Here is a 288,358-nt window from a genome sequence, read left to right as displayed (position 1 = left end):
TCCACCATACTCCTCCCCCATGACATCCAGCCTCACCTCAAGACCTGAGGAATGGACCTCAGTTTTTGGACTGAGACCTCTAAAACAGTGAGCCCCCAAATAAACTGTTCTCCCTTTAAATTGTTCTTGTCACACCTTTTGGTCACAGTAGAAAAAAGGCTGACTAAAACAGCCCCACAATTATGTAGCCAGCTCTGGTCCTCGACCACATGTGCTCTGGTGACTCCTTCCTTTCTGTCTAAGCAAGTCTTGAATAGTTGTCCTAAGTGAAGCAAATGAGAGCCAACCCTGGTTTCCTCTCTATTCTATTTTGTTCTAAATCATATTCTGTCCCTTGGAACCCATTTCAACCATAACAATACCCAGATCGATTCTGAACTGAGTATCAAGAAGTCACCTCACTAAATACATTTGAGATAATCATGATATTTAGAATTTATCTGTAGCGAATATGTCCCACACCCAAGCTCTTAACATGGGGCTGCTTATTAAGCATGCAGACATAATATCAACATAGTATAAAATTTACATCACAAGGGTGCCTTATGGGACATTTTCTTAGAGCAACTGGATTGATTGAGGCTTTGTTCTCTAAACTCAGGCAGCCATTTTAGGTGGTAAAAAGGGTCATTTTATTGATAATTTCCTTTCAACACTCTTACAGCTTTGGAAAGGAAGAGTTACAAATAACAAGGCATGAGATTTCCCTAAAACTATGTTTTTAACAATTCAATACCTTGTAAATTTCCCTTTCCTTTTGGTCAGCCATTAGGAGTTTGGTTCAAGCTAATACACAGCCATTGGGCATCTGCCATGATATGAGCCAACTCTGAGCCCCAGGCAGTATGTAAAATATAGAGAGAAATTAAACAGTTTCCTGCCTTTAAGATGCATATGAAACCCTAAGCTGGGCAGGAGATATAAATCTATGGCTGCTGAAGGAGAAGGTCAAGAGCTTATGGGTGGCTGGCGGGCCTTGCTCAGTGACTTACTTCCCCTGAGTACCATTCTGTCAGCAGAAGTCTGCTCGGCCCCGGCTGACTGTGCACAGGGCTTGATTACTTGTAGTCCATTGGGAGTTGCTGTCCACAGCCTGACACATACAGAGGCTTGCTTTTCATTTGTACTTGCTTTTGGAAAAGCGGCATTTTTTGTATGAACATGAAGATTACCCCTGTGGTAGACCTTGGAAATATTATTGACAGATATTGAGCACTAGCATGAGAGGCACCATACTAGATTTCAGGCACAGAGTCCCTATTCTCAAGGCATCACAGTAAATTAGAAAAGACTGATATGGAAACACATGACTAAAATAAAGTGTGTACAGAAATTGGGCCTGGGGAAGGAACAGTCAAAAGTTGTTTCAAGCTCATCTCTGACTCTGGAAGTGACTTTCATCAAACCCCACATCTTCTTTAGGCTTTGCTTTCTTTAATTTTAAAATGGATTTATGACTGGAGGAAGGGAAGTTGGCTACCATGTCTCCAAATTGCCTGTTTTGAAATTCCCTAACTCTTTGAACCTCTTACAAAGAAACTTCACTTCATAGGCAAGATTTTCTTTGACATATTATTAGTTTTCTAGAGATGCTATAACAAAATGCCACAAACTGAGTGATCTGAACAGCAGAAATCTACTGACTCACAGTTCTTGAGGATAGGAAACCAGACATCAAAATGTCAGTAGGTTTTTTTTTTTTTTATAAATATCTACTTTTTGTTGTTGATGGACATTTAGTTTATTTATTTACTTATATGAGGTACTGAAAATTGAACCCAGTGCCTCACGCATGCTAGGCAAGCACTCCCCCACTGAACCACAACCCCAGCCCCCAGGTTGGTTCCTTCTGAGCACTTAAGGAAGCACCTGGTCCTTGCTTCTCCCTCAGCTACTGGTTTGCTGACCATCTGACATGGCTTGCCCTCATGTTCCATGGTGTTCTTTCTCAGGAGAACTCTGTGTATCCATATCACCAATCTATTGGATTAGGGGTCTATACTGCCACTGTATAACTTCTTCCTAACTATATAACCTCGTTTTAATTAATTATGTTTGCAAAAAAAAAAAAAAAAAAAACCTCTATTTCCAAATAAGGTCTTATTCTAAGGTATTTTGGGTAGGACTTCAAACTATGGATTTGGGAGGAACACAATTCAACCTATAACAATCTGGTTTATTTGCTCCTTGGTCCACTCTGATCCCAATTGGTTAATAATTTTCATTTCATTTGCCAGTTCTGATCAATCAGAGTGATTGGCTGGAGTGTTGTGTACAGAAGGGTTATGATCTAATATCCAAGAATAGTAGGAAAGGTGGCTGGAATTGGTTTGGAATTTTTGTTTGTTTTGTCTTGGATAGAGGACAGAAGAAATAGGGGTTTGTCATGTGTCAGCCCACCCAAGGAACAAGAGACTTAAACATTCTGCTGCTCATCCTTGATTCCACCAAAAAGTGAAAAACTTCCAAAATAACTTTTTCCAGATCTCTCCAACTGAGGTGATCCCCCAAAAGGTGATCATCAATTTGCAATCTTGAACAGACAATAATCCTTGAGGGAACATGAATCCAAACCCAGAGAAGGATCCAGTCTCCAGTAGGACTCTGCTATTCCAGATGGGAATTTTATTCCAAGGAAACTTAACATTTAGGAAGACAGAATCATCTGGGTTTCTGAATGTTTTTTTTCTGTTGAGGTGGAGGCCTTGAACTCTCTTTGGCTAAAGGATTTGGAGTTGGAACCAGATAGGAAGTGAGCTTCTGGAAGCACCCAAAATAAATTCCCACTCCCAGTGTTGACACTTCCACCATCAAAACCACCAGATGATGACAGCTGCTGTGGGAATCTAAGCAAGTGGGGGCATGTCCAGCTTGACTCACCAAGTTTGGTCTCGGCACTAAGAGATCGGGAACAGTGGGAAGCCAGCTGTCTGTGTCACTGTGGATACAAAGGAAATAGTTTCAAGCCCCAAACGGGGGAAGTAGCTGGGAACCTTAGAGGCACCTTGGACTATTCAGAGAAGTTTGTAATGGTTAATTTGAATCGTCAACTTGACTGGATTAAGAGATGCCGATGATTAAGAGGCTTCCGGGTGTGTCAATGAGGGCGTGTCCAGGAATGATTGGGATGTGGGACAGTGAACTGAAGTGGAGACCCTTCCTAAGTGTGGGCAGCACTGCCCAGTAGGATGGTGGCTTGGATGGAATAAAGTTGGAAGAAGAAGGAAGCAGACGCAGATGCAAGCTCGACTCTTCTTGAAAGGGTTCTTGATTGCTGCGTTGATCATCTGAGGATATCAGACTCTCGCTTCTTCACCTTTCCAAAGCAGACTCTGCCATGATTCTCCAGGTAGTTTCCAGAAGCCTTGGTCTGGGACTAAGGTAGCACTGTTGATCCTTCTTGTTCTGGGGCTTCTGTGTCTTGGACTGCACAGCTGCTGGTTCTTCCAACTCTCTAGCCTGCAGATGGTCAATGTGGACTATCCAGCTTCTGGTCATTAAGCCAATCTAATAAATTCCCTTTTCAAAATCATACTTCCTGTTGATTCTGTTCCTCTAGACAACCCTGCCTGATACAAAGTTCTTCATTCTTATTTCATCTACAGGGTCTCTTGAGGGAAACCTGGTAGACTGACCAAAACCAACCCTACCTACGACCAGAGGAGATCCAAATGAGGACTTGGATCTTCAGACATTTATCTGAAACTTTCCCTATCATAAGAGGGGGACTGGGTCAGACCCAGGCTCTATTTCCCACTGGTGAAGCTACAATCTCTTCCATAGGTGGTAGGCCGATTGTAATAGTGATCCCAGGTTTCGTTCTCCCTTAAAAATCTATCCCTTTGGTAGCGCTGTTCCACATGGCTTTTTTCTTTAGTCACGTAACTCGATTTGACTCCAGCTACAGCTTCAAAAGCACTTGCCCTCCTTGACCCCGGCCAGCACTGTGAGACCATGCAGAGGCTGGTCTACTAGAGATAAGTCAGAGGCACATAGAAGATAGCCATGTCACCCAACCAAGGACATCCTTGACTAGTCATCCCCAGTCACCTAGCAAACTGACCACAAGCACATGAATCAGTCCAGCTGACATTAGCCAAGCCCAACCCAGATTAGAAGAACCACCAGCTGACCAGTAGAATTTACGAGGAATAATTATGAGGAACAAGGAATGGTGGTGGTTTGTCACTAAATTTTGGGGTGGTTTTTTTTTTATATATCATTAACTATCTAGTGCAAAAATCCCACTGCAGGAGTCTCCCTCATGCAGGGGTAGACGTAGGGTCATAGACTGATCTTGGTTGTGTCCACTGTTGGAATTCAGTTAGGACTTGGAAACTCTGAGAAGCAGAGAGGTAAGGTCTGTTAGAAAGCTGTTTGCATATGGTGCTTCCAGGGAGAGAACTCATCCCAAGTCAAGCAGAGGTTGGCCTAGGAACAAAGACTTAGTCATCAGAGGCCAAGAGAATCCAGTGTAAGTCATTCTAATGGGTCTCCTGGCTTAGGTTCAATGGATTCGTGTGAAGGTACAAGAAAGATGGAGATAGAAAGGACTATTTCACTAACAGCTATGTAGGACATTGTGGCACAAGTATCCTGACTTTAAGATCAATGTAAAGGACTATAAAACTAACAAAGCATGAGAGGATCTCACTGAACAAAACACATTTGGCACCCAGAAGATACAGCACCTTAGTCAAAGCCAGCTGTCAGCAGGAAGAAAGTGGTGCCCAAAGAAGACAACTCAGTCACATCTGTCTAAATACCTAAATTCATCAAATTCTCAAAAAACTTTATGGGCTATTCTGATTACATGGTGTCATGTTAACGCTGAGGGGAAGCAAACGCATTCATAAGGTAGGGCTCATGCCCACAAGGAGCTCAGAGACTGGTTCACTTTAAAAATAGGACTAGCTTGTGTACTCTGACCAATTGGTAGTGGTTGCCTAGAACACTAGAGGAACTTAGGAGAGGCCATATCCTGGTCCACATGAATGCTGGGATTGATTAGCAGTGATGGCTTTTGCAACATATTGTTATCCTGGTGTTCTAGGTTTATGTCCTGAATCCATACAAAGTGTTCAGCCATAGATTAATGAACTAGATTACTTACATGTATTTTATGGAAAATCCTCTCCAGTTTCCTCTTTTGAGGCTCAGGGATAAATGAATGAACTGATCCTGTGGTGCTGACTTGACATTCTTCTTTTCCAACAAAGGAGCGTGATATTTTCTCCATATCCATTTCTGCTCCTCCTCTATAAGATAGAAAGATGCTCCTCAGAATGGGGAAACTCCTCAGAGTGGGGAAACTCACCCAGAGCAGGGTGATAAAGGGTTTGGAAGTGTGGGAGACCACCACCCAACCTCAAATAAGCACTGACAGGTGCCAGCCCATACTGACATGGCACCTTGTGGGTAACAAAATGAAGAACATCCAAGCAGTCAGGTCTCTTGTATTTATCAAGTCTGAGAGTGTTTATCTGTTGACAGGGTTTGGAGCCAAAGGACCTGGAAAGTGATAGGCAGAGAGCTCTCCATGACATTTCATTAACATTGTACGTGACTCTCAGTAGCCTCACTGATACACAATCCTCATTCGACTGTGGGAATGTGAGCTCATCCAGGATGAGTGGATAAAGAAAATGTGGTGCATGCATACAATGAAATATTATTCAGCCACTAAAGAAGAATGAAATCCAGTCCTTTGTCACAAAACAGAAAGAACTGGAGATCTTAATGTTAAATGAAAGAGGCCAAACCCAGAAAGATAAATACCACATGTTCTATTTCTTATGTAGGTGCTAAAAGAAAAAAGTTGACCCACGGGTGGAATAGTGATTACTAGAGATTGGAAGGGGGAAGGAGGAGGATGGATAAAGGGATATTGGACAATGGGGACCAAAACACAGCTAGGTAGAGGAATATGTTCTGGCGTCCCCCAGCACAGGGAGATGACTATAGTTCATAATAACCTATTACATTTTTATGAAAATCTGAAAGAGAAGAGCTTAAAGGCTTCAAACATGAAGAATTGATAAGGGAAAGAAAATGCTAATTACCCTGATTGTATCAATGCACACTCTATGCATGTGTTGAAATATTACTCTGCATTGCATTGATGTGTGCAATTAATACATGCCAATAAAAGAAGGAGAAGATTTAACACTTATTATAGGACCTTGTTCTGAAAGGTCTGTTTGTTTTATGAGCCAACTAGAATTCAAAATGCTGAACATGGATGAATCAAGTCACTGAACATCTCTTCTGTCATCTGCAAGGCCTATTCTCAAAGTTCTGTTCTGGTCAGTTTTACTTACGTGACTTTTGGGCAAATATCTGAAGCCCAGGATCTTCGTCTGAAAAATGGAGATAATGGCACCTGTCTCAGGGTTTTCGTGAAGACTTAACAAGTATGTGAAGTGTTCAGAGCAAGTCTGGGCCACAGTAAGTACGCAATCAATGATGGGCATCATTATCAGCAATAGCAGCTTTCAGAACTCTTGGGTCAGCAACTATACCCCATCACTGTCCAGCTTTTCCACTCACAAGCAGCAGTGATGCTATTGTCTGAATGTTTATGTCCCCCCACATCTGTAGGTTGAGATGCTCACCTCCAAGGTGACAGGGCCTTTTAGATGTCAGGAGGGTAGAGTCCTCATGAATGAGATTAGTGTTCTTAAAAAAAAAGAGAGAGAGATACAAGAGAGACCCTGGTCCCTTCAGTCATGTGAGGACAAGAAATAAGATGACTGTCCATGAGCCAGGAAGCAGGCCCTCATGAGGCCAAAACTACTGCACCTTGGTCTCAGATTTCTCAAGCTCTAGAACTGAGAGGAATACATTTCTATTGTTGATAGAAATCAACAATAGAAAGCCACCCAGGTAATGTTAGAGCAGCCTGAACAGACCAAGACAGCTGAACTCTAACTCCCCTTGGCCGGAAGCTGTGGGCATGGGCCCTGACCAGGCCAGAGTCTTCTCCTTACCCCAGCTCTGCCTCAGCAGGCCCGTAACCACAGGCCATGTGGTGGTGCACATGTTCCAAGAGGAGATGCTGTTTTCTCAGCAACCCAGCTCCCGTTTTCAGGTTTCACTTGACATGTGTCACTCCAGACAAAACCCAGCATGTGTGTGAAACCCAGGTCATTGTGCCACTGCATAATGAGAGGGATGGGCAGGGGAAAGCAGAGATACTCCAGCCAAAGCCAACAGCACCCTAAATGCTTCTGGCCAAGGGCTATTTATGCTGCCAATACAGCCAGTGTCTGCTGCTGACCAGACTGGAAGCCACAAGGCACAAGTGGAGTCACATTGGTCAGCCTGCTTGGGACAGGGTGGTAGGAGTAAGTCTTTTTATATTGGTGCATATTAATTATACAGAATGATGGGTTTCATTCTGGTGAACTGGTACCTGCATATAACATGATTTGATTCCTTTGACCCCTTAGTAACTCTGGTGGGAGTAAGTCTTAAAGAGAATACACTGGATAGGGAGGCAGATAAGAGGAGCTCTGGTTCTTGTTCTCTAGGCTTCCTTTTCTCTTTAGAAAAACAAAACCGGAAAACAGATCTCCTGCCCTGTTGCATGACAAGATGGGAAAAGCATAGGATTTGACAGACATGGCTCAGTTTCAACTCCTGTCTCTGCAGCCTTCTGCCTATGTGTTCTTAGGAAAGTCTCCTGGTCTCTCCTGCAGCCTCAAATCCCATACCTGAAAAATGGACACAGTCACAAAGAATCACGTGGAATAACACATGTCTTGACTTTTCAAAGGTAGGCAGTTACGTGAACAAATATTTCATTTGCTTATCTGTATTTCTCTCTGGGTGTTCTTCTTTTTCCATTGAAAACTTCCTGTTTTTCTCTTGTTGCCTTTTTTCCATGCCTAAACCTTATGCCAGGAATTTCACATTTTCACCAAAATGCCTCTGACAACTTAAAAAGCATAAAAAAGCTTTCTCCTCAACTGCCCAATGGAGTATGAAATTTCACTGACATCTAATTTCCAAAAGTTACATGGATCTTGGATGAGATTCTGTCACATATCTATGAATGTCAGTTACAGTTTCTGGTTGACAACGAGAGTCCATTCTAGCTAGCTCAGGCAGGAGAATTTAAGGGAAAACTGAATTTTCTAGGAGATCCAGAGTGTTGAGCTCTCCACATACTGGAGATGTGCAAAATCACTCCTCAGGGACACGCCGGAGATTGTCCAATAGGGTTGACCTCAGACACAAACATCCCAGCCTACCCCAGACACAGCTGCTTACTCTGACCCTCCTGGGGACTGGATGGAGAGGATCTGCCACTGCTCCATGCTGAATGTGCCACAATGCTGCCCTAACTGGGATTCCTCAAGTCCCCTGCCCCGTATGGCTTTCAACCAGACTGAAAGAGATGGTTGTGTGGTTGTGTCGGTGTGGAACAACCTACCACTCAACCTGCCGTCCAGCTGTAAGGGGAGGTGGAGGTGAGTTTGTGGAACTCAAAAGGTAAGACATTTTCCCAGCAAAGAAAAAAGACTTTCAAAGCATCCAGGTGGTCATGAATGAGCCTCACCCATCCTTTATACGCATTAATGTTATATTTGAAGCCATCAATCTGAAAGAAAAATGACTGTTTCAGAAAATAAACATCCTGTTTTCCCAAGCTCTGTCTCCTTCTCATAGTCTATGTCATACCAAGGGGACATGTCCTCTGGCTTGAAAGCCAGGCCATAGACCCTCCAGACATTGCTCATCTTCATGGAGTACACCTGGGGGTAAAGAGACGAGTCATCCCCACAAGAAGAGTGGAGTTTCCCATCTAGAAATGGAAGGACATTCAAACACTGGAATAGGGCCAGGCACAAAACTGTCACATTAGGCCAATGGAAGTAATGCCCTTTAACTGCTTTAGAGTCTCCAGTCCTGGTGTGAAGACCATGTCCTAAAGTCTGATGGTGGTTTACATGTCTTTCTTCCACCCTTCCCCTGTGTAGGCTTAGATCTTATGAAGTGGAAGTAATTCTGTCCCTCTCAGCACACCTCAAGTCCAGTTTTGTTCATTGTAAAGCACTAAGTCCCTCTTCTATCAGTAATTGCTATTGGTAATGGGACTCACTGGGAGACAGTCATGAAGGGCCAACATTCTTTTCTTGGAACTTTGACTTTCCTTATTTATATGGCCTGAAGTTTCATACTCTCCATTAGCAGAAAACCCCAAGGCTATAATTGAAACTCCGAGAAAAACAACACATGATTCAAATTTCCCTGTGGCTAAAGGTGATAGGATTGGCACACGGAGGTTAACATCCTTTCTGCAAAGTACAGGATGACATTCTCCTAAAAGCACAGCCCGTCATTGTTTGGAACTGATTCTTTCTTGCTAACCCTCTTCTGGGGAGTGGACTCAAAAACCACTGGCCAGATTTCAAGTGTGTACATGAAGAATGAGAGATCTTTTTCCAATTGGTTACTAAAAATGGAGCCCAATCAGGAAAGATCCCTAAAATTGGAAAGTACAATCCACAGCAGTTTTTTTCTTCTAAAAATAAAATGGTAGCTTTGTTGTGCAAGAGGTAGCATTTTGGGGTCCTGGTTCAGGTATGAGAAGATGGTTAGCCTGGCTAGTGCAGCAGTACTAAGTGTTCCTTCTCTGCTTGGAAAGGAACCTCTTCTCTTGATATCTGACTACAAGACTCTTGAGCAAGGCTTTTCTGCTGCCCAGCCCAGTTGTATTTCACATGAAAAGCATGATCCTTCTGTCTCTCACCCTCCTGCCTAGACCAGTGTGCTAGGTGGTCCAAGCTTGCTTTTGTGCAAGGTGAGAGAGAGAGGTTTAATTTCATTCTATTACATATGGATTTCCAGTTCTCCCAGCACCATTTGTTGAAGAGGCTGTCTTTTCTCCAATGTATGTTTTTGGCACCTTTGTCTAGTATGAGATAACTATGTTTATGTGGGTTTGACTCTGTGTCTTCTAATCTGTTCCACTGGTCTTCTTGTCTGTATTTGTGCCAATACCTTGACATTTTTGTTACTATAGCTCTGTAATATAATTTAAGGTCAATATTGTGATGCCTCCTTTGTCACTTTTTCTCACTGAGGATTGCTTTGGCTACTCTGGGCCTCCTATGTTTCCAAATGAATTTCATGACTGCCTTTTCTGTTTCCATGAAAAACATCATTGGTATTTTAATAGGAATTGCACTAACCCAAAACAAGGGAGGGGAAGATGAGAAATTCATTGAACTAGACAAAGGGGAATGATGGGAAGGGAGGGGAGATGGCAATAGGAAAGACAGTAGGATGAATAAGACATATCTTTCCTGTCCTTATGTATAAACACACCAATTTAACTCCACATCGTGTACAACCACAATAATGGGATCCTAATTAGAACAAGTTATACTTATTCTATGTATGTATATATTTCAAAATATACTCTACTGCCATGTAAAAATAATTTTAAAATGGTAAAAAAATTAAAAAGCTTTTTGCTTTTGGTATAGTCCCAGAGTCATCAAAACAGTTTTACTGGTGCCAAGAATTACCAGTGTTTTGGAAGAAGCAATAGATACTCAACATGGTATAGGATGTATTGCTGAATGGACAGGGATATGGGTCATAGATTCTGACATGAATTTAAAATTTGAAATATAACTTCACTTTCTGAGAACATTCCAGGCAGAATGGCAGAGATGGAGTTATGTGGAGAGCAGTGAATCCCTGGTCCCAGCTGCTGTCAGAATCTTGAGCTCTTCTCAAAGTGTCACTCAAGGATTTCTGAGCACTCGTAGAAATGTGTCAAATGTGCTCATAAAAAAGACCTTGTCATTTTCATTTTGTGCCTGCCATTTTCTTCTCATCCACCTTGGGGGCCCCTTTGAGGGAGTCTTAACATGGTTCTTCAACCAGCAAACAGTGCAAGAATATTCACACCCAGATTCCCCCTGTATACTTTAGATCACTGCTCACTTCCATGGAGCCTGGATGTTTTTTCTACTCAGCTTAATCTCACAGCTCGTCTCCCTCTTAAGCTCTTACATTGAGTCCATAAGGGGCTGGACTCAATATTGATGGACCTGTGACATCACTAAACTGGATCCAGAATCATCCTGTCCTTCGCACAACAAATGCTTTGTTACGAGGTCAAGTTCCTTTGCTGAGATTGTCTTTCCAAAGATTTCAGTCCTAGTTCTGCTGCCAACTTGCTCAGTGATCTTGGAGAAAGTATACTAATGCCTCTGGGTTTTGATTTACTTATTTGTAAAATGTGCTAGATGGTTCCCATAGTTCCTTCTATTCCAGGACCCAGGACCCTTTGGAAACAGTGCTTTATCAGGTAGTTAGCTACCACTGTGTCAAGCACTGGCTAAGTGTTCTGTAAATAAGGGATCGTCATTTTCTTTCCTCTTTCTGACAAAAAAACAGGCCTCTATGATCATCACTCTACTTAAAAACCTCCAATGACTTCCCATCACACTTTGGGAAGAAAATCCAGACTTGGTGGCACATCCTACCCTGCTGACATCATCTTGTGCTTCTTTTGCACTTGGTTGGTACACTCCAGATGCACTGGTCTTCAATCTGTGGCCGGATGGTGCTGAGCACCTTTCCTCCGGGGTTTTTGCAAGTGTTTATTGTCCCACCAGGAATGCCCTTTCCCCAGGTAGCTGTTGATCAGACGCTTCACATCATTCAGGTCCCGTGGGCGCCTTCCTCCGTATCCTCCCTCCAGCTTGTTCTGTTCTAGGAGATGGAAAATTATGGCCCATGAGTCAAACCTATTATCTATGGATACTTTTATGCTACACCAGCAGTATGAGTAGTAGCAGCAGAAACTGTACAGCCCACAAAGCTGAAAACTTTTACCGTCTGGCCTCTGCAGAAAAGGCTCACCAACCTTTGTGTCATAGCATCATTTATTCACACCACATGTCCATATCCATATCTGCTGCCTCATTTTTGACTTTTCTCCCCTGACTAGAATGTTTAAATGCCTATAAGTTGAGGAATCCATCTATTTTTTTAAAATGTTTTTATTCCTGCATTATAGTGATACACATTGGGGGTTCATTTTGACATAATCATACATGCATGGAATATAATTTGCTCCATTTCAATCTCCAGTGCTTTCTCTTTCCCACCCTTCCTCCCTCCCCTCGTTCCCTTTTCCCTACCCAACTGGTCTTCCTTCTATTTATTTACTTTTTAATCAATGCTTTATAGATATACATACTGGTGGAACTCACTGTGGTATATTCATATGTGCACATAGCATAATTCGGTCAATTTCATTCCGCATTTCTTCCCTTTCCCCATCCCTCCCTCTTCCCCCTCAATCCCCTTCCTCTACTTCACTGGCCTTCCTTCTATGTTCGTGGTGTCCATCCCCTTTCCCTCCTTACTTTACTTTGACTTCTGCATATGAGAGAAAACATTCGATCCTTGAGTTTCTGAGTCTGACTTATTTCATTAGCATGATGTTCTCCAGTTCCATCCATTTACCAGCAAATGCCATAATTTTATTCTTCTTTATGGCCAAGTAAAACTCTGTTGTGTATATATGTTACATTTTCTTTATCCATTCATCTGTTGATGGGCACCTGGGTTGATTTCATAACTTGACTACTGTCGATTGTGCTGTTATAAACATTGAAGTAGCTGTGTTCCTATAAGGTGCTGATCTTAGTTCTTTTGAATAAATACCAAGGAGTGGGATTGCTGGTTCCATTCCTGTATGATGGTTTCCTTCCTAGTCTTTTGAGGGCTCTCCATACTGCCTTTCACAATAGGAACCCACCTATCTAGATCGGAGTTATTTTGTTAGCCTGCCACAAAGTCATTAAATGGTAGACCAGATGGATTTAGGTCTATTTCCTTTTGTCTCATGGAAGTAACAATAAAGTTTGATATGCATCCTTGACTTCCACCGTTCTTACATATTCCTATGACCAAATGCCAAGATCTTCTCCGTGCCCATCCCTTCCCCTTGCTTTATTCCTTTCTGGCTTTGCTCTGTCACTCACAGCTGCCTGTCTTCTTGTCTTTCACTCTGCCTACTCTCCCTCTCAGCTCTGTTGTCTGTGAAGCCAGCAGTCCTCTGAGGAGCAGCTCATTCCAGAAAGCCAACCAAGGCAATGTTGCATTCCTCTCGGGCTTTTATGGGTGGGGCTGGAGGGTGTGATGGACTCACAAACTCAGACACATGTTTGAGGGAGCCTTGTACTTTCCCAAGTTGTACTTTTTGATTTAGGGCTATTTGAAAAATGAGTCTCAGGGAATGCAACTCAGGGTCCAGGAAAAGTATGAATATAAGAAGCTCTGAATGACAGTTATAGAGGAGCTTTTAGGAATCAAAATGGAAATCAAAATGCTTCTCAAACTAAACTTCTCTGTCGTAGTCCACCTAATGTCAGGTGAGAGTGACACATTTCTTTAAGTGGAAATGGAGTCAAAAGCTGCACATCTCTAGTTCCTTCTTCTTTCAATAATTCATTATAATATTATATATAAATAATAAATCAAAAATTTTATTTATAATTATATATTATGTATAATAGTTACAATTTTATATATAATTATATATTCTTTCAATAATTCATTATAACATTCTATATAATATATGAAAATTATACATTATTATTATGTATAAATCAAAATTTTAATTAATTTTATTTTATTATATATATATATATATTATATACAAATAAATACTGGGGATTGAACCCAGGGGTGCTTTCCCACTGAGCCTTATCTCCAGCCTATTTTATTTTTTATTTTGAGACAGGGTCTCACTGAGTTGCTTTGGGCCTTGCTAAGTTGCTAAGGTTGGTCCCGAACTTATGATCCTCCTGCCTCAGCCTCCCACAGGGATTGCAGGCATGTGTCACCATATCAGTTTAACATATATTTTACTTCATAATGTATTTTTTAAAAAATAATTATTTTTCAAAGTAAAAGTTTTCAAGCAAAAATCATGGTCCATATCCATTGTTTGCACACTCCTGCCTATGTCCAAGCTCCCAGTGATACTAAAATAGCTCAGAAAGCATGGAGTCAAATCTAGTCTTCCCTTAATAGATGTGGAAACTGAGGCCGCCAATAGAAATGCAGTCTCCTGCCCTTTAGACCAGCTCCATTCCTACCTATTTGGAAGGACAAGCTGCCCTCAGGGGTATTAGGAATGTGCTGTGTGGTCTCTTTCTGCCCCTCCAGCTCCACCCGCCGCCCTTCTCCACATGCTCTACATCCTTACAGGCTAACATCTGTTACTGCGTCACCTGTTTTCCTTGCCCTCTGGCTTCTGGTTGGGTTTAGCCAATGGAAGACAAAGGTGGCGACTAGAGGAAGGGGTGTGAGGTCAGGGTGTTCATTTCCTCGACTTCCTCCCTGCCAGGCCACAGGTGGGCGGTGGCTATCCTCCTCTACCCAAGCAGCCCGTCCTCTCCAGCTGGGGGCCCATTGGGTTCCGGGAAACCTCCATTCTCTTACCCCTTAGACTTGGGCGCCTTCCTCGCTTACCAGCCCAGAGTGCTTCGCTGCACCAATCATACTTTGTAAATAATGCCCTCCTTAGACTCTCTTCATCCTCTTTATCAAAATATTATGTATTTCCCACCAGGACACTAAAAACAAACAACACCAGAAGCAGTCCAAGGAAACAGCCCTCAAAAATGGGATTTCTGGGCTTGGTATGCTCACACATTCAGTAAGCACATGTGTCACTGCCTTGTGACACAGGGAGTGGCCCTGGTTCCTGTGGTTTGCAGCAACATCACAATCATGTAAATCATCACATGGAGAGTGTTATGTTTTGTGTTAAGAGGCCACTGGTCTTGAGTCACTCTAGTGACAATCATGATGTCAAAGACTGTGGTGTGATCTGGCTACTTCTGAAGACCCTAGAATATTCACAGAGAAAAGAACTTGTTAAAAACTTTGAATATCATACTGAGAACACAGAGAGAAGATCAGAGACAGACGTTTGAAAGGCACAAGTAACCTGGGTGAGCAAGCAGCTCAGACCCTCGGGGCATTTATTCCTTGTCCTTGAGAACATGCCTGTGGCTTCCTGGGGGATTTCTGATGTCTTAAAAAAGAAAAGACAATGACAGACCAGTTGACAGATGGGTCTACCTAGATATCCTAGAGCCAAACAGGAATGCTGGACACACTTACAGACCTGCCCAGGGGTGACCCTGAAGGGTAGCACTGATGCTAATTCCTCTGAGGTTAGAAGTTTGGAAACTCAGCACTTGGAAAGAGCAGAACTGGAAGATTGGTGACAAAGAGATCTGGAATTCTCTACTGTGACAGTGCTTCAGTCAGCACTGTCTTTAGGGGCTGTATGGAGACCTTTAACTATTGCCACCATGGCACACAACAGTGGCTTGTAGTTGTCATAACAACTACAAAAGCATATCCTGGGTTTGAGGACTACAGGATCCCCTGGTGTTTCTATATATCTCCTCATCCAGAGGAGCTGGATGGATGTTTTGGTTTTCGATTTCAAATACCCTCAGTGGGCATGATTTTAGCTAGGTGCCTCTAACTTAGGGTCTCCCACAAGGCCTTGGGCAAAACATTGGCAAGAACCACAGGCATCTCAAGATTTGACTTAGGGGAGAAATTATTCCCATTTACATGACTGTTGGCAGGCCTCAGTTCTCTGCTGGCTATTGGCTAGAGATGTCAGTTTCTTGTCACGTGGACCTCCCCAGAGAACAACTCACAATAGAGCAGCTGGATTCCATCAAACAGTGAGAGCGCAAACAAGATAGAAGTTAGAGACCTTTCGTAATCTAAAGTGACATCCCATCGTTTGGCTCTATTTTCTTCATTATAAGCAAGTCACATGGTTCAGCTCATATTAAGAAGAAACGAATACGTATGACCAAGAATATCCAGAAGCAGGGATCACTGGGAGTCATTCTAAAGGCTGTCGGGCATCCTGGAAATAACATGAGAAAGCCTACTGAAGCCTGTTATGCCTCTACTTGGCAGGCCGTGCCCCGTGAGGTTGGCATGCTGTGCTATAGTTCACAGTATATGATTAATAGCCAAAGAATGGTACCATCTCCACCATCTGGAGAATGCACAGACCTGAAAAACAGATGGTAATGGAAATGTTCTCTCTCAACTATTGCAAGAAATAACCTGCTTTGAAAATTGTCACCTCTCTTCCTTGTATCTTTGAACTCAATGGCTTTGGAGCTCCAGGTGCCTGATAGAATGCTTCGCCTAGGGACCACAGCAATGGTCCTAATAAACTATAAGATGACCCTGTTGCTGGCCATTATACACACCTCATATCCCCGGAATTAAGAAATTACATTACTAAAGGAGAATGGGATTGTTGTCATTCAAGGGCAGCAAGAAATGCTATGCTTGAAACTCAGAGAATTTCAGACATGGAAGGCCAAGCACATCTCCCAGTACTCTTTGCCCTGTAGTGCTGATCACTGGAAAATCATGGCATCCAAACAAAGAGGACCCAGATGCCATTGCTCTGAAGATTTGTGCCCAAGAGGAAAAGAACCTCATCCAACCGTGTGCTGGCAGAGGGTACAGGAAGCATGGAATTGGGTGCTCGAAGAAGGAAAGTGTAGCTATCTCCTTCAGACTAATGATTAGGAAGACAAGTGGGGTCTGTCCAAGCTATAATTTATGGGAATTGTTTCTTTGTCTCTGTTGTCTCCCACCTTCTAAGAAGAGTACAGGTGGTGGCTGAATTTTTATTTCAAGTGGCAATATAACTGAATTTATCATCCTGACATGACACAGTAGCTGAGGGACTTTACAGAGGCTGAGAGATGAAGCGGGTGGCTAGAATAAGTAGTTGCCATTTGCTTCTCTCCATCTACTCTCTGCTCTTCTGCATCTTCATGCACTGGGAGACGGATCTTTCCAGGAGGAAGGGGCAGGTCATCAAATGGGGAAGGAGATAAAAAGGGTTACTTATTCTTCCCGATCCTTCCAGATCTAGCTGCAGATGGGCAGCAAATGTTTCTCTGCTAAAGTTTGGCTTTCTGTGATTAAGCTTTGCTTCCCTTGAAAGAAGAGGTATCTTAAAAAAGTACTTGAGTCTTGGTGGATGACTTGGGAATTGACTCCAAGAATCAGAAGGAGGGGAGGAAAATCAATAGAGATTATGAATGATCTGGCCATTGTCATGGGCAATGAGAGTGTAATCACTTTGGGGACCCTCTGAGTAACTGTTAGTGTGTGCTCAGAATAATTTCCCTGTAGGCTGAGGAGTCTGGGGCATCTGTCCATTAAACACTGAGGTTGCCCCTGCAGACACCAATTCAATTAATTTCTCCATTTTACCTGTTCTGGCTAAGTGGTCTTTTTCCCCTTTGGAGAAAACCCAAGCAGAAAAGATGAGAAATGCCTCAAGTAGCCTCTCTGTGCTTGATGTGGCAGCAGAAACAGCTTCATCTAATTCCTCAAAGCAGCCATCGGGGTAGAAGCCATGCAATTGCTCAGAGCAGCAGTGGAGGGCTGTGGTCAGGACCAGTCTGGGCATGATTTTGGAAGTCATCATTGGCTGTGTGGATTCTAATCCTGGTTCATCAGCCTTCGCAGAGTTTCATAAGCTAATCAATCAATATCTTTTAACAAATCTCCCTTTCTCACCTTTTCTACTATCATTGCCAGAATCAGTATCTGTATTATATAAATTAATAGTATCTACTAAGCAGGGTATTTTCATTGAGAGTGCTTTGCAGTTATATGGGATTTTATAAAAATACTTAGTGGAATTAGAAGTATAATTAATAAGAGTAACAATAAAGTAACAGTATCAATGCTAAGTACAAAGTGGTCAGTTCTATTAAATTTTAAAGACCTTACTGCCAAGTCATTTATATTATATGTTTGTATGCATATATGTGTGTATGCATGTGGGGGTTCATTTATCATAAATGTAAAATTATGGGCTACCAAGACTTGTGTGAAGAATGATTATAGGCTAAGAGTGTTTCATTTAGAGCTCTGATTGGGGCTACTATGAGTGATTAGAGTCAAAGGTGATGACGGTCAGATCGCTAGATTTTCTTACATCCATACACATGACGGTGCGCCTCTTTGAGATCCCAAATGCAACTCTACTGTTTCTGTAAATCGTGTGTGTGTGTGTGTTTAGGCCATTTCTCCTGCTATGTTCCTACCTCCATTTCATTGAGTTGTGCTGTTCACAGTCATGGGTATATGGAATTCTCACCCTCTTCTGGAAATCTCCCTTAATTAAAGGTAAAAATAGGGAATGATCACATGGTGCTATGTCCACACATGGTGCTCAACAAATATTTACTTCCATTTGCCAGCTCAGACCCAAGTGTTAAATTCATCCCTGCCCATTGTGCCCTCTTCCTGTTTTCTCTAGAGTTTCTTAGCTAGATTGCACAACTAAGTAAACTTGACTGGAATCTATTGACAAACAAAGGCGGGGGGAAGGATAAAGGAGGGTTAAGTATAAAGGCCTGTATGTTTTTATTTTTAATTTAACTATATACTCAATTATTGAGTGACTAGTGGTTTTTTTTTTTTTTTTTTTAAAGGTATGACACCAGCTACTGTTGTTATTGAGAGAAATTTGAAAATTTGAACCCCTGGTAGTTAAATTATAGTTCCTGAACCAACAACATAAGCCTCATCTGGAAACTTATTAGAAATGAAAATTATCAAGCTGCACTCAAGGTAGAATCAGGCACTCTAGAGATGAAGTCCAAAAATCTGTGATTTGACAAGCCCTATAAGTATTCTGATACATACTCAAGTTTGAGAATCCTTGCTCTGAAACAGTGGTTTTTAACTCTGCCATTAAAACTCAACTGGAAGATTAAAAAAAAATAACAAAGATTAGGTTCCACCAATAATCAATTGAATCTCTGGGGGTGAGGCCCAAGCACTGGGAGATTTTTAAACCTCCTCAGTTTCTATTGTACAGCCAAGGTTGATAACTAACAGTCTAAACTCTCAAATTCAATACAGTCATGAAAATAAGTAGCCCTAATATATGTAGCAAGCGGTGACAACATTTTAAAGCCTACACACTAAACCCGTGCTACGGGTCAGTAATAAGTAATTGTTAATAATTCTAATTTCTATAATAAGTTTCCAAAACATTGAAAAATCAAAACTATAAAATTAACTCTTGCTCCTATAATAACTCCGTGCAGTCCACAGATCTCTATTTCCTGCAGTCACTCAAGAGACCCCAAATCCTTCCATGTTGTAGCTCCATCCTCCTCTATAATCTTGATATTTGCCTTATTCAGCTGCTAGATGAGAGGAGAGTAAGGATCTCACCTAACATCAGAAGAGGGTAAGAGTGTAGTCTTCACGAGAACCCTCAAAGAAGAAACTGAGGGGCCTTCAGCGGGCAGCTCTCCTGTATCATCTGTGATTTTCTCCAAATGAGAGTCAACAAACATCTTAAATAAAGGAACTCCAAGTTCATTGGAAATATATGGCCTTTGCATTCTCATTGATAACATATGACTCTCCTGTGTTTTTCAAAAGGAACAAAAACAAAGAAGTTACATCCAAGTTGGATGCATAAAAAGTGTGAATGACTTGGGGACATATTAAAAACAGCAATTTTTGAGAAGGTCTCTAGAAGGAACGGGGAATTGTTAGACTCTTTCGGAAGTCATGGAGGAGCTAATATTCTAAGTCTTCAAATCACTGAGATGTTTAGGATGGGAAAGTGACCTGACAAATATGTCCATGAATGTTTCCACTGACACATTTACACATGTGTGGGGTGCGCTGTTTCTCAGCACACTTGGCACCAGATTCTGCCAGGGTTTTACGTGCATTTCCCTCCAGGTCATGTAGTGGCAAGTTCATGGCCTCCATCATGGGCTGTGGGAGGTTCTGTGAGAGCCTGGGAGAATTACTTACAAAGTTCATGTACCATGGCTTTGGGGGTTTTAGGTGAGTCTTTTTGAAATTTGCCTTTTTAAAATTGACCAGGTGATGGTTCTTAGATCTAAGTGCATTAACGACATCTCCTAAAATCAGAACTCAAAGTCTTTCACTCACTGGTTCAAGAAAAGCACATGGAACAGTTAATATTTGCCAGAGACTACAGTGCTCAACACCATAGCTGCAACAGTGATCAACACAGAATGTACAGCCCATGGTTTTCACTTGCAATCTGGGGGAGAGGACATGCAAGTGACTGTCCTTTACAATGTAGAATGACAATTCCTTTGATAAGGTCATAGAGGGTGCTAAGGTGGAACTGACCTAGCCTTTGGAGGAAAGAGTATATTATTTATAATTGTGCTTGTCTACAAGCAACAGATTCCATCACCCATCTTAACCCACCCCCCAATATAAAACAATGATTTTACAACTAGGAATTCTGTATTTCAGGAAGTAGGCAGCTTCAATAGGCTATCAGAGCCTGGTCTCATTCATAGCACACTGCTCCTGTCCTAATAGTTACAAAAGGGTTCCCAAAGTTCCAGGACCTGGATTCTACACTATAGGCAGGAACAAGATGAAGAACTAAAGGAAAAACACTAGACAAACCTGCCAGAGGTTTTCCAGACTCTCAACCCAAAGTGTTATTACCTGTTTGGGCCACAACTGTGTCCCATGGCTATTTTGGATGTAAGGGTAGTGAGAACTATAGCTTTGGTCTCTAAACTTTGCCAAATAGACTGAACCAGTTTTCTATTAATCAGGAAGAAGAAAAATGGATCCCGGGGAGACAATTATAACTGTCCCCAGAAGTCAGAATAGGACAGAGGAAGTGAGCACCAGATTCCTCAGTACTCTTCTGTTGCCCAGTTGTTCCTTGCCCAGAGCTCTGGACTGAGTCTCCCTCTGGCATTGCAGGTGATCAAGAGGCTGGAGTAGGAAGAGGGACACGCTGAAGACTGCAAATCATGTCCCTCTACTCCCACGATTGCAGGCAGAACTACCTCCAAACATGCTGGAGGTGTGTGCTGGATGTCGACATGGAACAACCAACCAGAACCAAGAGCCGCACCCCCAGAGAATTCACTCTTAGTGAGGAAGTCAGAGGACACCACCGTTCCCAGCTGGACCATCTCAGTGTTGTTTGCGTTAGATTTGTTCCTCCAAAGCAACTGTTGGAGAAAGCAAGTGTGTGTGCAGAAAAGGAAGCCAGAGGGAGCTCGATCTTGTGAAATTCACACAATTCAAAGAAAAAGACTGGAGTAGGACCCAGGGCTTTTGCTTCTAAATCTAGTGCTTTCTCCTCTTCAGAGCCACATCCTACCCGGTGGATGTGCAGACTTGCTAATGGAGCCTGCCTCGGTGAGAGGGAGCACTCGAGAGAGAGGAAGAGCTTTGGTCTCAGGCATTTTAACGGCTGTGGTCCCAGCCCGGAGGTCTGATTGGATCACTGCTCTGCTCTTGTCCATTTCTTGCAGGAAGAAATGGTGGTGGCTTTCTCCACAGTCAGGGGCTTGAAGAAAGAGTTCCATCCTTGGCCTGCTGGGACAGTGCCTCTGGAATCGTTCTCTTTTTTCCTCCCGGTCAGTCTTGGCTTGTTCCCTTCCCTCCAGGTGAGGCCTGGGAAGGAAGGTGGCTTAATTCCCTCTGACTTTCATGGTTGCCAGGGGCACTCTGGCTTGGTTCAGCCTGGAGTCTTCACACGTCTCTGAACCCTTTGGTGGAAGATGAGGCCCTGGCCTTACCCTCCAGCACTTTGGCTTTTCCTTCCCAGCTGTGACCTCAACAGGGTTTCCTTCCTCCTGCCCAGTCCTGGGCAGTCACAGCCTTAACATTACAGGCTAAAAGAAACTTCTACGCTTCCCACATAGTGCTGCAGAGTGTCTCTCCACCACTGTGCTGCTGCCAGGGATGATGTCCCTGCTCTGGCCTGCCTGAGAGGCTGTGGACGACTCTGGACTCACCGCAAGGTTATCTCCATTGCCAGGTCTTCCTGCCCCCTGGCCCCTCTGCCACAGCCTCTCAGAGCTGGAGGATCCCTCCCAGGTCCACAGATCTCAGGTACCAGTTCCTGGCTCCGTTTTAGGTATCTGTTGACATGCCTTTCACCTCCCTCCCCTTCACTGTGAGACCTTGCTTGGCACTTAGTAGGCCTTCAGTAGCTATTGGGCAAATCAAGGACACATTCTGATATAGAACTTGATAGAAACATGTGGGAAAGCTTAGTTCACATTCTTGAGGTGACTTAAGCTGAGAGGCCTGTTGAAAGGGAGAGAAATAATGGCATGTTGTGAACAATTAATTTATGCATGTATTGTCTCCTTGAATCCTCACAATAACTCATGAGGTAGATGCTGTCTCCATTTTGCTCCTGAGAAAACAGAGGTACAGAAAGGTCAACTAGCTTGCTCCAGGCCCCACAGCTAGGACATAAACAGAGGAATTTCACACTCGAAGTTCAAGCTATTCATCAAATGTCATGCCTGGTGTGCTTTACTGCCATCTCCCCACCCTCCCAGCCACACAGGAGCCTGTAGCATGGGCAAGACATCCTCCTGTGGATCAATTAGACAAAAAGGCAAGACAGAGCCTGCCCAACCCTCAACACTCAATTATTGTCTAAATGTGAACGTAGGTGTGAGAGGCAGGGAAGAAGCGAGGAGGATTGAAGTGGAGTGTGGTTTAGGAAAGACTTCCATAGAAAAGGTGTCTCTACCCCAGCCTGAGAGGAAATAGGAGCAGCACCCTCAGATGACAGAGAGTGGGAACAGAGTGGAGGAGTTATAATTTGGATCTGGAATGTTACCCCAAAAGTTTGTGTATTGAAGGATTCGTGGTTGGAAACTTTAGGAGGTAGGGCCTTGTTGGAGGTGTCCCTTGAAGGCTATATGTTTCCCTAGACCCCTATCTACTTTCTGGCTGCCATGAAGTAAGCAGCTTTACCTCGCTGTGCCCTTCTGCCATGATATTCTGCCTCATCAGAAGCAATGGAACCCAGTGAACATGAACTGAAACCTCTAAAACCATTAGCCAAAATAAATCATTTCTCCTTATGTTGATTTGTTCAGGTATTTTGTCACAGTAGCAGAAAACTGACTAACACAGAAGGGGAGAAATAGTGTGGGCAATCCATTTCAGGTTTCTTCTAAGATGTTTGAAGAAAACTAGCTGGACTTAGCCATCATTTCAGGTCCGCTCAGAAATGAAGCCACCAGAAGCTCTTGGTTCCAATTAAACATGGAAGTCATATGAGCTCATGGCTGAAGAACATGGCTGTTCATCAGACAGCTTGTCAAGATGGGGCAGGGTTCAGTGACTGGGAGGAGGTCAGAAGCCAAGATGGGAAGGTTGCCCCTGGCTTCCTGACCACATGGGAGAAAGGAGACTTCTGTTCATCAGTGAAGGGTTGACTGAGAATAGAACTTAAGGAGATGCTATTTTGGAAAGAGAATAGGCTGTTTCTCTTACCCTATGAGAACAAGGAAGTAGAAACTATCTAAGAAGGATATGCTGTCACTTCACAAATGTCTCCTCTCCATTCAGGTGTTGCTACACTGAAGTGCTGTCATTAGCAAGAGATTTGAAAACTGTATCCCTTCCCTTTCTTTCAACTTGAGTTTGCGCAGCTATACAATTTGACAGGTCAGTAGTAAGTCTTCATGTTTCTGGAAAACAGCATAGAAGTTCCCCCCCAAATTAAAAATGAACTACCAGGATCCAACAATCCTACAACTGAGTATATATCCAAGGGATAAGAAGTTGGTATGTTGAAGACACATCTTCACTTCCATGTCACTGAAGCAATATTCACAACAGCCAAGGTATGGATTCAAGTTAAGTGTCCGTCAATGGATGAGTGAATCAAGAAAATGCCATGCACACACACAGTGGAATATTGCCCTTGAAAAAAGGGAAGTTTTGTCATTTGCAACAACGTGGATAAATCTAAAGGCCGTTATAGTCATTGAAATAAACCAATAAACTAGGCACAGAAAGAGAAATACCCTACAATCTCACTTACAAGTGGAATTTAAAAAAAAATTGATCTCACCAAATGGAGAGAAGAAGGCGTTATGTTGTGCTCTTCCACAAGTTCGATTCTCTTTATTAAAACTTTTAAGGCCTTGTTCATTACCAAGGGCTCAGGGGATTTGCCTCTGTCCCTGGGCTGCCCTCTTTTCCCACTAACTGACTTCGCGTGGGAGCGTCCTGAGGCACCGTCTCTGAGCAAAGACCCCAGAGTCCAGAATTCCCCTTGGTCAGGAGAATGTTGCTTCTGCTTTGCGACATTGCTGGGTGTCCATTGCCCACTTCTTCCCCTGGTTTTGCTTTAGGTGCCCTAAGGACTCTTCTGCACGTGGTCAGAGGTTTTGATCTTTCAGCTGTTTGCTTCAGGACTCCAAATGAGGGAGACGAGAAACCTGCATCTAGGGGCTAAGTCAGGGAAAAGAGAATGTGCTTGAAATCTGGAAGGCAGAACCAGATTCCCCAGCCTCACACAGTGGAGGAGGAAGTGAGGGAGAAAAGCTTGGCAATCCCCACGAGGAACCAGCAAGAGAAAGGAGCAACCACACATTCAGACTTCGGTGTCTGAGGTTCAGAAAGGCGGGCATGCAGCCTAGACTGGAGAGTGAGCAGAGTTACTCGAGGTGCCAAGAGATGTGCAGAAACCTGAAGAAGGATAAGGACACAGTATGCACCACGAAAATAAGAAGCAGAAGTCATCAGGACAGTGAGGATATCTAGCAAAGAAACTTAAAGGGAAAAATATCATAAAATTAGTGATAAATTTTTAGAATAATTTTTGATACCAGTATAAAAGTGAATTCTGTAAATAATGATATGGGTGTGATTTGGGGAAGAAAATTCAGAATTTTCGGGCTCTGGTTTGTCTTCAGAACCCTGCATGGTGTACACAAGGGACATTGCTGGCCCGTACCTGAGTCATAACAATCTATGTCTAGAGCAGGTGGGCAAAGCACGCCTAAAGCAGAATAAAGCCCTGCTTCCTGATGTCAAAAAAGAAAAAGGAAAAAGGAAAAAAAAAAAAGAGAGAGAGAGAAGAAGAAGAAGGCAAAGAAGGCATTATGTTCAGATGACTCCTGATCATGATGCTTTGATTGCCAACAAAACTGGGATCATCTAAACTGAGTCCAGCTAGTTAATTTCAAGAATACATTTTTTCCCCATGATAACAGCAAAAAACTTGAACTCATGGAAACAGAAAGTAAAATGTTGGTTACCAAAGAGAAGATTGGAAAAATGTTGGTCAAAGGACAAAAATCTCAAGTTAGGAGGAATAAGTTCAAAAGAGATCTATTTTGAAATATGGTTACTAGAGTTAATAACAATATACTTTGTACTTGAATATTGCGAAGAGAGTAGATTTGAAGTGTTCTCACCAAGAAAAGTATTGGAGACAATGCATATATTTAATAGCTTAATTTAACCATTCTAAATATACACATGTATCAAAATATCACGTTGCACACCATACATGTACCTTATTTTTACTTGTTAATTAAAAAATGAAGTATTCAGAATCCCTACCTGAATCTCCCAGGTCTGTGAAGTATGCAGGGCACTGCATGTATAACACAGTTGTTTAAATATCCAAGTGATAGAATCAGCCTGGGTTTGACTAGTCACCTCTGACTAGTTATGAAACTGGGCAACCCACTCTCCTGTGTTTCAGCTTTCTCTGCCTATCCACAGATGTCAAAGGTACTTAAAGAAGTGCTATGATTAAATAAGTTATTGATGTAAGTAGCAAATGTCCAACACAAAACAAGGAGGACACAAATGTCAGCTACTATCATGATCCTCTTTTATAGGTGAGGGAAACTGAGACTTAGAAAGGTAAAGTGATTTTCCCTGGTCACACAACCAGTTGGTGGCAGAATGAAAATCTAATTTTTGTACCTAAACCCTCCAACTTCCTGTCCAATGATCATAGTGAGGAGGAACTACCTTCTCCAGTTTCCCAAACAGTAGACACTCTGTCAAGACCTTTTGTTTTAGACAAGACCAAAAGGTACCTAGTGACGAGGACCCAGGAGAAAGGAAAGCAATGTTTGCTAACATCCTACCATGTACCGGTCCATTCAGAATATGGGTTTGCAAGTCTTTTCTGTAAAAGGCCAGGACAGTGATTATCTTAGCCTTTGTGGACTATCTGGTCTCCATGGCAACCACTCTACTCTGCTGTTCTAGCACTGAAACAGCCATAGATGATGTGTAAACAAACAAGCAGGGTTGTATTCCCATGAAACTTGACTGTGGAAGCCAAAATTCAAATCAGGTGAAATTGTATTACATTTGTGAACTGTGAAATATTCCTCTTTTCCTGATTTTTTACCAAACTTTTAAAAATATAAAAACCTTTTTATCACTGTGGCTCAGTGATAAAGTACTTTCCCAGCATGCACAGGTCCCTGGGTTCAATTCCCAGCAACACACACACACACACACACACACACACACACACACACACAAAAGGCATAAAAATTCCAGACACTTGAGGGTCACAATGTGCCAATTCCTGATGTACAGGTTTAAATTCATTTAATCCTGCCAGCCCTGCGAGACTCATTTTACACAGGAGGAAACTGAGTCTCAGGGGTTTCCTCGTTGGCCCAAGAGCTCAGTGCAGTGAGGAGCACAGGTGGGATTCGGTTCCTCTGTCAGTCTGCTCTGATGCCCTTGGATCTGGTTGCTTGCGCTCTACCTCATTTCTTGTCACTATGTAAGACCCACCCTTATGAGAAGCTGCCCCTCAGATGTGTGATGACAGTATTTCCTACAAGCAGGCCTTTGGGGAAGTGGCATTAATTGGCCAATATTTAGGATACATTGCTCCAGGAAACAAGAGTTCTCATCCGGGGTACCAGAGTCCTGGCTTGCTATGTGGGACAGGGAAATGACTCTGTATAAACAAACTTTCCCTGAGCTCTGTGGCAATGGTGACAAGACCCATCATCCCTCATTAAGTTAGTTAACCTTTCGTGACTGTATCAAATACTTGAATAATCAATTTAGGAGAAAAGATTTATTTTTGCTCAGAGTTTTGGAGCTTTCGGAACATGATCAGGTGGGCCCATGGGGTGTAGGGTGTGTAGCACAGTGTGGTGGGATAGTGTGGTGGAGCAAACCCTTCACACCAGGGCTTGGACACAAATGAGAGGAGGAAGAAGAAGGGGTTTCTCAGCCCACTATCCCCTTCAAGGGCACCCCCAAAGAACCCAAAGACCTCCCAGGAGCGCCCACCTCTTAAAGTTTCTACTTCCTCACCCACATGGCAGGTAGTCCTCTTGAGATAACCCAGAGTGGTGGGCTGGTCTTGAGGATATTGGCATCATATTGGGCAAGTGGCAGCAAAAGGTGGGTGAGATGTGCATGTCTGAAAGAGCAAACCGGGCTCTGAGTTTTCCTGGAGGGCGTGGCCTGGGGCTGCAAGAGTTCTCAGAAGGGATTTCTGGGCTTCTTCTCCTCCTTCCTCCCCACATCCCACATCTCAGAAATCAGGCTTGGCTTCTGCCTCCAACTGCCAGGCACACTCTCAGCTGAGTGAGGGGTGAGGCTGGGGTCTGGCCTCCAGCCCTTCCCCCGGAGACCCAGGAGGGCCCTGAGCTGGAGCAGCTGCTTCCAGACAGCAGCCAGACTGCTGTTGTAGCGCCTGCCCGCAGGTCTGAGCTTGTCTAGCTCCACAGGAAGGGAAAACGCCCCCGCCCCGTGCAGTGGGTGCAGTCTACCCAGGAGCTATAGCAAGCCAAACCTGCCTGAGCAAGGGTGAGCGCAGACCCTGGCACTTACCTATTTATTTTGTATTCTTTTAAAATCATTGTTTCAGAATTCAACAGTCTCCAGATAAAGAGTTTAGAAAATCTGGAGAAGGCAAAAGAAGAAGAAAATGAACACCCTCCATAGTCCTGCCTGGAAGTACCTACTTTTCTTTTCTTCTCTGTCTTTTATCTAGGCACATGTGAGCTTCTTATCCAAATGGGGTCACAGGATAAATTCTGCTTGGGAAATCTGTTTCCCTTTCATTGAGCACTGCAGAGCAAACAGCTTTCCATGTGAAAGTTCTGATAGGTCCTCCCTCAGAGGTGTGAAGGACTGGCTGTGTATTGGAGCCACAGATCCCAAATGGATTATAGGGTCCAGCTTTTTTTTAGTAAGAGTTCTGGGGCAGGCTCTGCAGTTCAGCGCAATGGAAAAGCCCCAGGCTCACTGTTTGCAGCCAGGTGTTCCTGCCCCAGCCCTACCTGACTCACGGTGCCATCTTAGACTAGTCACTTCTTCCCTCTGGGCCTCAGTTTCTTTACCTATAAAACGGGATGCTGGGGAGGGTTTTGCCAGCTCTAATGTTCCATGACTAAGCACTTGTAAGCTCACAGGAAGACTCCAGAAGACTCTGGCAGCATTAGCTACCCAGGGGAAGTTGCTTCTCCCCAACTTCTTGTCCCATTGGGCAAGCTGGCTTCCAGCTCAATGTAGGCAGAAGGGGTTGGGGGTCTTGAAGGGGAAACTGAAAGCCCTCTGGAGTCATCAGTGACCTCTGCTAGCAAGGGCCCCAGGGCTCTGCAGGTTGCTGACTGTCTCCAGCTTCCGGTTCCCCACCCCGTGAACGGGGAAGTTGCAGCCTCAGTGCCAGACTGAGCTCACCACTCCTCCGCATCTGGGTCATGGTTTAGTAGCCAGAGTCAGTGGCCAACAGCTGCTGGTTACAATCTAAATGCAAACCACGTGACTGGGCAGTCTCAGGCAGCGCCAGGGCCAAGGCCTGGGGATCTTGGGGGCTGAGGGGCCTGGGGAACTGAGAAGGACCTGGGGCTGGCTTGCTTGGGTGGGCAGACCTTCTTCAATCACCTTCCTTGTTCAGTTCCTCTTGCTTCAGAAGCAGCAGCTGGCTTTTCTCCTCCATGTAGTTTGAAGAGTCCTGCCATGAACCTTGGAGGCCCAGGCAGCTGCTTGTGGAGGCTTCAGGGGCAGGACTGTCACGAAAGATGAGCAGCAAGATCCCTTTCCTAGAGCTTGGGCAGCTTACCCTCCATATTCTCTAATAGAAACAATAGGAATAATAACAAAACAGCCTCCACACTACAGCCACTTGGCACATGCTGGGGAATGAGCTGGATGTTTACTAGCTTCCTCGTATTCATTAGACAGCTATGTCTTATTCACTAGGCATAGTGAGGTCCACTAGCATTAGCCCCATTTCACAGATGAGGACATTAATGCTCTCCAGAATTCCCAGCTAATGGGTGCTAACCTAGACTCAGGACTCTGCCCCTGAGCTTGGTCTCTTAAGGACACTACCATTCTACCTCCTTGAAGCTTCATGATGGGATTGGGAATCTCCCACTGTGGCTTCAGCTTTTCCTTATATGCAGAAACTCCTTGAGGCTTCAAAATTTCATCTTTTCCAAGCATCTACATGCTGGGTCCCATACTCTCCAACAGTGTAGGCAAAAATGTGTAATTCTTGGTCCTCAAACACTAGGAGTTTAATATTTCATTAATGAGACAAAGGACACAGATTCCAGGCTTCTAGTATGCATTTATAGTTTCATGGCATCCTGGAAATAAGAAGTTTTTAAATGTTTTCATTGGTGCATTATACTTCTACATAACAGTGGGGTGCTTTTTGACATGTTCATAAATGTATATAACATAATTTGCTCCATTTCAATCCCCAGTTCCTCCCTTTTCCCTTCCCTCCCTGCCCCAAGCTCCTTCCTCTACACTACTGACTTTCTTTCTATTATTTTTTAAAAATTGAAACATCGAAGCTAGGCATAAAAGTGGAATGAAATAGATCAGATAATGCTGTGTGCATGTATGGATATATCACAGTGAATTCCACTTTTAAGCCTGAGTTTTTTGGGGTCAGCCTTTCTGCCACTTGCCAGTTGTGTGACACTGGATTAAGCATCTTATCCTCTCTGTTTCTCAGAGAATCCTATCCATTTTACAGAGTTGATTCTGAAAGATTAAAGAAGAGGTATAAAAAGTACCATCACATAGTAAGTACTTAATAAATGTTAGCTATTATTTTAAAGTCTAAAACAACAGGGCCCTAAGCTTGGGTTTTATTCCACTTATCGGCTTAAGCAGTTGTATGACTTTGATTGCTTACTCTGTGCTCCAGTTAAGAACAGGATTGTTGAAAAAGTAAACGAATACACATGTATATATGCACTTACGCATACATGGATACCTCTGTATTACATATGTGTGTCTAGCACAGTAATATGTGTGTATTTACTATATACCTGACACATATTCACATAGGAACTGTCTAATGTATGCTAATGGGTGTGAAGCTGTATCTTACTGTGGTCTTGGTGATTTTCATTTCCTTAATGATTACTATGTAAAGCATCTTTTCGTAAGTCTGTTGGCCCGATGTGCTTCAGTTTTTCTTAGCCATTTTCCATTATATCTAGAGGCAAAGAGGAGCTCTGATCCCAGTGAGAGGTGCTTCCAGGTCCCAGTGATACAAGGATGACTTTAACTTTGCAAACAACTGCTTGGGTCTGGAACAAGCTACCCCATGGTAGGGTAGGGAGGGCTCACGGGCAGGCAGAGTGTTCATCAGATGCCAGATTTACACAGCAGTTTGTAGTTTATAGATACTATCTCACTTGATCATCAGAGCAGCCTTGCAAAGTGCAGAAGGCAGATGAGGAAATTGCGTTTCAGAGATGAGAAGACAGAGATGGAAGGAGACTGGCCCTTGAAAATCACAAGCACTGAAACAAGTGACAAGCAATGCATGGCAGACAGGGCTGCCTCCCACCCCACATCCGTTCTCCCTTCGCCTCTTATCAGAGCCCTGGTTTTGTTCTTTACCCTACCTGTTCATAACTCCATGTTTTAGTCAGCTTTGTCACTGCTGTGACTAAATGATCTGACCAGCACAATTATAGAGGAGGAAAGGTTTATCTGAGGGCTCAGGGTTTCAGAGGTCTTAGTCCATAGAAGGCTGGCTCCATTCCTCAGGGCTCAAGGTGAGGCAGAACATCATGGTGGAAGAGTGTGGCGAAGGGAAGCAGCTCACATCATCAGGAGTAGAGGGAAAGACTCCACTCTCCAGATACACAATATATACCCCATAACCATGCCCCAATTCCCACCTCCCCCAGCCATACCCTACCACTTCAATCAATCCCATGGGGGATTAATTCATTGATTGGGTTAAGACTCTTAGAACCCAATCATTTCTCCTCGGAACCTTCCTGCATTGTCTCACATGTGAGCTTTTGGAGGACACCTCACATCCAAACCATAGCACTCCATGAATATGCCTAAGACAACGATGGCAGTTGCACTGTTTGCCTGGAGATTGGTGGTGTAGTGGCTCTTATAATGCAGTTCCTCGGTGGGACGCCGAGAGTTGCAGCCTCTATTTTAGGGGGATCCAGACTACGGATGAAGCCCAGGAGCAGAAAGATAGAAAGAACCTGGTTCCAATACCATATATTCTCTATAATGGCACCCTGGATTTTTCCTTACTTCTTGTGGTATAAACTAATAAATTCCCTGCTTGTTGAGCTCAAATTGGATTGTGATTATTTTAGAGATTATTATTAATTATTTGTAATAGAATCGATCCCTTCAAATGGTGGGTGAACTCATAAATTGATGGAAAAGCAGTGTGAAAACTTGATTCAAAAACACAAATGTCACACTTTTGCTTCCCCATCTTGGAGTTGCTGGCTACTAGGTCAACCTGAAGCCAGCTCAGGGACTGGACAGGGCAAAGGCAAGAAGAGAAGAAAGGACAGAGTGGGTTTGAACATGGCTGTGAGAAAGCACCAAAGGTCCAAATAGAATTGAACCTGTTGTCACATGTCCAATGTATTAAAAGAGTTTTAACTGAAGTCTCCAACCTATGGTGGATGAGAGAGGTGAGCAGGAGGAAGAGGCTCTGAAATAAACCAGTCTGCATGGTGCTGGGTCAGCCTCCTCTAAAGGAAAGCAAATCACCATCAGAGGAATCATAGCAGCAGCCGTGTCAGTATTAACTAAAATTCAATGAATATACATTATTTTATTCAGTCTCACTACAACCCTGTTTATATAGCCTTATTTGACATTTAAAGCAATAGAGGTTGAGAGAGAGTATGAGATTTGTTCAAGAAGGACCAGTGTGGTGACCCATGTCTATGATCCCAGTTATTTGGGAGGCTGAGGCAGAAGGATTACAAGTTCAAGGCGAGTCTGGGCAACTTAGCAAGAATCTCTCTCAAAATAAATAAATAAATAAATAAATAAATAAATAAATAAATAAATAAAATAAAATAAAATAAAAAGAAAGGTCTGGGGGTGTAGCTCGGTGTGGAAGAGCACCTCTGGGTTCAATCTCCAGTAACACACACACACACGCACACACACACACACACACACACACTGTTCAAGGTACAAGCTAGAAAGTGCCAAAATTTGGAGTTTTAAACAAGTTATTGGAATTCCACTCAATACTAACTTCTTATTGCAGTCAAACCATTCGTAACCATTTCTGTTCCTGATCAATTCTCTAAGAAAGTAACTCAGTGGGGCAAAGACTGAATTCATAAACATTTCCATTAGAGTGTTTTATATCAGCAAAGGAAGCAACTTAAATGTACATCCGGGAATTTTTTTAAAAAGTATGCCATATCCGATCAATGGAAAGGTAGATGAGGAACTGCAACTAAAACATGCCTGGCCACTCTGGCCATCCTCTGCCTCTTCTCACGAGAGGTGGAGAACGCTCTTTTCTGACAGTGAGTTTGGAGAACAGCTGCCATTATTCACTTCCAGTATGCTATTTGGAGTTAGGACCCACTCTGGGTTACAACCCACTTTCTGGCAAGTGGCGAAACCAGCAGTGGTTTGGCTGGGGTTAGGGGAAGGGAGCCAAACATAAATATTATTTTTAAAAATAATAACTCTGGAACTTACATTGGACAAAAAAAAAGAGAACAAAGTAGAAAATGGTGTGCACACTACGAAGGCAGAGTGTTAAAAAAAAAATCTGTGCACACATGATCATGATCGAACCCTGAAGTGGGATCGTAGGTGAACTCTGCGCATTCTCCCAAAGATGCTTTCGACATCGCAGAAGCATTAAATTGCGAAGGAGAGCAGAACAGATCTGCTAGGGGCAACAAGGTGTCAGAATCACACGTGTGTACCAGCTCGTTCACTGGTGGGAGAAAGGCCACTGGGTGCGTGTCTGGGAGCATGTCCTGGCTGAGACGTGGCTCAACCTCATCTGACCTGCAAATATCAGCCTGACCTTCCAGAAGGCTGAAGCCAGGTGGGATTCTCCTCTGCTGATCCCAGGTTTCCTTCAGTCTGAAGTAGAGAGTCCTGAGCACAGGTCCCTGCAAGCATCTACAGAGAAGGAAACTTCAGCTTTAACTCCAGACAGCTTGAGTCCCGAAGCTCCGTGGGGTGGTGAAGTTTTCTGGAGCTTGATCAAGATGCTGGTGACATCATCGAAGTGCCAGCAGAGAAGCAACGATGAACACACTCTAAAATTTTCTAGAGGAAGTGAGATGCAAATGAGCAAGGGGCAGGAAGAGAGAGACACATGCTAAGGTGTTGGATGGTAAGAGATTTTCTCAGCACAAAGAAGGGCTGTACAGCAGGCCGGTACTCTCTTCTCCTCCATTCACAGAGGCCTTTGTTACAGTGGAATGACAGGGTTGTGGCATGAGACCAATTGCCTTCACTGGTTCCTAGCTGTGTGTGTACAGACAAGCACTTACCCTCTCTGATCCTCAAGTTCTTTAAGTGACAGTAGCCATCCTCCAGCACAGAATTAGGTGAGATGTTCTGAGACAACCCTTCTCCCAGTGCCTGCCCACACTGTTCTTCCTACTGAAATGGGGATCTCTAAAAACATCCCGGGTGTAGACTTAGCTCCAGACTCCACCCCAGGCGGCAAAGCATTAACTGGCCCTCCAGACCCACTCCATGAGATGACTGCCAATCATTCTCCCTTCCTCTCCAGCAAGGGCCAGAGAAGCCAGCATGACTTTCCTTAAAGAGATGGGAAGGGGAGATGCCTTGAGGGCTGCACCCCAGATCCACTCTACTCTGTGGGCGTTTCCGGATGGCGTGTGATCGAAAGTGGACACCTAACCTGAAAGACCCGAAGGAGGCTACCAGGAGCCCGCATTCTGGGGGCGGGGGAGAGAAAGGGACAAACCCAGGCCGAGGAGGTGGCAGGCAGCAGGAAGACCCAAGGTGGGGAAAAGAGAGTGAATTTAAACAAGGCAAAGACACTTGCGTCTGTCCTAAGTATATCCGGTATGTGACCGTGGGAGGGGAAGCAGGTCTGGAGGTAGGAGTGCAGGGAAATGGAGGAAAAGGTTGAGAAATGGAGAAATGAGGAAGAAAGGGGAAACAAGAAGGGGAGGAAAGGCAGGAGGAAGACAGAAGTGTGAAAAAGGAATGAGGTGTGGGGAGATGGATGGAACCGCCTGCGAAGCCGGCCAGTGCTCGGCACCTGGGAGCCTAACCAATCAGCCCACCCTGCGTGCGCCCTGAACTCTGCTCGGTGGGGCGGCTCTACCTCCGTGGAGGCAGGACTGTTTGTCCATCAGGTGAGGCCATGGCAGTGCCATTGCTCCAGGATAAAGACAGTTCTCCATCCACGAAAAACAGCAAACAACCATGTGAACAATGCCAATTACCCTTGGCAGAGCCTCATCTGGCCTGGGAGAGGGGACAGTGATTTCTTCTGAGAAGGTCAGACTTGGTTACAGTTGGAACTAAAGCCAAATTTGTCTTTCTGAGTCTTCTCTCTAGGTTTTTTTGTTTGTTCCTTCGTTTGTTTGTTTTGAGTGCTCAGATTTCTCATGCCCTTGACCCTGGGCCAAACTTGGCTGATGAAGAACAATCTTCTAAACTCATTGACCCAAAGGCAAAGGAACATAAAAAGTTCAGATGGTAGACGTGGAGGCATCAGCCAGCAGAAGGGTCTTCTCTGAAGGATATCAGACGGTGGCCCCGCCTCCTGCTTCCTAGGCTGTCACCTCCCCAGCATGACTTTCTCCCAGGGGACTTGACTGGGCCCGTCACAATGATTGCAACGTGAGCTGGATAGAAATCTGGGCCAGATGCCCTGAGCCCCTGTTTCTCACAAGACCAAGGTGGGGATGGGCGGGGCTTCCTCTTCAGTTCTGCAGGCAGAACCAAGACAGGCGCAGCTGGCAAGGGTTCGAGGCTGCCCTGTGGACCGGGGTGTTTCCCCAGAGATGACGTCAGAGCCACTCAGTGTACGTACATGTGCGCATGCCCACACATGTGAACACGCCAATTATATTTACTGCATCTTAATGTGCTTTAAAAATAAGATTGTGAGATAAAGCCCTACGTATATTTTTATAATACATACACGAAACCTCAAATGGGAGAAACTTCTAATTACCAATGATGTTATAATAGTATTGTGGTTATGTTATCCTAAAGAGTCTTTATGTTTTAGAGATACATAATGAAATATTTACAGGTAAAAAGATATGATGGGATTTACTTCAAAATAACCCAGGAGTGGGGAAAGTAGTAGGAAGCAGAGATAGATAAAATGCGTCATGAGTTAGTAGATGGAGAAGCTGGGGGCTGGCCAGCTGGCAATTCATTATAATTTTCTTTCTACCTGTATATATAGGGGTGATCAACTTTTCAATAATCGAAGTGTTTTTAAAGAGACCTTTATCTTCCATTTGTGTCACATGGTTTCCTTCCCTTAACCTTTGACTTATTTGGGGGGAAAAAAATCACTAATTCCACCTCATCTTCTTTCAGTCCTTTTTCTGCCTATAGATACACATAGAGTGAAAGAAATTGTACTCTAATTGTTTTTTTAAAGCGTATTGAAAAGAAGACCTATTTCTTTGGTCAATATTAATGTGTCGTACATTTTATTTCAGGAATTTCAAATTCATGTCTTGTACTAAGTTCTTGAGATACTTCTCAATAAAGAGGGTGTCTGTGGTCAAATGGTCTTGGAAAAAGCTGCATACTGTGTATAGCACTCCAGTCCTGGTGAGCAGGGGCTGAGGGGCCTTGTTCCCCACTGATCTAGTGTCTAGCACAGGGCCTGGCAGCAGCCAGCATTCAAGGAGTGATTGATGGGTGAAGAAATCAGGACTAGCTCCACAGCAGAGAAACCCATCAGCCTGTTTATCTGGTATTTCCCCCAAACACACTCATCTATGCAAGCCTTTTAACAGTGAACATCCTTATACTAATATCCCTTGAAATGAGCATTTTGGGAAATGAGTTTTAAAGCATCTTACAAATAGGGTTAAAACTCATCTCACAAGGTCCCCAGTGAGTTGACAGAGAAAGACACAAGTTTACAGTCCAGGACGACATGGACTGTTTCGTCACCTGTAAACTGTGTCCAGCGTCCTAGATGGCTGAACTGGGAATCACACCCATGCTGGTACCCAACTCACCTTTTTTTTCCCCCAAATCCTCTCCCAGTGTCTTGGTTTGCACATACCTATTCTGGTGGGGGATGCAGGAGGAGAGTGAACAGGCAGTCTTGGAAGGTATAGTGAGTGAGGGTCAGCCAAGTGTTCTCTTTTCCACCATGAACTGTGGCGTAGTGGATGGAGTCAGTCTAGGGAATAAGTGAAGGACCAGAGTGTTGCCTTGACCAGCCCCACATGAAGAGAAGGAATGGGGGCAAGGGCCCAGAGGAGGAGCAGGGGTGGAGAGAGAGGTGTGGCAAAGACAGCAGTTTACTAAACTGTATCCTCCTCTGGACTCACAGGTGGACTACATTTCCCAGCCTTCCTTGCACATAGGGTTCCAGCCAGTAGTGTGGAAGTGGAAATGATGGTCCCCCAACCAGGCCTGGCCACAGCAACCTCCCAAAGAGTACTCTTCTATGCTCCTTTTCTTTCCACCAACTGAAAGGAAATGACCCCACAACATTTGGAAGTCACATGTTTAAAATTACAGAGTTTTCATCAGCTCAAATTCTCCACCTTTCCCCATTATCCCATCTATGCAGAAACCATGATGAGTGCTAGATGACCCCCCCCCATCATTGTCTACATGTTTAAGTCATTGCACATTATGAATCAATTTGTTTTTTATTATTTTTGGTAACTCCCGCCCCCTGGCAAGGCAGTGAGCTCCTGCATAGGAGAGAGTTGCCTTGCAGGGGTAGGGTGACCTGGACCCACAGCTGATTAACATAGCAAGAAATCATCTGAGTAGTTGTGCTAAACTATTGATGGTGTTATTGAAGCATAACCCAAACTATCCTGACTCATACAAATTAATCCCCCATTGTGATCAGAGATAGCAAATATTATTATTATTATCATTTTTTTTTTTGGTAGTGCCAGGAATCAAACTCAGGGCCTGATGTGTGCTAGGCAAGTGCTGTACCAGTGAGCTACATCCCTACCTCTTCTTGTCATTTCTTTTCTGAAAAGACTTTGTAGATTATTAATTCATCAAGGGTTTTTACTCACTGAACTGTAAATGTTGGAATCTTATCACAGGAACCTAAGTTTTCACTACTGACTTTTAGGGGAAACCCATGAAACTCATTCCATTGCATCAGCATAAAATTCAAACCTCTTACTATGGCCTACAAGACCGCACAAGAGCTGGTCTTACCTCCCTCTTCAATCTCATTTCCTGCCGTTTGCTTTCCTGTTCACTCTGCTTCAGGCACATTAACCTCTTCTATTCCTCAAAACCACCAAGAATTCTCGTCCCAAGTCTTTACATTTGCTGTGTCTTAAAAAAAAAAAAAAAAAAAAAAAAAAAAAAAAAAATCTCATATCTGTTCCAGTTTGGCTCAAGTACTTATCACCTCTTCTCTTCATACAGACCTTCCCTGGCCCCCTTGTGAAAGTTCCCCTGCACCCTGTACCCACTTCCTCGGTGTTGACAAACTACTAATCTGTCTTTCTGTGCTGTTGTATCCTTAGTATCCTGGGCAGTGCCTGGGACACAGAGGTGCTTCCTTAATCCTGTCCAGACTAATGGAGGCAATGGATCTGCCCACCAGGATCTAGACCATAATCTCTTTGAGGAGTGAAGGCAGGTCCTGTTCATTGTTGGCTTTTCCTTGTCCTAGTCCATGCAGTGTATACAAAAGGTATCTATTAAGTTCCCTGATGATTAGAACACTTTTATGTTCCTTCATATCATGGTGGAGTTAGCTGGGACTTTTGTTCTTTCACTTCCCTACACTCTATCAAGATGCTCTTTCTTCTCTCTCCTTTTCCCTCCCTCTCCATATCCTCCTCTAATTAGGTTCAGTTCAACAAGTCTCTCTCTCACCCACACAATGCTGTCTGGAGCAACACTCTTCTGTGGTTGGGGAACAGTATCCAGCAATAAATTTGATTTTGACCTGGCTTCACCTGGGTGTTTTATACCCAAGTCTTTTCTGCAACTGTTGATGCTGAGCCCAATCAGGACTTGGCTGGAGCCTTATGCCTGATCACTGGAGCCCAGAAGTTTTTACCCCATGGGTGTTTTGAATCTGTTGCCATCTAACTGAAAGGTTTTTCCTTTCAGGTAGACTGTGAGGCACGTTCAGGCAGAAAGGAGCTCTCTGCAATGGCCTGGGACTGCCCGACTCAGAAGATGTGCCACTGATTTGGATTTCTGTGCCATGATGGGCACATCATCTGGGAAGTCTGATTTACGGCACAGAAAAGGAGCGAGCATGGTATTCTTTGGGTAGAATGAGATGATGTTGGGGAGAGGTCATAAGTGAGGCCAAGTGGGAAAAAGAGCTTGGAATTTGGAAGAATTGAGATTTCATCAACTCCTGAACCCAAAACCCAATAGTAGATGTGTATATGGTTCACATGAGCCTCTGTTTACTGTCTGTAGCCAGAGGAATGAACTCCTGCATTCCCAAGAACTTTTGGTTGCAAGGAACAGAGACCAGCTTAGGCTAACTGAGAATGAAAGGGATTCATTATAAGGACACCAGGATGCCTCACAGCAACCAAAGAACCTACAAAGTGCCCAGACTTAAGAAATAGTTTATGCTTATGTTTTTCTCTGAGTGTAGGCCTTATTCTTATTTTTCTTACTTCTTAATTCTCTCATTTTTCCTACTTTCCTGTTTCACATGGAGGGAGGTTTATGGCTACCCCACAGCTTCTGAACTTGTGTCATCTATATTCAACTACATTCCAATCCCAAATTTCAAGAACAACTCTGATTGGCCAGGCTTGTGTCTGCCACTGGACCCAATCAGTCGTGGGATAGAGGTTGGGGTTACACAGAACTCATGGCTGCCAGGAACTACTTTTCAAGATCAGAGAAGGAACTTTAACTTGTGGGCTGCCCCCAAATCCCAGGGTCTCATGAGGAGGATAGTCACTGAATGAACTCTCAGGTTCTATAAACAGAATGGTGTTCATCTCTAACTCAGAACACACAGACATCTCATGATGATTCTATAGGGAATAAAGGCATAATGCTTTGCAAATCCCAGATTTTCCATGAGTTTTCAATGCCTCAGTCTATGCATTCAAAGTCGTTGTATTCTAGGATTCTAATTTTTTCAGGGAGCTGTGAGACTCTACATACTCCGCCCTCGACCTTAGCAACCCCATCCCACCTCCTCAACTCCAACAAAAGATTCCAAAGGTGTGTGTGTGTTGGTGGGGGGCTTTTTCTTTCTTAAAAGGAACTGACTAGAATAAAACTTGATGAAGTCTAACTTGAACTCCATTAATTAAGCAATTCTTTCCAGATCAAGAATCAGGAAGGATGGCTCACACCTATAATCCCAGCAGCTTGGGAGGCTGAGGCAGGAGGATCTCGAGTTCAAAGCCAACCTCAACAACTTAGTGAGGCCTTAAGCAACTCAGTGAGACTCTGTCTCTAAATAAAATACTAAAGAAAAAGGGCTGGGGGTGTTGCTCAGTGGTTAAGCACCCCTGGGTTCAATCCAAAAAAAGAAAAAACAAAACAAAACAAAAAAAAGAACCAGGAAGGAAGAGAACTTTTCCATCCTTATATGTCTAAATGACAGTAAAGACTTAATAAGTAAAAGGAAGATGTGGAATAGTCACCTAACTTTTCTCAATTTTTTTGATCTGTAGAGAAAGAATGACATTTCATAGAATTGTTGTGATAATTAAAAGACACCAGCATTGACATGCAGTAAATAAAGGCTGGCTGCTATTGTTGAAGATAATGGTCTCTGTGGTGATGGTAGTGATAACACTAGAGGTGAGAGTGGATGGTGCTGGTGGTGGTGTGGAAACGATCTGGTGATAATGGTGGTGAGGTCAGTGGTGGAGCTGTGATGATTAATTGTGAAAAGAAAACAAGGATGCATAAAGTTTGCCCAATATATAGGGTCACATAATGAATAAATGAAGGAGATAAATATCTCCAAGTACACCAGTCACCACCTACATATCAACCATAGATCTGACCAACATAAATCATGCCAGTAGATGTTTAACAAATGCTCTGCAGGAAATGAGAAAAGAGAAGTAAATGAGAATTTTAGTTACTATGTGCACTTAAAAGGAATAAAGATAATTTTATTTTAAATAATAATGCACAATTATCAAAGATACAAGCAACAATACATATTGGTAAGGATGTGGGGAAAAAGATACACTCATACGTTGCTGGTGGGACTACAAATTGATGCATCCACTATGGAAAGCAGCATGGAGATTCCTTAGAAAACTGTGAACAGAACCACCATTTGACATAGCTGTCCCCCTTCTCAGTTTACACCTAAAGGACTTAAAATCAGAATACCATTGACACAGTCACATCAATGTTTGTAGCAGCTAAATTCACAATAGCCAAACTATAGAAACAACCTAGATGTCCTTCAACAATGAATGGATAAAGAAAATGTGATATATATATGTATACACACACACACAGAGTGGAATATTACTCAGCCTTAAAGAATGAAATTATGGCATTTGCCAGTAAATGGATGGAGCTAGAGAATATCATGCAACGTGAAATAAGCCAATCCCCAAAAGCCAAAGGTTGAATGTTTCCTCTGATATGGGGGCGCTAATTACAACAGAGGTACTTTGGATTTGGCAGAAGGAAGGGAAGGAAGGGAGGGAGTATGGGGGTAAGAAGAATAGTAGAATGAATCAGACATTATTACCCTATGTGCATACATGACTGCATGACTGGTGTGATTCTATACCATGTACAACCAGAAGAATGAGAAGTTATACTCCATTTATGTGTGATGTGTCAAAATGCATTCTACTGTCATGGATAACTAATTAGAACCAAGGAAAATAAATAAAGAATAGTGCACAAAATACTTTTTTCATTGTCTTCCTTTCAGTGAGCTTGGTACATAAAGTCACACACTATTAATTCAAATTGTATCTTCAAATATGCACATTTCTCTCTCTCTCTTTTTTTTTTTTTTTTTTTTTTTTTTTTTTGCAGTGCTAGGGATTGAACCCAGGACCTTGTGCTTGCAAGGCAAACACTCTACCGACTGAGCTATCTCCCCAGCCCACAAATATGCACATTTCTAAATTTATTACCATCCTACTGTGGGATTCCATCTTATTCCTATGTGAGTTTGACCTCCGAGGTTCTGTGTAAATCCACTTTGTGACTGACATGAGCAGTTCTAGGACCTAGGGGCACCTGTTCCCTGGGTATTTCCAGCTGCCCCAGCTACTTTATTTGCCACAATTTGAAAGCCCTGCTAATCATAAAGGCTTAGCTCCATCATCACACTTGGTTAGCTAGTTATTCAAGGTCATTTATTTATCAGGAAGATTGCTGCCCAGTTACCTGTTTATCTAGACACTTCAGCCATATTTATTTTATGAGAGTTTTTTCTCACCAGTACTCAGTTGCCTGTGTACCATTCACCCTGTGAGTGTGAGCCAAGAATGGATTTCTTGAAGAGTTCAAGTTTAACTAGAATGGCACTCTTTCTTTACTCTGATGGATTGTTCCTTTTCTGGGAACCAGTTCTGTGAAAGAATTGAACATTGTCCCTTTAAAAGAGTCCATGACCTGTTGCATTTGCAGTCCTTGAATTCAGCCCCATATCCCCCAGTCTTGCTCTTCATACTCCTGTTCACATTTGGTTTAGATTTGACTTTGCTTAAGAAGAGCAAGATTTATTACTACAAGTCAGAAACCATTAGGTCCCAGTATTTTAGTAAAAACCCTAATCTGCCAGAGTGAGCAATGATGTGGCTGTACCGCAGTCTCACTACACCAGTGTCCCCAGATATGGAACTGCTGCTTGCGTATACTTAGAAGTTTTCAAGTTGACTAAAGTGCTCTCACCTCTTAGCCTGTATGATTCCTGAAACACCCCCATATGCTGTGATGGGAAGGAAAAGAATAACAGTAATTCATGCATTTTATAATGCTTATTTATGGAGCAAGATAGAGGCTGGGATGTGTCAGACACTGAGACTGAGTCTGTACTGGTGGCCAACACCAACACATCCCAGTTCACAGGTAGCTTAGGGGTGGCGGATCACTGATCCCTCCATAAGGCAGGAACCCCAGTAAAGAATCCTTACAGCTTATTTCACTGCTCATCAATGATGAGAAAAAGCTTCTCACTCTCATTTTGTACCTGAAACTCCCAAAGGTTAAGTCACTCAGCTGATAAGAGAAGAGACGATGCTCAGACTGTGGCTTTTGAATACCAAGACTGCAGATTGCATTATGGATTCTTTCCAAATAGTGTGATCTCATGTCAACCCAGATCAATTCAAGCTCTCCTTCCCAGTTTCCCACGTCCCCTGATTCAGCCTAGGAAGGTGGCTGGCTGGTGCACCACACAACAGATATTGAACATTTAAAATGAATTACTTTGAGGATTTCATCCTTTACAGAGGCTCAAAAGAGAGGCTAGGCTGGACTTTGTGTGGCCTGTGAGTTGTGGTCGAGTGGAAAGGATGGCAGGGTTGCTGGGAGAGGTGATCCAGGAATTCCCAAGGGCTGGCCCTGACTCAGTAAGTCACCAGGTCAGTTATTCGAAATGAGTCATTTGTGGCTTGGTGGCAAGCAGCCTCAGACCCTCGCTAAACTATCGGGAAGCCAGCAGGCGAAATACTCCCCTCTGAGAGCATGATCCTAATAATAATTGCTAGAATTTGCATGTCCCTCTACAGTTTGCAAAGCACTTTCGACCCAGTTTTTTCATGATCTGGTATTGTTTACTGGACTAGTTGCAACAGGGAACAAGGCTCACACCTAGTTTGGTGGGGGTTTTCTCTGTTCTTAAGAGTAAAATCCTTCATCAAAACGAAATCTCTCTCAGGACTTTATGGTTTAAGTCTTTATGATACAAATTAAGTCTTTATGATACAAATGGAATTTCTGTGGTGGGAAGGGAGAGGGAAGGGGCACAGCCCATGCTTAAACCTTTGCTCTGACCTCTGTTGTCTGTTTCTGAGGGGTCTCCAAGGAACCCCCAGGACGAACAAACCTGCACAAAACAAACGTTGTTCCTAGTGACTCCTCCCTCCACTTCCACTTCCAAGAAAGGATCGATGAGCGCCCTTGGAGGTAACCCGAGGTTTAAAGACCGTTCTTGTCTGCGAAGCCACCAGGACTGTTCTCTCACATGGTCACAGACAGCAGCAGGGACACTCTTCCTGCTAAGGCAGCCTTCTCAACGTGCCCACTCTTCAGGAGAGGACTCAGAGGTACGATCTTCGTTTCGGACATGCTTGCCCGCCACTGGGAGGTTAGGCAGTAGATCTAAACGGTGATTTTTCAACCCCAAAGGTTCTCTCTGAAAATGCAAGAAAATGTAAGGTTCTTCCCAACTGAAAAATGCAACTCAGGTTAGACTGGATAGTGGTGAGAGCTGGGAAATATGGCAAACGTACTAAATGCCACTGAATTGCACACTTCAAAATGGTAAGATGGCAAGCTTTATGTTGTGCACATTTTCACATAATAATAATTTTAAAAAACTTACACTGACTCTTTCTTTCCTACAGGATCAAGTTCGAACTCACCGGCCTAATTTAAAATCTGGACTCTGTCTACCTCGCTAGCCTCAGCTCTTGCTGTCCCCCATCCCACCTCTTCATTGATCTGATATTCAAGTTATTCCGCATGTATGATGTTTACTACACATACACATACATTGACCCAGTACTTGATATATGCAGGACTTTTGAATCAATTAATCCTCACCAATTCTATGAAGTAGATACGATTGTGAAGCTCATTTTATACTAGAAGAAACTGAGACACCTACAAGCTCATTGTCTTATTCAAGGTCAAGCAGCCCAGATGGGATTTGAACCTGGATGTTCTCTTCCTGAACCTTTCTTATTCCTCACTACCGACTACTGCCTGTGGATGACCTGTCCCTACACTTTTATCAGAAGACTTTCTCCTCCTCCTTCTAGACCTGGCTCAAATATCACCTCCCCTGGGGAGTTAGGAAAGCTTGTGACTCCTTTCTCTAGGACGGTGGGACTGATAGCACTCTGAACATACATACAGTCATCCCCCTTGGTATTCAGAGGGGATTAGCTCCAGGACACTCCCCTCCCACAGAGAGCAAAATCCTTAGAAGCTGAAGTTCCTCCTATAAAATGGTATCATATCTACATATGCTTGACAACTTTCCCATAGGCTGTAAATCATCTCTAGATATCTTACAAAACCCAACACAATGTAAATGCTATGTAAATGGTATGATGTTGTATTGTTGAAGAAATAATGAGAATATTTTCAGTCCACAGATACAGATGGTTGACTGTTTTTTGCAAAGTACTTCATATTGCGGGTGGCAGCCTACTGAGTCTGATTGCCTACCAGAGTGTGAGGCTTCAAAGACAAGACCAGGTCTTATTTATTGTGATGTCCTTGGGTGCTCACTATATGTATGATGAATGGGTAAATAGGTGGATGACTTGGTGTATCTCTCTCCATTTTTCATTTTCCTTTAATGAATTACAAAATCTTACCTTCCCTCAGAAGTTCTGGCATGCTTCCTTCAGGGTCTTACACAGCCACTGATAACCACTTTCATTTTTCTGTGTATCTCATCAGGCAAAAATTCCTACTTTAGCTTCCTCAATATTAATTCATAGCATGTTATAGGAAGGTATGGAATAATGATTAAAAATATGATTTTTCATGTTTTCCAACTTAGAATGCTTCCCTGGAAGAATATGAAAATCTCTGTCCCTCTGAGATTTATTGGCCAGGGAAAAGTGGATTCATATTTGCATAAAACAGTATAAATGGAGGCAAGAAAGAATGGATGAATGGGTGAATGGATGAGGGGATGGTTGCATGGATGGATGGATCTGTTGATGGATGGCTGATGAGTGGAGAGACAGATATATGGGTGGGTGGATGGAGAAGAGGATAGTGGAGGGATGCAGGTTTAAGAAGAAATGTGATGAATCTACATAGTGTACAACCAGAGAAACAAAATGATGTACACCATTTATGTACAGTGAATCAAAATGCAGTCTGTAAAAAATTAAAACATAAATAATTAAAAAACTTACAGAAGACAAATAGCAAAATGATGGAAATAAATCCTTCCTTTTCATACTTTAAATGTAAATGGAATAAATTCTCCAATAAAAAGAGGGAAGATAAAGGAAAAAACAAAAAAGAAGAAGAAATGTGAAAAAATGTATGGGATGATGCTAAGTTGTCTGGGTGGATGAGTGGAAGTACTGGTGGTTGGATGGATGGATGTGTGGTTGATCTAGTGGAAGAATGGATGAACATGGCTGGAGAATGGATGGACAGAAGGATGGATGGTTATGTGACCCGTGGAAGGATGTAAAGAAAGATGGGTAGATGGATGGATGGGTGGATGAAAGGCTACTTGGGAGGATGAATGAGTGTGTAGGTGATCGGAAAGATGGAGGTGTCATTTTGGGACCAGAGAGTGAACACTTGGATTCTTGGAGCCAAATACCATGGCTGGCCATCACTAGCTGCCCCTGAGCTGTCCTCATAAGAAGCAAAGATCTATCTGAGCAACGTGCACTTCACTCCTCTCTTGGGGGAAGAAGGATGAGCTCTCCCATCATGCTCTCCATTCATCACTCCCCCCGATGGCCAGGGAAGCACCACCATCCGGGCAGGATCTCACCACTGTCCCAGCTCCTCTCCCCGGATCTCCAGCCGCGGGGAAAACCAGAGAATCATTCCCAGCCTGATTCAGAAAATTTAGCGGGAAAGGAGAGGCCGGAGGCTGAACTCAACGGGGCGAGGTTTTAGGACTCAGTCGATCCTCAGGCGGGGCGAGCGGGTGGGAGAACCAAGAGGTGTGTCCAGGGGCGCACCGGCGGGTGGGCGCCCCAAGGCGCCGCCAAGGTCCTTCCCGGCAGTTCCGATTTCCAACTTCTCTTAAGAAGCGGGCGGGGGCGGAGGGACAGTGCGAAGGAGGCTGGTACGTCTTTAAACCGCTGCTGGCTGCTTAGTCACAGCCCCTCGCTTGGGTGTGTCCTTCGCTCGCTCCCTCCCTCTTAGGTCACTCTTTCAACCCTGGAATAAAAACTGCAGCCAACTTCCGAGGCGGCCTCATTGCCCAGCGGCCCCCAGCCTCTGACAGGTTCGGTCCGTCCTCGTCGCCGCTCCTCCGCCGGCACCCCGCCCCGCGCCCCGGGACCCCAGCTCCACTTGCTTGCTCTCGCGGTTTTCTCCCACACCATGGACAAGCTGTGGTGGCGCGCAGCCTGGGGACTCTGCCTCGTGCAACTGAGCCTGGCACAGATGCAGATCGGTGAGTGACCGCCGCCTTCGGGCCAGCGGAGTGGGAACCCAGGACTGCCCCGCCGGGGCTCCGCGGGCTGGGTGGCCCTGGGGGACTGTGGTCAAGAGGGAGGCGGGCGAACTGGATTGGGTTCAAGAAAGCAGGGCTGGGATTGGCGCTAAACGGTCGTAGATGTTGCTGGTGGGAAACGCCGTTTTGTTGAAAAGAACGGGAAAGAGAGAAGAAAGTTTGCTGGGCAGGCTGCCCGCGCAGTTTGGGTGAGGTCCTTAGGGCTGCAGCACATGGCAGAAAGTAACTACTCCTGGAGGCTCAGCTGGTGTCTGAGCTACAGGCTCCTCGCCAAGGGCTCTCGGAGCCCCACTGGCTGTGGTTGCAGAGGAGGGGCAGGGGCTGAGGCAGGTGCTGACACTGGGACAGACAGGGGTGGGTGCCGTGGGCAAGGTGGCCATGGACTTGGAAGCCTGAGAGCCCTTGGCAGTGAGCTTTCCAGAAAGACCCCTGGAAAGTGGAGGGGGTGGCTCCCCACCAAATCTGGTTTCCAAAGCCCTTATGGCCCCTCCAGTCGCCGACTGTGGAAACTTGAACCAGCTCTGAGATGGTCTGGATGTCCATGGGGTTCCAGCCCGGCAGCCGGGCAGGGGCAGAGAGGCTGCGTAGGAGAGACAACGGCTGGGCCAGCTTCGACCTCCAGGCTCTGCCAATCAGTCAGGGGAAATCCAAACACCCATATGGCTCATGTTCCCTGCCTGGCAGCCTCAGAGCCGGAGGGAACTTGGAAATCAGGGTAACAACAGGGACCCTGAAGCTAAGGTTCCAGGATCCCATCCAGAGGAGGTTGGTGGCTTGTGGTGGCTGTAGAGGGGAGGGGCCCGTGAGGTATTCCGCACGGCTCAACTCCAACCATTCCCTCTCTTTGTCTATATGTGAACAGATAATTACATGGCCGATTTGCTTATCACTAGCAAAATTAATTTTTCTTTTAAGTAGTGCCAGTTGGGTCATGAAGATAGCTCAGCCTACAGTGAATTCTACTCAGCAAGTATTTATTAAACCCAGTTCTTGAGGACACCAAGAAAGCAAAAGACACAGCCCATGCTGGACGTTTTAGACTCGAGGATAGGTGGGATCTAGACTTTTGATTCCTGGTGCAGAAGCAATACAAATAATGCTAACAACAACAACAGCGGCACTGTGGTAACAGTAGTCACCATTTATTGTACACTTAAACTGTGTTGAATCCTTTACATGTGTTATCTCATTTTACCCTTGCAATGGTCTGGTGAGAAGTATCCTGTTATTAGACCTGTTTTACAGGAAGAAAACAGAGGCTCAGAGAGGTTAAGTGACTTATTAAAGGTCACACAGCCAGGGGTGGTACTGAATATGAACTTAGGTTCATTGACTTCTGAAGCCTAGGCTTAGAACATGTTTGAGTGTACTACAGGATGCCCAAAGTTGGATAGGATTTAGGGGAGAAGTGGTTTCTGATAGACTAGAGGCCACAGGGAACTGGAGCTCCAATGGGACCCTGAAAGGCGGTGATGCTTAGTATGGGAGGGGAGAGGGAAAGGCGGGCAGGGAGCGCTCTGGGCCCAGCCTCAGAGAACAGAGGCCAGGGAGCTTCCCTGAGGCCTCCAGGGAAGCTTGTTGGTATGTTAACCGTTGGTGGCGTCTTCGACTTTGTCTCTGAGCATCTTGACTCTTCCCAACCTGTTCCTTCGAAAGGGCCCCACCCCTTGGGTTCTCCCAGAGACCAGCAGACCTGTTTCCCTGGTCCCTTTGGGTTCATCCCTCAGAGAAAGTGCGAGAAGCGGCAGTTGCAGTGGGCACCTGGGTCCTCGTACAGTTGTTTGAAAGGAACTGAGACTTGAAAAGGAGATGCGACTTAACGGCAGGCGGGGGCTGGGTAGGCAGAGGGGGAAGGAGAAGGACGGGAGAAGAATGGAAAGGCACCCCCGTGGCCCTGTTCTTGAGTGTGGAGGATACGAGGAAAATGCCAAGGGGCCAGTCTTTGAGCAGAGGAAAGACAAGTCCGGACTTTGGATCAGAAATCAAAAAGCATAGCAATGGTCGCAGCTCACTGAAGCACCGTGGAACCTAGGAACTCAGTTGGAGGCCAGCTACTTTGAATGAGGTATGGGGAGAAGAACCGGGCTCTGAGGGGGTGAGTCCTCTGTGGTGAAGCGTCAGTGCTGGGGAACTGCACCTCTGGTTTTGAGAAAGAGGGGCGCTTCCGAGGCCCCAGGTGCTGGGGATGGCAGGGACCCTTCTGCTCCCTCTGAGGCTTAGAGACACCTCCCCTGAGTTGGGCTGTTTTCCCATGTGAGGAAACCAGGAAGCAAAGCTGCATCCCCGCTGAGGTTAGCATCGATTAATTCAGTTATTCCCCTGGTACACCTTGCACATCTGCTTCCTGCACAGGCTTGGGGGTGAGTTCGTGTGCTGGAGGTTGGCAGCCGCAGAAGGTTCTATTTTCTTCCAAATTACCCGACGTGGGAGGGGATGCTGGACCACATGAAATTCCTACTATATGACATAGCCCCTTCCATTCATTCAAGAAATATTCCCTGATTCATTGTCATAGATGCCGAGAGGGGGACTCTAAGATCATTTAGGGAAATTTTTTTTTAAAAACTTCTTCTTCCCAAGGAGGAAGTAGATCCTGAAAGAGAGGGCCTAGAGACTTGCCCCCTGAGACTCATCAGGACAGGGTGCCTTTCACACATTTGGTCTCTAAAATGCCTCTGTCTTCGAGGACTGTAGGAGGCCACCCCACCCTGCTGTGGTGAGGAAGGTGTGCCCTGTGGGGGCCACAGCACTTGTTTGATACCTTAAAGACTGTCCGACCACTCATCACAACTCCGCAATGTGCCCCACAGTACGCTTCCTGTGAGCTTAACAAAAAAAAAATGATAATATGGAGGGAGGCTAGGGGTGGGAAACACTGGGGGAGAATAGTGACCGAATTATATTGCTGCATCATGTACCTGTACACATACGTGACAATGAGTTCATTATTATGTATAATTATAATGCACCAATAAAATATGAAAAAAAGGAATATACATGTTATATGTGTAAATACACACTCACACACACACACATGTACTACCTTAAAGCAAAGCTCATGCTCAAGAATGATTCCCTCTGCTCCTGGGGCTTCTGGTGCCTCCTGAGACATCTCGAGATGGTTTGGAGCCCCCCAATTTTCAAACCCGGCGCTCCGCTATTGCACAGGATGGTCGCATGCAAAGCAGAGCCTAAGTCTCTAGGAAATAGCACTTACTGAGCATCCATTCTCGCCAGACAGTAAGCCAGGGGTTTGACATGGGTCTCTTGTGTGAGCCTCCCAGCAGACCTATACATAAGTGTGTCCTTAACTCCATTTTCTTGATCTAGAATTTGAGGCTCAGGGAGAGACTGACTTGCCCAAGGATACAGGGTGGAGTCATGGTCTAAAATCCCCCCAGGCTGGACTCCAGTGCCACACTCTGTCCATTCATTTGCCTTTGGAGAACTTTGGAAACTGTGCCATCCTGCCACCCTCCTGGCTTCCGAGAGCAGCACAACCTGGCATGAATGGCTTCCCTCTCCACCTCTGGCTGGCTGCGGATTCTCCAGCGCCTTGCCCTGCCCTGCCCCATCCTGACTCGTCACTCCGCAGGCCTGGCCGCCGCTGTCAGACATGTCAGCCTCGTTAGCTGTTGCTAAAATAAGTTGGTTGATTCCCTTATCAGAGTCCAGCTGCCCTTCTAGACATGCTCTTATTTGCAGGCTTGGAAAAATGGAGAGGTTGCTCCCTAAGAGACAAGTCAGGGCAAAGCTCTCTCCTGAAAATTGAGAAAGAGGCCCTGCAGACGCTCTCACACTGACCCTGCAGGCGGTTCAGAGGCACATGCTCATTAGCAGGTTCTACCTGCCCCTGGCGAGGGGAAGTCTCGAGTCCCCCTTGGGCTGACATGGTTCTTTGCAAAAGTCAAGGATTTTTGAGCAGAAACCACTGTGTGGCTCTAGGTGACATGGGGCGACCCAAGAGAGATTGTGCATCAGCCTGGGGTGTCCGTGGCTTCAGCCTGGGGTCTGCTGATGGGGAGGAGGTGGCAGGAGGGGAGCCAGGCCTCCCCAGCAGCCCAGCCCGGGGCTGAGGAAGACATTAGCTGTGGTTGTTTCCCTAGCACCTCGGTTTTCGCCGACTCCACCCAGACCCTGAAAGGGAAGTGAGTCTTGTGAAAGAAGGAGCTGAAGCAGGTGGCGGATGCTGCCTCACACAGCCTCGTTTTCAAAGGGGATCTTTTCTACCCCAGAGAGAAACTCTAGGGGTTTGCACAGTGAGAGGCCAATGACTCAATTTCCGTTGTGTCTCTGCTCCAGTGAGGACCTGAGTGTTCTTTAGGGAGAACCGGTTCCTCCCATCTGAGGTTTAAACCCCACTCTCCACTCGCTGAGCAGAGGAAATTTTTCTTAAAATACTTACTCCCCCAAATGGGGTCTGAGAAGCCAGCCTCATTTGCCAGAGAGATGGAGAGGGTATTTCTCCAGCTCTGTGGGAGCCCCGGGATATCAGGGATCATATCTTCTTTTTTGTAGTTCCAGTTCCCAGAGCTGGTGCACATTTGTGACCAGACACTGTTTGTTGAACTGAATTGAAGTTCTAGAATCTAGACCTCACTGTCTCCACAGGATGCCAGCTTTGGCTGGTCTGCCAAGAGGCCAATGCGTTCACATGTATGTGCCATCAGAGGGGATGGCTGGACTGCTCTGGGCAGGGCTGAGGGGCAATTATCTGCCACAGGGCTCATGTTTGGTCTGCACAAGCAGAGAGCTCACTCATCTGCTTGTGGCTTTAGTGGCCACTTGCTATGGCTGAGGAGGACAGGGTTGTATAGATGGTTAGGCCAAGAAAGGAAAGGGAGCCAGGCGAGGTGACGACACTGACCCCAAATTGAAGCCTCAAAATAAAACTCCCTCAGCAGTGGTCAGCTTGGAGGTCGGGATTTGGCAGCCTCCCTGCTGAGGTTGGATTTCATAGGTGACAGGCCAATACCCCTCCCACGCCCACACCTGCCTCTGAAAGGTGAAGGAGGCTGGGGCAGAAGCATAGGGCTTCACAGAAGATTCTGGCTGTCTCCTGTGGGGCTCGCTGGGTAATTATCAAGCTGCCTTCCAACCTGCTGCTGCTGCAGGAAAGGGACCCCTGTACAGGGAAGACGGTCCTCTGGCAGGGAGCCACGCTGGCCTTCTCTTCACAGTGTGTCAAGTGGGAAGTTGCCCACAACTGGGCCAGGTCCTGCCTTCCCTTGGGTCACCTGCCCAGTGGGACTCAGACAGGGAGTCACACACAAAATGAGTGCATGGGTGCTGTGGGGGACAGAAACCCACGGAACCAGATCTCCCCCAGTTTGGGGCACACTGGCAGCCTGGGTGTGTCCTCCTGAGGCAAGTGTCCTTCCTAAGTGCAAGTGTGGGCAGCTGGGTCTCAGGTGGGTGTGGAGGGGCTGAGTCACCAAGCACTTTGCAAAACCTCAGGTCCCAAAAACCTTCCTTGGGTCTTTAACTTTTTCTTTTTCTGGTTTTTTTTTTGTTGTTGTTTGTTTGTTTGTTTTACTAAAAATATTTGTGTTGTTCTTTTTAGTTATACATGACAGTAGAATCCATTTTGACATAATTATACAAGCATGGAAACTGTCTTGTTCTAATTCAGACTCCAGGAAGAGCTTTACCTTTTGAGAGTAAAGGTCAAGTGCAAACCCCTGGTGGGGGTGGGGTGGGGGTGTGCTCATCACCAGTCATTTGGATCGTTGCCTATGGTGTCCTTGCAAGTCTCTTCTGATGGTGGCTGAAATTTCATGTGTGTTTTTTTTTTAAGAGTTCTTGTACCTTCTGCACTTGCTTTTTTGGGGTGAGTTCTCTGTTTCTGAGATACCGTTGACACTGTTAGTAATCACCGCAAACTCAGGGTGCTGACTACTGCCAGCTGCACCCCAGTCACTTCCTGTGGGTTAACTCACCACAGGACAACCTCATGATGTTGTTATCACTCCTCTGGTACCGATGAGTAAACTGAGGCACGGGGAATTTAAGTCACTGGGCCACACGTTTGGGATTTGATGGAGCTGGGATTCAAACCCAGGTGGTCTGGCCACAGAGCTCATGCGCTGAGTCATAAATTATGGTGCTGTTCTTGGTACACTGTGATTTCAGGGCATCCCCCAAACCTGCATGATTGACCTGGGAGTACTCTGGGGTTTTCAAAAACTATTTGGGATTCTGGTTGTGGGTAGGATCCTAACGCCCCCGGAGCTGATTTTCCTTTTCCTTTTCCAATACATAATACATGTCAGAGGAGAGGACTGGAATTGCAAAAACGAAGGAGAAGGAAGTCATGATGGAAACTTCTTCCCATTCATACTGAGTGGCTCATTTGTTCCAATCTCTGCTACTGATGGGAAGTCGGGAGGGTGCAGGACTGAAGGAGACGGTGAATTGAGTTCACTGTGGCTTCATTATTTCCCACCTGGATTAAAGGTGAAGGCTCTTGATTGGTATTTCTCCGTCATCTAGGACCATGACTGTGATCGGGTGAAGCTGGAAGTGAACCAACCGAATAGCAGCAAAATGCTGGCCTCTGTTTAAAGGTCCGAGGTTCGAGGGTCTTCTTTCTACTGGTTAGAACTGAGAAGGTAGGAAGGAGGCTGTCAGGAGTCAGGCTACCCACATCCAGGGCACAAAGAGCTCAGCTCAAGCCGAGTTTGGCCCAGTAGGTGAATATCACATCATGGAGCAAGTGAGTTTTCTCTGGATACCCCTGGATGAAAAACAAGTCACCTGGGAAGGCAGGAGGCAAAGCCCCTTGGGGACATCTGACTTGGTCTGCAAGATGGGTTCAGGTGTTTAGTCTGGGGACAGGGACACATCCAAGATTCAGTTTTGGTGCCTTTCTGGGCACTCGAGCAGGACTTTAGTGCCCATGCACCAGTCAGAGAACTAAGCAGCCTGTATTTCTCCCTCATTTCTTGAAGACATTACAGTGATGACAGTGATGCCTCTTTGCAGGTGTTCTCACTATGCAAATTAAGATGCCAGGGAGAAACAAACAGTTCCATGCAGCCTTTGACCTAGAAGGTCAATTTCACGCATAACTCTGGCCCCACTCTTTGTAAGCTAGAAAAGCATTTAAATGAGCATCTACTATATGTCAGTCACGAATATTGCCAATGCTGAATGTGCCCAGTTCAAAACGCAGAATCCAGCAGACCCGAGCACCATCTTGCAGCACACAGAGGACCTGTTGATGTCAGCCCTGTGGCCACCAATGAGCTACAGCCTCCATACCTTAGAGGGGAGAGGAGGGACTCTGGAAACCTACAGGAGTCCAGATCATAAAGTTGCAGACAAGAGAGTGAAAAAGAAAGCTCTTGCCCAGAAGTTTGTCTTTGCATTGGATGCTCTGTGCTGGGACTAGCTGTTTTATGATGTCAGCCTCAGAGGTCAGGTTCATCCCTTTAGGCACCTTAAGTAACTTTCACTTTCCTCTATGATCCTCAAGTTGCTCCCCCTGATAATTTAGAAAGACTCCACAGTATGACTCCAGTTAAAAGGAGGTTCGAGGGATGCCTCTTGGCTGTGTAATGGCCTTAAAGTCCCTTAGGGGGAAGCCCCTGCCTTGGATACATTTTTGTACAACTATAGCTCCCAGCTGTTGACATATTTCCCCAATTACAGTAAGTGCTAAATAAATACTTAGATGGTTGAATGAAAAAAATTCTAGACTTGACTAGCAAAGCAATCCTCATCATTTACCATTTGTGATTTTTATAGGTTCAGTCTAATTCCTTTTCAGTTTTACTCCCCTCTCTATTCTATAGGGGAAAAAATATTTTTTCTAGTGCCTCTTGTAAGCATCTCAAACCTTGGACCATCTTTTCTCAGCACTTCTTGAGGTTTGAATTATCAGGCAAGGTAGGGGAAGTTTAGAACTCATTAGATTGGGGCCAGTTGACCAGGGATCTTAGTTTCCTCTAAGTCTGGTTCCTTTCTATGCCTCAATTTTTACTTTCAAATCTGGTCTCATGTATAAGGAACTCCAACTCTCAAAAACATATTCTCAATATACTCTGAGAAAATACATTGACTTTTTGGTCACTATGTTAAAAGGAAAAAAAAAAAAAAAGTGTTGGTCCTTTCAATCAATGATTTAAAAATCTTCCAAACCAAGGATCACCTCCAAATAACCAGCAAAGCCTGAAGGAGGAGGCTGGGCTTTGGGGGAGGGTACATGGAGGTGTAAGGCTATGAAATGAGACAGACTTCGGTTTATTCCCCTCTCCTACCACTTAGCAGCAGCACACACTCAGGCAGTTGCCCTATCACACCTGGAGGATGATGTTTTGTATGGCATTTCTAAAGCTATGCGTGTAGCACATAGCATGTACCCCCGAGAATGGAAGTGAGTTTAACATTTTAGTTCCTGGTACTGATTCATTATGTGACGCTGAGAAAATCTTTTTACCCCTATTTACTTCCATTTTTCCATGTGTAAAATGAGAGGGCTGGATTCTAGTTGATCTCTCAAGTTCTTTCCAGGCCTTGTGTGCTATAAATTTGTCATTTTGTGGGCCCACTAATACCTAAGCTCCATAAAACTTAATGGAAAGAATAATACTATTATAAATGCAGTACCAAAAAATGTGACGTCTGGTTTGTATTAAGTGTCAGAAGTGATTTATTAATCCATGCCAGAAACGAGCATATGAACCCAGTTACCCTATAAATGCCAATAAGCCAAATGACTCCTAGGGAGAAGGAACATTGCCCAGAGCACTCCTCTGTCACTAGTGGACAGATGAAGAAACAGGTCAGAGAAGTTGACATGTCCCAGCCACACAGCCGACACTACAGGAATCCAGACCTGGAGTTACCTGCAGGATCTAAATACAAGATCCTTTAAACTGCTCTTCCAAAAACTTTGCTTCAAATCAGAACAATCATCTCCTAAAGGAAAGAAAAGATGGTGTCTTCTCTCTTAAAGCTTCAGGAGCTCCCTGGATTTCTCAGCTTCCTGAAAGGAGTCCTGCAACATGAACCACCACACTCAGCCAAAGCAGAACTGAGAGGATGAGCTTTAGTATCTTATGGAAAACAATATGAGAATCTTAGAGAAAAAGAGGGAAGAAAAACAAAAGAACAAATACATATACGCTCATGTATACTACATACGTAGAAAATTTAGTCACAGTTCTGAGCTAGGCAGGTCTGTGTGTTGGTCAGCTGCTGCTTCTACTGAGTCTCCCAGACTCCCTCTAAGTTTGTTTTCCCATAAAACCAGAGAAACTCTTACTCTAAGGGGGGATAAAAGGGAATCCAGAAACGGCCTTACTGAGGAGTTTGTCCAAGTGGGTCAGAGGCTAAATCCCCTGTCTGGTTCCAGTCTTCTATCAGTCAATGAAAATCCTGGTCAGATTTCAGTCTATTCTGATTGTTCCCCATTCACACCCATCATGAAGCCATTGACATGGGTTGAAATTAAATGCCAGATGGGTTCAGATCTCATGTCACATACAGTGCCCTCAATTATGGTTGAATGCGTTTGGCTCATCTGGATCTCCAACTAATCATTCAAATACAAGCATTATTTTGGGAGAAGTGAGAACCCACACATGACCAGCAACGGTTTAGCATTTCCCCCTTAGACACAGGATGACTATGGACAAGGTCCTTCCCTTATTGATTGTTAATGTATCCCCAGTTATAAAATAGTGACAAACTGACCATTTCAGTTTATTGAAGTGTATCGTGTGATTGGTACAGTGGAAAGGAGTGGGGGAGGTAGAAGAGTTAGTTTCCTCAATAGACTTACACTTTAGTGGAAGAAAAGTTTGATAGGTGAAAGAATTCTACCAAAGAGATAATAACCAAGTGTTGGTAGATCAGAAAAAAGATATCTCCCTGAGCTGGGATTATATGGGAAGACTCCAGGAATTTGAGGTTGACTTCAGTGTGGAAAAGAAGACGGATACAGAAGAGGAAAGAAGAGAAACCCCAGGACAGGATAAAGCATGAATCAAAAGTTTGAAGTCCCTGGATCAGGGACAGAAAAAGGGTCAACCCGCCTGGATGATAAAGTCCGTGTTCAAGAACCATGAGGGATAATTTTGGATCGATTCTAGGTGATCAATTAATAGTGGCACTGCCCTACTAGATCCAGTTCTTCTGTCCCTGATGCAGAAATCTCATTACTCACCTGTCAGTGCTAACAGAGTTTGGAAGCAAGCCAGCTCCAGTATCGGTAGAGATAGAAATTTGACAACTTTACCTGGGTTGGAAGGTGACAATTGAAGTGAATACCAAATAAGTCCCCAGCAACAATAGTAAGTAGATATCAGCTCATGTGACATTTCCCACTGACTACCAGAGGCTTTCTGAAATGCTATATTAAGTCAGACCTTGACTCAGCTATAGAGAGTTCTGTGATCTATTAGTGATATCTGCCATGGGCAAAAAAAATGGAAGGTTTGACCTCCCAGGGATCAGTTGGATATCATCACAGTAGAGCAGTAGCCTTCTCCAGCTTATGCTTCTGATAGTTATGTGTAGAATACTCTGGGGGTTTGGCCATTCTTGAATGTAGGCAACTAGCCTACAATGTAGGTCAGCTCCACCACCTTTCAGAGCAACCTAAAGCAGTCTCTGTTTTTTTATGATTCACCCCCATTCTCTTCTCCCATCACCCCAAGTGCAGTTAGTTGCTTAGAATCTCCTCTGAACAAGGGCCAGGCTTCCTGGCAAAGGGAACCTTCTCCACATCACCCTCTCCATCTGCAAACTGAGAAGACAAAAATGACGCCTCACCCATGGGGGTGATCGGAGGAATAACGAGCTAATGTGAAGGAAGCCTTTGAAGATGAAAGGGTTGTACGTGCACGTTAATTACAACTTTTATCAGCCCTGGAGCCTCTGCATTCTCAGCTGCCACTGGGAGCTCTGCTGTGCCTCCTAAGTGCAAAAATAGCAGCTTTCCATGGACTGGCCGCACTGGGTCCTCCTTGTAGCATCCAAGTCAAGAAATCTGGATTCCGAACTCAGGCTGGCCAGCCAACTTTGGGACACTCACGTTTCCTACTACTCATCCCCAAGGGGAAAAAAATAGTCTCACTACCTGGGCAGGTAAGATAAGATAGAACCAAGGTATAAACAAAGCCTCCATCTAGAGTCTACTAGAAATAGCCCCTGGGTAAGATTAGGACGCTCTGCTCTAATTCCCACCCTGTGAAAGCCTAATTGTGTGACCTTGGGCTATTGGCTCTGTCTAATGCTTCAATATACTGTGTGAACCACCTGGGGATTAAAATCCCTCTGCCTCCCCCAGACCTCTGCACCTTGGCCTCCTGGTGTGACAGTGTTTTGTGCTGGTAGGCAGGAGCACGTGATGTCAAACTACAAGGTGCTATTATTACCCGAGGTAAATTTTGCTTTTATCTGTGGCTCCTGTTGCTGGATGACCCCAGTCATTGAAATTGTATTCTTCGGAATGTTCACCAACCCTCTCCAAGCTCCCTGCCATCCCCTGCTTATCTAGGAGGGTCCGGTCCTGGCTCAGGCTTCTTGGTTGTGCCATTTTCGGAGGCATACAAATTCATTCGGGCTGGCAGGGGACCAGGTGCTGTGCCAAGATGGGTCTCAATGCCTTTGCTGGGGTAACTCAATAGAAGTGCTAGGTGCGACGGTTGTCAGATGCTTTGCTAGGGCTGGTGGGTCAGCTGGGAAGGCTCAGGCTGATTGGGACACCCAGAAGTAGAGAAAGAGAGGAAGGGCTCTCAGTAAGAAGTTAGCCTGGCCTTGTGACCCAAAGTCAAAGCTGATGGCAAGTCAGAATGGAAAGGGTGTTAGAAATTGTGTTTTATTGGACTAGATAAGGAAACAGAGCTTCAGGGACTTCAAGGGACTGCCTTGAGGTCACACAACTATTAAGTAGCAAAACTTGCTGACTCTCAGACCAGTGGCTTTTCGGTTTTGCCCTTTGAGATGATAGGAGAGAGGGGATTAAGCAAGAGGCCAATGGGCTGAACCCTTCCCAAGAAAACTTGAAGTGCACAAAGAGAGGAAGACAAAACGAACTGCGTTTTGGTGACATGGGGGAACCGGTGAGGTGATTCTCCTCCCCTGGGGCCCTGGCAGCACTGGATCTGGGTTCCTGTGCACGTGCTTGCCTCTCCTTATTTGGTATTTGTTTTGATTCCTTTTCCTTAATGAATCTTTGGAACCCAAAGGCCCAGAGCAACCTGGCCGGGGTTATGCTCAGCCTCTCTGGCAGCTCCAGGAGTTGAATCAACAACTAGTGGTTTTCAAATGTGTGTTGACTGAACACCAACATGTGTTCTGCTCTGCTAGGCACTAGGGTACAACTTTAAACCAGTCTCTTCTCTCTGAAACTTACAGTCCATCTTGGAGACAGACAGCTAATAAGCCCCTATTTAATTACACTGTGGTAAGTGTTATGAAGGAGAAGTACAAGATCTTGTGAAAGCATGTAACAGGGAGATCTCATCTGATCTAGGCCTTTTAGACCCTGGGGGTGAATAGCATCAACTGTGTTTGCAGGGTCCCCACCATTGCTGGAGGGCTGAACTTGCTGGATTTCTCAGAACCCTTCCAAGTCTCAGGTTGAGGACTATGTGGGTCAAAGTTTCCAACAGCAGAACTCTCCTGGCTGCCTCACACCTGGATCCTCTGAGTAAGAAAGCAAGAAAAACCAAGTTTCACTGCTCAAAGTTCAGGAAGTTACTGGGTTGCCATATCTGCTCTGCAATAGACAGATGGGAAAAGAATCTTGGGACCTTCCAAGCTGACTCGGGATTTTAGAAGCAGATGTTGGAGGAGCACAGAAACCCAAATCCTAGAGAAAGAGAGAGAAAATGCCATGTGGTGTGGAAGTTATTTGAGGCAGGGATTAGGGGCATCACAATTGACTTAGGATCTTGAGTGTTAAACTTTGGTTTAGGGTTAAATCTCATCCATTTGCTTGGCAGTTTCTCAGTCTTTTGACTGAAGCTTGGAACCAGGGTTTACTTAGCTTGTGTGTGCAGGGAAGGGTGTTGCAGAATGAATTCCGGTAGTGATATAGGTGCCTTTCATATGTCCAGGCAGGAGGAAAGGCAGGGTCTCTGGGGTATGGATGTCCAGCATCTGGCGAAAAGGGCCTCAGTGCTTTATCTCCTTTGCTGCTGGTGATGTCTTAGAGATGATAAGAGCAGATTCTTCCAAAACAGTGATACAGAGGTAGCGAGGAAATTTTTAAAAGAGCATTTTTGAAGATCCTTTCAAATGCAAGCACAGTTAATGATAAAAATATGTAACAATTGCTACAGTATAGGCAACGACTAGTCCAAATGATCAGTTGTCAACAACTGTGTCTGCTACATGAGAACAGATTCAAGGTTATCCCCCACCAATGACATGAACATCCATCTCACCACTTTGACTCAGATGTACTTTCTTGGGTAGGAGAGATAGAGTTATAGCTATCATGACTAAACAGAAGCTACAGTCCATCTAGGCATCACAGCATGAGATTTTTATCCGTCATGTCTTGATTTACAGCTATTAGTGCATACCAGTTGAATATCTCTGTAAGTAACAGAGCAATCAACTCTCCTAAAGTATTCTCTTCCACAACAAGAAGTCTGGATAGGACCATTCCAGGAGTTCAGCAGTATTGTCAAGACTCAGGGCATTTTCCCCCGACTTTTCACTCTGCCACTCCCACTTTCTTCCTGCCGTTAGCCTTCTTCACATTCCCAGACTGACTCCCACAGTTCCAGCATCCTATGGGAAAAAAAGAAAATCAATATCTAACAGCAAAAGGAATGGTTTGTCACAAGCATCCTTCTTAAAATGGAGGAATAGTTTTTCCAGAAGGACTTGATTGACTTCTTTTTACTTCTCATTGGACAAGGGGTATCGTATCCCTAACCAATCCCTGATAAGGAGAAACTGGATCACAGTGCTTGAGCAAGGTCAATCGCTATCCATCCACTGGAGCTGGAGTGTGGGCTTCCCCTTCCCTGAAGCCCAAGTTCAAGATTTCTAGACAAAATTTGGGTTAGTGAGAAGAACTGTGTTGCAACAGTAACAATGTCCATTATAGTCAGTAAGACCCAAAGGGCGTCCTTCCACCTGCTGGAGTTGTGGTTTGAAACTCTATCTGGGCCAAAGAAAAAAGGTAAAACTAAGTTCATGCTTTCCTGAGTCACATTCTGCATCTTTTTCTGAGAAGACACACTTAATGGGTAGAATCAACATGGAGACACACTTTAATTTGAGGTTCATAGGCTCTATGACTTATTCTCAGTCATAATAGCTTCAACTTTATCCTTTCTTTTCTCCCATAAAAGAAAATAACTTCAGGAAATAACCTTAAGTGTGCTATAATTTTAAAAAATAGTCCATCTTTTGCATACTTGGGCACTTTATTATTAGAAACTCAGTATTTAACAACCCATTTCAGTGCTGTTGGAATTGCACCACACCCCAGGACTACTACTCAGCAGTGATCCATTAACAACCAATCGCTATGGCCTTGGATGAGCATCTCATCCTGTAAATTATGAGATGACGACCCCCAGGAGAAATGCCTGGCTTCCCTTTTCTATTACGCTTTTCTACTAGAGTGTTTTAATGGGCGTGAAGTGTTTTATGCTCCATTATCTAATCTCGTCTTCACATTAACTTTGTGGTTGGCATTATCATCCTTTTGTATGGGAGGGAAACTTAATGACTTTCCCAAGGTCATTACAAGTCAAGGTCATAGCTAATTAGTGTAGATTGGAGAACTGAACCCTAGAGTTCCACCCCCAGAGCTAATGTTCATGTCACTACACAACACTGGTTCCCAGTGAATCTGATTAGGTTTTTAGAAGTCTGGGATTGGCTGTTGAATTTTAGATTAAGTGGTCTTTCAAAGGCAGAAGTTCTTCCTAATAGTTTCTTTGAGCTCAAAACTCAGGGGTACGTCATCTTGACCTTTTAACAAACCCAGACAGGAGGGTTTCTGGGCCAGCCCCCTGCCTCTGTGAAGTTAGCACATGAATGTAACATTCCGGGATTTTTTTGTGATTTTCCCTATCCTTTTTTTTTTTTTTTTTTTTTTAACCACTTAAACAAAGTTAAAGGATTTATGGTAACTCCATCCAGGAATGGTTAAAGATAGATCGCACAGATGTGATTGTTTTTTACACAGGAAGAAGGCCAGTTCTTCTCAGTATCTAACCATAAAAGAGCTAGAAGAAACAGATTCTAATTAAGCCAGAATGACTTGTGCTTTATTTTGAGGGCGAATTTCCTGACTGGGGGCCTTGTTGAGCATTAGCCTGGCCAGCTCGTTCCAAATCTATCCCCCAGTCCTAAGCTGCAGTGCCTTTCCTAAGGGAAGCTTCCCACAGGGACAGCAAAGGCCCTGGAGAGGAAAGGCTTCCGATTAGAAGCAGCTTTCTACTGCACCTGGCATTTCTGCTAGAAGACTTACGTGCTGTGTGGTTGACTTATTTAACATCTGTCTTCCCCCCTGGACTATCACTTTATTGTTACCTTGACCTTGTCTGCCTTATTCGAAGCCCTGGTCCCACTAGCACAGTGTCCAGCACATGGAAGCACCGGACAGAATCTTGCTAGGTGAACAAGGTTGGAATTTGGGTTCTCTTTTGGAAGGCCTGAATCCACTTGGGTGAGATTGTGTTTGATCATGACGGATTCAGGTTAGGAGTTCCAAATTCAGCTTTTTAAAAAAAAAAAAAAAAAAAAAAAAAAAAACTTTGTCTATCATCTATCAATCTCCATCATCCATTATCTATCTATGTCACCTCTATTACCCATTTCTCCATCATCTGTCTCCTATTTATTTCTGTTGCAATAAGAGACAAGAGTGTGAAGAGCGAGAGAGGGCCAGTCAGCAGGCCACCTCTCTCTCCTCCTTCTTCTTCTGGGCTGTGCACCTCCCCAGTTCCCTCGCCGGCTTTGTTAAATGGCATCTTCTAAGAATAGTGTCTCCCATGGCTTCCTGCAAGGGCACCACGACGGGAGCTGACACACAACATCTTATCACTGAGGATAGATGTGAAGGCCAGGGGGAACTCTCTTCAGAAAGGAGAAAGTTGGGACAAGGTTTAGGGAAGCAAACCAAGCTCCTTCCTCCTGGGGGCAGAGAGAGGAGCTCCCTGCAGCTCCCTTCTGGGACATGTGGCAGCTCTTTCTACTTTCCAACAAGCACCATCAGATAACCCAGAGGCTTCTCCATCCCTGGGCCTGTTTGAGCCTTCTGTTTTTATATCGTTTGGAGGGTTAAAGTCAACAGTCACTTTTGTATTCTGTGTTGTTTGCATTGTTGAAAACATTGCAAAACCCATCTAGTTTCTTCTCCAAAAGAGCTTCCCAGACTTCCTGGGGTGTATTCAAAAATGGGCCCCTCTTCAAACAGGCACAGGAAACAGTGTTTCAAAACCAGGACTTTATCTTCTTCTAAAGGCTAGAATTGAGTGTGGTTACTACCACCTCAGAGTTGAGTCTCTGGGCTGTCAGGGATCCTGTGATGTCCTGGGTGCTCAGAAAGCACTGTGGACCCTGGAGAAACAGTCACGTTCAGATCCTGCCACTCAGCAATTGTGTCTCTTTAAACAATTCATTTACCCGCTCTGCACCCTGGTTTTTCTCATCTTTAAAATAGAATTCTAGTACCTATGGCTTAAGGTTACGTTAGGACTGATGTGATTGGGTACATGAAGCCCTCGATAGAATTTCTGGCATGGAGTAAGCATTGGACGGTAATAATTATGATTGTTGTTATGATCATAACAATCATGGGCCTCTCCCTTCACTGTTCAGCCCTGACTCGGCTCCTACCACACTTGAGAAGGCCTCTAGCTGCCTTGGACAGATTTTCGTTCCATTTCTGGGCATAACATCAGCTAATAAAATCTCCTCTAATTTGGTGGGGAGGGTACCCCAGAGTGCTGACACCCGCATGTGCTTACTGGAACCACTGCTGCGGAGCAGATAAGGCAGCCTGGGATGTTCCGGGAACCTTTGCTGCAGCCAGTGAAGGCAGATGAAGGCGCACACGCCAGGTCCTGTCTTGACTTGCACAATTACAGTCAACTTCCCAGGCTGCTTGTCTCAGCAGGATCAAGCCTTTCCTGCCTTCTGTCTTGGCCGTTGGTGGTGGGGCTGGAGCAGGAGATAGCAGTTGCCTCCCTCTGGGGTGGAGGTGGTTCTTGACCGTGCTAACCTGGCCTGGGATTACAGCAGAGCCCTTACAGGCAGTTTAGCTTCCTTCTCATTCTGAGACTTCTGGACTTTTCCAGAACCTCCTTCCTCCCCTGAAACCCCAGCTTGCCATTTGTTGGTTGCCTGCTGGGAGGTGGGCAGCTTCTGAGTATGTAAAAGGCCTGTCAATGGTTAGGTGGTTCCGTTCTCTTATCTCTAAACACTCTTGATTTTTCTTTAACTGCTTAGTTCTGCTCTTCTCTAGAGGAAGGAAGGGCTGACCACTCCAGGCCACACCTCAGAAGTGAGTAAGACTCTTGCACCTTTTAATGGGAGTGTTCGCATTTGCAGCAGGTTCTCATCTTGCTTTTAATTTCACGAGTGTGGCTTTAGGCTGTTGCTTGGCACGAAACAGCGGATTATCAAAGTGTAAATGATTTTTGATGGTATAAGTACATTATAAATTTAGAACCTATGGGTCCTCTCAGTATCTGGGAGAGCTGAGGCTAGTGGCTTAAGGCTTTATCTTCCATTGGAGTACCTGTTAGAATCCCTACTGCACACTGGTCTTAACATATGTTATCTAATTCCCATTGACTTCTCTTTGAGCAAATAATATATATGGAATGAATGAGTGGCTGAATTTCACACAAGCCACTGTTACAGATTAAGAAACCTAGGCTCATAGAGAGGAAATACTTGCCAAAGATGGCTCAGATGTTACACACAGGACTGGAACTTAATTCAGAGTGACCTTCTCTCTGTTAACACCACATTACAAGTTCCTGTCCAGCTTTATGGGGTTAAAACTGTTTCATCCCCAGAACTTGGAGGCCTTGAAATTCAAGGAGCTCTTTTCCTAAGAATTTTGATTTTTTTTTTTTTTTTCCTGGCTTCTAGAGAATTAAGAGACTTGACATCATGTGAACTGGCCAGCATCTGCAGGATGGGAGGTGATGGGAACTTCCCTCTCCGGGCTCTTCCCAGGGCTGTAGGGCCTCCAAGACCACCAAAGATCAGGGAGCCATTGGAGGGGCTGTCTGCTCAGCAGAGCCTCAGGACTGTCTCAGGACTGAAGAATGCTTTGAATTGGCCCAAAATGCTGAAATTCACCACAAGGAGCACTAGGGTTGTTCTCAGTAATTGAGAAAGATCCTCTCTAAGGGAATCAGTCACTGTGTGCCCGCCTCTTAATAGAAACCATTCTTTCCCTCCAGCTTCCGTGAAGCCAGCCGTAGGCCTGTGCTCAAAGGCTTTATTTGGTGTCATCTGAGAGCAAGGTGCTCTCTTTCTTATTTGGTCTATTCTTTCTTTTTATTGGCCAGAGCACCCTGTCCGGTCATCCTCTGTGCCATAGCCACCTTGATAGCAGAGTGAAATGCCACTGCCCCACAGGGAAGAGGGAGCCATTTGAGTTCCTATAGTGTTTGGAGGGCAAGTTAGGAGGAAACAGGCTTAGAGGTTTGTTTCAGAGGCAGATGGCTAGGCTGGGACCCAGAGGTCATCAAATCCAACCGCTGGCTTGTCTGATGAAGAAATTGAGACCTAGGGAGGTGAAGTGACTTCTCCAAGTGCTTGCAGCTTCTCAGTAAGCAGTTGGCACCAAACTTCATGGCACTGGAATTTCAAATTAATGCTTTTCCCACAAAACAAAACAAACAACAACAACAAACATTTATTGGCGTCATACTGTGTGTGGGATAGTGAGATATGAAAGTGAATAAGTCTTGGTCCCCAGGAGACCTGCTTTAGTTCTGAGGGTTAGTACCATTTACAGCAGGCCCTTCCCAGTGATATTTTATAGGTAGACTATTTATGCATATCTCTCTAATCTATCATATCATCTCTCAATTGTTTCTATCAATCTGTCTATTACACATATTATATAGAATGCATATGAAAAATTAGACTCCTGAATCCTAATTAGCTGGAGTTCTGGAGTCTCCAGAGTCTGTGACTAAGGATACAGTGAGTAACTGATCCATTAACTGAGAATTAAGTTAGCCTGAAAGGTACTTCCCATACAGTCTGTCTTGAGTACACTTTAATCTTTGAGATGGTTGGCAAATAGCTATCAAGTACCAAGTGCTTTTCTAAGATTCAGGTACTTTGCCAAGGGCTTTAGGTGCATTTCTTCATTTAATCCTTAAAAGCACCTCATGAGAAAAGCATTACTTTCACTTTTCCTGATGAAGAAACTGAAACTTAAAGGCTAAAAAAATACAGCATGCCTAACATCCCATAGCTGAGACCAAGATCCAGCTTTCCGAAGATGATCACAGCTGTTATGATTTTACAGTTAAGTACCATGAAGGTAAAGTCACTGCAGTTGCCAGTTGTCATTAACTGTGACATAATGAATGGCATAGATGTCTGGGATCCGGGAAATCCCTGGAAGGTTTCAGAGAGCTTGGGAGTGACACATCACAGTTTCACCTTGCTGGGCTACTTGGGAACTGTCTGCCTGAACTGAATGGCCTTGAATTTCTGGCTAGGACCAGAAGGGGCAGACATAACCCTACTTTCACTAACTGTTCCCAGCATATGATTCATATGAAACTCTTGTCTCCAAAACCAGTCCATTCAGTTGTCATAGGCTTTTCTTTCCCATTCTTTCTTGTCTACCCTGTCGAGTTTGAATTCTAAGGACATCTCTTTATGTGCAAAAGCAAAGGTGAATTCAAGATCCCATTTAATCTGATACCACCCCAAACCCCATAATAAATCAATAAATAAAATATGCCCATAATTTCCCAGAAGAGTGAGCATCAGACCACGCTGACCACCTGTCCATGCAGTCCCTGTCATTCTCTGTCACATCGGTACCAGAAATGACCTCATCAAATATTGGTCACTTGCCTGTTTACTGTCTACGTCCTCACTGTCTGGAGACAGAGATGTTATCTGTTCCCATCACCTAGGGTTGTAGCTGTCACACATTTGGAAGATGCTGTGGCTTGACACCTCACACCATGCCCAGTGGGGCTCCTGGTGCTTCTGGAGGCATAAAGTCCACAAGAAGAGGCCCATTTGTCCTCACCCAGAGATTTCCAGAGCTCAGTTCCAGTGTGGTGAAAGAACAGGCCTTCACCAGGTGTGGTCCCTTGTCATGTTTAATGGCCTTATTTGAAGCAAATCAACACCTTCTTTTCTCAATAACTTCACAGAAGGGCCATTTGTATCCTTCTCTATTTCCAAGCCTTTGGGTCTTTGCACAAGTCATGTTCCTTAAAAGCAGGAAGTTATGTTTGGCCCCACTCCAGCCTGAGCAAGAAATACACGGTAAGGACTCTGGTCCAAAACACTGTAGCTAGAGTTGGATTTTAAAATTTGTCAGCAACAAGTTCTCTGAAGCTGGCATTGAGACTGGCATCTGCTGTTACGGATAGGATGTCACCCCTTGAAAGCTCAGGAAGAGGTATGAACTTACATGCTCTTAGTGTGCAGGGCAATTGAAACTGTACTAATCCTGGAAATCTTTTGGCCCAGATTTTTGAACTATCCCAGCAATCCAGCCTGTCCTGCTTTGAAATGTTTGTGGATGTCTTGAAAGCATCCGAAGAACCAGCAACAGTAGAGTCAGTGCGCTGGGAAGAACTCTTCTCATGCATGTGCACACATGTTACACAGGTTGCATGCATGCGTACACACACACACACCACACACACACACACACACCTGTGCGCTTGAGCACTTGATAGAAAAGAGAAAATGAGAAGTGAGAGATTGAGTTATTAAATATCACCTGGCAGTTTCTGAGCCTCCAAGTTCAGAATCAATGGAAATCTAGAACTCCGCTTAGCCACTTGCAATGCTTTGTTGTTGCAAATAAATATTTTTGTAGCCACATCACTTCCCCACTAACGTGTTCGAAGAGGAAAAGGGATAAACCTAAAGTCATGAGTCTTCTTCTGTCTTAATTCATCTGTAAGTCAGTATTGGTTGTAAATTAATATAGGTAAAGGGGTCCTGGCAACCCAGTGTCAAGGTTTACGAATGACTTAATATTCTTATAATCTGCAACAAAATCATGATTTTTTTCTAGAAAAGTGTATACACTCACTTTTGTTAGGATAAGCCTTTTTGAGTGACAGGCAAAGAGGTCACTGGGATGACAAGACACCCAGTACCCACTGGAGAATGACTGACATTGTCCACCTACAAGTCGAAGTGGTGGAAGTGGGGGGTGGGGCAGAGACTTTAAAAGCATCAATCTGAGGAGTATCTGATCTAGATTCTGTCTGTCATGAGAAGAGCAAAGACGTTCAGTGGTCTACTACCCCAGCCAGGCAGAAATCCAATTCATTCATCAAGCTTTTTCCTCTTATTGTAGGTCCCTAGAGGGTCAGCCCTGTTTGGGTACAGACCTCTTAAGTCCTGATGCAGTACTAATTTTTTTCTGGGAGAGTCGCCCTCTCTCTTTTGGTCCCTTAGCTAATAAGTTCTATCGCCTGGCATTAGAATATTAACACTGTTCAAACTGAAGTCCACATGCAGCAATTAACAGAGGTGCTGGCATGTGGTGACTGAAAAAGAAGGGAGGGGTCTGCCTGACCCCCAACAGTACAAATTTGGACAGTTTTCTTAGCCTCTTTCAGCCTCAGTTTTGTTACCTGTAGAAAGAGTTAGTAATAGAATAGTGTTTACTCATACAACTATTGTGGAGTTTAAATGAGATAATACGTGAAGACCCTTGCAGAGAGCCTGATGCGTAGTTGATGCTCCGTCAGTATTAATGTGACTGAGGAACCCAGCCAGGGGCTCATCTGAAAGAGATGTCAGGATCAGGTCCCACCACACCCTTAGCCCTGTAATTCTCTTGCATTTCAAGTCCCCAGTGTGAGCTTCTGTGTTTGCCAAGCAGACAGCTGTGGCTTTGGTAAACTGAGTCTTAGCTAATTTCCATCAGAGACCATGTGTCATTCTGGAGTCTGACTCCTGCCTTTTGACACTTTCCTAGTAGCCTCTTGGGCCAGTCATGCTGTGAACCTCACTTATTTCATCTGTGAAAGGGGAATGATCATTGGATCTCTCAAGGCTGCCAGCTCTGAGAATTATGTGGAATAACATCTGGTAAGACACCTGGACCACACTGCCACACAGAGGAGCAGCTCTGTACATGCTAGAATCTTTTCTTTCTCACTCAAAGATGCTAAAAGAGAGAGGCAAGAGCAAAGGAAATTGAGATTGGAGATGCCCTGGGCTGTGTGTTGGAACTGGGCTCTGTGGGAACTAGGGTGGCCTTTCACCCTCCATCAGCGTGGCTCTGTCCTAGAGGACAACACGGCTTGCTTCAGTTTTTAATTCTCTAAATCTTATCAAGCCCACCATTTACCCAGGTCCAGTCCCCATACAATAGATTGGAAATTCAGACTTTGCTGTCTCCTCTCTGCACAGTGAATTAGTGATAATCTTTATCTTTTTAACTTTAAGTTGCAAGGTATTTTTATGCTTGATATGATGAGGAAAAATATAAAAATATTAATGCTAAGCCTACATTCCCACTACAGCATTTTCGCAGGATGTATTTTCATGTGAGCTGTGACCTTTGAACTCTAGGACCCTGTGCAAATTGCTCAACCATCTCTTTTCATAGCCATGACATGGGGTGACTTACCCTCCTGGTACATTGTAAGACTTCTGATGATCATCATCATTGCAATGATTGGTCCCTATTGTACTCATTTCTAGACTAATCCATGGGGCATCTTAGGGATGGTGGGGATGACAGACCTTGGTGAGGAGGGCAGGTGCTGGGGGAGAATGAGCAGCTGGTGGATCAGGCTCTGGGGTCTGCTCCTGGATCCTTCTCCCAGTTCCCACTGGGGCAGCTCCACTTTTACCTTACACATCACAGTTCTGTGGGTACATCGTGGTGGGGAGTGGGGAAAAGTCTGAAAACCATCACGGTGCTCTCTGAGCACAGTTGCTGCTCCCCTTTGCCTGTTGACACCCCAAGGTAAAAGGGCAGCAGTATCCGGGGGTAATGGGGGAAGCCCAGTGGACCTGGGGAATCTGAGTTGACATCTGGGTTCATCAAACTTTGTGAGACGTTAAGTCTCCAGATCTCTTGCTCTATTGCTCCATTCGTGAAATGAGTCCATAGCTCCTCCCCTCTGAACTTCACAGGGCTTCTTTGGGGTATGAAAGTGCTTCATAATTGGTCAAGGAAACTCCTACATGGCATGATTACCAGGGTCTGCAGCGCTTGGATCCATTCCATTCTGCAGAGTGTTAGATCTAAATGTGTCTTAATTCATACGGGATTTCTGAGAAGCTTTCTGGGACTTTAATACTATCTGAGGTGTGCATAGCTACCCTCCCCATTTTATCCTACAAGAAGGATTTTCTAACTTCTTATTTCATCCCTGGGGACAGGAAGATTAGGTGTGCCCAGGGGAGCTACCATGAGTTATTCAAGGTCATATAGCTTATAATTAACAGGATTTAGGCTAGAATCAGTGCATCCTACTCCCAGATAGAGCCCTTAGCTCATCAGCATGTCAGTGACCCATTAATCACCCCCCGAAGTGCAGTTATTTCCTGTGAGTAATTGTTTCTCATTCTTCCTCAACTCTCACAAGGTACTTCCCTCCATCTAAAGTTAACTATTTCTTCAAAGTTCTGGCTGCAGACCTGAAAAGAAACTGGATACAAATTAGGTGATGTGGCAGTCATTGTAACTACCCAGAAAAAAATATAATTGTAGAACAAGGGGAACTATCCTTTTTCTATTTAGAACAGGAAAACCCCTATGTGGGCCCTGAGATGCCTTTTCAGATCATTGACCACATCCTGGGTTTGTGCTAGTCAATCTGCTAAATCAATAAGATCCAAAAAAGAAGAAAACAAAGGTTTTGAGGCCAGTGGATTTCCTGATTGCCATGGCAACACGCAGGGTACGCACTGTGGTTTCTTTCCGTCATCTGTCTTCCTGGAGGTTTGCTCTGCAAAGATCACTTGGCCTTACAGAATTCTTGTGCACACAGGCAGCCATTCAGGGCACATATTTCCTTGCCAGGAAGACTATGGACTAAGGTTCAGGAGTTGGGGCTTTAGCAGTTTTTCAGTACCCAAGTCCTATAATTTCACTCAAGGCCAGGAAAGCAACCCCAGATTTTTCTAGATCATGTTAGGTTGGTTATTGGAGGCCTTGGCTGAAGGGCTAGGGCAACACTAGGGTAACAGCTGAGAGAACCCCTGGAAAGTTCTCCAATAGGGTGATCCCTGTTGGTTCAGGTTTGGCTGCCATGACAAGTTCCATGCTCCTTAGACAAGAGGATAAGGGACCTGGAGTTCTAGCCAAGAAGTTGGGGCAACTTTCTTCTCTAAGTACCAGGAGATGAATAGCTCAGTTGAAAGCAACCCAGGACACATTCTGGAGGAAATTCCCCTGCTAGGATTGTGTATGACTGTTTTCTCTGCTCATTAAACTCTCACCCACCTCCGGGGCAATTCCGGGAAGACTGAGTCACTCAAGACTTATGGTCTGCACTGGACAGCCAAAGGCGACTCGGCCACCAAGTGTGATTTTGGCCTCATTTAGAAGCAGATGCTGAACAATCTGGTCTTTCACTAAGACCCATCACATGGGCGTCAGGAGTTGGAAGCAAGTGACATGGGGGCAGCAGAAAGGCTGCCAGCCTCCTAGACTGGCAGACCTGAGTGGCAGCAGGAGCTGTAATAGCTTGAAAGACTCAAAAGACTCCCAGAGGGAAACTTCTGGACTTTGAAGACATCAAACAGATGAAGAACAGAAAGACTTCCTCATGTCCTGTTAAGACAGTGGGGCTGTGGCTTCATCAGGATCAACTTGCTCAAACCTCTTATAACAGAGATTTTGGTGGCAAGAACACTGGACTAGGAGTCAGGAATCTGCAATTATGGTCCCCTGAGGTTCTGCCTTTCTCATAAATGTCTGGGAGACCATGCTCAGGCATTCTTGATTTTATTTTCTCTTATCTCTCTATTGTTCTTCCTGGCTTTACACATGGAAGAGCCAAGTATCAATAATGCTTTAAAAAATATTTGGCCCTTTCCCTCCCCATGTCTCATCAGAACCAGCTCAGTGAAGTTTATGAGTTGATCATCTTCTGTTTTGGACATGAGTTCAGCAAATCAGAAGACAGAAATAGAATCCTGACTGTTTAATGATAACTACTATAAAAGTGAAAAAGGTGGCCAGCTCACCAGTGCTTTGGGCTGCCACTGCCCAAGAGGTTGGTGTGGCTGATTCCCAGGAGTGCCATCAAATTGGATGTAGTCAGCCTAGAGTTGGATGCCAGGTTCCATCTAGATCAGCCGGGAACCTAAACTCGATCTGTCTAGACCTTTGGATTTGGCAGTAGACATCTCAAAATGTCACAAGGACAGTCTGTAATGTGGCAACCCAGCCCTGGGCTAATCCGGATCCCAGGGTCCACGCCCCATAGCGCTGCCTGACTGTGGCCAGGGCACTTAGACTGTAAAGGGCAAGAGACTTGAGGGCTGTAGCTGGGATTGAACTCTCAACTCCCAAAGACACCACGGGAAAGGCAACGGGCAGGAACAGAGCAAGGTGACTGGCTCACTGTTGGAAAGCCAGTGAACACTAGGACTGTAGAACCTCTCCCTTGGGAGAGGGTGGATGTTCCTTTAGTAAGGTTGTTTTCCACTGAAGCCTCACCAGGCCCTTGGTCAAAAGTTCTGCCCTGTAAGCCTTATGATCCAGAATCAAGGGAACTCTGTTCTTAAATGATATTCAATAAGCTCAAGTTGTTTTCTCTAGAGCTCTTTTAACGATCACCTCCCAACACTTTAAAAACCACACAGAGAATAGGTGGGGTTCCTCTCATCTTAGAATCTGTCCCATGCAAGAGCTGCCATTGAACACTGTGAAGTGACCAGCCAGACAGCCTGGTTCAAAACCTGGTCCTACCAGTTACCATACTTGTGAATTCTCCACGAGTAGATGAACTCATCAGAAACGTTGGGATCATAAAAGTCCTCATTGCATTGAATTTTCATGGGAATAAAATGAGTTATTAGGTGTAAAATGTTGAAAACTTTGAAACCAGAATAGATAATGTCTAATATCTAATGTCTAATAGATAATAACCTGCTGATGTTATCATGGTCTGCGATAAGTGAGCATGGGAATTAGACAAGTCACTGAGTAGCCAGAAGTAGTCTTACTCTCATCTTCAAGATAAAGCAACATCTCATCTCCACACACATAGCCTACTCTAAGACCAAAGCAGAAGAAAAATACCTAATTCTGCCTCATTCCTCCTGTGGAGATGACAGACAGGGACCAGACACATCTGGTTGGCTCATTAGAGAGAAAATGCCTTCATTTAAGGGCTATCTAGAGAAGTGAGGTTTGGAGAAGCAACCTCTCTTTGGGCACAGTATGGTGGCAGGTTTTCTTCTGGAGGTCTTGATAGGGCATGCACTGTTGACCTCCCCTCTTGGGACATCTGGCCTCAGAATGGCCCTGTGATGGCAATTGAGCCCTTTGTGGAGAGGACAGCTGAAAAGTTCAGACAGGTAAAGCCAGTTACAGAACTGAAAATAGGTCTTGGAAACATTTGCCGCCAAGGCAAAGAACAAATAGGCATGGAAGCAAAGCTTTAGCCTAAAGACATTTTTAGGGTCAATAGGCAATTCGAATAAAGCATCGCGGGTGCGACTAGATATACATGGGGAAGAGACCTGTTAGGGACCCTTCTTGTGCCTCGTGAGTCTGCTTGTCCTGTGGGCATTCATTCATTCACTCACTCATCTATTCATTCATTTTCTCTCATTTGGGGTACTGGGGATATAATGGTAGGAAGGGAGATACAGTTCAGCCGTCATGAATTCTGCAAGGATTTGCAAAATTCCAGAATTCCTGAATTTCTGATTAACAAAGAATCAAGACCGTGAAGATTATAGTTTCTTATACTCTTTACTTGGTTCTGTCACAGACTTCTTTGAGAAATTCCTGAGATCCAAGGGCACTACCCCGTCAAAGCACCTGTGCACGTGAATGTACACTCACCTATACACAGTCCTACACACAGTCCCACAGGTTCACAGAACCCTTGAAGACCAGCCTCTGGATTCCAGGTGGAAAGCTTCTTTTCACCCAGCTTTGTCACTATCCAGCGGGGTGGACACCTCCACTCACCTCTCAAGCAAGTTTGGGAATATGTAGATAATGGCAACCCGAGTGAAAATTACACAGTAATTTCCTCCAGAAGATGTTGCTTGTTATGTTCTACCACTTGGGAAATGACAGGATAGGACCAAGAAGCTATTTCTCATAGGCTCCATAATGTAGGCAAAGTTTGGAAATGTACAGGGGTGATTTTATTAGTGAGATCTATTTTTCTTGGTCTGAAGCTTAGGGAAGCTGTGGATAAGATTAGTGGTGTTATTCATCATCTCTGGCAGGTCATGTGCTGATAAATTTAAACAGGAGCCAGCACCCAGGATGGAGTTCCAACTTTCCCACTTGGATGACTTTGGGTGATTTCCTTTACCACTTAGGGCCTCGGTTTCCTCATCTCTAAAATGGGTTTGAGAGTAGTGCCTACCTCATAGAATTTTTATGGGATTTAAATTAGCTAAAGTACTTAAGGCAGCTAATACACATACAACATCCATTGGCTCTATTTATTAAGTGCCAAGCACCATATTAAGTTTTGACATGTCGTGTAATAGTCCCTCAAATGGTGGTATTGTCATTTCATCAAAGAGGAGGCTGAGCATCTGAGGGATTAAGTAACTGACTAGCTGCAGAAGAAGGGTCCGAGTCTGAAGCAGCTTTGGTCAGATCCCAGGTAGGTTGAAGTACCCACCTCCAGTGGGCTCAGTGCTGGGTCTGGCTCTATGGGCTATAGATTCTCTCTGGGAGCGCTCCTGCTCTCAGTCTACCTGGAAGGTCACTAGCCACCTGTGTAGACGAAGCTCCTGAGCATTCTACAGGCCAGGTGGTATTGTGCCCCTGGGAAGTCTTCTCCCTGAATCTGAAAGTGGCCTCAAAGAGTCAATGTTTCCATTGGGCCCATTCCATCTCTCAGAGTGTGCGTGTGTTGGGCAGGAAGGGGTTGGAACCGTTTATTCTTTACGTGATACAAGAAATTTATTGGAGACTAGAGGGTTCAATGGAAAACCTAACTTTATTTCCAACTGGAAAGTCTTGTTTGAGAGATGTAATTGGCCACTTGATATTCACTTCTTGAGTTCGAGTGGATTCTGAATCCCAGAGGTCTTTGTTTCTCAGAAGGCCACCTGAAAATGTCTCTGGAGTTCTTCCTCATGCAGTGTTGGCAGCATGGCCAGAACCATTATCATGGACACTGCCACCTTGTCCAGAGATGTTCTGTGGTCCATGAGGCTCACACTTCACACTTACTTTAATGCTACTTAAATCTTGGGACTATTGTCAGCTATGCATTGATGAGGTTAGAGGTTCAGAAAAAATGACCTAACTCGAGGTTAGGAGCAATAGGCAGTGGCCAAGCATTGTGGGCACTTGGAGCTCAGGCTGGTTAGGTTTGTTCTTGGCTCCACTGTTCTTACCTCTGTGCCTTAGTTTCTGTACCTGAAAAATGTTGATAAAAATATTAACCATCTCATAGGGTTGTTTAAGGATAAAATGAAGTAGCACTTGTAAAATGCTCACAAAGTACCTGGCATATACATAATAAGTGCATAAGAAGTATTAGCTATGAGTATTGCTGTTGGTATTATGAACATCCTCTAGGGTGATAATTTGGGTTTGCATAAGTGTTAAGGAAGCCTGTTGGAACATCTTTATAAATTGCCAGGGCTTGGGTGATACACAGTCTTGAAGCTTGGTCCCTTTTAAAGGCAAGAGGGACTTGGAGGAGAGGGACTGTGAATGTTCATGATAGTCAACATCATTTCTGCAATTCCTAAATGGCCGAATGCCATCAGAGTTAGGAGTTGAACCTTTTGGTGAGTTAACATAAATGCAAGCTGTGGAATTTTCAATTTGCCAAGAATTTCTTCCTTGATTCAGCAGCACTGTGTGGATACCTACAATGTATTGGGCCTTGTTTAAGCCTCAAAGTCTACCAAGACTGAAGGTTGAGGTTCTGTTTCATCCAGTCTCGGCTGACTGCAAGCAAAACACTCACTTAGCATCATGCTCGCCTAATGTGTGCATGTTCCGTCTATAAAGTTACATTGGGTGCTGCACATGGAACTCAAGGGATTTTACTCAAAAGTCTCAGCCTGAATGGTTTCTCTTACATTGGCATATTCTGTCTGCCAGGTGGCAAGCTAGAACTGAGTTTAGTAAGAAAGAAACTGCCATTCAGCTCCAAACCACTGTCCAGCCTCAGACTTTATTTTTAACTAGGAGAGAGAGCAGCCACCTGGGCCAGAAGCAGGTACTTTGTCTCTCCTGGCATCTGACTGAGGTCTCCCCTAGCACCCTCCCCTCCAAGAAGCTGATTGGGAAGTTTTGTTTTTCTTTTGCATGCTGGACAAGGAGAGGCCCTTGAAAGACTGTCAGTCAGAGTGACAGGTTCCCTTTGTAAGATTAGCCCACAGAGACCCAAGCCAAAAATGTCAGTAAAAACAAATAGTGTTTCCAAAGGGCCTGTGCATTTCCTTCCTCAAATTCTCATTGCTTCATGAGCCAAGTGTTGCAGGAGTGATTTGGGAGGACCCATCAGACCTGATAAGAAAAACTCTGCTCAAAAGCACATTTTCTGTTTCACTGATTCTGATTTTTTTTTTTCTTTAAGCACCCACTTTCTAGTGACAAAAACAAAAGAAAACACAGTTGACATTGACTTACATCTTTTCAAGTGCTACTTCTTATTTCTTCTTTTACTATTTTCAGAATAGGGGAAGATAATGTAGACTTTTGATAGTCTTCTTGTTTTGCTTTTGTCAACACTGATTTCTGGAGTTTGGAACCTCCTTCCTGCTCTAGAAGAGGAGAGTAGTTAGTTGTCACCTGTGCAACTTGGTAATAATGACCCTATCCTTGTCATCATGAAGCAACCATTCACGTGTTCCTCTCCCCTTCCTTCAGCCGCTCTGGTGATAGGAAATGATCCCAGAAAGCAGTTCAAAGCATGCATTTTAGTATGAAACATACCTGGGATCTATTTCTAGGTCTAACATTTAGTAGCTGGGTGACTTTGGGAAGCTGTTCAATTTTTCTGAGTTTTGGTTTCTTCACCTGTAAACAATACATAAACACATACCTAAAACTCACCTCTCAGAGGTTTGGCGAAGTAGATACAACACAGCCCCACAGGTGCTGGGTACCCAGGAACCCTGCTGTGAAAGATTTCTGCCACAACTGTCAGCTCAGAAAAGCAGGACGAAGCAACTGGGGTTCAGGAGAAGCCTGTGATTCTAGATGGAAATACTCATTTCCCTGGGCAACTCAATTTTCTGAACCTCAGTTTTCTTATTGATAAGTAAATAGAATTTTCCCAACTTCCTTCGGACTTGCCCAAGGGAAAATCCTGGAGTCTGCGTTAAAGCCAATCTTGTCATTTTATGCTTTACCTACCAGAATGGGCCTTGTCCATTTTCTCCTAGAGAAGGACTGGCTTTGAGTCCCGAGGAATCACTCAGAAGAAATAGAACTTCACCAGGCCAATTCCAATGCCTTCTATTTTCTGGGTGGGGAGTTTACTCACCAAACTGGGGATAATAAAGTTTCCAAAGAGTAATGAGTTTTCAATTAAGGTCTTTGAAGGCTTTTGAGATCGTTACACACAGAATCAAATAGAACAGGATGATTTCCAGCTCCTGACTGACATTTCAGATTAATGTCTATAAGACTCATAAAACTCTTCGTGTTAAGTAATCATTTACCCACCTGACAGCAGTTGAGCTTGATTTTCAATGCCATTAATTCTTGGGAACAAATAGCAGGCCCTGGATCTGTCGATATATTAAAAATGTGTTTCGAGGAAATTTCAAGGAGTCATTGATTCATCTGACAAATATTTGAGGAGCATCTGCTCTCTGTTGGGCACTGTTATAGGTGCTAGAGATACAGCTGCAACAAGTGAAAGGCCTTTGCCTTCTTGGAGCTATCACTCCAGGCAGGCAATGTCCAATTGTCCACGTGGATGAGCATGTTCTTACGCAGACACAAAAGCCAGGTGCAGGAGAGGGAGAAGCTGGTGGTTAGGTCAGAGTGTTCAGGGAAGGACTCCAAAGTAAGGGGTCGTGAAGTTGAACTTCTGAATGATAAACACGAACCACCCCTGTGAATCACTGAGGATGGAGCATTCCAGACAGAGGGGAAGGCAGGTGTGTGTTCTAAGATGGACAGGAGCCAGAGTACCTGAGGGAATTGATGGAAAACTTTTTTGCTTACAGCAGAGCAAGCCATGTGGAGGCTGGAGAAGGAGGCAGGAGCCAGAGTACCTTGGTCTTGACCATGGTGAAGACATTTGTTCTGGGTACAGCCAGAAGGCATTGGAGGTTCTTGGGTGAGGAAGCAATGCCATTTGAGGGTGGAATAATGCTCTAAAGGTTAGGTGGAATGAAGATTCCCAGATACAGGACTGTGCATCTAGTACAATTTCCACTATGCAGACATTTGAGTATACATATACCTACGCATATGTGTTACACGTGGCGGGGTGTGTTCAGTAAACAAACTGGAGGAACATGCAGCAAAATGCTGTAGCTTTCTCAGTGGTGGACTTGTTTTCCTTCATTACTTCCCTGATTTTTGTAAGGTTTCCATGAGTTCGTGTTACTTTAAATCAGATGCTTTTTAAAATAAACCTCTTTTGCATAGTAACCATGGATACCATAAGAGTGATGTGCTTGACCATGACTTATCTCAAATTTGAGCTTATGGAATGTTGTTTTGGTATGCCTGAGTGAACCTTGAAGGCTCTGGTCAGTAGAGACATTTATTTGACTCTTTCATGAGTCTTCCCTAAATTGAAGCTTCTTGCTGTTCATCTATTTTGATGCAAAGTATGCATGCAAAAGAATTAACATTTTTGTTTCCTTCTGCAGATCTGAATATAACCTGCCGCTACGCAGGTGTATTCCACGTGGAGAAAAATGGTCGCTACAGCATCTCTCCGACCGAGGCGGCTGACCTCTGCAAGGCTTTCAACAGCAGCCTGCCCACCATGGCTCAGATGGAACAGGCTCTAGCCAAGGGGTTTGAGACCTGCAGGTAAGCGACCAGCACCCACCCCTGGGAAAGCCAGTGGCCTGAGCCCAGGGGCGGAGCTTAGAACTGAAGGCGTCTTCCTGACAGCTGAATGGATTATTACCTAACGAGCTGGCCCCACCTATTAATTTGGCCAAGTCGATGTGGAACCAGCATGACAACTGGAATTTCAAGTCAGCCAAAGACACCTTTGTGAGTCATAGAGAGGGAGGCTGAGGAAGACGTTAAGGGTCATATCTGTTGGAATCCTCTTGTGTAATGTGCTTCCACAGCGCTCTCTGGGCTTTGAAGAAGCATGCAATATCATTGTCGGAACCACAAGAAAATGTAAACCAAATAACAGCATTTAAAATAAATATGTGCCTGGTTGAGTGTGGCCCTGCAGGCTTGGCTGAAAGCAGGTTTTGAAAACCATTTTGTGTGTGTGTGTGTGTGTGTGTGTGTGTGTGTGTGTGTGTGTGTGTTTCTGTTGCTTTGGTTTGAGAAAGTCAATAAAAAGGCATGAAATATTTTAGAATATGTTCCACTAAGATACATCATTATATGTCTCAGGTATCAGTGCTCCATAGAGCCTTCCTCAAACCATTTTGTTCCAAGATAATCACAACAGATGGGGGCCTTATTTTTTAAATTTTTGAGGCAAGGATTGCACACAAAGAGCCAGCCATGGTGACAGCCACAGCAGAGTGTTTGGGTCTGGTTTAATTTCACTACAAGAGGTCAGGGGAGTCTCAGTAAGTGCTCTGAAGTTTCCACCCCAACTTGCGGCCTAGGGAAAGTGGGCCTTCCTTCTCTTCAATGCACATACATATACACAGGCTGCTTTTGGAAAGTAAAGCTGCAGCATTCTTTATGAAAATGACTAAATGTCAGTTAAATGCAGCTCTTGCCTGTCCTTGGTTACAGTCATTCACTCACCTCAAGAGTGGTAGCTGAGACTCTTCCTCAAATGAAAGAGGAAAATCTGTCATCTACAGTGGTTCTAATATAGGAGGTTCTAATATAGCTACATGTGGTAATTTCTACTTATATTAAAACTAAACTTACTTTAATTAAAACTAAAGAATATGAAAACTTGAGTTCATCACTAGATTTCAAATGCTCAACTAGCCACAAATGGTCAGTGGCTGTTGTGCTGAATGACACAGATTCTATGCAGAGTATATGCATCATTGAAGAAAGTACTCTCAAGCAGTACCACTCCAAAACAAAGAGCAGATGTACTTGACATCTCTGTGTCTGTATAGAGCTGAGTCTGGGAGAATGTACAAAGAGCAGACAGAGGAAGATTGCTTCGGGACCTACTGAACCTGAGATGAAAGAAGGCCAATTAGCAAATCCATTTATTGGATTCCCAAGGCTAATTGTTTAAATTTGACCCTGACTAGGCCACTAGGCTGAGAAAGTGGATTTAGTAAGTTGTACTTTGATTGTGAAATACAGACAAGTCCTTTGAGAGACTTGAGAGAGGTGTTCTCATACGCCAAAACCAAGGAGAGCTCTTGTTCTTGGCAGGGCTGTCAGGGAGTGCCGAGGTGCCAGGAGCCCTACTGTCCCCTTGGCTGCATCTTCTACTTAGTTTTTAAATCATCCTCTGGGTTGATTTTACTACCCTGCTAAAGGAATAAAGAATTGAGGCTTAGATAAGTTCTGCAGTTTTTCCTGAATCACACAGCTTGCATAGGAGGGCAGGATTTGGTCCTACTTAGTCTGAACTGGGACAGGATTTTTAGTGATCAAGCCTTCCTGAGGGGAAGCAGGGAGTTAAGTATGCTGCACCAATTTGCTGAATATTTCTTTCCTCCCTGTGCATGCCACACACACACACACACACACACACACACACACACACACACACACACAATTTCTAATATCCCCAGCTCATATATAGTGCAACACATAAAAACCACAGACAGCCAGGCACAGGGGCCCATGCCTGTAATCCCAGCAGCTCCAGAGGCAGAGGCAGGAGGATCATGAGTTCAAAGCCAGTGTCGGCAACTTAGCAAGGCCCTAAGCAATTTAATGAGACCCTATCTCTAAATAAAATACAAAAAAGGGATGGGATGGGACTCAGTAGTTAAGCACCCCTAAGTTCAATTCCCGGAACCCATCCCCCCACCCCAAAAATCACAGACAACATGATGAGGTAAAATACCAGTAATAACTTATAAAGCGAGTGTGTATTTTGTACCTACTTGTCAATGTGATGTGATAGGGTGGGGTGGGGTGGGGTAGGGTAGGGAATAGGTTCACTGAGGAGTATTATTTAGCGAAAAGAAAAAAAAAAAAAAACAATGTAAAACCATGCCAAAGAAATAGATCATTTCAACCCTAACTGGTATTAAATGTTGCAAAACTCCTTTCCATAATTTCATTCAGATAGCTTTTAATCAAACACCTGCCACAGGACAGATAGCAGACAGTCTCACGGGCAAAAACCTCAGCAGCTACCCTTCTTTGCCTGCCCCACCCTGATCAGTAGCAACACTCAGATACATGAAAAATTATTAAAGTTTAATTGTGACGCTCCCCCTCCCCAGCTAAGGAGACTTTGGGAAAATCAGTCTGTTGGTTCAGAAGAGGAATTAGTCATGCAAGTGATCATTGCAACATAGACATAATGAGCTCTGTGTGCTTAGAAACTTCCAACTCACACACATTTCCATGAATCTTGCAGGGCCACGCACTCTGTGCTGTTGCCCCTGGCAGGAAAGATTAAAGGATCTGTGCAGTCCTTTTTAGCCAGCACTGCATTTTCAAAAACCTGCTGGATTTAGCTTCTCCCTCTTTGCCCTCGTGCTGCCCTTGTCTCCTCCCTTGCAAATGGGATATTCTCAGCAATTTTTGAGTCATTTTCTATTTAGAAAAAAAAAAATTGTGTCATGAGTATGTAGCCACTAAGATGCTGCTAGAAGAAGCTGGGCACTGTGTGCTATTCTGAAAGGGCCTCAGCCCTGCATAACATGCTTCCAGAAACACCTTGGTAGGGAGAGAAGAGCTAAACACCCCTCCCACCACCACCCATTTGCTGCACCTGGAATGTTCTTAAGCTATGTGAACCATTGCCACCTACTCACTTAATTGCTCTTTCTCTCATTTTAATGATGGTCAGTTTATTTCCGCTGGCAATGGAATTATGCATGGGATCCTCATGAGACAGAACATGCTGTGTGACTTGGCATAGGAACAAGTGTTCATGTTCAGAATAATGGAGTGTGGAGTGAGGGACTCTCAGGATAAGGTCAAACTAGGAAAGAGAAGCAGTGGATAGAAAATAAGGCAGGTATGAAATCTGCACTGAAATGAAGAACCAACCCTTCCTGTATCATAGGAGTGGGCTATAGGTCTTTCTGGAAAATATAAAGGTAATTGAATACCAGAGTGAATCCCACATCACAGCTTTTCTGTGACTCAGTTTCCTTCTGCTTGTTCCAACCAACTTGACACTGTTGATCACAAGTTTTGTTTGAAACTGCTGGTTTTTTTTTTTTTTCTTTTATGAATTTTCTTTATTTGAAAAGAAAAATAGCTGGGCATGGTGGTGCATGCCTGTAATCCCAGCGGCTTAGGAGGCTGAGGCAGGAGGATCACGAGTTCAGATTCAGCCTCAGCAAAAGCGAGGCCCTAAGCAATTTCGTGAGACCCTGTCTTCTAAATAAAGTATAAAAAGGGCTGGGGATTTGGCTCAGTGGTTAAGTACCCCTGGGTTTAATCCCCAGTACCAAAAAAGGAAAGAAAGAAAAAGTAAAGGCTGTTCATGGATCTGTAAATAAGATCACTTTGTCTCTGTTAGCCTTGTTGATCTCTTTTATTCTCCTGTGCTGTTATTATGGGATTTCACATAACTCAGTTGTTGAAATCTCTAACATCCCTAAGAGTGAATTGAATGAAGTCTTAAAATGCATTAAATATCATTTGATGGGATATTATGGAATTCCCATGGCAGCTGTGCAGGTCAGTAACCTCTTGCTTTTCCTTGGCAGGTACGGGTTCATAGAAGGGCACGTGGTGATTCCCCGGATCCACCCCAACCCCATCTGTGCAGCAAACAACACAGGAGTGTACATCCTCACCTCCAACACCTCCCACTACGACACGTTTTGCTTCAATGCTTCAGGTTGGTTCTAAGTGCACTGTGGCTGTCAGCAGCGTGGTTGGACGGCAGCAGTCCTGTGTCACCATACATGGGGATTTATGTCGCTTCCATTCATATAAGGGGTGCTCACTGCGTATCCCTATAGCAGCTGCAAATAATGAATGCATAAATATTAAACACTTAACATAAACTCAGAGAATGATATAAGTGCTAAAAAAGAAAGCAAAATAAAAGAAAATAAAAGGTTAAAAAGTACTAGGAACTGGGCAGGGGGCCCAGTGGCTCAGGAGGCTGAGGCAGGGGGAATTGCAAGTTCAAAGCCAGTCTCAGGAACTTAGCAAGGCACTAAGCAACTCAGGGAGACCCTGTCTCTAAATAAAATACAAAACAGAACTGGGGATGTGGCTCAGTGGTTGAGTGCCCCTGAGTTCAATTCCTAGTACCAGAAAAAAGAAAAAAAAGTGCTAGGAATGCTTTTCTTTTCTTTTCCTTTCTTTTTACTGAGGAGGTTCATTTAGGAGCCCTGATCAAAGTGTGAAACCATTGGCAGAAGGAGCAGCCAGTGCAAAGCCAGGAATGTAGGAGCATCCTGTCCTATTCCAAGGACATCAAGGAGGCCAAGGTGGCTAAAGTCCAGTGATCAGAAGGGTGACTGCCAGGAAATACAAAGGGGTCAACAGGGGCCAGGTCATGTGCAGTGATTCATTCAGTATATGGGAAGTCATTGCAGGTTTTGAATAGGGGAGAGATACATGAATCTAAGAATAGATTTGAGGAGCAAGCCAAATGGTTTAGCTGAGAATACTTATTATATGTGGAGCTGAAGAGGAAGCAAAGAGGGTGTGAGATAGACCCTCTACCTTCTTGAATGTTCCTTACCCAACAGTTGACACAACTATACAACCAGAGAATGAGAAAGCTAAATGAAGATGTAGATGCTGAACTGGGGGCCAGACTTCCTCCCCATCTGTGAAACTCTTCCAACCCCTAGCCTAGAGATTCATGCTTACAAGACTAATTCAAGTCCCAGCAAAATCAAACAATTCTAGGTACTATGAGTCTTTAGGGTCTTTTTGAGAAGGATCAAAACCATAAATGTCAAATATATCCATGCCAACAATCAAAGGTCTGGCTTCTCAAACTGAGCCATCTGTTCCCCCTGAAGGTTTGAAGCTGCATTAAAGGGCAAGGTGAAGCTTTGGGGTAAACATGGCACATCTTCCTGGAGTGTCCCTTTTCCTTAACGGTGGGAAGGGGATGCTAAATTAGCTGTAAAGTGACTTAAAACGTTAACTAGGTGAAAAAAATATAGATATCATCTACAGTAGTAGAATATAAAACCTGCATGGAATTTTAAGCTGAAGAAGGGACACTGCTGTCATTGTGGGGTGGCATCAGTGACTGGCTTCAGACTGTGCCTCCCAACCATTGTTGCATAAGCATTATCAGCATGGGAATTCAGAGAAAATCTAGAATTTAGGAGGAAAGAAAAATAAGGGACTGGATAGTTAAAACAGTGTATGTGAAGTCAGTGAATTCTGCCAAATGGATAAAGGTCACTCATCCTGTGGAGAAACACTCAAAGCAAGGAGGAGAAAGCAGTAGAACATTGACTCCTCCCTGTTATATGGGCAGAGGACCCAAATGGAGTTTGATCCAAAGGGGAACAGTCCAGCGGAGGCTAGACAGGACCTGGTCCACACCCAGATGTCCATTCTAATGATATTCTAATGAACGCAACCACGTGGGAATAAACAGGAACTACATGCCCAGCAATGTGGTGGCTGCTTGCTCCATCTTGGCATGAAAGGTGAGATAAGGGGACTGGTCCAGTGCTGGGGCTGGCTTGTTGCTTCTCCTGCTGCGTTGTGAGCAGGCAATGCATTCAGTAAAGGATGTAGTCATGTTCATTTTTTCTTGCCTGTTTTACAAGTTGGTGTCACTTTGGGTTAAGGTTTTGAGAACTTTCATTCAAAAAGGCAGAAGCTCATGCTGATTTATGGTCTGAAATCTAAGCCCTCCGGGTTAGATGAGGCTTTTTTTTTTTTTTTTCTTTGATTTTGCCCATGATGTTGGGTTCATTCCCAAAAGTAGGTTCAATAGCATTAACTTTTCCCTCCTTAGAGAGGGGGTGTTAATTTGAAAAACAATACTGGGGATGGATTTCATACCCAAATGGCTTTATTAAAGGAGCAAAGTTAGAATAATGGTTTTCCTTTTCTCTATTTTTCTAATGAAGTCAATGTGGCTTTGTTTTTTGCTGTACTGGGGATTGAACCTAGGGCTTGACTCATGCCAGACAACACTCAACCACTGAGCTACATCCCCAGCCCAACGGACTCACTGTTGATAAGCTTCTGAGTTTTAAGTTTAAAAAGAATATTGATTGATTGCCTGTGCTCAGTACGTACGGCTTGAGTGAGTGGGGGTCAGAAAGAACCAGAGGCTGTATTTCGCTCATGTTTCTCTTGGCCTTTTTCATGCAATGGAGCCCAAGTTTCCAAGAGTGCAGCCCACCAGGAAGCCCACCTTAGTGTCCAAAAAGTCTGTGGGCTCAGGGACACCTCAGCAACTAACTCTCTTAGCCAAGCAGAGCTCATTAAGCAGAATGAAAAGCTGTCTAATGAGGTCTCATGATCTGACATGGGAGCATGAATATGTTAATTTGGACATTTAGGTCAGCATCCATCCTAGTATACTTGCTAGAGTGATGTTCTTATGAAAGTTCGGTGAAATGGAGCGTGAAGGGGGTCCATGTGGGCATATGCTGTCATCATTCACAAAATGGTTAGTGTGTTTGACGGGCCCCATCCCATCTCAACGCATCTCCTGGAGATTCCCAGTGTGCTCCTCTTATCTGCCATTGTGTTTGAGTTGTGGGGAGGATGCTGCATCCCTGGCATACAAAAGCCATAATCCAAAACCCATTTCTGGGCATGTGCAGCATACAAATATCAAAAGCATCTCAAAGACTGGGCCAGTCTCTGACAACATCCTTGAGACAAATAGGCTGGATACCCCACAGATCTCCCGAGTTGGCTGTATATTTTTATTTTCAAATAAGATAATTTTGGAGAATTTTTTAATATTATAAAGAGCTAAAGAAATAGTTATTATCTTCCCCAAAACCTTGTGAATTGCTCAGGAAAGGGACAGCAATGTATTCATCTTTCTTCTCCATTGTTTTTCTGTGACTTGGCATAAAGTGTGTACTTACAAATTATCAGTGAACCCCCGAACCTATAATTTTCTTTAACCATTGCTCATGGCATACCATTCAGAGTTTATTTACATGCTTCTTGACCTGCTCATATTTGCAAACCATTTGGGGGACTTACAATCTTTGGTATGCTTCCTGGGAGTATGGACCTTTGGGAAATATATTGGGGATTTTTGCCGCCTTCGTTAATTGGACAAAAATTTATTAAGTGCCTTTCTGTTCCCATCATGCATAAATATTCTGGCCAAGACAGAAAAGATTACTCCTCAGGCTGGGAGTGTGGCTCAGTGGTAAAGTGTTTGCCTAGCATGTGTGAAGCCCTGGGTTCCATCCCTAGCAACCCCTCCCACATGCATACACACACATGCACACACACACACCACACACCACACACAACACAACACACAAAGTTACTAGTCATCGTGTGGAGCTTATAATTCCTATGGGCAGTAGTAGCAGAAGGTGGTAAGATCTACCAGGAACTGCCATCAGGTAAAATGAGCCAGATAATTTCAGATGGTGGTGAACAAGAAGAATAAATTAAAGCAAGATGACACATTGGGATATGTGGAAGTAACGAAGGGTTGGTTTAGATTAGTTGGTAAGGAATGACCCCTCTAAGGAGGTGACCTTTCCCTTTGAAGAGTCTGCCAGTTATTTCACTATGAGGCCAAAGATAGTGTCAGGAAAGATATGTCCTTTATTTGTGGGAAAAAGATGTCCGAGGTACTGGGAAGCAACCAACCCCTGTTTTGTCTAACTGTGTTTTTGTCTAAGAATGAGTATCCAACAACTTCTGGCAGGATATTTAGAATGCCTGTGAGAGCAGCTCTCCTGTGACAGGGCTCTGCCGGCCTCCATCCTTCCATGCTTGAATGCATGCATGCATCCATCCATCCCTTCTTCCTTCTTGTTTGCTAAGAAGCAACTCTAGAAGAAACGAACCTAACAAATATACTGCCATATTACATTTAAGCAAATGTACACGTACACACCAACACACACTAAAAAAGCACAAGCAGATCCAACCTTTCTTTAACAGCAAAACCAGTTTGAAGCTCTCTGAATTTTTAGGGCCCACTACAAGGTCTGGCATGCATGAATGGGATGGCAGCTTAGGCTGCTCTGCAGCCTGCTTTTAGGACTCCAGAGATGGCATGCAGGGTGGAACTTCAGTGCCTATTTTCCAAAGGTTTTAGACAGTGCTGTTCAGAGGGTTTCCCAGCAACATCTGTGGGTGATCAGACAGCCCAGAAATCTTGAAGAAGGGTTGGGAATAGAGAAGATAAATGGAGAACAAAAGAAAAAGAAGATATGCCAAGACAATATTCACAGGAGATATTCTGGGTGCCTCAAGGTGGCCAACCTCAGCTGAGGAGCAATCTATACCAAATAGGTACTTAGGAAGACCAAATAAATTAATGACATAATAAGGTGCTTAATTAATAAAGTGATTAGTAACATTAATAATAATTAATACAAAAAACTAGAGATTAATTGAGTTGTAAATATTCTGATCAGGCAATTCCTTATTGACTATTTTAATTTGCAGATTGTCACGCTGTTCATGCTAATCACTTGGGTTGAGTTCTAATAAAACCCCATCCTAACTAACTTATAAAAGTGGAGTAGATTTTGCTTGCAATTTTTTTTTTAAGGATTTTCATGCTTTTTTTTTTTTTTTCCTTCTTCCTAGCTCCACTTGATGAAGATTGTACGTCAGTCACAGACCTGCCCAATTCCTTTGATGGCATAGTTACCATAAGTAAGTCTCTCCTCTCATCTTGAGTTTTCTCCTTCTGGGGAAGGCATCCGGTGTGTTCTCTGGAGTTTACATTTGAGTAGAATATTAGTCATTTCCCCGGGGCTGGGGAGGGTGGCTCTGATTCAGTGTTTCCTTCCCCTTTTGGTTTATCTTGAAGCAGTCTTCCTCAATCTTCAGTTATTTGAAAAACCACTTTTCGCATTTTAGGTGGCCTATCTCTATGTACTGCACGGCACTCTCAGTTTTACACGACATTTTTTATTATTTGACCCATTCTCTTCTACTTAAAATACATTTGTATTTATTTATTCAAAGATAAATAAATATTTTAAATTCATTTGTACTTGTTTATTTAATTAAAAAGAAACTGCAAATGGGAAACCAACAACATCACTTGTCAGAAATAGAGGTAACCCTAAATGTAATTTTTTTTTGTAATGTACTCTTTTTTTTTCTTTTCTTTTTTTTTGTTACTCCTTTAATTTTTTACAGACTGCATTTTGATTCATTGTACACAAATGGGGTACATCATTTCGTTTCTATGGTTGTTCACGATGTAGATATAGAGCATTCGTGTAATCGTACATGTATATAGGGTAATGATTTCTGTCTCATTCCACCATTTTTCATACTCCACTCCCTCTCATTTCCTTCTACATAATCTAAAGCTCCCCCATTCTTCTCTCCCTTTCCACCCCTCCACCCCCATTATTTATCATTCTCCACTAAGTGAAATAAGCCAATCCCCAAAAACCAAAGGCCGAATGTTTTCCCTAAACATAAATTTTAAGGTAAGAAATGTCAACTAATAATTTTAAGATCCAGTGGCTGACAGCTGTGAGCCTGCGCCATGTTCTCTCTTATAAAGAAGCATTAAGAAGTGTCGGGGAGAGGGGCTTTCGGGCTCGAAGTGGAAATTTTATGTTTGATACAACTCAAGTATTGAAAGATAGCTATAAAGTGTAAAAACTTCCTGATACGTGTCTTGACATTATTGATATCATGCCCACTTCCAATCATCTTGATTATCTAAGTATGCCTATAGGACTTTAAAAAGCAAAGAATCTTAACCAGAACTTTTGAATAGCTCAGCCTATTAACCCTGATCACACTGCACCTGGGATTCATTTCTTTGGGCAGCAGCAGAGTGTCGAGGAGGTCTGTTCTCTACTTGCTCAGAGCCATGGTGCTTGGGCTTGGTGGGAGCAGTAGTGGGGGATGAGCCTCTTCCTGGACTACACACATTCAGCCTGCTCCTGTTACGCAGAGGATCATCCTTGGCCTGTGCCTTGCTGCAGGAAGGGCGGCCTCACACAGCAGTACTACAGTGTGAGATGTGCTAGATCGTCAGACCCATTTGACGTCTTTACTTCCCTACCGCCTGGCTGATGTTAGAGCAATGCCTCGCTTTTTCTCGGTTTTCTCTTTTGTATAATGCAAAACAAATAAGAACTGTCATAAAACTTAACAAATACAGTATCTTTATTGCATGCCTGGCCCATAGCAAATGCTCAATAAATGCCTAATTTCTTTGATTCCCACAGATCTCTCTCAAAGCCCAGATTTGTACAAGTTTGGTCAGTGGTATTCTTGAATATATCCCCTCGAAAGTTCCCATGTGGGAAACTGAACCCCACATATATTAATGGTATTTGGAAGTGGGGCCTTTGAGAGATAATTAGGATTAGATGGGAGTCAAGAGGGTAGGGTCCCCATGAAGGTTGGGTCTTAATAGTTTTATAAGAAGAGGAAGAGAAACCTGAGCTAGCACACTTTCTGACTCATTACCTGATACACTCTGCCATATTGGGATACAACAAGAAGCCCCTCACAAGATGCTGAGAACCACATATCATGTCCATGAACATGAACTTCCTAGCCTTTAGAACTGTGAGCCAAATAAGCTTCTGCTCTTTATAAATTAAACTGTTCCGAGTTATTTTGTTACAGCAACAGAAAATAGACTTAGATGGTCTTTGTTTTTCCTTATCAGATCATCTATAGAGATTATCAGGGAGACTGAGTTTTGGGAATTTTTTTCATAGTTCTACTTGAGCAAGCTAGATAGTAGACAAAAGGAAACTTTAGTCCCACTGATACAATTCAGCAGAAAATAATTTCTGCTAAATGCACATGTGTGTAATGAGTGGTCCAGACTTGAAGGCAGAAAATATTTTAAGCAGGAACAATGAATAAATTCATCTGAACTTTTCCCCCTCTAGTCCATTCTAGTCACTTGAGTGTCTAAACCAAAGATTTAGATCTTTATGTACATCCGTGTTTGTTAACATCAAGGTCGAATTTCACAGAGGATGACAGAGGCTCTGTCAATATTTAGACACACTGATTTCCTAGCTAAGAGTAGGGGTGTGCTTAAACTGGCAAAATTTGCCCCTTAGAAAGAAAATCTGTTCCTTCATGGGTTTGCAACCCTGCCTTCCTTGTGGAGGTTACTAGTGTGCTATTTCAAATCTTTTCTGGAAATGGATAGAGTTAATAGCAACACATTTTCCACATCCTTCAGAAGGCAGAGTCAGGAACCACGTGGAGAATTATCAAATATAGAGCATTCACTTATTTTGAATACTGTGCTGAACACTTTGCTCACAATATCATAAGGCTCATGATAATTCCATCCAGAAGGTGACATTGTATTTGTTTTACAAATGAGGACTCCGAAACTCACTGGGTTGCCTCATCCAGAGCTACATAAAGCTGGCATTCAAATATGGGGCCTCCCTGGAACTACTTCTTTCTCCTCCTCATTTCCAGGGTGTGCAGGATGGGGGTCAGGGGGAGCAGAGAAGAGTGGACTTTCTTGGTGCATTCCCCTCTGTATCTCACCACTAGATAAAAGGTGTCCTTCATACAAAAGAGATAGTTTCAAAACCACTATGGGTCTGACAATTCAGTCTTTCTCAAAAAATATCACCATGAAGTTCTCAAAGTGCCTTCTCTCTCCTAAGCTATGTCAACCGCGATGGCACCCGCTACAGCAAGAAAGGAGAATACAGGACGCACGAGGAAGACATCAACCCCAGGCAACCTATTGACGAAGATGTGAGCAGCGGATCCTCCAGTGAAAGGAGCACTTCGGGAGGTTATACCATCTTCCACACCCACCTTCCCACTACTCACCCGTCCCCAGACCAAGAGGACGCCTGGGCCTCCGAGAACACCCCCACCGCCAGTAAGGAGAAGGAGCCCCTGTGCTTTCCAGTAGCCATTCCTTGGCAACACATCTGGGATCTGCTGAGCAATATGCCCTTGAGTTCTGATTTTTATTTGTCCTAGACATGGAGACAGTGGTGACATCACCACTGTGGGGCGGTGGGCTGCTGTTCTGGTCCTGCTCTGTATGCCTCGACCACCATAACCTGCCCTGTCTGTCTCCAACTCTCTTTTCCTTACCTTGGAGTCAGAAGTGCCACAGGAAGTGTTTTAGAAGATCCCGCCCCCCATCCCTGATGCTCCTTTCCCTGGGGATATGGTTATGATTCAAACCTGTTACAGAAACAATTTTCATTTTTGCTCATTTCTTTCTTCTTATTCACAGTGGATGAGATTGTTTCCGTAAAATTGGAAAAGCTGAATACGAATACCATTCCATAGGTTCCTTTTACTACCTAAACTTATATTTTATTGCAGTCCAATTATTAATGGTGTAATATTCATTCATAAGCATCAATCATGATTTACTAAACAATTCCTTTGCTTTGGGTCCAAGGAGGAGTTTTATAATCAAATTATATCAGCTTCAGAGTTTATATGCCAGTTTGCTGGGGAAGGGCCTTAAGGCTTACCTGTTGTGTGTGTAGTTCATTACTTAAGACTGCAAGAGCAGACAGTGAGAATGCTGTATTTGGTGGCTCTGGGCTCATGCCACTGGCTGCAGTTCCACTGGAAAGTGCATGTACTTCCTTTAGTCTCCTTTGTCGCTTTCCTGATCAGCTGTGCTCCTTCTGTGGGGATCATTCAAACTTAAGTAGCAAAACTGGGTCTTGGGTGGATTTCCTAATATGATGCAGATTTCTCTTTTCCTGGCTTCAACTCCTGAGGGGTGAACTTCTGGCCTCCAGACAGTGTGGCAGAAATCTACTTGTTTGAAAATACTCAAGATGGGGTCCTGTCTGTCCTTTGTCACCCAGAAGCCAGGGAAGGCTCCACATTGCCCTGATTTAATTTAAGGCTATTTGCCTAGTGGCATTTTAAATGTCTGTTAGAAACTTGCTGAGAGATTGATGCAAATAGGCTTGGGGTTCTGGTTATTCCCAGCAGATTCTTTGAAGCATCTCAAAAAGTGCATCTATTGAGACTGCCCATGTTCTGCTGGGTCTGGGCTCTCTGGAGCTCACACCGCCATTTTGTTTGTAGTCCCAAGGTAGACATCTGGAAACCAAGCAGCTAGTGCCACAAGCTGCCTACTGCTTCTTGGGCTCCCTGCCTTTAAATTTTGAGCACTGGGGATTGAACCCTGGAACACTCTACCACTGAGTTACACCCCCAGCCCTTTTTAGTTTTTCTTTTGAGATAGGGTCTTGCTAAGTTGCTAAGGCTAGCCTTGAACTTTCGATCCTCCTGCTCCAGCCTCTGGAGTCGCTGGGATCACAAGCACACACCACCGCACCAGGCTGGCTGCCTACATGGTTAACACAACCATGTTGAAGGAGCTTATCATTAGGGGTCTTAGCGGGAAGTGGAACAGGTCTAAACTAAAGTCTTATTTCCCATCAAAGAAGAAAATCCTGACCAAATGCATCTTGTGGGCATGAGATGGAGTCCCCTGTGTGCTTTAGAAAAGGCGATTATCACACTTTATTAGCATCTTTCCTGCCTAAGTTAGTCAGTCAGCAAATATGTTTTGAGGACCTCTGTGCTGGGTCTATTCTAATGCTTGGGATCCAGTGGTAAAAACTTTTTGAAAGTAATATTGAAAAGAATAAGGTTGAGTGAGATTTTCATTCATTTAACCAGTATTTGGAGTTACTGGTGCTCAGTGTTAGACCTTCCTTGATGGATAAAACATGCTAGTTCAGAAATCAAGGAACAGAAAAACATAGTTAAGAATTTGGGTTGAGAAAATAATTATGTTTCCCTCGTTACAGAGCACTTAGCTGTTTCTTTTAATAGTTAAGGAAGAGAGAGACTAACTTGTCCACATGGGTAAGTCCAGAGCCAAGTGGAGAATTGTTGAAGTGCTCTGGAATCCACTAAGGCCAACGGCAGCTCCAAGAGATTAATTCATGCAAAGAAGGATATCAAACCAAAAACAAGAAAACAAAACAAACAAAACCCGGGTGGAAACTTGAATGTAGCATATGACATACTTGGAAAAGTTAACAATGCTGAGCTCCTAAGTAGAATCACATTTTTAAATCCAGGAAGGAGATTCCCTAGGCCTTATCACTGTTGGACAGAACTGGGATGTGTCAAGAGGGAGTGTCTGCGGACCCTCCCTAATGCATTCAGAGAAGCAGAGGTCAAGAGAGGAGGGCTGGCCGAGGACACGGAAGCAGCCTGTCTTTGGCTTGACTGCTTCATTCCTTCTTAAGGGTCCTTAGTGGGTGGCAAAGGGAAAGCTAGCAAGACCAACCGCCTGAGAAGGTCTGGACTTCCCGCAGGCTATTTATTATAATTGTTATTTTTGGAAGAGTCCTCCTGGAGGTGTGTCATCAGCCCTTCCTATTGGTGATCTGGAACTCTCTGGAATCAAGAAACCAAAACTAATTCAGGAAGCAGACTCCTGCCTTGGAAGGCTCAATTTCCTTGTCTTCTGGGTGTCAAACAAGTAATTTTTTTTTTTTTTTTTTTTTTTGTTTGGCATGACCTACTTGGGTGGGGCAGATAGGAAAGTGCTGGCTAGGCTGTGGCTTTTTTCATCTTTCCCTATCATATAACTCCTTTCAGGATGTGGAAATAATGCCTATTTCTATCTTGCTCTTGTATGTTCATTTCCTTTGTTGCTATTTTTTCCTAGTGTACCGTAGGGTGAAAGCTGCGGGAACTAAGCAGTTTTAATGAAGTTCCTGGGGTGAGAACAGGGTGTCTGTGGACTTTCTAAGGGATGCTTAGGTCTACTGGGGACATGATAAGCGAAACTGGCTCCTAGCTCTCTGCTTGTTCTTCTGAACTAATGTGTTCTTTATAGCACAACCATGGTGCCTATTGTAGACACTTGGTATGTATAATCCCAAAGTTTATAATGGGAGTTCATGGACTTTCAATAGGTTCTATAAGGTATTCAGGAACCACCTAAAATGCACAAAATGATGAGTGTTTAGTGTGGGGTCACTTTTTTGAAGCAAGAGGCCATAATTTGTATCACATTTTCACAGGAAGGGATGATTCAAAATGTGTCTTAAAAATCTCAGCTGGCTTATGTATTTGTCCTAATGATTTTTGCCTTCCTGTCTTTATAGGGAAACATTCTGGACTCAAGTCCAAGTTGAGAGTCAAAAGAGAAATTTTTAAGTTACTAAATGCTACTCTTATCCTTTTTAATTTGAGTAGAGTTCAAAATCTTAACTTTGACAGTTTTGCTACTTCTCTGGGAACACATACTGAATCGAATCCAAAATGACAGAAAGTGATTAGTGGACACTTGAGAAAGTTTTATCTGATTTCAACACTTTGAACACACGCCCTTTGTGAAGTTCTTGCTCAAGTACAGAGTTGGGTCTGAGTTGGAGGTGTATGGGTAGAGTTTTGAAATTCCCATTGTTGTCATAAGCTCTGTGCGATGCTAGTCAGACCCAAAAGATACAGGCAAGGGTCTCCAAAGATACTCCAAAGGTGAATGAATGAAAACAATTTTATGTCATGATGCATCAAAGACTTTCTGTGCATGGCCCAGTCAAGGAAAAAACAAATCTCTTGACATTGCAGTATTAAGCTGTGGCTTGATTTTTCTCTGATCATGGTTTTAGGGGGTTCACATTGGGAGATTGTGTAGCACTGAATTGATACCCATACAAATTTGCATTTCTGATGTTGTTCTAAGATTCTGGGAGATGTTAGAAAGAAGGCTGGAGAGATAAAACCAGACCTCAATCTCTCTTTTTCTAACCTTCATTCTGCAATAGATACAAATATTTTATATAGAATGAAGAGTAGATTTTGATAGAGAGAATCTCACTCAACGATGTTTTCATAATTGATCCAGTTACCTCAACTGTGCACTCAAACAGCCATGCACCAACTCAGGAGAGAAGTAATTGGATGTGGTCCTGGTTTGGTTACTCACAACCTAAGACTCAGGATCTCACAACATCAGCAGCCACAGGTAAACCGCTTTGTCTTATGCTCATCGGTAGACTTCAATGCCAGGTCTTTTGGTGATAAGAAAAAGAATATCCATTATCATGGATAATGATAACCACTGAGGTTCCCTCAGCATCACCAGTGAAAGCAGGGTCTCACTGACAGGATCCCCCAAATATCTAATTTGTTCTTTTTATGGCAACGCATATGTAGAATCAACATGATTTTTCTTTCAGAGGCTTTGACTATGCAATTCATTGAGAAAAATCTCTTCTAGAAAAAAAAAGTCTGTTGGAAGATGCACACCTCTATTTTCTGCTAACCCAATTATCACAGTCAGTAAAAGAGGGAAATGATGATTTACAGTTGGAAAGGGCAGGCCCTGAACACTTATTTAGATACTTAAAACCTTTCCTGTAAGGTAGAAAGTGATGTGGCTCTACATTAGAATCTAGGTTGCCTAGAGGTTCCTGGATGTTTGGCTATTATTTCTAAATTCCTGCAAAGTAATTTGATGTAAGAGCTTCAGAGGGAAAGATTCTATCACAATGGGGGAGTAGAAGCCTATCTCCATTTGTTAACTTTTGCTGATGGAGAATACGGTCATATTTTGAAGGAAGTAGGCATTCTTTGTGCCAAAGGGGAGAAATAAAAATGTCAAGATGATACTTCACATTTGCTTTTGAGACATTGAGTAAACTATATCCTTGACTTCTACAAATTATCATGTGTGACTACAGTGCTGAATGTCATGTTCTGGTTCCACATCACACTATGAGGACATGTTGGGGTCTGGTGGGGGAGAGAGGGAAGAACACCGAAAATGGTATTTTTGAATGTTTACAGTGTTCATCTTCACAGAAAAAATACTGTGAAGAAAAAGGTTTCCTTTGTGTTTCTTTTTGGATCATTTCGGGGCTTTCTTGATATCTGAAAAAAGAAATCTTACTTGCCTTTTGGGATTTTAATGATGGTGTCAGCCTCTCTGCTTGAACTTGTTCTCAACTTTTTGTTTCTTCTTAACCAATATTCTTCTGTTGTACATCATGGTAGCAGAAATGGCAATCTTCAGAAACTTTCAAGTCAAGACTTTTGCTTCTGGTCTTGTTAATGGGTCGCTCTGTCTCTTTCCTGGCTTATTATACTATTTTCAAAAATTGGGACTAAAATGGACTATTCTGCTTTGCAAAATAATAGTGTTGATATTAAAAAAAAAAAAAAAAGACTCTGGGCAAGGTTCCTAGGGGATTTGCAGTCTACAATAGAGAAAATGGAAAGATATCTTCTTCAATCTTCTACTTCCTATGTCATCTTTCCTTGTGTTTTGGATTCCTGGGGTTATATCTGGCAGAAATATCATGCCCTAAATTCTTGGAAAATGATATTGGTCAGCCAAGATACAGTGTATAGAGGATCAAGGGGCTAGGACTTTAAAAACCTGGGTTGTAGAATCATAAATGCTCAGATTTGGAGAGGATCTTAAACATACATCAGCATTTCTAATCATGTAATTACTTACACAACTTTCCTGACAAGTGATCTTCCTTATCGTGGGGAACATAACACTTCTGAAAGAAGTTCATTGTTGGATAGTTCAGATTATTGCTTTAAATCTAATATTTGGAAGAACATTCATCTCCCTGAAATTCTTACCACTTGTCCTAGCTTGGCATCGTGGGAGAGGAGACAAAACTTCCATCCCCATTTTACATTATAAACCTTCAGAATTCAAAGCACGCATGCTCTCTCTTTGAGATGATGTCGTCTCTGTTGCTAATTAGCCTTCTGACTTCACCCAAGTCAGCAAATCTGTCCAGCACTTTTTGTTTTTTCATCTTTAAGATGAAGAGCATGAGCCAGATGATATTTAACGTCCTCCCATCTCTGACATTCTATGAACTCTAGTTTGGGTCTCTGAAAGAAATGGAATTTCTTTCTCTTTTCCATTTCTTTCCACGTTTCATATTGAGTATAGATGAGTCTCTTGAGTAGGAAAAAAAAAAGTGAAAGCATACACAATGCTATTTCTTAGGAACTCACAATTAACTTTTCAACAATCCGTTCAATCGTGGTTACCACAGCTTTGATGAGCACTAGTGCCACTGTTCCTGACACAGCCACCAAGAAGCAAGAGGCCCAGGACTGGCTTTCATGGTTGTTTCAACCATCAGAGTCCAGGAGTCATCTTCATACGACAAAAATGGCTGGTAATGAGTTATGGTGATCTTATGTATTTTCTTGACAATCTTTAATGATTTTCATTAACCTATGGGATGATGTTAAAGTCTAAAGTCCATTCTGGATGCACAATGTGGTGATTTAGGAAGGACCATGAGTTTTAAGATCAGGATCTTTGATTACATAGCACTACTATGCAGTTTTCTTATTTCTATTCGGTGGGATTTCTACTCCTAGGAGGAGGCTAATATAGAAGCTGTGAAAAGGGACAGGTCTATCTTGAGACTCGAACAAAATTTTAGCTTTGAAAGAATGCTCTTGCATACTCCAAAATTATTGAAATCATAAAAAGTTTGCAAATTTTATGAGAAAATGAAATAACATAGCTGAGATAGGAAACTATAGAAAATCTCCATCAATTGACTTATTCTTGGGATGGACACTAATAGTATGCAAAGCAAATGGTCATTCCATAAGACAGCCTGAACCTCATTCAGAATGTAGAAAACCTCTTTTCAGTAAAAACATATCTTCTGAAGTAACCACTGAGAAGCTGAAAGTTTCAATCTCCTTTTCTAAGATTGATTCCAAAAGAAACGAAGGAAAAATTCTAAGAAACTAGACTGGAGTTCACTTTCATCATCTTTTCTGGTTGACTGATAAATGCCAGGGATTATTTCTCTGTTAATTGTCTTTTTACTCTCTCTCTGAAAAAAGTACTGTTGGGAATTACAGCATTACTTGCATTTGCATTTAGAGCTACAGTGATCTGATGCTGAAGATTTAAAAAAATAAATTAGAAAATAATGAATGCAGCTCTAACATTTTAGAAATGATTGACATGGGGCTAGATTTCAAGGTTTTCCTGAAGTTGTCTACATAAAGCAAATAGGCATATATGTGAAAACTTTTCACTCTTTTCTTGGAACTCTAGCTTTTAAAGAATGTGAATTATGAATTAATAAGAACTGCATCTGAAAGTACAGGGGAGTTTGGATTATCTTTTTGTTGTTGTTTTTACTTCTTTGGTGGTACTGTGTCCAAATTTATTCTCTCAGCTTCCTTATAGCGAAGGTTCTATTGTAAAGGTCATAGCAATTGCTTTGAGACCTGTATATGAGATTCAGATGCAAGTCTATAAGAACCCTCTCCCTTTCTTCTTGAAATATTGAGAAATCCATTATACTTTCCATGCCTGAATTTCTTCCTCTATCAAATGGGTTACTTGGAATCCAGCTCAACTACTAACGCAAGTCACCATAACAGGTACGGATTCAAATGCCATCTCAACAGGCTGGGAGCCAAATGAAGAAAGTGAAGATGAAAGAGACAAACACGTCAGTTTTTCTGGATCAGGCATTGATGATGATGAAGACTTTATCTCCAGCACCAGTAAGAATGATCAGTTATGGTAGAACCACTTATGCAAGGTTTACTAATTAACCTAAGTGTTGCCTAATAGTATTTCTCTTGGAAAACAATCAATGTGAAAAATGGTGTGATACATTAGTTGTATCCCTATATGATTGTGGAGGAAGAAATAAGATAAGATTTTTTTTTTGAATGACAACCAAAACATATTTGAAGGAGAAGTGGGTAAAATATTTTATAAAATTCCAGACGCCTTATGTTCTTCCTATTTTGTTTATTGGTGAGGTCTGCTGCTATAGTTTCTCTTTGATTTACCAAGGTTTGTCAGAGAATGGCATATGAAAACATCACAACAAATAACACTGTGTACCTACCCTGCTGGGTGCTAGGAGCCCAAAGATGGAAAAAACCCTTACTTTCAAGTTCATGGATTGTTGGCACAGTAGACTTGCACAGTGTGATTAAGAGGGTATTAGTTAAAAATTATCAATGACCCTGAATTGAAGGATTTTAGAAGATCCTAGAAAGCCTTAAAAGATGGGAGTGAGAACTCAAGAACTGTCTTAATCCAAATCTGGTTGAAATCAAAGAATTTTAACAAACAGGCTAAGCACCAGTGTAATTAAAATAGATTGAAAGGAAGGGTAAATATCAGCTCCACTTAAACAAGGCAGTGATAATTATTAAAGGCAAATATTGAAACTGCTTAATAGTATCCACATTTGTGAGCATTATAAAACTTTTTTGAGAACTAAGAGATGAAAATTGAGTTGAAAAAAATATCCTTTAAAAATTAAAATATACCAAGTTTGGTCAAATATTTTGCTAGATGACTGAGTTTCCCACATAAACCTGTAATGACCTAAGATTTTTCTGGACAAATCTTCAAAATGCCTCTATCACAGCTCTGCTTTTCCTTAGCAAGAAGGCTTTTGGGGTGTTACATGTCCTTTCCCAGGTCACTGAATATCTGTCTGTCTGGTTGAAACCTGAGAGTTTCATCTCCAAAGGAACAGCACCCAGGGAGGAGGGGACCTTAAAGAATAACGTAGAACTGGAAAGCAACGTTGATACCACAAATTCTCAAAATGAACTCTATTCTTTATTTTCCAACTTTAAAGTATTTATTCCTTAGACCGGACATCTCTGCAGAGCTTAATCTGTACTCTGTTTAATAACTTCAGAAAGAAAACCAAATAACCTAAATTACTGGTGCTTTATGATTATACTGTCTCCTGGGTTAAGGATGTGGCCCAGTCTAGGGTAGGTTCATCTGTAAAGATATGGTATTGATACTTGAGAAACCAAACTCCCTTGGGTGATGACCCCAAAAGATCAACCTGCAAATAAACTGTATGATCAGGGTCCAGGGAAAACTTCCTTTACTATTTCTTCATCTCTATGGCATATTTTTCAATTTCAGTTCACTTTTCTGCTGAGTGTTTATGCCCATGATTCAGCGGGATACCCTTTTTCTTTTGGAGAGGAAAGATAAATACCATTTTTCATGCTTATTGAGAATGTGTTTAATGATTCTAGACATTATTTTCTTAATTTTTGAGGCAGTTTTGTGTTATTTGGGTATCAAAAAGAGTTTGCAAGAACATGGATTTGCAAATAACCTTTCCATGAAAGACATTGGCTCTAATTTTGTCATGTTCCTTCTGTTAAATGTTTGCTGTTCTAGCCCTAATATTTTTATTATGATCGTATCAGGGAACTGGTAGATGTATATGTCTCTTTTTTTAAGGGGTGTACTTTTCTGATGGTGATGGATTACTTCTGGATTTTTTTCTATTGATTGTATGCATCTCGTTTTTCTTTCATTGGCTAGGAATGGCTTGCTTATAATATATTTTGTATTTGATGAGAGTTATCATGGGTGTCTGATAAACATTCAGAATTACATAGTTAAACCATATTGCTATTCTAGGTAGATGTTCTTTCTCAGAACCATCTACAGAAAAGCTCTGGCTGCTCAGGGTGTTTGTTTCTCCAGCAAAATTACTAACAAATAATGATCATTGTGGTATAATTTTCAGTCACCTGTTTCTTCAGTGTAAGGAGCTATAGGTAGCACACATGCCTGCGATACCGATTCCTTGGGCTTTCAAAGGCAGAGGGCCACTACAAGTCTGCATGGATGGGCAAAACTCTGTCATCTCTAGTGATCCTTGGTGGAGGGCTGGTGTATTCAAAGCTGTTCTTCTTTGGCTGCTTTCTTCAGAAGATCTCATGTTCTGAACCACAAGGTATTCTATGACAGAATGCAAAGGACATTGAGATGCTTCACAATATGGCGAATCAAACTGAAGGCACTGTCTTCTTTTCCTCTGTTTCCGCGCAACCATCTATACAACCTGGTATAGATGACTGGTTGTGTAGACTAAGAAGGGATAAATATGCAGTACAAGTTGTGAAGGATCAAGAAATAACTTTTTCCTAATTGCTTCAATCATCGTTATCACAGTTTCAACCACCGCACGGGTTTCTGACCACACAAAACAGAACCAGGACTGGACTCAGTGGAGGCCAAGCCATTCAAATCCAGAAGCACCACTTCAGACAACCACAATGACTGGTAATGGGTTATATGTAATTAACTAAAGATATTTTTTTCTTCAAAGTCTATGATGCTGCAAAGATCAACCATTAGGACACAGTGGAAAATTTATTTAATGTCACCTCGCAGATTCTTAGTGAACTTTCATGAGGATGCGCCATTCCACTTAAGAGTCATTTATCAGTTATACCGTCTGGGCACAAGATAGTTTATGTGGCTTTATGATAAAATGAAAACATTTGAATGGTTTATGGCATGGTCTCTGACAAAGTGTTTATGGTGGAATAACAAGTAATCATGAAGAAATTTCCTGCCCGTTCATTTTCTTTTGGGACATATTAGTGAAATCATTCAAATTTATTGAGAGTAGATGCTCAGAAGTAGTGTTCAGACATTGAACCATTAGATGGCATGTACTTAAGTGGAAGAAGAAAACCATTAAAAGTTGGTTGATAAAAAAAATCACAGCATGTATAATCATCATCATAACAGATGTAGAAAAAAATGACCCCAGTGCTCAAGGAGAAAACCGGACCCAGAAACCACAGCCTCCCCTCATTCACCATGAGCATCAGGATGAAGAGGAGGCCCCACATTCAACAAGCGCAAGTAAGAAGGATGGCGGTTGGCAACTCTGGTGTACATGGGTTAGAGAAGACATTCCAGGGACTAAGGAAGACCTAGTTTAGACATTGGCCACACTCTCTATCTCTGAAAATGAACAGTCATTTTCTCTGCAGAGCCTGAAAAAGGGCCAAATATGCATACGATTTTTAGAAACTGGAAGAGAAATGCTAACTTGTCAGGTTGCTCAAAAGACCAAAATGTTTAAAAACTATATGAGATACAGCTTTGTGTTAAAGATTCTTAGATTTTCCATTTGGGCGATTTGTGTGTGTTTATGGAAATGTATGGGGAAGATGGTATTCTTTGAGTGCTTCGTGGAGGATCTGGAAGGAAAGGTTGACAAATAGCAGGATCTTTGGAATACTTCTTTTCTGTGAAGATCTGTGATAAATCCAGTTTCTTTTTCATATTCTCTTCCTTGCTCTGTTGTAGAATGGCATTCCTTGAACTCTTGGAGGAAAGTCAGTAATATGCATGGTCTACATTTGAATTCTACAACTGCTCTTTTTCTGTTTTCAAATCCAGGGGAACTTGGGGAAGGCTTTGATGCTCTTACTGTCGTTACTCTTTGTGCACAAACCCCTCAGGTTTTCTAAAAGAAATCTCCGGTCTCACCATCTGACTATAAAAATAGGACGAAAATAGAAAAAGTAAAAAATATGTTCTCTTCTTTCAGATTTGTAACTCTGAGAGACGTCTACCTTATTTGGAATAAAGTAGGCTTTTGTTTGAGATAACAGTTTGTAGCATTTTTAAAACTGTGGTTCAACTACCACTCTCAACAGCCTTGAATATCCCTTAAGGAGAAATGTAAGAAACAGTGACTTAGAAGCCAAAGGAACTTTTGGGAATCACTAGTTTGAGGGATCCAAGACAACCAAAGAAAAATTTAGGACACAGTTCACTCAATATGTCCAACAGGCCTCACATCTGATTCCTTAGCCCAATATATTTGCTATATGCATAATGATTGTGAGTGGTGTTAACAATGAAGAGTTCTGACAGAAAAAGAAATGGACTTGGCCTTTTTCACTTAGCATGATATTTTCCAACTTCATCCACTTACTAGCAAATGCCATAATTTTATTCTTCTTTATGGCTGAGTAATCTACATTGTGTACAACCATAGAAATGAAAAGTTGTACCCCATTTGTGTACAATGAATCAAAATGTGTCAGTAAAAATGAAAAAAATATTTTAATTAAAAAAATAACTTCTTAAAAAAAAAAGAAAGAAAAAGGAATGGAGAGATAGAAATCTCTTTAGTCCCCTTTGGGCACTAGCAGTATGTCTTAGAGGTTATTCCAAACAGTCTGTACTGACGCAGAACACTGCTTAAGAGACTTGGAATTGATGATGCACCTAATGTCAGAAGGTGGTGGTTTGAGGACGTTGCCACATGACTTATAGGTCAGTGTTGTGACTCCCAGTCATTCCAATAGCTTTCATGATGGATAAGGCCATGGCTGGTACATTTCTGTCAAGTGTGCCATAGGGGATGTGACCCATTTGAGCTGTCCTGTTTCATTCATATCATAAGTTGTTATTCAATATATTTCTGCCTCCAAAGTCAGCAAAGAGTTTATTCTTTGAACAGTTCTCTTAGGATATGTGAGGCCACCCACTACAGTAAGGTAAGAATAGCACTGGGAATTCACAGGCTATGGTCTGGTCCAAACTTTGCACTGATCCAGCCACATAATTTTGAGCAAATTAAAATTTATTTGGACCCCAGTTTTTTTCATCTGAGAAATTAAGGCACTGGACCATTTCATTTCTAATATTCCTTTCTGAATATTAGTGGCCTATCTGCTTCTTGTCTTCATCTTCTTCCTTCTCTCCTCATGAGTCTATGCCCTTACAGTATAAGAGCTATTGATGAGGAAACTGGACAATGATGGCTCACGATTGACATTCTTCTCACAGCTTGGGCAACTTCTAGTAGTACAACAGAAGAAGCAACTACCCAGAGAGAACAGTGGTTGGGGAATGGATGGCATGGGGGATATCACCAAACACCCAAAGAAGACTCTCATTCAACAGCAGGGACAACTGGTAATGGATGGTTTAATAAGCAGACTTGGGTGGGAACTTCCTTTTGAGTTAAATATTGAGCACTAAGGACACTAAACAAAAGAATAATGAAGGAATTGTCATGTTAGATTTCATGTTGCAGTGAACACAGAGGCAAACCCTAACTGCTCCTAAAAATCACCTTAGCAGGAATAACTACAAGCGCACAAAGGAAACATGGGGAATATGTCCCCAAGAATGTCACTTTCAGATCTAACTTTGGGCATCCCTTAGTGAGATTATAACAGAGACACTGAGCTTATAAAATACTCCCTTTTGTAAAGAAATCTGATGCAGTCCCATCTTTACAGTATGGGTGTGTGAAACACTAGGCTTCTGAGAAAGAATGTTGTTAGAACCCTAGAGTATAAAGAAGTAGATCCAGACATTATGAGAAAAAGGACACCTGGTTGACATCATTTGGTCTTTTGTTCATATCTGTTTGGTGATTTCTCCTTGAGTGTACCATTTTTTTTCCCTCTTATTTATAACCAAGCCACATCCTCTATTCTTGAATTGTGGGATTGTAGAAATCGGACTCAAGTCTCATCTCTCTAAGTGATGCCCGATCACTTGGTTCTGCAAGCTCGTATGCATGATTCTTTGGTCTGCATGACTTAAGGTTTGAGATACACCCTGCTTTGCAAAGAATGTGAATTTCACATTCTTACTTGCTATCAGTTGGGAATATTTCCATGTTTCCATTTGCAATATAGAATATAATGCATAATATCATTCCAGTGCATGGCAACTTTTGAATGAATTCCTTGTAGAGCAATGGATTCAGTGGCTGGCTATGTGGTATGGTTGTTGCTGGGGAGATACTGTTGTGAGCTTTTCTATCTATACTTCTCCATTGGTGCAGAATGAAGCAGAGGCATGAGCCACATTGCTATATGTCATTTGTGCCATGAGTCCCATTGTTAGAAGGTAATGTTTCTAATGATTTCATTCATGCTTTGGTGATGAATGGCATTTACTCTCATGTTTATCCCATGGCAATCTGTTATCTGTCTGATTCCTTCTCTAAACCACTGTCAGTCTGTTATGCATTTTGCTGGAATGTGGTTTTCTCCACATGACATCATGCACTTGGGCACTTGTACTTTCCCCTTAAGGAGATTGCAACAGCAGGGATCAAGAACTGCTTCTTCCTCTTCCCATCCTCTGTCCACTGCAGAAGTTGTTAATGCTTTGTGTCCTCCAGTTCACATGCCAGTTGCCAAGAAAATGTGCATGAATGAACCCAAACCTGCTAAAACATTCTGTCTATGAAATTTCTTTGTCCTGGGTACTGGAAAGATAGTTTCATTGTTTTGTCCAGAGAATCTTTTGAAAAATATCAGTGTGTCCCTGGCCAAATGTCAATTAACACTTTGACAATTGCTTGAACTGCATTGTCACAGCAGCCTCAGCCCATGACGGCCATCCAGATGAAAGAATGACAACACAGAGTCAAGAGGACAATTTCTGGACTGATTTCTTTGACCCAATCTCACATCCAATGGGACGAGGTCATCAGACAGAAAGAATGATGGGTAATAGCCTCTGAACCTTTGAATATATTATGTTTTTAAATCATATGGTTATTTCTCCTGGTAATGTGTCCTTGGTTTTAGACCAATCTACTTTCCTTAGCAACTTAAAGTTTCTTCAGAACTCAATTTTCTCGGTAGAAGAGATAAGCATATTCGCCCAAATATGAAGTCCTGAGATTAGAATAAAGAATTTTGCAGGAGGGTTACAGAATGATTATTTATAGACTGTGGAAGTGAAAGTCTTTTCCCATGTGAAGGGGGTAGTCCAAGATTTTTATTCCATTTACTTCTAAGCACAAGGTTTTCAAAAGAACAAGATTATGGATTAAGTGACTATTTCCATTGTAGACTCTGAGAAATAACTTGTCTTTGGCAGAGAAATCACAGAGGTTCCAAAGAGTTGGTGAGGAGTTATCCCAGAGAAGTAACTAAAAGGCTCAGAAAACCTGATTATTCTTGTCACTTTTAGAGATAATTTGGTATCCAGTGATTTGGGATTTAGACTATTCTTGGCCTTCAGTGAATGGTCATGAATTTAATGGGTGAACGAATTTTAAATGAGATGGAATTCCTGTCTTCTTAAATACCCTTCTTTCTTATTTACCTATGAGCAAGTCAAAAAGAGAGAAAAAGACACTAGTTATTGTTCTGAAAGAGTAGAAGATCATGAATTTATTCGACCAACTTGTATGCTTACAGGGGATTTTTCTTCATCATAACAGGTGACAGCTTGTTTGGGAGAAACTTCAAGAATTGGTAGCATGTAGCGCCCCTCTTTTATCCGTAGTTAATAAGTTGAATAATCCACGCTTCTTACTATATATGTGAATAGAATTACTCAGGTTAATTTTTTAACAAATTGTCCTTATCAGAGAAATGTAACATTCCAAAAAGGGGATATAGCAAAATAACCAATATGGAGATGTGACTTTTCAGTCATGGAATTCAACATATTATTTGAGTGTAAATTACCAGGCAAATGCATAATCCAAATTTATTGAAATGCATTCCAAGAAAACAACAGCTACGTCTCTTGGTATTGAATAATGACAAAGTTGTCTCCAAAAAGAATTGAATAATTTCTATACTTTTGTTTCTTTAGAACACTCTTGTTTAGCCCAGTGTTAGTTATCCAAATCTCTCTTAAAGTACAATGTGTATTAAATATCTGCTAATGTGCAAGGCATTATGAAGACCCAGGATGTATAATTTATAGCCCTTGCTCTTTAAGAAACAAAATTAGCTGGCCAAATAAAACATTTAGCATCAAAATAGATCTAGCAATGTGAAGCAGTAAGTAAGAGTTGTGAAATCAATATTGCCAACAATAAATGCTAAAGAAATTCAGAGCATCCTACACCATCCAGAGAGCATTAGAGGAAGACAGATTGGATCTGGTTTTTGAAAAATGAAAAAAACTTGGGTAATCAGGGAAAGGAAGTAGAAGTTTTTCTTTAATTTTTTTATGGACTGCATTTTTGATTCATTGTACACAAATGGGGTACATCATTTCATTTCTATGGTTGTGCATGATGTAGATTCATACCATTCGTGTAATCATACATGTACATAGGGTAATGATGACTGTCTCATTCCACCATCTTTCATAACCCTGCTCATTTCCCTCTACGTAATCTAAAGTTCCTTCATTCTTCTCTCATCCCCACCCCCCACCCCCATTATATATCATCATCCACTTATCAGGGAAAACATTTGACCTTTGGTTTTTCGGGATTGATTTAATTCACTTAGCATGACATTCTTCAGTTCCTTCCATTTATCTGCAAATGCCATAATATTATTCTTCTTCATGACTGGCACTCCTCAGTTTATACCCAAAGGAATTAAAATTAGCATACTACAGTAACACAGCCATATCAATGTTTATAGCTGCTCAATTCACAATAGCTAGATTGTAGAACCAACCTAGATGCCTTTCAACAAATGAATGGATAAAGCAACTATGGTATATATACACAATGGAATATTATTCAGCCATAAAGAAGAATAATATCATGTAAGTTTTTTTTTTTTTTTTTTAAGAGATTCACATAAGGAGGGCCATGAAAGAAGAAAAGCTAAGGCATAACTATGTCAGATTGGGGGAGTTCATTTGTCATAAGCTAAGTTGAGTTGAATGACCATCCAGGTTGGGCCATTGTGTTGAGTTCCTGAAGTGTCTCACTCAGACCCAGCACACATTTTAATGCAATGTGTCTCCCGTGGGCTCTGATGACATACAATAGGGGAAAAAAGGCAATAGAAGATCCTCAGAATAAAGTAAAGGGTCTTCAAACTAAGGAAGAGAAAGGGATCCTCTTATATGATGAGCATGTCAAGGACAGTAAGTTGGCTTCAACTGAAGAATGGCATGCTACCTCTTGGGGGATTCTAGGTATAAAAAGGAAAATGAACAAGAGTGGCTGGAGCCCATCCACAGGACGTTTTCTGGAATTCTGATTTGAGTTAGTTGGCCTTTCTGCTTTGAAATCTGAAATAGTAGAGTTGGTCATCCCTTTTTTTCTTTCCTACAGAGATCTTGATGATCTCTTCTTCTAGATTGTGAAGGCTTCAGTGCAGATTCGGGTACCCATTATTTCAGCACTTTCTTCCAGAGCCATTTGGAACCAATTCTCTTTCTCCAGAGGCAACAGTGTGGGTGGATTGACTAAATCAGGCCTCCGGCAACACTGGTGGTGTTTATGGATTGTTTGGCCTCTGTTTCACTCAGGACTTGTTATTTCAGCAGAATAGACCTGTAATAACTATTAAAAATAGGATTTCAAACACTTCAGTGAAGGTTCTGCACCATCATCTCTAAAGAGAATAAACTCCAAAGACACCTCATATTTGAGCTTCTGGGAAGAAGCGCTCAGTGACATACACTGCTTCTTATTTCTTGCCCCTGTGTACTTCCTGTAGCCTCTGCCTAGGTAGTATTGTATAATGATTTTATATTTTTATCTACATGCTCATTTTGTGAGACAGAAAAGGACTAAATGAGGGAAAAAGGTTATCTAAAAAGTTATTTTGTCTACTAAGTGAGCAGTGATTCTGTGCGTCTAAAAAAGGCCATGTGCATGGAATGGGACTAGTCACATGTGGGTTATGCTTCTGCCTCTGCAAGGTTTGGGAGTCCTGTCATGTGCTCATGTAGCATCTTTCTAGATTCAGCAAAAACAAACAAAAATCATGGTTTTCAGACAACTCATTCCTCAAGTGAAAGCTGGTTACTTCTCATGACATTCTAGAAATAACAATTCATCCCCATTCTGGAGATATGAATCAGTATGTGCTTTCTTTCCTCTTACCAGTTTCAAATATAAAACTAGCTTGACTGTACAGCATAAATGACCCTTAGGCCATGGGTTAGGGAATAAAGCAATAACACTGATTTAATTCCTTCAGATGTGGACTCCAGTCATAGTACAACGCTTCAGCCTACTGCAGATGCAAACACAGATTTGGTGGAAGACTTCAACAGGACAGGACCTATTTCAGTGACAACTCGTAAGGATAATGACATTCAGCCTTGTTTGTTGACCTATCTTCCTGCTTCAGCTCTTACTTGTGTTGGCCAAGATGTAGTTTGGTGGTGGAACGGTGCATTTTTTGCTGTGTGACTCTGCTCAGTCCAGGGTGTTAAGCTGTCTTTGCGGTCTGTATTTCCCGTGGGTTGTTTAAGCCTGACTTTACCTTCATGCTTTCCCTTCACTCTTGGTGCACTCCAGATTCAATAACTTTATGTAGAAAAAAAAAAAAAAAGGAAGGAAGGAAGGAAGAGAGGAAGATAGAGGAAAAAAGAAGGAAGGAAAGAGAGGAGAGAAGAAGGAAGGAAGGAAGGAAGGAAGGAAGGAAGGAAGGAAGGAAGGAAGGAAGGAAGGAAGGGGAGGAAGAATTAGGAAAAAAGATAAAAATGGATGTCCAAATGCATTCTAAGTCCTTATGTCAGGGACAGCAAAGACCACAGCAAGGACAGAGGTTTCTCTAATTTTTTTTAGCATTAAAAAATCGTAATTTTATTTTTACAACGATCATGATGAAAAACTGCAGTAATTTGTGAGCAAACATACAAGAAAAAGTCACAGAAGCTTGTAAAATGGTTTTCTCTAAAACAGAGAGAAATTCAATCCTGCTTTTCTGAATCACTGACATCAACAAGCTAACGAGCAGCTTTATAAAACCTGTTAGAAACATTATTTTACTAAAACACTTTAGAGCCAAATCTTAGTCATCTTTGGGAAAGATAGCAACATTGATCCCTGGGTCGTCATCTCATCATTTTCAGGTTCTTTGTCATTTTCCCCAGGAATACATTAACCGACCGTCTCCTTTGGATTCCCACCCTTCCTCCAGTAGAGGCAGAGGATTGCGTACATGGTTGTGAAGAAACATTCAGAGTGTCCTAGAGAGTAGGGAAATCACACTGACCCACAGAGGCGGGGCAAGGCACATGTTGACAATTGACAAAGGCGGCAGGGTCCCTGAGTCCCTGTAACAAGAGAAAGGAGCATTTGCTACTAATGCCCCTTTTTCATCACTAAACATTCTGTAGGAAGCAGCATGAAACTTCAAGTAGCCTTGTTTTCCACCACATGTGCAGGGAAACTAGAGATCAGGCTAAAGTCATTCATAATTTCTTGGCAGAATATGAAGGAAATCCAGAATTGAGAGGGTCTCATTTTATTGCTTGCTACTCATAATGGGTAGAGTCTTTTACATGAGCCCTTTAGGCATAGCAGAAGATCAGCTAGCATGTGTTGATTGTCAGCCATGTAAATAGCACAGTGTCAAGCATCAAAGGAGCTGTAAATAAGCCTATGAACTTGCCCCTGCTGATGAAGGACTTGTATTTCCATTTTATGTTTCTTCTGGCTTTTGTTCTGATGTTGTGCTTGGGATTTGGTGGATGTCTGTCTCCCAGTGATGTTTATTTGGTGGTGGACATGGCTGATGGGTGTGTTTTATGGAGTGCTTGCACCTGCAACTCAAAGGTCAGTACCTTTCTTAGAAGAATGTGAATGAAATTAATTCAAAACTCTCAAAGTGATTTCAGATGTGGGTGACGGTTCCACCTCAGAACACTGAGGGTCCTGTGTTTGTCCAGGGAAGCATTTCCTTGGTGCAGTGATGAGAATCCCCATCCACAGAGGAGATCAAAAACCTGATAATAGAATAAAATGGTGTCTTTAACTTGATGATTTTTAGAAGGAGTTATATATTTCCTTGTATAAATTTGATTTGAGTTACTCGAATGGGATCCCTTCTCTTTTGTGGTCACAGGTATACTACATAGTGTTATTTTCCCTACAGTCACATGTGTTGACCCACAATTAGATGCTTTTGACTACTGATGGGAACGCTAAAATTTGAACATTCCTTTTTCATGGCTCCATGTTCTTTGGTTTCCTTGAGCGTCTGGGAGCGATGCTGTTGTGGGACTGGGCTGATCCATGGTGGGTGGAGTTGTGGTTCAGGCTTCACCTTGGCACTTGACCTTGATGGGTTATACTGAGAGACAAAGGAGAAGAGTAGGGACAAAATAGAATTCTTCTGCGTATTTCTCTCAGTCGGGGGAAGTGGTGTGACACATCTTGTTCTCCCCACGCACCTGTCCATGGATCCTCCCTGTTAGCAGATCTCAGAGGACTTGCATTATGGTTCAGAATAACACTGGCTTCATCCTCATTGAAACAGACCACAGTGATTCTCAGAGCTTCTCTACGTCATATGGAGACCTGGAAGAAGACAAAGAGCAAACAACAATTTCTACTATCACATCATCTAGCAGTAAGGATTATAAAGCTCAGTTGGCTTCAGCTATTGATAAAAATCACTAACTTAGGGGTGCTTTTTCCATATCTCTCTTTGGTGGAGGAACCTCAGTTGGCTGTTGATATACTGCTGCTTTTGATCAAAAGGTGCATCTGGTGGTGGTCTCTGAATTTTCTGCTCTGTAGACCTCTTAGAAGCCATTGTACATTAAATGTCAACGATATCGCTTTATCTTAAAGATCAGATTTCTCAAACTCTGTAGAGTTAATGACTTGGTTTAAAAATAACATATTGCTTATATAATATTTGCAATTGATGGAAAAGTCTGATTATAGCACTTTATATTCTTTACATTAAAAATATTATTTTACCATTTGACCTCTGGAACACAACTCTGTGGTGCTGGTGACCGAGAAGCAGTGCCCTCCTGGAAAAGGAAAGAATAATCATTAGCCTTAGGTCTTTGAAATCTTGCATTTTCTATTTCAATTGCAAGCAGTATAATTTTATCTTTCATGCTTTACTTTTCAAAGCTGTGTACCTTCTAGTTCATCGAAGGTGGAGCCAATTGAGAAAGAGCTCAAAATTGTCCAGTACCTGAGTTGACCTCAAGGCCACAGTTGTAGTGGCATAAGCCCTACCTTAACACCTGGCTTGATATTTCAACGAAGGCTTCTTCTGGGTATTGGGATCGCTTCTGTTGAGTACTGCACAGGTGGCATCTATTGAAAACTAATCAATTTTGTTCAGTAGTGTGACAAACTTCACTGCCTTTTGCTTTTGCTCTTGGATAGTGGAATGATTTTGCAGCAATTTTGCACTCTGAAAAGAAGCACATGGTGGGTGGTGATCTTACACATGTGGGTTTTCCATCGATTCCACCTCCACGCAGATAGGAATGATGGCAGAGGTGGAAGAAGAGGTGGAAATCTTCCTGAAGACTCAACTACCTCACTGGAAGGTAAAACCTCTCATTCCCCAGACACAAGGGGAAATAGGACCCTCGTCCCAGTGACCCCTGCTCAGACTGGGGCCTCCAGAGTTACTGAAGTTCCTGTTGGAGATTTCACCTCTAATGTTGATGGCTTTCTATCAGGTAATTTGGCCATTTGTTATCTGCTTTGCTTTCTTTACAGAGAGAAACCACATATACTTTCCTATTAAAGGGCTATTTTCTATGTAGGCTGTGATTACGTGACTCTGTGACATGGCAATAGCTTTCATCTTGATCGTCAATTCTACTACCAGTAAACTCAGATTTATTTAAGATAAAATAATGTTTCCATTTTCCAGTGTACGTCACATTTTCTTGTGTGTGACTTGGTTGTTATGGTGGGATTTCTTTCCTTATCTTATTCCTTATCTGGTGATACAGCAAGTTGAACCACATGAAATTGATGCTTTGTGGAAATAATTGAATATTGGCAATTTCCTTTGATTCAACTAATATATGCTGCCTATCTATTATGGTTCACCCAACATACGAACAATTTCCTCTAGTATCTTCTTTCTTAAATTATCTTTTCTTGGTGATGGATTGATCAATTTTACTTTTGGTGACGGGCTGGTGGATAATCTCTTCTAGTTATGATGCACTTAAAACTCCAGGATTTGATCTACTATTAATGAATAGAAACCACTCCTTTTATTGTAATGGCAAAGACATGATTTATTCAATTAAGTTTGATATGGACTTAGAATGAGACTTCTCAAATAAGCAGTTCCATACTTATTCTTTTATTTGTTTCTCAAAGGGGAACTGGAGAACATTCACTCTAGTTCAGAAACTAAAAACCAATTCTGTCTTCCTAGTATCAGCTTCTTGAGTACTTCTTATCGATCACTAACACATTAAAAATGAGCGAATTTAAATATACATTACTTTAATCGCAGAGACCCTCCATCCACCACCTTCCCCTCCAAAGAAGGAAAAAATATGAAACCTAATATGTAATACAGGTGGCTGTGTGATGCTGTGCCTGCTATAAGAAAAGAAAATCCAGAATGTTACCCGCTGGGCCTTTTTGGGGGGCTGCCCACCCCAGGGCTTCAAGGAAAACAGTTTTAAAAATGCTGACCTTAGCAATATGGAAAGACAGAGTCACCTTACATTTCTTGGTTTTTTTCTTTATCCTGGTCCTGCTCTTTCTTATTAAAAACTCCAAGTATCATTGTTGATTTTCTTCTGGAGAAGAGAATGTTAAAAGTACTACCTCTTTTCTCTTAGCAAAATAAGGTCTGTTGTGCAACCTAATGGATTTAAACTTTAAACAGCTATTTTATTAGTTACAGTATTCTAGAATGTGGAGGTCCTCTCTGCCATGTCTCGGATGGAGGAGGAAAGGGTTAACTGCCAGAGGAGGATGTTGGTGTTTTTTCTATCTATTACCCAAAAAACTTATCTACTCAATAAACACACAAGCCAATACTCTTTTTATATGAGAGGGGGCATGACAGGTCTGGCCATACCAGCTCTGGCCTTTTACAACAACCTGGAGTCTCCCAACTCTACTTTATTTATAATATACAGGTAAAGGGGGCAAGGACTGGGAGGAGCTGTTTCTATGATGGACAGGATAGGATGGAGTTAGGGGAGCCATTCTCTTAGGGGGAAAATTCCAGAAGGAGACAGGGAACCACTCGCACGCAGCACCACATGCTTCCTGGCAGTTCCTAGAAGCCAGGTCTTTGCGTCCCATGGCCCAACCTAGTCTGATTCTGCTAAATAAGAACAGCTTCCCACACTAGAATGCTTACAGAACCTTGTGATAAAATGCCTTCTACACAATCTGTATTCCCAGACACTGATCCCTTCAATGTAGTGAGCAAGAGGTGGTGACGTGGACAGATATTCCATGGTTCACCATGGATTAAATGATTAGTGAATAATCTGATTCCCATCCTTAGTTTTCTTTCAAACACTCATATAAGTGTATTTCTACCCATACATTTTCTCAGTCTCTATGTTTATAGGGTTAAGAACTAAAACATTCAGAATCTTGGTGGCTGTGCTTGGTGATGGTGGTGGTGATGGTGGTGGTGATGGTGGTGGTGATTTTGGTAGCAGGGCTTAACAAGGGGGCATTTCAGGAAGTTCTGTTTTCTGTTATTCTAACCATCAACCAAGGAACAAAGCAATCTCTCTAATATAATTATGAGGGGGTAAATGAAGATGACCAGGTTACTGTGTATTCTTTTCAGGCACCTTCTTAATGACAATTATAGCCACTTTATGATACCATTGTCTTGATTTTTTAAAACAAGATTCTAGTATGTTTTGAAAAATGGTGTTGGGGTGGGGTGGAAAAGCCAGGAAGGTTCCATAGTCTAAATCCAAGTTTCAATATGTGGATATAGATTTTAGAAATTCCTGAGTTTGTCTCAGTTTAAGCTTCCTAGTAATAGATGTTCAAGAAGATGGGATTATATTAACTATTAGTATTGAAAATATAGACTTGACTTTTGAAAAATCATTAGGAACTTATTCACATAATATCATCTCACAATTTATTTTTTCACTTACTTTTTTTTTACCCTTTTCCTCTAAATAAGTGGTTAACTTTTCTTTCTGAATATTTACATCATTCAGTCACAAGAACTTTTTATTGCAACCCATTTTCTGCCTCCAAGAAATCTCTTTAAGTGTTCCCTTCCCTGAGTCAGAGTACACACATTTCTAGTGATCACAATTCTCATAATCCAGCTCCTAGAGTCCTTATTTAAAATACACAATGTCTAGTTCCAACCTCAGACCTGGGAAGGCATCATATTTTTGTGGGAGAGTTCTTTGCCAGTTCTTGTATTTCTACCAAAAGCACATTTCCTAGGGTCATCCTTGAGGACCTGTGCTACCTCGGCTCCCTTAATTCTGATTAAAGTTCTAGTTCACTCATCGTTGGACCAAACAGGGAGCAGCATTAATATCATAGACCCATTCCAGTCTCTTACCATCATTCCTTGCTTACCTTTTAAAGGCCAAACTTAGTGATGGGCTTTATGAAAATGCAAGTGCACCATACTGACCTTGTGTCATTGCTCATGACAGGAGACCAAGATGCCAGTGGGAGGTCCCATACCACACATGGATCTGGATCAGCTGGTGAGTTTGAAAGTGCTGTAGTCATTTACTGTTATAATCATTGAACCTGAAGAGTACTGGTGAAGTATGAGTCAGCGTCTCTAGAGAACTTGTTCACACTTTTTGAGCATGCATTACCATTGCCGGAGGGTGTAGTAAGTCACATTGCAGGGGCTCCACCCTGAAAGTTTCTAATTCAGTAGGTCTGGGGTGCAGCCCAAGTATTTGTATTTCTATTAAATTCCCTGGTAATGCTGATGCTTCTGGGACAGGGACCACCCTTTGAGAACTACTGCTCTGGAGGCAAGTCTTCCATCTGAAAGGATCAGCAAGAATTCAAGCAGGGCCACTAGGTTAACAACATTGCCATCTGCCAGAATGACTAAGAGTGTGAGTCTGAAATAAGAATAGCCTCTGTTTGGCCCCAGTTCCTCTACATACTAACTGAGAAAGATGCATAAGGGTCTGAGATTCAATTTCCGATCTAATAAACTTGGGATAATTTGTCCCGGGGCATTGATTTAAAGACTAAATAATAGAATACATGTAAAATACTCAGCATAATCCCTAGCCCATGATACAATGACTCACATTTAAGAGTTTACTGAGTGCCAACAGCACTGTACAAAACATTTTACATGTTAGACCATAAGAAATTTCTGCTTCTGCTATTTCTATAAGGCAATAATAGCCAATGTCAACAAATTCAGAGTTCATCTAATATTAATTTATTTAATTATACTATAAACCCTGTCACATACATAAGGGCCATTATTATTCCCATATTTCAGATGAGGAAACTAAGGTTTAGACAGGGTAAATAACCTGGCCAAGTTGTCGTGACCATTGAGTGGCAGTCAGGTGTTAAGCCCAGAGGTTCATTGCCTCTCCTAAGCACAGTCTAGAGGAAGCAATCCATCATGACCATAGTTACTGCCGGGCCTACATTATTAAATAGACCCCTGTTTGCTCTGACTCAGATCAGCCCTGGAAACAGTATTTCAGGCAGCAAAAGTCTGACACAAGGCAGCTTTACTTGTGACCTCTAATGCTGAGGCTAGTGAAAGACTCTCAGGGCTGCCTTCTGTGGTCCCCCTGAGCATCACAAATCCAGGTGACCTCAGACAAACCAGTTAATCTATGTAAATTATCACCCTCCCCTTCATGCCCAAGTTGGGGCAAGGGTTGCCTCCAGATTAAAAACCAATCTGAAAATGGATAGTGACATGGTAGCTTTGATAATAACCTTTTGTGGAAGTGTAGGGCTCATCCAAAATACTTCTGAAGTAGAGACAGAAGTTGAAGCCTCCTTGGGTAGGGCACTTGACCTTTCCCAGCCTCAGTTCCTTATTAGTAAAGAGAAGATCAGATAACTAGCCTCAATTACCCCCTAGAGTTCTTATAAGCAGCACAAGGTGTCAGGAATGTGGAAGTATTTTGGAAACAGTAGGGAGTTATTATTCAAAGTTCTGCTCTTTGAAACCAAAAGACTCCAGTTACTCTTAAGTGTGGTCCTTGGACAGGCAGCAGAGACATCACCCAGGAGTTGGCTAGAAATGCAGGATCTCTGGCCAATCCAGACAGACTGAATCAGCATTTGCATTTAACACCCCCCAGGTGGTTTGTCTGTAAGTCCAAGTTTGAGAAGCTCTGTCCTTCACTGTCATTCTCAGCTGAAGCCCCGTGACTGATCTCTGTGCACATGTCTCAGGTTGGGTCTCATCTCCCAGCTAAAGTGCCTGGTGCCCCTCTTTGCAGAACTTGCTCTCCCTGCCAGTCCTACCCTGATGGATTTGTGGACCTCTGGGGCACAAGGGAGGCCTGCTGCACTTGTCCATCCTCTTCAGCTTTTGCTTGAAGTGAGAACCTGGTGGGCGGGAGTCGGCCTCTTTGTTTGGCTCCTGTGCCGGTGTCTATTGTTCAAACAGGAGGTTTCATCTTGTTGTGTACACACCCAGATCTTTCCTTGCTGGGAGCACTTTTTTGTAAAATCAAAATAAAGAGATTATGATCTATTAATGGCCTCCCTTTCAAATATCAAAGGCTGCTGTGAGTCAGGGGGGAAAAAAAAAGACCAGAGAGAGTGACTGTACCTTAGGTGCTTTCCAAGGCCAAAGATCTCCAACTTAGATGGCCAATATCCCACGACTCGTGCAGGTGAAGACCTGCCAATGACCAAGGACCCCGGGAGGCACATAGGGTAAGTGCTTTGGATTCCTTTGCCGGTTTGTGAAGTTAAAGGCCATTGTCAAATGGGCTGGATTATGTTGAAATAGTAAGACATCTGGTAAGAATTTGCTCCATTATGAGTTTTAACAAAAACATCAAATTATATCAACAGGAGTCTTCCTATCCCAAATAATCATTGTAATCAAGATTTCAGCATCTGTTCTGCAGAGTCCAAGGTCTGACTCTCTAAGAAAAGCTTTTCATTTAAGTCCCTGCTGTCTTCATCCACTGACTGGCTAGCCACCTGAGCTTTCTCCCCTCAGTGACCTCGGGGTCTATGGCAGGTTCCCATTTGCTAGAGGAAAAAGCTCACTTTGGTAGGACATTTTCAAATTTTGCTGTCAAGGAGTAGAGGAAGCCTGAAAAAGCAAAAGCACACAAAATTCATGAAACTTTAATTTAGGTTAAGTCCCTTAGCAAGGTGTCTTAGAAGTTTTTTTTTTTAAATTATTTTAATGAGATGCCCTTCTCATTTTGAAAGCCACCTGTTGTTTCGACTTGTGGACTGTATGTCTTGAAATGCTTCCCTCAAATTTGGGATCAGTTCCTTAGTGTTACTGTTCAGTAGTAGAAAATGTTCATTTTTCCAACAAAGGTGTGTTTCACTAATACGTTGACAGGGAATCTACTAGAGTGATTGTTTTTCATTGACAGAAAGGGCCATTGTTCTCAGATCCTTATTGTTTAGTGTTTGTTTTGGCTTCTGTGATGATATTAGATGTGATCTTTAGATTCACTTTGGACATTCTGGAGCATATGCATCCCCTAGAGATAGTGTTAAAATGGAAGCCTGATTTGATAGGTTTGTAGTCAGGTCTAACATTCTGCATTCCTAGTGAACTCCCAAGTGATGGCTATGCTGCTGGCCTAGGGGACACACTTCGAGTAGTAAGGTCCTAAATTACGCCAAGAGATTAATAACTATGCACAACTACCATTATTGTATTGTTCTTTAAGTCTCTATAAAATGATGATTAAGTAGATTCTATTATTATCCCCATTTTATCAGTGAGAAAACCAAGACTTAGGGAGGATCATTTGACCCAGCACATATTGTTAGCAAGAGGCAGATGTAGGCCTGGAATCCAAGGCTGCCCCGCTAGAGCCCAAAGTCTTAACCACTGCCCAACACAGCTTCTAAGAATTTTCATGTTCCTTGACACAAAATAACGTTTCTAAACCTTACCCTTAATTACACTGAACTTTCGTGGGGTGGGTTGTCTGAATTGCAATGTCTTTTATATAACACTATAAATGTCTGTGGCTTCAATCTATAAATAGTTTCTCAGTGATGCAGACCTTGAACTTGGCCCCCCACGTGCTGCTCTGGAAAGAACTCCTGGTTATGCATTCCAAACTGGAGCTAAGAGATCTTGTTGCTTTTCCCCTTAGGACACTCAAGCGGGAGTCAAGAAGGTGGGCCAAGTACAACTTCTGGGCCTATAAGGAAACCCCACATTCCAGGTGAGTTTCAAACAGAGAAGCAAAAGATGATATTTAAAGCAAATTTCTGAGAATGTTCCCGGAAGAAGAAGAGACACAATTAAATGCCTGTTTTCCTAAATTAAAGTCCTTTGAAGCTGATGGCTTCTCTTTGAAAGTTTAAGAATGAATGAGATTCCCATGCTTCTCGGAGGAAAAGGATGGAACACTCTTTTTTCCTCGGTCCCCTGGGTCACCTCGATGAGCTGAGCTCACATTCAGACCTGTTCCTGGCCTGTCTCAGAGGAGTGCCGTGTTTACTAAAGTTTCCTTTACAAATGAGTGATCATCAGAACTCTCCTAGGACTTTCCTATTCCCATCCAGTCTCCCCTCTATTTCTTGGGCTGGAAAATTTTTTTTCTTTTTGAATTGCAGACAAGGGGGAGATATAAGGACCATCTGTGTTAGGTGAAGGGAAAACATTCTTCTTTTCCCTACATTGCTTTTTTCTTGAGGATCAATCCACTGATCCAGCCAAAAGAAGCTTTGCAGAAAATATTACACGTGCACACAGTGAGGTGGGTGGACACCTGACTTTCAAGAATGTCAAGATTTGTGACATCTGATGCAAATTCTTTATTTGGCTCAGGATCAAAACTGACCATTTGTAAAGGGGGATCTCAGAAAGGAAGGGCTCACCCAGTGTTGTAAATTACCCTTTTAATTCTCCCCTCTTTGGAGGTCTCCAAACTGAGCCACCCTTGGGGAAAGAGAAGAATGTGGTATTTGCCTGGCTCCTTTGCCTCAGCTTGTCTGTGTACACTTGAAGGCAGAGACTCTGGAGAGAGGGGACCAGCTGCCAGGGAGGAGGGCAGAGGCAGGAAGCTGTAATTGGCAGTAGGAGTCTTCCCAGCTCAAGTGAGAGTGAATGGAATGTGGGACATCTCAGGACTAGAGACCAGGCCAGGGTGGGGGGTGGGCTGGAGAAACAGTACACTCCCCTCAGGCTCCCCACCCACCTGAGGTGAGCCAAGGGGGTACCCAGCAGGAAATGGGAGGAAACCAAGACTTCTCAAACAAAGTGGACAATGAATGACTTTTCATCTTTTTTTTTCCTCGAGCCCTGGTTCATTGCAGACATATGGATTTATTCCACTTGCCAAGTCCTTTTAATCCTATTAAAGCCTGATTTAAAACAAGTGTATAGTGTTTCATTAGTGCACAGTCACACATAGTATCAAAGAGATTTTAGAAAATACAACTAAATAAATGGATGATAATGAGTCACCATTTTCTATCGCACCATTCAGAAGCTCCATGGTTACCATTTTCATCTAAGTGCTTCCTGTCATCTTTCAATGGAATTTATGAACAAAAATAGGACAGTATCATGCATGTTGTCTGGTCAACCATTCCTGGTGGTTGACCAAAGCTTTCCACGTTATTGAATATTTTCCCCCTGTATTCTATACTTAATACAATGGATATATCTTATGTTTCTGTAAGAATAAAACAACTGTTCTTTAATTTCTTGACCTTTGCAAGAAACAGTATATTAGAGATACTAAAAGGCATTGGACTATTGGTTGCCATCCATCACACACATCCAACACTATTTTATTAACGTTGGGTCCAGCTAGAGTTTCTATATTTCTTTTTTTTTTTTTTTTTTGTAATTACTTTATTTTTTATTTGTTGTGTTTAGATATACATAACAGTAGGGTATATTTTGACATATTATTCATACATGGGTGCAACCCATTACAATTCTAATTCCATTCTTGTGGCTGAACATGATGTGGCATTACACTGAATATGTATTCATATATGAGTATAGGAAAGTTATATCCCATTCATTCTACTACTGTCTTTCCTATTCCCATCCCTTACCACTGGATATTATTCTAAACAATACAGTAAGGTGCATCTTTACAGCTAATTTTGAGGTCCTATAAGTTCCTGGAAGTATAACTATTGGATCAAAAGCATGAATATTTTGAAACCTTTTCCAAGTGGGGCCAAATGATCCTCATTGAGTGTGCACAGATTCACCCTCTTTCCAACTCCAGTGCCGTGTCCTTTGCCACACTCACTAGAATATGACCTTGATTTTTGTTTAGATTATTTCTTTCCAAAGAAGCACACATTTCCTTTAATCTATTGAATAATATTGCACCAAAGGCATCTACAAGTTTCAACAAGTCACTCTACCTGTTTTTGGAAAACCCTTTCTCATGGCAGGACTTGAAAATGCTGACTGATGATGAAAGATTAATTCAAGAGGCCTGTTGGACCAGCACCTACATAAAAATTCCTCTTTTAGAATGACTTACCTGTTGGTTGGACCTTTTAGTTGGAGGGCTCTCAGTGGTTCTTATTTGAAACAGGTCAATTTTTAAACTGCATTTTTGGTTTTACAAAGTCCATTTCCAAAGCTCACATGTGTTCATTCACACCAGAATGGCTGATCATCTTGGCATCCCTCTTGGCCCTGGCTTTGATTCTTGCAGTTTGCATTGCTGTCAACAGTCGGAGAAGGTAAGAGGATGCTTCATGGGACCTGCAACTTCGAAGGTATCATTTAACCTGAGGCTCTGTGTCCTTGCTGCTCAGAGTGTGATTCTTGTGACCAGCAGCCTTGGCTTCCTGGAACTTGTTAGAAATGCAGAATCTCAGTCCCAAACCCAGATCTCCTGTCTCAGAGTTTACATTTTAATAAGATCCCAGGGCTTGGTGGGCATGTTACAGTTTAAGAAACTTTTCTGTCCATTTAGAGAAAGGCGACATTCGTAATTAGCCCCACCCCCACTACTTTTAAATGGTTGAATCTCACGGTTCTTAATTTTTGCAGAGTTAAATCTAATGAAGACTGTCTCTCATAAAAGTTATGAAATATCTCACAGGTAATGCACATAGAAGTATATGATTTCATACATTGATTTGTTAAACATTTATTAAGTGTTTTTATGATTTACAAACTATATAAAGATTCAGCCTATCTGAGGCCCATGGAAACTTCCAGAACCCTTGCCTGAAGCAAGCATTAATTTTGTGTGTCTTGTTTTTTTTTTTTTGTAATGATGTTTTCTATTTTCTGGAAGTTACGATTGAAAGAAGTCAGGTTATAGCCTAGGAAAACTTGCTAACAGTGAGAGCCATGGAAGAACAATGAAGAACTTTCTTTAGGAAAGTGCATAAAGACAGATCACTCCATAGAATGGGCAAGTGGACTTTGTCCTTAAGGCCCTGCTCGCTCCCTACCTCAACCAGGACTTAGCATGTTGAAAGTTATTTGCATGACACATACACCTAGTTAAGCCATGAGCAGGCACCAGAAATAATGCTACCCAGAGTGAAAAGAAGGACAATAATAATTCTCGCACCAGAGGAAATGAGCATTAATGAGCATACTTCAAAATAAAGGTATTTTTTATATCAGTGGAAATTTTCTGCCCAAGTCTCTGTAAAGACTCATTATGAAACTTTTGTAACATTAAACCTTTCATAGAAATCCCTCAGGTTGCTCCTAAGGTAAGAGAATCTTATTTTAAAGTAGGGTTGCATGTATTGTGCCTCTAAATCATCTCACAGGCCAGACAATGCCCCTCAGTTTGGGAGAAGACCTAGAGAGAATTATAGACAATTGGTTGTTTGCTTTTAGAAAACAATAAACAACTAATTCCATGTCATACGTAGCCTTCCTACTCTCCAGTTATCTGAAGAAATCAATAATACCAATTTATGCTGGTATAAGTTAATGAAAATAGTATATTTTGGTGCCCCTGGGTTCAATTTTACATACCAAAAAGAAAAATAGTATTAATAAAATAAAGTTAAATAGCTATGTCGCTATCTATACCTTTGAGAGCATAATAAAAAAAAATCGGTCATGACAGCTGATCACACAAGAAACAAGAATCAGGGGTCTCAAAAACCTCCTAAGTGCCCCTACTAATGGAAAGGGATTTTTTTTTTTTTTTTTTTAGGTGGAATTTAAATAATGTGACTTGGGGAAACCCTTACAAAGAATCTTTCTACTTCCCCTGGGCTTCCTTGTCTTCCCTTGGATTACTGTTGCTCAATTAAATATGAATTTCCCATTGTTTGAAATCAGCCCTTTTGTCCCAGGCTGGAGAATGTACCCCTTTTGCTCATGTATACAGTCCATAAGTTTTGCACGTGTCACCATGGAGACATTGGCCTGGATGCTGTCGATGTGGGGAGCCCTCGGAGAAGGACCTCAGCTGTCCCCGAGAGCAGCTGGGGTCTGTACATTGTGGCTGGTTAGCTCCCACATCGCTCCCTGTCTTGTCAGCAGCAGAGATGGGTCTCATGGTTCCCTGTCCCCTCCTCCCAAGACCAGCAGTCACCGTAGCAACAGGCAAACAGGGACACACAGGATCCAGCAGAGCGAGTATCTCACCGGGAAAGTAGCTGCTTGGATGTCATAAATTACTGTGTCCTGATTTGATAATTGAAAACAGATTTGCCACTCAGCTAAAGGATGGTTAACGGCTGCCCAGGCCCCTTAATGTTTACTGCATTCCTAAAGCCAACAGCCCATTTCTAATCCTCTTAGAAGGCTGGGTCCTTTCTGCTTTGAGCGTTATATTTAAGAGTGATGCAGAATCCTATTTTCATCAAAGACTGTTGGTTGAAAATAGAACCTCCAAGCAGACTTACTCATTTAGCAGACTTTTTTTTTATTTTAATTTGGTACTGAGGGTTTAACCCAGGGGTGCTTACTCACTGAGCTACATCCCCAGCCCATTTTTAGATCTTATTTAGAGACAGGGTCTCACTGCGTTGCTTAGGGCCTTGCTAAGTTGCTGAGGCTGCCTTTGAACTCAAGATCCTCCCACTTCAGCCTCCGGAGCCGCTGGGATTATAGATGTGCACCACAACCACTGGTTTAGCAAATGTGTTTTGAGTGGCTCCCATAACTATCAGACCTGGTGGGAAGGAAGAGAAAAAAAGAGTACCATCCCTTCCATAAAAGAAAGAATCTTGAGGTTTAGCGGCTGTATGTATATAGGCCTGTCAGATTCCTGTCACCTGTTATTTGTTGAAAACATTCTCAGTGGTAGCCATGGGTTAGGAATTAGAGTTGAAAGAGGAAAGGCGTTAGTTGCTGATGTCAACGATCAGGACCAACCATGTTGTTGCTCTGCGAGATGCTGACTTGGGGGGGTTCCATGATTTCTTCAGTTTTCCCACCCCCTACCATATTCCAAAATTGCTTCCTTGATGTTCTTTGTGAAACCAACGTCCTTGAATGACAGCCCTCCAATGGGAGCTGTATTTGATTCACTCCCATTAAGAGCACATTGTGAGCTGGGGATATAGCTCAGTTGGTAGAGTGCTGCCTTGCATGCACAAAGTCCTCAGTTCAAGCCCCAGCACCACACACACAAAAAAGAGTACATCGTTTCAGGAGCCCACTGGGATGGTAGATATTGGATGAGGCCCAAGAGAAGCAGCCTTCAGGCATCTTTCCCTTGGAGAATGTGTCTGAAGAGGAAAAAAGACCCAAGGACGTTGTCAGAGAAGGCTTTAGAAGACAGAAGTGATTTTTAAAAATGTTTCTAGGCTAATTGTGCTGAGAAGGCCTCCCCAGGTCTTCACTTTCATGGGCCTAATCATATTTTCTGTGAGCCCAGAGGACAGTCAGTTACCCTCTTCTTGGTAGGTCTCCTCCATAAATCTCCATGATTTAGAAATGTCTTCCTTCTCTGGTGCTACTGTCTAACTGCTGTGACTCTGCTGTCTAGAATATCACTGTCCAGTCACACATTCTGAGCGATGGAAATGTTCTGCATTGGTACTGTCTGTCTGTAGCCAATAGCCACCTGAGCTCATAGGCATTTAAAATGTGGCTTGTTCCACCAAAGAAGTGAATTTTACATTTTACTCATTTTCTTTAAATTCAGTTGACACTTACATAAGCCACCTGCGGCTGGTGGATACCATGCTAGATGGCATAGTTCTCAAACAACACAAAATAAATTCCTAAATATCTTTTAAGGATTTCCAGGTAGAAGAGACATGAATCAGTTAAGTTACTTGCCCAAGTCTTTTTGGAATAAATTCTACCATGTTCTAAAAGTTTCTTACCTGGGTAAGAAACTAGCCTGCCCATCCCCCCACCCGCGACGTGAGGCCTCAGTCAGGTGCCATGCTGTGTGGTCACTATGCTCAGCCATAGTGGGAGATTTCCTGAGAAGAGACAAAGGCAAAACACAGGTCAGCAAGGATCCCTGGAGTCTAAAGATCTAAGCTGTGAAAGTGTGACTTTGGACAATACCCTTGACCTCTGGACTCAGTATCCTGTTTACGTAATAAAGGAGGTGGACTGGATGATCTCTGAGGTCCCTTCAGCTCCTCTTCCTCCTTCATTCCTGTAACTAAGATGAATGGAAAATTTCGCACTTACCTTTTAAAACTATTTATTAAGCGCCTAGATCACTCAGTATTGGACTGAGTTATTTACGAGAACAGTCTTACCCTCCTGAAAGGGCTCAGACAGATAATGAAGATATGTAAATCCAAAGAGGAGAGAGGCCAACCAAAGGTCAAGCACAGCCCTTCTATGTTCTAAGGTCAAGTGCTATTTACTTTCAAAATCAGCTTCACTTAGATTAATAGCATTCGTCCCTGCCCCCTGCATGCAGGGACAGATTTTTTTTTTTTTTTTTTTTTTTTTTTTATGCTTACAAATCACTTTCCCACAGTATTCCATTCCCCTGCTCACCCATCCATTGGGAGGGCAAACAGAAATTACTTTAATCAGACAACTTTCCTCCAAAGAACAGAGTGCCACCTGAGAATTTAGAATAATACAAGTGGCATTCTACTTACAGCCTTTCAAATACTTTTAATAGTACATAGGACATGGTAGGTGGAGGCAGCCAGAGGAAACCAGCAAAGTCCATTTCACCTGGCTCTCATCATACCTACAGTTACAGCTAGCCACCTCTTGATTGCTTCCTGTATTCCAGATACTGTTCTAAGTGCTTCGTTTCCTCAACCTACATTGTTCATAAAAGCAATAAATAATAACAATAAGAGACTCTTTTATTGAATTCCAGGATCTATGTCAAGGTCTTTTCACCCTCCTGTGAGGCTGATGCTCTCAAATGCCTCATTTTACAAGTCCAAAACCAAGGCTCAGAGAGGTTGAGCTGCCCCAGATCACACAGCTGCAAAGTCTCACAGCCAAGCCTCCCAAAGCCCTGCTCTTCACCATGCACCCTACTCTGTGGACTTCATCCAAGGTCCCAGCCCTCATAAATTTGCTCCGTAGTTCAAGCATCTTTCCCTGCACCCTTCACCAAGCCTCATGCCAGAGGATACAAGAGCCACCTCCTGTTGAGGAGGTATAATTTCTATTTCCCCAAACAAGAGATTAAAGTTTATGGCCTTGGCAGTCCTACAGGGAATGGCCCGTGATCATGAATAATAGAGGCTTTGTCTCTATAACTCAAATATCCAGCGGCAAAGTGAGCAATTCCGACTTCATACGGTTTCCAGATATCCAGATGGTTGGCAGCACTGATAAGAACCAGGCAGAGCTGGGCTTTTGGTCACAGAAGTCTAGATTTGAATATTGACTCTCAGTCTTACCCTTTAGGTGACCTTGAGCAAATTATTAAAGTTCTCTGGGGCTCAGTTTCCACTGCTGTATAAAGGGGATAATTGCTGCTTTGTGGGATTATTGTAAGGATCATAGGAATTTCCTTGTGGAGAGTTTGGAGTTCAGAAAGTGTTTAATGAATGCTAGTCCTTTCTCCTCTTTCCTGCCTTCCTGGTTGTTGTGAAACTGTGCAACTTTGCTTCCGTTGAACATAATTTTCTAACTGCTCTATGTGTAGCCATGATCCTGTTACAGGAAAGAGGAGGCCCTGCATCAGGCTGGGAGGGTGAGGCTATGCTATGACAATACCAGAACAGTGTCACACTCATCCATAGAAAACCTTCTTCTGCATTTGAGTCTTAAGTAAGGTTATTGAGAATCCTTAAAGTAACATCAAATAATTTGTCTTAGTTTGTTTAAAACTCTTATATCCAGGATTGTACAAAAGTTAACCCATGTTAGGAAGAAATCAATATGACCTCTATTTCCAGAACAAGGTTGTTTTATTCTTCTCTGAACAAGCAGGAATAACACTGACAAGGCCAACAACATGTTGACCAGGAGAGGAAGGAGTGTGACTTTCTTGAATACACAAATCAGAATGATTTATAATCATCATGTTGACTGTTCACCTAAGTCTGCAGGAACTGCTCAGGTGCTTACAAAGGCAAACATTTCTATTGCGTGGTATGGCAGAAGAAGAATTAGAACTTGAGAGTCAGACAGATTAGGGTTGGAATCCTGGCTCTTTTACTGCTTGTTGAATAACTTGGGAAAAATACTAAATGTCCAGATCTCCAATTCTTCCTGTAATAGGATGATAATGATAGCATTGGGTTCCCAGAGTGGTGGTCATGGATTCTCAAAATTGACCATGCATTAAAGAAACCCCCAAGGACTTGTTACATCTCAGATCCCAGGTTCACCCTAGAGTTTTCTGATTCAGTAGGTCTGGGGTGGGGCTGAGAATTTCCATTTCTAACCAGTTCCAAATGATGCTTTTGCTGTTGGTCCAGGAACCTCACTTTGAGAAGTGCTGATTGTTAAAGAGTCGGTAAGATAAAGTAGAGAAGGTACCGAACTCAGTGCTTGGCCCATGTCAAGATCATCATAAACTGTGGTGATGGTCATGGTCATGACTGAACCATGATGATGGTCATGATGACGATGATGGAGTCATTTTACCCTCTCTCCACCTTATCTTAGTCTAAGGCCAAGGAACCATGCTCATTTCACCCTTTCTCATGATGTTTTACAAACAATTAGGTGTGGGCAGAAGAAAAAACTGGTGATCAACAATGGCAATGGGACGGTGGAGGACAGAAAGCCAAGTGGACTCAATGGAGAGGCCAGCAAATCTCAGGAAATGGTACACTTGGTGAACAAGGAGTCATCAGAGACCCCAGACCAATTTATGACAGCGGATGAGACACGGAACCTGCAGAATGTGGACATGAAGATCGGGGTGTAACATCTACACCATTCACTTCGGAAGGAACCACAGTTGGAAACATGACCATCACTGGGAGCTGGGACACTTCACAGATGCAATGTGCTACTGATTGTTTTATTGGGGGTATTTTTTAGCATAAAATTTTCTACTCTTTTATGGTTTTTTTGTGTTTTTGTTTTTGTTTTTAAAAGTCAGGTCCAATTTATAAAAATAGCATTGCTTTCTGAGATTAGGACCCAGTTAATAAACCAAAAGAATTTGACAGTTCCAGTTCCCAACTAGAGGCCTTTCACCCCGCAGGGTGTGCTGGGGATGGCTTCTAACAAAGGCTACAAGAACATGTGTCTGATCCCCAATCTTCTCCATACCCTACCTCCCAGGTAGCAGTCACCAGCTAAGGACATTCCCAGAGGCTAAGAGGGATTGGTCCTTGGGAGGAAATTTGAATGGGTCCATATTGCCTCTCCAGCAGCCCGGTCCCTGTGCATTGCTTTCCAGCGGAGGGTAGGGGTTTGGGGTGTACTGGTTACACATCCCTTTTTTACAAACAGAACTCCCTGGAAATTTTTCAGATGCTTCTGGGAGACACCCAAAGGGTGAAGCTATTTATCTGTAGTAAGCTATTTATCTGTGTTTTTGAAATATTAAACCCTGGAGGTCCTTTGATCAGTATGATTTTTTTTAAGGTTACTTTGTCAGAGGCATAAAAGGGTTTCAGCTGATCCATAATAAACATCTGTACTTCTTCCATTTTAACCCTTTGTGCTGTGATCCTTCTGTTTCTAAACCAGCAACACCCGGGTCTCTAGAGCTCATGGGGATGATCTGAGAATGGTCCTCCGTAAACTCATCTGAGAGTCCCTCTGCTCCCACTCAGTGGCTCCCTCAGCCAAACCTCACAGGTCAAGGAAGGCAGCACTATTTTATTTATGAGGCTGTTCTAAGGCTTCCTCTCCTGTTCTGGAATCAGAACTGTGAGCAGAAGAGCCTGGGCCACTTGGGGTTTTAATGGCCACCTTTCTGTCCCCTGAAGGCCTTTGAGAAATCACATTCCATTTTATCACCTACCATTTGTGGGGTCCCATTTCATAGATGCTGATCCTATTGGTGATTTCCAGAAACAATGTGGTAATGCCTTTTGACATCTTATAATTAAAGAGAAGCAACATAAATGAAAGAGTCAGTCTGTGGCCAACTGACTGGCATAGATTGGTGAGGGGTATGTGGCGTAGACCCTGGTCTACTATTTTATGGCATATTTGTCCATATGTCAACAAGCCAGTTGTCTGCCCCTGATGCAGTTGCTGACTAGGATGGGTTGAGCTCCTGGGGAATCCCTCAAAAGGTTACAGGGCTTCCCACCGCTGGGATCCTTATCACTAGATAGGCAGGTATGTGGCGAAATGAGAGAATAATGGCTTTATCCTCTGTCCGGTTTTTCCCACTTGGCAAATCCTATGAGGGCACTTCTTCAGTCAGGATGTTCCCTTGGTCCTGGAACTTCCAAAGGCTACTTGTAATAGATAAGATTGACACTATCAATCTTACAAAATGGGACTTCCTTTCTTAGGCTCCCAGAAAAGCTCATTGCCTGAACTGTTGTGCTTCACTGGCAATGTTTTCAAGTCAAAAATAGAAGAAGGAAAAAAAATTCCCCACTTAACTGACGACTGGTCTGCATGGAGAGTTGATTTGAAGGATATATTTAAAGGAGAGATGCAAACTTTCCACTCCTTCCCAACTGCTGCTCTTCCTACCCACTCTGTCCTCCCCCCTCCACTCCTGCCACATCTGAAAGAAAAAGAAAAAAGAACTCCTTCCTCTTCTGTGAATGTTTTTGGCCACTTGCATATTAAGACGCCTGGTTTTTCTTTTCAAGTTGAAAGAAAACGAACATCAGGCTTCTCTGTGTTCTGACTGCCACTCGTATTGAAAATGCCTCTTGTTTCCCAAGAGCTTTTCTGGCTCTGCCACTCACCCAGACAGGCTCACTCAGGCTCTTTGACCTGAATGCCACAAGCCACTCTAGGATCAGGTTCAAGGGGGCCCTGCCAGGCTCCACCTGTCCCCCACTTTCTTTTGGGGGTGCACTGGAGAGTCAAGTCTCTCAGCTCAAGATGATTTCCCCACCCGTTCTAGACATTTCTCAACAAATAGGCAGGGCTAGGAAATGATGTGACATAATGGCCATGGGTCTGAAAGCATAATTTGACTCGATGTCAATGACATGACAGGTGGCCTGGACGGAGTCATTAGACTGGTCCTTATTTACAAAAGTAAGGGGCTACCATGTAACTATTGTAGAAAGCAACCCAAGAGCTTAAGATGTAATTTTCCCTGCAATTGTAAATCTCTCATGTCTCCTAAGGGCTTTCCTTAAAGTAGCCCTAGGTGAAAATTTGATGAGGCAAAAGACACCTTCAAGTCCACATCTTGCAGGTTCTAGCCTGTCACAATGTATCCTCCCAGCAGCACCTCTCAGAAGGTTTCACACTGAAACCCAAAACATCCAGAGTCAACATTCATTAATGATGTCACAGCAGAGCAGTAGAAGAGAGGGACTATCCAACTTCTCTGGAAGAGCGAAATGTCTTTGAGAACAAGAAAAACATGTTCAATTGCTTTTGTCCTAGGTGCGTCTTCTTGTAAGTTCTCTGTGTGGAGTTTGCAAAGAATAGCCGATCGTTCATGTTTGTACGATGATCATTGCTATTGCTACTTTGATTTTTCAGAGCATACCCTTCCTCTGGTTTTTGTATATTTATTGATGGACCAATAATAATGAGGAAAGCATGACCTGTATACTGCCCAGTTGAAAGCACTTATTGGAAAATATTAAAAGGCTAACATTAAAAGGCAAAAGGAAATGGACTCAGGAGTCTAATTCAAGGGGGATGGGAGGATGGGAGGGGCGGAGCTGGGGTTGTCCGTCTGGGTAATACAGAAGCACAAAGTCAAAGGTTTTTGAGGTGGTTGAAATCTCACACTCTCTTATTTTTTTCTAAAAGGAAAAACGACATGGTTTCCAACACTCGAGAGTCTTGTTTTGCAGAAAGTTTGATTTTTTCATAGGTGCGCGGCCCACATTTTTCAAACTAAGTGAGAATCTGTGATGAAGTGTTAGTTCTTTAAAGGCAAACTATTCTTGAACTCCTAGTTAAAGAGAGAACATGAACCTATCTTCTGTGCCACTGAGTATTACTTTTACCTCCATGCCCTTAAGCAGGCTTCTAAAAAGACAAAGAAGAGATATTGTCGAAAGAATAAACCAATCAAGTCAGAGATTGGAAGAAGAGATGATAGAAACAAAAATTTGAAGCTAGATATCAGAGAAAACATTTGGTCTTTGGTTTTTTGGGATTAGATTATTTCACTTAGCTTGATAGTCTTCCCATTTACAGGCAAATGCCATAATTTCATTCTTCTTTAAGGCTGAGTAATATTCCATTGTTTTCTTTACCCATTCATCTGTCGAAAGGACCTAGGTTGGTTCCACAGTTTTAACTATGGAACTGCTATACACATTGATGTGGCTGTGTCACTGTAGTATGCTTATTTTAAGTCCTTTGGATATAAACTGAGGAATGAGATAGCTGGGTGGAATGGTGGTTTCATTCCAAGTTTTCTGAGAAATCTCCATACTGTTTTTCATTGTCGTTGCCTGAATTTGTAGTCCCACCAGCAATATATGAGTGTAACTCTTCCCACTGTCATGTATAACTAATTAGAACAAATAAAAAAGTTGAAGCTAGAAAATAACAGTTAACTGGTAACTGACTGAACAAATCTGGAGGAGCTAACCCCTAAACCAGTGGAGAAAGTTGAGAAACAAATTTATGCAGCAGAATTCCCAAAAGTTCAGGATTTAGCAGCATTCACTACTCGGGAAGTGGTGGGGAAAGTTGGGGATTAGACAGAGGGGCTTAAAATCTATTTAAGACGCAGTCAGAACTCCAGACTCCCTTCCCCATCCTGTGCGGCTGAGAACTGTTCTATCTCCATCCCTGCAGAAGACCAGAAGTTCACTCTCTGGAGAGGTAAAAATAGTCTCTGGTTGAGGGGTTTTATGGTTAGGACCTGAAATGTCTCCTGAAAACACACGTATTGTAGACTTGGTCTCCAATGCAGCAGTGATCAGAGGCAGAGCCTTCAGAGGGGACTGGACCATGGGGGCTCTGACCTCATGAATGAATTAATCCACTGATGGATTCACAGTGTAATAGGCTATGGGGAGATGGTGGAAATTTTAGGAGATAGAGACTAGTTGAAGGAAGTAGGTCACTGAGTCCGTGCCTTTGAAGGGTCTATCTTGTCCCGAGACCCTTCTTTCCTCTATCTCTCTCTGCTTCCCAGCCACCACGAGGTGAGAAACAATGTTCCACCACCTGCACCACCATGCACTCCACACCATGATGTGCTGTTTTCAATGGTCACAAAGTGATAGGGCCAAGTGACCATGGACTGAAACCTCTGAAACAATGAGCAAAAAGAAATTGTTCTTCCCTTTATTTTCCCAGGTATTTTATCCCAGTAATGGAAAGCTGACTAAAATAAAATTATTGCCATGACTTTATCTGACAATGGATTGAGACCTAGGCCATGAGATCAACATGTAATAACAGGAGATGCAGAAAGAGAAAACACAAACTAGAGAGGAAGAACTCATCCAAGAAATAAATCAAGAAAATTTCCCAGAACTTAAGAACATGAATATCTTGACTAAGGGCAAGGGAGTACTTAATGGAAGAAAACAGACCCACACTAAGTCACAGTATCTTAAAAATTCATAACGTATGGGGCAAAGAGATGATCCTATTAGTTTCTAGAAAGGAAATATAGGCAATACATAGAGGATTGAGTATCAAAATAGAATCGGACTTCTTAGCTGCCACATTGGAAGGTGGTAGGCCATGAAACAATACCTTCAAAATTCTGAAGGAATTTTTTCCAAGCTAGAACTCTATTTTAGCTAAATCTCAAATTAAGAATAAGGATAAAATTAAGATATTTCAGATATGCATAGTCTCTAAGCCTACTCACCCATTCTAATGTGACTGTCAAAAGATGTATTCCACCAAAACAAGGGAGTTACCAAGAAAGGAGAAGACATGAGTTTCAGAAAACAAACTAAAGGGAATTCCTAAAATGATAAGGGAGATCCCAAGAAGATAGCTACCCAGCAGATCTAGAGAACAATGAGTACAAAATGAAGTATTGACTAATAATTGAAATAATACATGTTTTGCCTTTATTGCCTTCTAATTAAAAAGAAAATTATATTTTGGCTGTTTATGCACTAAAAACCACTTCAAAATTAGTAGCTTTAAACAACAAACATTCATTTATTCCTCATGAGTCAACAAGTTGGTTGGGTGCTTCTGCTGATCTGGGCAGAACTCAGTTGACTCACGCGTTTGTGTGCGGTTAACACACTGGTCAGCTGGAAACCATCTGATCTAGGATGGCTTAAGCTGGCATGCCGGAAGCCTCTGTCCATGTGTCTCTCACATGCTGCCCTCTGGTCAGTCCAGGCCTGGCAGGGATCCCGGGGAGAACATGCTCACAAGCCTTCTGGAGGCCTAGGCACTAGCACTCTGTCAATCCACCATATTCTATTGGCCAAAGAACATCACAAGAGCAGTCAAGATTTAAAGGAAGGGAATAGGTTCTGTCTCTCAGTGGGAGGAGTTACAAAGTCACATTGCAAAAAGTGAAGCTACAAGGAAATCAATTATCAGGGCCACAAGCACAATCTATGTATGACAGATATGTTGAAAGAATTTTGTGGCTCAAGGGTACCTTCACGTTTATGTGTAAGAAAAACTCACAATTTGGTCTGTGTAGGCAATACATTAATTTATAAAACCATAAGTAACTTCATTGATGTGGTGCTTATTGGAAAAAGAAGGAGCAGTTATGTAAATACATGTTTGAGAGATTACAGAAGGACCATGAGCTTTGAATCAGACATGAAACTTGGGCTTAAAAATTGATCCTATCATTGCCTAATTGTGCACTTCTGCTTGTATAACTTAAATAATTTGAGTCTTAGTATTTTCATCTGCATAAGAGACACAGTTAAACCATTATAGGGTTGATAGGAAAATTACATGAGATGATATGTGTAATTCTGGCTGACATATTATTTGATCAAAAATATTAATTTCTACCTGTCAACTCCCACATATGCACAGTAGGTACTTGATTTATTCCTTCACCATTTCCTCCAGTTTCCTGGACTCTAATCAGTGTTTAATTGTGTGTTGCTATTAACTTAGAACCAGATTATTTCAGGATCCATGGTACCTCTTTGTCATTTAATTATATAATTATGTCACTTTGCTCTTAAACCAAGAGCAAGAAGTCCAGCAGCAGATAGCTGGCATCCCTTGATAAACTCTTTGTCCTCCAAGTTGTAGCTGCACATTAATTGAAATGGGGCATCCATCCATGACTTTGATCATCACCTCTAAGAAATCATCTCTTCCCACCTCTGCCTGGGATGAACTCATTTCCCTCTTTTTGTATCAACTCTTTACCCTGTCTACCTGCCACTGATGTAGTCCTTACTTGGCAATCTGTGAAATTAGTGTAATTTTCCCAAAGGCCTGTTCCATCCATTGTATGGTGGGGTCTTCTGAAAGCAAGGATTGGCTTTGTATTTCCAATACACAACAGTAGTTCCAGCTCAGAAGTGACCATCTGCTATCAATCACTTACAGATATTCACAAAAATTCACATTTTGAATTTTCTCTACAACCAATAAGAAGGAAATTTCTATCCCATTTTTAGCTGGAAGTACAGAAAAATTCACTGTGCTCCTCAAACCACATAAGTAGAAAGTAGTAGAACCTGGATGGAGCCCAGCTCTGTCTAAACTCTCTGACTTCACATGTCTTACTGCCTATTTTCAGAAGCTTGGTGAATTGAATTTGTTGACATTAAGGGATCATTTCCAGATGCTGCAAAGAGCCCAGGGCTCTCTGTGTCTGGTACGGCCAAAGGACATCTCCAGAAGCCACTGGGAAGGTTTGGAGATGAGTAAGCTAAGATAGATCCACCGTAGGCCATATTGGCAAATGAACTAATTCAGGAATCCATAAACAACCTCATAGATGCTGTGTTTATTGGAAAGGGAAGGATCAGGTCATGTGGAACTATGATTTTGCCATGATGCCCCAGGCGAGAGGTCAGGGGAGAAGGAAGTCTGGCTGAACAACCTAGCCACAAGCCCCATTCCTGTCCTATGCTGACATCTGGTCTTCAACACCAGTAGTTTGCCTGTCAGGGCTCCCCATAACCCGCCTCCTCAATCCCACCGCTTCAGGCTTCCAGACCGCTGACCTCATCATGCGGTGACTACTGTTTTCCACAAGTCTTATCCAAACCACTTTCTCCTTCCTCACTCCCGTAAGAGGAAGGGAAAGAACCCCAGAAAAGGGAGCCGAAGTCTAGTTTTAAAATGATGGTTATTAACACCCAACTCTTCATTCAAATCCAACCCTTGTTATTTACTTATGAGCGACTTGACATAAGTTACTTCACAGCCCTGTGCCTCGGTTTCCTCATCTATAAAATGGGAATAATGATGTCTACCAGAATGATTGCAGGGGATTAAATTAAAATGGTGGGAATATAGTAAAAATATACATATGTCTTTTCCCTTCCTTCCTAACATCATCACACTTCTGGGTGAATATAAAGTAGAGACCTACATAGAATATGAATCATGATTCAGGGGAAATCAAAGGTGTTCTGAGAACTTCTGAGCCTTTCCCAAAAGCTCCCAAGAATGTGAGTTCTGAAAACTTATGTCCCCCCACTCCCTGAGATTTCAAATGGCTACCAGGAGGAAGAAAGATTCCCTCTCCTGTTTTTTGGGGGGAGGGGTATGGTGAAATATGCAGGTTTGTTATTGTTAACATCTTATTACACAAAGACCTTGCCAGAGCCAACCTTCAGGGTGGCTCCTAGACAGGCAGAGAAAGGAAAGGGGATTGGAATTCCCGGGCCTAGCTCTGGAGATCCCAGTCAATTACTTGGAAACTCGTCCACACAGAAGTGGAGAGACAGGTTTTCAGCAACAAAGGCTTAAGGGCAATTCAAACTTCAGGTTGGGTTACTGGAGTTCAGTAAGAGCTTTATTGTTCATTTTTTCTTCCTCCTAGGGTTCTTTAAGTCTCATTATAAACTGAAGAAAAACAAGTCAGGAAAAGCTGTCAGAAGGGTAAAATTAGTTAGAAGAAAGAAAAGAAGAGCAAGACTTCAACAATTATTTGAAAAGAGTTGAATTTAGTAACTATGTATTAAGGCTCCTCTATGCATATAGCCAATAGATAAATCATAATAGGCATAAAGCAATCTCCCAAAAGAGTCTTCTCTTTTTCTCAGTGGGGTGTGTCAGCTACATTTCCAGGACAGGATGGTTTGGCCACACTTTGGCCTCTCTTCCACCCACTGGAGCCACTTTTACTGGGTTTGGGGGTACCACAGCTCAGAAACACAGTCTGACCTGAGTTACAAAGTCATTGGTAGTACAGGGCTGCGTCTCAGGGTCACACCATATTGTTATCCTGCTTAATTGGCAAGGAACCTCTGACTCCCTACCTTGGAAAAAAGGTAGAGCTTTGTGTAAAAGCTGAGAAAAGTCCTATGTATTCATAGGACAAGCCAAGGATGAGCTCAATGGGAATCTTCCCCACCAGGTTCACATCCATTCCAGAACAGATGTTTTCTCTGCTATTCTCAACCTTTTTGTTGGCTTCCTATGGCATGTTGATAATGCGCCCCCTAGTGGATGCCTCAGCACCTCCCCTTGGTCTACCTGGAAGCTGAGACCAGCTTGACTTCGGTCCTTGGATCCTCAAGATAAAACCAGAAAGAATCTCCACACTGCTTTCCAGAGTGGTTGCACCAATTTGCAGTCCCACCAACAATGTATGAATGTATCTTTTCCCCCACATCCTTGTCAACATTTATTGTACCTTGTATTCTTGATAATTGCCATTCTGACTGGAGTGAGATGGACTCTCAGTGTAGTTTTAATTTGCATTTCTCTGATTGCTAGAGATATTGAATATTTTTCATATATTTATTGACTATTCATATTTCTTCTTCTGTGAACTGTCTGTTCAGTTCCTTTGCCCGTTTATTAATTGGGCTATTATTATTATGTTTTGGTGTTGATTTTTTTGCATTCTTTATATATCCTGGAGATTATTGCTCTATCTGAGGTGCAGCTGGCAAAGATTTTCTCCCATTCTGTAGACTCTCTCTTCACATTCTTGATTGTTTCCTTTGCTGTGAAGAAGCTTTTTAGTTTGACACTATTCCATGCATTGATTCCTGATTTTACTTCTTGTGCTTTAGGAGTCTTGTTGAGGAAGTCAGTTCCTAAACCAACATGATGGAGTGTTGGGCCTATATTTTCTTTTAGTTGGTGCAGGGTTTCAGGTCTATGGAACCACCATTTGACCCAGTAATCCCACTCCTCCATATAATACAGCATAGTACAGTAACACAGTCACAGCAATATTTATACTAGCTCAATTCACAATAGCTAAACTATGGAACCAACCTAGGTGCCCTATAACAAATGAATTGATAAAGAAAAAGTAGCATATATATATACAATGGAATATTACTGAACCATAAAAAAAGAATGACTTTATGACATTTGCTGGTAAGTGGATGGATCTGCAGACTATTTATGCAAAATTAAATGTCAATTCCATCCCCCCAAAAGAAAGGTCAAATGTTCTCTCTGATATGTGGATGCTAACACACAACAAGGGTTGGGGAGGGAAGAATAGGAATTCAGTAGATTAGACAAAGGGGAATGCAAGGAAGAGAGGGGGACAGGAATAGGAAAGACAGTGGAATGAATCTGACTTAACTTTCCTATGTACGCATACGAAAGCACCACAGTGAATCTCCACATCATGTACAACCACAAGACTGGGATCCGAATTAAAATAAGATGTACTTCATGTTTGTATAAATATATCAAATTATACTCTAATGTCATGTATAACTAAAAAGAACAAATAAAAATAAATAATAAAAAAAGAACCGAAGGGAGAATAAAGTTGGGGTTCCTTGCACTAAAGTCTTCATGTGGAGAATGAGTAGAACTGGGTTGCCTGGGTGGGGAAAAGGGTCGGGGTACAATCAGTGGCCCAATATTTTCTTTTTAATCAACATTTTTTGTTTTGAAAAGGACTCATGAGCCATGAAGGAAAGGAAACATTAACGAGTTGCAATTTAACCATTATTTACTGAGTATCTACTGCCTTCTGGTCACTGCTCCACACTCTGCTACACATCCTTGTCTGAGGACCCCAACTACTGCAGCCAAGCACCTGCCACAGCAGAGGGATGCACAGGAGGTTGCTGATCTGTGACAGCTGACCCTGGGCACTGTCTTCAGCACCATGTATTACTCAGTTAAGTTATTCATCTTTTCTGTGGTTGAATAGAGATAATGGAACATAGCTCCCTGAGTTATCAAGACGAAACGTCAATATGCTAACGATCTCAAGACAGTGCCAGGCAGAGAGCACCAGATAAGTCCCGGGTAAAATAAGAAAACCGAAATGAGGCTCAGCACAACTCTGTGAGGTAATGTTCCATCTTGTCTTCATTCTACAGATGGGGAAACCAAGACACGGGAAGTATAGTCACTCCACTAGTAAGTGGAGAAAAGATGCCCCATGAGTAACCCAGCCACAGCATACTCAATGCCCCCTCTGTCACCCTGCTTCTGCCTGAAAATACCAGTCTTCTAAATAGGGATGCTTTTCTTTCAGTTCCTAAAGAGGGCTGGTATCAGCATCCACAAGCTACTGAACAAGTTTCAAAATGACCAAAACAGACCAAGACTTTAAAACAGGTTTTGCCTTCACCTAGTGGATTCTGGGTAAATCACAGATAGTTCGTTTGGTGTTTGAGGTTAAGGTTCAATACTGTGCCAATCTTTGGCTCTAGATTTTCATTTGAAATTATCCTTTTCAACAAATGTTTTTACCTAAAAAGTAGTCTGGGACTACCACATGAAGAAATTGCTTTATTGACTGTCTTTTATTGTTCTTTGAATAGAATTCAATATTAAAAATACGTAAGGAACAATCGACTCCATTTCCATTGAAAGGTAAATAGTCACGCATCTGTTCTTTGGGAAATTCTTTGTTCCCAGAAATTTTATGCTGGAAGAGTTTTCTGTTCCAAAAATTTCCTCTAAGTTTATTAACAAATTGTGCAAATGGGTTGCACTGTAGATATGATCAGGGTGACTGGATGAACCAAGATTCCCTCTCTGCCTCCTGGGTTTAGGGATATGTGATTCAGACAGGATATTCTTTCTTTATTGTCAGCTAACAGCTAAATTATCTCAGAGGCAAGATGAGAGTGAATATTCTTTTAGTATACAATGCTCCCAGGGTACTAATCCTACTCGGAGAGATGTCAAAAATGAGTGGGAGAAAATGGCAGAACAGGGTTTCTGACAGAAATTAATCCTGGAGGTATTGAGAGATGCTTAATTTTAGATAGTCCCAGGGAAACCCAGCTACAGCCCAGGGTGGCAATCTCTCCAGATGCTTCTTTTCCTATTCCTCCAGTTCCCGGATGTAAGCACTCACTCCCCGGGAATCCAAGGACCCTCTGACAACATGCACTGTTGCTTCTGTTTGAGAACAAATGGTCCATCCGAGTTTTCTATTAAAGTCCACAGATTGGATACACTCACTTATGGGATTTTCCTCCCTAAGACAGACTTCGATCATGGTACTGATCCAAAGAGGGCAGAGCCACAAGTAAGAGGAAATTGAAAGCAGGAACTCTAGCAGAATTAGAGGTGAAGAGATTTTGGAGGACAGAGAGAACGTAGCAGAGGCATCTCTGCTTTTGCTGATGCAGGAAGCAGTAACCTAAGGTGTGGACAGAAAGGGCACCTCTGAGAGGGACCTGCTTGTCCCCAAATGGCCCTGGAGATGTTTAGGTACTGGAGGCGCCAAGAGGGCAGAGATGGGGGTGAGGAACACGGAGGATCCTCCTGCCCAGGACTCTGAATCTTGAGCCAATGAGACAGGCAGACAGGAGAAGCAGAGCCACAGCAGGAGCCACACACGGCTGGGTCCAGTGGCAAAGCTGGCCAACGGAAGCTGTGGCAGCTACATCCAGACCCCAAGTTTCCGAGAAAAATAAAAGAGGGGCATCCTTCTTTCCCGGATCTCCAACTTAACTCAGTGGACATTATGGCTGAGGGCCTGTTAATATATTTGGGGCTCAGTTTCATCACCTGTCAAATGGAGTTAATGAAGGTACCCATGCTACTGACTTGTTGGAAGGATTCGATGAGTGGATTTATGAGAAGATATACACAGACCAGTGCTTGGCACATGATCAATAAATGTTCATCAAGAGCATCCTTGCTCTGGTCTACCGGCGTTTCCCCACAGAAAGAATCCAGCTGGACATAGAAGACTTCTGTATCTCCAGGAATTAACTGGAGGCCCATCCTACAGGGGCAGGAATAAAGGCACAACCTGAGTATTTAGTCATTTTTTAATCAACCAATCCATTGTTTTATCTTCCCATAACATCGTTGCTCAAAATAATCTCACTTTTAAATTGAAATTGGTACAGGAAAAAATTAATTTTTTGTGATCCTTAAACTGTGTTGCCTCACTCTTCGGAAAGCAACTTCAGTATCACATTAGAAACTGACTTAATCTATCCTGCCTTCCCCTCCATCCTGCCTCGAAAGGAAGTCTTGAGTGACTGAGCTCCATTCTCAGGGAACACTTAAACACATATCATTTTCATAGACATCGTTTGCTACTGACACAAAAGAAGCATTTTATTTTGTTTCCAAATGAGGCTACACTGGAGAGGAAGCATCTAAACTGAAATAGCCCAGCAGAAGATAAATTTGCCTAGCAGTTGCTTGCCTTCCACACAACTGCAGACTCCCGGTGGCCTGAACAGCAAGGTTTATTGCTCATTGGTGCTGGATGCTGATCACAGGTCCCAGGCTGGCTCTGTCACCTTAGTTGCTCAGAGACACTGACGAATGGCACAGTTGCCATCCGAAATGTTTCTATTACCTTCTAGAGGGCAAAGGAGATTCGAGAAGTGCAAACACTTACAGAATTGGAAGAGCCAACTCCTTCTCAATCCCAAACAACACAAGATAAGAAAGATGCTGCATCCAATCAAAGCCACTTTTGCTTCTGAGGCAAAGGCAATTCCAGGGGCTGATCATCCAATCTCTTGCTGAATCCTTTTTATGAACTCCAGTTAATTCTTCCATTTAAAAAATGACTTAGGAAAAATAAATACAAAGATGTGTGCCTCTCTGCCTTAAGCCTGGGCTTAAGGTACCCACAGCAATGAGACAGGGACGTGCTTCTAAAGAGCTGAGGTGATGGTTGTTAGAATATGAGGCTGTTGGCATCAGATTGTCACCAGCAGAGATTTTTAAGAGATGTAATACCAAGGAAACCAGACTTTACCTATGAAACTCTTGACTGTTCAGATTTTCTCCCCGCCCCCAACCCAGGGATCAAACTTGAGTATGTTAGGCAAGCATTCTATCCCTGAGTTCCACACTCAGCCCTGTTCAAGACTTAAAATGAACCCTAAACTCTAACTTTTGGGGAGCAGAAAACAGAGGATGTTGCTAAAGGAGAGATTATTCCTGAGTTCTCTCTTCAAACACAGCAATGGAGTACCATGGAGAAAGACTTTCTAGAAAGTGGGATTAAGGACTTTGGGGTGGGTGGTGGGGAATGGATTGGAGAAGGCCTCTCAAGGAGCCAGATCAGGATCTAATCAAGAAAATGTCCTTATCTATCATGTAGGTCCCTTCTGGTGTCTGCCCATCAGGATTTCTGAAATGGTATGGCTCAGCCCAGGAGTTTAAGACTAAACTGGGTGAAGAGACCCACACACACACACACCTCACTAGTTTCTTTCCTGGTGATCCTGGAGAGTACCTGGGAGTCCTCCACATTCTCAGTAGAGCAGAGTTGACATTCAAGATTGACACTCATTGGCCTATTGACTTGCAGAGGTTTAGGGAAGAGAATAATTTGCTCCAACTAGCGAGGGCAACTATTACAGGTGTATCAAGAGACTCAGGTATACTTTCAGACATCCTCTTTACCAAACACGGGTTTCATGATTCCAAGAGGCAACTACATAGGTGAGGTAGAACCCTATGGCGTGATCAGCAAGACCTGTCCTCCCTGAGTGTCCTGAAGTCGTGTATAACTGGACTTCAGACGAGACACCAGAGGGTGTTGCACTCAGCACGAGGTCCATACGCTACTAGGAATGGGTAGCATGGCACTGTACTCACCAGGTTGTTTGGGGAAACAGAACGAATATAGGAGAGCCTTAAAACTAGAAATATCTCCAAGCCAGCTTCTTCCTAGGTGTGTATACTTCCCCCTTTGAATCTCAATTCCCTTATCTGTAAAATAGGGAGAGTGATAGGCACCTGCCTGAGTTGTGGTGATAACCAAATGACCAATGTACAAGAGCACGGCCTGCCACGTGGTAGGCATGTGGGGGACGCAGCTCTAGGAGATGCTGTTAGTGCTCTGCCCAGATCCCCTCTCCAGACTGCAGCACTTATCCCTCAACTGCTGGGTTCACAGTTATAACTAACAGCTGCCCCGTCCCATATGTAGCCCATGCCTGACTGATATGGATGCTCAGAGAACAGCTTCCGTCCCTCAAGGGAACCTAACTGCTTGCTCAACATTCTCCCTTCTGTACACTGCTTCCCCAGACCCTTGCAAGTCTTCCTAAAAAATACTCTCTCAAAACAATTCTTTGAACTGGAATCCTGCCTCAGACTCTGCTTCTAGGAATCCCAACTTAAGACAATTAGTAACTATGTTATTATTATTAACATGGCGACCAATTAATACTTTACTATTAATAGCAAATAGCAGACCCTTAAGACTGGGATGGTGCCCTGAAGTTGCTAAAAACCATTGAGGGCCACCATTTTGAGAACCTTGAATAGCAGTAGATGAACTTCCCCAAGCAAAAAAGCTCTTAAAAGTCTCTCTCAAGTTCTGCCTGGAACTGTTAGAGGAGAAAGCAAACGTCCTGTGTGGGTGACAACAGGGCAAAGGAGAAAGGGATGATGGGAAAGGACACTATTTGGAATAGACCTAGCCAAGGGAGTTCTGGATGATCCTGATAGGTTGGGCACATTCCACGGAAATGGCCTTTCTCATGACATTGGTCTCTACTAGTGCATGCAGCTCTGTGAGCTAAGGACTCCCTGAGGGACTTCACCAATGAGGAAAAGACTTGCTTCATTTTGAATGTCCTGTTTCCTGTTGAAAGGGCCAGCTCAAACTCCCTTCTCAGTGAGAGAGCAATTTGGCCAGGCTGAGACTTATTTCTCCTTGAAGGAATCCAGTGAGTATCAGAGCCCCGGTGAGCGACAGGTAACATCTAGAACACCAGGTAGCACAACCTCATAATGTTCAAGAGGCTTCTCTGGAGTAGACAGGATCTGTCACTAAAGATTAGATTTGAGAAAGGGCAGTTGAACTGTGCATTACATGCTGCTGTCCATGTGCTATGACTTGGAAAAAGGTCAACCTGGGAGAAAGGATGCATGGCTTCCTCCAGTTTAGGCACTAAGAAGCTGTGATTGACAACACTAAGGATGATGCTGATGGTGATAGCTTTCATTGATTGAACCCTTACTATGTGCCTAGTACTGTGTAATCTACTTCCTAGTTCTCCCCTCAAGTTCATGTATTTAAGGCATAATCAGCACCATATCACAGAGGTGGAGAGTGAGGCTAAAAAAATAATCCAATGGGCCATAGCTAAGGAAGAGAACAGGATTTAACCTTGGTTTGTCACTGAGTTACCTTTAATTCATTTAAATTAGAATATCAGTTTCCTCATCTGCACAAAGGCACAGGCTAAACTTGAAAGAGTCTCCCTCTGAAGTCCTCCATAGCCTTGCTTTCTGGAAGGATCACTGTCCTCACCAACATGAAAGTCTGGGACCAGGTGGAGAAGGAAGACTGTTCCAGCTGGACCTTTCACTCAGAAGAAAGCAACTGGGAAATTCCACAGCTCCTCCCTCTGTGAGCAGGATGATATCCAGGTCTGGAAAACATCTGAGAGGTGACAGAAACCGTTGGAGAATTCCAACAGAGCCGGGTCATGCAACAGAAAGAGGGTAGTACAGACAATGGCAGTTCTATATTTGCCTTTTTTCCCTTAACTGGAAGCCGCTAGATTTTTCCAGACAATATTTGGAAAGTTCAAAATCTGATTACCCTAAATAACGGACAAAGATTTTGAGGCTGTGCATATTTCTTGTGACTCAGTAAAGAGGAAAGGGGAACATTAGAATGTTTTGCTCATCCACTTTATGGTACCCATGAAAATAGAGACTCATTGCTTTTAAATGTTTGAGAACAGAAACAATATTTATATTGGATGGATTTGGTCTTTATCTCTTTTTGGACAGGCTATGCAGACCAATCGGAACTCCTGAACTTGAACTTTGCTGTAGCTTGATTTTTCTTACAACAACATGGGGACTAAATATGGCTCCTCACTGCCTCACTGGGAGGATGGATTAACTAAACTTAGAAAACTATCAGGAAGAAAAAGCATTACACTAGAAACATTTGTGTTTTTGCCAGGGACTCCGTGGTCTCTGGTGTGATCCACATCAAATGTGGGTAACATCTCCACCCACACCTTCCCGTCTGGGCTGTCAAGTGGGAAGATCACCTCAGGAGACCCACTGCCTGGAAATGGCTGAACCCTCTCTCACCTGTGGCCCTTTGAAGTGCAGAACTTCCTGTTTATGTCACTGTGCCTGGAAGGAGGTACCCACAAAGTTGAGTGCCTTAGGTGAGAGTCACAAGGCACATCCTCTTCAGAGATTCTGTGGTTTTTGGTCCTACAATTCTCCATCATGGGGTAAAAAGGTTGTAATGAACAGAATGTTTGTGTTGCCCCCCAATTTATTTTTATTTTATTTTATTTTATTGAACTCAGGGCCACTTAACCACTGAGCCACATCTCCAGCCTTTTTATCTCTTTGAGACAGTCTTGCTAAGTTGCCTAGGGCCTTGCTAAATTGCTAAGACTGGCTTTGAACTCATGATCCTACTACCTCAGCCTCCAGCTGCTGGGATTACAGGCATGCACCACTGTGCCTGGCAATTCACATGTTAAAATCCTCACCCCCAAGCTGATGGTATTAAGAGGTGGGACCTTTGAGAGGCCATTAGGCCATGAGGATGGAACTCCCAAGAAGGAATTAGTGCTCTGGTAAAAGGAAACACAGAGATCTCTCTTGCCTCTTTCTGCAAACAAGAGGAAGACTCTCACCAGAACCGGACCATGCTGCCTTCAATCTCAGACTTCCAGCCTCTAGAACTGTGAGAAATAAACTTTTCTTGTTTATAAAGTACCTAGTCTATGGCATTTTCTTATCACAGTCAGAACTGATTAAGACAAGGGTGTAGCTGATGTGGCTACTAGCAATTCTTGGGTAGCTAGAGGGGTTTTCTGGGACTTCCTGTAACTTCTGTCAAACAACAGAAATGAGCATCATAGTAAGCAGGCTGCTGCTCTTGAAGGAACCTACTGGGCCTCACAGATTATTGTTCAAAGAAGACACCAAGGACCACGTGGGCCCCGTCCAGCTACTATCACATCTATGCTCATAGACCTGACCATGTGAGCCTCAGGAAAGAAGGCCTCCACTCTAAACCTTGAATGCTCCTTCTAGAAATGTTCTTTGCTTGCCTCAGTGTTCTCATTGGAGAAGTGGACTCCATAAAACAGGTGGCACTTTATGGATTACCAAGGATGTCATGGTAGTCCATGGTTGGGCCCAGTGAGGAGCCAAGGGACAAATAGGTAGACAGTATAAGAAATTTTCAGTCACAAACACATGTGATATTATTATTAATTATCATTATTATTATTATTGCATCTAAGAGTGCATGCTAGGGTTGCATATAGGAAACAGACAAGAAAACTGGAAATAAGACGAAGTTTTTGGCTAGAAAATGAACAGAAAAAATGTGGCCTATTTCACATATTATCATATTATGATACAGCAGTGAAAATGACTCAGACACAGCTACTTGAAGTTGTGGATGGAGAAGCACAATGTCCAATAGGAAAAAGAAAAAGGCATGTTCGAAAAGACTACATGCAGCCCAGCGTAGTGGTGGACAGCTGTGATCCCAGAGACTCAGGAGATCAAGGCAGGAGGATCTTAACTTTGAGGTCAGCCTCAGCAACTTAGCAAGACCCTGTCTCTAAACTAAAGAGTAAAAAATAAAAAGGACTGGGGGTGTAGCTCAGTTGTAAAGTACCGCTGTATTCAATCCCCAGTAGTGTAAAAAAAAGAAAAATAGAATTAAAAAATTAAAAAACTTACATGCAGTAGGATTTTTAGAAAGACTGATGTAAGCAAAGCTTGTTTAGGAATGCACGTGTGTGGATAAAATTATTCTTCCCAAAAGCAACGAAATCATATACCCACAATTAAGCAAAAGAATGTGGTAGGGGAGGGGCACAAGGGTTCTTGCCCTGGGCACTGGGTTTGTGAGATTATAGTCCACGTGGCATTATGACTTAGATCTAGGTTATATATATATTCTAGCATAGGTATGAGATATTATGTTAAGGTAATAAGATTAACAAATAAATATCTGTAGTTGTGCTGATTTACCTGGGTGAGAGAATTCAACTTTCAGTATTCAAAAGGTTAGAAATGATCAAACCCAAAGTCCTAATTTTATAGACTTCCAAAGAAGATTGGCCATTGCTATGGTTTGAATCTGAAATGTCCCCCAAAGCCCCCACGAGTTAAAGGCTTGATCCTCTGCTTGGTGCTATTGGGAGGTGGTGGAATCTTTAAGAGACCCACTGGGAGGTTCTAGGTCCCTGGGACGTGCTCTGGAAGATGACTGTGGGGCTCTGGTCTCTCCCTGTCCTTCACATCCTGACCATGAGGCAGGTTGCTTTCGCTCTGCCAGGCACTTCCTACCCTCATAAATTGTCTCACCACAGACCCAAGAAGCAACTGGCGGGGCTACAGACCATGGAGAGAAACCTCCAAAACTGTGAGCCAACATAAACCTTTTCTCTTTATACATTTACCTATTGCAGGCATTTTCTCCCAGTAACAGAAAGCTGATTGGCATAGCCACATGTGCAGATCTCTTTAATGACTGCATGGAGGTCAGAAGTCCTGTGTGATGTTACTCATTCCACAATTGCTCCTGTCATACTCACCCTCCAAAATATTTTTTCTCCTTCCTCTTCTTTCTCCTCTTGTCCTTCTCCTTCTTCCCTTTCCCCTTCCTCTCCTCCTTTGGGAACAAAGCAACACTTACCTGGCCCTCACAATGGATGGATTTCTGATCCAGAAGAGAAGGAGTCACCATCCCAGAGCAAGCAAAGTCAAGTTTCTTCCTGGATGTGTCATCTTTAGTAGTGACTGATTTTGACCCAGATGTATCCATACTCAAATGTTTACAAGTGAACCTGAACTCTGATTTGCGACTCTTTGCTTTCTTAAAATAAAATGGCAGCCTGGACACATACTATTGAGTATGTGTTCTGTAATTAAGATTTTAACAGCATTTTGAATGTGGATGTGAGGTAGACTTGGCCTTCAAGGGAAGAGAGAAATGTCTGTTCAAATGAAGGGCCCATTTCCACCAGCCATTTAAATAAACTCTTGCCATTAATGAAAAATATTATGATGTAACACACCTATGTATTTTATTTACTTAAAATCAAATATTTGCCTCCTTTCCCCTCCCTAAATTGCTTTAGAGAACAATTTAATGAATCCAGGTCATCTGCAGTGGGTACCCTGAAATGTGCGAAGAGATTTTGCCATTCTCTCAGTGGGCCTGCGTTCACTGCATGGGCATCTCGCCATGCTGAGGGGAGCCCACTCTTGAAGACTGTGTGTTTTATTTCTCTAACACAATTTGCCATAATTTTTCTCATACTGGAGGTCAGGCTGGCCGTGTCAGACTTACTGGGGAACCAAGTTTTGTGAATTATTCTTTATGAATGATGTAAGGCATTTTCATGGCCTGATAGCCATTAGAGCCATTTGCCAACAACCTCCAGCTTTCTTCCTAGGCACCTGGTAAGGCTGCACTTCCACCCCCTTAAAGTCAGGTAGAGCTACGTGACTTGCTTTTGTCATTGACCTATGAGCCCAAGTGAGGTACATATATATATTCACGGGGGAGCTCTGAGTCAGTCAAAGTTCATCATGTTCCTTTTTCCTGTGTTGGGAAGTGCAGAAGCATGGAGATAGAGCCTCCTTTACACTTCCTGCCAGGGTTTGGATGTGTTCTTTTTTGCCACCAAAGGAAAAAAAAAGTTCATATGCTGAGTTTTGTTTCAAGTGTGATGCTGAGTTTTGTTTCAAGTGTGGGATTTGTTGAGATGTGGTGGAATCTTCAAGAGGTGGAACCTAGTGGGAAATAATTAGGTCAAAGGGGAAATCAACCTCAGAAGAGATTAATGCCCACCTCCAGGGAGTGGGTTAGGTCTCTCACAACTTGAGTAGTCTCCATGAGAATAGGTTGTTATAAAGCACATGTTTGGCTTCTTCTTCAGGTGTCCCTGGTCACTCTTGCATGCATTTCCTTCATGTGATGCCATCTGTTATGTTATGATACAACATGAGGCTCTTGACAGATGTGGACACCCAAACTTGAACATTTCAGCCTCCAAAACCATGAGGCAAAATAAACCTCTTTTTCTTATAAGGTACGTCATCTCAGATATTTTATTATAGCAATACAAAATGGATTAAGACATTCCTTGAAAGAGGATATCATGGAGCAGAATCTCCCCACTAACTGGTGGTGGATATGTTACTTGAGTAAGAAATAAACTTTGGTTGTTTTAAGCCCCTGAGATTTTGGGGGCTATTTCGTACTAGCTGGTTCATCGATGGTATGCCTTTTTTTCTCAAACCACTAACTTTAGGTAATTATATGTAACATACTATGTATTCTATTTTCTAGAAAATGTTCAGCATATTATAGCCTTCAGTCCATACATTTCTCCAGAAAGGCCCTTGCTATGTATCCAACAGTAAACTAAAGTGGGTATTGAAGAAGAAACAACCACCAAGAGAAATTGAAGTCCACATTTATTGATGAGAGATATATACACAAAAGTTAAAACACTTAGTGAGATATTGGATTCACAGGTTATTTCCAGCATATAAGGAATATCCAGTTGTTTTACACGTGAAATGTTACATTAATCAGTCCACACAAAAAGAAAGCTTGGAAATCTAAAGGCGAAAATGCAAGCCCTCAAACCCCAAAATGTGCTTTGCCAACAAGGCATTTCCTAGGACCATATATAACAAACAATCCCAAAATTAGTCAAAGTTTTATCTTTTTGCATTCATTAGTACGATGTGCTATAGATGTTCTATGCTACATGACTTCAGACCAATGGGGATTGTGGGTGTGAGGGAAACCGCAATTCTTTCTTGGATTTACAACAATCTTCAAAGATAATCCTGCCTCAAGGCCAGTTTCTTTCTGTAAGTTTTTCAATCTGAATTTGAATAAGCCACATTTTCAAAGGAAAAAAAAAATGTGTCCAACCACAATATCCCCTTACTCCACTAATCTACAATAAACACTGCCAATTACTGTGCTTCGTGCCCTTGTGAGCTCAGGCCTCAGTTCCTTGAGACAAGAGAGGGGCACTCAGTTTTGCCCACAGCCCGTTACTATTTCCTCTCTGTCCCTAGGGAGGAGAAAGGGATTAGAGGAACTCTAAAACTCATAGCATGGCATTTAGTGATCATCACATAGAATGTGTGTTTTTGGAGATGAAGGTATAATTGCATTCCTGAATCTCAGCTTCAGTCATTCCAAGCATACACATGGAGCATAATGGTAGAGGTCAAATTTCCTACACAGATATGGGAAGTTGCCCCTCAGCAGCCCCCAAAACTGCAAAGGGACTGACCCTGTGCTTCTAGTGCTCTATCTTTCTACGACTGTGCTGTCTGCTGCCCAAACTGTGCTTTTGTGGGGTTTCACCTGGAAGGCAGCTAGTCAGACAGTGTGTTTCCCATGCCCTGACTCAAGAGGCCAAGGGAGACAAGGTTCTTCAGAACCTTTGGGCCATGAGCATCGTGATAAGTATTTGGCAACCAGAGAGAATGATTCTTCCCTAAAGACACGATGCTAACATGCACGGGAGTCGACCGACCTTTTGTCTCAATGAGCCTGGTCCACCAGGTGAGGGAGGACTACAGGTGAGTGTCCTCATGCTGAACCTACCTAGGCTGAGATAATCAAGAGCTCCCCTGTTGCATTCACCGTGTATTATACCGATGTCACATGACCTGCACTAAGAACCAGACCACATGTCCAACCCATCCCTGCTTTGAACCGTGTATTTACAGAGGTGCTGGACACCCACAGACCTTCACACAATCATTAGTACAAGGGACTCAGAGAAGTTCTGCACGCATATATATCTTCAAATGACATTGAGAGGAGAAATGACTCACTGCTTCTAGCTTCTATCTAAGAAGAAAAAGGGGGTTTTCAAAACACAAATCAACACGTCTATTGCATTTAGATGATCAGCCAAAAATAACATTTAAATTAAATTACAATACATCTATACACCATTTCACTGAAATTACACTTAGATACCTACATTATAGCTACACAGAGTGCTTAGGCACTGTTCTTCATGCGTGAACCAAGTATCAGCGTGTACACACAAGAACTTCATGCTTTGACAACTAGCTGTACTTGAAAACAGATACAATCTTAGCCAGTTAAGGACACATCTAATCTGTTTGCTTAATGAGGAGCAGGTTCGACTACACACTAGTATGCTTTCTATGTAACTGGCTAGTTTTTAAAATGGGGTGGGGGGGAAAGAAACTAACCCTATCACCCTATCAGAAAGTGTGTTTGGCAGAGGAAAGACACCTCATCTTTTCAGTGGCTAGTGATTTACTACTTCCCTTCTGGGAAAGTTACACAGTTCATTATTCACCTGGGGACAAAAATCTACCTGGGCTTTTTCTAAACAATTTCAGTGTGTCTCTAAGATTGTACCTACAGCCCCCAGTGACACAGCATTGCTTCATTGTCAGTATTAAAAAAAAAAGTTTTCAAATTTTCCTTAAAAATATGTGCTCAATTCATTTAACAATGTGACATTTACTATCATTTTGCTTAGCAAGAATTAACTGCAACAAATAACATTCCAATATCCTTCCTAGTATTCAGTCTTTGCTACTGGAAGTTTTCCTAAGCCAAATTTCATATAAACATTTAGAGAGGTAGGGGAGATTCTGATATAAAAACGATCCTGCTATTATCATCTTGCCTTTGATCATCTTAGAGACCATCAAAATTAGAATGCTCAGCTGGAAAAACAAGGCCTGGTGTCAAAAAATGTAAAATCAGCACCATTCCTTGAGTTAGAAAGATTGTTTAGATGTATGTCCTAACAACCTAAGGCATTTGAGTAATCCTTTGTTCTTAATGGACATGTTCACTGCATCACTAAGGATGGGTCCTTCAATTTTTGAAGTGTGGTGATATACTCAGGAAACAACTGATAGCTCTAAATTGCTGTAGAAATTTCTTGTGCTCTAGTTATAATTCTATATATGTGGTTCTATAGAAAATACCATAAGAAAATATCTGTCTGCAAAATTACAGATACTAAATAGATTAATTCAGTCTATACTGAGTTCTTTATGATTTCTGAAGAATAGATACAAACCTATAACATTATTGAAGGCTAAATTAATATTAAACATATAATATCCATGACTATAAATACATTTTCTCATCTTTTATAAATAATAGCAAAGAGGCATGGGATTTGTTTAAGAAAGAATGAAAGACTGAGCTGAAGTGATTTGTAGTTTTGGGGGTACAATACTGATGAGAGGAATATATTGTTCCTGGTACCATAGATTCTTACCAGGAAGACAAAATCTATCTGCTGGCAGCAAGATAAAATTAGATTCACAGTTTGCCAGCTCTTTCCTCAAACTGTAGAAAAACAAATAGAAAAAGAATATACAAAAATTCTTGAAAAAGTAGTTTTTTATATACAAATCTCTCTAGTGACCAGATAATCTGATCTGAGTTGTGCAACATGGAGACGGCAGAGCTAAGCTCTTCCAGGGAAAGGAGGACAAGAGGGAGTGAGGGGGATCTGTAGAAGAATCTGGATGCCAAAGGATGAGTTCCTACTGGGGAAAGCAACTCCCATGGAGTAGTAAGCCACCCGAGAGCCTATTGTACATCACAGAGTATCTGTCCCACGCAGGAGAAATCTCAGAGATGTGCTGAACCAACCTCCTTGGCTAGTGAGTACATCTGCCCCCTACCAGAGGCTATTTCCAGGCAGAATAACTGGTTGCTGGAAGAAGAAACTGAGCCCCAGAAGTAGCAAGACTGACTGCATCATATCCACCTCCACAGGGGAAGATAACAAGGGTTAACAGTCAGTGGTTCGGTTCCAACCCTCACCCAGGGATTGTGGACTTTTCCAAGGAACTGGGGACCTGTTGGTCCCCATTGCCTAGGTCAAGTGCTGACTCTGCAAAGCAGCGAGGTCTGTTCCAGTAGTAGGTTTCATTCTCGGCACAAAAGGTCCCTGCGTGATAAACAGGACTTAGAAAGATATCAAAATGGATACTTGGCTCAAGGACTGGAAGGTGAAGCAAGGCTGGACACAGAAAAAGAACCTGATCAGTAATTATTCAGGATATTATTTAGAGAGAATGAAATAGGACCTGAGGGGGTTCTCTCACATTTTTACAGTTTCTTAAATGGGTTGATTAAGAAATAGCTTATCTTGCTGCTCTTGCATCAGATGTTCTGTACTACTGGGAAAAAAAAAAAATCAAAGCAAATGACAATAACAAAAAAAAAAAAAACCTCAATCCTTTCAGTCCTAGCTTTACACCTCTCTCCCCCAAATCTGGAGAGCTGAAGCCTTCTCTGTCAATAAAGATAAGTCACCACACAAGAAATGCAAACTCTATTCTTATTAGTAGAAGTTTGGACCAAGAGCAAAGATGCAAACAATGGCCCATTACAGCAAGAGCGGAAAGTGCAAGAGGTTGCTTAAAGGTCATGGCTTGTGGCATGAACCTTGCAGACCATGCACCACACCCCATCCACTCAGAAACTCTGCAGGCATCCAAAAGAGTAATGATGGTCTGCAAAGTTAGAGCTTCTCTGCTGTGGCGATGCCCGCTGGGAAAGCAAACCAAGCAGAAAATTTGAAAATGAATTCAATAAAATCTCCCTGCATAGCCCTCCAGAGAAAAGACTCAGCCCCACTTGCTTGTGAATGGATGTGCGTGTCTGCACCCATGCGGAGGAGGCAAGGTATTTACAGACAGTTGCTGGGATTGTGTAAGTCTTGCACCAAATTTCATGAGTGTTCAAGTTTATTTGCCAAAGGCTCTCAAATTCCCATACTGGGTTGGCAATTAGGACTGTCTGGAGAAAACTATGTGGTTTGGGTATTTGGAGTGGGCTCTGTTGCTACAGCGGGGATGATGCAAGAGCTTGATTGCAGCTGGAGACAGGTCGGTCCCTCCTACTTATAGGGCAGCATTTTCCCTGAGCTGAATCGCTACTGCCACTAGGACAGTGAGTTTAGGTAAAGGGACCTTTTACGAAAGGATGTTTATCAGTGTCTCAAAACATCAAACTGCAAATCCACATGGCCACCTTCCAAGCTTGTAGGAAAGCATAAAATGAATAGAGGTTTGAATTCAATTTCTCCCAAAGGGGATAAGAATCTAGATTCTTCATTATTATGGGCCCCTCTGCCTTCGAGAATAAATACGTCATATTTTATAGTAGTAAGCATCTTGAGAAAGAAGATAATAAAGCAGAGATTGTAATACCATGGATTTGTAGGATTGAAAGGGGATTTAAATCATTTAATCTGACTCCTTCACTTTTCATATGGGAGAAAATGAAGCTTGGGCATAAGCAAAGTAGCTTGTGTAAAGTCATCCAGCTGAAGACAGACAGAGTCTCAATTCGATATTTCCTCTACCCAACCATGTTGTTTCTCTCATCTCTATGTCATTGCCTGAATTAGTTATTTTATGCTATGAAATTAGATACTACTCAATTAAGATTCCCTATTATCTGCCCTAAAACCAATCCTTATACTAATCTATCTATATGATCAATTACTAAATTGTCTCAGAATCAGCCAAAGAAGAGGAAGGACGATGAAGAGGGAAAACTGGGTTCTCTTTAAGGGAAAATCATAAGCTAATGTTTCATGAGAGTCTTTGAACTCATTCCACTCGGCCTTTAGTGCCACCTACCTGATTGGCACTCAGTGACCCTTGTTCTAGGGTTAGCCAGAAACTCCTACAGACACTGAGACTATTAATCTTCTCTGACAACTAGATTTATAAAACTCTCACTTGAGTCTTTGCTTTCAATTAATCTTCTTCTGCCCCTAGACCCTAGCATCCTTGTTCAAAGAGTGAGTATTACAATAACTGAAAATCCCATTTGGTTCTTTATCTTTGCCTGGAATGAGTTCAGCTGGACATTATACAAAGCAAATCCAGCAACCCAGACAGCTGGCTGGTCCTCAGAGTTGGAGAGCAGCTGAGTAATAACCACCTCCCCTGGGGTGAAACTGCTGTGTACTTTTAGTCATCAAATCAGGCAAGCACTGCTGAGACTTGTTTTTTAAGAGTGAGAACCAAGAAGAATAATCTCTGAGCATGTGCATACTTACTTGAATTTATTGCTGTTCTTCAAGGGGAAATATTGCAAAGGCAGGAGCCTCAATTCTGACAGGACAGCTAGAAAAAAGCTGAAGACAAAAGAAACCAGATATATAGAATTTCAGGCAGGACCTTGAGATGACAATCCTGTGACCATGCCTTTGAGAACTATGTCAGCCTGTACAAGTGACAAGTTAACCCTCCATAGCAAAAATCAAGCTCCTAGATGACTGGCCTGGATTCTTCTATTTGACATAAAAAAAGCTCTAGGAGCACCACTTTGAAAAATTATAACAAATATTTGCCATCAAGAGCAAAGGGAAGTATGGTATTTGCAAAATTATGACAGGATTTTTTTTCCTTTTGGGGACCCAATAGAGAAGTTTCCCAGCCACTTGATTCTGAAAGGGCCTCTTGAGTAGAAGCACGTGCAAATGACATTGTTCTCCATGCATGAGTGGAAATGACCTGAGACCTAATTAACTGGTCATTGAGATTTCGGTCAACACCGACCAGGAATTCCCCCATAAATGGAATTCCTCCCAAGTCTTTCTAGGCTTCCCCAAATCTAAATCCAGGAGGTAGGCATTTTGGCATGCTTACTTTAAGGTTTCATGAATAACCAGGCTGACTAGTGGTTAGGGAGGAGAAATAAATATTTGTCTTTTATAGGAAATGGAAACTCTACAGGCAAGGACATTGCAACCTGCTTCTGTATCCAATGGGAATTTTTTAAAAATGGAATTCAATTGCTACCTAAAGTCGCTTAAAGTCCTTTATTGAGGAACTGTGCTCTTAGATCCAGATTCCCCTATAGATTTTTTTTTCCACATGGGTGGGGAAGACGAATTTAAAAAATCTAGGGTCAAACATTACCCTGAAAGATGAGCTATTCTTCCCACTGACTGGTTTGGATTTCTTGAATTTTAGTAAATCATTAGGTGATGCTTTAACTTGGGTTTCCCAAAGGGTAAACTGAGAAAAAGAAGGATCAAAGTCTACTTAGGTGGTTTTCTCCTGAAATGATTCTGATTGCTACAAAGATCAAATGACCCTAAAACAAAATATTGTTGCCAGAGCTCTGACTTACAAACCTTACAAGATGTGGTGTGTGTCCCTGTCCTGCCACGTCTATTTGTAGATATGTAACATTCATGCTTCATTAAACATTAACAGACTATTATGTGCATTCATCTGTGATGGATCTATTAGAATAAATCTATACATGTAACTGATGAATAGTCCATGTAGATAAAGGCTATCAGAGGTATTCTCTGGATCTGTTGGTTCTGTTTATGGCACATATTCTGGGCAAGAGAATCCCCAATGGGCATGGCATGGGAAAAATGAATGAGGCCTAAAACACCAGAGGATATAGTCATATGTCAACTTTACATACATCCTGGATATTCAGGCTAGTCTTGTTTATTTTTTAATATGATTTATTGAATTTCCAGATAAATGTGATTTCCTGAGTATATTCTCATGAGACAATGCATACAGTCTCAAACCAGAAAAGCCTGCTAGGTAACCCTTGTTTCCTTTGAACACCTTATCCCCTTATCTATTCATCGGTTAAACAGGATAGCTAGAAAAAGGCTGAGGACAAAAGGCAGGACCTTGAGATGACAATCCTGTGACCATGCCTTTGAGAACCATGTCAGCCTGTACAAGTGACAAGTTGACCCTCCATAGCAAAAATCAAGCTCCTAGATGACTGGCCTGGATTCTTCTATTTGCCATTAAAAAAGCTCTTGGGAGCACCACTTAAAGACAATCGTCAATAGTTTCACAGCTAAACCCTGGGACTCTCCCATTGGCTACAGGCCTATGGGACATCTGCTGTAAAGGATGTACAGCCCACTACTACATTTGAGCATGTCCTTGGCCACCCTGTTAACTGTCCATCTAATGACAATGAAGACCCACGTCATTATTTAAAAATCTGCTTAATACTGCTCAATAGTGGTCTTTGTTTTTAAAAACAGGATTTAAGAGACAAAACAGCTAGGATCTCCAAGTTCTGTAGGTTCCAAAGCTGGCTGACTTGGGAGTTAGAAGTCAAGCAATAGATAAGGAGGGTAGGTGATTCCAAAAGCACACTCTCTTCAGAGAATCTGGGTTCTAGAACTACTACAGCCCTCTGCTGGTCTTGGATGACACAGCCTACTCCCCCTGTGGACCAAGTTTCACCTTCTCCTTAGAGTCCAATGTGCTTTACTTCTCAAGGATTCCAGTCCCAGCTAACTTCCAAACCCAGCCACCTTAGGGGAATACTGTGGGTTGCTCAGTAGGAGACAGTAGCAGAGACATCCACACTTCAGCTTGCCAAACCAATCCTTAAGGTCCAGTTGGTTGCCTACCACGGGCAAGGCACTGTGCTATGCCTATTAGATTATGGATTCCTTCAGACTCTCACAACCTTGAATAAGGTTCCACCTGGGAAGCTGGGTGAAGCCATCCTTTGTTCCCACTCTGTGATTCAAGGCTGCCTGGACTCTGCCATAGGAACGCCACTTGTACAGGGTTGTACATGGACGTTTATTTTCTATTCCTTTCCTACCGAAAAGGAAGACTGGCTCTGCTTCCAACTGTGTCTTGTCACTGGCTTGATGTGCTTTGATATAACAACAAGCTTTCTACCTATTCAATCTAAGTACCAAGATATGATGTGGAAAGGGGCACAAGCATCCTTCGGGTGCAAGGGACAAAGTGACGAGGCCCACTAGGTGGACGTGTCAGGAACAACCTGGGGATTGAAACTAGCTTTTTGGTTAGAAACCCAAATGAGAGCCTAATGGGAAAAACAAAGAAAGGAAAACACAGATGGAACAGTCTCACTTGGTGTCACTGTGTCCGGTGAGTGCCAACAAAACATAAATGAATTTGAATACACAAGTCTGGTTAAAGTCAACGTCAATGGTGCTCTCTTCATTTTGTCACTAGATGCAGTGGTTATGCATAAAATGCTTTCTAATCCATGATCAAACTGAGAGAGAATTAGGATGTATATTTTGAAATTTCAACCATTATTCACACAGACTTTCTAGAATCTTTAAACTGCACAGGACGGAGAAGCAAAGGGTTCCATAATCAACTGCACGTTAAGAGTGTGGTTCCCACTAAAACTCTGGGAACATTTAAGGGTGCACGAAAGATAAATTGTCCAAGTTCCCTAAGACAGATATTTGCTTTTAGTCTCAGCATGTGCAAACTCTACAAGACATCGAAGGGGAGTTACGTCTAGAGGCTTCTAGCAGAGTCTCTTTTGCGTAACAAGGCAAGATATGAACACTTTAAGGAATAACACACCGTGTGCATGTGTGCTCATTGTCCCAAGTCCCTGGAGTGTACCACTCTGCTTTTGTCATGTCCCTTGGGAAAAGAATTTCCACAGCTCTGTATCTTGAGAGAGAGAGGAAAAAAAACAGGAAACTGGCAAGAATGCGTCTTCGATTCAGCGTGATTCCTCCAGCAGCATCCATTCAGACAATAATACAAGTGAGCAAATTAGACGTTTATGAAGCGTTATTTGGCAAAGACACAGCACCCTGCCTGTCATCATGACTCACAACAGCTCCTCTAAGCCTCAGCTAACAGATTAAGTAACATAGAAATATATGCATTTTTTTTTCCTTTTAAAAGAAAGCTTGTTGATATCATCTTTACCATAAGGTACGCTGGGGAGCTTATTCAAGAATTTGCTGAGAGTCATATCCTTATTTTTCACGTTTCCAGGGCTCTTCCTCAACACTGCAGTCAGCTGACTTTCCATTGGTTGCCAGAGTTACCTGAAAATAATTATCATCAGCATCCAGCTTATAGGCCACGAACCAGATAAAAACCCAAGGGTTATGTGGAGAAGCACTAGATCCAGGGTTGTAATACACAACTGAGTGTTGGTTTTAAAAAGAGTTCCTTCCAAATTGATTTGAACCTGTCTTGACGTTCAGAAGTGACTTGTGAATTAAATATCACAAGTGTTTAGGGATTACAGATGCTTTGCAATTGTGGGGGTGGGGCATAGCTTCTAATACTGTTTTAGGATTGTGGGGTGTCTTGCTATCCATAGACTCATCACACAGTAACATAATTTTAAAAATATAGTGATTGCCATGTGCTACTCCATACAACCACAGAGAGAAAATTCCAGAACTAGACAGCTAGTTCTACTCATGCATGTGAAAGGTTCAGTTACAATGAGGCCAGGTAGATTTCAAATGTGTACAATTTTATTTTTTTAATTAATTAATTAATTTGTTTATTTTGAAGGCGTTGCACAATGCTAGGCAAGTGCTCTACCACTATGCTAAATTCCCAGTCCCTGCTCATTTTAAAAATCAGAAATTATCATGATTTGGCTCTACCTATCTTTATTTTTTTTTCACAATTTTTTAATTTGTTCTAGTTAGCTATCTTTATTTATTTATTTTTTCACAATTTTTTAATTTGTTCTAATTAGCTATCTTTACTTTAAAAAAATTTTTTTAAAGGAGAGTGGGAGGATTAAAAGCCTGAGGTCAGTCATAATAATCTAAATTATTTTAGTGCAGACATTTAATTAATCAAATATAACGATCAGACCATCTATATTATGCTTCCCTGGCTCAAAGCAAACTGAACCCTTATGCAGAACAGGAGGTTCTCCCCTCCACTTCTAAGCAATTTTCCTAGCTTACCTTCTGTCTGTCCTCAATGTCATGTGCAAATTTAAACCCAGGACTGATATTCCACATAATGGAGAGACTGGATTTATGGAAGCATTAGAATATGGAGACATGACAAACACAGCAATGTTTGAAAGAAATCTGACCTTCTTCTTACCCAAGTGGAAGTGAAATGCATGCATCATGAACATGCAGCATGCTGGGAACAGAGAACCAAGCGCCCTTTGCAAACCAAGCAAATGAAAATAAAAACCATTCATTAGCCACCCCCTACCATTTTGTTAGAAGGTCCATGCAATTAGCAATGACTGTGCCACATGCAGTTATTCTGATTAAAATTTAAAAGCTATCACATAACTTCAAACTACTGTTACCAGGCAAGAATTGAAAATAGACCAACATGACATAACAATGCTTGAAGTGGTTAAAGTTTTGACCAGAGCTGCAGCAAACTGGTTTCCCCTGCAGTGAACTGTCAAGAAAGACTGCCAGGGACAGACTGTCTGGAGAAAGCTGGCTGTTCACTGTGACCTTGAATGTGCTTATTTGGCTCTCAGTGCTGAACCAGATCAATAGCAGTGCAAAATTATCAATCACAGTGTGGTGCCTTTGGAAGAACCAGACAGAACTTGGCGGAGGTGTCTTTTGTTTTTTTGTTTGTAAATACTGGGGCCTATGTTTCAAAAGGAGCTGGGAAAGGAGCTTTTCTGGCGTTTCCTTTCCTGGCTGAACTAATGAAAGTTGGGACTCCACTCCCTAACCCATTTACCCCTCTCTGGTCTAATCACCTGAGTAATAGAAAAACTAGAAAAACAAAAGAGGAGGGCTTTGGCAGGAAACATTTACTTCTCCCATGCTGGCTTAAAAACTGAAAAGGAGACTGAAACTGATTAGAAGAAAGTCCAAAGGAATGAATAAGCATGACCCAGATATTGTGAAAAGTGGGGTACATTCATCCCCATAGCTCTGGCTACCTGCTTCTATGTCAATGTTAACACAGTTAACTGACCTGGAGCGAGAAGAGCCAACTTGCCTACCCCATCAAAGGTTGGGAACCACCTCATCTCTGAGCTTGAACCCAGTCACTTTGCTAAAAGTGCAAACTGCTGAAATAGTTATTAAACCAATAAGTCCATTTTCATCTTGGTCATGACCTGGTCCATTTGGTCATTAACCACCTAATGCTAACAATGGATACACTACAGGTGGCTGACTGGGTAGTCAGTTTATAGAGACTGAGCCATCTCAGTCTCTATGGTGCATCTCTATGAAACTGTACATCAAAAAGGTCACATGAAATAGAGTAGGGAGTCAAGATGCCAACAGAACACATTCAACAAATATTTACCGAGTATCTACAACATGCCAGATACTGTTTTGGAAATTGGGACATGGTAGTAATGAATAGGGACAAAATTTTACTCTTTATAAACTTACATTTTAGGGACAAGGATAGTTTACAAGCATCTCCTTTTAGAGTTTGAAATATTTTGCTTAAAAATTAAGCAAATTTCTCCTGATGTCTTTTAAGAAAAAAAAAAAAAAAAGTCCAGGAAGCCTTAGATATAAAGACATCTCCATGCTCATACACATTTTTATTTCAAATCATGTTCTTGACAATATTAAGAAACCTCTTGAAAAGTTCCCAAAGGGCTATGACACAAGCAATTAACTACTAGGATTCCTCATACATATAACTGTGAAATTTAAAAAAATATATACGTATATATGGCTATTTCATTTTGTCTCATGCAATTTTTCCTTGTATGTCAATGATTTGAGTTCAAGTCCTTTCTCCTCTACAACACTGTATGTTCTTTTTACTGTCCTCCAGTGCCTAATTAAGGGATTTGTCAGTAAAAACTTCACAAATGATCAAAATGCAGGGTGTCCCAGATATGAGGTAGGGACACTCAACTAAACCTTACAAGGCACACATTAAGTACTCATGAAATGTAACAGAATATAAGTCCATCCCGTGAGAATGTTGAACATTTCAAAGGAAAATAAAGTTTTTCACTTCTGGAAAATCTAATTCCAAGGGATATATTATGCTCTTTAGGTATATATGAATTGTTAAATTTTAAATCTTTTTCATTGAGTCAAATAATTTATGTAATGGCCTCTTGGTAGGTAGGCTTCTTTTCTGATTGTATCAGAGCCCCAGCTTTCCTGCACATATACCTGATGCAAAGGAGATAAACAAAAAACTGTATCTGGTCCACTAGAATTGGAGAGACCTATGACATGGTCCAGTAAAGAGAAATGTTTTGAGTCATCCTTAGTTGTCTGGCACAAATCATGGTATGTGTTTGGAATGGCTCAGATATAACTCAGGAAGGAATCAAAGATTGAATGTGATTATATCAACAGGAGTCAAAAAGGTACCAGAGAGGGGATGTGGCTCAGTGATTAAGCACCTCTGGGTTCAATCCCTGGTACCAAATAAATAAATAAATACAGCTAAAAAGGTACCAGAAGTCTGTGGTGGGATCAGATTGTCTTTAGTTCCTGCATGAAATCATTTTAGAAAACCAGACCCAAGTTGACTCTGCCCACCTGCCAGGGTTTCTCCAAGTTTGCTTTACTCTGGTCATAACACTGTGTCTTTAACAAGGTCAAGTTAGCTACAATGAAGGCTGGGCAGAGCCCATCAGACTTGAAGACTTGGCACCCAACAGCTTGGAGAAGAACCCAGAACATCCATGCTGTAGAAAAGAAGACCTGCTGGGTAGTATGTGAGATACAGTGTTTTGAAAAGACTTCTCTGGATAATTGTTCTGAAGGATAGCTATTCTTCACTTGAAATTGCTTCCCTATTTTGGAGCAAAGCACTGCCAGGTCAAAACTTACCCTTCCCACAAAAATAATTAAGAGAATATAAAGTTATGTGGGCACATTTTTTTTTAACCAATGTTATACACAACAAGGAGAAATACTCATGCAATATAAGTTGAGTGGTATTTTCTCAATGTTCCATTCAAGGAATAGAATATTGAGAAGCCAGAAAAGCTCTAGCAGTCTCTACATTCTTGGGTAATACTGTCAAGAGAGCTAACCAAATTAGTAGAGTGGGTAGATGCAGGAATGAGAATGGTTGTTATACATCACACAGATGAAACAAGCAACAGATTGGTTCTTTTAGTGTCAGACTTGATTTCCTGCCATGTTAGACACAGAGTTAAATGAGCTGGGACTCATAGAAGCTTGGGTTACATGGTTTAAAAAAATACATGTCAATAATGGATGCAGGGTATTGTTTGTTCTTTAAGAAATCGAGCATGCACTACTATATACAAGTCTCGATATCCAGGAATGGGAAAGGTACCTTGCACTCATCTACTATGACAGAGTTGTGTGCAGCATAGACACATTGATTAGAGTTGCTTTCCCTGTGGTTCTTCATGTCATCGTAAATGGATTGAGTCTTGGTCATTTCAATGTCTTCATGCACTCGGTGTTGGGAGTCAATTGTATCCAGCTCAGACTTGGAGAGGTGATAGACAATCCCAGCCCCAAAAGAGTCACCCACGACATTGACTGAAGTTCTCATCCTGTCCCTGGGACAAAGAACAGAAGAAGTTTAACAAGGAAGCAGTATGATGTGATGGTTGAAAGGTCAAGATCTGTGGCAAGAGAGATTTAGCATTGAGTTCTGGCTCCACCTTTTCCCTCTCCCTGACCTGGATCAAGTTATTTAACCTTTATGGACCTTGATTTCCACTTCTCTCATAGGCTTGTGTGAAAACTAAATGAAGTACTATAGGTAAAGTACGTAGCAAAATGCCTGATGAATAGTAAACAACCAATAAAGAATATCCAAAGAAAAGTAAGAGGAGGAAGAAAGAATTAGAGAGAAATATGTCCCAGTCTCAAAACTGGTATTCAGGCTCCAGACACACTTAGTTTTGCCCAACAGTTTCTCCTGACTCAAACTGTTCTTGAAAGATTCCATACTACCTCTGCTGATTTTATTAATTCTGCTAAAATGAACTAATGAACTATGAACTCTTCCATAATAGAAAACCCATCTTTTCATAAGGGTGTAAACTAAACCTGCCTTTTCCCCCAGCTCCCCACCCCCAAACCCTGCAGACATAGCTGTTGGATAGGAAACCAGCCACAATTTTCTCAAATACGTGTTGTGACTGTGTGCCCCAGAAAAACCAAAATAGTGTATCTTGCTCTTTCTATTAACCTAAAAAAATGAATCTTCCAGAATGTTTCTGGAACCAGAAAATATTAAGAATGCCCTTTTTCAAATATTGTGTTGCCGGTTCTGACTTGAAATATATGATGATTGATATACAACTCTTCCTCTTAGGAGATCAGTGCCAGGAAGGCCAATTGAACTCCTAAAAGTAAGTAATATCCTCCCATCCATCCATCCATAAGTATGAGTCAATTCATTGTGAAGAATCCTTATGGCATGTTTACTAAGTATCCAAAGTCCTAAAGGAAGGATGCTGGAAAACCACCAGGCATGTTTGTAAACAAGTAAATAATATGAAAAAATAGAAAAGAAATTATGTAAAGATGCTGCTGAGAAATTCTTAGTCCAGGACACTCTAGCCTTCAGTTCAAATAATGAGTACTATGATTAGTTCCAAGCAAAGGGTAAACCTTAATTTTTTTCTTGAAACACAGGTATAAAATAAACTCTAGTTATTGTGATCAAACCTACTTCCAGGAGAGACTAATCATGAAGTTGCACTTTAGAAGTCTGGCCTGGCTCCTTAGAAAGGCCAGTGGTTTGCAAGGTACAAGCCAAATATTCTGATTTCAACGAGGAAGATGCTGCTCATGAAAAAAAATCTGAGTTGGATCTGAACCCTCAGGAGCATCTCTCCATCTTGGAATGTTTTGCCTTCTTCTGCCTGGGGAATCTGCCTGAGAGTGATAAAGTCTGTATATGAAGGAAGACAAGGTCTTAAGGTGATCCACCAAATCAAGCACTTGAAATAGATTACAAAGAACCCCCAGTACGAGCATATGAGAAGGAATATATGATAATGGTAAAGAAAAAACATGGTGACAGAGAGCAGTAAGAAGCTCACATGTACTTGTGTACTACAGGAGGTTATGTGTAACAGCAATGTATAGCACATCAAAAAGCTAGATGAAGGATTTGGGAAGTGTTCACCATAAAGAAATGATAAATTTTTAATGAGACAGATATATGTAATCTCATTTAAACATGTAATGTACACATGTATTGAAATATTAGTTATCTCATTAATATGTATAATTCTGTCTAAATGTATCTGTTAAAAATAAATTTTTAGGGCTGGGGAGATAGCTCAGTTGGTAGAGTGCTTGCCTCACAAGCACAAGGCCCAGGGTTCATATCCCCAGCACCACAAAAAATAAATAAATAAATTTTTAAAAATAAAGTAAGAAAAAAGAAAAGAAAAGAAAAAGTATGGATTTTGGAGACAGGCTGACTTGGATTCAAAGGCTAGATTTGACCCTGACATGTTGGGCAACCCTGATCACATCAACATTTGTGAGCTGTAGATGTCTCATCGATAAAACTGAAATAATAAGTACATCCAACATATAAGGGTTACTGTGAAGATTAAGTAACATAACAAAGTTTTCAGACTTCCATTTAGTAAGACATTATTTAACATACGTGTACTTTTAAAATTACTCTAAATTTTACCAGGTAAATTCAAATGTGTTTTTGGCAGTTCCTTGGTAGAACATCCAAACATACCTGACTAAATAACTATCTCCCACTAAAAGTATTAATTTTATTTATAGGACAATTCCTATGACAGCTCTCACAACTAACTAGCTGTGTTATATGGCCATCATCTAGTTGTGGTCTGTTGAGGAGCTAGATAACTACATAGGTTGAGTAGCATTAATCCAAAAATATGAAATGCCCCCAAATCCAAACATTTTTGAGCACCAGTATGATGCCACAAGTGGAACATTTTATACTCCCATGAAAGGTTCACTAAAAATATTGTATGAAATCACCTTCAGGTAACATATACATATATATGTGTGTGTGTGTGTATGTATGTATGTGTGTGTGTGTGTGTGTGTGTGTACATGTACATGTATTACATGAAACATAAATGAATTTTGTCTTTTGACTTGGGATCCATCTCCAAGATATCCCATTGTGTATAGGGCAACTATTTCAAAATTTGAAAAAGAAAAACAAAACTGAACTCTGAAATACTTCTGGTCCCAGGCATTTCAGATAAAGGATATTCAATTCCTCCCTGCAAGTGTCCAGTACCTTGGACCCAATGTTAAATTCCAAAGAATGATAAAGTCTTCAAAAACAACACTCAGAATACCCATTGACCCCATGGTCCAGGAGCACCAGCTTTATTGGAGAATAGATGGGTGAAAGGTAATGCGGTGGTGGTGATGAAGATGATAACGAGGGCTACCATTTTTGTCACACTGACTAGGTGTAGAAATAAACTGATATTACCTTAAATCATCCTTACCACAACTCCATCGAAGGTGATGTTATTCACTTTTAATACATGAAAAAATAAATTCTGGGGAGATCAAGTGGCTTCCCAAGGTCCCATAGCTTGGAAACTCATAGAGCCAAATTTAATACAGTGTGATTTCAGAATCCACTGTCTGCCACATGTTGTAAGCAACTCATACCTACACAGCCCTGATTTTGAATCTAGCTCAGTCACTTAATAACCATGTGATTTGGATGACTTTTTGCTGTGGTCTGAATATCTGCATCCCTCTCTCAAAATTATGTGTTGAATTTAGTCCCCGTAATAATAGCATTAGCAGGAAAAACCTTTGGGAGGTGATAAATTCATGAGGGTGGTGCCCCCATGAATGGAATTAGTACCCTTATAAAAGATGCCCCACAGAGATCCCTCTCCCCTTACAACATGTGAGATTACAGTGAGAAGATAACTATCTGTGACAAAGTGAGCTCTACCAGACACTACATCTGCCAGTGCTCCATCTTGATATGCCCAGTCTCCAGAATGGTGAAAAATAACCTTCCTTGTTTATAAGCCACCCATTTGATGGCATACTGTTATAAGCAGCCTAAGTGGACTAAAACACTGGCTCAGCAAGAATTTTTCTCATGTAGTCTATTTCATAGGATTTGGGGAAGATAAAACCAGTTAATGATCCATAGTTTATACTCAGTATATCCTGGCTCCTTTCCCTTTGGGGATAAACCCTGTTCATACACCATAATGTGGACAACAGTATAAAATACTATGCTCAAAATTCATGACCTCTCTGCTTAATAAAGGCATATCTGTTTCTTCAACCCTTTGACCAGAAGGGTCAACCTTTTTTGACACCAAATTCCTTCTCACCTAAAGCAGCCACTGAACCAAGGTTTTGGAATAGGATTTCTGGATGAGCTCTCCCCATACTTGTTCAGTTATCTCTCTTTCATTCCATCAGATTTTGAAAACAACATCAGGATAGAAATGAATTGAAGGCAGAGTTGAGTAGAATTAAAGCAGACTGATGTTGTTACCAAAGTCAAAACAGAAAGGGCTCTGGTCTGGGGCCGGAGTCCAAGCCCAGATCCTCTGATTTACCTGAGAAAATCACTTCTCACCTGAGGATTAAGTAGGGAATGAAGCTATTCCCAACCCTATAGGAGGCTGTGAGGGTTAGATATGATCAGAGAAATACTCAGCATGCCTTGAGTACTCTTACAGATTGCAAGGACACAAGAGCCTCCAAACATCCTTCTTAACAGCTATTAATAGCTAAGTAAAAAAGAAGAAATCATCAATACCAATACTTGCTGAGTTTTTGTGTTAATGAATTCTTTCCTTCAATAGATGCTAATGGGCATGTTAGTGTGTGCAGGGTATTATGCTATGTGCTCAGGACAGCAATGAATAAAACAGGACCCTTCAACCCTTCCCTTTTCCCAAGAACACCACTTTCCAATCTTCCACATGAGAGCGAAATCAATGTTTTAACAGGAATGAGTACTGGGTGCTACAGGGTTATGGAGGTAGGACACTCTTACACAAGGAGCACAAGAAAAGCTTCCAGTAGAAGTATCGTAAAGATGAGTCCCAAAAATAAGAGCTTTGGAGTGAAGAGAAATATGCATGAACCCCAAGAGGTAGGGGCACTCAGAAGAACTCAAGATGACCAAGTAAGAGTGAAAGAGACAGAAAATAAAAATTAAGTCACATATGACCTTAAGAGTCAAGTTCAGACATTTAGGAATTTACCCAAAGTTTAGTTAGGAGTCCTTGAAGGGAAAGCTCATGTTTATTCCAGTATGGGGAATGGACTGAAGAAGGACAAGACTGAGAGTGTGCGATCAGTTAAAGAGGACATGGTGGGTATACAGAAAGATGGATTTGATGGAGATATACGAGATAGAATTACAGGACTTGAGAACTAATTGGTTGTAGAGAATACGAAAGAAGACAATGAAGGGTCCCTTTCAGGTTTCTAGTTTGGGGAACTCGTATATAGATGGTGCTACCATATGTAGATGGCATTACCAGATGGAGTAGAAAGGATTATCATTTCAGTCTGAATGTGTCCAGTGTGAGGCGTGTGACTTAGTCAAGAGGTCATAAACCACAGGTGACTAGGGATATATACTGATGCTCAAAAGACACATCTAGGATGCAGGAAATAGGTTAGAAATCATCACATCGATGTAGCCATAAATGCCACAGGAGTGTTTGATTTACCCTCAGAGAGAATGTAGAGGGAGAGGAGCAGACACACTAGACTAGACTACTGAGGGCAACCAAAATTTAAGAAATGGGCAACGGAATAAAAAGAAGTGTGTTCTAAAAAGAAGGGCATGGTGGACAATGCCAATTACTGCCTAGAGGTCAAGGAAGTCAAGGAAGAGAAGTGCTGCTTGGTTTCAGCAACAAAGAAGCCACCTTGACGTGGTGAGGGCCATTTCTACATGGAGGTAGGGACAGAAGTCAGTTCACTACAGGTAAAAAGTTGTAAAGCAAAGGATTGGGGACATTATAGCTGTCATTTTATTCAAGAAGATTAATAATGAAGGTGAGGAGAAAGACTGGTTGAAGGAGAATTTTTGGTTTGCTTTTATTTTAAGATGTGGAATATTTAACCATGTTTAAATTCTAATGAGAAGGACCTAGTAGAAAAGAAACTAAAAGTATAGAGAAGAGGGAGTGATTTATGGAGTTAAGTCCCTGGGGAAATTTGAGAGGATGGATTCCAAAGTGGAGATGTTGGTCATGTCTTTGGCAGAGGGTCTCTGCTTCATCACTACAGAAGAGAAGGCAAAAATGATAAGTTTATGCAGATTTCTAAGTGAAATGGCAACAGTGAAAGGAGTCTGGTGAAGAGCAAGATGCAAATGTGGATGAAGCTATGATATTAGAGCCCCATCAGGGCCAGGTTTCATGGCCACAAGGTCTATTAGGAAAATGCACCAGATGCCCAGGCAGAAAGTCAGTCATGGCTACTCTGTCTACATCTTTCTTTCTGAAGGTACTGAAAAAACAGAGCATCGCAGAGGCCACTAGGGGAATGTCTGATCAGCTCAGGGGAAGGCCAACTCTGGTCCAAAGCAGGATGTGAGAATTTACGGTGCACATGTGGAAAGTTTCTCCACAAGCAAATGCTTTCATTTTGCTTCATGATCACCCCTGACCTCTCAGGAAACTGTCTTTTATGTTGACCTCAGGAGCTTTTAAAATACCTAATTAAAAAAAAAAAAAAAAAAAAAAAAAATATATATATATATATATATATATATATATATATATATATGAGGTATAGACACTGTCTTTGAGTCTGGATGCTGTGTGTCAGGACTGCAAGAAGGGGAGAGATGAGAGAAGAATCCTGCATTTAATGGACTCACAAGATGACACAGCTAGCCTTTGGGGGCTGCCAAGAACCAAAGATGGGGGTGGGGCTTCACAGGCATTTCACAGAGTCACTGGGTCTATTCATGGGAAGAAAAGCAATTTGCAAGGTGCTGTGTTTCTTTTCTATCTCCTGGTCTAAATCCTCTGGCAAGAAAGAAGTAGGATTGTCAGAAAAACCTGTTTCTCACAGAAAAACAGAACTGAGTGAGTTGGGTCACTCATGATTCATCCGGTCCCTTGTATTGAGTTGTATCACAGAAATTGCCATTTTTGTAAGTCTAAAGAGGCCAAATATTGGCAGTTTCATATGGTTTGACTTACTAAAAATGAACCATAGGGCCGGCTCTCAGAAGGCAGAGGGCTAATGGATGGTTATGAGGGGTATGGTGTGGCAGAGAGGTCACCCAAAACCCCAGGCCTGGGAGAAAATGGCACAATTCATAGGCTAAAGCCATGTGGGGTCAAGGAAGGGAAGGGGACTTCCCACTCTGACCTTCCGTCAAGAGGGTGAACTTTGGATCCCGATGGGACTGCAATCCTGGATCCATCAAGGCAAGTTACCCAACCTTTCTCACTCAGGTTCCTCATTTGGAAAACCTGAGAAGTAAAGCCCAGCTGCAGACACAGCAGAGGCCATCTTTATCACCCCAAGGGTCCTCCACCAAACCCTTTGCATATAAAACGCTTACGTGGGGCACGGAGTTGTGCCAACCATCAACTGCTCAGCATGTTACTATTATTAGTCCAAGTAAAAAGCAGATGAGGTCACTTCCTCCTTAATTCCCCCACCATATCTATGCACACTCTGCTTTTAGCAACTAGCATACTCTGTTGGAATTTCTTGACCACATCTATTGTTTTTTTTTTTTTTTTTAACCTCAGTACTAGACTACAAGCTCTTTGAGCTGAGACCATATTTAATAGTTTATCAGTATCTGTGGGGGATTGATTCTAGGACTCCACCTGAATATCAAATGCATAGATGCTCAAGTTTCTTACATAGAATGGCTTAGTGTTTGCATATGACCCACACAGATCCTCCTATATATTTGAAATCATCTCTAGATTCGTTAGAAAAGCTAATACACTGGAAATGCTATGGCAGTTGTTATGCTGTACTGGTTAGGGGATAATGACATGGAAAACAACCATATGGGTTCAGTTCAGATGAGGTTTTTTTTTTTTCTTTTCTCAATTCACGGTTGGTTGAATCCGAGAATGTGGAAATCAAAACCTCTGTTCATTCGGGCACAGGGTGGTGTGGGGAAAGTTGGGAGGTGAGTATGTGAAGGAGGCAAGATGAGATGGATTTTTAGTTTGAGTCAGAAGCAGGTAACTTGGTTTTTAATTAGCTAGATGTCTGGCTGGAAACTGGATGTGAAAAGGTAGGACACAGGGCATAACCTCAGAGGAGGAGGGAGACACAGCTAGCCCAAACTGTTTTGCGATTGAAAATAAGAGAGGCATCCAGAGAACTGGGGGGGCGCGGGGGGGGGGGACCCAAAGAGATGGGGATCAAGGAGACCCAGCAAGACAGTGAGAGACCAAGAAAGGTAAAAACCAGGGCAGGGGAGATCTCCAGGGCTGGGAAACATAAAAAGATATTTCTTTTTAAGAAAAGGGATGCCTAATATTAAATTTTTAATTCCTGTGCTACGTGACATTATTAATGGTGATTACAGCACTTCAGAGAACCAGCACTTGAGATTCAATGGTAGGTGAAGGAGACTTTCATTTTCTCACTCTCCAGAGCTTTTCTCTTTCCCCTTTCCGTGAACACACATTTCTTTTATAATACATTAAAAAATGATTTTGCTGGGCAGACCTATCCCCTACTCCATCTCCTTGATCTGTGATTGTACTGCCTTGAGTCAGGGACACATTAGTGAAGAGGCAAGGACTTGGGATGGGGGTTACCTTTCACAGTGAGGCGGACATAGATTGGAGATAAGGCAGGAGGTAGAAATGAGGAGAATTCAGTGCATATGCTAAATCAGACTAAGATAAACAGAAGCGCCTGGAATCTTCAGAGATAAGATAGATGTGGAATTAGTTTTCTTTTCAATGAGGCATGGAGTGGAGTTTAAGTCTGTTGTGTGAGGGTGTGTTTGTGTGTATATGCATGTACATTGGCAGACCTGGAACCCCCAAGCAACATCTAGGTCATCTGGGTCTGAATCCCAGTTCACTCATTCAATACCCACGAAACTGGGATAAATTAATAGTATTAGTTGCCTAATCGTGTACTACCACTTTTAAACAAATCCATGACAAGTGCTTAGAACAACGCGTAACACTTAAGGACACTTATTGAACACTAGCTATTAGCATTCTGTGTCCTTTCAATGTATTTTCATTGGATGGATGCAGAGATTATGAACAGTTTCTCAAAAAAGTGCAGAGGGGCTCATATGCCCACAATCAGAAACTCCTTTTTATTAGGAACTTCCCGGTCTCTAGTCCATTGCTTCTGGAAGGGAGGTCCCTGGACTGCATCATCAGTGTCACCTGGAAACTTGTTAGAAGTGACGATTCCTGAGCCCCAAAACAGATTCTCCAACAGATTTTGGTGCATTCTGAAGTTTGAGAACCAAAGCTCTATTTCCTCCAGAGAGGCACACTAATGGGAGGAGCCTCACAGTCTGTCCTGCAGGGTGAGGTCTCCTCATGGGTTACTAAGTGCCATCTCAACTGTACCTTCCCCCAACACTATCAAAGGTGAGTGTGGAAGATCTCACCAGGGGACACCTATGTGAGACGTGGGCCAGGATCCACTTAGGTCTCACTTTCTTTTGACTTTTCTTTTCAACCTGTAGCCAGACCCAGTTATTTACTACTTCTCCCTGATACTGGTTCCCAGTTTTTAGGGTGCGGGGTGTTAGCAAGCTCTCTTATAGCTATCTGCCAAGGGTTCCCAACACAAATGGCTTCTTGGACCCCAGAGAAGTTTCTGCCTTTAACTAGTCCTGCCTATCTCATGTTCTAGGACTCGAGCTCTTTACAGGGCTCTGGAATCTTGGATTTCACCATGACATTTACAGAGCAGCTAAGCCGGCCCACTGAAAAGTATCCAGGGCTTCGCAGGCAGTAATGAGGCTGGCTGGTGTCCAGCGGTTGGCAAGCACTGTGACACATTAAATGTCACTGAAGCTTTGTTTGGTTTAAAATTGAAAATTTCGCTAGACTTATAAAAGCTTACAGACTTGCCTCAGGAGAACAAAAATTCTCCCATCTTTTTCTTCACTTTTCCTTCACCAACTGCTTTTCTGAAGAACACTACAGCCTCCCCCTTCCCCCCACCTCAACTCAACCTCCCAACCCCAACTTACACACTGACAAGCACCCAACAACCACAGACCTATTCCAAGAACTCGTTTCCAGAACTCCTCTAGCTGGGGAGAAAGAATGTGGCACCATTACTAATTCCAAGCAGACCTGACCCAGCTACAGGCTTGGATGCCTACCTTCCCAGAATCCTCTACCCTCCCTTGTTCTTTTCTTTGTAAAAGGAATGCTTCTGCTTATTTGTATACAAACATCCATTTTCCAGATTCACCAGCAAAGCTTATATCAGGACTTATAACTGGAAGGCAGCCAAAAGCCAAGGCCCAGAGAGTGAGAAATTTGTTCCAAGTCCTATAGACGGTAAGTGCAGAGCTCAGAGCCAGGTCTCCTGCCCCTTGGTCTCTTTTTCCCTCAACCACATGCCTCCCCGTGCCCCCATCTGAGATCAGAACCCCAGAAATAGAGAAGAGCTCTTTATCTGCTCTTTTCTTTCTAGTCCCAGATGAGGGTAGTTTTTTCTTATGATTTCTTCAATATAGTTAATCCAAATGGATCATTGGGTTTTGGTTTTTTTTGTTTTTTTGTTTTTTTTTTTGCAGCTGTTCTTCAGCCAACTCCCTTCCGCTCCCACCTGTCAACTCAGCTTTTCTGTACAAGTGTGAGCGTGTGAGCACCTGTCTGGGGTGATCCCAGAGGACCCAGCCCTCCTGTTCCATTTGCTAACATTTAGGTCAGAAGTAGGCAGGGTCTTGAATGTTTCATGAAGTCACTCTCATCCGACAGACCTGAGAGCAAACGCCTGCCGGCAAGACAGCGTCCACAAGGTCAGGCCTAGTGGGGCTGGAGGACTTGAATTCTGAGAGAGGCTGAGGCCTTGAGCACTCCCCATTTGTCCCCATTTAGGCTCCTTGTTCTGTTTTAATCCTGAGAGAGCAGGAAAATCAGGTCAAACTAAAAATCTCCGGTTACGATGGAGAGCCAGGGATGTCTCTGTCCTTTTGTGCCGCTGTGACACATACTGAGACTGGGTAATTGATGAAGAACAGAAATCATTTCCTCACAGTTCTGGAGGGCAGAAAGTCCAAGATTAAAGGCACCAGAATCTGGCAAGGGACCCTTTGCTGTCTCATCACATGATAGAAGGTGGCAGGGCAAAGAGAACAAGAGGGGCTAAAGCCGCCTTTCACAAAGTCACCCCTCAGACCTAGTCACCTCGTAAAGCTCCCACCTCTTAATTCTGAGTATGTAAATTAATTTCAGTATATTACAATGAAAATTCAATTTCAGCATGAGTTTTGGAAGAGATAGACATCCTAACCATAGCATGACGGGCCCTAATCGTCTGTCTTCCCCAGTCTTACCAGCTCTGGACCTCTCTGGTCCGCCTCTCCACCAGTAAACTGCATGGTACAAATGAGGAGGCAGCCTGGGGTGGGATGAAGGGCCCTGACCTGGCCACACAAGCTCCTCTGTGCCTCAGGCAAGAGACTCAACCCTCCTGATTCCCCATTTCCTCATCTGTGAAATACACCGTGGAGCTCTTTAAGAAGTAAATAAAAACCGAGGGAAAGACACTGCAGTCCCTGCCGAAGGTCAGCTCCTTTTCCTAATTCCTGAAAATATCACTCAATTTTTTTTTCCATTCTGATGGGGCACAGCCTCTACAGCAATGACTTTTTTTTTTTTTTTTTTTTTTTTTAAAGAGAAATAGAGAAACAAGACCAAGGAGAGACCAGGCAAAGTAATCACAACAGGCAAGGGATCCTCGATGACAACGTGAGTTGAGAGACTCAACAGACACAGAGGCCAGGGTGTGGGAGAAGCAGCAAGTCACAGAGGAAGTGAGTGGGATGGCGGCGCTTCCTCCTCTTCCATGCAGGAAGGCCCTGAGGCCCACACAGCATCTGTGTGATCAAGGCTAGCACACATTTACTGAGCTCCTACTGTGTGCTCAACCCCCAACCCTGCGAGGGTCTTCATTTCTCCTTTGCCTCTCCCCAACCAAATCCTACACCGCTCCTTTGCCTTCTTCACCCTATTCTCTCCCAACTCTTCCCACCAGACCCCACTGTGGACTCCCAGCTGGGTCACAATGGAAGGTGGAAGGCTCCTTCCAGCCATTGTCTGAAGGGAGGCCATGAGAAAGTCTGCCCCCTGGAGCCCACAGGGCGAGTTAGCAGAGGAGAGCCTCCACCAGAGAGATTGGCAGAGATAGACCCAAAACATGTCTCCGATGAGGAAAGAGCCAGCCAGGAAGATGCACGACTTCCTCACAGAGCCCCTGGGTTGAGCCTCGCGCCCAGAGAGCCCCCTCTTACTTCTAACGTAAACTCCCTGCCTGCACCGCCAGCAGGCACGTGTTATGGAGAGACCGGGTCTTCTTCTAGCTTCCTGGAGATACTTCTTCCTGTCAGCCTCTTGCTTCTTTTTCTCTTTGGAAGGACAGAAGTAGGGAAGGACAAACTAGAAATCATTGAATGGGCTTCTGGCTCTTAAAACTCATGCCGATAAATGTCAGGACAACTGCCACTGGTGGGTAAGGCTGTTCAAAACACCAGTGTGGGCCCTTTAGCCTCCGAGCTCGGTGCCACCCCTCGTCACTCTGCACCTCTGACACCAAACCCAAGGCATCACTCAGAGCACTACCATTTAACCCCGAGACTGGACAGGACGTATCAATGTACTTCTCATAGAAGAGCGGTGCCCAAATGTGAGAAGTGGACTTTAGAGAAGGTCCACTCTGAAGTCCCTATTGGGGACCATGTGGCTAGACTTATTTACCTTCAAGAATGGACAGTGAGCCATCTACACAAAGAAAGTGTCTTACATGGGAAATGTAGCTGGCTACATGTCCATAGTCAAGTCCAAGCTTCCCTGCAGGGCTTCAAGCCTGTCCGTCTTGCCTCACCTTTCTCACTTACAGGTCCCCTCAGTATAAGTACACTGTTAGTAGCCTCAGTGCCTTTGTACAGGCTGGCCTCGACTGGAACGTCCTGTTTCCCCTCCACTATATATTCTTGGGTAACTTCTACCTATTGGTTATGATTCAGCTCAACTATCATTGCTTTATAAAGCTCGAATATGGCCATGAATAAGAACATGGAAGATTCCAGAACAAGGTATGCCAAAGGTTGAATCTCTGTTCATTCCCAAGTCATTTTACCTCTCTAAACCTCAGTTGCCTCAGTTCCTTCATCTACAATATGAGACTAATAACCCTAACCTTTCACAATTGTTATAAGAGAATATCAGGTGCACAGAATGAGCACTCAAATTCAGGAACCATTTTCACTGTTTGCTGACATTCTCCACTGTGCTCCTGTATCCTAGGCCAGAATGGATGCCTGTCTCCATCCTTGTGCTTTTTTGTGTGGCTGTATTTTAATATGTTTTTGTAGTGCAATTTAGATTCAATAAAACATACTCATTCTGACACACTCCTATAATCCCAATAGCTCGGAAGGCTGAGGCACAAGGATTTCAAGTTCAAAGCCAGCCTTAGCAACTTAGCAAGGCCCTAAGCAACTCAGTGAGACCCTGTCTTTAAATAAAATATTAAAAAGGAATAAGGATGTGCCTCAGTGGTTAAGTGTCCCTGGGTTCAATCCCCTATACAAAAAAAAAAAAAAAAAAAAAAATTCATTTTAAGTGCATGGTTTGATGAGGTTTGACAACTACAGACACCTGTGCATATGGAACATTTTTACCACTCCTTAAGTTCCCTTGTGACCCTTCCCAGTTAATTTCTACACCCTACCCACTGGCCGCAGGCAACCCTGACCTCTTTTTAGTGCTGAGATTGTGTTATCTTTTCCTAGAGCTTTAGGGAAATAGAATCAGATGGTATGTGGCTCCTTTCCATCTGGCTTTATATACATAATTCGGGACTTTTTGTCTGCTCCTTTCTATTCACTTTTAACTTGGTATCTGCTTCCTCCAGTAGACTGTGGGCCCTCAGAGTTTCCTCTTTTTCTTCTTTGGTTTTAAGTGGACGCTCAGTAAATGTTAGAGGAAAGGGAGGAGGCAGGAAGTGAGGGGTGCCATGGGACTGGCTAAGGTCCCCACTGTGTCCTTGCTACCTGCCACCCTGGAAGGCAGCACTCACAACCCCCACAGAACCCCCTCAGCAGGCACTTACAGCAGCCAGTCCACAGCCACCAGCAGGCTGATGTCTTCTGTCGGCAGGCCCACAGCTGTCAGAATGAGGAGCATGGTGACCAGCCCGGCGCTAGGGATACTGGCTGCGCCCACACTGGCCAGGGTGGCTGTGAGGCTGTGAGAACAGAGAAGGCCAGGTCATGGGAAGAAGTGTCTTGGCAAAACCATCCCTGGCAATCTTAAATTCCAATTTTCCTGCAGTACTCAAATCCCTTCTCCTCCTCCCCCAAGGAACAGAGAAGTCTCAAGTACCAAGACCCAAGAATTAGGGTCTTTTTGGATTCTGCTCGACCGTGATAGAAGCTTATAAATTTATGGATTGAAGACTTCTTCTCATCATGGTATCCAATTAGCCTAATCTATCACAGGGCTCAAATTAAGTAACTGTAGCTCTCAAAGCAGGCAAAGAAATATTAAGGAAGAAAAATAAATCACCCTTAATCCTCCCACGGGAACACAACTGCATTCATTTCTGCTTACGCCTTTATGTGTCTGTGAGCACCAGCGTCGCTTGGACTACGTGGCAGGAGTCTGAGGAGGTCACTGCCAATGCTAACAAGAGAACTCAGAATAGGAAATATCCAGACCCAACTGAGTGGACATCAGGGGAAGAAATCAACAGATTCCAAATGACATTAAGCTTCAGTTGCCTGGATGCTTCTCCATGGGCTGGAAAATATATTATTTGGAAAGAAGGCACCAAGCAATGATAATGGAATAAAGGAAAGCTTTCTTTCTGAAACATCCCATTGTCTTCTTTCCAAGCAACCCCATTTCCAGGTCTGTCTTTGGGAGGTTGACCTAGGGTTCAAGTGCTCTGTCTAAATGCCAGAGGGTCTCTAGGGCCCAGCAAAGGGCAGTGTCTTCTTTCCCTCTCTTTTATAGATGCCATTTATAAAGGCTGTCACTTCCTAGTGGAAGGGCGCTTCTAAAATGAAGGATGCCCAGCTTGATTTTTGTGGTCACTGAAAAGAAGAGGGGGTTTGCTTTCTTTATGGTTATAAAATTCCAGAGTAGGCACTCAGCCTCCAGACTGAGAGCCAGCCTCTCAGAGGGTTTCAACAAGCCAGACCATCATTGAGCACAGAATCCTGGGATCTTACAGCTGGAAGGGATCTAGATGTATCTAGTCTGACACTGGATGAAATGAAGGCCTCTGGAGATTCTGTGGGTTGAGCTGACTTTTTCATATTGCCAGCCCTTGCAGACAGTGCAGACACCTACCCTGGTGTCTATTCCCTTCTGTGTTCTTCCTCTCCCCATAAGTATGGACCTGGTATCTGGATTTAGAACACTGCATCTTCCTTGAACACATCGGCATCAGCAGGCAGAGTGCAAAGGTTCTCAGTAAAAGTTCTGCACTTCAACAACCCAGGTTCAAATCCCAGCCCTCCCACTTATTAACCCCATGACTTTGGGCAACCTAACCTCTTTGTGCCTTGATTTCCTCATCTGAAAAATGGAGGTAACAATAAGATATTATGCACGGGGCGGCCAGAAGATTTCAGGAGCTAATGAGGAGAGATACACTTTGAAGTGGCCAGGCACATTGCAACCCCCTGAGAAAAGTGAATTGTCATTTTTATCAGGGGAAAGGAGAGGCTGTTTTGCAATGAAAACTTCCCTAAAGCCCCAGAGCTGGAAGGTGGGAATTCTCAGTCATTTCCCCAAGAAACACAGAATAGCAGGGGAGGGGAACTTCCCAAGTTCCAGTGATCTTGGCCTCTACTTTTTCTTTACAGTGTCAGTTTCTTCTGTTCTGAGTCACTCTTACACATCCTTTGCACGTATCCATTTTCTCTGGCTCATTTTTGGTTGTGTGAGACAAATCCTATAAAGAAATTTCTTCCTGAAAGTTAGTTCCTTTGCCCCAGTGGTGTCTGTGTAATTCCAAACAACAGCAGCAAAGTCTCCTTGGGCAGTGACTGCCCCTCTACCCACTCATCCCTCTCTGCTTTGCCTGACCTTCCACTCACTTCCCTAGGGCCAGTTCCTGGAGGCTGTACCGGGTGCTATATACACAACATCAAAGCAGAACCTCACTGTAATCCTGCAAGATACATGCATGATAAGACTAGCTTTCATCATGAGGAAATCACTGATTAGCTGGATGGAGAAACTCAGGGTAGAACAGCTGGAATATGGCCTGCTGGGATTTGAACACTCATCTGCTTGATGCCAAAGCCATTCTGGCTCTTGATGTCCCTGATCCCCACCGCCGTTCTGGAAGTTCTATGAATAAATGAATATGCTTAGATCCATGGTAGGAGAGGTTGAGGGATTTATTTGATAGCACAGCATAAAGCTGGACTTGGCTATTTTTCTCCATATAAATTTCTGGCAGTGAACTGCATACCCTCCATGTGAGTCTCCCAGAGGCAGCCCTAGTCTGCCATTAAGGAAGATCTGGCAGTAATTGTCAGGGATCAGATATTTAAATATACACGGCCAACCGTATCCTTTCCTGAGTGAAAATTCCCAGCACTATCATTGTTAATACAAACCCTATGTAGATAAAATTGGATCATTCCAGCACAATCCAATCACTTCGTCACTGATTCCTTCTCCCATCTCTCAATTCCTAACAGAGAGAACTTGATGGGTAGCCAGGGTTGCATCAAGACCAGGAACTAAGGGACGAGAAGCCAATTTTGCTTGGTACAGGGTTTAAATCCTTGGAGTTTTAAAGTAAGGGAGTTGGCAATCTCGCATGCTCTCTGTTAGGACATGATTTAGAAGGCTTCATACTCTGACCTGGAGCAAGTTTTCCATTGTGAGAAACCTCTAGTACTCACTATATTACTGCCACATTTTTTTAAGTGTCGGAATACTGTGGTGTTTTAATAGTAACAGCTAATGCTTACTATTGAGAGCTGACTATACACCAGGTACTATGCTCTCAAACAACCCAGAGCGTGTGACTTTCGAACCCATTGTAGAGATGAGGAAACTGAGGTACCTCTATAGGGCATACATCATGAAGAAGTGGTTGTAAGGATTAGATAAATTAACATATGCAAACCAATAGCATAGACTAGTGGAGGCAATGTGTATAATGGTTAAAGGCCAGACCCCAGAGATGGGTTCAAATACCATTTTCACCACTTCTGCTGGACAAGTTATTTCACCTTCCTGTGCTTCATTTTCCCATCCATTAAAATAAAAAACCCAACACCCATTTTCCAGGTCTCTTTCTACAAACATGTGAACATCCTCAATAAATGGAAGCCCCCATAAGCACTGGGAAACCTGAATTTTAGGATTCCTCTAGCTGTTATGTGTGACCTATTCTCTAAGCCTCCCTTTCCTTGTCTACTAGATGAAACGCATCTGACAAGACAGACTCTAGGAAATTTTTCAGATGATGTATTCTAGCAGAGAAAATAAATCTGATTTTTATTTATGTTTTCATATTGTGTGTTAAACATGGTGAATTTTCCTTTTCTGTTTGCCAATTTAGTTGCCAAACTGAGCTCAGATGCATATGGGATATCTATTGAATCTTTTGGAATGGTCATAAGAGAGATGAGTAATTGATGATCTAATAAAAATATCCCTGGACTGCTTAAATACCCCGGAGCTGGATAAATCAAGCCAAGTTCTGACATGTAGTTCTACCGTGGTAACAGCCAGCAGAACACACAAAAGACATGACCAGTGACAATCTCCAGTATTACTACAGACACTGGTCAGCCCTTGAGTTTGGACTGTTCAATGGACTGGTAGAGAAACCAGACAGGAATGGACCCCATTTCTTGAGAGAAGTCTCCTAAAGTGACACATTAGCCACTAAAGGCCTCCTGGAAAATGAACAGTGGGCCAACCAGACATCTGATTATCACCAACATTTCTGAAATGAAGGTTGACAGTGTTGTCCAGGGTTTGGAAAGACCTTAATCTTAACACAAAGGCCACTGCCTCTTCTGACCTTCCAGTGGAGGGGGAAACAACAAATAATGATTCTAACATTTTCCTTTGTGTCAAAGTCAGAAAGCAGGGATGATGAGTCAGAAAGAGGTGGTCCATGGAATAGATCTGCCTCCTGCCTCTGGCACCTAGAGCCATGAGCCCAAGGTCTGCCATATAAACAGTCCGAGCCTCACTTCACTATTCTGAAAAATGGGGACGATGACTATGCTTCTCTTCAGGATTGCTGGAAACACTCAAGGTGACATATGTAAAGAGACTGCCATCTCAGAGGATCCAAAAGAGTGGCATTACTCTCAACTTAAAGATTGAAAGTATATTTCGATATCTACCTAATTGTTTTTCTCAGATGTCACAGATTTTGGAATTTTCTTTCTACTCTAAGTGCATTTGTTGCAAAGAATGTGATCCACCCAGCCCTTGCATTTACTAATCTCATGGAATCTCAAGGGGGTAAAGAAAACATAAATCATAGAATCCAAAGGTCACAATCTCAACAGTCTTTAAGGGCCAAGCAGTGGTATAGATGATGAGGACCAAGTATAAGTAACAGGGAGCAGGGGAGGCCACTGGCAACTGGAAATCGCCCACTGAAATTCTAATTTTTTAAAACATATTGCAGGAAAAACAAAGTGAGACTCTGAACTGGCTTCAGCCCATGAACTTCCAATAATAGTCCCTAATTCTGAATATCTTCCTTATTTTCAGATAAGGAAACTGAGACACTAGAAATAGGAAGAGCACATGAATAAGACCAGTAGCCAGTTCATAGTTTTTGTCTTTTCTTTTGTCTTGTTTTGTTTGACTTTAATCAAAGCCAAAAATTGTCTTTTAACTTATCTGAACTCTGAGTTGGAGTATGAAGGATGATCTTAAAATGATGATTGCAAACAGTTTTATTTCATCCTATAATGTCAATACAACAATGAACTGTTGGAAGACTGATCTTTTCAATGACTTCTCAACAGGAAGCTGAAAGGTTGGCCTGGCTAGTAGATGTGTTCTTTAAGTTTGTAGAGGAGCAATGCATTGTTTATGACCTCTTGGGAGGGTTCTGAATTATTTTAAATAGATTTAGTATAAACAAAAATATGTGCTATTTGTAATAAAATGTGGTATGTCACATTGAGGAATCATTTCTTCCAGTATTTCACAATTTCTTCCATCACCGCCTAGAATACTGAAGGAAGCATATTTTAATGAAATAAAAATTAGATCCAGAATTAGCTGATGTCAGCCCTAGTTATGCCCTGCCAGCTCAGGACTAGTGGTGCAACCTGGTACAAATATCCATGCTTCCTGAAGCCTGAGTTTCCTTATCTATTAAATAGGCATAGAAATACTGCCTGGCTTATACTCAGGATTGTCAATAATCAAATAATATTCAATTTCTGAATCGAGTCAACATGTGTAATATAAACAGAAGGGATTAATATGAATCTGCTGCTTTTCTGTTGCAACCTTTTCCCTTGAAGGTGGCCAATAATTCCTCCTCTGTATTTCCTTCATCATGAATCCATTAAGAAAACTGAAATTCAAGAGCCTCTGTCAAATGAAGTTAGTGTAGAGAGGCAACAGTGTAGAAGATTGTTACTGGGTTGCCCCCATCCCCCTTTGCCCTGCCACATCCACTTTCTCACCTCACAGTCACGATCTGGCCTCCATCCAGAATGACACCATTCATTTGGGCAATAAAGATGGCGGCCACTGCTTCATAAAGGGCTGTACCATCCATGTTAATGGTTGCTCCAACTGGGAGGACGAATCTGGTCACGCGCTTATCAATCCCTAGATTTTCTTCTAGGCAACGGAAGGTGACAGGCAGAGTTCCAGCACTGGGGGACAGAAAGAAAGAGGGAGAAAGAGGGTTATGTCTGCTTTAGAGAATCAGGACAAAGAACAACCTGGAATGACACAGCAAAGTTTTTGTTCTTTTGTTCCAATCAGGCAATGTGACATGCAGAAAGCAGAATCTAGAGCCAAATTAAAAACCAGTGAGTTAGAGGCTCAAATTCAATCTTATTAAGATGCTAATAGGCAGAAAAATATTTTTGTTGGTTCTGGTTTTGAGGTCTACTCAGAATTTCAAGTTCTCTTTTTCTTTTGGTCACTATTTCCATCTTGGATTAAATACTGAAGCACATCTGATTGCTCACATGAATTGGGCTGCACACACACAAAAAAAAGTCAAGAAGGAATCAGCTGTCAACAGTAAAATGGAATGAGGAATTTTTGAATGACCCATAATTTCATGCTAGAAAGGCACTTTCCAACAAAATGACTTCATGAATTGCATCCAGCCCCTGGGAATTGCCCTGAGTTTGGCCTGCTGACTTGGAGAATGCTGGACAAACATGTCAAGTTACCCTTCAGCATGAACCCCAGTTTCAAGCTAGGGAAATCTCTCATACAGTCCAACTCCCTGATATATGGCCATCAGCCAACTCTAAGTCTCTCCAATGACTTGGGGCAGTAAAGCATGTGATCTGTGGCTAATCAAAGACACAATATGGAGTGACTTCACTCCCACTCCTCCCAGGCGTGGGATGGGAATTAAACTACATGACCCAGTGTCAAAGCCTAGAATTCCTGGCATGTCCGTATGTCTTCTAAAATAGAGACCTCTCAGAACAAGGGCTGCTGAAGGCTAGAATATGATTTCCTTTTGGATAAGGGTGCATAGAAGGTTGAACAGATTTGCTTCAAAGTTGAAGTAATACAGAAAGCAATGTAGAACACTCAAATACCATGAGAGTGCTTCGTGGCTCATCCCTTTTTGAATTTTCCTATTCAAATCTTAGCACAGTGCATTGGAAAGCCTTCAATGTGGACAGCATTTGGAAGCGTCTACTCACTTGCACTTAGATCCTTAGTCATAGTTACTACTTTCTATGAGTCAGAATTGAGGCTCCACCAGGCTGCATGTAGATGCCAAAATCCAGGTTTCTCAGCGTGAGAGAAGACCATCAGCTAAGTGAAATGCAAATTTCAGGTCCTGCTCAGGACCAGGGAACCCAGAAGTTCTAAAATTAGGAACATTCAAATCAGTTTTTTGTTTTGTTTTTTTTTTTCCCCCTGATACTAGAGATTGAATCCAGGGGTATTTAACTACTGAGTCACATTCCTAGCCCTTTTTATTTTTTATTTTGAGACTGAGTCTTGCTAAGTTGCTTAAGGCCTCGCTTAGTTGCTGAGGCTGGCCTTGCATTTGTGATCCCTCTGCCTCAGTCTCTCAAGCTGCTGTGATTTCAGGTGGGTCCCACCACACCTGGCCAAATATGCATCTTAAACTGACTTACAACCTCCTAATGATAACCTTAGTGGGCTCCAGAATCATCCTACCAGAACATTCTTTGTGATTATATGTCAGGGATCTATTTAATGCCTCCTCTTTGGTCTTACATAGCAAGAAAAAATGAATTCTTGTGGGATATTCCATTACTAAAATATCATAAGTTCAGTTGAAAAGTTTTTTTTTTTATTTTGCTATTGTTTTGCATACATAAGATGCCACTGTATCTGACTTGCTGCCCCAGCTGTTTTAGTAAGAAATTAGTGTCCCTTTATTTCTATCATCCTTTTCACCCATGTTTCCTGGGACTGGCAACTATGGCAACTATGGTTGCCAGGACACCATAGTTGGTCTAAAAGTGCTACTCAGTCATGGCTGGCAGCTGGATCCTAAATCACATGGTCTTAACCAAACTTCTGGATCACTGGAATATATTAATTTTTATTATTGCATTCATTTTCCCAAAATGTCATCAAAGAATCTTTAGATAATTAAAGAAATTGGAAAAAAATATTGGTAAGGCATGAAAATATTCTCTATTTTTCCACTGGACAGACTTTATATTTGTGTCTTGAAAATCCACAAATACCCAATCAATCCAAACCAGGACCTGAGAACTTCAATGCTTTCCTGTGTTGACAGGCTGGCATTCTGGCACTGCTTTTTGGCTCCTGCCTCAAAGGACATACGACTGTCTTCAAATGTTGCTAATAATAATGTCAGATACTTGAGATTCTTCCTGTTTTTCCAGATGAGTTTTAATGGCATAAACTGAAGTCCAAGGGATGCACAGAGGTCTGACCTGGGCCACACCCCTCCATCTGTTCTTGTCACCAGTCTCTGTATCCATCAAGAAGAGCAGTTCAAACACTCTTGATGCCCTCATTTGGGATAAGGTCCAAAGATGCAGAAAGGGTATTTATGGGCTGTCCCTGGGCTTTGCTCCCCCGACCCCTGCTTCTCTTTGTGGCCATTATGGCAAAAAAAAAAAAAAAAAAAAAAAAAAAAAAATCCTCAGTTAATTTTTAGTATGTGATTCCTGCCACATTGCCTTTTTTAAAAAGGAAACTCCACATCCAGGCAAAAATTATGATTTTAGTGGAAGATTAAAACCATATGTTTTGTTCAAATGAAATGCAGGGTAAAGGGGAGAAATGATTCTAATATTTCAGTCTTGGTTAGATAACCCAAGCATTTAATTTTTATTTAAATACCAGGATGTGCCTTGACTTACCTCATTTTTAAAAAGGTACTGGAATAATAGTCTGCTCATTCAAAAGGAAAAAAAAAAACCCATTTTTGAAACCATTTAAAGATAAAAATTATAAGGGTACAAGAAGAAACCATAAAGTAATAATTTATAATTGTGAGTAGAAAGAGATGCCTGAGCAAAACTGAAATCTCTACGAGTTTATATAAAGGGAAATATTTACAGATTTGACAACACACAAATTTAGAACTTCTGGTGGTAAAAGAGCTCTGTGAATTTTTATAACAAAGTCAAGTGGAGAGGGGCTTCATTGCAACATGTGACACAGAAGTTAATATTTTTGTACACACACACACACAAAACCTTGAAAACAGAGCAGAAGAGGATTTTCCAAAAGAAAAATGAGCTGGTTCACACACAGGAGGGGGTGGGACTTGGGGGTGGGACTTGGGGGTTGCTGGGAAGGGATAAGAAAGCACAGGAAAAAATGTTTCTCCTTGTTACTACTCAAAGATATACAGATTCAATGAGATAGTTTTTCACCAATAGGACTGGAATGTATTAAAGAGACTGATATATATTCAGAATATCCAGCCCTGGCAGATAGGTAGGGAAGGGTTCACTCTCAAACCTGGTTAGTGGGAACATAAAATCCTGTTCTCTTCTGAATTGCAACCTGGTGATATGTTTCAAAACCATCAATGTGTACACTGTTTGACTCAGGAATTCCATGTCTAGAGGTGTATCCTCACTTCTAGATCACCAGACAAACTTGTAAAGATGTACCTATAAGGATTCTCGTCACAGCCCCCTCTAATAGACAGGCTTTAAATGTGTATTACTGGGGGTGGAGAGGGATGGAGTTTGTATCATAGTACTAGAGTGTATTATTATGTAGTTTACAAAATAGTAGTTAAAAAAAATCTATGAATGGACAGAATTTTTATGATCTGTTGACCAGTGAAAAATAGTAGTTTCCAAAACAATACACTTACATAATAAGGACTGAATGGATATATATATATATATATATAAAAAACTGTAAAGATTGACTAAAACGTTACTAGCAATTGTCACTTGTTGACAAAGTAACTAACTGGTTATGTTCATTATATTGTTTCAAATTTTATTCACTGTCTGAACTTTATCACAATGAGCAAATACCAAACTCATAATTAGTAAACAAAAATAAAATCAAGGAAGATTGTTTTAGTTTTGAAAAAAAAAAAAAATTTACTCTTTCTCCAAAAGGAGAGGATCTTGATAGATAGAGATACTTAGTCACAGAAAATTGACAGAGGAAAAAGCAAATTTTAAAGTGTTTCCCTTCATCTTGGGAAATAGGATGCTGAATCTCGGTCCCCAGGATTGTACACATTTCAGCTTTTTACCAAATCTCATTAATTTGCAAAATGGAAATATAATTTGGCAGTCACCACTTTTGGCCTGGTAGGTCACTGAAGGCAAAGCTGACAGTCTGCTCAGTAGCCTTGGGTCAGCTTGGCCACACAGTGTCACAGAGAGGTCACCTCACCAGCAGTGGGTGGGCTCAGCAACCAGGATCTGCCTTCGAGCTGTGGGGTTCAGAGTTTGCTTGCCTCGCTGCCATCTGTCTCATATCTCAGACATAATTTTGTTACCTACAGACAGATAGGCAGAAATAAAACAACTACGGAATCCTGAGGTAATAAAACTCTTGTCCTATTTGAAATTCTAAATAACCAGGCATTTCTTATTCATTCATTTTTCTTTGTTTTTTAATATGTGTTGTTTTGGCTAATTTTGGTCCAAGATTATATTTAAGAATATTATTCTCCTTCCATATATCTATATGCTCATTGACTCCCTAGGCACTGGCATGAGGTTATGGAGGATCTGACTCTATGTCAAGGTCAAGTCAAGTAAGTTTGATTTTGAGGAAAAAAATCACACTGGGGCAGAATAGTCGATTAGAAGTTCATGTTGAGGTCAAAGGCTTGGCTCATTTTGTTGGAAAAATCTCAATATACCATTTACCCTGTAAAAGCTGATTCTCCTACTCTTCAAAAATTGTTTTCCCAAATCTCATGAGTGATACTTCATGATATCATTTTTCAAATCACAAGTGGGATGTTAATTGAACAACATCCTGTTACACCCTTCTGGAAAACATATAAAACCAAACTAAATCAATGCTTTATGTAGCAAGTTAGGCATGGAAATTAATAGCATGCTTTCACCTAAAAAATAATATAATATCATGTTTCCAATACAGTTGCACATCAGCAAAAATATGCAAGAAGACTTCTTGGAAGTTCCTAGAAAAAGGCTAAAAATTCAAAGTGTTCACCTTCTCTAAAGGATTTTAATAATATGTGAAAAGTGTTCTCATTGAACTTTGTGATGGAGGATTTTAAGAAACAGGAAGTGGCAAATGGGGAAAGGGAATAAGCAGAAAAAAAGGTGATTTCTCATATTCTCTACCTGGAAGCAGTGCCCAAGGCAGTGATCCAAGCTTGGAAAATGCCAGCAAAAAAGGAGAACGGGTTTTTCCTGGTCACTACAAAGTAAATCAAAGGGAGAAAGATGCCCCCGTGGATGATGAGGCCCACGATCACTGTTACCATGTACATCCCCAGTTGCCTAGCAACCACTTCTAAGTCCTTGATTGCAATGATCTTCCCACAGATTAGGCAGGCGATACCCAGGGGAGAGTACCTGAAAAACACACAAGAAAAAGCAGCATTGAGGAGATCATTAAGGGATTCAGAACTCAAATCTGGGCCCTCCTATGTACTTCACCCTGAGGAAAAGGGAAACCGTTCATTTTCTGCACCAAAAAAAAAAAAGTTCTGCAGAGAAAAGGAGTCATGCAATTCAAGGGATGTTATTTTCCCTCTGGATTAACTGTTTTAACCGAAGTCTGTTTTATGGACCTAGTGACGCCTGCTCTGACGAAGAGTCCAAAGGCACACTGTGTTGCTGAGGTGCGTCTGGGGAACAAGGGAGACACGCCTTGCTGGTCGCCTTTACCTCAACTGTCTTCCTCTCTTTCTCAAGCCACCGAGTTAGAAGCTGAGAGATGAGGGCTGTATCTCTGGGAAACCTGTTTGATTTTTGAGCTTTTCAGCTCCTTCTTCGACATTTGGGGATAACTTTTCAGAAATTTATAAACTGGGGTTTGTAAATTTGTACTGCTTTGTTTGGAAGACAGGGAATATATTCAAATAAGAGAGGGAGAGGGCAAGAGAGAAAGACAGAGAGCTCCCAAAATAAGAAAACCATCTGAAACCAGGTGTGCATTCAGAGAAGTGTGGTTTTATGGCTTCGAAGCCTGAAACTACTTTTTCTTTAACAGTAAAGTTGACCACCGTTCCTCGTGTTTTCAAGCACCATGGTGAGAACGGGACAGTCAGAGCCTCATTTAATCCTTATCACAACACTAAAATCTAGGCATCATTATTCTCTCTGGCAAGTGAAGAAAGTGGAGTTTGGGAAAGTTCAATAATCAGCCCAAGAGCCACAAGACCAGGAAGTGAAAGAACAACTCAGGTCCGTGGACCTCCACGACCCAGGGGTTTTCCTCTCTCGAGCCCAGCAACTTCCCTTTAGTGAGCAGTCCCAGCTCTTGGAAGATAAGCAGGCAATTCACTGTGTCCCCAGCTGTCCCCTACAGACTTATGGTATATTTCTGTCTTATCATTGTTTTATGGAGAGCTTGGGAACTATTTCGGTTCCCACCCTTGGGAGAGCTAACCGTTTTCTCTCTCATCTTGAGCTTATTCTCTGCATGTTGGCAACATCTTTTTTTTTTTTTTTTTTTTTTCCTTCTTCTTCTTCTCTTTCATCCCATGTGGTGTTGCTGGGGCATAAATTTGTTCGGCCTGTGACAGTTGCTGGCTGAAATGAACATATTTGTGGGAAGGTCGAAATGTTATTTAAAATGATCAACATATTTGTGAGAAAGACCACAGGGAGAAAGAAATGAAGTCTCCAGATGAGGCTCTAGCAGGGGCAGGGGTGTCTGGCAAGAAAGCAGTTGCCTCAGTGAACTTGATTTTTTTGCAGTTGTACTTGGATTAAGTCCTTCCCTGCATTACAGAAGAACAGGTGAGAGTCCCTCAGGCAACGGCAGAAGACACGGAGCTGTCCAGCCATGTGACCTTGTTAGTGCCAATTCCTATTTTACAGATTTGGCCATCAAGACTGACTCCCACCTCACCTGCTGCTGTGAGGATGAGACTTTTCAACACGCCTGTCAGTGCCCTGCTAAAACTAAGTCTCCTCCATCCCTGCCAGGACCGTTCGTTCTCTGACTCCTGACAAAGGAATCCCTCGGAGGTTCTGGGGTCACACATATACCCCATGTTCTCTTCGATGCTTTATGAGTCAACACAGAGTTAATGAGGCTTCCTAAGATATCTTGCAGCCACCCAATGGCAGATGCTTTTATGAGCAAAATATTGTCTCAAGAGGAAGCTTATCCTGAGCAAGCTGACTTGTAACTGACGGTCACGAGTTAGAACATGAGCGCAGGCCCTGTGTTTCCTGAAGAACATCCGGCTTGGGCTCAAGCTGGTCACATTTGAGGACTGCTTTCCTAGACATTAGGGTGTCTGAAACAAACCTCTGTCATACCATCAAACCCTTGTCACTTCCCATTTTACATTCTCCTGGGCACAACTGGTCATGTTGCCCATGGTCACGACATCCCATAAGTCAGCCGAGGAGTCTCAGGGGCCAGCACTTTGTCACTCAGATTATAAATAATTGAGCAGAATGCACCTTCCTATAAAGTCACAATGTATTTATCTTCATAGACCAAGAGATCAATTCTTTCCCAAGCACCAATCACCCTTTAAAGATGTCCAGAAAAAACAGAGATGAGCTGTTTTGGGTGCCATTCAATATTCCCCCCTCTCTCCCAAACTGGGTCAAGCAGTTTGTAGAATGGAGAGAAAATGTTTTCAAGGCTCTTTGCCAAGGTAGACCAGCTATTTGAGTGTCCTGGAGAGCTCATTTGAACCAGAGCCAAATGGACTAGAGAGAGGCGGGAGTTTACCTCTGGGGCACTCCGCTCGCTCGCTGGGAAAGCAGAGCTCCCAGTGTAAGTGGAGAGTGTTAGTCAAGGGACAGAAGGAGGAGTATTGGAGTAATGAACACCCAGTGCAGGAGCCTTTGTTTACCAAACACCTTGGTCTCTGGGACTAGGATGAGCATTAATTAGGACGAGAAAAGAGCCTTTGTTTTAGGATGCTGTTTGGGGCCATTACTTCCCTGCTCCTGTTTTTAAAACAAGTAAGAAGTCTTCACTCAGACACTGAGCTGAGCTTCTGAGTTCCTGGGTTTCCATATCAACAAGTCATCCCATTGAAAAGGACATTCCATGGAAAATAGGGTATGTGCCCTGGGTCTAAAGTTACCACTCAGTTTCTGAGATGAAGTAAAGTCACAAACCAATGTGCATAAAGAGGCTAAAAGACCCACTGAGAGTTCTGCAGCCAAGTGACAAATGATGCCCAGTAATTCTTGGGCCTGCTTCTAAGTTAGAAGGACATGAGCACTGAGCTGCCGCGCAAATTCACTCCCATGCTGCCCTCAGATGGTTATATTCTCAGTTCTGTTCATTGTCTCAAGGCCACTAATTATCAAGAGCTGGCCTGAGTCTTGTTCTTACTGCTATGACATCCATTCCAATCTCTACCCACTAGGAACCTCAGTTCTTATGAGCACTGGGGTCCCAGAAAGATTCCCCTCCCGGGGTTGGTCTCCACTCCACAAACTCATCCCCAGCCCTCAACCTACCTCTGCACCCGTGGGCCACCTGTGCCACCATCACCTGGCTGTCTTAACAATTCGTGTGCCCCAGACTCACCACCTAGAGCTGGCCCGGGACTTTTATATCTTAAATATACTCCCCCAGGTAATGCTGATGTTTTTGGAAACCACTGTTTCAAGAAACAAAAATCTCATCTGCCAATGAGGAACTGCAAACATATCTTGGTTAGCCTCTGGAGACCCATTTATCTTAGCTCCAATTTACTCAAGACCTTTGAGGTCTTAACCCACTGAAATGATAAATTTGGGACTTTCATGATTGGGACAAATGGTAGGATGGGCACTGGGAATGGGGGTGAGCTGAGGGGCTTTCTCAGTACTGCCCGAAAACCACCCTGGTTCTGTCCCACAGTTTTCAATAGCAAAACCAGAGTGGTAGTTTGGGATGGATCCCAGGAGAATCCAGAATTAGAAGAGATTATCAATAAAGAGCTAAACACACATGCCAAGAATTGATTAAAGGTGCTGTTCATACTCAGGCTCAGAAAGTAAACCAACCTCCATTTTTCCCACACAGGGATAGTTATTTCAGTTACCCAAAGAGGAATTTTTGTTTAGAATCACCACATGTAGATTAGAACTTTTATCTGGAAAGAGTAAAAATCATATAGTCTCCAAGGAAAAAAAATACCAGGATTTAGTTCCACAAATAAATAAAACCCCAGCCCATCTGCTGGCCTGCAGGGTCCTCCTGTTCTGACTGCTGCCTGCCTCTTCACCTCCCTTGCCTCTACCCCCATCTCCCCAGCCAGCCGCACTCTGGCTGCCACAGGCCTTTGTCCTAATCTGCAAAACCCTCCCCCTCTTCAGGTCTTCGTGGCCTCGCCTTCCCTCAGGAGAGCGCTGCCTGGCCCCTCGTGCCTGCCCCCGGGGCTCTATTCCATAGCCCTGCTTCATTGCTTCATAAGTTCATTGGCAGAACTAATTACTCCCTGAATTACTTGCTTCCTTTTGTGCTCCCTTCTCCCCTTTCACTAGAATGCAAGCTTCATGAGGGCAGGGACCTTCCTCTGTCTTCTTCACCGTGATATCACCAATGACTGGAATCACCAATGGCACAGAATAGATAAGTACCACATGAAAGAATAGACGGGCTGACAAAGATTCTTTGTTTGACCAAACTTTAGAGGAGCACCTCAACCTTCTAGGTCCATCAGTGTACTTCCTTAAAGGGCCCTTCTGAGTCACTTTAGCAGGAATCCCACCCTCCCTGTCTCATCACTCTGCATATCTGATCAGGTTCCTCATCCTCCATCCCCCAGCTGATGTCACGCCCTGGCCTGTCTTGAGCAAGAATCCCAGTAAGTCAGTTTAGCCACAGTCTCTCATTCCTGAAGCTACCTCTTAGAAATTTTCCCTCTGCTGACCTCTCCACCCTGCTCCTTGGCTCTCAATTCCCACTTGCCCAGCTATAGTTGGAGTTGAGCCTACTCTGGCTCCCCCATGGCATCATCCCGTTGCCATGGTCCCCAGACCTCAAGATGGTCCTGAAGAACGCTGTCCTCCCTTAACAAGTGCCATTAATAAGTTTTGTTTTAACAGTGTGGATCTTGGTGGAAGGGAGGTGGTTAAGTGGGAAAAAGAATTGGAAGTGTGCACAGAGATTTTACTTCTTACTTTTTGTTTTTAGAGTGGAAGATTATGAGAAGTTTTACCTTCTACTTAAGTTTTTCAGATTTTCCAAAAAAAAAAAAGAGGATATGAAAAGTCACACCAAAATGAAGGGTTTTTCAGGTTTCTTAGAGAATTCCTGAACACAGAAATACACAGGATATGGGTGGAATTGATGACAACAAAATTACAGTAACGATACTAATTCGTGCAAAGTACTCAGATGGTTCCTGACACACAGGAAATGTTCCACGACTGGTTCACCATCTCACCTAATCCTCGGAGCAACCCAGTGATACAGATTCTACGATCATCTCCCTTTACAGTTAAGATATTGGGGTTTAGAGTGTGTCTAACTTGCCTAAGGTCACACAGTTTGTAACAGGAGGATCCCAGATTCAATCCAATCCAAAGTCAAAAGGAAATTAAGTAACACATACAGTTCCACAGAAATTGGGAGAGTCAACCTTTGCACTTAGTCTTACTTTCCTCATCTGGAAAATGGGTTAACAGAAGTATCTATTTATGTTAGGTACTATTGTGAGGAGTGAATGAGTTAATGCATGAAAAATAACTAGAATTATACCAAGCATATAACAGGAATTTGGTAAATCTTAACTGTGATTTAACAATAATAACTATAATTGTTGTTGATAATAAATGGGTTAATATATATACAGTAATCACAATAATACTAAACATATACCAAGAATTTAACAACTATTACAAGTTAATAATTACTATTATTAGTTTTTCAATGTTATATTTTGCTACTATTTCAAACTTTTACTAGTAGGTAGAGAAGAATACAAAGAACTCTGATGATTTCAACTTTGAGGGGTCAGTTAAAGGGTGGTTGGCTCTTTTCCCAGAGCCTTTGCACACACATGGTTATCAAATGATGTTGCTGATGAGGTGGCTAAAGAATGAACAGAATGTGTAGAATTGGCATCTCATACACAGAACACCCTCCCAACTTCCTGAATGAGGCAACCAGACAGCTGTCAGGAATCATCTCGTAGGTCCCATCCCTGCCTCATCATGGGGAATGATGCTAAACCTTGTAAGAGTTTTGGTTTCAATGAATAGGAAACGTTTTAATCCACACCACCCTTCATCCCCGAGGAGAAGGGAGGCTACACTTTATCCTACTGACTCATCAGATTTCCTAGAAGATTCCGTTTCCTACACAGGTTCAGTAGAAATGATGTTAGTATAGATGAAGAAAATAATTTTTATACATTACCCACATGGTTGGTATTATATTCAGAAATATGAGCTGTGTTTTTAGAGCAAGGATGTACATTCTGCTCTGAATTCTAGGTAACAAGGGCAGATCCTAATATTTAAGCAAGAGGCCTGTTCTGCTTTATGTAGAATAGCTTATTAAACTCTCAACAGAGTTGGGAAACCAGTGGGTGGGACCAGATTTCCAAGAGCACGTCCGGTCCTAGCTTGCATGGCTGACTGCTGCCTCTTTCCTCTTCTGTGTGAATCATGAGTGACTGGGTTGAAGACATTACTTGTGGATATTAGAATATTGGATCAGAAGCTCCTCCACACTCCTTGGATCATGCCTTGTCCCTGGTGTCTTGGGTTGGTTTTACATTTCTGATACTGTTCATCTTTAGAATTACTAGTTGGTTTTTCAGGCTTGTTTGTTTCTCTTCCAGTATAGGAATTAGCAGACTTTTTATGTGAAGAGTCAGACAGTATATGCTTTAGGTTTGGGACAATCTACAGTTGCAGTGGCAACTATTAAACTGCTGTTACAACAAGCAAGCAGCCACAGAGAATGTGTAAAAACAAATGGGCATGGCTGTGTTCCAAGAAAACTTTACTTATGGATACTGACTGTGAATTTTGCATAATTTTCATGTGTCATAGAACAATATTATTTTGATTTTCTTTGCTTTTTAGCCATTGTCACCAGTCAAATATTTGTGCCCCTCTCCATTCTTGTGTTGAAATTGTAACTGCCAATGTGATAGTAAGAGGTGGGGGCCTTTGGAGGTGATTAGATTATGATAGAGGAGCTCTACTGAGTGGGATTAATGCCTACTACATTTTGAATGTTTGTGTTTCCCCCAAAATTCACGTGTTGAAACTTAATCTCCCATGCAGAGTGTTTGGAAGTGGGCCATTCAGGAGAAGAGTCCTCAAAAGGGGGATTAGAGTCCTTATAGAAAGGATTTGAGGAAGCCTGCTTGCCCCTTCCAGACACGGAAGGAGTAATCTATGTCGAAAAGGCTCTCACCAGATACCAAGTCTGTTAATGCCTTGATCGTGGACTTCCCAGCTCATAGAACTATGAGCAATCAATATCTATTCTTCATAATTACTCAGTCTAAGGCATTTTGTTATAGCAGCTGGAATGGACTGAAATAATGCCCTTATAAAGAATACCCAGAGGGTTTCTAATTCTCTTTTCACCAAGTGAGGATACAGCGAGAAGTTGGTCATCTACAGCCTAGAAGAGGGTCCTCACCAGAAACCAACTATGCTGGCACCCCAGTGTCAGACTGCCAGCTTCCAGAACTCTGAAGAACAAACTCTGTCATGGAGGAGCTACCCAGTACTTTGTTACAGCAGCCTGAACTAACATAGACAGTCAAAACCATAAAACCATACTCTCAGCTTATGAGGCCTACGAAATAGATGATATATCACGTTGAACCCAACGGCACTATTTACTGACCCCTGTTCTAGGGGAAGCTCAGGAAGAGATTTCCATCCTTTTTCAAGGCCTTTCTAGAAAGCCACTTGACAGTGTATGCCCACTCTTTCCTGCAGGGAGGGTCAAGTATCCTCTAAGGACCCCAAGGCCTTGCCATTCCCCACTACCATAAAGTAAGAACACACACTTACCACATGATCATGATCACTAATTTCATTACGATCTCATTCAAAATGTTGAAGAATTCCACCATCAGCTTGGCCTGCTCACCCATCTTCCCCATGGCGATGCCAAAGGCAATGAAAAACCCTATCAGACCTGTTGGAGGAATCACATTCCACACAAGCACAGATTACAAACCACGTGGTTCCTTCCCCTCTGTCTTCACCATTCCCAAAATAGGGGAGCCATTTACCCTAGGAATTAAAAGACACAAGCGTCATATTTCACACTGAAAGTGTCTCCCCCCTTGACAATCGTGACTTTTCTTACCATTTTCCACATCAGCACGTTAAACTGCAAGTAGCTTAAGTGTTAGTTCCTTGAAGAAAATGAATTCATTTTCATTCCTAGCTAAAAAAGTATTCTCTTCTCTCTCTCCTCACTTGTGAAATCCTGTGAAACCATGTGTAAGCAGATTCCATTATTAAATAGATTAACGAAGAAAAGACTTGTTGGGACTTGGAGATTATCATGAAAACTTTGCAGCCAATACCGGAACAGCAGAGACCAATTAGCTAATAAAGTCTTTGCTAGAGTTATATCTACATTATTTTGATCTTATTCCCCAAATAATAAATGGCTGGCATGTTTCACTCTTGGAAAACCCTGGAGATAAAATTATGTTTATATTACTGTATATCTAATGTGAAAAGGAGGAAGAATGTTGAAAATTCAAATGGAAAGCAAAAAGAAATCCAAAACAAATTGGGAAATCCCAACTTACCTTTTTTGTTTGAATTTAACCTGTTATTTATGTTCTAATTTGTCATAATTATTTACGTGATCAAATGGTTAAAATAGTTTTTTATTTATCTTTTTCAGGATCATAAAGGCTGAATATAGATTTCGCTGTCAGATTTTTGCCATTCCCTAGACCCTCAGCCCTCTCTTCCCTTCACTTAACACCCTAGTTTAACCTCACATCAGCCTCTAGGGGCAATCCTAACCCCAGGCGGGAAGGATATGAGAAGTTGGGTCCCCCACCCTCTTGATATCAGTCAGTGTCAAATTGCACTAAATCCTGGACCAAGTCCAACTCTCAACCTTGGGTCTTATTCTGTGTTAGCTTTTGCCTCATTGCCTGTGTCTGAGGTGATGGGTATCTATGCTGCAGTTTAGTTTCTCCAAGGTTGAGCCTGGCCTTTCTCCCCCTAGAAGATTCCCTCTCCACCACTCTAGTTAATCCCCACAGACATCCCCAGTACCTCATGGGGTCCTTCTGGATCTCTGATTGCCAACTGCTCTGGGCTCCCCAACCTCTGACCCACTATTTCTGGTTTTGGGGACTACTTCTGACTACTTACATGGACTATAAATAAATCTTGTTATACCCAAGATTTTGGCTTTGACCATGAAGCATGGGCTATCTTCTACCCCTCTCCCTCCATCTTCTTCCCCACACTGACCCTGTCCCCAATTTGGCAGCCCTTATTTCCAGTCTTTCCCTATTATATCCACATTCCTATTGTGCACAGTTATGCCTGAAGTCCTGACCTGTATCAGGTAAATTAGAGCATTATAATTTGACTCTCTTAGAGGGGAGTTCCTCTCCTTGAATCTCTTGACTTTACCCTTTCCTGAGTCACCACAACAACCTCTGTACCAAGCACATCTTCACCCAAATTATTTAGCTGCCCTTTGTGGGAACCTCTCTCGCTCCAGCAAAAAGAATCCAGTCCTTATGCTGTAATATTTGGTATTAAGTATCTCCCCTTTTAACTTTTAGCCAGAAGGTTTAACTAGTGACTTGACACATACGTTTTTCACCCAGGAAAGACCAGGGCTTAGTGCAGATCAAATCCAGAACCAAGCAGACTAGCCCTAAAATAATGTATAAGATCAATCTCAGGTTACTCCTTAAACCCTTCTCTCAGGCCCAAGGAGAGCGGTTTTCTGGATGGAAAACAATTAATCTTTGAGTATTCTGGTTAAGATTACCCAGTTTTACTTGGTTAATGCCATTTGAAAACTTCCAGAGAATATGCACAGGATCTCAAGGTCCAGAAGAATTGGAATGGAAAAGCTCCCCTGTGGGTCAGCCAAGAGGGGCTGTAGCTATGAGTCAGATGACAGATTTTTAAAAAGAGCTATTGGAGTTGATTTAAGCAGTTGGGATTAAGGTGGAGCCCAGAAATGTTTCTGGAGGACTTTTTTTTTTTTCCTTTTTCTTTTTTTCCTTTAAGGAGAGAAATAGGTCCTTAAAGCAGGGGGAGGCAGAGCCAGGGCTGTATCTTTATTTATTGCTGTGCTGAATCCTTGGGGCTTTCCAAAGTCAAAGAGCAGAAAGACAGAAAAACAAAACGAAACCAAAGAAGTCACCATCTCCACCCCTGGAAGATCATGGAAAGAACCTTATTTCAACCATGATTGGTACATGGGAAGTTTCTCAATAACCTAACTTCCTTTGGCTTCCCAGAGCCTTGAACTGCACTTGGATGGAAACCCATATACAGCTTGTCGTTTCCCTGGGTAAACATTGCCTAATTGAAATCACTCACTGGGACTGGAGTGTTTCACTTGAACAAAGCCCTCTTAGACTTGGTCACTGGGGTTGGGAGGGTTGCAAGTTGTGTTGAAACTCCCCAGTGCAGCCAGAGGTCATGTGACTTTCCACCAAGACTGAATGATTCACTCCATAGCCTTGACCCCTGTTACTCAGGATCTCCTTCTTCTCCAGAATTGGGGGTGGACACTGTGACAAAGAGTTGGGTCCTCAGTTATGACCAGCCAGAAGGATCTAGGGGCACTGGGAAGGTCTTGAAGGGGCCATGGCTATCTGGGCAGTGGGAGGAAGCTGCTCACAGGTGCAGGATATTTGCAAAACCTCCTGCTCAGAGCTCTCCCTCTTTCTCCTCCCTCCTTCCACCACTCACCTCCCGAGGATGATCAACAATGTTTATTGATCTTCCTATTGCCTGGCAACCTAGTCAGTTTATCTCCTCCTTTCACTTCCCCAACCTGCCACCTTCCAGGTCAAACAAGAGATCCCACTTCTGCATGGCAGTAACTGGGAGGTCCTGCTCTCCCTACCTTTCCTCAGTCTTGATTGGTGAGCAGTAGGGCCACCAAAGTTAGAAGAGTGAGAACAAACAAACAGGACACCCAATTACATTTTGAATATCAGATACACAATGATTTTTGTTGTTGTTGTTTAGCATTTGTGCATCCCGTGCAATATTTTGGGACATACATTTCAAAGTTATTTATTATTTATCTAGAATTCAGATTTAATGGGGTACCCTGTATTTCACTTGGCAACCCAACCAAAGAGATGGGGCACTAGATCACTTAGATAGTTGAAATCTAAAAAGCTCTCAACTGAGTACTTAAAAGTGTCATTTGGGATATCTGGCTTAGGAAACTGGATTCCCCATTTCTATTATGAACAAATGTCCCTCTTTCTTGTCTTGGGGACTCCATTCTGGAGGTGGATGGGAGATTATGAAGGGAAGCGCACCCCATCATGTGGGGGAGTGTGGAGTAAACTGATCAAATTGGAGCCACTGACATGGCGGAGATCTCATCCCTGTGGGGGTGCATTTGATTGAGCTCCTCAGCTCTTTAGCCACTTTATTGGAGGGTGGGGGCACTAGAGATTTAACCTAGTGTGCTTTACCACTTAGCTACACCCCAGTCCTTGTTAGTTTTTATTTAAAGACAAGGTCTCACTAAGTTGTTTAGGGCCTCTGTAAGTTGATGAGTCTGGTTTTGAACTTGTGATCCTCCTGTCTCTGCCTCCCAAGCTGCTGGGATTACAGGTGTGCACCACCACACCCAGCTTCAGCCACTTTTAATAATGATCACAGCTCATCTGAATGGAGCACATGCATGCACTAGTGTGCTTTATACATACGATCTTGTATGATCCTCACAAGGATCCGTAAAGGAGATGACAATCCCATCTCCACTTTACAACTGAGGCTCAAAGAAGTGCAGCCCTTTGTGCAAGGTCAGAGAACTAGTGACTGGTCCACAAAGCTTCCAGACCCAGGTCTGGCCAGCTGCAGAGAACAGCTGGGATGGAATGCTAAGAAGGCACCAGGCGGGCTGCGGGTAAAGGCTTCCTGGAATCCCAGAAAGTTAAACAGATCATCTGCAAAGCCCCCTGGCCCTACTCCAATACTTCACAATACTGGTAGCTTTGCATTTGTTTACAGACTGGGAGAGCTGGGATGGGACCTTCTAGCATGGTACTGGTACAGACAGGCAGCGCAAAAACAAGGCTTAAGCAGCGAAAGAAATGGATGTGTCACTGGATAACATGGAGATTCAGATAAGATTATTTGCCCAATCACAGAGGCAGGGAATGTGCCCAGTGAATGTCAGCCCCCTCTTTTTTCCCTTGCCTGACCTCTAGCCCATTCCCCTTCCTCTTCCTTATCAGCTCTCTCCCAGAGAAACTCAGGTGGCTCCCCAGAGACAGCCTCCTGCTCCACCTAGAGGTCAGCAGAGTTAGTTTTCTGACAAGGTGCGAGGAAGGCTGAAGAGCTGGAAAGGCTGTGGCCAGGGAGCCAAGGGGCCTCCCCTGGGCCAGGAACCAGGACAACCAGTTTGCATACCTAAGACATTCATCCCATCCTTGAACTCCAGGCCCTTTTTGATAACCATCTTAGTCTCCTCGGGAGCCTCCGTCACAGTCTCATTCAACAGGGAGATGACCGCGTTGGTGGCATTCGCCTCCTCTGACTGAGGGGCCACTAGCACTTTCTTTGTCACTGTTTGAATCTAATGGAGAAAAAAAAAAAAAAAAAAAGGCACAAAGATAAGATTTGGTCTAAAAGGTCACAAAAAGCCTGGTCACTCATCTATTTTAAGGATACTGCATGTTAAAAATAATTAAGAAATGCCAAAACAAGGTTATGAAAATTGGAGACTATTTTTTGTTTGTATTTAAGAAAGTGTTATTTTATGACACACATACCACAGGATACAACTGTCCCAATCCCAAGATCATTACAGAATTGATAAAATTAGCTTGTACTGTACCACAAGCAGTAGGGTCCAATAATGGGATACGAGCTTAAAGTTGGAGGACAGGTGTCTTTCTTGAGCATGATTGTGCCTCTAAGCCTCAGGGACAATGTCAAATATCCAACTTGGGTGCTCTTTAAAACTGTGAGACCCAGCTAGGTGGTTCTGTCTGCCTGTCAGGCAGTCATCAAAAGCTAACTCTCACTTTGGGTTCCTTCCAGAACCAGGTTCTCCATCAGGACACCAGGTGTGACAGCTGCCAGCAGCCACCAAGGCAGGAGCATGAGCTTATATTTTCAATCTAGTGTAAGGTGAGAGAAAACCTGCTCTTTCTGGGCAGGGATGTCCACTGTCCTTAGCTCAGGGCTCCCACGGAGCCTCTGAGGCTGTTCCTCGACATTGGTGGCAGCAGTCCTATTTTTAAAGGTGCCAGGCCCCTTGCATGCAGACTGCTGTGAAAATTCACATCTGAGCCCCCAAAACCACCACCTCCAAGCGTATTAAAATAGAATTCATACAGAATCCTAGAATGTCAGTGCTGGCACGTACAAGGTGACAGATGGCTGAACCTTGAATAGATACGAAAGAGGATGCTTGGAGAAATCAAGTGACTCTTCAGACGTCATAGTTACTGGCAGAGTTGGGACTTCAACTCGAATGGCCTGACCATCACTGAGTTCTTTCTTTCTACCTGTGCTGTACGCTCAACTAGGCGGATCCAATCCTGACAATGCTGAGCTGAGCAAAGGGTAACAAGGGGAGAGAAGGGGGGCCGGCATTCTCCGAGATGAGGAAGGTGCTCTGTTCTTAGCCTGGCCACATGCACAAGGGCAGGGAGAGAGAAAACCCAGGACTGGCTATGCAAGGAGAGAAGGGGCAGCTCACTGGTCCCTGGGTCTGGGTGATAGTGCTGGGAGAGACCCAGGACTGATTGGAAAGGAAGCTTCCATGAGTAGCAAAATCATGCTCCCAGGAAAGAAAATGTCAGCCTATCTTGAGCACGCAAAAGGAAGCCAAGGCTTGTGATGGACATAGTGATGGGCATTGACCTAGACATACATGGTGGCTGCAGGGATCAGATAGAAAGCCGGGTACTGCAGGTTTGACACTTACTACCCCTCTGAGCGGCCAACCCCACAGCAGATTGTGAGTTAGTTACTGAAGCAGGAGTCAAAATACACTGTCTGACTTCAAAATCCAGCTTCCAAACAGCACAGGCCAGAAACTGAAGTTGAAGTTGAGGACACAGGAACACTGAAACACAGGCCTAGTCCTCTGCCTGAGATCTTGAGTCACACAACTTGTCTGGGTTGGACAACTCCATGTGGGTGCCAGTTCTAGTCTACCTGAGTCCAGCTCACCCTCATCTCTCAGCTTAAGACCTGCAAAATCACCAGGTATGGTGGCACAGGCCTGTAATCCCAGCAACTCTGGAGGCTGGGGAAGGAGGAACCCAAGTTTGAGGTCAGCCTAAGAAAGTCAGCGAGACCCTGTCTCAAAATTTAAAAAGGACTGGGAATGTAGCTCAGTGGTAAAGTGCCTCTGGGTTCAATCCCCACTACAAATAGACACACACACACACACACACACACACACACACACACACACACACACACACACACGCCTCCTGACTCACTCAATCATTCGCCTTTCCGCTTCTCTACCTACCATCTACAGGTAATTATAGCTACCCAGAGTTCCATAACTGCCAGACTAATTTTTTATTTTTATTTTAAATAGAAAACCAGTCATCTCCCTGACTCAGCCTCTCTTAGAATAAGAACCCAGGTCTGACTTTGGCCTACTAGGTTCCTCTGTGCTGGGCTTTTCCTTCTTCCTCTCACTTTCTACGTGGTGGCCTCTCATTGGCCTCCCTTCTCTTTTCTGAATGCAGCCTGCTGGCCTGTGCTTTCCCACAGGCCACACTTATTCTGATTTCCTGTTGGTTCAGCTCAAACATCTCCCCTAGCAACTACTCAGCCACCTCACCCAGCCCTCAGAGCTCACCCATCTTAATTTTCAAGCCTCTTGAGTGTTTACCTGACCCATGTTTTGGACTATCTCCCTCTCCTTGGAGATGCGTAGGCTCCCTGGGCCTGTGCCCTCCTCTCTTATTCCTGTAGCATCTGGTGCCGAGCAGAGGACCCACAAGCATTGGCTAAGTTCCCTAGAAGAAAAGATCCTGTGTGGCCTCTTGCTGGGCTTGATCTATGCTACACGTCCCAGCCATTGCTCCCTTGGAAACCTCGCCTCGCTGCAGTCAGTCCTAAACAGGAGGCCAGAGGCCTCCCTGCTCTCAAAGACCCAGGGCCTGACTCTGGCAAGCCAGGTCCTGCCACCTTGTGTAAGGCAGCCTTCACCTGGAGAAGGCTCACCTTCTTCCTCCTTATGTCTCTCTCTCTGATCAGGAAGCCTCCTCTGCTCAAGACAGGCATATCAGACCACTCCTGCCGCAACTCATGGGCCCAGAGGGACCTCTCCTGAGCCACCTCTGTCTACAAGGCCATGTCAATCTGTCAGAATGGCCTCTTGTCCTCAAGTCTTCCTGAAGGTCCTCCTCCTGGTCAGGCTAAAGGAATCTGCTCCACGAGGTGAAGGAGTCTACATTATTATTCCTCGGATTGCCCAAGCATTTCAGAACTCTAACCCTGGGCTGAGCTGGAGACTAAGGCTCAGTTCTCATATGACTTTTTCTTTGCCCTTGGAGGGTAGGATCAGGTCAGGAGGGGGCAGAGAACAGTGCGGTCCTCTGTCTCAGGGTCATAGACAGAGGTCTTTGCCATCAGCAGCTCCATGCAAAGACGGTCCATCAAACAGAGAGGTCCCTGAGTATGAGCCCAGCAGATATCACAGAAATTCATTTCAAGATCAGAGCAACAGCTCCAAGGGCTTGATGCTTCTTGGGCCTGCCTCCCAGACTGAGAGGAACCACAGCAGGATTGGGAGGGCCAGACACAGGAGGGAGGCCAGATCTGTCCTTCCCAGAGCCTCCCACGGGCCTGCCTCCAGTCTTCTCCTAGCTCAGCTCCCAGGAGCTACAGTTCCAGAAGTTCCAGAGGACTCTCCAAAATCTTAAGAATAGACTTGGCAGCCAGTGGTGTCTGTCACTCCAAAGCAAGCCATTCTGTCTCTGTAAGCTGGCTGGCTGCTGGGCAAGCCCGTGACACAGTGGGGGAGACAAAGAAAGCACCCTCTTCTCCAGTCTAGCTCTAGTGGCTCCCACTGTACCCTCCCTCTTGGAATGGTTTCCTCCCATATAGGTCCATGCTACATGTGCCACCAAAATGGCATTTTTTATTTTTTAAAGTTTTATTTTGTTTGTAGTTGACATAATAATTATACATATTCATGGGATGCAATGTGATGTTTTGATACATGTACACACTGTGTAATGATCAAGTCAGGGTAACGAGCATATCTATCACTCAAATGTTTATCATTTCTTTGTAAAGTAGCATCTAAAATCAGAGAACACATGTGTTCTGGGTTCAGCAGAGGTTGGCAACTGCATCTTGGGGTCACCTGGGAATACAGACTTTTCTTCTGTAGGTCTCTTAAGTTCCTTCTTCTGCGATTCCCTGGAAATGGCTGATGCAGGCTCATTGGTTGTTGCCTCACCCCTCCCCAGGCTGCTAGGAACTCAAATATGTTCTAACCTAAGTTTCTGACCTTGGGGACAGAAAATAAGCCAGTGAGTGGAGCCTAGGCAGCTGATTCAGTGGTTCCACTCGGCAGAATCAACTGTTTTTAAAAGTCACACGTTTTTAAAAAGACTTGTGTGTGCTGTCAGCAGGAATACATAGTGCTACCCTTTTCTGTAGGGCTACTTTGCAATATCCAGCCAATTCAAAGTACCAGGATTTCTGGCAGGGCATTTTCACTTCTAGGAATTTATACTGTAGAAATATTATGCTATCATGAAAAAGAGAGAGATGTGTGTAACACACTGCAAAATCAAAAGGCCAGAACAGCATGGTGTATGGGATGCAGCAGCACTCAGGTTGAACTTCTAAGGTCAGGCACACATGTATATGTGGCAAAGAAAAGACATGGGAAGAAAAAATTCTCAACCTAAGTAGCTCTAGGGAAGGGGAGGGGAGCTTCTAGTTTTTACTTTATTTTCCTCTTATACTATTTAAATTTTTCACAATCCATGCATGTGTTATTTCCACAATTTAAAAAAATACCCAAGCCACCCATCCATCTTAAAGATGGATTTAAAATTCTGATTCTATAGGGTAGTTGTATTTCTTAAAAGTGACACACAGGGTTCTGTTATGCTGACAAGATTGAGAATTACTAGGCTTCAGAGGTTGTAAGCAAGACCGATTAAAATGTGCCCAGGCACAACTCAAAGAGCAGGAAAGAAAGATGAGACAAAGGAAGAAAAGGAACCTCAGAGCAAAAAACCAAAAAAAACAAAAACACACACACAAAACCAGCACACACGCGTGTACACACACACACGTGCACTGATTAAGAGCAGGAGAAAAGGGAAGGTTTAAAAAAAAAAAACATCCCAAGATCCTGCCCCAGGTCACCTCATCCAATCCCTGGGCCTAGAGAGCGAGAACTAAATATTAAGAAAATGAACTAAATATTAAGAAAATTGCTACCAGAGTTGGTTATTGGAAATGGCCTCTCTCGAAGTTACTTGATAACTCAGAAGTTTGGAGAAAGAGAGAAAATCAGAACCTTGGGTTACCTGTTGGAAACAGGCTTGGACCAGGTTTTCGGGGAAGAGATTCCGAATAAGATCCAGGAAGGCATCCAGGCTGGACACTTCGTCGTTCTTCTTCCCTGGCCCCAGCTGCTTCTTGAGTTTGGGATTGCCAGGGTGGATGGCCAAGACCAGGATGACCCCCAGCACCGCGGCGATGATGGTTGTGGACATGTAGTACACCATGGCCCTCGTGCCTAAGCGCCCGCTGGCTTTAGCGTCCAGCCCTGACAACCCTGGGTTGAAAAGAAATCAGAAGGATTAATGCGGTGTCTGCTAAGGCTCCATGGCTACACGTCTATAAGCCTTGGTTTCCCGTTACTCAAATGCATTCATGACCAACTCCACCCCAACGACTGAACATCTGACCTATCCTACAAGTTACAATTCTATTTTCCAAGGATATTTTTGAGATTCTTGAGAACAGGGGAGACTTGGAGAGGGGGGATCCTAAAGTTCAGAGTTTGCAAATGGTCGGTGTTAATTAGTCTGCAGTAGTGAATTCAAATAAAGTTGAATCTATTCCATCTTGAATTCTGAGACTGGGCCCTTTCTACTTTGTGGTCTTAAGGTATCTTTCTGCGAAGCAATGGTGCTGGCACATGCCAGGATTTCACTTATTTATTATTATTATTTCATTAATAATAAAATAAAAATAAAAAGTTGGTTGACCTATGCTGTTATGGTTTGGCTGTGAGATGTCCCCCAAAAGCACACATGTGAGAGACAATGCAGGAAGGTTCAGAGGAGAAATGATTGGGTTGTAAAAGGCTTAACCCAATCAGTGAATTAATCCCAGATGGGATTCATTGAAGTGGTGGGGTGTGGCCGGGAGAGGTGGGAATTGGGGAGGGTCTTTGGGGTACATATTTTATATCTGGACACTAGAGACTCTCTCTCTCTCTCTCTCTCTCTCTGCTTCCTGATGATGCGAGCTGCTTCCCTCTGCCACACTCTTCCACCATGATGGAGCCCTGAGCTGGCCTTCTATGGACTAAGACCTCTGAAACTGTGAGCCCTCAACTAAACCTTTTCTCTCCTACAATTGTGCTGGTCAGATGCTTTTGTCACCGAAGCGAAAAAGCTGACTAAAACAAATGCCATGCTTGCAGCGTCTTTTGAACACATTACTGGTCGTCGACACGGAGAGGAGAGCAGGGGTTCAGCACCGCCCTCTCATCTCCCTGAGGTGCAGCCCTGTGGCCCTCATCCCCAGCTGCCTGTGGGACTTGAAGAACATGTGGCAAAGTAGCCACCAGCCATGGCACTCAACTCTACCGAGGGAGGTGAGAGGAAATTCCACGCAAGTCACAAAAACTCCAGCCTTCGCTGGGTTTTTTTCCAGTTGTTTCTTCAAACTGCCCACTTCCTGGTTTCAGTTCCTGCTTTTACTAGACAGAGAGATTGAGCTATTTTCTGGGGATCGGTCCTTTTTGCTGTGAGGGAGGAAGTCACTGATGCAAACTCCTCTGAATTGAAATGACCCACATATGACCTACTTCTCTTTACAACCCACAGTCTGATTCTGGGTGATCGAAGCTAGGTTTCCTTACCAGGTTGGCCATCTGTTAGCAGAGAACAATTTTTTTTTTTTCTTTCTGGTTTGGTGGAAAACGTGTAAGGTAAAAACAGATTCACTTAATCTAGGGCTGAATGATGAGACGCTGGTTAGCTCCTGAGCACTCAGTCCTGAGACCCAGCCCTCCTGGTCACTGGGCTCACTGGTCAAAAGCTATGAGACTGTGGAGCAGCCTGGCTTAGCATCCAAATTATTGGAATTGCCCGAGCCTCATTTCCTTCATAAGGCAGTCAGTTTGGAAGGGCAACTCCTCAAGGTCACCTGAACCAAGGCCCAGTAGCTCACCCCTAACTCAGAGTGAGTTTTTTTTTTTTTTTTAATTTTAATTTTTTTTTAATTTTTACAGGCTACATTTTGATTCATTGTACACAAATGGGGTACATCTTTTCTATGTTGTACACGATGTAGATTCATACCATTCGTGTAATCATACATGCACACAGGGTAATGATGTCTGTCCCATTAAACCAGTTTTCATACCCCTGCCCCCTCATGCCTCTCATTTCCCTCTGTGTAATCTAAAGTTCCTCCATTCTTCTCTTCAGAGCGAGTTTTAAACACCAACATCTTCCCTGCTTGAACAACAGGACTTGGGAAGGAGAAAAGGATCAGGATAAGCCCATGGAGAGGGAAAAAATAATCTTCTCAAATAAAATAATGAATTATTTTAGCAAAAAATAAAGCATGATACCACCCAAAAAGGATACCTTTGTTCTGAATAACTCAAAGGGCTTTCATGTTTAGCATTTCATTTATTTTTAATATGCACCTTTGTCCATGCCCAGTTAAATAATACAGTGTCCTTTTCCATTTATAACTTTTATCAGTTTCTGAACAAATCACAATTTGAATAACAGAGGAAACTGTACATCAAAAATCAAAATCACGTGAGATATCATCATGGTTGTTTCCTTTTCGTCTTTGTTGTTATGGGGAAAGATGGATCCACCAATGAACGGCAAGCACTTTTCCTAGGGTGCTTATCTCCATTTTAGAGACCGGGAAACTGAGGCTCTGACATGAAATGACACAGACATTCACTCACTCGACCAAACTGAGATGCTTCAGTCCATTCCAAATCCACTCTGGCCAGGCAGCAGGGAGAGGGGCTTACCTGTGATTAAACTGGAGATGATGAGAGGGAGAATGAGCATTTTGAGCATCCTCATGAGGATATCCCCGGGGAACGCTATCAGCATGACCACATCAGGGTGGATGGGAGATGCCAGGCGGAGCAGCCCCCCGCACACGGCCCCCAGGATGACGCCTGTGAGGAAGGAAAACGGGGGGTGGGGGGGTCTGGATTTATTGTTTGAAACTGTCGAAAGACTTATTTCAGATGATACTCAACTTTCTCATGCTCTGCCTTATTCGATGGTGAATAAAATGTTATAAAATATGAAGTGAGTGATGCTGATTTTGACAATTAGCAAGAGAACCTGGGGAGCTCCAACCGTTCCAACAGGCAGCTCCTGAGGAGTCAGGGGGGCCTTCTCAAGGGTTTATGGGAGCTAAAAAGGATCTGGTTCTGACATCTTTGAAGATATTGACTACTCAAACACTAAAAACAACTCAGACAAGGCTTCTCCTCCCAGCCCAGGTCTGGCCACACGACTTGGCATGCAGTGTGTGTCTTCCTCTTAACCAAAGGCCAGATAAAAGGAACATGCCTGACCAAAATACTATGAGTTCCTTTTTTGTTCCCCTATCTATGGGGAGGGCTTCCAATCATTTCCCTATAGCTCACCCTCCATGTTTGCCCTTGACTTCTAGGTCCGTTCACAGAATCCTCAAGCTTGCAGATCCTAGGGGAGCTCAGGGAAGGACTGAAAATCTATAGTGCGGGAGGAACCCAGTGCAGCAGAAATACTGGCAGAAATACTTTTACCTCACAGGCCCACAGATCCCAAAGCAAAACTTCAGACCCCTGACAAGGGTGGCCAACATTAAACTCGGCTGTGGAAACCACCAGTCGGGCCACAGCACCGGCGTTGTCAGGGTGGGGAGGCATTTCCAGGTATGAGGTTATGGAGTAAATTCTAGAATGTGCATGGAGCAATGAAGCTGGAGGCCTGGTCATTTTTTCTTCTACAGGTAGAAATGGTACTATCCAACTTGAAGTCCTATGATGAAGGAGATCTTCTTACATGGAGGGAAAGCCTTGGAAAACCCAACCACACTTGCAGTTTTCCTATTATGAAGTGAAATGAGCTGTGGCAAACTCCCCATCCTGACCCTAGTCCACTGGCATCCAGGATGACTGGCTCGCAGATGGAGGGTGTGTGGGTGGGTGGGAGGGGTGGGGAGAACGAGCCGTCATTGCCTCTCTGTTGCTAAGTGAGGGCTGAAGGGCAGGGAGGGATTTCCAAGAGAAACGGTGTGGCTATCACTGCAAGAAACTGCAATTTACCCCATTTTTTAAAAACCCTAGTGGAAAACATAAAACCAAGACTTTAGCAACAGTCCACACAAAAGAACAACTACAGGATGTGGCCTGAAGACTTGCAAGAGGAAGCTAGGGCCGATCGATGCTTCAGGATGTGCTTCTTGCCTGCTGCTCTCATTGGCTAATGTGCCCAGTTAACCTGAGTTGATGATCTGGAGGCCTCTGGGGAGCCGGTCTAGTGAGGGTTTCTGCAACCACTGCCCTTGTCTTGATGCAGGTATTTCTCTAAATGTGATTTACTGACTACCGTCTTGGAATCACCTAGAAGGTTTGCTACAGTGCACATTCTAGAGCCCCACTTCAGATGGAGTCTCCCTGACTGTGACCTGGGAATCTGAATGCTGACACACTCATAGGAAACGCACACGCCTGACACTTGAGGACTGCTAAAATCCAAAGCAGAAGAGCAAATGGTTGGAGTCAGCCATGGGGAAGATTTCACCGTTGAGGCAGTGATGCCTGGGCCACCGGCCTCAGGCAGGGCCTGTGGTTCCCTTTCTGGTAGGAGTGCTGGCTGTGGAGCCAGGAGAGCTCCTGAGAAGAGGGAGCAGCGTGGCATCGGGCACCTACCGAACACCGTCAGTGTGAGCAGGAGATTCTTCCCCAGCTTGTCGCACAAGCGCAGGCCCAGGGATCGGTGCTTCGGCTCCTCTGAGCTGAGGTGGCTGTCAAGCATCCTTACTTCCACCTGCTTGGGCATGTTGTTGGCACTGCAACAGAGGGGACAGTGGTGAGCAGAGTCGGCGGGCACCCTCCTGTGCAGCTCCAGGGGCTCAGGTAAGGGGCCTCCCGGAGACACAGCGACATATATAAAAACAAGAGTGACACGGGGCACATGGAGTTCCAGTTCACCTGAGTGGGACAGTAGGACACGTGGGACACTATGTGCTTGGTGCTTTCATTCCCATCTCCTTGGGTCCTTGCAGTAAAGAAAGGAAAACCACAGGCAGTGGTCAGGTTTTTAAGGACCCCATCAGGCTAATCCTGGGGTGGGGAGGGAGCATCCCCACTCCGTTTTACAGAGATTAACTCCACTAGGGTTGCAAAGTCTGAAGGAAAGGGAGATGCAAATCCAGACATGTCTACCTCTAAAACCTGAGTTCTTTCATTCTTGTAACAAGAGCAAATTGTGATGTTTTCAGGAGCGTCATGGCCTGAGTTAGGCCAAGATGAAAACGCCTACAGGCTCAAGCCTTCCATATCCTGGACACAGAAGAGTTACAGGTGCTGATAACCCAAGCCTTACCTCCCCTTTTGGAAAAGCTAGCTTATCCAGCTAAAAGAAAGTCAGTCTACTGGGGCTTTTAGAAGGTCACTTGTCAAACTGGCCACAGGCCAATACCACTCTGAAACAAAAACGTAGGGACTTCAGAGGGATTTTGGTCACTTTCATCTGTGGATGCAGCTCAGCCCTTTTCTGGAATACCTCAGGGTGGACCCAGGCTGCCCTAGCCGGGGCAATGGGACACTGCCCCTCACCCACCTTTGACAGGCCCGGGCCCACACAATTCCACAGTTAAGGTTGGGCATTGGCACAGGGAGGACAGTTTACTTTGACATGACAACTTAAAACATTTCTGGAGCTGCCATTTACAACTATCTCATTTGATAAAGGCAAGGGGTGGGAGCCTCGTCACCTACAAGGACAGGTCACCAGATCTGAAGAGATGATGGTAGATGACAGTACAGGGCCTTCCAAGACACCAGAGTGTTCCCCTCAACCCGGATATTCTCACACAGACTGGACAGACCCTCATTTGGAGCCCGTGCCAATCTGCAGACCGGTGACGTGGAAACACTGGTTGTAATGGGAAGAGAGAGGTCTTCAGGTTCAGAGCGCTGTGGCTTAAATTCCTGATTCTGTCACTTGCTAGCTGTGTGGTACGTGGCAAGAAGGGCCTGGTACCTACACCTCATGAAAATTAAGCACAAGCATGCTTCATGGTACGTGACCCAGGGGTTCCGCCTCCAAGGAACGTGAGGAAGAGAACATCCTCATTCATGGCAAAGATAACGCAATTCGGGCGACCTACTCAGTGGTACCATATTTCATCAAGACACCAAGAACTGAGTTTCCAATCTCAGAGTTAAGACCTGGACCCAAAGACAATAACTTACTTTTGTTTTTATAACAGGCTGCTTAATATACTTGCTACCAAAATATTTTACAACTGGAAATAGAGTTGGTAGAATACTCAGATAAAAATGTCAGAATGAACTCTTCTCAATCTCCCCTTAATGGCCTGTATTTCTAGTCATCTGGTTAATGTCTGAGGCAACCTTTGACTTCCTGGCATATGTGTGTTTAATGATCGCTCAGACCACCTACAGAAGAAAATAGGACATGGCTCTCCCGGCCTGTGGACCAGAGCACTTCCGATCAGTGAGCAGTGAATACCACGTCCTCCCATCGCCACGTGAACCAGAATGAAAAGTACTTTTGCAAGACAGCAGGAGCAAATGATCAAAATGATCGGTTTAACATGGATAGACGGCATTTCTATGTTTGCATTGGGATCTTTTTCCATTTTTAAACATTTCTCCAGTCAGTACTGTAACGTGAAGTTCTAAACCAGGAGATGGCCAATAAGGAACAGAGGTAGCGTGCATTCTGCAATGGCGAATGTACTCCCTCAGCCAGCCCTGGGCAAAACTCGGGATCCCCTTGAGATTGTTAATCTCCTTGCCTTCTGCTTCACTCGCCTCCTCCTGCCATTGAAATTAGAATCAGGCACATGGTTGGTATTCAAGTGAGACAAGCAAATATTTAAAGCAAACATTCTGGCAAGATCCATATGATATAATGAAAACCTCAGGCATCAAAACAGCCTTGTCAAAATGAAAACACACAAATATTAGTTAACATACACACCCAACCCTGAGCCTTGGAATGTGGTTGGATGCCTGCTGTACACATTTCTTAGCTTTACAAAATTGCTGCATGTCTAAGGGTTTGATTTTGAGGCCACAACAAAATGTTGCCGAATCCCTGAATCAAAACAGCCACATCAAAGTGGCAGCATCAAAATATCACAAGCCCACAAGTATTTATTGAGAGAATTCCCTTAACTTCCCCTCTTGGAATTAAACAGATACTCCAAAGTTTCTAAAAGTTCCTGACATATGCACATCAAAAATAATTTTTAAAATAAATCAGAGCTCCAACTCATAGCAGGGACACAAGGCGCCCCCTTGAAAACTCTTTGTGAAAATTCTACACCAGTTTAATGACTGTGTCTCCCAGAACACAAGGAAAGCCTGAAAAGGGGTAATATTATAGAGTACAGGAAGATATAACAAAACATAACATAGGGCTGCTTCTAAGTCCACACACCTTCAGAAGAACCGGTACCATTTTTTTAAAATGCGTTCACACAGCTAAATAAATGCTGGCTACTGAATGCATACAGGGGCAGCAGTAATAACAGCTGACTCGTATTTATTGACTACTGTTCATTTGTCAGACGCTGATATTCAGTAATGAGTAAGGAACAAACCTTACTCTGATGAAGTCTTTACTAACAAGGAAGGGAAAAGAAAGCACACTGTACTGTGCGTGTCTGCTTTCCAAATGGACCATGGCAAAGCTCTGCACTGATGCTATGGAAAATCATAAGACAGTCTAGCCCAGATTTGGAGAGGCAGAAGGGGTGTTCAAGAAAGGACCCCAGCGGTGACTGATTTCTGAATTGGACCTTAAAGAATGAATTTAATTTAAATGTCTGCATCCTTCACCAGTTGACAAGTCTTGAGAGAGTAGGATGGAGCTCTTTAACACCTAATACTGAATACTTGATAAATGTTTGCTAAAATAAATCAAGAATTAAAAAGTAACTCTAACAGGTGCCTTGCTCTCTCCTGGGAATGAGGCCCTGCTTCAGACAAGCTGGCAGCATGCCATTCAGCAAGCTCTTACCACCCTTGCTTTTACCATATATTTCTATTAGGCACATATTAAAGGCCTCACAATGTTCCATGTGCTAGCCATAGTGCAATAAGCAAAAGAGAAAAAGCCTTTACCTTCAAGGAGGGGATGTTGTGGTGGGAGAACAAATCAGTAGATAAATCGATTGCAAGTGGTAGTCAGGACAAGGAGGAGGGTAGAAGAGATGGAGAGTATCAGGTGAGAAAGCAGTATGATTTTATTTCAAGTAGCCAGGTGAGGTTTCCGTGATGAGGGAACATTTGAACATAACACCTGGAAAAAATGAGGGGTCTACTCAAATTAAAAATGTGATTTGTTCAAAGTTTAGCAAAGAAATGGAATGCACAGAATATGGAAACCTAGACAGTCATCCCAGAGTCTATAGCTCCCGTCAGATGCAACCTCTAATGTCCACATGTTGGAATTTAGCACAGGCATTTATTTAAGCTGTTAAATAAGTAATGCTGGGCCCTACTGTCATCATAAATATGCTGGAGCTTCAGGGTCTGTCCCAGATCCCAGGGAGAAGGAGCTGAGTTGGGTCCAGACAGAAGGCCTGAGGTCTGGAAAAACTGAGTGCTTCCAGGGCAACGAGCAGAAAGAGCAAGACTTGGTCTGGGTAGGACCACTGGGTTAACAGGGTAAGTCGGTTCAAGGGCGTGTGCTTATCCCTTTGTTAATGCTGCCCTCCTACACGGAACAAAGCAATAGAGAACTGGAACAGCCAGGGAGGGCAGGGTACACCTGCTCCACAAAAGCAAATGCTCTCCAACACTGTTGGTCACCTCTATTTGGACTTAAGTACATTCGGGATGGAGAAATTCGCAATAAAATTCCTTTACACCACAGGTTTCAGGACCCACTCACCCAGATCTCTCCAATGGCCTCCTACTACCCAACAGTAAAGTCGGGCTATGTGAGGGCCAGCTGTTGAGATAATTAAAAACTTGAACAATGAACCTATAATTTCCTTCAGCATTAGCCTCTGCATCAAATTATTTAAACAGCTGTTAATTTCGCAATCTTTGCCCAGTTCTTTCTCATGCAAATCCACGTGAGTCCCCATTTCAATGGCAAGCTCAGCTCATGTGCGAATCATCCTCCGTGACTCAAAGGGAACGAGTAATGGGGTTGATGCTAAGTTTTAAACTATTCCCAGAACCTGCTTTTCATTAGCATTCAATTTTCCTCACTCTGCCAAGAGCCTCTAATAACAGGCTCATTAGATGTGGTGTTGGATTCAGATTTCCTGTTGCACACTCCAGCGCAGCCTCATCTGGCACCAATTCTTTTTTCCTCCTTCTCTGGCTCCATGAGGTGGCAAAAGAACACTCCCCCGGGGAGCCTAAAAGCAACTGGTGTGTTTTGCCCAGAGAACAATGGATGGAGGTCTGCAATGGATGTCACTCACCCACCCCTGCACTGCACAAGTCTGACTCCCCGCCCACTAGGCTGAGGACTTGAGGATGCCCAGGAAGGACACAGATGTCCAGAAATCACACTTCTGGGAGATACTAGGTCAGCAACAAAAACAATGCTCATTCAGGGGGCTTTCCCTTAAATGGTGTGTCTGGTCAAGAATGCTGGAAATACTAATGCAATCAGCTCCCAGGACCTAGCACCACATGACAGTGATTATAGCTATTATTGTCCAATATCCAGGATTTCCCCAGCTCCCTAAGAACACCATCCTTGCTGTAATAGGGCCTGGAACTCTAAGACAGCCTGCCAGCCCCACCACCCTTGCTAGATCCTATAAGCCCTGGCTTAATCGTACAGAGGAGTTTATTGGCTGAGATGTCTCTCTCTGACAGCTACTGCATCCTCACAGATCCTGCAAATGAAACCAAAAGGGCCACAGCCTCCAAATTCTCTTCAATTCCTTCTTTTCATTTTCTGTCTCTGTGTCCATTTGCAAAGCTGCAAAAATAATTTCTGAAAAGATCCCGCTGAGAACCACACATGACGCGTCTCTCCTAGAGCTTCCTCCTGTATATCTGAGGGTCAGGCTAAAGAGCACGGTTCTCAGCTACCCCAGATCATGAGGGGCTTGGACCTGGAGAGGCAAATAAAACCCAGCAAGAGTGGAAGTCAGGGGGTCGGGGTTCCAATTCAAGGGCTGCCTCTGACTGGTTGTCTCAGAGATAGTGCAAGATAAAAAGAACGTAAAGTTACTTGCCCTAATCACAGACAGAAGGATACAGTGCTGTGAGTGTTTAAAAACACACTCCTAATGTGAAATTACCAACAGGATGTAGGTTTGGATTTTGGCCTATTTTTATGTTTGAGATCACAGGTTCTATGAAATAAGCTGGTTAGATTAGAAATCCTTTAATGTTCTAACATTCTATGATTCTCCCACTGGGAAAGGGTGTTAAGAACACTTCCATAGAGGTAGATTCCATCTAGTACACAGGACTCTGCGAGAGCACAGCCCAGGGTCTGCATCATATCACTCACAGCAAAAGGAAGAGGGGGACTTAAGAGAGAAGAGCAAACTGACTACCACCCTTTCCTTAGGTCTTTTCTTCCATTTCTGCCATTTTCCTCTCTGCTACAAAAGCACGCCCTTCTAGTGCCAGTAAAGCTGGGTTGGATTCGAATTCAGTCCAGAATTCAGATACTAGCATCGTCTTGACCTCCATCATCCTTGAGCAATTCACAATCCATATTTCTAAGATGGTCAGGTCAGTGTCTTGGGGACATAGTCAAACAGGTAAATTGGCTTTGGGACCAGCCAACTGCAAAACTCACCACTATGTCTTTGGGAGAACACCAACATCATTCATGGTCAACTCCTGTGGAATTGCAGAGCTGGCACTCACAGAAACATTCAGATTGGAGATTGAGAAGAAGGACTCCTCTCCCCATCACTTCCCAGGCCACGGGGCCCAAACAGGCTGATGATGTGAATGGCAAGAGCCGGTTGGGCCTTTGGGTGTCCTCACACAATGGGAAAATTAGTAGAAGACAAAATCTTAAAGGAATGCATAAAAATAGCAAGCATTTTGCCCAAAACCAGAAGTTAAAACACCTGCTCTGATCAGTAGTCTGTGGAAGGCAACACGGCAGAAGGTAATTACATAATCACATTGCCATTGGATTCTTGGTTACAACATCCTTCCAGCTATGACTGAATAAGACATTTAGTAACACTCAAGTCCTTGGGTCATTAGAGAGGTCCTCTGAGATAAAGTTTAGGAAAGGGTCAATAGATGATCTGATATATAGTGGATACTCAATTTTAATATCCTTTTCTTTGAATTACACAACTAAAATAGTACGAAATGATTGTTAAGATAGTTTATCTACAGTTGAATTTAAGTAAACCTCTCTGTCAATATAGTAGTGCTTGTCATTTTCACTAGGAGAAAGTTCCAGAAGGGCTGGCATGGGGCCTAAGAAGCCCCCACTGCCATCATCCCCCAGATAATGGGGTGCCTGGACAACTTTACAAAGAACATCAGGAAAACAACCTTAAGCATAAAACCTCTAGGCTCTGGGAAACAACCCCCCGCCCCCAAGGGAGAGACTGAAGCCAGCCTGGACCCAACACACTTGTCCATTTCCATAAAGGCTCACCACCCTAAACAGAAATAGGACACCAAGGAAGGGTGAGTCTTTTGGACCCGATGAAAGACTGGGTAGGGTGTTCAGTCATCCCAAATTGGGAATCACTTCTAAAAATAAAGATTATGCCATGGCCCAGAAGCACACTGGCTGGCCGGCCCAGTCCCCAAAGACATGTCTCTTCTGAAGTAATAGCTACCCACCTCTGGTTCATGGAACAACATGAAAATACATCTGAAACTTCACACAACTCCAAAAAATGGAGACTTGTGTGGAATACACTTGGGTTTTGAGCCTCAGAAAACTTGGCCCCATATCTAGATGAATAAAGCAGATTGCTTTGCATCAGTCTTTCCCAGTCGAAATGTCTTCCCCACCCTCCCTCCCAGCCCAGTCTGCTAAGACTAACTTCTCCTTCTCCTTCAAAACTCAGGCATGAATTCTCTCAGGAAGCCTTCCTTGACTCGCAAGGATGCTCCCTCTGCACATGACCACAGCCGCTGTGCTCTCTAGACATCTCTCAGGGTTCACCTGTCTGTCTTCCCCATTGGCAGGTAAGCTCTCAGGAACAAGACTGTGTCTTATTTAGACTCTCTGCACGTGCCTACCTTCACTCCTGGGACACGAATGCTCCATTAATGTGCGTTGATGAATGAATGAATGGATGGATAATTAATTAAAAAAAAAAACCCGAGTCATAGGTTCTACATGACACTCAATGTTAAGAGAACTGTGGTCCAGAGGCTGAAGAAACCTGAGGAGGGAGAAATGAAAGCAGGGAGCTCAGAAATGACAAGTGGGGAAGTCCCATCCCACGAGAAGCAAGAAACAGAAAAATCAGCAGGTGATAGAAAGGAATGTCAGCACCAGGGCAAGCCTGGTCCTTCTCTGCCAGTGGCTTTGGTCCTGCTGGCCTGCCCAAGGCATGGCAGTTCCAGTGTCCCCAGACTCAAAGATGGGGCCAGGAACTGGTCTAGGCTTGGGTAACCAGGCCTTTGGGGAAAACCAGTTGGGGAAAAGAAGTTGCCCTGGTTCCTGAAGAGTTTCTTAGGATCCCACAACATCTCTAAATCTGGGTCCTTCAGAAGGTGATCCTTCAACCTCCAGAGAGCATGCGCACTCCTTCCCTTTCCAAGAGTCAACAGAATTCTGATTCGGGGAGCACTCTGGCTAAGAGCTCTAGATTTGGCCCTCAGGCTGGGGAGATGCTGCTTCTCAACCCTGAAGGTTTCCAACCTGAGCCTTCCCAACTGGTCTCCCAGACAGGAGTGTGGCTGGGATGCTGACCAGGGAATGATTAAATTAGCTGCAGTGCCTTCGGGCCCCAGACAGAACTGGGCAGAGCATACAGTCGCTGGGATCTTCACAGTGTCTCAGGAATACTGCGCCATTGCTTTTCTTCAATGGAGTCCTCTCCCTTCCTTAGGCACAGTCATCTATCTGTGCATCTTTTCTCTTTTTTCTAGACTGAGCAAAGCAGCACCAATCCCAAGCAAGAAGGCAAGTCACCATCATAACCATGAAAAAAAGGGAGGTTTCCCAGGGCTGGCCACACTATGCTTTTGTGACAGGTTTAAGGCTTCCTCTGAGTTAACCCAAAGGTCTCGCAGCTCCCAGGGACCTGAAATTTCTCCTGGAAGCCCTGTTCCTTTCTATTCCAACAGAGGACTCAGATTTAAGCCAAAACCACACGGAAAAAAAAAAAAAAAAAAAAAAAACAACCCATTCATTGACACCCCAGCACAAAAGAGCTTCTCAATCCCTCCTTAAGATCAGGATTTGCTGGAGGAATCCCATGACATGGGTCTTGGCCTAAACCACACCTGCAAGCCAAACAAAAGGAAATAAATGCACAATCCTAAGTGCAGGAAGTCAGTCTGAAAGTCGATGGACCTTCTGGAAAACAGAACGATGGTGACAGTAAGGGGTCAGCGGTCGCCAGGGGTTGAGGGTGGAAATGAATAATCAGATCACAGAGGACTTTCGAGGGCAGTGAAAATACTCTTTCTGATACTAAAAAGGCAGACACTTGCCATTCCAAAATTTATCCAAACCCATAGAACATACAACACCAAGACAAATTCTGACAGAAACTATGGACTTCCTAGGATAATGAAGTGTCCAGGTAGGTTCATCAGCTGTAACTAATGTACCACTGCTCTCTGCTGGGGGATGTGGACAGTGGTGTCAGGCTGTGGGTATGTGGGGACGAGAAGACCTATGGCAACTCTGTGCTTTCTGCTCAATTTGGCTGTGAACCTAAAAACTATGCTAAAAAAAATAAAGACCCACTATTTTGTGTGATTATTAGATACCAATAAAAATTTTAAAACCAAAAATAAGTCCACTAAACAAACACAATAAAACAAAAAGCAAGCCCCCTCTCTGACCATCGCCAGTCAGCTTACTGGTAATGAGTAGAGACCATTTGTTGGCTTTGTATTAGGTACCAATGTTTGCAGAATAATGGCCCCTCTCCACAAATGGCTACAACCTAATCCCTAGGAGCTGTGGACATGTCAGTCACGTGGCAAAGGGGGAACAAGGTTACAAGTGCAACTAAGGTTACTAGGCAGCTGACCTTGAGATGGGCAGAGTGTCTGGGATTATCCAGGTAGGCCCAAAGTAATCTCAAGGTCCTTCTAGGTGGAAGAGGGAAGCCAGAAAGAGAGAACCAGAAAGACAGCAGCATGAAGGTCAAGAAAGGAGCCATGAGCCAGAGAATGTGGGAAGCTTCTAGAAGCTGGCAAAGGCAAGAACACTGATTCTTTCTTAAACCATCCAGAAAAGAATGCATCCCTGCTGACACCTTGACACCCAGTGAGAACTTCGTCAGACCTCTGCCCTCCAGAATTGTAAGATAAATTGGTCTTATGTGAAGCCGCTGAATTTATGGTAATTTGTTACAGGAACAAACTGATGTGGTACCAGACCCTGTGCTAAGTGTTCTGCGCATTACCTTGACATTTGCAATAGGCCTGCCAGGTGAGGTGGTAGACAGCTTCCTGTCAATAACCACTCATGGCTCCTAGAAATCTGTTCAGAGAGGCAGTATTCACCAGTCACCTGCTTCCCCGGCCCCCTACTGAGATGCCAGCAGGCATCTTCTAGATCTACTCTTCTTCACTTCTTCCTGCTTTGAGGGAGGCCCTGGATAAACACAGAATAAAGCTACATCTATCTCTCCTTGGTCAATAACCTGTTTAAAAGGTTGCATAATCCCATTCCCCAAATGGCTTCTACTGCAGAAGGAAGCATTTCAAAACCTCCCAAAGGATTTATGCCTTTTCTTGCTTTGGTTTTCTTCTAATGAACCATTAAATTTGTGGCTATTGATCAGTCACTAAATATTCAGTCCCTGATGATTCCACCAGTCAACTCAGCTTACTGACTACCCACTGGGCTTAACTAGTTTGATACGCTAATTTTACGATACACTGTGCCGTCCAGTCACCACTGAAGGGGAATCATCACCCCAGACAGGCACCTCTGAAGAGAGAACATGTGTTTCCCACACTGGTAGCTTACCGAGAGGCTGGCTCACAGAGCTCTGAGCTGGTCCAATGGCATCGTCCACCAGAGGGCTGGGTCCTCCTTCGTTATTCACTAATGGTGTTTGGGGTTTATATAACTTTACACGTTAGAATCAAAATCTCTGTGGATTCTTCAATGTTCTTAGTCTTAATAATCCTCTCCTGAGCCCCCAATCTAGTTTTCCTGCCTCAGTGATCTCACCTTGCACAGTTCATCCCATTTGTAGGGCTTGCTTCATGTCTGACACCTGCCCCACGAGACCTGGACTCTGAAAACAAGGACAGTATGTCCACCCTGAGCCAAATGCACATGGTTGCTCTCGGCATGCGTGAGAGGTGGGTTCCAGGACCCCTGAGGATGCAAAAGTTTCTTATATAAAATGGCATCATGTTTACATGACAATCTATGCACACTCTCCCTCAAGCTTAAATCATCTCTAAATCATTTATGAAAATTAATACCAATGTGAGCACTATGTAAACAGTTATTACACTGTGTTGTTTAGAAATGACAAGGGAAAAGAAGTCTGACTGTTCAATGAAGATGCAATTTTTTTTCTCCAAATAATTTTTTTTAATCCAAGGACCCAAGGATATGGTGTCCTTGGGTCTGGCAGGCCAGCTGGGTACCTAATATCTTTTAGGAAAGGCTTCCTTTACTTCATTACTAAGCTTAATAAGCAGAAGTGTAAGCAACATGAGTGATAAAGCATTTGGAATGAATTCTAAAACCTTTTCATTTACAATGATAAATTATTAGTCATTTAAATTTTTCTTAACTAAACACTGGTGTTCTTTGTTTCAATCTTGTAATTGAAAGAAACTAAAGGTGTTGGTCTACTTTCCTTCCTTGGTAAATGGAGTCTAAGGAACATGAGAAAACTTGAATGAAACAGGCAAGCTGTTTCTTCCTGCGGATAGTCTCATAGCAAATGCTATCTAGGATTCGAAGAGTGCTAGCTCACACTACCATTTCCCCCTCACTTCCTCCCTCCCCACTCGACTCTTCCATGCAGTCATTATGAGTATTTATAAACTCAAGGGTATCCCAGGCCGCCCTCACTGTTGCTTTTTAAATTTGAATTTTAACAGCATTTAAAAGCTGGATGTAGCATCAAAATCCCAGATTTCACCCTTTCCTAAAGTACTAGAAAATAGAGCAGTTCTGAAACCTACATTCCTGAGTGGCAGACATCGGCTAGAGCTGAGACGTTGACAGTCCTTTAGTCAGGCATGGGTTTTTCCAGTCTGCCACAGTCCCCACTAGTCCCCATTGTATCCCTGACACCAACCCCAAGTGTCAATTATTTATCATTAGGTTTCCTCTGTTCTTTAACTGAAAAAAGTGTTAAGAAGAAAGGAAACTCTCCAATTCCACGTACATACCTGCCTGACCCCTGTTCAGTTACTAGCACCATTACTGTGCAGATGGGAGCTTTCTCTGTATGCTTAAACAAAATCCCCAAAGAAGGAATGCACATTTATTCACCTGGCTACAAAGTAGGTATGGTATGGTTTAACAGAGTGAATCATGTTATCACCACTAAAGATGTCACATAATTTACAACTTTGAGCAGTTTCCCTGGGGACAAGTGTGAGAAGAGAAGCAGATGATCTGTGATTTCACCTACCTAAAAGCAGGCAGAGGCAGTGCAGGAAGAGAAATCAATGACCGACTCTAATTTGCACAGATGACGGGAATGGAAAGGGTTTCATTGTGTTCTGTGCATTTCCCTTTATTATCAATGGCCCCAAGCTTAGAACCCTCTGGAGTAATGACTCAGCTCATGCTGAAGCACTAAGACATGACTTCAGCCTCTTCTTTACAAGTCTACAGGGAGGGGGCAGGGTGTGCAGATGGGTGAGTTGGACCCAGCCTGCAAAATCTAGCTAGACAGGAGAATTCTGTAGCATCTTTAAAGACAGAGAGTTTGCACACCATGAGAAAGGATTCTTAGTCATTTTATGGATGAGGAAGCAGGGTTAGGTAACTTACTATTGTCAAGTTGCTAGAAAAGGGAGAACTGGGAATTATACTATATTTTTTTTGGTGGGGTGGATACCAGGGATTGAACTCAGGGGCACTCGACCACTGAGCCACATCGCCAGCCCTATTTTGTATTTTATTTAGAGACAGGATCTCACTGAGTTGCTTAGTGCCTTGCTTTTGCTGAGGCTGACTTTGAAGTCGAGATTCTCCTGCCTCAGTCTCCCAAGGTGCTGGGATTACAGGCATGTGCCACGGTGCCCTGTTATATGATACTTCTGCCTGTCTTCATTTAAGCACAGTTCCTTTTTATACAAGAGGGCAGCAACCCGGACACAGGACTTTAAGATGAATGACCTTTTTAGGTGTTCCTTTAGTTACTGGATCACAGACCTGACCTTCAATTGTCCCGAGTAGTGTGTGTGTGTGTGCATGTGTGTATTGTAGGAGGACTGTTGCTTTGTATTTTGTTTTATTTTATTTTTGCTTATTCAAGCAAACTTCTCATTCTTCAGTCTTACCAACACACTCATCCTCAAACTCAGAGCAGCTAATTCTTCACAAATATCCACAAAGCTTACTTAGGAAAAGCAACATATGTCGGGCATGTAGGAGGCTTCAGGCCAAGTTCTTTCAGACTCCAGTGGTAGCCATAGTAGTCACAAAGGAATCGAGATGAAGTCGCTAGGAACTAATTAGCTGACGTGTCTGGGGTCCTCTGGCCTGTAATCAATCATCACCACTGTTTTCGGACCATGCTGATGATCCCGACCCCACACTTGCTATTTAGCTTAACTCCATGGATGAAGGAATATTCAGGAAAGGATGTTTAATGTAAAGTTTTTCCTCTGAATGATGCAAAACATCAAAAACAAGTACAGCTTGTCATGAGTTAGCACCAGGATATAGCAACAATGCTAAGCAAAATCCCCTCAATCCCTTCAGACTTTCCCTTCAGACAATGCTGCAAAAGGTTTATTGATGTTCTCCACTCAGAGCCTTTTGAAGGGATTTTTCACTGGTACATAAAAACATAAAAGTTGTACATATTTATGGAGTAACATGTGATATTTTGATATACAGATACACTGTTTAACGTTTGAAACAGGTTAAACATATCTATCTCCACCAACATTTATCATTTCTTTATGGCAAAACATTTAAAATCCTTTCACCTAGTTTTTGAAATATACAGAGCATCATTTTATCTATGCTCTTGGAAAGTCGCTGTCACCCCCTGGGCTTGGTTAGCAGGATGGATTATACTATTGTCGTTTACAGAGCATCCCAGCTCTGGGGTAGGTGACTACCTGTGTTTGATCATTTTAACAACAACTCTGTGGACAGCTGGGGGGGTGGGTGGTAACTTCAGTACTGTCATTATTTTCAATTTATAAACAAACAACTAATGGAACTAAAGTGTCTAAAATCACCTAATAGTCAGTGGAACCACAGAGCCAAACCGACATCCACCCAATTCCAAAGTCCTAGTTTTTAGAGACTATTTAAGTAACTGGGAAGTCAATTCATATACTCCATATTTTGGTCTTATGTTTAAGCTTACCAGCACTTGCAGCAGGGATTGAGAACCACGGCCCACCATAAAATATTTATTATCTGGATTTTTATAGAAAACCTTGGCTGACCCTTAGTTACTAGGAATAGTAAACCAAATCCCCAATTTCCCATTCCATCCACTGAGATCTCTGTAGTACTTGCACCAGAAGATTCTATAGCTTCTTTTTGACTCGTGAAAATCTTTCTTTGCATTCATTTATGTACATGGTTCTGAGTGATGACAGTTGGAAATAAATTTGGGAAAAGGAAAAACAAGAGCTAAGGAGTTGTGGTTCTAAAATATCCACCACCTGGATCTCTGCGGAGCTGCTGGTTAACCAAAATCCAGCGAGGGTTCTTCCAGAATCAAGAAGAATTTGGCAAACAGATCTACACTGAGTGCAGACTCAAGTGTCCATGGACCTTTCTCTGTCCACGGTGATGAGGGATTTGAGGGGACTCCTCTCACCAGCACGTGGCCAAACTGGAGACTAGATGGGGAGGTAGCTGCCAGCATGCTAAGCTAGCAGCAACAGTGACAAAGAGGTAGTCAGTGAGGCAGTGAGGGGAGGCCCATCTTATTCACTGTCTTCAATGTAGTGAGGAGTGTTGGGTAATCTTCATGGAACTCAGACATGAGTCATCTTAGCAGCAGGGGGTTCTCATGAGTCATGTAACACCTGCTGGTCCCAAATCAGATCTCTCCACCAGCTCAATGACATACCAAGAATCTTACCAATACCTTTGTCACCCTACCCAGTTTGGATTCAAGCACCAATAAATATTTATCTTACTATGTTATGTGCTCAGATGTATGAGGCATACCAGAAGCAACAAGGAAGAGTCCTCCAAGGCTACATAAGGGCTGGAGGAAAGAGCTGTGGATTCTCAAACGCCCCAGCTCGCCGTGTGAACTTGGGCATGTGCCATCTCCTCTCTGAGCCTGAGGTTCACCTCTAAAAGGGAGTGAGTTGGATACTTCTGCTGTGCCTTCCAATTCCATGAGCATGTGGGGAGAAAGCTCCAACAACAGTGTGAAAGCAATCCTGGAATTCACTGCTGACATCTGACTCATAATTCATGAAGGCTCCTTATTCAATTAGCGTTATAGTAATTACCATCAGTGTTATCACTATCATTACCCTTACTTATGGCACAGATGATAATAAAGGCCAACATGTGTTGAATTCTTGTATGTGACAGATCTTATTTGTTGAAATCTCTAGAATACATGGGAAGAAGACTCTGTGCTCTGCATAGGCCAAAACCAGCACCTGAACTGTTTTTGCAAATAAAGTTTTATTAGAACCCAGTCAAGTCTGTTGCTTTCCTGTTGCCTGAGGTTACTCTTTCACTCTATGAGCAGAGTTGAGTAGTTGTAACAGAAACTCTAAAATATCTGGCCCTTTACAGAAAAACTGCCTACCCCCTCCCTTAGACCCCACAGTAGCCTCAGCAACCTGTAGCCCTCATCTACCTGGCGTCTGCTCACTATTCCTTTGGTTCTAGTCTCCTAGTCTCCAGGAAGTCTCCTGGCTTCCTCTCCTCAACTGTGGTCCCTGTGGTTTGGGTGGAGCTGACCTGCTGCCCATCTCAGGCCTGGAGAATCAGGATACTCTGTCCCATGACCACAATAAAGACCGGGTACTTAGAACACATTGATCTAATAAAAAAATTCTAAGACATTTTTTAGAAATAGATAGAAGGAGAAGCTCTCTTTTGCAGAGGTTTTTGAGCTACTAGGATAGAAGTCCAGAGCTTCCAGAAGCCTGCATGAAAATAACGTGCCTGTGTTTGAAGACAGAGACCTGGAGAGAAAGTCCTGACGATAAGAACTTAGCCTCTGGATTCAGCTTTGTTTGAAGTTACCTCTAGACTTTTCAGCTAATAAACTAATACATGTTTAATTTAAGCCAGATTAAGTTAGGCATCTGTCACCTGCAAGCAACTAAACCATAATAGTCCTTTGAAATATACATAATTACTTTCCCTATGAAGACTGGCCTGCTCAAAGTCACATAGCTAGTGAGTGGCAGAAGCTAGAACCCATGGAGCCCTACAAGATGAAGGGGTCAGCATCTAGAGCTCTCCAGAGGACCTGGCTAGGATCAGGAACAGAACCAGCAGGTTATTTTCCTGTCTTTTAAGAGGAAGCCTTCCAAATCACATTGCTACTCTCCAGAGGGCAGTTCTTTGGGGACCATCCTGTTTTCTACTTGTGACTGTCCCATGACAAGACCCAGTAGAGTACTGGCCTCTCATGTGGTAAATTAGAGGAAGTTATAATAAAGAGTGGTGCCCAACACTTCCCAGTCCTTCACTCTTGCCATTTAACTACCAAAAAAGTAAGAGTATTGGGGAGAAAGTTGACTTCTTCTGTTGGGGTATTTGGTCATCCAGCAAGCAACATATATAACCAGGCAGCCTCAATGTGGGGAGCAAGGTTGTGGGTTGACATGCTTCCATGGCAAGGACTGAGTTAGGGTGGACTTTGCTCAAGCACAGGTTCCATGAAATAGCATCTTGCTGGAACCACACATCTCCCAGGGCATTTTCTTATATTCTACTTTGAAGAGAAGGACAGAATCCAACAGGAGACCTTGCAGAGAGATCTTTGGTTGGTATGCAGCTCACCTTAATCCATTGAAGGTCTCTCTAATGAGGTCTGGGGCCATACAGACATCCTAGAGACTCAAAGACCCTCTATCAGGGCTGCACCAATCTCAGCACACCAAACCAAGACAAGAGAATGAATTTAAGCTCCGGAGAATGAATTCTGCTACAAGTGTTAGTTAGATGGATGGTTGGATGAATGGATAATGAATGAATGATTAGATAGATTTAAAAGAGAGGGATGGACAGATGATAGTAAACAAAATCACACACTTATTACATATACAAAGATTGCAAGTAATATTTCTGGAGGAATTGCAGAACATAGTTAATGACAGTGGCTTCCAGGGAGATTGAGGACATGGGTTTCTCAAAGAAGAGGGTGACTCATTGATGATTACATAATTTTTAGCACTGTTTGAACATTTTCCCACATACACTCATTACTTTTCAAAGTCAGGATTAAAAATAAAAAGAAATTACCAAAAATGTATCTAATGACACAACTCTGTTGGGGTTTGATCATCTTTCAATGATCCTAAAAGTTAAATGACCATAACCCCATGTCCTCGGTCCTTCTGGTTGGGCTTTCTCCTCAGAGACTTGGTGATAGCATCCATTGTAGGCATTCAACGTGGACATGAGCTCTCTGCTCATGCATCACTTCCCTAAGCACAGAGAAGAAGCAAGAGGATCTGGCTCACGACAAGCACACATATTTCACAGGGCCTGCTCCTTTAGGGGAATGCCCTATCTCAGTGCCAGTCCAGAGGCAAAGGGAAGGGGGGGTCACAAGGGAATCCAAAGGTCCAGCTCCAAAGGCCCCATGGTCCATCTGGGCACAGCCAGGACAGGACAAGACATCCTTGGCACAGAGATCAAAGAGTTGACCACAGCTGGCCTCCAGGGAGCTCGAAGTCCTCAGAATGGTCTGAGCTCTACATCTGCTTTGCTATAGCCAAGGGATCAAGTTTAAGACTTCAAGGGAATGGGATGTGAAACAGACCTGTCCAGCATAATTCTGAATTACTCTGCACTCCCCAGTCCTGGACACACACACACACACACACATACACACACACACCATGCGACGACCTTAGTCTTGCTTTAAACCAAGTTCTGCCACTTCCTAGTTTATGATCCTTGGCAACTCTCAAATCCTCGAGAGCCTCAGTCTCCTTATCTGCACTTGGGAAAAAAGACCATAGAGAGGAGTAAATTAGGTACAATAATTTCCATTAAGTGTCTGCTTCTTAGTAGCAATCAGCACTATCCTTTCTCCTTTCCTTCTTCCCTTGGGCCATCTCAGAAGTGAAGGAATGTTCTCTCAAGGCTTCATTGACTGAAAGAGACAAGACAAGACTCCATCAAAATGAACTTTCCAACTTCCTAGAGAACTCTGCAGACTCTAAAGTGACACTTGGCATCTCTCGACTCTTATATAACAAGTTACATAAGGGTCATCTTGGTCCCCCGTGTGCCCTCTTGGATTACGGTGTGGAGGCTAAGGTCAAAAGGAAATTATGTAAGCATAATCCTAAGAAATTGACAAAGCAGCGACCTATTCAAGAAGCCAACCTTCAGTGTGTTCCTGGGGATTTCTCAGAGGCCAGAAACTTCTGTGGAGAAAGAGTTGAGTCTTTTTGGTTGAGAGGGCACTGTGGAAATATCTTTGAAATGGTTCATCAGGATACCAAATCATCTGAATAGAGGCTGGGGCTGCTCTCGAGCAGGCCTCAAGCAGTTTTTAACGTCTTCAGCAGGTGTCAGACTCAAACTAGAGGGCAGAGCGGAGGGCAGAGAGCCTGACGCTTGGCATTAGCAAAGATGGAGGGAGGAGAGATTGGGTGGGGGTACTGTGCCAAGGAGCATTAAGCATTTGTTAACTGTCCACATTAGTAAATGAAAGCATATTTCAACTACTAGCTGCACCTCAGCCCTGGAAGAAAGGCACTTCTGGAATTGTCCTATCAACAAAAATGTTAGAAACTATGTTAAAAACTCACATGTAGAGAACACTACAACCAACCAACAAAACCTTCTCATCTAACTTAGAAATTGAAGGAAAGCAAGTGAAAAGTTTTTTTTTCAGTACTGGGGATCAAATCCAGGACCTCATGTAGGCTAGGCAAGTGCCCTACCACTGAACTACATCCCCAATCACTTAAAACATCAATTTTTGCACATCAAATTGACAAAACATTTTTTAAAGTTGATAACATCTATGATGGGTAAAGCCATGAAATTTTAACATAGGAGTCCAAACTGGTATTGGGAGTGGGGGGAATCTGGTAGTTTCTATCAAAATGTAAAGTGTATGATATGATTTGATGCTCAAAAACAGTTTTCTTAATATTTTTCTAGAGAAATGTGTGCTTATAAAGATGTCTATTTTTTGCAGAATTCTTCGCAGAATTGTTTGTAACAGTAATAATTATAAGTAATTATATTTTTATTCAACCACCCGTTTTGCTGATATAGGGGTGGTTGAATAAATCCTGATATATTTTGATGCCATGAAAGACTATGGACCAGTTTAAAAGATTGATATAATACTGCATGAACTGATGCAGAAAAATATCCAAGACATATCTTCAATTATATATTCATGTACCATGTGTGTACATGAACATTTATACTGCATGGAAAGAGAAGTAAAAAATTTGTCAGGGTTACCTCTGAGAATGGAAGAAGATTTTGGAGGCAGATGTGTAAAGACAGCTTTTTATTTTATAGGGGTTTTTCTGGTATGTTTTACTTTTAAAACAATGCTGTTTGTGTATCACAATGAGAAATGGTGAATCAGCCATCTAAAATGGAAGAGGATGGTACTTTTTTTTTTACTGCAAGAAAATAATAACATTCGAAAATATGATTCTAAGAAGCTATCATTTACAAAGGCTGTTTCCAGGAATGTGATAAGCTCTGTGTGATGAATTTACCTCCAAGCTCACCTGGTACAGATGTTGACAAAAGATAACCTTTTGCCCCTAATGATTCCAAGGTTTATGCTTGACAGTCAAAGCAAACAATTTGTCCAGAAAAGGATAGGTTCTCTCTTAGAGGGACGATTTCCCTCAGTGGAGTGGGTACCATTTTTTTTCTTTCTTTTTGTTTTCTTAACAAAATACAACATATTAATTTCTAGGATGGCACTTTTTATTATCTCCTTTAAAGTTACAGAAAAACCCATCTCTTATTCAATAAGAGGCAGTTACACCCCATTCACACTGGAGTTCATACCTCGGAAAATTCTGGCCCCAGGCTGATCCTGGTCGCTGATGTTCAACTCCTCGGAGGTCTTTTCCCAAGGGGACAAGCACAACTCCAGAGCAAGGCTACAGGTGGGACTTCTACCACTACCCTGCTGTCATGCACAGAGAGCCTCAGACAAGGTGCAAGAACCAGGAGGTGTGTCAAGAGTGATTTCCCATCTCCAAACAGGGACAACCATTACTTGTGCACCAGGACCTGGCCTCTCCATTTTCACACACACACTCACACTCCACACACACACACACACACACACACACACACACACAGATCGGGTATATTTGAAGGATTGATGAAATTCACAAACATTGTGAAATCTCTCAGCGGCTTCTGCCTTAAACATCTGTTGCAGTGCCCAGATGACCAGGTGACCATTTCACGGCACATAAAATGTTTGGGGGACCCAAAGCACATAGCTGAGCCCCATTAAGAATTCAGATATTTTTTTTTCCATCAGTAAAAAACCAATTTTTTTTCTTACATCTGAAGCCCGAATATGAAGAAAGTTATTAATATGTTCATTCATTGATATTTTCACAGATATTTTCTGAGCTCTGGGCTTGGCTCTGTTTACATTCTGCAGGTTCCACAGCGAACACCATAGAGGCTTCTATATCAAGGGAGGAGATTATAAACAAACAAATGGTTATAGCCCTTTGGGAATAAGTACTGCACAGAACTGCAAAGAACCATGAAGCCATGTCACCATGAGTGGGATCGTAATAGGTATGTTTAATATAAGGGGGTCAGGAGGGGACATTTGATCAGTGACTTCAAGAAAGTGAGAGTAGGACTGTAGGGAAAATATTCAGAGAGGGAACAACAAGTACAAAGGCCCTGAGACAGGAGAAAGTTGGACACATTTTAGAAACAGAAAGGAGGATCTCCTCACCAGGAGATGCACAGGCAAAATCCTGTGAACACAGGCTGATGGAGCTGTGGGGCTGTCCCCCTAATGCACATTGAGACAAACTGTCCTTACAACTCAGACCCCTGCAGACCCTCACCCACAGCCCCTGGTTAAGAGCCTCTGTTCTACTCTACCCATTTTTGGCATGTGACATGGCTTCATGACTCAAAAAGGTCAAATCCTGCCGACACGCCTATAATCCCAGTGGCTCAGGAGACTGAGGCAGGAGGATCTCAAGTTCAAAGCCAGTCTCAGCAACTTAGTGAGGCCCTGAGCAACTCAGCAAGACCTTGTCTTTAAATAAATTTTAAAAAATGGGCTGGGGATGTGGCTCAATTGTTAAGCACTCCTGGGTTCAATCCCTAGGACCAGAAAAAAACAAAAAACAAAGTCTGAATCCTGGCTGCCATCCCTCATGAGGCAAAACAAAGACGAAAATATAGTCAAAGCTTTTCTCTGGAATTTCTGAAAGAATGGGAGATCTTTTTTGCTACCTGGGCTTGAGAAATTAACCTGGGGCAACGAAGAGCTCAGACCTCGCCTGCTCACAGGGGCACAAGAGAGGCGTCTGGAGTCCTGAGCACCCTGATGGGATCAGCTTCCACTGCACTCTGGGCTGGAAGTGACCTCGAGGCACTTTTGGTCCCCAGAGGTAGTAAGAGAATTGGGCCATTCAGCTTAGCCTTGGCAGCTCTGCTTCTAACAGGGAGCAGATAACTGACATGGAGTTTTGGTTTGCCTCTAAGTTGAGCTTTGAATGTCCCAAGAGTACAATAATCATAATAGTAGTTATTTTAAGTACCATGCACAGGCTGATTTAAGGAGCATATTGGGTCCAAGCAACCCACCCCTCCATGCTCAGCCTGTTTCTCATGCCAGCGTCACGCACACCACCACAGGGCTCTCAGTGTTAAGACCATCACACCTAATAACTCTCGCTAAGTACCAGGCTTCCCATTACAGCTGCGCCATAAAACACTTCATAAAACGTGTGGACCTTGCTCCTGCTTTTGCAAGCCCGGCCACACCTCCCTCCTTTCTCCCCTTGGCTCTGGGAAGCACTACTCAGCTCTTAGAACCTCTATCCAATCCTGAGAAAGCCCAGGGCCCAGGCCTGCCCCTGCACTCTCTGCAGAGGAACCGCCAGGTGACTTCATCCTCTGTTCTCCAGACGCCAACTGTGACACCATCCAGGCTGGCTGGAGCCTCTGCTGACTGGCAGGGGGACCAGGACAGAGGCTGGCAGGGGCGAGGGGGAGCTGAAGGTTACCTCACCATGTGTACTGTGACAGTACCCATTCTGGGTCAGGGACCACAGCCAGCAGGGCCAGCTAGAACCTCCTCACCCATCAGATTCTGTCCTTGTTTCTTAAAAAAGAGAGAGAATGAGAGATGGTTGTAGTATATGTTTTTCAGATTACATAAATAATGTGTTTTTTTGTTTATAGAAAGAATTTTAAAAAAGAAAAGAAAGTGAAAACCACCAGTCAATCCCATAGCCTGGAAAATCAAAGTAATAGCCAGTGTTTATACCAAGGATTGTTTTCAATGTTTATACTTACTTAAACTCATTTATGCATTTAAACCTCCCAACCACTCAATAGGGTTGACATTATTTTAAGATCCATTTTGCAGATGAAAATACAAAGGCACAGATAAAATAAGTACTTTGCCCCAGGCCTCAAAATTATTAAGCAAAGGAGCTGGAATTCAAACAGCCCCATGGTCCTAACACGTCTTTACCCACTCACTTTCCCCTCGACACGTCCTCTTCCATCCCTGGCCGGCTGCTCCAGCATACAGCAGTGACTTCTCCAGCCTTAGATTCCTTGGGTTGTTCCTTCTCCTGCCAGCTTTCCAACCTTTTGGAAGTTTCCCTGAGCACCACACACTCAACAAGCTGACGCCTCACCTGGCAGAGAACAACGCCAATTTTCAGGCAACTGGGGCTGGGATGAGCATCTAGTGTGTGCTTAGGGCTGAGGGGATGCAATGATTGATAGTAAGAGGTGTGATCCAGAGGAAACAATAGCAACTCATGACTGGAGGCAGGACCAGACTCTAGGCTCCTATGATTATTTTACTCTTGGGACATTCAAAGCTCAACTTAGAGGCAAACCAAAACTCCATATCAGTTATTTGCTCCCTGTTAGAAGCAGAGCTGCCAACGCTAAACTGAATAGCCTAATTCTCTTACTACCTCTGGGGACCAAAAGTGCCTCGAGGTCACTTCCAACCCAGAGTGGTGGAAGCTGATCCCATCAGGGTGCTCAGGACTCCCTGTATTCACTGGGGATTCATAGGAGACATTCAGTGAAAGAAAGTGGGAGGCCAGCCCATGGCACCTCTTCTCTGTCATAAAGAAGTTAGGAATGGCTTTTTTGGTGAAGTAGCAGCAAAGCTGAGACTCTGGGCTGACTGTGACTGGACGAAGCAGAGAGGAGGGGCAACGCTCAAGCCAAGACACAGGACAGGGCTCCCCACTGCCAGTGACGTGGACCCAGGACGGAGGCGGACCAGCTGCTTACAGCAGAAGCTCTGGAGGCAGGGGCCAAGCTGGAAAGATCCTTAGTGTTGGAGAGTGGAAATGCCTCAGTGCCCAAGGAAGGAGTTTAAACTTCTGAAAAAGATAGAGATTTGGGAGTTAGCTACTTCAAGGCTCTAGTGAATGATGAGAGGAGAGATGGCTCTCCAACTGAGAGAACAGACAAGAGAGATGAAGTCTAGATCTTACAGAAACAGCTACTTCTAAGGGGAAAGAAGAATCCACAAAGACAGGAAGGAGCCACCAGACAGAGCAGCAGCACGAAGCTATCTTACAGAACAATTTTCCAGGGCTTTTGAACATACCAATAAGTGACTCTCCTGGTCTGCCCTAGCCCGACTCACTGACGGCTACTTTGAGTCCCTTTCTCTATCCCAGAGGCCTTTAGACCACTTGAAAGACAAAAAGGGATTATAAGCAGATTTTGTCTCACGTGCAAAGTCCAATTCACTAACAGTGACTGCTCGGAGCAACGTGTTGAGAAGGATTCTGGGGCTTAATCCAGATTCAAAGAGAATGAAGTTTGACCTGAAACCCTATGCAACTTAGTGACACCCTGTCTCAAAAAAAGGCAGGGGATGTAGCTCAGTGGTGAAGCACCCCTGGGTCCAATCTCCAGTGCACCCCTCCCCCTAAAGTAGAGAAAGAATGAGATCTGTGATTGACTAGCAATATCTGCCAGGAACACAAAACCGAGGCATGGCCACCTATGTGACCATCTTTGCCTTCTTGCTTTCATACTCTTGCATTCACTTGAGTTCTCAGCTCAGGGCTCATTTAGAGCAGAGATAGTCATATTCACCTTTGTGCCAGGCTCTGTGCCAGGTGAGCACTGTGTACACAGTGATCCCCCTGCTCAGCAAATGTTTGTTAAATGAATGATCAAACTCATTTGTCCCTAAGAAAAACAAAGGCAAAGAAGCTGGTGACTGTGAGCATTTGGAATGCATGGGTGGCAGGAAGGGCCTTTTGCTTTGAAGTCAGCTTCCCATATTGACCTTGCCTAGGGCCAAACCCCCGTGAAGGTCTGTGCTGCCCTTGGATGAACTCAGGCAGCTCTTGTTCTATGAGCTGAAGTCAGACATACCCCCTACCCCAGCCCACCATGCCGTGGCCCTGCAGGAGTCATTACCAACACCGGCTAACGAATCCTGGAACTGATGGGCAGAGCCTCCCTCGGATCGAGACTGACGACTGCCAAAGCATTCTTTGGGCATCTGTTTTTTACATGAGAGATGGGGTGCAAACAGCATATGGGATGTTTTTGGCCTTTCCTGGTGCTGGTCAGAGAACTGTCTAGAATTGGGCTGGGTTGATAGACACATTTCTGGAGGTCTCCCCTCATATTGATGAGCAAACCCTGTACTTCCTCTTTCTTGTCTCCCAAGCCTCCATAGGGCAATTGCATGTAGTGTATGTTCAACAAACAAGTCAGGAACATTACATTTAAATAATTCCTCACGTAGGTGGGGGAGGAAGGCAAACAGGTGAGAAATTCTGCTCCAATTGAAACAAGTGAAGCACAAAGAAGAAGCCATGAAGTACCAAAGGGACCTATTGGGACACATGTCAGTGCTTCTAGAATTAAGAAGGCAAAGACTGCCAGGTGTGGTATTGCATACCTGTAATCCCAGTGGCTCAGGAGGCTGAGGTAGGAGGATTGCAAGTTCAAAGCCAGCCTCAGCAAATTAGTGAGGCCCTGAGCAACTTAGTGAGACCCTGTCTCTAAATTAAAAGATTTGTAAAAAGGGCTGGGGATGTGGCTCAGTGGTTAAGCACTCCTGGGGAGAGAGGGGGGGGGAGGGAGGGAGGGAGGGAAGAAGGGAAGAAGGAAGGAAAGAAGGAAGGAAGGAAGGAAGGAAGGAAGGAAGGAAGGAAGGAAGGAAGGAAGGAAGGAAGGAAGGAAGGAAGGAAGGAAGGAAGGAAGGAAGGAAGGAAAAGGCAGAAACTAAAGGAATCAATTGAAACAGATTCACAGAGAGAAGAATTTAAAGGCCACAGGCAGTCTTTGGGTAGAGAGGCAGAAAGGGAAAGATAGGTCAGACAGGGGAAACCCAGAGCAAATGTTCCAAGGCAGGATAGGAAAGGCAAGGTGGGACCCCGGTGGGACCCAGGGGTGACACTGGAGCATCCAGAGCAAGTTCAAATCTTTGAATGGAGGGGGGCAGGGGCGGGGAGGTACTGCCGGGACCCTGGCAGTGAGGTTTGAGTTCCAAGTTCAAGTATGAACTATACAGATTGAAATAAAGATTAAAAACTAGGGTCAATCAAAGGGGAAATCAGGAAGGAATCCAAGCTGAAAGAAAATCAAAGACCAACAGATGGCAGGGAGTAATAAATAAAAGGAAAGGACAGATGGGTGACAATTCTTTCCGAATCCTGACAGGCATGGATTCTTGAGGTAGACTATAGCCTCCCAAGCCTCATCCAGCAAATATATGTGCAGGGCCTGGGAACCAGTAATTCAGGTGCCCTCTGTCAGGAAACCTAAGAAGCTGTCTGGCTCTTCTCAGCTCCCCTCCTGTGTCATTTATGACCTTCGCTTGGTGAGATAAAACCCGGAGAGAAGGGCCTTTCCTTCCAGGTTCTCCGTACCCTTTACTTGGGGGCAGCCATCCTAGAGCTGAGAAATCCTGGTCTGTCCCACAGCAAAGCCAAGCATCTATAGAACTCAAGTTATAGGAAATCAGGTGCTTTCGTTCCCCTCTGGGAACATGTGGCCCAGATCTTCCATTTCCATCATGGGCCTCCACAGGTCCTTAGTGGCTGCAAGCCTGGGAGGGGATTGAGATGGTAGCTCAGGGCGTTTGTACTCAGGGGGCTTAAGATACAACAGCTGAAAGTGACCTTACTCTGTACCATACTTCACTTTTTCCAGCAGGGGGCAGAAGTCTCACAAGGTAAGAGATCCATGCATTTAGAGTGGTCGCCAACATGGGCCCTAGAGAGAGATCTAGATACAAATTCTAGCCTCGCTTTTCAACAGTTAAGAAATTTGGGGTGCATTTCTTAAAGTCCCCGAGCCTCAGTTCTTCCCTCCATGAAATGAGAGCACTGAAGTGGGGAGCACCCGTCCAGAGGGCTGGGTACAGGGCCAGGTACCTCTATAACCCTCATCTCAGATGCAGCAGGCGAGAGTGGGGGCCCACCACTGGTTTTTAGATAATGCAGATGGATGATCACCTCACAAGAGGACAGCCCCCCAGCCCTGGAGGCCGTGTGAGCCTCTGCCCTCTGTTCTTCTTGTTCCAGTTCCTTATTTATAGATGCAGAAACAATGAGACGCTCACATGTTTCTTTGTTTTCTCCTGCAGAATGTGGGGGCTGAAGATGGGATCTACACTTACTGAGTATCTAGAGTCCAGCGAGGTGCTTTTATCACTGTGGCCAAAACACCTCACGTCAACAACTTAAAGGAAGAAAGATTTATCTTGGCTCACGGTTTCTGAGGTTTCCGTCCATGGTCAACTGGCTCCCCTGCTTTGGGCCTGAGGTGAGGCAGAAGACCATGGCAGAAGAAAGCTACTCATCTCAGCTTGGGGACAGAGACAGGAAGGGCCCAGGGACAGAAAGAGTCCCCAAGGTCACATCCTTGGTGAACTGCTTCCTCCGGCCATGCCCTACCTGCCTAATTTTTACTACCACCCAGTAGCTCATTCAAATTATTAATCCATCCAATAGACGAATCCACTGATGAGGTTAGAGCCTCTGAACATGGCAGCATTGCCTAACACTTGAGTTCTTGGGGGACATTCCAGATCCAAATCCTGGCAGCACGTCATAGACTTTGTCTCTTCTAATCCCCCAACAACCCAACAGGTACAACTGTTAGCCTCGGATTAACTGAGAAGATAAAGAGGAGCTGAGATATGAAACATCCCCACAGTCACACAGCTGATAAACTGCAGAGATGAGATTCAAAGCCAGGTTTCTCCAACCACTTCATGCTCCTTCTTGGCTCCTGACTTGAGCCAGACCTCAACCCCAGGCCCTGGGGATCCTTCTAGAACCCTCACTGAGATACATTTTATCCCAGCTTTTCAATTTAGGACTCAAGAAGGCTTAGATGAGCTAACAAATCCTTTGATGATTTACTCACATATATCAAGCCTCACAGAGACAGGCAGATGCATGGCTGAGACTTTGGCTTCTCTCTGATCTAAACCTACCAGGCACTGATGACCCCTTAACTCGTGGCCAGAATGCCATGGAACAAGCCTGAAGATTCTATTCTTTCGAGCACCCTAAACCTTAACCCACCACCTCTCCAAGAGAACAAGCTACAACCTGCCAACATTTTCACTTCTTTTGAGAGAATAACTTAAAAAGTGAACCTATCTATACACTAACCTCATCCAATAAAATCAGTTGACCAGGTCTTCAATTGAGAAACAAATAATAGTAATAAATTAATAATAGCTGACATTTATCAACTACTCGCTCCAAACCAGATACTATCCTCCATTAACCCAATGAAACAGATATCATGAGTTCCACTTACAGACAAGAAAACTGAGGCTTGGGGATTAGGTCGGTTAATCAAGATCAGGTAACCAGAAACTAGTGGAGGCAAATCCCAACCTGGAAGGCTTTACTGGGGGCCCATGCTCTATCCTCTGAGTGAGGCTTTCTCCAGGAAGGTTGGGAGCTTCCCATTCCTGCTCACCTCCCGAATGGCTGACCACACACCTCTGCTCTCCCAGGCAGCTCCTTGGTTTCTCCTGGGACTGTGGACTCTGTCTTTAGAGCACTCTAACGCAAAGCATTTTCCTACCAACATGAACATGAGCTCCCCAGCCTTTCCCCAACTCAGTGTGTGCCCTGAGGAGATTTGAAGCTAAAAACAGACTAATTTTCCAGTAATATTTTATGACCCAAGATACAAAATATTATTGGGAGTATATGAAGGTATATTTAAAGACAAATAGAAAAATCACAATCTAAAAATTTCTTAAGAACTGTATATTGCATTGAGGAAAAAAAAAAAAAAAGACACGAAAGTTCCCAGAGGCTATTTGTGAGTGGCAGGAAGGTGTTGCTTTATTTTTCCTTATCGAGTCTCGCCTTTATGTTCAAACTTTCCACAACAAATATGAATTCATATCTATAATCAAAAACAAAACAAAAGTTTCTATGAGAAGCCATTTCACCACACTCACACACAGTCTATACGACCTGGAATAAAGACGAAGAACAACTTGATCCATAAGTGACCTCACTGTCACAGGTTTCTCCTCCTGAGTGCACACCTGGAGCCCTGGTTATGAATGCCCACCTCCAGCAGCACTTCTGGGTTTTCAAGCCAACTTCTGAGAGTAATGGGAGCGTGTCAGAGTTGGGAATGAGTCCCCTCAACACATCCATGGTCCCTCCCAGTCCAGACCACAGCCTTCTGCAGAGGGAAGGCTTAATTGACGAAAACTCTGTGACACAGCCCACACTCCTCCTGGGTGGCAGACAGGGCAGGTCAGCTCTTCGTCCCCCTCTGCCTTGGCCAAGCCTCGAAGCCTCAAAGAGGAAACACCTTCATCCTGTTGCAGAGTCAAACCAAACTTTCTAGAAACCATTCCAAGGCTACATCCAGAGGAGCCAGCTCAGCCACATCTCCCTCCTCCAGAGGACACACATTCCCCTCCTGACACTCTCCCCACACCTAGGATGTGGCCGTCTCCGGTGCTGCATCAAGGAGAGAGGGCTGCCCTCATTCGTAACTCACCTCGTGGGCACATTTCACTATAAGGTTCAGGTGAGATCCCGTGTGGCTAAACTGCCCTGCATGAGCAATAAATGGGAACCTGGGGCCTGAGACCGTGATGTGGGGAGGAGAGAGGAGAGAGATGAGCAGGGAGCAAGCAGTCCTGTCAACACCCTGGGGAGGTGGCTTCCTGATGGCAGATTCCCAGTGCAAACTATCCCAGCGGGTGGCATGGCCAAGGGATGGCAACAATAACAACAACAACAATAATCATTTTGAGACCAACCCTTAAATTTTAATACCTTATCTTCTTGATTTCAAGGCAGCTGGGTTTTTGGTTTGGGTTTTTTGTTTGTTTGTTTTTGCATTTAACATGGTTGAAATTGTGATGCATATTATGGTCAGTATATACATTCAATAAAGTGTTTCTCTTTTTTACCCAAGAAAACTATTATTAAAATTCAAGCTCAGCTTACAACCCAGGGTGATTTCGTATGGATCAAGTGCAGCTGTTGAAGAACCTCTTGAGAGAGACAGAGGAGGCTGCCCTGACTTCCTCCTTCCCTTATCTCCTTGATTGTAAGGTCGCCACTGTCCCAGCTGTTCATACAAATACACAGAAGCAGTATACCCACTTGCTCATCCTCCCAGGGTGAGCAAATACTGCCTCTCCCAGGAAGCCTTCCGGCTTAACTGAACATATCCAACTTCCCCGTCGCTCTGTGTGATGTCATCCCCTTCCCCCCCTTAGACTGTCCCCAAGGCCAGAATTGGTCTGTTTTTTTCCTCACTGCTACATTACCAGTTAAGAACACAAGAGAAATTTCAATAAATTCTTGCGACATGAATAAATATCTCTCATAGAAGACAAAATGTTTGATTCCCACTCCAATGATCCAAAGTTTTCAATCATTCTTAACAAACATAGCCAAGAGTAATGGTGGGCATGAGCTAGATCTTCAGAAGAAAAGAAAGTCTTGTCATCTTCCTACCATCTCTGAGCCATGTTGATATTTAATTGCACATTAAGTGATATTTAGGCACTTACAATTATTTGTGCTCCTGGTGACTCTTTCTTGCTCCTATATGAATTATAAACCAAAGTCTCACATAAAAAGATATTAGTAAATACAGAATATGACCACAGAATTTCATTAGAAACTAAAATACATTTTAAGCTTTAGGGAAGGAAGGCTTCAACAGACGGGTGTTAGAATAATGCTACTCATTATTAGTATTCTATAAAACCCCATGATCCTATCAACCACTGAGAACAACTTCCCACCTAGAAAACCTTGGAAATAACTGCAGGCATTTTTAGTTATCACGACCGGGGGAAGAAATGCCACTGGTGGTATTCACCAGGATGCTACTAATCACCCCCACAACAAATGTCAACAGTGCCAACAGGGAGAAACCCTACCCTAACAGATGTCAGAGGAGGCAGAAGAACCAAGAACAGGCCCCAGGCAATTCCCCCCACCTTTCACCGACCACCCTCAGCTGCCCCTCTGCCTCACATCTGAGACTGTGCATCATCCACCGAGGTGCTTGTCCAACCCCACGTCTACGCAAATACATGCCAGCAGACAGGCCCCACCAGAAACACAACACATCTTCTGGGGATCATTTTATTCTAAGATATACATTCTCCTCCTATTTTAACATTTCTGAAGTTGTAGTGTCTTCTAATTAATGTAGTTTCCCCCAAAAAAACTGCTGTTACAAAATCAGTGGATCCTCTTAGAGGTGATTACGTGTTATATAGTGTAAAACATTACAGTTACATAGGAATAAACACACATAGACGATAGAGAATGATATGAAATCTGTTTGGTTCCCAGTGATAAAACAGGCCTTCAGAGAACTTCTCCCTTGCCTGGGCTCCCTCAGCCAACGTGAGTTCCCATTGTTCCGCCTTGTTGATAGGAAGGTTTCAAGCACAGACTCTACTCGAGATGAGAGAAGACCATGGCCAGAGGATCTGTGGATGAGACTGGTCATGGGGGCTCACTTTTAAAACCTCAGCATCATCCACCCTGGTCTCCTCCTGACCCTTGGTTCTCCTCACATTTACACTCCCTAGCCCTTTTCGGCTTTAACTGGCACCAACTCAGGTGACTTGGAACCCATGAGGCTCACCGGGAAAGATACACCATGGGGCCTGCCTGCAGAACATGGGAGTTCCTTCCTTCGGAAGGAAGCCAGTCACAGATCAGGCTTAACACCCTCACTGATTGTTTCCTTGGACAAGTTAGGCCACCGTGGCCTTGGCTGTCTGTGTGGAGGGTGGTGACACTTTCCACCAAGTACTGTTTTTTTCTCTTTAAATATAAACAAAGTAATCATGTGGAATACACAATGCATAGCCCACTGCCCTCAACAGCTGGCTTGGTCTCCAGAGCAGGCTGGACGATACCCAGGATTCCAAGACCCCCGCAGCACTGTCCTCAGCCATGCTGCAGGAGTTCCTGAGCAGATGAAATGCCACTGAATACACCTAGATTGAGACCTCCATGACTTTTTTTTTTCCAAATTCATCCTCATGAACCTATCATCAGTGCATACCATATCACGAATTGATTTTTAACAGAAATACTGTGGAAATGTGCTGCTTTGGTCTATCAGATTTAAGGGGATAAGGTTATTCTTAAACCACTGGTATACCTGGATTACAGAAAGGCTTAGATGGAGAAAATTCCCTAACGTTCCTGTGCCCCATGGTCACGCAGTACCTAAGACTGCTAAGGCTCAGGCAACCCGGGGCTCACCTGGAGGTCTGGCCCAAATGCCTTTGGTGGGGACGCGAGGGGGTACATTCAAAGACAACTACTTTGGATTAGGAACATAATGGGTCTCTTCTCTCTGCACAGGAAAATTCAAGGACCCTTCCCCAACAAAACCACTGTTCATTTTATTAATAAAAATGTAGAAACCATTCTTTTTATAACAACACGTGTATGTGTGTGGATACATATATATATATATGTATATATATGTACATATATATACATAGATAGATATAGATATAACATTTGTTTATTCAGGCAATGATTAACTTTTTCTTCATTCAATTTGCACGTTAATTTGCACATTTTTATTGCAAGCATCACTTGTTATAAAAAAAGGTATGTGTTTTAAAAACAAATTCAACCCATATTTAACTTAATTTTAGACCCCTACTGAGACAGAAAAACTAAATAAAATTATTTAAACCTGACAGGAGTGTGCTTTGTACAAACAAGTGCATTTGGCTATCAGGGTAGCAATATTAACCAGATTTAGTCTTTTGGGAAATAGGAAGTGTTATAAATCTGTTTGTGTACATGGGCCCGGTGACCCCATTTTGGGAATATGGTACATGGAACAATCTCCAAGAAAAATAAATGCAATAGAGACCAAAAAATGGTCATTTGCAGCCCATTCATAAAAATGAGAAAACTGGAAGCAGCCCAGTTCAACCAGTGCCAAAAGGTTAAGCAAATGACAGCAACAGTGCAGGTGATAGAGTTGTTAACAGATGTCATTTGTCATCCATATTCCCATATGGCAACTGCATGTCCTCAGAGCTGAACACAAAGCAGATTCTATACACCATCCACACAATTTAACTGCAGACAGAACAATGCCCAGACCAGAGGGAGTTTAGAATAGAATTGCACAGTAAACAGTTTAAGTTCTTTTTCTTTAAAAAAAAAAAAGATGAGGAAGCAGCCTAAAAACCATATATGGGACTAAAGTTACATAAGACGATCCCAAATACATATTGTTGTATACTATAATGAGAAGGAGAGGCACCTATATATTAACCATGGTTACCTCTGGTTGAAGGAATTGCAATTGATTTTCCCCGATTTACACTTCTGTATGTTAATAATTCTCTGAAATGTGCATATAAAACTTTGATAATCAGAATTAATATTCTTTTCTTAAAAAAATGCAACTGAACAAATCAGGAATCTGTTTTAAATAGACAAAATATAAGCTAAACAAGTCCTTTATATTGTTGTTAAAAAGGGAACATTAGATTTTTCACAACTTCACATCACCCACAGGATCAAGCTACTACTGAAAGCCCTGGCCCAGAGTCCAGCTTGTCCATACTCTGTGCTTTTTGGTTTCCTGAGTCATTGCTACCAGCACATTCTTCCTCGTTGATAACAGTTTTGTTTATCATCTTATTTTACTTCTGAAAATGGAAGCCAACATGTAAAATATGGAATACTTGACCACTGACCCAATTCTAGTAAATCCTCAGACTATGCCTAGAACCTAGCGTACATTCAATAGGTTTGGTTGAAGGACTAAATGACCGAGGCCATTTTCTTTTTCCAACTATGGAGGAGAAGGAAGAGAAATCTGAAGAGTAACTTAAAGGAAAGAGGAAGCCGATGGACTTTTTATACCTACACTCGGAGAAATATTTAAAGAATCCTGAGGATAACATTTAACCTTAAGGATTTAGTGATACTAGAAAATGCCTTTTCCACTATCAAAACCAAGCTTGCTGGCTTCCCCACCACACCATGTATAGGAATAGTGTGACATCATTTATACTTTTGCTTTAAATCTTTGGTCTGAAGAGCTTTGCAACAGGGATAACTAATTGACAAAATATTAAGTCATTCACTTTACCTTGTTTTATAAGTGGAAATACAGCCATTACACAACAGGCATGGATCACATCTGAAATTCATGAATTTTTATCTGGACCCATTTCTTCAGCAGCAACTGATGAAGATGCTAACCTTTCCATCTCCAGAAAGGTCTTGTAGCTCAGTGCAGAAAACATTCTCATTAAGGATGAGAATTGGATTAAGGATGGCCTCACGCACCTCTGGTTGCTTAAGTTGTATGAGATACAACCATGGGTGACGGTTTTGGTAAAGCATGTAGCTTTTTCTAATCTACCACTAGACATCTTAATACATCATTTAAGCAGTCACTTAAAGAGGGGAAATTCCAGGTGGAAAAATGAAGATCACACATTCCACTCAGAAGGTACCTTGTGCCTGGCTCATGGTCAGGCACCGGGTCCAGGGACCTATGCATTTTGTATTCCATCCCCAGATCAGAAGCCAATCGTCTACAGAAGCACAAACAGATGGTGTCTCCAAATCTTCACTCCTTCTTTCTCTGATTTTCTACATTCCTAAGGAAGATCTGCTGTTGATGGAAGCTCAAATCACTCAGATCTGGGAAAAACCAAGTGATTTGCCACATGCCACATAGACTCTCACAGTTGTCTGATAGTAACCTCTGCCCATCCTTCCCACCTGGTCCTGTCTCCTCTTTCTCCAAGAATGCAAAGCGCTTCCTCCCTTCTCCTCACCCCTCACGGCCCATCCCCGCCCACCCAAGACTCCTGACCTCATTCTTGCAGCCCTAGGAACGCGCTGGCCCCGGAGTGCTGGAATGAATGCTGTCTTCCATCACTGTCCCTTCGTACCCCGGGGAAACCTGTCAGGTGCTCTAAAGTTTACCCAGCCAGTGTTCTGATGTTAAAAAAAAAAAAAAAAAAAAAAATCACAAACTGTCCTATTGATGGTTGATATTTGGCTTCAGATCCCAAGGTTGCTCAGGGTTTGTTTGAACATTGTGTAATTATGGGAGAAAAAGACCTCATCAGGATCATTCTGGACTTTGATGTCCCTCTCCTCTCCTTGAGCAAGAAACAGGGCTGTTTCCTTCCCAGGTTTTGTGAATTTCCACTCGATATCTGAGAAGCTCAGTGCTAAGTCCCAGATTCAGCTGCTCTGCTGCCAGATCTTCCTGTGGCACCTACCGTCTTTTCTCTAACCCTGTCCTTCCAGCCACCTTGATCATTAACCATATAATCCCTAGAAGCCTTGCTTTTTGACATTCAGCCCTACCATAGACTCACTATGGTCTTTAATTTATAAAGTCTTTAATTTATAATCCCAGCATAAATAAAAGGAACCGACTCCTGTTAAGATCCAGAGATGCTCCAGCTTCTGATCTTCCGTGTTGAAATTCTAGTTTAATTATCCACAGATGTTGTTGAAGGACCTCTGTTTTGTCATCTAATTAAATGTAAAATGAATGTCCCACTTGCTTCCAGACAGAACTGGACACCAGGCTTGTGTCACCTTCAACGTCTTCCATGGATCACAGCATCATCTCGAAGAAAGAGTCCCTCAGATGACTAATCCCACAAAGGGCTCCTGGACCTAAAACTGAAGGGTGTCAAGTAAGACTGGAAAGCACCTCTCACCCTTGGAGATAATGTGCACCAGTGCATGAAAGGCTCTGAGAACCTACGGTGAAGAAACTCCATCAACTTAGTTTAGCCAAGCCATACCCAAGGTTACTGGGACTCATAGCCCATTTTCTTTTGCTTGGTTTATTTTATACATGTTATGGGTTTGATGAAGCAGTATCTGCCGTATAAAGACCAAGCTCCTTAACATGGCAAGGGGCTGCCTCCTCAGCCTCTGCAGAAGCCTCGTCATTGCTTCCTCTTCTACGTTTCCCCCATCCCTTGGCAGGCATCAGATACTCCATATTGTAACAACCTTTCAGGCTGAGAGAAGGGTTAGTGGAGTGAAGTTCATAGTTGGCTTTACTCTTTGGATAGAGATGAATAATTAAAGGCTTTTGTCAAAAATTGCTAAGATTCAGGCTGCCCTGTAGAAGTAAGAATTTGAACACAGTCAGCACAGAGAACGGAGCTCAGGACTCAATCAGGACGGGTGATGACAGGGAAGAGGCCAGGGACTACAGGAACCATCACCCATCCTAGACTGCAGGTGTCAGAGATATTTTGCAGGTGACTGAAAGTGGAACCCCCACAGTGGAGGCTTTGCCTGAAGACCTGACCTGCTTCAGTTCTTGCCATCTTTGTGGCTCTTTCTACAAGTTATCTCTGGTCCCACTGTGACCCATTTCAGTACCAATCAGAAACTTCCATAGGAGAACCTGTACCTGAGAAAGGGTTGTATTAAAGTTGGTTCCTAGTTGCAGCTTTAAATAAATATGCCAAAATGAGGTGTAGTGCAGCATGCAGTGGGCATCTCTTGGAGCTCCATCTGAGATTCCATCCCTACTTCCACCACTCATGAGCTGTGTGACCTTAGGCAGACTGCTTAACAACTATGAACTTAAATACCTCATTATAAAAGGGATGCTTATGATCATAGTAATAATAATAATAATAATTATTATTATTATTATTTTATAGCAATGCATGCAAGTGTAAAAATTAAATCAGTCAATATATGTAAAAGTACCTGGAGCACGGTATGCAACACATGCTATTATTCTCACCATAAGTATTTATTTATTACATTAATATTTCTTGGGAAAAATAACCATTGCCTTACAAGCCCTTAATGTCCTCCAAGCAATTTTGCTATTGAAATTCCTGTTGGAATCAATGCAATTCCACAGCAAACTGGATTTTCTGGTCTCATGTCTCCTTGGCAGCTTTAACAACATTCAAGTTCTAATTATGATATCTATTTCCTGTTTTGCTGACACTTCAGGATATTGATACCAGCTAACCTTCACTGGAAATACATGCCAGGCATATTCGAAGTGCTTTATGTGTATCTGGCTTGTTTAAATCTTTCAACAACTTTATAAAGTAGGCATACTATTATCCCCAGTTGTAGACGAGGAGAAGGCACAGAGAAGTCAAGCAACTTGCCCAAGTTCACACAGTAGGTCAATAGCAGATGCTCAGAGTCTGACTGCTGACCCTGTGCACCAAACCATGACACACCTGACCTGACTAGAGGTGTTTGCTGTCTCTCTAGAGAAGGGGATAGTGGGAATGAATGAGAAAAGGTGGGAAGTGCAGGTGCCAGGCAAGGCACAGTGAGTCAAACCATTTTGGGGTATTATGTAGAGAAAACAGCCATTCAATCAGTCAGGCTCAGAGGAGCTCAGGCTGAGCAGCATTAACATTCGCCCCCAGAGACAGTGCTGGGTTGCTCCAGACCTTGAACATCTGAGTAGGAGGCCATAGCAAGCTGCTGCCTAGCAGCAAGTAAGGATGGGGGGTGGAGGGAAGCCTGGAGCCCAGGACACAGCAAAGGAGAGCGAAGCCACTGCACGTGCCTCTTTTGGGTTGCCAGAGGATCCTCTATTCTGTGAAGCAGGGAGCTCGTCAGACAGGCCTCAAATGCATTTAGGATTCAGATCCAGAGGGTGCCTAAGAGCCCGTCAAGCTGTGGACTTGCAGGAGGCAGGCTCTCCAGGGACTCTCCAACACATGTGGAGATGACAAACAGAAGAACTGAGGCAAGAGCAGCTCCTGTCTATCAGGCGCTTCACAGAGTCCTTCCTGCAACCCTCTGCCCAAAATAAGGCAGGGAGAGAGAGAGAGAGAGTTACTTGCCCCAGAGACATGTGACTGACAAGAACTGTGGCCAGGAATAAGACAAAGAAGGGGGAGACTCAGCACTGCCCCGCATTGTCCTCGTGTGAGCAGGTACAGTTTGAGCAGGAGTGGGCGTTTCTACCTGTCATCCACAGATTCCTTCTCTCTGGAGGCCCAGTGAGAGGCAGGGACACCCAGCTGCACCAGGCGGGCCAGGACCATGGCACGCTTAGCTGTACTTTCCGTTCCTAGCAAGGAGAGGTTGTCCAAGGTGAGAGTTCACCAAGTATCAGGGGCGGGACAGGAAGAGGTCCCTGCACAGGCAGGAGAACAGGCAGGAGGAGGTACCCCTCGGCCAGGGGACCCTGCTTTTCATCGCTGCCACTCTGAGTATGAAGGTGACATTTAAGGCATCTCTTGGAACAGAAGCTGCCCCCGGCAGCCCAAAGAAAACCATATGTGTCCTCGCCACAAAGACAGAAGACAAATTCCTCATTGTTCTGGAGGTGGTGTCCAGACACTGGCAAACAACTTCTTCAGTTTTATTTCAATAGTGGGGTACAGGACAGGGCTGGGGGTGCAGGAAGAGGTAAGCAACTGGAGGTTTCCCTTTGTATTGCTCTCACAGACATTTCTGGAAGGGGTCAGTTTGGGACCAGCTCAGTTACTGTAGTTAAACATATATCCCCGCTCATTAATATTCAGTGAATGTATTAAGGGCCATCAGTCCATGACAAGAAAAGCTCATTTACCCAGGATTTACCCAGGAGTGGCCACACCAGCTTTAGTACTCTCTAACTAAGCCCTTGATTTTTTTTTTTTTTTACTTCAGAGTTTTTGGGGGAAACACTGGGTACCACACAATCCAGCAAAGTGATGACTCACTGGGACACTCAGTGGGAGTCGGAGTACCACCCACTAGTCGTGCACAGCAGGCAAGAGATCAGACGCCTCCGTGCCTCAGTTTCTTCATACGTAAAATGCACAGAACTATAATGCCTCCTGCAGTCATAGATTAATACAGATTAATACAGGCATAAGCATTCGAGAGAAGTCAGCTACCATTGTGCATACAAGCTATGTTGTCATGGTAACAATACACAGGCATCTATTCCTCTGTGTGTACCAGGCACAGGGCTGAGGGCTAGGAGACTTCACACGATTCAGTCTGCAAGACAACCTTATGTAAGCATCATACCCGTTTTATAGACAAAAAAGTGGGGAGTCAGAGTCCACGCCTGACAGATGGCAGAGCAGGGCTGGGACCAGGTCCACACAAGTGTGCAGTTAATGCTTATGGTCTCATTGTCTGGTTAGAGCAAAACTATAAAGCTGGCAAGAGAGAGTGTCCTCTGGTCCCTGTCTCACAGGTAAAGTAACTAAAGCAAGAGATGATAAATGATGAAACGGTACCCAATATTCTTTTTGCAACATCATGTCATAAACATCAAAGCAGATAGTTCAGGAAATAATACTAAGGAGGCCACAGAGTTACCTGGCCTTCTCCCTGAACTAAACATAATAGAGCAAGGGCATTCCTAGTTTCTCAGAGGCCGGGCTGTATCCACACCATTAGGGCATCTCCTCTAACCACCCCCAACGCCCTTGATGTTGTTCTGTACGCAATGTTGATTACCTGGTAAAGCCAGTTTAAGTACATCCCCACAACTGACCTTTCTGAATATAAGAAGACTATGAGGTCAGCATATCCAAGTTCAATTAACATAGCATTCCCAAGCTATGCTGAGCATCGCCAAAGATCACACTTAAATTCCACATGTGGTATTGCTCATCTGGAAAACTCCTCATCCTTCAAAACTTTTCTCAGCTACCTCTGCCTCTGTAAAGCCTTCCTTGACCATTCCCAACCCTAACGGAACTAATGTTTCCACTCCTGAACAGTTTCTTCTTCACATTTGAACCTATCTGAAATTGTTGTAACTCAGGGTGACTTGCCATTATAGGCTATAAGTCCTCTACTGTCTCCCATTAGGCTGTCACCTTCTCCATCCAGCCACCTACTGTTTATTGCAATTCCTTGAGAATTAGCAATGCATGTACAGTGTACATCATCGGTTTTCTGGGGGGTAATTTTGCCTCTGGGAAAGGCTTAGCAATGTCTGAGGCCATTTTTGGTTATTACAGATGGGACATAGAGAGGAGGGAATCTGCAGGGATCTGGTGGGTTAGAGGCCAGGGATGCTCCTAAATATCCTAGAGTACACAAGACATTTAGTGAAGAGTCATCCAGCCCAAATGCCAGCAGTGCTCTGAACGCCAGCAGGGCCAAGATTGAGATGCCATGGTCAACAGTTAAGCATCACCCACCACTCTGCCGACTGAAGGGCTCACTATGCTTCATACATCAGGGCTCAGGACCTGTTGCAAAATCTGGTTTTGTTCTCAAGCACTTGCTGAGCTTGATGGGAGGACTGCACTTCCCTGTCTCTGCAGACTTGCTTTGCCATGTGATTCTTTGGCCAATGAAGTGCCTCACCCCCATCCCTTCACCTCATCAATCCTAGGCCGACTTCCAGCTGCTGTGTCTATCTGTGTTTGAGGCTTTTCTAGAAGCTAGATGGCTGTTCTGCCTGTGTCCACACAGGCCATAAGTTCTGCGGAATCAAAGCCCCTAGGAATAACCTTCAACCAATAACTGACAGGTTTGGATGTGAAAATATCCAGTTCCTTTGATCCCTGAGAGGATAGCTCTGATTTACCTGTTTTCCAGAATTTGCCCATGGGGAATGGGATTGAACTCAAGTCTCCTGCAGAGTGTAGCTGACTTTATAATCCACTTTCTCCTGGCTGCCCTTCTTTCCTGTCTCACATCCCCACCAGTGTTTTCTATCCTCCTAAATGAGCAACATAAGCTTGAATCCTTGTTCTAGAACCTTCTCCTTGGAACCCAACCAATACAAAATCCAAGTCACACTTGTCACTTCCAAGCAGAAGTATTAAGAACCTTCCACGGTTCTGCCATTATTCTTTTTTCTTCTGGTACAAGAGAGGTACCACCCAGGTAGGGGCTGTTTCTCCCACCTGGGTTCCATCAGAAAGAGACATGGAGAAATCTACATTTGACCTCCATCCAACATGTAACAGACATAATAAACAAGCTTTTATTGTTAGAAGTCACGGAAACTTGGGGATGGTTGTTACTGCAGCACAACCTGATAAAAACGACTAATGGCTTCTCACTCCTTGGGAACCTTCCTAACTGACTCTTCTATAGTAAGCCTGTGCTACTTACCTACCAAATAATAATCTTCTAAGAACAAAATCAAACAGCAGAACTCTGTTAGCTCCTAGAGTTTGGAGACAATTATTTACTCCCTTCTTTTATGAGTCACTCTGTAACTCACCATGCTTTGTGCAGTACTGGAGGTTGATGGACTGGTGGATCTGACCCTGAGCTGAGTTCAGTGAATAAGTTCTGGTCTGGTTGCTGTTGTGGGAAGACTACCAATGGTAGAGCTTGGTCAGAAACAAATGAAAGTCATAGTCACATTGCAGTGCCTCTTGGCTGGGGCACCCTTGGAGAAGTCGCTTCCCATCTGAAGCATCATGTTTCAGGAACTGCCCCTGAGATTGAGCTCTGTCCACAGCACTCAGTTTCTATGGTTCAATGAAGACCAAAACAAACTTGTTAGGGGAAAGTCTGCCTCATCTAGTTCACAAGTGGTTCATTTCTTTTCTTCTCCAAAATATGGGAAGTGAAAGCTGCACCCTTCCTTTCCTCTGCCCTTGACCTCTACTGAGTGTGAACCATGTGCTGCGCATCAGCTGGAAACTACTCCCAGGCTTTTCGCCACTTCCTGCACAGTCATGTGAGCCTTGTCTATTTGTGCCATGTCCAAATACCACTTCTGTTGTTCCTTTCCTGATAAAGTTTGACCCTGACTGATGCTTTGAACTTCAACCCATGTATTCCAAGAGAAAATTTGACATGACCACCACCAATGGAAAAGCCAGTATCACTTGCCGTTAACATAAGGTGGCATGAAAATGAATGACAGCAGGGACTTACTTCTGAATACCAGCTGAATATTGCTGTCTGCTGCCCCCCTTTCTCCTGCTAGCTCTTTGTTAAAAAGGGAGGTTTAAAACTGTTAGGACAGTGTCAAAAACACAACAGGTTTTGTCTCTGTCATAATGAGAAAGGCTGAAAGAGAACTGAAAAGGAAATCATTTTCTCGCCGTGCAATACAATGACAATTTCTCATCAAGGTACCCAGTCACCTCGTGTCCTCCTAACATCATCGTTCACTTCATCAGGGCATGCCTTTTGCACTTTGAGTTAAGATGCATTATTTCTCTGGATCCTCACACCTGAATGGTTGAACTATTGACAACACAGATTTTACAGCCTGTCAGATGTAAGTTTTGTTCCTGCTCTACCATCTCTTAGCTGTGTGACTTTGGCAGTCACTAAACCTCTCTGAGCTCTTTTGTCATCTGCAAAATGGGGAAAATCACAGTCCCAATCTCATAAAGTGAATGCCTTCAGAAAACATTCAGCCAAGAATCATGTTCAACCAGTTATGGTATCATCATTATTTATTATCATCAAATATGTGTGATAGGTATTTTTACACACATTCTACAGAGGAAGAAAGTAAGACCCAGTTAAGCAATTCAGCAAGGACACACAGTCTTGCTTCTCTGTCCATATTTTAAGTCAGGTATTTTTATTCCCTCCAGTTTTATCTTTCCTAACTCCTCAGGCTTGCTTAGCTCCCTCATACTCAAATATAGAGGACATAGGTCCAGGACATAGCCAATCAGTGGGAGCAGATTCAGACCCAGTTCTGAGGCTCCTGCCAGGTCTTTGGCTCCCGCAGCATGCTGACTTGCCCTGAGGTTCACCATTTTGTGGAAGAAGGCACATGAGGGCCAGGGTCTCACCTAACATCTCTTGGAGAAGCACCGGTGGTACAGAGACCTGCCATTCACCTCGTGATGGAGGCAAGTGTGGAAAATGTCAGTCCTGTACATTTTTAAGATTCCATTTATGCATTTCCCACCTGATATTAGTTCAGCATTCCTTTCCCCTGCCACCTGAGAGAACACTCCAAAATTACAGAAAAGCACACATCTGGGAGACAACACACCGCCAATGTCATGGGCTTTCCTTTGCACGTCTGTCTTTGGACTTCAAAAAACATCACATTCTGCTCTGGAGTAGGCAGCGAGTGAACAGCAGAAATGAGACATGCCAAGTGCACGACTTTTTCCCACGGCCTTCCGAGACTGGAGAGGCCTGGGGCTCAAGTATGGGAGGGTGTCATTTCTCATGAGGAGAAGGAGGAGAGGATTCAACACTATTTTAGCAGAAACTTTGCAAGCTAGACACCAGCCTGGCCCACAAGGTCTGAGTGTGTTGCAGGCTTCCCGTCCTTAGTCTAGAATTAGCTTACAAGACTCAAGGTCTCCTATCAGAAGACTCTGACTCTCCCCGACCCCAAGCTGAAGCTAAACAATGTACAGAGAATGAATGGAACCCCCTTCTGGGGCTGGAAATGGGTCTTGGGGATAAGGGAGCTAAATGGTCTAAGGGACCTCAGGACAGAGGACTGAGGGGTGCTCTCCACCCACCACAGGGTCTCCAAGAGCACACCCAACAGTCTCCAGCAGAGGCCCAAGCCCATGTTGGGAGCCCTGGGATAGGTGGAACATACTGGAAAAGCTGCCCACCTCCCTAGCACCTGCTGAACTCTGAATGGCTTGGATTTGGCCACTCCATTTTGCAGTAAAGGACTGGCTGGGCATTCTCAGGAGTCTCCATGACAGGCTTGGCATAAGGAGCTCAGAGCCATGGCTATAGACACCTGAGGTTGTGGGGTACCATCTGCAGGAAGGGGAACATTTGGGGTAGAACATGTTCTCCTATTAGTGAAAATGGCTTTGTTGATGCTTGTCACAGCATTATTCCAAACACAGGACCCTCAGACCCACCAGAGTATGACAGAGCCATACACAGTTGCTTGAAAAGAGTTCACCCCACTTCAAGATTCCATTAATTCTGCCTTTTCATTGACTTCCTTCTGTGCTCCACTCTGCGGGTCACACAAGGCTGGCCTTACCTTCTGAGAATAAAGAGGCATGGTGGATGCCAGGGTTTATGTTCTGAGGTCGGGAGCAGGGGTAGGACAGCCTGGTAGTAACTCAAATACATAACTAATGCCAACAAAAACCAGAACATGATATTCAGCTCCAGCCAGCAAAGCAAGAAATGGTCCATATAGAAATAAAGTGCCTGCAAGACTCGTGGGAGACTCCTGAGAATGCTCATATGGGTCTTTACTGCAGAATCTCATTCTTGAAAATAGGAATTAGAGATACAGTAAGGTAACATTTTTGGTACCAGGGATGAACTCAGAGGCACTCAACCACTGAGCCACATCCCCAGCCCCATTTTGTATTTTATTTAGAGACAGGGTCTCACTGAGTTGCTTAGCACCTCACTTTTGCTGAGGCTGCCTTTGAACTAACAATCCTCCTGCTTCAGGCTTCTGAGTCACTGGGATTACAGGCATGTGCCACGGTGTTCAACTAAGTACGGTAATATTTTAACAGATTCATAATAGCAAGTGAGGATGAGGGGAAAGGACACTGGAGGCAGGAGCAACTTGGGCAAAGGCTGGGAAGAGAAAGTACATGCTACCTACAATTAGGCCGCAACGCAGATATCAGCCACGATTATCACTAAGGCTTACTGTGTGCTTAAGCCACCCGCTGGGCAAAGGCTTGTTCAGGGCACCCACTTTCTTCTGCACAGCACCTTGATAAGAATAAGGCATTATTGGCCTCATTTTTCAGATGAAGGAAAATGAGTTTGACCTTTATGAAGGTCAAGTGAATGATCTCTCTAGGAATCCAGCCTAGGCCCTCAGGATCCCAGAGCTGAGGCCCTTCAGAGGCAGTGATGGGGATGAGGTTGACCACAGAACATTCCTCCACCCCTTCCTCCTGACTGACCTCCTGTGAGTGGTGCACACCATGCATCGAGGTGGGCAGGGACCATGCTGAGCTGTGGGAAACCACATTCCTCACAGCTGAGGAAGGAGCAGACCTGAGTCTTGGCAAACTCACAGGAGCCTGACAGGCGGCATTGATGGGTTGGGAGAGAATTCCTATCAGCAGAGTCTGCCTTCTAAGCTGTTCCTCTGGCCTAGCAGAAAGCAGACTTCCTCTCCAGCTTAGACCCATGGGAGGAGGGAAGGGTTCACAGAAGTGGGTGCTGTGAGAGGCGATCTTAGTCTGCGTGTACCCAGTGGAGCAAGCAAGGGCGCACCTTAAAACTCCCCGAGCAAGAAGTCAACTCTTCTACTTCTAGCATCTCCCCGCACACATGCCCTGCAATTGATTTGGGATATTTAGATTCAAATCCTCAACTGCTTACTAAACATATTCTCAATAACCAGGAAGGATCTAAGCCTGGACCAGCCCCCAAAGCAAGGATGATGCCCTGAGTGGCTCTGGAAATTCCAGGTCTAGTAATGATTAGGGTCATAACCCTTCTGGAGCTGTCTCCATGTGCCAGCACTGTTTAAGCCCTTACTCATGTTAATTTACTCCCTAATGTAATTGTGTATGGTTGGTACCCTTGAGTAGTTCCATTTTACAGATGAAGAAACTGAGGCACAAGGGATTTCAGAAACTTGCCAGAGCTTGTTAGCACATCTGGCTGGGGCATCTGGGCTCTGTCCACTATATGTATTATGGTCAGAGACTCAGGCCTGTGTGCAGCCCAGGGCTCCAAATTCAGAAGCTCTAAGACCCACAAAACAGGGCTGAGCTACACGGGGGGCATCAAGAAAGCTCCTTTCAGGGAGGATGACATGACAGCCCAGAGAACATAAGGGGCAACCAGTCAGAGTGAGGAAAGGGGCTTCCTGGGACCAGGAAGTGGAGGGTCACGTCTGGAATGCAGGCCACCTCCTTCCTCCTGTCCCTAATGCCACTGTCCTCTCGCAGCCCCTCCTACTCTGAAGACCTCCCTTCAGACCTCCAGACCCAGGGCCAAGCGCTGCTGCTTCCTAATAGGGTTGGGTCCCTCATGAGTTGGGCAAGCCCAGCAGTGGCGTCACCCATGAGGATCTGCCCAAGATTGTGCCACATGGCAGGCCACAGAGACCAAGCAAGGAGCAGGGAAAAGCTGGCCCAGGGAGGGGGTGAGGCCAGGCTGTGGGTGAGGGAGGAGAAAGAGAGAATACTTGGTCAGAGAAGCAGAACCAAGGTCAAGGTGCAAAGTGAAACTAAACAGAAATGGGGTGAAGACACCAGAAATTAAGTTGGTCTAAAACAGGTGGAAGACAGCAGGCTGAGCTGTATCAAGGTGAACTGAACAGCTGTGAGTGATCCCATCTCCTGGGTGGGGGCTTGCAGGGCTACTGCAGCACAGGCAAGGGCCATACTTGTGTGGGAAATGGGCACAGTGCCCTTTGCCTATGACATAGGCAACAGATCAGGAACTAGCAAACACTAGAACAGCATCCCAGAATCATATCCACCAGGATCCAGAGGCAACAGAAATCAGATCATGAGATTATTAAAAGCTAAAATTTAAAGTATTAACTCTGAGCCAGGCACTTTGCTAAATGCTTGTATAGATAGATGATCTTAGTTATCCCTCATAGATAGTACATTAAGAATGTGGAGTCCCAAGTCAGGTAGAGTTTGAATCCTGTCTCCTCCATGTCTTAGCTCTGTGATCTTGGACAAGTTATCTCAACTCTGCTTTGCAATTTCTTCATGGGATTGCATTAGTGTTTATGTCATACAGTCAAGATGAACATCAATTAAAATAATAGTGGTAACATTTAGAGAAGAAATCTCAGTAAGTTTAACACTAACAGTGATTACTGTTACTAGCCACTTTTAGATACTAAAAAGCGGAAGGACAGAGACGTAAGTACTTCTTGAGGGGTAGGGCTGGAAACAAACCAAGGCAGCCTTTCTACAGAAGTCAGGCAGCCACCACCATGCCCCACTCTCCCCCTTGACCCAGATCAGCAAGGTGAAGAGGGGCCCAGGCAGGGGGCACGAGAGACATACAGGGACGGGGAAAGATGGCAGGAAAGGGGAGCCCCGTGCTGCTTCCAAACAGATCCCAGGGCTGCTGTGCAGGTGTGGGGAGAGGGCAGCTAGTGGGCTGTGGGTAGCCAGGAGGCCTGGACACTGAGGCCCCATCAGGAGCCAGACCCAGGGCTCAGGCCCTCTGGTTGAAGCAGCTACTCCAGGTAGGACATGAGACCCATGTTTGGAAACCCCTGGGCTTTGCTGCAAAGTCATCGGCATCATCAGAACCTGCAGACCTGAGGATGGCATCAGCTCATCACTGCCCCTGCACAGAAGGGGGCTATGGAGGAGGACGCTGCCATGGCAACAGGTAAGACACAGGGCCTGATCACTTCATGTGAGCCACCGTTCTGTGTACTTCATGAGCTGTGTTATTATTCCCGTTCTGTAGACGAGGACATCAAGGCACAGAGAAGTCAAGTAATATTCACAGGATCATACAGCAGGTAAGTCACAGAGCCATGAACAGAACCCAGGCTGTCTGGCTCCAGAGTCCATACTCCTAACCTCCAGGACCTATAATGCTCAATCAGGCTAGTCTCAGAAATGGCTAGATAACTAGAACTAATAACTTCCACTTGTCCCCGGATCCATGAGCAGTAAAATGTATGTAGTGCAATCAACCAAAAAGCTGAAAATGGGGAAAATAATCAGACAATCCAAATTGAGGAAATATTTCTATAAAATAACTGATCAGTCCTCTTTGGAAGTGTCAGGATCATGAAGCTATGGAGACACGGAGGAACCCTCATGGATAGGGAGAGAGGGATGATGGAACAGGGCAACTAAGTATAAGGGGGACTCGAGCAGACAGAGGCCCTTGGTCAGAACATGGGTGGCGCCCACGTACGCTCTAAGCAGCAGTATTAGTAGCAGGGTAATTTCTTAGCTTTGATCAACATTCTGTGGTTATGTAAGACTGCATTACAGGCAGCCAGGTGGGGAGAATATGGGCATTCTATATGTTATTTTTGTAATTCTTCCACAAGTATAAAACTACCTCAAAATAAAAATAATTGTTAGATGCAAATGACAAGAGTCCAAGTCACTGTCTTTCCTAGTCTATAAACTAACAAGCTTGTTTTGCAATTATAAGCAGATTACCTTGTGTCCACATATGCATGGGAATGTGTGCTCATCTTGGTTTAACATTAAATGTGTTTTAAATTGTGAATAATTTTCTTAAGCTGGCGATGTTTACATTGAGCAAGCTGGACCTGATTCAGCAGAAGGGCTCACTCCCACAGCCTTCTCCATGCAAGTCGACCATCTCCCTCTCTTTGGCTCACATTCTCAGCCAACCTACCCAACCCACACATACATTGATGGTCGCTGCTAGGAAGAGCTGCATCCCTCATAGGTGAAGGGTCATACGTGGGCAGGAGCGAGCCTCCAGAAATGCAGCAGGACTCTAAATGCTGAGGAATGGGCAAGCCAGGGAGATCCAAGTGTCCTCATGAGGGTTAGGATGGCTGAGAGCCAGAAGGTTAAAGGAAAGACAGTCAGTAGTCCCCCTCCTACACAAGGTAAAATGCTCCCCTTCATTCACACCTTTAAAACTCATCTCTGCCTTAGCAGGGAGGAGCCATAATTATCATTCCCATTTCACAGATAAGGAAATAGACGCGAGGGATTAGGCGACTTCTCTGGGTCACACAGAAGTCAGCAGTAGAACTTGGGTGACAGCCTGTAAACCAAGTGTCTCCAGGGACTGTGGGCATCTTTTTCTTTCATTCAATAGTGAACTCCCTGTCTTTGTCAAATCATCTTCAACTCCAGAGTGGGACGTGGAGTGAACCAGACAAATGCCACAGAGCACAGCCAGGAACAGCTGCTCCCCATCCATCATTCCATTTGGTCCTTTCAAAGGAGATCGATGACCAACTGAGGTAATGGAGGCTCCAAAAGCTTGAGTAAGTTGTCCATCACCAGACAGCTAAGTGGATTTACCCCATACATTCCCCACAGCAAAGGACTGTGCTCTCTCCACTGTGTGAAGGCTTACAAGGTACAAAAATCACTAAGCAGGTGCCAGGAAGTAAAACTCAGCAGACCCTGAGAAGTAGCCCTGAAAGCCTGAAAGAGAGACTTGTACTGACTTGACCATTAACTAGTTGATGTTGCTTGCCAGGCTTATCAACTCCAGGTAACTCAGACTCTAAGCAAATATAAGAGCTTCTGTTGATTTGGTTTGCTTTGCTTTTTGGACCTAAGTCACCTATTTTAGATACCTATATTCTCACTTACCTAAAACATTGCAAACATTCTTTTCCTTCATTCCAACATGAGTTTTTCTTTAAGAAATAAGACTTGAAACTCATTTCAGTAAGTGGCCATTGCTAAGTGAAAACACTTGGACACGGTAAATGCAATAGCATGGTAAAGGAATTTGGAAGTCTCTAGTTGTTAGGCCAGAACAAAGCCAGACTGAACCAGACAAGCTTCCAAAAAGCCAGGCCCACTCGACTGGTCTTACACTTGGAAATGTGAACACCACTCCTTCGGCCCATCCCCAAAGCCCATTCAGAGCTTGGGGTTCCAAATTCTGAAAAGGGAAGTCAATATGCAAATTTGGAAACAGCAGAACCCCCCTCCACACCCCCAGGTCCTAATAGTCAGGCTCAAGTGGGAGCAGTTGGATGCCTTTGCAAAACATTGCTTCAGGGACTGATCACACTGGAACGTTGTTTGGGTGATGACACCAGAGGGCCAGGGTTCTGTCTCCTGGGAAGACACTAGAGCAGTTCCCCAACGCACAGGATACATCTTTCACCAAAGACAAAAAAGAACATTGAGCCTGGCTGATCTGAAGCCGTTTAAAACTGTCACAAGTCTAGGCTGATTTGTTAAAATCTTTATCTCCCAAAGAGTTTCCCTTTTCAGTCACATCAGCAATTTGTGTTTCTTTGAGCAACTCTAAACATTCACTGCTCTTCCTTTTCATGAAAACTAAGAACCACCAGCATGAAATTAAGAACATTTCTAATGCATGGGAAACAAAAAAGGGCAGGGGATGCAAACTGGGTCTTTGTAACTGAATCTCTTTGCTGGAATGATAAGTCCTGCACTTTGAATTTACTGGCCATGAAATCAACAGGAGTGTGAAAGATGAGGGATTTGTAAACAAGTACATAACCCATAGCTGTCTTCAATTAGATTCTAGTAAAAGGCAAGGCTGCAAAGAATCAGTTAAAGTTGGCTTAGAAAGGGTGCATAGCCAAACAGGCTAATTTTAGCTCTGAGACAAGGAAGGAGAAGATAGAGGAGTAAATCTGAAATCCGTTGTCTGTGGATTAAATGCACTGAATTTTACAACACAGAGAATAGCAGCTGACACACATGAAGCACTGTGCTACATCTTACTGAGTTGCATCTGCTGTTACTACTAATATTATTATTAGGCTGCCCTGACTCACAAAACTATTCTAAATCCTTTGCCACACTTAGGTGATGCAATTTACATAGGCAATGTGGATTTTTTCCCCCCTCTTAAAAGGCAGACACGAAACACTGGAGAAGCAAACTCCCACCCACAAAGAGCAGGGCACCCCTGCCTCTGACATGTTCCCTGGGAGCAACCACTTAGCTATCTGGGAGCTCAGTAGCCTATACTTGAGACTTGAGAAGATGCCAAGGACTTTCCATGAGAACCAGTCTAGAGAGACAGAGACATTTGATCGCATTTTCCAATGAGAAGCATATGTCCAGGGAACATGGGCTTCCTCCACTCACGTATGGATGGAAACAATGCTAAGCACATTCTGTCCCAAGAACTTACTCATGCTTATCCTTTAAGGCTGAACTTTTTAATTTAAATCCCAGGATTCTGCTATAAACCGGCCAACTGAAAGGTTGCTCTGAGAACAACTTCTGGGCAATCTATTAATTGCGTGGCAATTCCCAATGGCTGACACAGATGTTCCATGAGGTCCAGACATCCACAGAGTTAGTAAGACATTATGGCCTTTTTTTCTCCTTTCCATGATCATCTCTAGCAGCATCTAATAGATTCCATTTGACCACCACCAGCAAAAGACATTGCTCTGCATGCTTACACTAGGTCAGGTTCATTATCCCAATAGCAGGACATCCCAGGCTTCCAGGCAGTATATAAAGGTCAGATCTATTATGACTCACATATTTCCATAACTTGTCTCATATTATCATTTAATCCCTTGGGCAGCTTTTGTAAAACCCAGTTGCTCACTGGTTTAATAATACAACCAACACTGAGCAGGTTCTGAATCTACAGATGCATAGCATGGGCTGCCAACACCCTCAGGCCCTCAGGCCCATTAAACAGAATGTGACCTTGAATCACAAAGCCCCTGGTCCCTGGTATGTATCAACACCATCTAAGGATTCCCCAGAAACGGACCTGATCTTTGCTTTATCTATGAAAAATAAGCCAGGGTGTAACCCTGGTCACTGTGCGCACTAACCTGTGGTCCATGGGCTTCTTCATGGATACATACGGGAGAGTTATTCTAGGTGATCTCTTGGTAAAGAGTTTTATTTTAAGTCCCAGCTAATCTGTGGACTGGTCTGATCTCCTGATACATCTTAGTTCAGGTCTATAGAGAGCTGGAAAAAAAAAAGTGGGCACAAGTTTCCCTTTTTCTCTCTTCCAGTCAGTTGCTGTTCCATCAATCAACCCCTTTCCTCTTTTCTATCAACAGAGGTATAGTGGAGTCAAAAAATAAAGAAATAAAGAGCAGAGCGAGCTGATGACCCCGCTCCACAGAGGCAGTGCTAAGGAACTAGAAGGCCGGAGCGCCTGAGCCGCACGCACAGGCTCCCTGCTTGTTCTGAGGGGCCTCTGGGTATTTTTAGAATCTGTAGGGAGAAGTTAAGCGGCACAGGGTGGCTGTTATGCCGCTAATGACATGCCCAGCTTAAAGAAGGCAGGATTCACAGGCAACTGCCAGAGCTTCAGGTGAGAGGAAACAAGAGTTACTTGAAACTCTCACACACAGGAGGCGGGGGAAGGGAGGAAACCTTGACAACTAAGCCGGCAACAAGTGTTTCCGGGCTCAGGTCTGTTACCCAATTATGAGATTTTTAGGAGTCTGTAGTAGCCACACGTATCTTCCCTCCCTTCCGTCCATTCTTCTTTTCTTTCCAGAACCTCTCTGGGGCACCACCCTGCTCCTTCTGTTCGGCAGACTGGGAACACAGAGATCCAGACCCCGCCAATCACAGCAACTCTTTCCTCAGTGGTCAGACCAGGAGTGGGCGGGGCTAAAATCCAGCCAATGAGACTCCTCCCTGGCCCTCTTCCCTGAAGCCTCAGAAAAGAGGCTCCTTTCTTTACTGGGGTCGTTAACCTTGAGGAACCTGTAAATCTTGAGCTGCTAGAGGCCATCATTGCCTGAAACAGAGACAGTGCAGAAGACCAGCCAAGAGACGGGACGGGAACAGTCAAGGGGACAGCACTGAAATCCTTAGAAATCCCAGTTATTTTAGCCAATAATGGTCCCTCCTCCTCTTTCCCTTTGAGTTCCACCAAGAACACTCAAAAAGATCTTGATACAGAACCATTTCTAAATATTCATTTTTAAAAAGTGTGGAAGGATATCTTGTTGGCTCTGAGGATAGCAGCTCTATTAACAATGTGCCCCAAAATGCCTTGGTGCGCTTCAGTAAGTGGGGAAATCCAAGCCAAACGTCCTTTGGATTCAGGAAAATAAAGTGTAGTGTTTACTTCTCCTAGATATCATCCTGCACCTTTTAAACTGGTTGTCTTTCCCAGAAAAGCCAAATCTCCATGATGACTGCCGTGCCCTGTGACAGTGTGAATGCTGACTTGTCACACAGTTCCCTTCACTGAGGAAAGCTTATGATGATGAAAACGACATTGAGATTGTAATGATCAGGTTCCCTACTCAGAGCAGCCAACAAAGTAATGGTGTTCTCACTTGCATGGCGTGGGTAAATTCTCACAACGACCTTAGTAGCAGGTATCATAACAGGCCCATTTTATAGATGAAGATACTGAAGCTCAGAAGGATTAAACCACTTGTGCAAAATCAGATAGGAACTAAAAAATTGAGTTAGGCTTCAAACTCAAACACTTGTACCTACAGAGTCTGTGTTCAGCCACTAGGCAATGGTCTCTTGCAACTCAAACTGCTTGGTGGACCTTTACTTTGCTGTTACTTCACACGGAGCTTTCTTCCTGTCCTTGTCACCCTCTCAACATTTCACCACTATAGAGTTTCTGTCAAAACTATTCCGTATCTTCTTGACCTCTCATAGTTGATTCTCTATCATTCCAGGGGGTGATTTTTCAAGGTGAGTTAGAAAAAGCAACCAAACCAGTTAAATTTTTGTTTATGGGACATCATAAAGAAAAAGCACAAATCTAAAGTTTTAACATTCCTCCTGAAATGCAGAAGGTGAATGATTTGGATTATGCTTTAGACATTTAAGGTATTATTGTTTCTAGATCTCCAAGAGGGAAAGGAACTTAAATGGTTATTTTGAACCTGATTCTTTAATCTGATTCTGTGTTCCTCACCTGAACACCACAAAAGGGAAAGCCTATGACCACCCAAGGAAGTTGCAGGATATTTAGGGGGAAAAATAACACATACACAAAGATGTTCATGATAATGTTGTTTATGACAATGAAATGTTGGAAGTAATCTAAGTGTCCAAGAATGAGGGATTTGTTGTCAAAATTGTATGATGTAGCTGTGATTTTAAAGCATGCATATTGATTGAGTCATTAGAAGTTACAACAAGGAGGAATAAAATGGGAAAAAAAAATCTGATATAATCCTAAGTGTAAAAAGCAAGCTTCACAACATTATGTCTAGTTCTTCACAAACAACAAGAACACAGAGTTTCAGGACATAAACTCAACTGACAACTGTGGAAGGATTCTGAGTGAGTTTTGTTGTTGTTGTTGTTGTCTTATAATCCTTTTTGGTTGGAAGTTTTTGTTGTTATTGTTTGTTCTGCTTTGGGCAGCATTATTTGCACAATGGTTGTTATGAAAGAAATAAGTCTAAGACAATGCTATGTGGCTTAAGGAGATGATGTTACCGTGGTATCAGAGAAAAGGAAAGTATAAGCCAGAGGAGGAGCCCAGACCCTGAAGTCAGCTGCCTGGGTTTGGATCCTGGTTCTGCTATTTATTGAGTATGTAACGGCAAGTTACTCAGCCTCTCTGTGCCTCAGTTTCCCTGTCTATAAAGCAAAGCTGATAATACAGTTGTCCCTTCTCCCATGTTCACAATTTTGCCTTCTGTAGTTTGAATTACCTGTAGTTAACAGGCCCAAAATATTAAATTCTAAGTTTTAAAAGTAATTCATAAGTTTTGAATTGTGCACCATTCTGAATAGCAGGACAGAATCTTATGCCATCTAGTCCCACTCCAGCAGAATACGAATCATCATTTGTGCAGTGTGTACCTGCTGTGGATGCTACCCTCCCTTTGGTCACATTAGTAGCCATCTTGGTTACAGATGGTCATGGTATCAGAGTGATGCTGGATTATTTTATTACAATGCATTGCTATAATTGTTCTATTCTATTTAGTTATTAATCTACTTGCCTAATTTATAAATTAAACTTTATCATAGGTATGCATGTATAAGAAAAAAAGCATGCTACACAGGATTTGGTACTAACCACAGTTTCAGGAATTTACTGTGGATCTTGGAATATATTCCCCACAGATAAGGGGAGATGACAGCAACAGTATGTACCACATGGGGTGTTATGAAGATCACATGAGCTAACACATGTGACCAACATGAAATTTTATGCTAATCACAGGAACACTTTTAAATGCCTAGCACAGACTAAGTTGTTGCTATGATTAGGGTATAAACCACTCAAGGTCAACCACCCTATCTTACTCGTCTCCATATTTCCATGCCTCAAAGGTCCTGACTTGCAGTAGGTGCTTGATCAATATCTGTTGTCTGGTGCCCAGTGGATTCTGGGAGTAACCAGTGAGGAGTGGCCACAGGCTGCCATGCTGTTGATACATACATGACTTCTCCCTCCAGACCCTGTCCGTGAGCTTCTTAGTGCTGAAGGGACAGTGCTTGTCCTACTGCCATGTTGGGAGCCCTAGCAGTTAACAAGATAAGAGGGGACAGTTGAGAATCTGTATTGTCACAGCACAACAAAGTTAAGCACTGGCCTGCCTCTCAGCCTCTTAGTCAGGACTTTCTTTACTTGCTTGAAAGAGAACATACACAGTGCAAATAAAGGAGGAGTCCGTTATATGACTAAATGTGAATATCTTGTGGAATCCAAAACCAAACAGGATCATAACAGGTGCTCTCTTCTCAAATGCAGTTTGAACCTATGGTTGGGTGGTAAATGGACAAAGGCAGTTAGATCTGGAGAGGATTCTGTAGAAATGACATAATAATATTACAACTCTTTAAAATGTACAAAAATATTCCTTGGCCAAACTCTAGATGAGCTCAGATTCCACATGGAACACAGAAGGTGACATTGCTCATCATGTGGGCTGCTCCTTAATGGTTTAAGTTCTGATCTCACCCTCTGAATCCCACAAGGCTTAGAAAAGTGATGTACAGATGATGAATATGACCCTCCTCCTTCTTCACTGAGGAAGATCAACTCAGAGGCCACTCGCTCTGCAGAATTCAAAATGATGAGTACACATTAGATCCAAGAATCCAAATGAGTCTTAGCTTCACCAGAGAAGCCCACTGCTTGCAGAAGTGACCATCCCTTTGCCATGGTGGCCTATTCATCTACGTCCCCATTTCCAAATGTTCTAGGAGGTTCACCAGCTCTAGAGAAAAGAACATCATCCTGGAAGTTGGGCTCCTTCTGTGCTTGTTCTGTTGTGCAGAGATTGTCACCACAGATCTTGGGGGATTTAAGAGGATCTTAGAAACCCAACCCTCACCCAACTGGAGAATAAAGAGGAGTGGCCCGGTGCCAAGGCAGGGTGCCTGTGGTTTCAGAGACTTAGCAGATGGTCTTCCCCACATAGCAGTGGGCTCAATAGACAGTCACCTGCTAAATACGTCACCACTCATGCAGAGGCACTTGGTAAATTTCCTGGAAATATGTATGAAGGATTGTATAGAAGGAAAAACAGTGTAGTGATAAAAATTTACCCACTTGCTGAATGACAAGATCAGACTCCATCTGGAGAATACAATTTCTAGAGGCCCCAGAGTGAACAAGTGATAAAGTAGAAATATCCAAAAATGAAAGCCCTCCCTTTATTCTTTTCTAAATTGTAACTTAGAAAGGTCAGTAAATCTCCTGGCTCAAACTACCTCTACCCTTCCTTTCTCTGAGAATTAGGGAAACCATTTTTCAGCACACAGAAGAGAGCTAAGAGGTGTTAAGAATCTCTAACGGGACAAGCACATGTCAGAGGGCTTCCTGTTTCATCCTCATGATGACCCTGCAAGGAAATAGTATTATTTCCCTTTTTCTTGACAGGTGAACTGGGGCTCAGAGAGGTTAGGCAATTTCCTAAAGGCCACAGAGCTTGTCTGTCTGGTTCTAAAGCCTGTAGATTTTGCAGTGCTTTGCCTTCTATTCTCTGCAGGCAGAAGACCCTGAGGAGGGTTATGGATGGAATTAAAATGTCCTTTTAAGAAAATCTTAAAGACACACTGTTCAGGGCCTGTGAGTTGTTTCAGAATACTAGTTCCACAGCGAGCCAGGCCAGTTGTCTCTTCTCCTACTTCATGTGTCCCCAAGGCGTGTTTCTTCAAAGACACAGAGCTTGGTTTTATTTCTCTGTTTCCTTGGATTCTCCTCAGTATCTTCTACTCAATCTTATATAATGATTTAGTGATTAAAAACAAAAAAACTCTGAGCCCAAAGATTCTCTGTTTGGAGCGCTGAGTGGAATTTGTCTCATCACAGAATAATTTAGCCAGAGGAGATGGAAGCAAGGAGAAAAGCAGTTCTTTAAAAATAACGACATTTTTATTTTCTCTGGATCTCAGCCATGTTCCCTGCTATATTTCTTTTACAATACCAGGTATGTCTCCTCGATAGAATTCCTAAATTCTTAGGCCCGTCTTGTCTTTTCTCATCTATCCTTTCGCTGTGTCATACGTGCTGTATGTACATAAATATATACATGTACATATATAGTCACATGTGTGTGTATATATGTATGGGTTTTTATTTTTCACAGATACCTTCGGACATGTGGCAATGACATTCAGGGATGTCAGTGTAAACCAAAACTGAACACTGAAGTGCTGAAGAAAAGACATCAGCATGTTACTACTTGAATGGCAATTTCTTTTTCTTTTCTTTCTTTCTTTTTTTTTTTTTTTTTTTTGGTACCAGAGATTGAACCCAGGGCTACTTAACCACTGAGCTGCACCCCATTCCTTTTTATTTTTTATTTTGAGATGAGGTCTCACTATGTTGTTTAGAGCCTCACTAAGTTGCTGAGGCTGGCCCTAAACTTGCAGTCCTCCTGCCTCAGCCTCCGGAGTTGCTGGGATTATAGGCATAAGCCACTGCGCCCAGCTTGGATGGCAATTTCAAGCATGTTCCTTTGAAAAAAAAAAAAGTAAAAGGAAATCAATTTTCATTTTTGAGGATGAAAAAAATGTCAGCTTTAAAAGACCGTATTTAGAATATCGTAACAGATTTCAGGAGATTCAATGTTGAGAAATATTGATATGTGGTCTAGGGATAAATCGTTTTGACAGCAACTGCTAACATATAAGGGACTTGCCACGTGGCAGGAATTTCGCCATACACATGCATCTGCCTTCATACTCTTATTAAACCCATATTATGTATGTGGTGATCAGAAGGATTGAGTAAGTTGACTTAAAACTGCCTTCTCTGAGAAGCTTCTCCATGACTAACCTGCAGTGCTTTTTATTAAATTTAAATGAAGGGCAGGAATCTATATTTCAATAAGTTGCAGAAAAGGACCCGAAGGTCTCGTCTCCTGGTGGCCTCCTTCACCCTCTTGCAGAATTGGTGTGTGGCTTCATCCAGTCAACCCGTCCCTGGAGTTGGCAGCCTCAATTTGTGCAAGAGGATTATCTAAACAGCAATGGGTCAAATCTTTCTGACAGGAAGAAAGGCCAGCTTACGCTTCCTGCCTCTGGAAGAGTGACTCAGAGAGGGGCCCAGCCTTTTACACAACCCTGAAACGCCAGGCAAATAGGGTCTTTGGCCAGCAAAGAGAGCCATGTGAATGGCTGGCTTGGTCGGATCTTTCCCACACTGGACGAAGCAACAAGAACCCGTCCAGCACTGTGACCTCCTCGTTATGAAAGACACATGACCTTCCCCTTGAAAACAATGGTGTGTTTATGGACAAAGCTCATTAATAATTCACTTCTGAATAATTCACAAGAGAGTGTTCGGCTGCCATGGTAACCACTGAAGGGCCTATTTGTTTGTTTGTTTTTTAAATGTGTCGGGGCCATTTTTCCGTGAATATTGAATTCCTGACAGATACTGTACATGTGTAGGAGTGAGCTGTGAATGGTGGAGAAAAGATATCTTAAAAATGCAGTCTGTGAATCTTAAAAATCAGGACATTAAAATCAGAGAAGCCTTTCTCAGCCTCACACTGCACCCTTCTGGAAGGAAGAGGAAATGACTAAGACCCATTCCACGTCTAGACTCTGCAGCCTGTTATTATGAAAACTTACTCATATCAAAAACGCACATGTAAAAGTAATTTGCACGCTAAACACTCTTAACATATATTCTTCCTTTCTGAAGTCCCATTTTGTGGTTGAGGAAGCTGATCTCAGTGCACATGGCTTCAACCTCACAGTCTTGAAGTGGTGGAGACAGGACTTAGACCCAGTTGCTCCCTGTGTCCTGGGACTCATCCAAGTGGAGACTGCCTTCTGCACCTACGTTTCCCAACACAGGACACCCATAGCACACAACACACGTCTTTCCAGTGCATGATAACCTTGGATGCTCAGAAATATTTGTGGAAGAATCAATTTAAAAAATGCATGATTTAAAGCAATATGCCTTTAGCTTTGTTTTCATGTATTCAAATAGTCCAAGCAACACTGACTTGTGACACCTAAACCACCTGGTGAACTGACCCAGTTTCCCATTCACGTGTGCAGGTGGAGAGCCCCAGGCAACCCCTGTTCCCCAGGGTGCGTACATGCAGCTCCTCCTCCTCCTCCCAGGCTCCTTCCCAGGCCTCTAGGTCTTCATGAAGCATTTTGCCTCTCCCAGTTTCAGTTTGCTCTCTGAAAATGAGAATTCCTCCCGAATAGAGATCATGAAGTTTTAAGTTTGCAATTTCAATTTTGTATTGCTCAGTGGTCACCATGATTCAGTAACTGGTTTGGCTGGTTTTAGACATCCAATTGGTCAAGAGATAACTGGTCACAGCACAGCCTGTGTGAGGAAGAAGTCAAGTGCCTCAACCTGATTAAAACACAAAAAACAAATAAAAGAAACTCTTTGACTATAGAGCACAAGCTGTGAACTTCAAACATGTTTCTTTAAATTCTGTTAGTTGTCAATGGACCGACATTTTATTTATTTACTTATATCTGGTGCTGAGGATTGAACCCAGTGCCTTACACATGCTAGGCAAGCTCTCTACCACTGAGCTACGACCCCAGCCCTTCAAACATGTTTGTCCATCCCACCGGAAGAAAATCTTGTCTTCTGTTTCCCATCATGACCCAGTGTGCACACTTATGCACACACACGTGCACACACATGTGTGCACACATATGTGCCACACTTATGTACACACACACACACACGCAGGAAAAAAAAAACAAGAAATAATCCATATCCTTTCTGCATGCAGTGTACAATGGTTCTCCTTTATCAATGGGGCACAGGTCCAAGACCCCTGATGGATACAGGTGGCACTATATACCCTGTACATACTCCATGTACTATCTATACTGAACCCTGTATGTACTGTATTTTTCCTATACATGCACACCTGTGTTTAAGTTTAATTTATAGACTTTGCACAGTAAGATTAGCAATAGTAACTAATAATGAAATAAAACTATAGTGATATACTGTAATAAGTTATGTGAATCTAGCCATTTTTTTTCCTCTCTCAAAATCTTATGATACTACACTCACCCTCCTTCTTGTTGACCATAAGTAACAAAGCACAAAAAGCAAAAGTCAAATAAGGGAGTAATTATTGTATTCTGAGTTTCTATTTGTCTCCATTTCATTTTGAAAATTGGACCTTTTTCTCATAAATGGATGTCCTGCCCCCCTGAACTGTTAAGATTGTATCCCTTGCTGTTACTGAGCATGAAATGCAACATACCCTAAGTATAAACTACACAGCAAATTTTGAAAATGATACAAAAAATAACATTAAATGCCTCAGTAAGTATTTTTCATATCAATTACATATTGGAGCAATAATAGTTTGAATACAGTGAGGTAAATAAAACACATCCTGTTTCTCCTTCCTTCTTGATGTGGACTATAAGAAAATCCATTGTGATGTATTTGATTCCTGTTATGTTCCTATTGGACAGGGACTGCTTTCTGCACCTTCTGTCCTGCACCAACGCAGGACACCCACAGTACACAGCACACGTCTTTCCAGTGCATGATACAACTCGGATGCTCAGAAATATTTGTGGAAGAATAAATAAGAGAATGCATGATTGAAAGCATGCCTATTGGACCGGGCTGACTGGGAGCTACAGCCCCAGGTCAAATCCAACCCGCCCTCTGTTTTGTACATAAAGTTTTACTGACATGTATCCATGCTGATTCACTCACACATTGTCCATGGCTGCCTTCAGGCTGCAATGGCAGAGTTGAGTAGTTGTAACAGACAGTACCACCTGGAAACCTTAAAATATTCACCATCTAACACTTAGCAAACACACACACACACACATGCACCAAAAAAAAAAAAACAAAAAAACAAAAAAACCAAAAAAAAAACAGCACTTTTTACTGCCAGACCCTGGGCTCTATCATACAGTCACCTGTCAGCATCTTCAGGACACTGGTTCCAGGAGCCCCATGGATGCCAAGATCAGTGGATATGCACAAGTTCTTTATATAAAATGGGGTAGCACTTTGCATAACCTGCACACATACTCTGGTGTACTTTAAATCATTTCTAGATTACTCATAATGCCTAATACAATGTAAATGCTATGTAAATAGCTGCTATATATATATATATATATATATATATATATATATATATAATTGAGGGAATAGAAACAAGAAAAAGTCTATACACACTCATTACAGACATAGGTTGTTCTCGAGTATTCTAGATCTGCAATTGACTGAATCCATGGAAGTGAAACCCACAGATTAAGAGGGCTGATTTCATATGCTACCGACTTCCTACAGATGACAATTCTGCCAGAGAAGTTTTATTGCCACATTTTACAAATGATGCTCTTAGTGATGAAGTAATTTGTATGAGGTTGCCCAGCTGGGTAGCAAGTAACAGAGCTAAGATTTGAAGCCTCATCGGTCTTGCAACAAAACCTACACCACTATTTCTACCTTGCATGTACCCTCCCCTACCCCAAAATGCCTCCTTCCCAGAGATAGTTCCATGTTCCACCCGGGTAGCTGGGAGAACCCACCCCCACATGACTGTCAACCAGCCCAGAAGGAAGTGGGGCAGGATTGGGGAAGAAGGCATCCTGGGGATATGGGCAGGATGTGACCACTCTTAGGAAAAACGACGTGCCTTGTACCAACCAGGCAAAAAACTACTGCTCAGATGCTGTTCTGCAACTGCCAAAATGGGAGCCATTTGCACCTCTCTCACTTCCACTAGGACTTTCCACTGAGATGTCTTGTTTTTCATTTTTAACCCTCCTACCTTCTTAGGGCTTCCAACCCAGGATTGAAGAGTCTCAGATATCCAAGGTCACTTTGGAAAAAATGTGTGGGAAAAGTTCACTGGGTTATTTTTAAGTGAAAGAGTACTTGACAAAAGTAGTTTGTCGAGTGACACATTATCTTGATAAATAAATAAAAGTCACTCACAACTGTCCTGTTCCGTGTGTGTTGCACGTTCACACACACGTACACGCATGTACACTGAACACTATTCTCACAGGGTGGTGTGCGGAGGTCTTTTTGCTTATAACTATTTTTAAATTTTGTATGATGAAAAATGCATTGCTTGCATAATTTTCTGTTCCTGGTTGAAGAAACATGCACATTGTTTTGTTCCTTAAGTCATTGTCAACCTTCCACTGATTTCCACATGGGAAGTCACACAGAACACAACCTCACGAGAGTACAAAGGAGAACGGTGATCTTTTAGGGTTGGGTGGGACAGGGAGGACATTCCACTGTCTTTCAGCAAAAGTGGAGCTTCAGCGCCTCCCTGTGTCCGGGACCACGGACATCACAGGACTGGGGAGAAGCTGACTTCTTTGCTGCTCAGGGGAAGGGGCCTTGCTGGGCAATTCCATACGGACTATTAGGAATTCCCAGGGCCAAACAGCAATTAAATGCTTATTGACTTTGTTATTCATACTTCTTCTTGCCAGAACAGAAATCTGAGAGAGCTGGGACTCCCAAGGCCCACCCTCGGCTGTCTAGAGAAAGGGCCTGAGGTTCCCACACTGTTGTTCCCAAGGGCAGCAGAGGGTCTTGAGAAAACCCGCCAGAGGGGATGCCCTGAGCCCCTCAGCATTCATCCAGCCTTGGCATCCTCAGGACCGTCTTTTCTGGAAGGCAGCACCAGTGAGGTGCCTGTGTGTGTTGGGGGGGGTGCATAAATGGAATCTTTTGAAAGTATTCTACTTCTAGAAGGCCCAGTTTTAGTGTTCCAGAGGGACAGAAGCACAACTGAGCTCAAATGGTAAAAGATTTTAAATCAGCCAACTTGTGGAGCACTAAATGTCCCAATTTCAATCAAATGATAGATGACCATAAGAGCCTCTAAGGCAGATGCTCTTATCCTCCATTTACAGTAGGGGTAGTCCTCTATGAGGCCAAGTCATTTGTCCAGTAAGTAACCGGTCCTAGATTCAAACATCTCTGTGTTCCTTATTAGTGCCACAAGTCCTGTACTAAGTTTTGGTCAGGGTGTGATTGCTAGCAGGTAGCAGAAGCCCAGGACGCAGTATCTCCTAGGGCACGAGGTTGCTGGGCTTTATGTGGCTGCCAGACAATGGCCGTGTCTGTCTCCCAGAGGGCCGTCCTAATGCCCAACAGAGAGCCAGCCACTCTGCAAGCATCTGTTAAATAAATGACTGGCACCATGTTTTATTGCCAATTGGCAATAAAATGAGCTACCCACATGATATTCCAGGAGACTTCTCTGAATTCTAGAACTGCCACGTTGAAGACAGAGGCCAGTCCAGGCACTGATCTCCTCCCCACCCCGCCCCAGTTAATACAGGAGTCCATCCCTTCCCTGGTTACTTCAAGGACAGATGGCTGCAAGCGAACCACAGCAGCCACATCCCCCATGAGGTGACAGCCACATTTCAGTTCTTTCTGCCATCTTGCTGTCCTGGGCAGAGATGGCAAAATAATTCCAAAACTGGTGTCCATTACTAAGCCTTGAATCAAATTAGGATTTGGCAACTAGCAAGAGGCAGTCAGATAAATGCGCAAGGACATTTTACAAATGTGGAAAAAAATTCACCAACCACTTTCCCTCCCAACTTTGAACATTCCCTTCTGTGGTTTTGTGTCTCCTTCAGGGAAATAATCAAGTGAAAATGTTATAAATATGAAGAAAGTAAGTATCATAAAATAATAAGTGGATACCAAAGGGACATTACAGATGATCTTCAACTTACGATGGCATTACCCCCAAATAAGCCCCTCGTGGGTGCAGAATCCTGTATTTTGAAAAAAAAAAAAACATTTAATACACCTGACCTGTGAAACATCCTAGCTTAGTCTAGCCTACCTTACACGTGCTCACAACACCTACATGAGCCTGTGACTGGGCACAAAGCCAATTTTACCATAGGTTGTCGAAAACCTCATACAATTTATTGAATACTATACTGAAAGCAAATAGCAGAACAGTTGTACAGGTACCCACACCACAAAGAGGTCAAAAAGTGGCAAGTCAAATCATTGTGTTGGGGACCATCTGTTTACCCCAAATGCTCGGGTTTTAAAGGACAAGAGAGAACAGGCTCTCTCATCATCGTGCTTTTCCTTCACACATTTCCTCTTCCTCTCAGTGGCTTTCTTCTCTTGGAAATCACTAGAAGAGCTCCCGCGGCCCGGAGACTCTCCTGTAGCTGTGACAGAGCATCCTGGAGTCCACTCGGAAAGAAAGCCTGCTGGCCCCGTCCCCACACACATGCCTCAGCACCTTTCTAGTTCACTCTCTATCACCTTCTCTTGCCCCTGGAACAAACATTACCCCATCCCAGGGCCAAACTTATTTCCAAAGGTAAACTCCCACTCACTCCCTGCTATGACAAGAGGTCCGCCATCTTAGTTTTCTCAGGACTCTGCAGCATATACCTGAGATCCACACCCTGTCCCTCGACATGTCTTTGGCCAGGTGTGGAGGGATCAGTGACACGTCCATCTGGGTCTTCAAAGCCTTAACCTGCCACTCAGGTACTCTGGGCATCACTCTGGGCATTGGCACCAGTGGTGCCCAGGGTGGTGGACATGCAACCTACCCAAACAAGTTGGAGTAAAAGGTTGCTTTTCAAATATATGAAAGAACAAATAGCTCATTTAACTCTCCTGATAGAAAAAGAAAATTCCCTAGCTTCAGAACAAGGAATAAACATGAACTTTGGCCTTTAGAAAATTACTAGGTGACCCAGCAGAAAGAGTCAGAATAAGCCAGAGGCCCTTCCCTTCTGCTTTTCTCTCGAGAGTTCACTGCATAGCCTTACCTTCAATTCCTCCTTCACAACTGTAAGACCCTCATTCTACCAGCCAAGGAGGATGCAAACCAAGGTAAACTCAAAGCTGTAGATCTCAGCTAGTAGGAGTGAGCAGGGACACATGGCCCTGGATCTGGAAGAGGCAGAGGACAGAGTTCCATTCCTGTTTCATGGTTGGGCCACTGGACATTCCATGGAAGCTGAAAGACGAGGAAAGGGCTATGCACAATAAAGTCCAGTGCTCTCTCTGAGACAGATGGAGGATACAGAGAAAAATCAACTGTCTTTGAGAAAAATGTCTCTCTCCTTGGTAGGTATGGGTCCTCTCCAATGGAAGGGGAGAGAGAGCTGCCTGAACCAATTGTCCTCAGAGCCTGGGCACTCCCTGTGCTGAGTGACAGTTGTGGGCTACAGTTACCCAAAAGATCCCAAAGACCAGAAGGAAGGGAGCTCTCACAGCAGCCAGAGACAGCATTGTCCCGAGGTTGTCCCTGACTGTGCTGTCCACAGTGATTAGCTCTGACTTCAAGAGGACCTCACAGTGGGCAACTACAGACTGTCTGTCCCTGAGCAGGGAGGGAACCTGAGGGTCAAACCAGTTCCCTGTGGGCAGCATGTGGTTTGCCCAGTGAAAGACTGAAAGAAAATCACTTCCTCTGAGGAGGACAAGCTAAGGCCAGGTACCTGGACTGAGTTTCCTCTCATGAGATCTCTTGGAAAACCCTGAGAGTAGCAATTTTATGGTTATCAATTTTATGGTTATTTTTCAATTTTAATTTATTTTATTCTTTGATAAAGTCCAAACAGTGATAACCTTCTTTTATGTAAAAGCTCTGTCCTTCCTGGGCAGGAAGAGGGAAAGCCCAGAATATTGCTGAGCCATAGTCTTAGGACTTAGGCTGGATGCCAGGGTCAGAAAGTTTGTGTGTCCCCTTCCACAATGCTTATGTTGAAATCTTAACCCCCAAGGTAATGGTGTCCGGAGGTGGGTCTTTGGGAAATGAGTATTAGGTCATGAGGCTAGAGCCCTTGTGAGTGGGATCAGTGCCCTTATCAAAGAGGCCAAGGTAGCTCTCTCTCCCCTTCCATTGGAGAAGACACCCAAGCCCTCACCAGACACTGAATCTCCCACTGCCTTGATCTTGAACTTTCCAGTCTCCAGAACTGAGAAAAATAAATTTCTATTATTATAAGCCACCCAATGTAGGACCTCTACTATAGGAACCCAAATGGCCTAAGACCGAGGGGTACCTCATTTCCTTCTTTCTTACAGTCTTTCAAACTCACAGAGCATAGATACGGTAGAATGAATTCTGGTCCAGCAGCCACTGGCCAGGGCTAGAATTAAAACCCAGACTCTCAACTCACTTTGATCTTGAACCTCAGGATAATGAGGGGACTGGGCCAAATGTTCTGGAACATTCTGCATCCACAGTGACAATAAGCAGAAACACCGTATTATCCTAAAACAACACTGTATGCCAATTTGGCATTCATTTCCAACTTTCTTCCACTGATCACTCTATTTTGAAGGGGAAAGAACAGAAATATGATCTGAGTTTGTCCAAGGAAATACAGCCCAAACTTGAAGCCCTACCCACAGTATGTAGTTCATTTTGAAATATCAAGCCTACAGCTCTACCTTACCTTAAGGCTGTTCAAATAGGTATTGGGGATCCCCAGTTTACCTGGAAATAGAAAGTATGCCACTGCCTGACTGGATCAGAAAGATGATATGAGTTACCTAATCTTAGGAGTGCTAATACAGGCAAAATCTTACCCTAAGCTTCAGGAGGCTTATCCTCCTCTTTATATATCAACTGTCTGGCACTGAGGGAACAGGAAGAAGGTGTTTCAGAGGAGCTGACTAAGCAGCCTCCTGTTTGGGAAGGAGGGACACCTCACTGGTCCTACATCACCTGCCCAGTCAGGTCACCAGTCCATGCTGGGACACGCTTCATTTGCATTTATTTGCATCAGCCCACAAGTTACTTCCAGAATAAAAATGGTTTGCTTGCAATCTGTTCCTATCCACACTTGCCTTTAGCATGTTCTGAGTGCTCCTCTTCCCTCCTCCCCTTGCCCCCTCATCTTGCCAGCTGCCCAGTTTAGCTCCCCTTTCTCCCCAAGAAAGTCAAGAGCCTATATATCATAGGAGTAAGTCATATTAAAGGTGGAGAGTTTATCCATATTCAGTTTTTATATTTACTTGGCTCCCTGCAATCACCTCCTAAGTCATAAGAGAAATTAAAGCAAATACCTTTAATTACTTGTTCCAAACACCTTCCCCTTGAACTACACAATTATGCCAGACTGGATGATTCCCCTTTATCCAGAAGAGCCCTCAGTTCTCCACCTCCCTTCGCTATGGAGATGGCACTACCACAGAGCTCAGGTACACACCCTGGATGACCTCAATGGCAGGTAGCAAGGTGCCCTGGGACAGGGCAGGCCTGGTCTCAACACAGGATGGTGATGAACAAGAGAAGCAAACCCAGCATGCTGCCTACGCCATACAGGATACCTTTTCCAGTTGTGGGTAGTCCGTTAGATAACACATTCTACTCAAAACAAAGAGGATGCTCAGTTCTTTCCATCTGTAGTGAAAAGAGGGTTGAAAGGAAGGAACCCGCCTTGAGTAAGTCAGGAGCTACTCTGCTCTGGTTTGGTTTATCCCCCCCCCAAAGGTTCTTGTATCAGAGGGTTGGTTCTCAGTATGGTGGTGTGGAGGTGGTGGAAACTTCAAGAGGCGGGGTCTGAAGGTCATTAGGTCATGGGGGGTCCCGCCCTCATCAATGGATTAATGCTGGCCTCACCGAGTGGGGTTGGCCTTGGAGAGATACCTCTCTCAAGAACAGACTGCAATAAAGAAAGCCCACCTGCCAGGCTTGGTCTCTGCTGCACACCACCATTTTCCTTCCCAGTTCACCATGGAGTGAAGCAGCCAACAGTGCACTTGCCAAAGCATCGGTGCTAGGCTCTTTGGAAACTGCTATTACCAGAATCATGACCCAAACAAATTTGTTTGCTTTGTTAGTCACCCATCTTTTGAGCATTCTATGACAGCAACAGAAAATGGACAAATCCACTTTTCTTTTCCACAGCAAGCACTCAATAGAAGAGAGCAAACCCTTAGAATACAGTGTGACCTCTATGTAATTACACACTTCATAGAATGTCCTACAATTTGTATGAAAAGCCCCATTCAGAAGGATGTGAGCATTTCAATCGAGACTGATATAGGATGTCAGAGAGGATGTGCAAAATATGAGGTCAACATAGGAAAAAAAACAACTTTCCAAGTTTAGGAAAAGACATTACTTAGCCTATACCTGGCTCAAGTTTTTGCCACATGATGAGGAATTCAAAGTTAACCCTACAGCCATTCTACTTTGCAATTACAGTTAAGAGACACCACAGTGAGTGGACTCAAAGAGCAACTGCATTTGGGAACCTGCAGACCCTCAGGCTCTGCATAATTGGCAATGTATATCAAAACGAGAAATGTGCACAGTGATTTCACTTCTGGCCATCCACCCTAAGGAGATAATAAGGCAGGTTACCACAGGTGTATATACAAGACGTTTATAATAGAGAAATATTAGAAACAAGCTAAATATACAACAATAAAACAAAATGAATAACATGTACAGTCATCAAACAAGCATACAGATTAATTTATTGACCTATCTTCACAAAACATTCACATGTTAAGTGAAAAAAAATGAGGTAATAAAACAATCTGTAAGCTATGCTCCTATTTTTTACATAAAAAATATTATGCATCAATGATGAAGTCATCCAATATTAAAGATATTTATTGCTGGTTAGCAAGATAGTTAATGTTAAGACTTTTAAAATCTTGGTTTTATCTACTTAATATGTCTACATAAAAACTGAATATGGATAAATTCTCCACCTTTAATATGACTTACTCCTATGATATATAGGTACATCCCTAAAAAATCAGAGTATCATGAAATTCAGCTGAGAGATAACACTTAAAATGATAACAATAACAGCAAAAGAAGATGCCTTTCTAACTACTTGATTTCTCTGAAAAATAATAGTATAGAAATTTTTCAGTGCCCACCTGCACTCTATTTTTTATGCTTTGCGAAAGACAAGCAATATTTTCTAAAGACACATAGGTTCCTCTGACCCCACGCTCTCCTCACCTGGTAACTGTAACACTCACTCACATGTTTCTCAGTTAAACACAGTTATCTCATTGGAATTGCTAATCAAATATCCCTTGAGGTACTTTAAGGTGTTGGAAATCTTGAACTTATTAAGATCAATGGCGGTAACTTCACAGAAAGAAAGCCATAGCCCTTCAGTGTTAAAAACAAGAGTCATTCAATCCATCTCCTCCTCCCAAGACTTGGAGTCCTGTGTGGCACCCCTGCCTCATGGTCACCTGACCAAATCCTGAATACCTCTTCTGTTCCCGGTCCCTCTGCCCAACATCTCCTATACAATCAGTTGTATTTTTAGCCTATGAATGAATGAACAAGCATAGGGAACTCCTTGCTTGGGGAGACCAGATATTATAGACTTGTGATATAATAAAGACTAAATATTTGATTTTAGTCCCAGGTTCCTGGCACACAGCTCCTAAAGTCCTTGGAATCCCACTGTAATGATAAGAGTCACCAGTATGGATATGATAACTGGTTTGTATGCTAATGAGGTGACTGGAGGTCTGCAGATAGTTTCAGAATGGGGACTGGTCACCAGAAAGACCAAGAACTGAAACTTTCAACCCCGCCCCAAATTCTCCAGGGAAGAGAGAAAGGATAAATATTGGGTTAGTCAGTCACCAATGGCCAATGATTTAATCAATTGTGCATATGTGTTGAAACCTCCAAAAAACAAAACAAAACAAAACAAAAAATCCCGACAGGCTTGAGGGCTCCTAGATGGGTGAGCAACCAAAAGATCTGCTCACTTCCCCTCCCTTGTCCTGCGCATCTCTCCTTGACTGTTCCTGAGTTGTATCCTTTGTACTCAACTAACAAACACAGGTAAAGCATTTCAATTCATTCTTTGAGCTGTTCTAGTGACTTATGGAACATGAGGAGAGGAGTCCTGGGAACCCCTGGTTTATAGCCTGTCCGTCAGAAGACCAGAGTCAGCCTGTGACTTTGAACTAGCATCTGAAGTGGGGATAGACTTGCGGGACTGAGCCCTGAATTTGTGGGATATGATGCTAATTCCAGGTATCTAATGCCCATGTGAAACTGAGTTGTAGGATACCTTTCTGGTGTTGGAAAAAACAAACAAACAACAACAAAAAAAATCCCCATGCATTTGTAGTCGGAAGTAGGGCAAGTTAAAAAAAAAAAAAAAAAAAGTTGAATGGTTAAAATCACATGAGAGAAAAATCTTGGAACAGCACTTCACTAACGCAAATACACACTCATATGACCAAAGACAGCTAGGAGCTACTTTCTAATCTTATCACCTGTGGTTTTAAGAGAGAAATTAGCAAACATACCTCTTGGTATGCACGGAGCAACTTAATTTGCACCGTCATGAGGCTGATGAAAACCCAACCCAAGTTCAGCAGACTCGAAAGAACACAGCAGTGCGATTCCAAGAATGACCGTCACCATTACAGGGGACCTTCCATGTCCAGGAACTCTGCTGAGAGCTTCACACACGTCTTGCTGAATTCCTTCCAAAATTATATCAGGTATATGATATCGTCCATATTTAACAAAGAAACTGAGTTTCAAGGAGGCCAATTAACTTTTCTGAAGTCATACAGCTAGTGAACGACAGAACAACACGACAGAAGTGTTTGGGTCTTCTGAGTATACACATCCTTTCAACCGCTGTGCAACACTGCCTTTCAGAAGCCATTTTATGCCAAGTACCTCATTACCGGAACATTCCAGTGCACTGCAAAAGGGTATATGGTCTCAAGGTCATCTCATCTTTGCCATGTTCAGTCACCATGAAATTCACACTATTTCATACATGTGTGGCTTCACTGTAGAATGAACTACACATTTTTTGTGGTTCAGTGCAAAATGAAATCTCAAGGTCTCTTGTTATTAAAAGTTCCAACAAGGCAGCAGCCAAACGTTAAATCAGACTGCCAAAGTCACAAGCCCCTGAAGCCAGTCCTGTGTTCCATGTATTCCTATGTTTATGTCCAAATAATCTAAGACTGTCTTGAAGGAGAAACCAGAAACTCTTCTGGTAAAGAACTCGTCCAGTGAGCTCTTCAACAAATAGCCTGTGATCCCGTGACGTAAGAACCTCAAAGTTTAATTTTTAAATGCCTCCTGGTGAGGCACCGAAACCACAGCTGGGCAGAATCATGATTTCTCTGCTCCCTGAAAATGAACATGCCATGATCTCCCTGGCCTGCCTTAGCGGGTTAGCTCAAGGCGAAGAGAAAAGACCCCTTCAGACAAACATACGGACACATAGCTCAACGCCAGAATCCTGAGGGAGAGTGTCCTTAACAACAACACTGCATTTTCCTGCCTATTTTCATTTGTTGCCAATTGGATTGAAACACAAGCTAGACTTCTGGGGTGGCAGGTTGGTCATTTTGAAAAGAATATCTGTTTTCATGCTTCCATTCCTGTGTTTATTCTGGGGCCTTTCCAACCCTTTCATAATGTTCTCTTTAATCCCTAAGTACCTTTCCCTCCTGCTTTTAAAGGTCCCCCATCTATCCCATGGGGGATATCTCACCTTCAGAAGTTTGTCAGTAACCCAGATGAAACCAGTTAGGACATACCTGAACTCCAGAACCAGCAAATCTTGCTCCAATCCTGCTGCTGACAACCAGGGAAAGCCCAGGAGGAGGAGGAGGACAAGGCTGAGGAAGAGGTTCCAGGGCTAGGGTGGTGAAGGGTGACTGGTGACTGCTGTCTACGCACGTCCAGCCTCACTTGGCCCAGGTGTCCCAGTGTGGCCTTGGCCTCCAGAGAGCTCTGGGCATCTGGTTGATTTAACAACTCCAGGTCACTTGGAATGTAAATAATCAGAGTGGTAGGGCTTCCCTTCTTAAAATTCCAGGCAACAGCTGGTGCTGGTCTGGGAAAGGGCGATTCACCCTCTGGCTCCTGCTTAGGAGCTGAAGGAAAATCCCCATTGCCCAGCTGCCGGTAGACTGTGGCTCTACCGCGCCCCCTGCTGGAAAAGCTGGTTAGGCCTTTCCGATTGCTGAACGATCGCCTATGTATTGTGTTGAGACCTGGAGCCCATGGAGGCGCCCATGGAGGGTCTTCAGAAGGAGAGAGAAAGCAAAAGAAGTAAAAACAAAATCGTGTGTGCTGTCACTCACAACTGCCAATGGCATCGATAACTGAGGAGACTAGATTGTGCAGAATCTCAGTTTTGATTCTACTTTTTCTTCAAAAATACCCATGTGAGTGTCTGGGTTCTCAATCTAGGAGAACTGGTTCATAAGCTCAGGAAGTGAGTGTCATACCCTGGCCCTTCCTCGCTTCACAGGACGCACACAGTAAGGGCCTCACAATCCAGAAGGAGGATGTCTGACATTGTTTTTATCCTCTCATCCCAACAGGACCCAACAAATATGTCCCCAGACATGTCCAGTCACCAGAAAATTGCAAGAAAAAAAATTCCCTTCTTTAAAAACTAGAAATATCTCTCATTTTTATTTAGGTTACCAGAAAACACACATACCAACTACCAGACATTATTCCTAGACCTAAAGAAAGTCACAGTAAGGGGACTCTATTGGGAATTATTAAATGCACTAAGAATCTCTTCAATCGTTAAAAGCAAAGATTTAAAAACAATGTTGTCAGCTCCTGGCAACTTTTCTTTTTCTAAATCAGTTTTATAAGTAGTTAAACTGTCAAGTCCTGGGTTTTATTCACTGATGCAAAGTAAAAATCATCTTTGACTTAGATCCCATCTTTGTATTTGAATGTCAAATTCATTCCAGGGTCTCATTTATTTATATATTTATTTATTACAAAGAACAAGGAAAATAGAGAAAGATGATTCTGGGAGGAGACAGGTGGTCTTGGGAAGGATGGAGGGCTCAAAGATGCCCACCTAATTGATCACCCTTCATTGTATTTTAAAAGAACCACAGGTATAGGAGCTGGTGATCTTTCTCAGGGAGCAGGATGGGGACATGATGGATTATGACAACTGCATATTTGGCTTCATAAGAAGAGCTGCCACCAACTGACTGTTCTTAAAACTTCCTTGAATCCTGTTAACAATTAGCAATCAAAAAGTTGGTTACTGACTGGTGGGCAGGATGTTCCACTGGCCACCAGAATCTTATAAAGATGACCATGTCCCCAAAAGCAACCGAATATATTTTCTCAACCTTGGTCATAGTGCCCACTTAAACCCGTTCCCTCTGTCTTCTCTGAGCCCTTGTATGTCTCTTTCCCAAAGTAGACAATTCAATCACACTAACATTCATTGTAACACTGACAATAAGTTGAGGCACAAATAAATTACCGTAGTCCTGATTCTCGGAGAGATACCAGGACAGGGAACAGACACAAAAATATGAGCACACTCTATTCTAATGAAGTACTGAAAGAGAGGTCTGAACAAAGCGTAATGGGGACAAACTCCCTGGAAGAGGCCCAGCTCAAATGTCACCTCTTTTGAGATTCCATCCCTGCTTCCCTAGGCTGATGGGATGAGAATTCAATTGAGTGAGTGCAGCATGTTGGATGGGGATGGGGCACCGCCATGACGAACTGGCCCTCAATGTGCTCACATTCCAGAGAGGGAGGAGAAGAATAAGAGGATAAACTAGCAAAATATTTAAAAGTTGTCATTGGTGCAAATAAGGGGAATGAGGTAGGACCAGGAAAGGGAGACCTATTTAGATGGAGTGGGGAAAGAAGTCCTCTCTGGGAAATGACATGTAAGCTGAGAACAAAAGGATGTTGTGAAGAGAGGACACTGGCCAGCTGAACCGTGAGAGACGGGGAACAGGAGTGATCCAGGAAAGACAGCAGGACCCGAGCTGGGTGAGACCATGGGGCTTTTGAAGAACTAAAAGGTAAGAAGCCGTGTGGTTTCCAAGAGAGCAACCACGGTTGCCTGGGCTGATGTGGTGGCTCTGGCAATAAGGGTCAGACTTGAGGAGTCCTGTGGAGAAAGGACGCAAAAGTTTGTATTATAGGTTGGGCTAATGGGAGGGGGAAAAAAAGCCAGGATCAACATGTACATTTCTGACTTTGAATATCTAGATGGATGGCAGCATTTAGATGGAGTAAATCTGGGAGGAAGTAAGGATGAGTCTACAGGTGAAAAATCAGGAATCCCATTGGAACTCTTCCAGATGCCCATTCTATAGCAAGATCAAATGATTAAGTATTGCAAAATGGTCATGGATTAATCAATTTTAAGGCCACCATTGGAGCTACTGGAGACCTTGATTAGGATATAGGATCTATTGATCTGGAGGTAAAAAAGAGATCTGAGCTAGAAATGTACGATGTTATCAGGACACATGTGGGGTGTAAATGCCCAGGAAGGGATCCAAAGTGGACACAGAGACCAAAAGGAGATTGAGAGAAAGACAGTCCAGTGAAGTTCCACCAGCTACATAACAACACAAAAGAAGGGTTAAAGGGAGATTGGAAGACTTCAAGCCAGGGAGACCAGGAAGCCTGTGGAAGATGAATCTTAAATAGCAACCACCACGGAACAATACCCAACTCTAGCTTGCTGTCTCATGGGACTAGAGAAGTAAGAAGAGTGGGCTGCCCCTCTGTCACTCTGTGGATCAGCAGCATTGATGGCGTGGATCTGGTAGTCTGGGCAGGTGACCTTTCCCTCCCTCTGCACTCTGAGTTGTCCTTCCCAACACAGTGGGATCAAAGAGGAAGACTACAAGAAGCTTTGGCCAAGTGCTCCCCAGACCACTGCGCCCTTCCCTTCAGGAACCTCCAAAGCAAACAATGAATTACCTCTGTTCCAATTCCCTCCTTCATCAGCATCTTCCACAGAGTATTCAAGACATCCATTTTATTAATCCAGCCTTCCCCTTAGCATATGAACATGCTTAGATCATACACACCCAAAAACTAAGACAAATAAGCAAAATGGAATCCTGCTGTCCCCTGTATCTAATTTCCTATTCCCCTCCTGCCCTCGACTACTTGAGTACTAGGGAATGTGCCTGATCGAATTATGTTATACACGTGTACAAATATGGCATGATGAATCCCATTATTATGTACAATTATAATGCACCAATAAAAATAAAATTAAAAAAACAATTCATATTCATTTTGTCTCCACTCACTTCTGAATCTACACAAACATGGTGACAGAAGCTGACACTGCTCTGAGAAAGGCCAACAGTGACCTTAAAATTGATGAATCCAATGACCACTTTGCAACACATACATTATTTATTCTCTCTATATCATGTGACACTGTCAGCCACTCCAGGATACCTGCTCTCTTCTGACTCCCCTCCCTACATCTCAGTGTGCACATCCTGACTCACCTCCCTCTGCTCAGCTTTATGGCCATAAAGCTCCCAGGATCCTCCCCTCAGTCCAGGTTTTTCTTCTAGCTTCATGATTTATCTGAGTGAGCTCTTTACCTCTAAAGTTATAACTACCACTCCATGAAGACCTCAAGAGGCAGAGGTACCAGAGAGGACTGCAAGTCTTGGGAGGAGGAGATGGATTGAATGGCTCTCGTTTTTAACACTGAAGGGCTATGGCTTTCTTTCTGTGTGCATCTCCACCTCACGTCCCACGTACACAAAAATCCCAACCCAGCCTGCTGGACCAAATCCACTATCTTCTTCTTCTTCAAGTGCACCATTTTGCTCCTGAATTCTTTTCCTGTACTCACCTCACCCCAATTTACTTAAGCCAGCAACCTGAGAGACAGCGTTAGGCCCTCCCTCCCGCTCACCCCACGTGTTGTTGGTCACTGAGTCCTTCTAATAGCCCTAAGATCTTGCAGCTAAATTATTGCTACTATCTTCTGAGTGTCTCCACCTCATCCTCCCTCTAGCCCGTATTCCACCCAACATCTTCATAATAATGAAGACTCAGAGGTAACTTAAATATCAATCAAGGGCTGGTTAAATCAAGTATTATATAATCATACATGTTTTTGTGTTATATATTTTACATATGTATAAACATTTATTTATATGTATATGTATATATATATTATATATATATATATATATACACACACACCACATGCTTATTATATACATGGAAATATTCAGTGAAAGACAAAGTGTTACAGTAGTCTGTATTGGATAATCCAGTTTTCTTATTAAGATTACAATGTTTGGGCTGGGGAGATAGCTCAGCTGGTAGAGTGCTTGCCTTGCAAGCACAAGGCCCTGAGTTGATCCCCAGTACCAAAAAAAAAAAAAAAAAAAAAGATTACAATGTTTCCATGTGCTTAGAAAAATATTTCAAAGGGCAGACAAAACATGAACAGGATTTCAGAACAGGATCTGGGTGTGTGTGTGTATGTGTGTGTGTGTGTGTGTGTGTGTGTGTGTGTTTGGTACTGGGGATGGAACCCAGGCATATTCTACCACTGATCTATGTCCCCAGCTCTTGTTTAAAATTTTTATTTACTTATTTATTTATTATATTTTAAGACAGGGACTTGCTAAGCTGCCAAAGTTGACCTCAAACTTGTGATCTTCCTGCCTCAACTTCCAGAGTCACTGGGATTACAAGTGTGCATCACTGCCCACAGCAGAAGTCTTTTACTTCTTTTGTGCCATTCCATAATGTAAGAGGTTTATATTTTTATTTTAAATAATGTCACGTTTTTGTGTTATGGGAAGAGCCATTGGTCTAAAAGACATAAAATTAAAATTTTTGTTAAAAACAATTTTGACACTGGATCAAAAAATCCTTCAGACTTCTTTAGTTGGTTGACAGTTACATTTTATGTGCAAAATGCATTTTCTAAATATGACTGAAAATAATCAGTAATATCTTTATCCAAATACTGAAAATATGCATAACATTTATCTGTCAAAATAAATGACTGATTTCAATTATTTAAAACGGGCAAAGAAGAAAGGAAAGAAAAGAAAATTTTAATGAAACTTTATCTTCTAATCCTCTAACTGAGCCTCTTGAATTATGTTGTGCTAATAAAAATACAAACAATGGTAATCAGTGACCTGGTCTCAGAAAGCAGACTCAAGTGACATGAGAAAATGAGGTGAAAGAATTTACAGAACTATAATCTACAAGGCCTTGGATTAGGTATAAAAGTGTTCTTTCATCTCTGAGCATACCTTAATATTAACCAATGAAATAGAGCAGAGAAATGTCAACAGACAAGAACCTTTGGCCAAAGGTTGACAGAATGTCTGACTTCTTCAATCAATGGAACAATACGGTGGATATTCCAGAAAGGGACATCCAGTCATTGTCCACCTTCCCCCCAGGTAAGAAGTCCATGGGAAATAATACTGGAATATAAATACAGCTGGAATATAAAAACAGATGCTGTGAACACTGGAAATATCAATAATAGCTATGGTCTGATTTCCTCATATTTCTCTATTGAACTTTCTGACTCCTTCCATTAATTTCATCACTCTAGATAGAAATCAGATCAACATAGAGTTGACTTTCCTCGCTAAGGCAGAAACCATCTTCCCATTTGGACCAGTCATCCTCAGAAGGACTGAAGCAGAGAGAAAGGCTTCTCTCACCTGTCCTTGCTGGCTTTGTGGGTCACGACTAAACTGGAAGAAGATGGTGACTCCTAATTCTTCCCATTCCTGCCCATGAGAATCCACTTCCCTTTCCATTTTCTCCATACAATCCCCTCATTTTAAGGCATAGCCTTGTTTATTTATGTGTGTATAACTGACAGATACTTCTATGTATTTATGGCATACAACACAATGTCTCAATACATGTTTACACTGTGGAATAGCCAAATCAAGCTAATTAACATATCACTACCTTGAATACTTTGTGTGTGTGTGTGTGCATATGTGTGATAACAACACTTAATATACACTCTTTAGCAATGCTCAAGTATAGTATACAACATGTTATTATTAACTATAATCCCCATGTTGTACAATAGACCTCTGAAATTTTCTCTTCCTAACTGAAAATTTGTATCCTTTAAACCAGAAAGTACAGCACTTTGTTACAGATGGTAACTTTGTAGAGGTCTGTAGTCAGATGGAAGGCAATTGTTTTCAGTTATCTTGTTGAATTGCAAACATTGAATTTGGAGTCTAGGGTGGATGGTGTGGTAGGCTGCCCAGAACCTTAGACCTTCACACTTAGGACAGGATTCATTGGCTTCCATGTTGGGAGTGTTGATGAGTGACAGCTCTTAACTATACCCCTCTCCAAAACCTTGCTCTATACTCACTCGGGCCACGGCCCCTGCCTGAGCAGAGCTGCATCCAGTGGCTGGTAAACACAAGGGTAGAAAGGCCACACATCTTTCTCCCGCTAGGCACCGTTCTGAAGAACCTTTCTTCCTACGGATCTCACTGTGGGTGGCTTGTGGCCTTTGTTGTGACTGCCCACTCCTGCTTCCTTGGCTCCTTCACAGCAATTTATGCCAAGCACATAAACTTTCAATACATTTCATACACACAAGTCTCCATTTCAGAATCAAGTTTCCTGGGACCTACCAGCCACAATGCCCCAAAGCCAATGAATCAATGTTTGTATAAAAAAAAAAAAAAAAAAAAAAAAAAAAAAAATCCAAATCTGAATGTTCTCAGACAGATAGATAAACTCCTGCAAATGATTAGCCCTTCATTTGAAATGTTAGCAATTAATCTTGATCCAGAACTCAATGATTCTTTCAGTGCTATAATTCCATGATGATTTTACAAATGTGTGCTG

General features: G+C 43.1%; 2 protein-coding genes across 6 annotated transcripts; one reads left to right on the top strand and one right to left on the bottom strand.

Annotated features, from left to right (window-relative positions):
- The first annotated feature begins 46,432 nt into the window (after positions 1-46,432).
- Positions 46,433-130,177, top strand: CD44 (CD44 molecule (IN blood group)). Of its 3 annotated transcripts, XM_079102057.1 has the most exons (19): positions 46,433-46,672; positions 78,917-79,082; positions 83,066-83,199; positions 88,095-88,167; positions 91,130-91,353; positions 95,326-95,445; positions 97,505-97,630; positions 98,868-98,993; positions 101,443-101,553; positions 102,028-102,144; positions 104,089-104,217; positions 105,642-105,773; positions 109,182-109,283; positions 111,471-111,563; positions 112,441-112,644; positions 115,594-115,647; positions 119,248-119,319; positions 121,738-121,816; positions 128,178-130,177. In XM_079102057.1, the coding sequence occupies exons 1-19, from the start codon at positions 46,600-46,602 to the stop codon at positions 128,380-128,382; spliced, it is 2,340 nt and encodes a 779-aa protein (XP_078958183.1). In that variant the 5' UTR covers positions 46,433-46,599; the 3' UTR covers positions 128,383-130,177. The 3 variants fall into 3 exon arrangements, with proteins under 3 accessions (XP_078958183.1, XP_078958182.1, XP_078958184.1); XM_079102056.1 differs by lacking the exons at positions 95,326-95,445; positions 97,505-97,630 and having other exon boundaries at positions 46,435-46,672; XM_079102058.1 differs by lacking the exons at positions 95,326-95,445; positions 97,505-97,630; positions 98,868-98,993; ... (5 more) ...; positions 111,471-111,563; positions 112,441-112,644 and having other exon boundaries at positions 46,448-46,672.
- A 28,608-nt stretch (positions 130,178-158,785) lies between these two features.
- SLC1A2 (solute carrier family 1 member 2) lies at positions 158,786-281,567 on the bottom strand. Of its 3 annotated transcripts, none has more exons than XM_079104664.1 (11): positions 281,260-281,567; positions 210,208-210,347; positions 208,306-208,458; positions 205,598-205,848; positions 200,481-200,646; positions 195,891-196,017; positions 188,058-188,291; positions 182,733-182,927; positions 177,146-177,280; positions 163,194-163,425; positions 158,786-158,989 (listed from the first exon to the last, which is right to left on the bottom strand). In XM_079104664.1, exons 2-11 carry the CDS (start codon positions 210,335-210,337, stop codon positions 158,918-158,920), a joined length of 1,695 nt encoding a protein of 564 aa, XP_078960790.1. In that variant the 5' UTR covers positions 210,338-210,347; positions 281,260-281,567; the 3' UTR covers positions 158,786-158,917. The 3 variants fall into 3 exon arrangements, with proteins under 3 accessions (XP_078960790.1, XP_078960789.1, XP_078960791.1); XM_079104663.1 differs by lacking the exon at positions 281,260-281,567 and adding an exon at positions 243,881-243,902; XM_079104665.1 differs by lacking the exon at positions 281,260-281,567 and adding an exon at positions 216,317-216,535.
- Positions 281,568-288,358: the final 6,791 nt, after the last annotated feature.

This window comes from Sciurus vulgaris, assembly GCF_902686455.1.
Source record: "Sciurus vulgaris genome assembly, chromosome: 11".
NCBI lineage: Eukaryota > Metazoa > Chordata > Mammalia > Rodentia > Sciuridae > Sciurus > Sciurus vulgaris.
The sequence above is the reverse complement of the archived record's forward strand: the minus strand, read 5'-3'. Positions and strand labels throughout refer to the sequence as shown.

Excerpts from the sequence above, each read along its gene's own strand:
- CD44 (XM_079102057.1), top strand. The coding sequence starts at position 46,600 with ATGGACAAGCTGTGGTGGCGCGCAGCCTGGGGACTCTGCCTCGTGCAA. Across the intron at positions 46,673-78,916 it reads CCTGGCACAGATGCAGATCG|ATCTGAATATAACCTGCCGC; the intron begins GTGAGTGACCGC and ends TTCCTTCTGCAG. Across the intron at positions 98,994-101,442 it reads AGACTTTATCTCCAGCACCA|TTTCAACCACCGCACGGGTT; the intron begins GTAAGAATGATC and ends TCGTTATCACAG.
- SLC1A2 (XM_079104664.1), bottom strand. The coding sequence starts at position 210,337 with ATGCCCAAGCAGGTGGAAGTAAGGATGCTTGACAGCCACCTCAGCTCA. Across the intron at positions 196,018-200,480 it reads GGATGGGATGAATGTCTTAG|GTCTGATAGGGTTTTTCATT; the intron begins GTATGCAAACTG and ends TTCCTCCAACAG. Across the intron at positions 163,426-177,145 it reads GTGGCTGTGGACTGGCTGCT|GGACAGGATGAGAACTTCAG; the intron begins GTAAGTGCCTGC and ends TCTTTGTCCCAG.